The following is a 288358-nucleotide window of genomic DNA, read 5'->3' as shown; positions in this document are numbered from 1 at the left end:
GTAACTAATTTATTTGTATTGCATAATTTTTCATTTGTATTGAAATTAAGAGATTGTTTATTTTGGTTTGTTACAAAGGACTTCATTGGTTCAATATTATCCTCTATTGGACTGGATTACACTAAGGTGTCTGGTTGGTTTATACGAGGTCATCCGTCTAAGCAACAAATAAATATTTTTATAATACAAATGGAAAATATCGAATATTGCAACGTTTGGCATGCCATAGTTGTGTCAACGATTTTTGTCAAAAATTATTTTCCGATTTTGATGTTTACAATTCTCCAGTAAGGCATTTATAATTGTCAACCAAAATTTGAGAGTCAGTGGTCGACTCATATGCGAAATACAAGCCTTTCAATTTTTTGTGTTGTAAACAAAGTTCTTGTTTACATTTTGAATGTTGATAAGAACATTCTAGGTTTAGACCCAAAATGAATGTGACAAACGCTAGGAACTGAGAATTTATGTTTAAAACGAATTAGCAGATAGTAAAAAACAGCTTGAAGAAGATGTTTTACTGGTATATTGAAACAATGTAAACGAAAACATGACACGGGCCTTAAATTGTTAACATAACAAAAAGTTGTGAGCTCTGTATCTTGCTTATAACTCTACGACTGACACTCAAATTTTGATAGGTCATTGGAAAAGCATTACTAAAGAATTCTAAACAATAAAAATAGGGAAATGAAATTTGACCACAATCATGAACACTCCCCTTTAATGCTGCGTTTAGCTATGTTGGAAACTCCACCAAGACGGTCTGTATAAAAAAAAACCCCACCGTGACGAATGTGTAAGGTGATTCAATTGTATTCACTGAAAATTATTATTATTATTTAATGTAGGGAGAAAAAAATATCCTTTTGCACATTTATAAACGATTCACATTTTTAAAAGCGTAACTATGCGCATGAATGCGGGAGAAGTAATCGAGAGGAACAGCATGGGGGAAGAGGAATGACATCAGGTTTGTTTAAAAAATTAGATGGTACAAATTTACTATTCGAAGTTGACGAAAAATTCCTTCAAAACTTTCCTTACGAAAAAATAACCATTATCAATAAACCTATAGACAACATTTTTAATTCAAATCTGATCAGAGAAAAGATAGATGGTTATTTACAGACTTGGTCGGTCAGTAAAAAATTTATTGGAAATTATATTTAATACATTTAAATGCGTTTGAATTAAATTGAATAATTTACAGAAGTATCTAAGTTATATAGATCATCACACTAAAATGTTTGGGCGGGTTTCCAACATGGCAAAAACAGCTTTTAATACAGCAGACATAGCTTTAAAATTTTCCTATTTTTTTTCAATCTTAAACAGAATTAAGTTTAAAAAAATGTTAACGTACCAACGGAATCTCAGCGTAAATGACATATGACCTACGCCATGCATTGTGCAGCTCCCTTTAAAATTATTCCACAGTTCTAAGAATGTCGTGTTGTTTTCCTTCACTTTTTTTAGATCCATTTTATTTTCCATTTTGCCAAGGTATGCGAATCTACTCTTATACTCAGGAGTAATACAAATTTGGATTTGTCGATGCCATCTAACGTAACTGTGATTTTTTCCCCATTAAAAAGTCAATGCAATCATCTTCATCCGAACCTTTATTTGCATAACTGCCATTGATTACCCAACAGTAATGCAAGAGGGACCAGGGTGCCATTATTGCTAGAATAACCCAGTGATGATTCAAGTTGTATTAATGAATTAATTCAATCTTCACAAGTTTTTAAGCCCTTCTCTATAATGTTTTTTTGGTATCTAATGGAGAAGTATCAATGTATCATTTAGTGACTATTGATGTAAAAAACAAATGGCATTTCACCACTAACGCATAGTATATTTGTATTGTTAAGTGTTGCACAGAAATACAATCTAAAGTAACAGAGAAACATCACCGTCACGAGCTTCAATTTGAGATTTTATGAATTCAGAAACAAAGCTTATTCAAGAAGGTACCAGTGCTTTAATTGCTAATGGGTAGATTCGCCTATATATTAAGCAAAGTAAATAGGCTAAAAAGATAATGAATGCATTCAACAGATTCTTTAACTAAATACAACCTTAGTATCCTTCCTTCTCAGGTAGTAAAATCGCGTGACGAATAGATTTTACTAAAAATGTTCTTTTCTGTGATATTTTTCCCTCTATTGTATGAAGTAGATAATTCGATAAGTTGATATGATGAAAAATTTGATATGCCTTTTCATTCATATTTGTTTTTTTCTTAGCTCTATGTCATATATATATATATATATATAATTAGTTACATGGTTTGTAGTTGACCTAATATGGTGTATACATGGTCAGTAAATTCCATATGGGGCGAGAGCGGAGCTCGAGCCCCCATATGGAATTTACTGACCATGTATAATATTGTTTTTGTAACTATTATATAGTCTTTTTAAGTTGACTTAAAAAAAATTCTGAGACTAGATGTAAACAAAAGATTCGAGAAATACTAGTACCTGTTTATTGCACATGTAGAATAATGATTTAAATAAACAATTATGAATAAAAATGTTAAAAATCACATCATTTTTGAGCTGAATTAAAACTCTTAAATTTTTAATGTTATACAGATAAAGAATAGTTTAATATTCCTCAATGACAATTATGACAAAAACATGACCGTGTCAATGAATATGATACAATTAAAGATATATGTATTGTGAGAATATTTTACATATTTAGGTAATAGGATACATTACAATAAAATTAAACAACACAAGCAGCATATATAGTGATATAGAGGTGGAGGTATAGGTGATGACGTAATTATTAGGGTCACCTAGAGGGTATTTTTAGAAAAGGTAGCAATATAGAGGTCGTGTTCTCATTGGTGGACTGGATATAGAGGTGATGACGTAGTTACTATTGAGGCCCTATAGAGGGGGACTTTTTAGAACAGTAAATTTATAGAGGTCCTGTTCTCATTGGAGGATTGAATATAGAGGTGATGGCGTAGCTATTTATAGAAAAGGTTCTGTACAGAGCTTGTTCGTCACCATTATATTTAGAAAGGTATCATTATAGAGTTCGCATAGAAACATATTCATTATAGAGTTAATTACTATACCAGATAATGAGCATGCGCAAAAAAAATGATTTTTAGTTATTCATTTATGTAAAAACAATCATTTCATAATGGATTGTCAAAGAGTGCAGTACAAATGGAAAATTATAGCATGGAGTGCATTGAAAAAAGATGAGAAAAATCCCAAAACGTGGACATTGAATGAGAGTCGTTGGTTTGACAATAAGAAAGTTTGTATTAAAGATTTTAGAGAAGTGACCCGAAACGGTTACGATTTTGCAGACAGCTGGGGAACTAAAGAAATTTTATTAAAACGTAGAGTTATGCCCCAGTGAGCGCCTGATATGAAACACGATGAATGCAAGACAGACAAAGTTATCAATGAAAAAAGTTCAGTTTGACAATAAGGTCCATACTCTGTTAGTTCCATACGAAGATAGGAAAGGTGAATGGATGAAATATACCATCGATAGAGCTCATTTTAGGAGAAGAATTCAACAGACAGAAATGATATTGTTACCGATTATGAATAAGATAATAAAGTTATCAAAGGGCAAGTGGACTTAGACGATGTACTGTTTGGTTTTTTAAATTAGTGAATGAAACATTTTGACTGTTACATATAAATCTGAGTTTTTATATGCGGGTCAATGTTATTGTTCCCGCTAAGGAGACCCAAGAGGGTGGCACTACCGCCGCCGCCGCCGCCGGTCCCACCAAAGGCACCCACCTACCGCCACCGCCAGTCCCACCAAGGGGCACCCAGGAGGGTGACACTACCGCCGCCGCCGCCGCTAGCACCACCAAAGGCACCCACCTACCGCCACCACTAGTCCCCAAAAGAACGCCCAGGAGGGTGGCACCACCACCACCGCCAGTCCTTTGTCTGGCCCTATATGGATCCTCTATTACGTTCAAGAAGTGGGAATTTGAAAAAACGTATTCCTGATGTTGAAAAGATTTGAGATCTACTTTAAGACTAAATCAAAAGTTCTGCGAGGATTGCGAAAGTCATCAGAATCAAACGGGCTTTTTGCAATGTTTACGATATGAAATCTGAAAGGCTGGATGGCATATCAGAATGTGAAAAAACAGATAGTCATTGTGTTCAAAAAACACTTCAAGTGTTCAATAACTTTGTTATTTAACTATTTTAAGTTTTTTTAAAATAAATTTATCTTTATTGACTTTTTAAAAATTTTATTAAGTTATAAGAAAGAAGTGTGTATTTAAAAGACACTTTTTAACTTTCGTAACCTCTTTTCATTATGGATTGTTAAAAAGTGCAGTACAAATGATAGCATAGAATGCAATAAAAAAAGGATGAGAAACACCCCAAAACGTTGACTTGAATGAGAATCGTTGGTTTGACAATAAGAAAGTTTGTATAAAAGATTTTAGAGAAGTGACCCGAAACGGTTACGATTTTGCTGACAGCTGGGGAACGAAAGAAATTTCATTAAAACGTAGAGTTATGACCCAGTGAGCGCCTGATATGAAACACGAAGATAGGAAAGGTGAATGGATGAATTATGCCATTGATAGAGCCCATTTTAGGAAAAGAGTTCAACAGAAAAATATTTTTTTTTTTTACCGATATTAAATAAAGTTATTAAAGGTCAACTGAACTTAGATAAAAAAAAATGTTTATTTTAGTGAAACTTTTCGACTGTAAAATCTGACGCGTATTGATTTGATATATAAAGTTTACTTTGACTCTTTTTTTCAAGAGAGGATGGAAGAATATAAAAAGTGAGTGTAGACTTAAAAATATTTTTAAACAATTACGAACTTTTTCGAAAAGATGTTTTTCTGTTACATCGATATGAAAGTGTAACCTTTTACTTTGATAGATTGAAAAAATAATTATGAACAATTATTTAACGATATACATTTTGCTAAAAAAATTATTTATAAGAAAGTTTTTGGAGGGTTTACAATAATGTGACGGTATAATAGGTGCATAGATATTTTTTGGTTAAGAATAGTATTTTTGTTGTTGTTTTTTTAAATACAAAATCATCTTTTTTCATTACTTTTTAAAGGTTTCATATAAAAACTTTGCTTGAAATATCATTAATGACATAAAAATACTTTTAAGTAAGTAAAAAGATCAGAATAAGTCTCTACATTATGGAAAATTTTCTATGAACTAAAAAAAAAAAATTTTGATAAATACATTCAATATATTTCAGTTGAAAGATTTTTAAAATAAACTATATTTAATGTCTTTAGTTTTTTTTACACAAGTGTATTGAAAAAATAAAGTTATTTTTATCTTACAGATTTATGATAATGTATTTTTGTTGTTGTTTTTTTTAAAATAAAAAGTCATCTTATTTCATTAGTTTTTAAAGTTTTCATATAAATATTTTGCTTGAAATATCATTAATGACATAAAAATACTTTTAAGTAAGTAAAAAGATCAGAATAAGTCTCTACATTATGGAAAATTTTCTATGAACTAAAAAAAAAAATTTTGATAAATACATTCAATATATTTCAGTTGAAAGATTTTTAAAATAAACTATATTTAATGTCTTTAGTTTTTTTTACACAAGTGTATTGAAAAAATAAAGTTATTTTTATCTTACAGATTTATAATAATGTATTTTTGTTGTTGTTTTTTTTAAAATAAAAAGTCATCTTTTTTCATTAGTTTTTAAAGTTTTCATATAAATATTTTGCTTGAAATATCATTAATGACATAAAAACATGTATATTTTATTGTTTCAAATGGCGTTTTTGGAATCGTCTATATAAACGATGATTTTTTTTTTCACACTAGTTTCTTTCTACATTGGCCTTTAATAAAGAAAAAGTAAAATTTATAAGTGTTATTCTTTTCTTTCAGTAATGAATTATTTTCATACACATTTCATATATTAGGTTGTTGGACATGAAAAAAGATAAAGGTTGTAGAACATGAAAATAGATAAATATATTGGTCTGGTTTATCAACTTTTAATGTACACGCTTTGTTAAAACTTGAGCCACTTTATGTTTGTTTTAGTCACTGTTTTTTTCTTTGGAGGTTGATAGTTAGGAGGCGCTCCGTTTGTTTGTTTTTTAACCACATATCCACTACCGCTCTGTTCTTCGGAACGTTTCATCATTTTCTTATTGTGGATGAAAGATGTTGGAGTTTGAATGTCCATCAATGCTTGATAAAATTGTCGATATCCGGTAGGAGTTCCTTTTGAATAAGGGGTCAGCGCATGTTTCAGCAAATCGGTGATATGCGAGCCTTCGATGACGCTGTCTTTGTAAATCAAATTTCCGTTGTCTTTCCAAGACAATACATCACCGCCGTACTGAGATAAGAATTTAAGAAATCCTTTGGCTTTATTTTGATATTTAATTGGAATAACGTGTTCCAAGATTTCGAGAACGTGCATCTGAGTGGGAATATCTTTGTCAGTGAGTGCGTCCTTCTCCGTCTCCAAGATTGTCTCCATACTCTTCGGGGGATGATCCTCCCGTTGAATCAGTTTTTGGTATTTTTCTTTTGGAACGAGTATTAGTTCTTGAGCCATTTTGAAAAAGATGTAGTGCAGGTTTGATCAGACGAGGTATGATGCTCTGATGCTTTAACAAAAGCTTTTTACGTTGAGACTTGTTCACTGTTCTGCTCACAAGGGTACTAATGACATTTTTGTATGGATACAGAGTTTTTATGTACTGCTTTGAGACCGGAATGGTCCCCTTGTAAACATTAAACATCACCTCGCACAAAATCTGCATTTGAGATGGTGTCATGGTCGACAACAGTGCTCGTCGCTGTTTCGTGCTCGTAGTGTATAACAGATCCAGAAAGGACAGATGCGTTTTAACTGTTCGGTTCATAGCGATTAAATAGTTAAAAAAAAGAAAGAAAAGGATTTTATTTGGGTAGATAGACAATGGTATCTTCGTTAGGTAAGATGCGCGTGCGCAATCTATAACTGTCCTCAGTACTGGGACTCATGTCCACAACTAGATATCCAAACGGTCTGGATGTGGCCTTGTCGTAAGCCTCCTTGAAATATTTTAACTTTAAAGGAAATACTTGAGATCCAAAAGTAAGCACCTGTCTAGAATCGCGTACATTACGAAAAAGAATGACATAATGACAATTTAAAGATATAGTTCTGGCAAACTTTCCGGGCATGTATAGATTCTGGGCCAACATGAACACACTGATTCGACGATGGTGTGCCGTCACGCAAAATAAATTGAGAGATTCCTCGCTCTTGGCAACTTGCATCATCATATCGTCTAGCACCAAAACAATGTGTTGTACACCCTCGCTCCAATCTTCGATCTGTTCCTTAGAAGGTAGCCCTTGATGTAGAACCAATCTATCGATGTTTTTCTCCATTTCTTCGAACAAAGGTTGATATTCGGTATATGCAATTACTATTCGCTCGGGTGGCGTTTGAAACATACCATCGGCATGTTTTAATATTTCGTAAATAAGAGAAGTTTTACCACTCATAGTGGGTCCCACGATCATAGCTGTGGCGGGTGAATGAAAGGGTAAAAGTGATCTCTCTTTCCACCAAACTTCCATGTTCATTAATTCCTCAGTTAAGACTGATTTTATTGTTAGAATACATACTATTTTTATAGAATAAAAAAAAATTACATCAATTTTTATTCACAAAGCGTATGCATATATATGGTAAGTACAAAGGTTAGATGCAGTCCATTTGTTGAGATATAGTTCGATACACAAAAACATCAGGATTATCCTGCATTTTAAGAATATGTACAATGTCATTCATTGTATAATTTTGACATTTCATCAGTTAATAAAATAGTACATGATAACCACATGTCAAGGCATTTTTTTTCTGAATTGGAATTTCATTACAAATCATTTTTTCCGAATTATGATTTAAAAAATGTTTGATTCGTACATCGTAATGGTCAGGTAGTCGACCAAAACTGTCAAAAAATTCCGCTTTTCGAAAGCCATCTATCCAGATCACAATCCAGTGGGTCCCCGGGAGATGTGAAGGATCCGTATTACAAACGTAGGCCGAAGGGTAAACGTGGACTCTTTGTGGTAAGGTATCTGGTGAAAATACGCCTCTGACAAAGTTCCTAAGCAGTTTATGTCCCTTAACAATGCATAGGATGTCGGATGAATTCATACTTTAGTGTATTTGATGTCCCGTGATTGGTCCACTTCCAAGAGGGCCGGAAATTCTGCGTAGGCCAGACAGTTCAAGGTTTCCGTTGTATTGGCAGCAAATTTGACTTCGAGTCGAACGTTTCCTTGTCTCACCAGGTTTATATACTCTTCACCTAGGTCACCAGGGGCCAGGCTAAAAGTGTATATGGTATATCCTTTGCCAAACTGACTTCTTGTTATTTCCAATCCTGCATCATTGTTCCATTTTTCTGCCGCTTCAAATAAATTGACAAAGAGTGTGACGTAATTTTGATTAGTTCCTACGTCGATTTTCATTGGGCGGGTAGGCATGCTTTCCCCGTTCACGTAAAGTGCAATCTCTTCCACAAGGTTCTGGAAGTTGAATGGGTTCTTCTCGTAATGACCATTGACAGCTTTTTGAGATATGAAACAGAATGCGGCTTTGGTCGGTAAGGTGTTAGACCAAACGTTCTGCCAGATAAACGATCCAGAACCTTGAGTACAGGTGCTCATTTTTACTTCGGTTCTAGTCAGGGGGTATTTAGCCGTCTTGTCTTTCAAGATTTCAGCATGGTTGATCAAAATTCCACTGTCCACCTTAATCATGCATGCTTTAAAGGACACGTCTAGCAACTGCAACTTGTAGCTAGGGGAGACTTCTTTGCTCATCAAGACAAATGCAGCGGGGTTCCTAAACAGTTTCAAGTGTAAATCCACCCCATTGACCAAGTATTTATCAATTCTAAATATATCTTCGTACAATGGACCTTCTAAATCGAATATTTGGCTGTTTTGAGTAAATGCATAGCGGTTGTTAAGGCCCCCATTGGTGCCTCCGTATGCGTCCGGATTGTCCATGTCGTCGTCGTCTGGATAGTAAAGCTGGGACTGTAACTGGGATTGAGAGACATCACTACCGCTCGAAAGGAGAAGTTTTAGGTAGGCTTTCCAAGCATAGTAGCTAGTATTGAGGGACACAAGTTTTCCGTTCATATAAGTGTCTATCTGAGACCACATAGTTTGCAGTGGCAGATTAATGATCCCCGTTTTTTCCTGTGATGCCAAGGCTGTACCGTCGGTTTTAACAATCTTACATTTTACGTACAGGCGGCTTCTTCTTAAGTCTATGTACTCGTTACCCTGCCCAGGCACCGATATCTCGATCGGAGCGTCCTCCGTATCGAAGGAACTTACAGGTCTGCATTCACTAAAATAAATTTTATCCACAGCTACTTGATTGGGTGGAACGGTAAATAGAGCCAATTCTGCTGGAAGTCCAATGTCTGTAATTTTATCGCTTAAAAAAGCCATTCTTATTGATGTTTGACTTTTTTCTCGTCTCGGTTAAAAATACTGTCTCCTGTGTCTCGTTTTCTCTTCAGTCCTTTTTGTGGTGTTTTCTTTTTGAGTGTTGGTTTGGATTTGACGGTACGTTGTCTTATCTGTGTTTTTATAGTCTTCTCTGGTACGTGAGGAATATTTTCTTTGATGGCCTCTTTTATTTCCGCTTTGGCTCTCTCTTCTACGGCCGCCATAGGTGTCACCTGTTTCCCCACTACTTGATCTGTACTCTCCTTAGAGAACATGTGTGGGTTGACCGATATCATGTAAGGTTTTTTGGAAAACATACCTCCTAATCCACCTCCTGTCTGTTTGCCTCTGTATTTACCAGGTCGAAAATGTCCATCAAGCATCCTTTGATAAAATGTTTTCCACACACGTGGGTCTGATACATAGGTTGAACCCATCATTGTATTTCAAACAAGCGTTTTTTCAAGAGTATGGTAACGGTAGTTATACCTTTCAAAAATGAAGCGGGTTGATTATTGACGTCTCTTATATACACTCTCACGTCTTGCAATTCACCCAATCGCAAAGGTACTTCGTATGGGTAATTATAAATGATGTTTCCCGATTTTTTACAGTTCACTAATCTCAAGAGAGGTAGTTCTCTGTCCCCCACTATAGAATCCTGACATAAATTACTACAAACGTACAATTCTGGTTGAGTAGATGTTGTGGACAAATTGAATTCCAAAAGTGAAACTGTCCAGTGCCCCTGTAGGTACAGTGGTTTGGATAAATGAACAAAAAAGTCGTAAGGAGTGTTACCGATATAAATCTGTTGACTATCAGTAGATCTCAGAACCAATCTGATGCTCATTTTTGGAGATAATGACGTACAAAAAAGCAGCCTTCCTATTTAAACATTTTGCATGTCAGATTTCTTTATCCAAGAGTTAAATTTAGCAGGCCATTGATGCCAAGACACCAGGATCTCTACCGTTCCTTTTCTTTTTCTTTCTTTTAAAATCTTATCGATTTTCCAGATAGAATTGTCACTTGTGCGTACTTTCTGAAGTTCCTGTGAATAAAAAGTACCAGTTATAGGCTCTTCAGCAAAGTCTTTTAATTTGTAGACGGGCAAACCCTGACTATGGTATCTCCGACTAACCTTAAATATTTCTCCCGTCCATTTTTGGTCGTATTCTCTCTGAAATGTCCGTCGCAAATAAGATATTCTAACTTTATCACCTACTTTGAATTTATAAGGTTTCTTTTTTTCTGCTATTTTAGAGTTTTTAATTTTTTTTGACACAACACCGGGCCTTTTGTTCCTTTGTAAATAAGCTCTATAACGAACCTCCTCTTCATTCTCTTTAGTCACAGATGCAGGAGTAATTCCCCCTAAAGGACGGGAAGGAGTGTTATTAATGCTATCAGTAACTGCCTGTAGCTTACTCAAAAATTCGTAAGATTGATTATGAGTAAACATGCGCTGCAATCTGTTTTCCAAATTTTGAATGCTCCTTTCTGCAAAATTACTTTTTGTTTCATTTTCCGTAAAAGTTTGGTGTACGCCCTCTTTTTCCAAAAAAGAGGACACCCACCGATTTTTAAATTCACTTCCTTTATCGGTTCTAAATACTTTGGGTTTTCTTCCATTAGCAAAAATCCCTTTTAAAGCTTCTATTACATACGACGCCGTTTTTTGTTTCAAAGGAGCTGTAAATACATATCTTGAAAATATGTCTTGCAAAACCATAATATACTGTACGCCTTCATTTTCCTTGGATATGTTACGCACGTCTTGTAAATCACCATCCCATATGGTGTCTATAGAATCGGTTAAAACGTGACGTCTAGGAAACTTTCTCTGAACTCTCTTTTGAAGTGAATACGATTCTAAATTTGACAAAAAGTCTCTTATACCCTTTAAACCAATTTTGTGTTTCCCTTCTTTTTTCACAATTTGATACAATTTGTAAGGGCCTGCAAAAGAGGCAGCATGTTTCACGTCAGTCCATATGTTTTCCAAGTACCGTCGTTGTTCCTCAGTCAACACCATCTTGATTTATGAACCAAACACAGTTTAACGTCTCTTTTTAAATTCACACAATATTTTAAAAAATTTATAAAAATAATCCATGGTAAAACATTTTTTTATTATAGTACAACATGTATGATTAAAATAGCAATACCATCATAATGATACAAAAAAGAAGTTTTGTACATGATCTAATAGAATATTTCTTTCATTAACTTTACATGTATAAAAAAAACTTAAAGCATATTACATACATAAGTAACAAATATAATTACATAAATCTATCACTGAACACGAAGGGTACTTTGAACACAATGAAATGTTTTTTGTTTTCACAAACTAATAGTTAATAAAGTCATTTGGATTGCAACGTGGACATTGCAAAAAACCCATCTGATTCTGGTGACTTTTCATAACACAATGTAATATAACATTTTTTCCTTTGTTAAAAATTATATCATATACTTAATTTAGACCCCTTACATACTGTTTTTCTGTAAAATCATTTTTTTATATGCTTTCACCATCGTTGTGCAATATCTACTTTCACCATGTTAAACAATATTTTGTTCTCAACATGTTGTGCAATATCAGCACTTTTAAATAAAAAAATCTCTCCATTTGCATTTTTTTTTCACCTGGGCTATGCTTGGTTACACTCCAATAATTTTATTTTCTTATTCAATATAGGCAACAAAATCATCTCTGTCTGTTGAATTCTTCTCCTAAAATGGGCTCTATCAATGGCATAATTCATCCATTCACCTTTCCTATCTTCGTATGGAACTAACAGAGTGTGAACGTTATCGTTAAACTGAACTTTTTTCATTGATAACTTTGTCTGTCTTGCATTCATCGTGTTTCATATCAGGCGCTCACTGGGGCATAACTCTACGTTTTAATAAAATTTCTTTAGTTCCCCAGCTGTCTGCAAAATCGTAACCGTTTCGGGTCACTTCTCTAAAATCTTTAATACAAACTTTCTTATTGTCAAACCAACGACTCTCATTCAATGTCCACGTTTTGGGATTTTTCTCATCTTTTTTCAATGCACTCCATGCTATAATTTTCCATTTGTACTGCACTCTTTGACAATCCATTATGAAATGATTGTTTTTACATAAATGAATAACTAAAAATCATTTTTTTTTGCGCATGCTCATTATCTGGTATAGTAATTAACTCTATAATGAATATGTTTCTATGCGAACTCTATAATGATACCTTTCTAAATATAATGGTGACGAACAAGCTCTGTACAGAACCTTTTCTATAAATAGCTACGCCATCACCTCTATATTCAATCCTCCAATGAGAACAGGACCTCTATAAATTTACTGTTCTAAAAAGTCCCCCTCTATAGGGCCTCAATAGTAACTACGTCATCACCTCTATATCCAGTCCACCAATGAGAACACGACCTCTATATTGCTACCTTTTCTAAAAATACCCTCTAGGTGACCCTAATAATTACGTCATCACCTATACCTCCACCTCTATATCACTATATATGCTGCTAACACAAAATTTTTTACAAAAAAGAGCTTTCTTTTGTATGTGTTGCCATAGAATGTTTAGGAAATTAAGTTAAAAGTCCAGAAAAAGCGAAAATTTAAAATTTTGTGCACCTTAAATTGCAAGTTTTTATGAAATGGGAACTGTATGTTCGACATGTAAACTAGATATTTCCTATTTAGTTCTTTACAGATTTGTAATTTGTATTTCTCAAATTAAGAAAAAATTGTGATGACAAAAATTCAACTTGAGGCGAGATGTCAGCATCACGTTAAAAAAACCGAAGTGTTAATGAGAATAATCAATGTATCACTCAGATGCATGTTGTATTCTTAGAGTATGTCAAGAAAAAAGTGTCAACAAAAAATCACTTGTGGTGTAATGAGACGCAGTCATATTTGAAATGGGTTTCTTATACTGATTTACCATTTTTAAAATAATTTTGAAAGAGTGACATAAAGCATTCATTCTGACATGGAAGTCTTTACTTAGAACAAGAAATTATTATTATTTTAACATGGACTTGTATTTATACGAAAATGATTCCATCTTTATTAGTACTACGTATGACTTTACTGACTAAATTATTATACACAAACATATGGTTTTATCTTTTTGTCACCATGAATTTTCAAAGCATTTTAGAATAACTACAATAGTTTCATACTTCAATACCATTGAAGTGGCAGCAGCAATAATATTGTGTGAGGCACTGGGTGAATATTGAAGTCAAACATTGCCTTTTTATTATATCGTGTAAAACAAAAAGAAGATTTTTTCAAGATTTGTAATATGGAAGACCTATAACCGTATGTTGACATAACTGTAAATATTAAGAATGATTAACATGTTATGAAACAAGATGAGTGATATCATTTATTAATGTTACAGGGTTTTTTTTTTCGGAATGTGATGCTGACACCAGGCTTGGGGTAATGCTAAATGTAATGGTAATGCATTGTAATGCATTACATGTTTCCAAAGTAATGCTAGTAATGCGTAATGCCACAAAATTAGCATTACAAGTAATGGTAATGTAATTCATTACTTTCCAAAATCTAGTGTAATGCTGGCATTACATGGCATTACTTTGCATTACTATGCTTATTTATGAATGTTCACTTTAAAAAATGTGATGAATACATGTAAATGAATAGTTGAAATTGAATTTGACTAAATTTATTTTTTAAGAAGAAAGAAATAATTCTTGAAATAAAAATTTTTAATTGTATTATTAAAAAAAGATTTTCAAAATTTTATTTTTGAATTGTTAATATCACTAAATGTTACAGCAAATTTTCATAACATTTTTAAGAGTGTTGTTATTAAGAGTTTTTAATCATTTAAACAATTTACTCCAATTAGTTTGCACTTCAATAAGAAATGTGTCAACAACACACTATGCCCCCAGGATAATCTAAGTATCAAAACAATCTATTGTTATAAGAAGTGCTAAATACCCCAACCCCCTTCCCTTCGCTATGTCCAAATAGAATAGAAGACAGACATGCACCTTTAAAAGCAAAATGAATGCACTGTCCATCCATGATGAAAATCAATATCACTTCCAATATTATAACCCATTTGAAAATAATTTTACTCTCTCTCTCTCTCTCTCTCTCTCTCTCTCTCTCTCTCTCTCTCTCTCTCTTGTATATTAAGTACACTGTACATTAGTTTGGACTGATAGAAAATACAAGATTCATGTATTTTTTCTATTATTGCACTTAATATATCTTAAGATAAAGATAGTCAAACAGTACTTTTCAGTCCAAGCTTCGACTGCTCCTGTAAAACATTTATTTAGAATAGCTGGGAAGATTACTAACAGGATGCAGTTAAAAGATGAACCCTTTGAAACTTTGATCATAAAGTGCAACAGCAATCTTTTGTCTTAAAGTGTCCTCATTAGAAAGAAATACATTCAAATACAGTATCTTAAGAAATATAACTGGGAAAAACCATCTGTTTTTGAATTATAATACAATTAAGTGTCCAAAATTATAAAGATTTGTGTAATCTGGGGAAATATCTCTATTTAGCTTTTGATAACCGCAACATTATTCCATAAATTGTTTTTTGTTATGCATGTAATTCTGTGTCTCTATTTCGTATCCTACACTGTATCATGCAAAATGTCTATAGATATCATTTTACTTATGTAATATGTTGTTCATAATGCCACAAGATGATTATATATTGAGCAAATAACGAATGACTCTTGTATAGTCATTGAATTTGTACCTGATACTGAGCATGAAGCTGTAGATATGTTAAAGAGTGTTTTATATTTGAAACATTTGCAAAAACTCTTTATTAGCTTTACTTTTTTAAAACAAAGTAATGGTAATGGTAATACATTACTTTAATCATGTAATGGTAATGTAATGCATTACTTCAAGAAAATCAAGTAATGGTAATGGTAATTTAATGCCCAAATTCATGAAGTAATGGTAATGTAATGCATTACTTTACAATGTAATTCGCCCCAAGCCTGGCTGACACCTAGCCTCAAGTTGAATTTTTAATATATTAAAGATATAATATTGAAACAGTGTATGAATGTGTTGTTCTGGGCCAGGTAGTGAATATAAATATAGATAAGAAGAAGTAAATTTACTATTAATAATAATTATAGTTATAAAACAATGTCTTTTTCTTCTTCTAATACAATGGGGAGTTAAAGACCAATTAAAATAAAATACAATGGTAAGTACAAACTGCATTCGTATTTCAAATACATGGGTTTAGTTCTCAAATGCAATGCCAGCATCTTTTACCTTCCAGACATTGGTCGTACAAGCAATTCTCTTCCAACATTTCTTAATCAGATATATCACACAGTTTACCAAAAATTCAAAAATCTCCAACAGAGACAATAGACTTGCTCCCAAAAGAAGTCCCATCTGACCGCCAATGTTTGCTGTAAAAGAAGATCAAGTGTTTGAAACTTATGATACACTCAATTAGATGGAACCTTGAGTAAACAACTGTAAATGTTTATACAGATTATCATTCTTTATCATTGTGTTTATGGTTTTACCAGATGACCAAAAAATGAGTGACTATCTGTAACTGCCTACAAAACGCTTACTACAAATTATTGAAATTAAGATACAATTACCATACCATATCCATATTTTGTTTCAATAGATAGTTTGGGTTTCGTTAGTAACAATGCTATAATATGAAACAAAAATTACATGTCTGGGAGTTTCCAAAAACTTGAACTCTTTTCCTTTTTAAATTGCTGTTTTAGTTTTCTCGACGAAATAGACATATAATATACCTTACATATTCTAAGAATAAAAATAATTCATTTAATGATGGGCTGATTTGTATAAAAGGTTTAAAAATTTGTTGACTTCTTGTGTTGTTGGATACATTTCCAAGGATTTTAATTTTAAATTGCAAAAAATTCTAGATCTTCAATAGTAACTCTAATGACTTTGATTCATAAGTCAAGAATGTGTGTTAGCTTACGAAGCTGTTGCATCTTACCCCTTAACACAATTGAAGATAAGATTTGGTCTCATACTTATTATTTACTTCTTTGCATGCAAACGGTATGCAGTCCACGCATTTAAAAAATTAACCCAAGTTATCCTAAAGGACATGTGAAGTCGATTGTAAACTACGAGAAATTCTAAATAGACATGGTTCTAATACTTCAGATTTCTAATTATTTGCTAAAAAATAATATAATTTGCATAAATTAGATTAATAATATAAAAGTTTAGCATCTGTGAATATGTAGTCTTCGTGTGTCAGGTCCGAAATCTAAAGAATCGAGAAAATAATAACAAAAAACAAAAACAAGTCATTTAAAGGTTATAATGAGGGTTCAGACGAATTCTACAAAAGATAGTGAACCGAATACTTACACAATGTGTCTTTTTCAGATGCATACACGGGCACTTGCTTTACGTCATGCACTTTCATTTTATCAAAATAGATATGTACTTCTTTAAAGTTTTCCCTAGAAAAAAAAACCTGATTATTAATTTATATCTCTTGTTAAATTGATTCGTCATAATGAGATGTAATTTAATTATATATTTCAGCAACAATGTAACATTAACATATTACAACTCTTAACTAAAGCAGACTGTTATAATTATAGTTTACAGGCAGGTATTAGCAAGGTAAGTTTATTGTTAACGTATAATTAAAGACAAATACACTTAGATCAGCATTCGTAAACTATAGTTTACCACCGTTAAATAAGGTTTTACATATAAAAACTATAGTTAACGAATCTTCCCATGATAGAAGGTCTTTGATATTGCCTTTCCATGAGAGAAGGTCTCTGATATTGCATTCACCTGGGAGGAGGTTTTTGATATTGCCTTCCCATGGGAGGAGGTCTTTGATATTGCCTTCCTATGGGAGAAGGTCTTTGATATTGTCTTCTGATGAGAGGAGGTCTTTGATATTGTCTTCTAATGAAAGTGGTCTGTCTTTAACCCATATCAAGATCTTGAAAAGGTGTATCTGAATTACATACCTGCATGTAATCAAACTGTATTGATTTTTTTTATTCTAGTGGATAATGAAGTATTTTTATAAACATTGCATTCAAAAGCAAAACAACAACAACATACTAGTAGCCACCAAAACAGAGTCATTCTTTCCAAGGATGAATAATCAGTGTATAGGAGACTATAAGAAAACTATAAGAAATATGAAATAAAAAATGTGAATTACCTGATATATTCTGTGGAAACACCCAATCGACTCTCCATAAAAGATCCAGTTTCTTCTGACGGGAATAGAGCATAAGAGACTCTGACGTCATAAGTTGTCTGCTGACAAGGTTGTGGAGAATAACAAGGTTTAGGAATACTTGAAAACGTTGTGTCTGAAAAAAAAACATGCTCATGCTTAATAGTTTCCTCATACACACATTGGAAATTTGAGTAGGCAAAATAATAAATAGTGTTTTAAAATGCCATCATCAATGGTGTTTCTCATTGTCATCGCATCATTTATTACAAGACAAATGGAGAAAAAAGTCTTAATAACTTACTTGACATGGAGCTAGTGTTAAAATAACACTGATAGAATTGGTAATGGGAACAAATGGAGTAATTCCCTGTAAAAATAAAAAGTGTCACTAAATGCCAGTAGATTCAATGATTCAATGATTCAAATGATGACTTGGCCTTTTGATATACTTTAGAAAACTTGATGAATTTTTATAAGATACTGTCACTTTTAGGAGACAAAATTCACCTAAACACAAAATGGCTGACCTATGGAACCTAGTGGTACACATCCACAGCGCTGATATGTATGATCAGCTTTACACTTTTGGTTACAGGCGTTCATACTGTATGGACTTGGATGTACAGAGTTAACGAAACCATAAGACGCAGTATCCACGCAGTACTCATCACCAAAGGCTATGAACGGTTTACCAAGATAAGAATGCTGTGGAAAGAATTACATCTTATGGTGTATAGTTTAATCTTACTGATGGTAAAATTTCAGACTACATAGTATGTAAAAGTGCTACTTCTTTTTTCAAATACAAATTTTGTGATCATACAGTTGTTATGGAGAGTGTTGCCAGTGCCAGTGTGCCTGGTGGGACGAGGAATCCATTTTCCTCTATGGCTGGATGTTCACCGGGATCATGTACAGCTGCCTGAAAATTACACACAGCGACACTCAAGAAGCATATTTTATTGACATAAAACTCATGATTGCTAACGTTTATGATTAAAAGTTGTTTACTTTTAATCCTTTGCTGCAGTCTATGCTTTGGTAGTTCTGGTCGTTGTTCACGTTCAGAAAAGCAACGAAGTTCATGGAGTTTCCAGTAGAGGTAGTAGTGACTGATCCATCAGCATTCCACGTGTAACACATTCCATATCGGGTCACTTTCTCTTCTACATCACCAGTTACATCTACCTTGTCAAACAAAACTTCCCTTATAACCCCAAATGGGTTCAAGGACTCGTACTTGATATCGCTGTTTGTCCTTGGTCTGAAATAGCCGTTGTCTTGGAAATAAGGGTCTGACCAATTGATTGGTCCGACAAAAGAACTCAGACGGGAAATTGCCAAGACATACTCAACATCTCTGGGGTCTTTAGCAACTTTTGACCTGTTGTAGGGACTCATATTACAAAATGTAATAGCAGGGAACTGCATAGAGGAAACTCTTTTCACAAAGGCTGACGTCATGGATGGATATTGTTTGAATATAACATATTCATTATGGAGGAGATATACAAGATAACCAGTGCAGATTCAAAACGCAGCCAACCATATCATTCTGGGGAATAAAAACAAAGAATGCATACATACCTACATTCAAGGGACTTTTGTTTTCAAGAATAACGGTCAAATAATAAAGTTGCATTTTCCCCCAATTGAATTTTTTGTTTCTTATTTTCAAATCAAACACATACTAGAGTCATATCTTTAAGAAATATAAAAGTTTTGGCTTGTATGCTAAACATTTTCCAAAGAAGATGGGTGGATAAGGCATGTAAAATGCCCATACGCGGTCGGATAGGATACTGAAAAATTAAAGTATCAATAAATCTGATGGGTTTTTTTTAAAAATCATTGAAAACAATATATATTTAACGAATCATTGATTTTAAACCTATAGGTATGTTCAATACTTGGAATATGATGACTTAAACAGGTGTGTACGTATCAAAACCTGCAAATACTGCTATTTTTTAGAACTTCATGGCATTTTCTTTTATAGAGTAGGTCTGTGCTCCATATTTTTCTCATAGTCTTATTAAGGTCTATTGGAAAACAAACCGATTTCAGTCAACAAAAACGTGGAGAGATGACCCACTATACATTAAAAATATCATTTTGTATCCCAACAATTGAACGTTTTGAAAAAATTATACAAGTCCGGTAGTTCGTGGCCTTAGTCACACATAATATTTAAAAAGCCCACTTTGTTGTGTCTGAAAAGGCTCAGTGATTAGAGCACCTGGCATAAGCTAACCTTATATATCTAGGGTTTTTATGTTACGGGTTCGATACCACCAAAATTTTCGACAATAATTTTTTCTTAACAAAAAGTTAGATATATTAAAAACTGACTTATAGTTAGAAATTTTGCTTTTGCAAAGTTTTATTATAATATATTTGAATAGATTTAATCGGGGAAAAATAAATTCAAAATTGTATTTCACTACTAAACCGAATGGGCATTTGCGCCATCTTATTCCCCCATCTTCTTTGTGGAGGACCCTAATTTACTGCAGACAAAGATATCTTGTTCATTTTGATAGAAATCTCGCCGAGATTGACGACATATGTAAAGTATGTTTCACAAAAAAGGGTAAAATAATGCGACTCTATTTGTACACGTTATTATATAGATGTATAATTGATTTTGGCAATAAACAAAAGTAAAAACAATAAGTTGTATTTTCAGTTTTACAGAACTTGCGCTTAAATAAAAACAAAAATAACACGTACCCACGAACGCAATGTTGCGATGTTGCGAAGTGACCTATACCATGCATCGTGCAGTTCCTCTGGAAACTGCTAAACAGTTCCAATAATGTCCTTTTCACTTCTTTCGTATTCTTCTTATTCATTTTATTTTTACTTTTTCTTTGCAAACGAGACTCTTGTTCTACTCCTTGGTACACTTTTGTCAATATTACCAGAATTTATCAGTTGTGGTTTAAATACCTTCTAAACCCTTTATCTATCCAATTGTATTTCATTAACTATTCATAATTTGCATATTAATCCCGGGTTCTATTATTAATGAACATTTAAATTCTGGACTGTAATAATAGTTTAATTAACCATTTACTTGTACAAGTGTTTGTACCTCTATATAAAAGCGACATCTATATATAATTCAGAGTGAGCATCAATGAGAGGGGGGTCGCTCATTGTGTTTGATTACACAGTTGAGCGTTGCTCACCAATTCATTAGAGAAACAGAGAAAATATTTTGTAGAAAATTTGATCAAATCCATTCAGAATCAAGGTCAATAAACACTAAAGGCATTGCTAGTGGGCCTAGATTAATAATTCATAATTTATATAAAATATGTCAGTAAATCCATTAATTAATAACACCTCCCCGTTTCATGTACCGGGAATATTTATACATATTTTACCTAGTTATAATCGATACCATATATATATATACTCAAAGTTTAAGTATCTCACTCTTCAATGTTTTTGTATAAAGAATTTATCTAGAACTATATCATTAAAACATTTAACCAAAAAAAAACTTTAAAAATACTAGGAAAAAAGGGGCAGTGTTCATCACTGAGTTATGGCGCATTTAATTTGACCTTTCTGCGCTTATATCCGTCTGAGTTATGGCGCGTTTATTTTGACCTTTTTGCACTTACACTGCAATTTTAGTCCACTTACATTGTATTTATAATTAAGCGGAATTACGTAGTCAATTATTGATTTTAATTATACACAATGAACAGATTAAATAGAAAGATTAAGAAAGCATTCTGTAAATAGTGCTGCGTAAATTTTTTTTTTCGTGACCTTTTTGAACTTAGTAAAAAAGAGTAACAACTTGATTTGACATAAAAGATTTTCGAGTGTCGAGATTCTTTTATTAAATCAAGGCAATTTGTCTGGATAAATGCCTTGAATATAATATTGACATAATAAAACATGGGGAGTCAGTGATGTCAAAAACTTATAGAAATTAGTAGAAGGGTAATTAAAGGTAAAATTTTCGAAAAAAAAATTGGCCTTTAAAATGTTTCAATATATATGTATGATTTATGCATAAAGACTAATAAAATATTTAGATTTGATTTCTACATGTTAAATATTGCCTTCGGAATGTTTGCTTGATAAAAAACAAATTTAATATTATGAAAAGTTGATATAAAATTGCATGATTTTTATCTTTTTCTTCTAAAGCAGCCTTTCACACACAAAAAAAGTTCCCCGTAAAGCTTAACATCTGGTTATTGATTTTAGATGGATTCTCTTAAAGAACATTGTGTAAAAATGATGTGATAATCTTTCTGTGTTGATTAAACAAATACAACCATACACATTAATTATGATCACGTGCGCAATGAACAATAAAAAAAAACGTGACAAGTGGAGATACATTAAAGATACTGTAAACGTAATACATTTGGTTTTGTTTTATATTTAGCGCTTTTGGCGGAGTGCGGCTTTCACTAAGTCAAGTACATCGTCTAATACCATGCATATATGCATAAGAATAGTCACATTCAGGGATACGCTTATTCAAATCAACGCCAACTTGATCGAAAACCCGCCAAATATAGTACACGCCAAATATAATACGTTTACAGTAAATTACCTGTATTTTATAATTGTTATTATTGTGAAGTGAGCTATTCAGAGGTGTTGTGAACTATCATTGATGTTCAGTTTCACAGTTTGGTATGCTTTTTTTATTACCAAGTACATTTACTTGTATATTACTAAAATTTATATTGAAATCTCTTGCTAGTAAAAGTACCAATAATAGTTACGTAATTAATGTTTTACACGATGTCAATGTTTTAACTTGATAGACAAATTTAATGCGTTAGTCAAATTTTTTTTTATTAGATTAGAGAAAGCGGTAAACTCTAAAAATGCAATATTCATCTGTAAAAACATTAAAATTTCATTTACATTTTGACAATTAACGATAAGCTTAAATGAAATACAATATAGCATACCTTGCAACAATCTGATTACACACGGGTAGCGTATTAGAACAGCTGATTTTTAATCAGATTTGACCTTGCAAAAAAGTTTGACAGAAAACCTGCACAATTTCATCAAGGATTCAGTGCGAGTTATCTTTCTTGTTCAAATGAACATTGTAGCAAGCTTGCTCTGTATGTAATGTAGGGTTCCAGGGACATTTGAATAAAATAGTTGATCAAATTAGAAATATATCAAGTCTCTATTAGTTAATGATAAATATTGAATTCTCATACAGATTTAAAATCTATGAAGATGGTTTAAATTGACCCAGTGATTCCACTGAAGATGATTGATATCTTTGGCTCAGATGAAATAAAACAGAGACAGTTGAATGTGTTTTGGAGATTTATATTTTACTTGTCACATAACAAACATTGGCTCATGACAAGATTAAAATGTTAAAACTTTGCCACATCTCTACTAACGCATCCGTGTTATTGTCTTATATAAGTTCCACTGATTTTAGCAAGATTATCTCTTTGAAAGACTTGTAAAAACCAACATCAGTCATCTCAAAATCTGACTGAAAAATTACTCTTAAGACTAGAAATATATAAAAGATCCTTTAAATATATTGCACATGTAGAAAATGCCATAAACAAACTGATATGTTAACTTTAACATTAATCTCATCCTCTGAGTGAGTTGTTTTAACTTTTGGAATCACATGATACAGATATTAAGGTGGAATAACACATCATCACAAAATGGCTGACCGCTGATCGAAACGACATTTCGTTTTATTTAAAGGATTTTGTGGACTAAAGCATATAACTTACTCCATAGCCGAGTGGATAAAGAACCGGACATGTGATCCGTACATCCTGAGTTCGAATCCCGCAGGAGCTTTTGTTGTTACTTACTGGAATAATTATTTCAGATATTAATTTTTATCCCCAAACTGCAAATTTTTCTCTTATTTGACATTTGTACAGTTTATTTATCACTATTTCTTTCATTATCAAAAAATTTCCTGTTAATTTGAGGGACTTTTTCCAGGTGTGTTATTCCACCCTAAAAGCAGTTAAATACTTGTCATGGGAATTATGATACAGTAAATCTTTGCCCAAGGAATGTTCTACAAATCTGTGATTTGTTGATTGTGAGAAAAAAAACCCAACATTTTTTGGTGGTTAAAAATATAACAATGAAAATTAAACTACATAAAATAACTCAATCCCAATTACTTCAACACAAACATTTGACACAACAAAAAACCCAGATATGTTGATGAGCAAATTTTGTTATAAAATCAATGTCAAGAGGTTTTTGATTCCAAAAAGCATGAAAAGCAAGCTCTGCTCCTAAACAACCATGAATATATTACATGTAGGATTGTTTTTCAAATCATCATGTACCAGTACAGTTGTACCTTACATGTACCTATAACTAGTACATTAAAAACATGAAAATCAATTTTCCCACGATGTTGGGTAACAGGAAATTGGTACATGTTTTATCAAGTTTCGATCCTATAATATCAATATCATACATGCATTGTTAAACCTTGTTATCTCAAATTAAACAGAGCCAAGCAAAACCTAACTAGGCTGTAATGTATTAAGAAACATTGTGAATTCTAAATAAATTCAATTCAACATAGTCCTGGTATTTGAGAAATATTCAAGATAAGGAAGTTCAATGTTATATCTTCTCTAACTGTTTTGATTGAGTTCAGTGCATAATGTTGGCATACGGAAATATCACGAACTGTGTTTTGCCACTCTAAGCACAAATAAAAGTTCTTCATTGCGAAGGCACAAAAAGACAACTGAAGGCAATATGTACAACTACAGTCAAACTTTGTTATCTCGATCTAGATGGTACTGTTTAAAATTTAGAGATATCCGAGTATTCGAGATATCAAGGGTAAAAATACTTTAAAAAAAAGTGGTTGGGATATATCACTTCGACATATCCATTGTATTCAAGATATCAGTGTTCAAGATATCGAAGTTAAACTGTACTATTATATCAAAGTTTTAGAGCTATGTTGTTTTGACTGGCTTGGCCTAGAGAATACAGACTGTATTATCGATCATCTCTTTTACACATATGAATCATGATCTCTTACTGTGTAGCTTTACAACAAATAAAAAACCAAATTTTTACAGAGACAATTAATATCATAAATTAATGTAAAAATAAGTAGGCATGCAAAGCAAGAGTTGTTCCCATTGATGGACATGTTGTGTGGCACATAGCTGCGTAATCAATAACTTAACTGATACAGAGAAGTCATCATCAAAATCAGGCTTCAAAAAAAAAAAAAATCCAGTTTAAAATTTGGAATGTGTATAAAATTGGATCTGCACCAAGGTGGTGAAGGGGGATAACTTAGAAAAAATAAATGCATTGCTAATTACCAATTTCTATCAAATCTACAGAAATTAGAGTGATCATACAGATATCATAGGGATAAATATCCCTGCAGATATGACTTTAAGTATCTAAGTAATTATTGAGTATTCCAACCAAAATTTCCCTGCTGTCATTCTTCTTTGTTATGATGGATTTCCAGTATGATAAATGCTGCACACAGTGTAAAACGATTTGATACTAATATACCACACAACAAAAACAGTTACCACATTTACAGTACATTACAATATTTGTTTACTTTGTAAATCAAAGTACATCAAAGTAAACTGGTGCAGACTCTATAAAGCATTTCACCTCTCGCACATGTATTCTTCCTTTCACTTTTTTGCTCAGCATGGAAATGATAACTATGCGTACAATATCAGTTTTATGGCAGTACAAGAACATCTCATCGAGCACCTAATAATAAAATTTGGCTTAGCTATAATACTCATATTTAGGATCTAACAAGGTGTAAAAATAAAGATATAAAATAACTAACATTCTTTAATTCTGAGATCCTTTAAGGCTAAAAACCCATTGAAAACCTATAGTTTATTTTGTTAAGTAGCTCTGCTTCAACAAGGCTGTGCAGAAGATGTTTTCAATGATGGATAAAATGCACCAGCTGCAATGAAAGACATGAATGACTAAAAATATTCACAGGCTTTGCAACTATTCACATAAATATTCTATTAAAATATATAAATGGTATTTTGTGACAAACAATACCAACATAACATTGTAAGAAATAAAGATGGGATAAATTTTTCTCTCACTCAAGATGTCAGGCATTTTTCTGCAACAATGCACCAGTTGGCATGATCATAGGTAGAACTTACAATTCTAACATTAGGAACCTGCTTTGAAATAAGTTTTGACAACTCCCCATCTTTAAATACATGATAAAATCTGCTAAGTTCTGTAGAATTCTTAAAAAATTCGTTTCTAATTGCAGGCGAGGAAGGCACAGAAGCGGGGGGATAAGAGACTTGAACTGGCTCTGTAAATTGGTTCACCGTTGGCAAGCTGTGAGAATGTTGGCGAGACATGCCAATAACCTGAGTTCTTGTTTTAAGACTATCTGTAGACATGTGATCAAAACGTTTTAGAGACTGTAGTTTTGAAGGTGATATGTCAGACATGGAATGCTTAAGTTGTGCACCATTAGGTCTTGAAAGTTTGGTGGATGTTTGATGACCATGAAAATCACTGGCTTTATCTTTCATGCAAATGACCCCTGTGTCTGGGGATTCATTGCTCAAAAAGACTTCTTCTGAATCCTCTGAAGTAATCTCCTTTCTATAGTTTGGACAACTGCTCATTGGAAACTCCCTCACAGCAAAATCACTTACATCAACATCTTCACTTTCACACAATGGCATCTCCAATTTTGGCTTCTTCATTTTCGATGACTTCCCTTCAAAGAAGTTAAGAAAACTCTCTTTGATTGAGGCAAATAATGTCAACTTATTTTTCTTTTCTTTCACACTGTCTTCCATTAAAGCATATGATTTGTTATGCAAGTCACTATTCATACAAAAATACTGGCCAAGGCTTGGCTTATGCTCTGGGCAAAGGTCACATATGAAGTTTGATTTGCTTGCATTGTTATCCTGAAGATCTGCAGAAAATTCATGTGAAGAACACAAATCCTTTGCTTTGTTAATTCTTGCATTTCCTTGTTTACACTTATCACTTTGGAATCCATTGGTTTCAAGATCTCCGGAATGCTTTTTCAGTAAACTCTCTTCTCTTGCTGTTGATGCTGAGACTTGAGCTGTACTTTGGTTTCTTAAAGGTGGGAGAGAATCATCCAACACTGGAATCTTAGCTGCCATATGATGACTAATGCGTGTGTTATGAAAGGATGAATCCTCCACCCTATCAATATAGTCCTGTCTGTATTCAGATGCTTGTCTCTGCTCGTTTTCACTGAGGTAGAACATACTGGAGGACATAGCTTTTAGTGACGCTTCAAATTTTCTACACTCTGCAGCCAAAACACTGGGCATCGTTTCGTCATGAGACTCCTCCCCAGAAAGTCCCTCCAATGAGCTAGGGAGGGTGTTACACCTGTGTTTCTGAGTAAACTGAGACCTCTGGGTGACAGTTCTCAGGTACGCCTGTAGCTGTGTCTCGTCGTGCTCAGTGCCTGGGTCTGAGAGTGTGCGATTTAAGTTTTGGATTGACTTTCTGGAGTCCTCTGTGTCTATTGATGACTCGCTGTCTGAACTGGCATTGCTGGACAAATCTAAGGAGCCTGTAGACAAAAAAATTGAAAATTAAGCAGAGAAACAAACACTTGTTGATCATGAATTTTTTCAGAATCAAGATAAAAGGATAATGAATGTCCCTGTCCAATGATGTAAGTTTTGAGAGTGAAAGGCTTGGGTTTTCATTAAAAAGCAGGCAGTGACCCAATCTTTGACTGCGTAGCTACTGTGGAAGGGCTGCTTTAAAGTATTTGATGTATAACGACCACATTTTGTACCTTATAAATGAATGGTCCGATATTCTTAATCCTGTTATCATTTTGAAGGTGTTATCAAATGAAAATACTCCACCAAAGGAATTTTCAAAATTTTGATTATGGTCCAACCAATTACACCTTGAATTTTGCATTGAAGTCTATAGGCAATGTATGGTTTATTAAGATATTTTAAAAAAATAACTTAAAATTTGTAAAACTCTTTTTGTTAATACATGCATAATCTTTCTCTTTATTTAAATATGAAATAAAATGAATCATTTACCGCAGATATTATGACGAAATTAAAATTTTCTTTTTTTCATCAAGGGGAGATAACTCTTTAAAAAAATTAAAGTGCGAAATGACCGGTTCCTTATATGTTGTCTGTCATGTGAATTTAGTTCATTTCACTTTCATAGTTATCAAGCAATACATATTTAACTAGTTTAAAATGATTCAAAATTGTTCAATATCCCTTCATTATACATTGAATACCTTAACTGAAGCAAAAGAGCTGCATTCCCACAGAGCTCTGCAGACTTACAGTGCAAAGGTGCTGTCTGCTGTACTTGAAGTGAAACTTTTGTATTTCTGCATAGCCCCTGTACTGTAGATGTACTCTGTCTGCTTTTACAGGAGCCAACTTTCAGCATATGGAAAATTGAATGTTTAGTTTTATCTTTTAAAAATAATTTGATCCTCACCTGATCTTTTGTTGCTTTGATTACCATGCCAAGGAATCAAGACATCTTGAGCTTTAAACTGCAAAACAAAACATTCAGTTCATAAAATATCATTATATTAAAATATTGGAATGTATCTTTCTTATGTACCGGTACACAGAATTCCAGTGCAAATTAGAAATACATCATAAATATTACGATACATAAATACATAATTTTTTGTTGATCAATGATATTGTGGTTTCATCAATATTCGTTGAATACCAATTTTCGTGGATTTTGTTTTTAAGTTTATCCATGAAATTAAATGTTCATTGAAGTGCAATTTCTACTATCAATTGTATTGAAAGGATCATTGGCCACGAATTTATGTATCCTTGAACATGTGATTTTCACTTTATCCTCGAAAATTGATACCCTTGAATATTAATGAAACCACAGTAGATGAAGAGATTAAATGTTTATCACTATCCTTATTTTTTTCCTCATTGAAATTCTTAAACTTAATAGGATTTAACTCCCTTTGAATCACTGTTCGTATAAAGAATCAAAACTAATTTGTATGAAATCTGGTTAAATTTTGAAAGCTCTCATACCGCCAATAAAAATTCTCAGCACTTTTCATGCACAATTAAAGTACATTAATGCATTGCATATCATGTCAAAATTTGGCAAAGGCATGCATTCTTGTGCAAAAGAGAACAGTAATCAATAATAAAAGGTCAAAAATTAATACACAGCTACAGTACATGTACATTTGAAGGAATCAGTTTCAGATTTTTATTAAACCACTCACTTTTCGATGTTTCTGTTCAAAAGCCCATACATAAATCATGATTTGACCACCCGGCCTAAGTAATCGACACATCTCCTTCACAGCTTGCAGTCTCCGACTCTGACTGGAGAAGTGATGGATGACTCCGATGGAGATGACAGCATCAAACGCGCCATCTCTGAAGGGGAGAGTCAGATTGTCGGCCACCAGTACCTCATGACCCTTCTTCCTTGCACCTTCTACCAAAGGTGTGCAGATATCCACTCCGATTTTTGACACCTTACTGTTGATGTGGAGATATCGACCACTACCACACCCTGTATAAATTCAAAATGTGATCATCCAATATTCAATGAAGGTACCAATTTGAATGAACTTTCTAACAAGACCATTGTCCACTAATTTATGTATCTAGGTAGTCAATTTCACTGAATCCAGGAAAAATTTAGACCCATATTAGTAAAAATAATAATGAAACCCCTGGAATAATATACGGTATGACATGTTTATTACAATATTCTGATTATCTCATTGAAACCTGAATTTTATTCTCTAAGTCATGTTCTTATATCATGTTGCTTTTGCATTTTTTGATTCAGCTACCTATATCAGCAACTACAGAACCAGGGGGCAAGTCCTTGAGAAACCTGCGGACATTCGGCCAAGCCTTCTGTGAAATCTCGCTGAACTTTGGAGCAATCTGGTCGTACACATTGTAAACATGTTTTCTTTCCAAGTGAAGGTCCCTGTGTTTTCTGACATCTCGTACTGGCATGGTGAGCACGAGTCTGAAAGAAGTCGATTTCACTTGACATAATAATCAATACAATACATATATGATACAATCTTCAAAGCTAGATTCTTCCACGAGTGACATGATGGTGGGTTATCCATTATTCTCAATTCAATATACAATTATAATGTCATAATGCTGACACTACCCCCCCCCCCCCCCAAAAAAAAATATAAAAATCAATGATATTCTCATTATTTATCTCTCTTTTCCATCTACTATTCTGCAAAATCAACAGAGAATGAATACTTTAGGCTAAAGTACCAATAAATTTGTTACACATTAACACTAATAACTAATAACCCCCCCCTCCCACTTAACTGTTTTTGCTTAAGATTTTGGTACATTGTTGAGTTCTTTCTTTTTTTTAATTTTGCTAGCTGGAAAAGAATGGGTACCACACAGAAACAGATAATTAAGAGATAATTGATATAATATGAATGCAACAATGGTACTTGCCTCCATCTAACTACAGCTGTGTTTCAGGTGTTGCCTTCTTTTCAAACAATACATCTCAGCATTTATCCATGCGCTTGGCTCAGGTTAGCTTTGTTGTCTCACAGGCAGCCTGGCTTAGTCCCCTGGTAGCTCCATATAATATCTATAACCACATCATGACAACAACTTCAACAAAAACATTAATTCTGACAGTCAGAATTACTATTTCTGTTTATATTTGTTCAACTATTTTGAGGTCCACCTTAATTATTGTATTACATACTGGTAGGCGTGTGCTATACAATGTCCCAACACGTGACATCTTGAAAAATGATCGGATATCAATGAAAACACAAAGATTTGTACCGGTATTTCCAAAGGACAAATATGGATGAATTGGATCAGTTTGTAATTCCCTAACCTTGCCCCAAGCTAATTTGTCTGAAATAAATCAGTATAGTACATGCTCTAAATAGCCAGTACACCGATTAAGTGGGTACTTCGACATTTCATGCATGAAAAGTGAAACCTTTAATAAAAATAATGTATCATAAAATTCTTAATGAAACTGGAAGATGAAGGATTTTCCTTTCCATCCAGATCTGATATCTCTTAAATAATGGAAATAGCCATGACAATTGGTTTTCTTTCCAAGTTTCAATGAATAATCATTTCAAACAAAAATTTTCCAGGTAAAATTTAAAAGATACTAGTTCATGCGTAATAATGACTGACATAAATGGGAATAATTGAGAGAGCCTTTGGAGCTATTACTCTGAGCGTGCTACATAACTATTAAACCCTCACAATAGCTCTATCTGATATCACTCTGGATCCGTGTGTGTTGTGACAAAAAGTCTACAATAATTACACTAAACATGTTTCTCATAATAAAATCAATCTCCATCCACAAGCTGGGAGCAAAAAATTAATTTGTACACTTTATTTCCATATCCTGCTGGAGTTCAACCGTGCTATTGTGGTGTCGGTATTGAGGTTTTTATACACATGAGCACGAACTGCGACAACCCGGTGGAAATCAAGATTTTTCCTCATCAGGATATGCATAGCTAGTCTAAACAAGGTTATATTGGTATTAAAAATTTTTGATATGAAATCAACTTCATATTTTTGAGAGAGAGGATACAAGAATTCAAAAGATCAAATGTCTTTTTGAAATCTTATTTCAATCAGTTGAGAGAGGGAAACGTGGAACCACACAAATTTTGGTTGCCTGACATTAATTTACACAAAAAATGCATAATAGTACCGGTACATACTAAGGACTTCAACTTATTAGCATTTGAAATGTAATTAAGCTTGTGCTTGATTCTGGTAATTCAATTCTTTCACACACTAAAATTTTAATCTAACCCCTAAGATTAAGCCTTAGATGTAACATACATTTTCAATTTTTTTAATATTGTCCATATTCATTTAGATAGTTACCGGTATTGATAATTAGCTACAACTAGTTATTTGTAAAGCAGCTAACTACATATACCAGGCTGAGTACAGTAAAACACGGTTATAGCGAAATGCTTATAATGAATTGACGCTTACAGCGAAGTGATTTTCATTCCCCGTGACTATATTACATGTTATAAACTTGACGGATATAACGAATTACGCTTATAACGAAGCAAAATCACCCGTCCCTGGCACTTCGTTATAACCGTGTTTTACTGTATGTTACAGTCAAATAGAGTATTCACAGTACCTATACAGGTCTAGGCATGCTTTCATATTCCATTAATTAGGCAATACTATCTGGTAAGTTTAATTAATCATGAGAATAACATTCTACCAGTTGAACTGACAGGGTCCCAAAATATCAGGAAACAGGATTACTGATTGCGTAGAGATGGACCAAAAATCAATGCCAGATTGCATGGGATATGCCAAGAAGACCCATTTTTAACCCTTATCACACAAAACAACCCCTTTGCTAGAAATAGATTAATTAGTTTAATGAATTTCAAACAACTATGGTCAGAAATTTCTGGGAATCCTATAAAAAAAAAGAGAGAGTTTTAATTTGTTGAAAAAAGTTAAGACAAATTGTCTGTTTAAATTTTAATATACCTACATTGCTCCTTTAATAAAAAAAAAAAAGGCTGCACAAAGTAAATTCTCATTTAATGTCACCTTCAAACATGAAACCAACCTACGAGTCAGGGCAAACAAGTTATTTTTATTCAATTATACATTGATACAAATACAGTGAGTATTCAAGCTACATATACCCAGTAGACTAGCTTTTTAATGATCTTTCCTGTGGGTTAATATAAAGACAACCTCATTGATTATCCAATATATAATCCATAATGTGCCCTAAAAATTACATATTACCGGTACTCATATTGCAGTATTTCAGTTGCAAAAAGTAAAGTCAAACTATAAAAGATAAAACTGAAAACAGTTTGATTTTTTTAAATGACAATACGTTGTTTCTCCTAACCTACACACATATGGGTTACGTTAAACAAAGAAATAACTTTGGACAGCCTAACTTCCATCCAATTGTAATATACATTTCTTGTTGACTCTACAGAGCTATCCATGCATGTTAGTAGAATGTCATTTTTCAAGGCTATATCATCATCTTGTTTTGATAGATAGAATGATTTAACCCTACGGCAAATGTCTTCATACTCAGTAACGCAAAATTGACTGCGTGGGTAAAATCCCACAAATCAAACCTATTTTCGTAAATAACAAATCTAAATCTATGAACTAGCTGCCTTTGATAATGGGTTCAATATTATGAGATTTGGTAAGTATTCTCAAATAGATGAAATGAATGTCAAACGAAGTCAAATTTCTTTGTCTATACATCAAATTATTAAAACAAATTGAAAAATTGTCAACAAACACCCCCATATATGATAATAAACAAAAACCAATTTATACAAGATAAATTTTTATGTAATTTTCTTTTTCCATTAAAGAATATGAGGATCGATCAACTTGCATTACTTTTTACTATAATATTATTTTACAGCATTAAAGCTTAACGCATCTAATCATTCAGATCCATAGAAAGGTAAGGTGATATAAGGCTACGTAATTCTTACATAAAAAGTCAACTTGGATAAAACTATCATACATATGCCGGTTATAAATCCAAATCAATATAGACTAGAGCTCTCTTTGATATGAAAAAATCAAACTTTACTTACCACTGGATTTTGATTTGAATCAGGTAGAACATTACACAGAGGATACTTTGGTTTTCTCCATTGTACAGACTACCTACATAAGATAGTACATAATCTATAATATCTGTTTCCATGGCAACATTGATGTAATGATTCTCCAGCAGAAAGGAGTGCCACTTATTGGGTCATACATAAAAACTTCAGTATCAATTTTTACAAATCAATAAGCTATAAAAACCCACAACTGATTTTATCAAATCGATATTCTGAATCAATCAAAGCATGCACTCCTTCAAAAGTACAGAAATAATTAACACTTAGTGGACTGTAAGAAAGCTGCCGACACCAATAAACAAGTTGTTTGTGATAAATGTTGACAGGAAATAGGATATAATCAGACCTATTTACGAACACCTTAAGTACGAGTTCAGTAGCAGTTCTCAGACCAGAACCAGTAAATCTAGCAGTCATGAAAAATACGCAATTTTAAAAAATATGCCGATTTTTTCTCTCTCTCTCCTGTGCACTTCATTTCTAACCCTCAAACCCGCGATGTGTTCTGCCAGAATTAGGAAATAAAACCATCAATGAGTTAATGTAACTAAACCATCAACCATGTTATTTCCTTTTCAGGCGGCTTGTCTGGGCACATAGAGAGTATTGATATCATTGATTGTATAACTTCTTTACATGATTAAATTGATGTGTTAACAGACTGGCTTATTTAGTCCATTTATATCAATCTTGATATAAAACCACCGGCACAACTCAAAGTATTGAACCTTTCTATTGATTCTTCTCCTTGTAATTTAGCATCCTACATATAGTCGCATTTCAATACCATTTGTCCACAGATAACGCACAGAAAATTGACAAACGTATGACATACTGCTATTATCTCCATTTCTCCTTTACAAGCATTGCTTCCGATGGAAGAATAGACATTATATGATACAATGTGTGTATCCATCTTTTATCAAGTATAATGATGTATAAATGTAAGTCTCTATAGTAACATCCTCTCAGAATGTACTGTATTAGTTCTATCAGATTTTTACTCTAACACATTTTCACATTTCTTACTAATTAAAAAACAACAATGTGCCAAACAACCAGTTACACATGTGTTGGTAACATCTGATGTAGTACCGGTATATACCTAACATGTTGCCACGGAAAAGACACCAGATGGGCAATTGACTGATGTAACAGATGCAATATATCTATCAAAAAGACACCTTGACTGATATCAAGGATACAGCAGCTAAAAGGGTGAACAGCTTAAAAAGCCAGCTAATGTGTTTTACAGACACGATTAATCCTTGAAAACACCAGGATTTACATCATAGTTGTTGGACGTCCATCAGCCTTTGGTGGATGTGTCCAGTTTTCTGCATGTCATTGATTTCTAATAACTGCTCTATTTCTGTAAATCATAGATATCTTGGTATAACTATAGATCTGTACACAACTGATATCCAAAAACAATTTATCTTTGTATGTGAGATATTTCCCCATAATTTAGGTACACATGTACTATGAAATCTATAAATCTGAAAACGACTGAAACCGTTAAGTACCATACATCTCTATTTTAGTATGTCTAATAATAGTGTATACACATACAATGTAATCTACTAGTATATATCTGTACACAACTGATCTCTATCACTGTATGTCACCGATGTCTTGGCATCTTTGTATGTCATTGAAATCATGGTATCTCTGTATGTCACTGAAACATTGGTATTTCTGTATGTCACTAATACATTAATATCTCTGTATTGCACTGATACCTCTGTATCTCAGTATGTCTCTGATACATTGGTATCTTTGTATGCCACTGATACATTGGTGTCTCTGTATGTTTTTGATGCATTGGTGTCTCTGTATGTTACTGATATCTTGGCATCTCTCAATGTCACTGATGCATTGGTATCTCTGTATGTCACAGAAGAATTGATATCTTTGTATGTCTCTAATATCTTAGTAACTCTGAATGTTTCTAATATCTTAGTATCTCTGTATGTCACTGATATCTTAGTATCTCTGTATGTCACTGATATCTTAGTATCTCTGAATGTCTCTAATATCATAGTATCTCTGAATATGACTGATATCTTAGTATCTCTGTATGTCACTGATATCTTGGTATCTCTGCATGTCACTGATATCTTGGTATCTCTGCATGTCACTAATATCCTGGTATCTCTTTTTGTCTCTAATATCTTAGTATCTCTGAATGTCACTGATACATTGGTATCTCTGTATATTACTGATATCCTGGTATCTCTTTTTGTCTCTAATATCTTAGTATCTCTGTATGTCACTGATATCTTAGTATCTCTGTATGTCACTGATATCTTAGTATCTCTGTATGTCACTGATATCTTAGTATCTCTGAATCAATGTCTCTAATATCATAGTATCTCTGAATATGACTGATATCTTAGTATCTCTGAATGTCACTGATATCTTGGTATCTCTGCATGTCACTGATATCCTGGTATCTCTTTTTGTCTCTAATATCTTAGTATCTCTGAATGTCACTGATATCTTGGTATCTCTGCATGTCACTGATATCCTGGTATCTCTTTTTGTCTCTAATATCTTAGTATCTCTGAATGTCACTGATACATTGGTATATCTGTATATTACTGATATTTTGGTATCTCTGCATGTCTTTGATACCTTGGTATCTCTGAATGTAACTGATATCTCAAAGCTGGTATTTATGTATGTCACTGATATCTTGGTATGTAACTGATATCTTGGTTTCTCTGAATGTTACTGATATCTCTGTATGTCACTGATAGATAGGAAAGTTGCTTATTTTTAAATACCTCATTCTGTTTCAGATTTCTTCATATACCATGTATACAGGCACTTTTCAGTTTATTTTGTTACATTTTAAAAGTAAGCAAAATAAATCTTAAAAATACTAAGATGGTCAATTATATGAGCTTAAAATCATGATAAATTATTGGTTTATTATTATTAGAGGTCATAAAATGATTAATTTGCTTACATATTTTAATCAGTTGTCATTCTGCCCACCTCATGCAATTGACACCAAAACATTTTAGTACATTTACTACTGTTAAATATTAACTTTGTACATTCAAGTAATAATGGGCATATCAATATTTCAACAAAATGATAATCAGATATTATGACTGATCATATTGTTCTGAATCAATATTTCAACAAAAAGATGTTACTTTGAATTTTAAAAAAAAATGTTTTGCCTTTTTTGATTTCTGTATCTCATCAAATTTTAATTGCAGCATTGTAAAAATCAAAATTGATATTTTATTTCACATTTACGTGAATATTTATACTTGAAACCATATCTTAATTAAAGAGAAATCGATTAACAACCAACATACCATACTTTAAAAACTCAATATAATGGTTAAAATGTCCAAAAAAAAATTTATTTGAGTTGGGTTATTTTTCATTCTGCAATCTGTCTGGGGAAGTAAAAATTAACTTCATTTTTTTATTTGTGTCAGACTAATAATTTTACCATAATTTTTTTTTTTAAATTTGATCTGAAGAGTGTTTCACTTATAACAATCACACTATACCAGGTTACTTGAGATCAAATTCATAGACGAAAATATTTTTAAAATTTCAATTTGTCTACATTATTACATCATCGTAATGTATTACAAAATTATGAATTTTTCATACATTTATTTTCATTTGGTGACTTGAAATGAACTACATTTAGTTTTGTTACATGTTTATTCATATTTAATCACAAAAAGCGTGGACGTGTCACCTATCATAATAAATAATGGAAAAGTACCCGGTTCAATTCAATGGACATTACGTACTACATTACCTGTCTATTCAGTTGTTGGATGCTCATTTTTTTAATAACTTATTTTTTTTTTCATCATACATCACATCAATAAATTTCAAACTGCAGTTGTTTAAAAAATGAATATCATGGTAAAGTATTTGCATTAGCTTACCTGGAGAAAAGATGCTCTTTGGTTCACTTCTTTGTTTCAGAATCTATCAATTCGTTCATAGTTTGTGTTACGAAAAAAAATATGTTTTTCTTAATTTACGAAAATTTAAAATTAAAATGAATATTATTAACTAAAAGAATTTAAATAAAGGTCAACTTCAAGCTTGCTTATATGCAGATGGCATTGTAATATTTCACGTTTAGATATTTACGAATATTATTTGTTTAAGTTGTCTCGCACCTGTCATCTGCAAAATGTCAGCTGTGAAAAGAAAACAACTTTTTCATCGTTTCTTGGCAATATCTAAGGTAGACGTAAACAAACACAACAATATTTTTAAGAAGATGCTTATTGCTACCAAATAATGGGTAGGATTTCCCACAAAAATATATTTATTCTGTAAATTACAGAATAAATGGGTAACATGGATTAAACTCGAATTTCCTCTCAATTCGCATATAAATCCTCTTTTATAACCTATAAGTCCCACAAAGTTACACAACAGCGTCGGACTAAAGATAGGTTTACTTTCATTTTCAATATCTGATTTTGTTAATTCTTTGTAAAACTCTGTCAGAGGTATTATTTTTATTTCGCTGATGCAATCAATCTTTTCTTGTTTTATATTTTGAGGTTGCTGTCAGATTTTATGTGGTATGGGAAACTTCTGTATTGTGACGTACTTCCTAACATTGAAATAAACAATAAAATTAATTATAATTATATAACTGTTTTTTCTTCCAAAAATTGTTACCTAACAGCATAGCACAATGGGATAGAGAGTAAACTACTAATCTGTAAGTCAATCGTGAGTCAAATCCCAATGGGAATTTTGTATTTTTTATTTCCCCAAAAATTTTTGTACTAATATTGTTAAATTTGAAATTTCTAAACCAGTGAAATTATTTGATTATAAAGAACTTTTATCCACGTTAATATCGACAGTTGTCCAATACCACCTTAACAAAATTGTGAGGTCTTACAGGCCAAATACCAATTCTTGCCAAGTATCGATTCTCCTCGCCACTTGATTTGCTTGTTTTGTTCTGATGTTTCAATGCAATGGCAAGAACTGGTCCTTAATTTAAGTAGAGATTTGGTATGGCTTGATATTTGGACTGACCCTTTCATCAGTCTTGGAAGACTCCTAAAACAGAGAAAACATAAGTGTTTGTTTTAGGCACCAACAAAGAGTACTGGTGTTTGATAGTGTTCTATCAATTGAACAAAACAAAAAGCTCACTAGCCAGAGCTAATAGGAATGCCATAGATATGACTCTACCACAACTTTTATAGAAATTTCAGCATAGGAAAATATATTGTGTGCTTTTATTTTCACAGATTTCAGACAGTATATCAGTTAACAAATTCTATGCAACCTTGTCAGACGATAAGAAGGAGAAAATAGCCAATGGCCCAGAACTTGGTGATTTCATACATGACGATCCACAGGTCAATGCAGAAAACATTAAAAGAAAGAAAGGAGAAAGGTAAAGCTTAATTCCTACCAATAAACCAGAAATACTGTGATAGGGTTATATCCACCTCTTGTTTTTTTGCTCTCCTATTCTTGCAAACAGTTTTGCGCTGTCTGGAATTCGTCAAGGGCAGAGAAAGCTGTGTTAAAAGTGAGATAATTTGAGACATTTGAATTTGCCTGTCTTAAATTCGCCCACAGACAACAAGGTGGAAATAGGTGAATATAAAAAAGGGAGAATACTTGGGCATTGAATGTTTATTTTTGGATATCATTGGTCCTATAACACACCAGGTCGTGGACAAATTAAATACCGTACGATAGCGCAGTAAAATAATTTGTCTGCACAGCCTGGCGTTTTATAGGACTGATTATATAAAAAAAAGCATTAAGTGCAAATATTTATTTCTATTTTTATTTGTATGAAATATTTTTGTATCATTGCTTTAAAGCCATTATATATTATGCTCTTTGTCAGGGATAGATATGAATAATTGATGGAACATCTGTAAAACATGTTATTTAGTGTGCCTCTGCAGCTAAATATTTAGTGCTAGATACCTTACCAATAAACTCTCTTTTGAGATCGAAAAGATTGATTTAATTATTATTTTTCAAAAGTACATATTAAAGTGGTATGTAGGTGGTATGGGACACCTGTTGATATTACTGTGGATAAAAGTACATTATATTTAAGATACTTTCACTGATTTAAAATTTTATAATATTTGCCCCCAAAATATGTTTTAAAAATTTTGCGAAAGGTAAAATTTATAAAATCCCCAGCGGGATTCAAACTCATGACTTACAGATTCATAGCTAACGCTCTAACCCATTACACTACGCTGTAAGGGGATATATTTGGGAAAGAAAATAAACTGAGTTAGTACCGTACATTTATTATAGGAAAATACCCAGTAAACAATTTTATAGAAATATATTGCAAGTCAAGTATGGACTGAGAAATGTTATCTTAATGTGCATGTTTTTGTTGTTTCACAGATTAAGACTTCCACAATGGCTAAAAACAGACATCGCCATGGGAAAAGATTACCACAGACTCAAGGAAAATTTAAGAGATCTGAAGCTTCACACAGTAAGAGTTTTTTAAAGTTATAACAATGATAATGAATTTAAACTGTAAATATGTTTGATTGTTAATGCTGGAGCTTGTGTAAATTGGTGGGTTTTTTTTTATACATGTACTTCTACAGTATGTATATAATAAATGATTTAATATAGGTCTGCGAGGAGGCGAAATGTCCAAACATAGGGGAGTGCTGGGGAGGGGCGAAAGGCACAGCAACTGCAACCATAATGGTGAGGATTTAATGAATTGGTAGAGTATCAGATAATGTTAAACAATTTAACATAAAGATAAAACACAGTTATAAAAAATATAGGAGTTCCAGATTCATGATTTGAAATGTGCTAGCTGTCATATATTGTTTTCTTTTATAGCTATGGTAATTGCAGTTAGTGGTATATTTTTCAACAGGTTTTAGGGGACACATGTACACGGGGCTGCAGGTTTTGTTCGGTGAAAACAGCCAGAAACCCCCCTCCTCCAGATCCCCTGGAACCAGTTAACACAGCCAAAGCCATCGCCTCATGGGGACTAGATTATGTGGTTCTGACTTCTGTGGACAGAGATGGTAGGTGAAGGTTATGCATTAATTAATATTCTTGAAAGTGAGTACATGCATGAACATCCGTATAATCTAAGTTTGAATGGTTTTTGTGATAGCCTAAAACTTACCCATATGTTTCTATTTTCTTGAATTGTGTTGTTGAGGTTGTCATTATAAATGAGTTAAGTTTTTTTTAAATTTTAATGATACAGACCTTCCTGATGGGGGAGCTGCCCATTTTGCAGAAACAGTGCGAGAAATTAAAAAAAGGTACATGCACTTTAAAAAAAAAATCTTATAAATTATGCAATGAAAATCTACAGACTGACTTTTTTTCACTAAATCACTTTCAACTCTGTAAAACCAAGGTTTGAAGGGATATTTTTGCAATGTACTTTTCTTATACTTTCAAGTGATAGATAAGAAAATTCTAATTTGCAAACAGTTATTAGAATCTTTAGGATAAGCAAAAAAGTCATCCTAGACCATGAATCTAGTCCTTAAATGGAATTTCTATATTGAACTCTCATAACAGCTTTACTAAGGATTTTTTAACCCATATCATTCAATTACATTTGTATTGCAGAAACTGAAATTAAAAAATAAACCAAAATCTGGGATACTTAACATGTGCTTACTTCAAGCATAATTTCTTATCTGGAGTTTTTTTTTTTCATACTTGACTGTACATAATCAACTCTTGGTTATATTTTAAAAGGTGTCTGTAAGATATATTTTTTGTTGATTCTCCATGAACTTGTTTATAATGAAGTGTCCTCTACTTAAAGTAAATCAGAGATGCTGGTGGAATGCCTGACCCCAGACTTCCGTGGTAACATGGATTGTGTGGCTACAGTCGCAGAGTCGGGGTTAGATGTGTACGCCCACAATGTGGAGACAGTTGAGGATCTACAGTGGTAAGGATTTATTTGTAGGACGTTTATAAGATAAAGGAAATTATAATATCATTATAGTCTGTGAAAATCTATTTTAATTTATGCAGACTAGAAAACATTATGAATAATATTCTACTCTGTAAATTTAATGCTTTTCTGTAGGCATTACAGTGTCTTTGACAAATTAAATACTTGTACATATATTGGTATAAAATTGTTGATTGGATTGATCTTTGCTCAAGTACATGTACTCTTTTCCGTGTTGAATATTTTCTGAATATGTTGGATTATAGGTTGGTTCGAGACCCCAGAGCAAATTACCAACAATCCCTTGAGGTATTGAAGTTTGTAAAATCACACACCCCAGATCTTGTAACCAAGACATCCATCATGCTGGGTCTTGGGGAATCAGATGACCAAGTCATGAGGGTCATGGAAGGTAAAAGATTGTGTTAGAGCTTGCTTTACCGGTATGTTAAAAAAATAATTTTAAAAAACTTATTACTATTTTTACCTTTTTTATTCAAATCCGCAGCATTAGATTTCGTGTTACCTTATTCAAAGTTCATGAATTCTGGTATATGTAGTTTGTAGTTTCGGTTTTGAAGATAAATCTGTTTTTTGAAGAAAAAAAGAACATGCCATACATAATAATTCAACTTCATTACTTTTTATATAAGCCTGTTATTTTTCCTCAATAGATTTAAGGAGAATAGATGTGGATTGTGTGACCTTGGGTCAGTACATGCAGCCCACCAAACGTCACCTGAAGGTCAAGGAGTATGTCCACCCAGACAAGTTCAAACACTGGGAGGAAGTGGGCAACAAACTGGGCTTTGCATACACCGCCAGTGGGCCCCTTGTCAGGTCCTCTTATAAAGCAGGTCTGTATAGTTCATTGCTTCATAAACTTCACTTGTTAAGAGATCAAGTCAGAATCCAGAAAAAAAAATATCGGCTCAAAGTGTCTATGAATGCATTTTTAATTATCATTTTAGTCTATGTGAGGAATGAGTTTTGTCAGGTTAAACTACATGTAATCTTTTCTAACAATTACAGGAGAATTTTACCTGAAAAATCTGCTTAAATCTCGAAGGAAAGATGCTTCCCTAGCTGCTGATGTCGCGACTTAGAACTGTGTCATTCTTTATTTTACATCTACTGTTTTCTTTTTTCCTTCAGGGAAGTAACTCTTACTGTGGCATTTTGTTAAATTTTACCAGCATCAAACTGATTATTTAAGGTCTTAGATCTGACCTCATATGTTGATTATAAGTTATTAAATGAATCTCTGTTATTATGTGTGAATAAAATATCTATATTAAAATATGTTGTTTATTTTTTTAATGACAAAAATATTTCGCATGGGTGCAGTTCCAATGCTGTATGACAGTTAAACAAAATGATTTCTTTTAATTTAGGTATAAAATATTAACAGATACACTGATATTTTTAAAATCATTTCTGAGTATCATATAAGTGGTTTCAAGGGGTGATGATTGAATATTTCCTGTTGATTTTTAAAGTTGGTTTTAAGGAAACAGAAATACATATTCTTTTATTTCATTTCTAGTACAACTGAACAAGTATATGAAGGCACTTGAGCTCTCAGAATAAATATAATCCAATCCAACATTTAATTTCCTACTTGTAAATGCTTTTACATTTGGTGTCCCACATTTTCGTTTTTGCAATGGTCAAAACAAAAGAGGACAAAATTTTCTTTTCACACACCATTTTATTTCTATGGAAACATATTTCAACGGCATGTATTGATGTAAATTGCATTCATCATAAAATATATAATACTTGTATTTATATAACAAAATATTGTGTCATCAGCACACACTTAACCCTCACGACTCAGTATGCATTAAAAAACTGCTACATGTAGTATCAAAATATTGTTTTCTGTGGTTTGCGTATTCGTTTTTAATTTTTTTATAACGCTATGGAATGACCTACTAGTCTCCCCTGGAATGATTTCAGTTGATATGATCATTATGTGGTTTGGATGTTATTTTTTCTTCGCTTGTTATAATCTACCAATATACAATGTAGCTCATATAATGAAAGCTGTACTTGAGTACTATGAATGAGTTAAAAAACAGGTTTAAATATTTATATGTGTGATCCACTAAAAAATGAAATAAATAGCATACTCTCAGACATACATACTCGCACACACAGTTCAAATGTCACATGATTAATTTCTCATTCACGTACAGACATATCTCAAAACTTCTAAACAGTTTCACGTAAATAGACTTGTCTATAAATCACAAATCCTGATAACTACACCGTGTAATGTCTGTACAACTTGTACAACAAAGTTTGAGCTTCACCCAACAGCACCAACTTAACAACATTTGCAGTACCTATTATGGCCGTGTGGAGAGGTTAAGTTTACAATATCAATGAAAGCTTCCGCCAGTATACATGTATAGTTCATGACACTAATGACTACCTTTGATCAAAACATGCAGTTGATCTACTATTACTGCCGTCCATTTAATGACGCATGTCTTTCCTTGACCGCGGAAAAACTCGTTTCGAGATCATGCCCATAGGTTTGGTATCATTCATATAAATAAGTAGATATATGAATTTCGTATTTAGACATTGTACACATTATTGGCCGGCAATGCTTTTAGGAGATTCCAATTGCGCCCATTGTTGTCGTATCGAAAGTCTGGAATCGGCCATTAGCAAAATCACAATTTTGATTCGGCAGTAAATACTGTTAGTACTGCTAGTTAATATCACATTGTATAGCACTTTGTCACAAAGGGGAACCAATGCTCCATCAGTGTTTCTCAGGAATGCTCAGCTTGAGAGCAGATATCTGTTCTTCTCCGAGCGATATCTTATCCTCAAGCTCCTGTTTCTCAATGGTCAGTTTCGATTTCATTTTCACGTAATATTTGTAATCAGCAAACTCTTCCTCACTCAATGCTTCCTGCAAGAACACCTCGATCTGCCCACTACGCTTTTCTATGTCTTCCTTCAACACCTTGGCATCTTCATGCTGTTGCTTTGCTCTATCTCGCTTATCAGCAGCCATTTTCTGCAAGAAAAAATAAAATTTACATTTCTAATTTCCAATGTTAATGTTCATGAATAGAGAAAGTAAAATAATTTTTTATGAACTTCTTTCTCTATAATTTGCAAATTACATTGTTAATATTCATGAACAGAGAAAGTAAAAGTTGTTTCCCTTACTTTGAGTCGTTCATTACTGTCCTCTGGAAGGCTTTGAAGGGCATTCTCTGCTCGCGCCAATAAGCCCGAGACCTTCAGTAGAAGAAGTATGATCTTCTCCATGTCACCAATGTAGGTCTTAAACTTGTCCTTTTCATGCTGTTTCTTGCACTTTCTTTCAACTGCTTTTTGTACCTGTTAGTGAAAAAAATTCTTCATGTAAATCAAATTAAGAAATAATTCAGGAAAACTTCTCAAAAATATTCATTAAAAGAAAAAATAAGTTCTATTTTTCTGCAATTGTTCATTTTTATTAAAATGCCATCATCAAACTACTGTGGATGTTTACTCCATCTTTGTCAATAAATTTTGTATGCTAGCTAAGACTTGATTTCTTTCTTGTCATTTTTAGAACAGAGCAAATAGCATATAGAACTCCTTTTCTGTACCTCTTTTCCCAGTGTCTCGGTCTCCTCCAGTTCTTTTGTCAGCTCTTTCTTCTCTTCTTTCAACTTGTCCATTTTCTTTTGTATACTATCAACCAGTTCTTCCTGGAATCACAATGCATATTTGTTCACTATATCACATCCAAAACATTAAACAGTAATAAATATTACTTTCAACTGTATATGCAGCCTTCTTGAGGAAATTATTCAGACTGACAGAAACAAAGCTAGAAGATAGTAGAGGCAAAACAAGGAAAAAAATCCCCACGAACCTTCGTTTTGATTAATTTGTCTGAGTCGTCGATATCCTTGGTCATGTCTTTGCCGATTCCCTCGCTCTGTCGTATGTTCATCTCTATCAGGGCCTTGGAAGGGGACACCCAGTAGTTCGATGGTAGAGGTGACTTCTCCCTGAAAAAACCATGATTCAGAAAGATGAGAGATGATGTCATTCATTCATACCTGCTTATCATCACCTTAGTAATGACCTAGTTCACATCTTTGGTACCTAGACTGAGCTGCGTCCATGACTGTTTCTACTTGACCATAACAAGGACCTGATTCTGACCACAAATAAGGCGACTATTTAAACCTCGATGCTTGTACAAGAAGGATTATCTCCGCCAACAAACTGAGCAGACCAATTATCCTGGTTTTTACAATGTTATTACAACATAATATCCTACACTTCAAAGTCATCAGGGATTTCACGAAGAGCTAATAATATAAAAATCCATTCAGTGGACATCATCCCAGATTAGTATGTTTATTTTCAAGACCAACGTCACACAATTAATCAGCGCCAAGCGTGACCAGGAAACTAGATTCCTAAGAGACTGTTGACAGAATATAAATAATTACCTATACTGTCAATAAATAATAAAACTTTACAACTCAGCTGACAAATCAATTTGATTCTATCCAAATGATTTAGAGAATATAGGGTTCTTTTGGTTGTAATTTTAGATAATATAAATATCTGGAAACTAGGACATAACTTATTTCCCTATGCCAAAATTTTAAACATACAAGGCTCATTCATCAATGATGTTCCACACAAATGTTTGTACTTACGCTTCCTCTGGTACTCCATCCTTCTTTGGAGTGACAGATTGGAGGGCCTCTTGATCATTGCCGACACTGGATGATTTGGGGGAAGTTTTCGGAGAACGCCTCACTAGTATGTCTTGATCAATCTCGGTATGGAACAAGCCATCCATGTATTGCATTCTCCCGCCATCACTCTTTAACATACTGGACAGTTTCGGGTCCTTTTTCTCATAAATTTTGGCAAATTCCTGAACTTTGGCATCGCACTCCAGTTCTTCTTGGGATCGCTGCCGGCTGTGCTGTACCAAGTCACTGACAGTGTTCTTTTCTGAAGGACTAGAAGAGTTTGTGGAGATAGGCTTGCTTGGAGATTGCCTTTTCGAATCACTGAAAGACATTTTTGAATTGGAGTCAAATGCACTCTGCCCATTAGATTCACTGTTTCTGATATTACGGCCCCCTGGGTAACCACTCCCAGGACTTCTGTCCACTGGGGGTGGGCTCTCATTGCTTCTGTCATTGGAAGCTATCTGCTCCGGAGAGTAGGTTCTCCTGTTTGGAGTGGTAGTAGGATCTTGAAATTTGGAATTTTGTCTTTGTCCCAAAGAAGTTTCACTTACACTTGCACTGAATTTGTCCGTTTCATACGTCCTCCTTGGAGGAGTTGCCGAGAAGGACTTGGAAAAGTTTTCGTACGATTTCTTACTGAAATACTGGCCACCTTGTGGAGTTGTTTGCCTGACTTCAGGTCTCTCCCGGGAGAGACTTTGCTTCCTTTCAATTGAAGAGATTCTGTCCTGCACTGACCGTCTCTCAGCTAGTGGAGCTGTTATAACGGAGTCCTGGTCCGTGGAAGACACAGAAAAACTGTTACTCCTGCTGGACTCTGGTGCTGTGTAGGGCTTAGGTGCCAAAAGGTGACTAGCACTCTGTGTGGAGAGTAAAGGCCGGGGTGGTGGGGGTCGATCCGAGCGGACAGGATCTTTAGTCTCCGGCTGTTCCTGTATCTGGTCCTCATGATTGACTGTCGTCTCGCTCTTCCATCCAGGCTGTAGCCTCTTTCTGAGAGGCTTCTGTATGTCCCCCTGTTGTTTATAGTTGTTGTTTTCATGTAGAAGTTTTAGGGCATCCCCCGAGGAGGCTGATCGCTTGTAGACTCCCGGTTGGCGATCCGTGCGATTTTTGTATGATCCGTAAGAATCCTCTGCATATCTGAAAAAGAAATTGACATGTCTGGGTAACTTTTCTTCTTCACCCATGATATGCAAGTATTTAATAATGTCCTTGTTTGTAGGATATAATCTCAGGTTGTTATGAATCAGTAATGTGAATGTTATTTCCCATCATCCATCACTACAACAGTAAACAAATGACATTCAGTCAATTGCTAGAAATAGCAGATTACTGTCTGATTTAGTGCAATTGCATGGATTAAATGTGACAGTTATGTGCATTACCCTCTTGATTCACTTGCAATCCATGGCATGTATGAATAGTTTACTGCAATAATAATGACTGAATCGTGCATGTTGTATCATTGAATTTAAAAATTTGAAATGAGACAAGTATCCTGTATCAAACTCTTCACTTCAGCTTACATTAAAATGCACAAAGTCAATAAAAAAAGCAATTGAAAGATATCAACAAGAAAACTTATCAAAAGCACTTTTAATAACTTTCCCTCTCCATGCATTATAAAATTGTGATAATGATTGGCTGCACTTACTTGAATCCCCACCGCTGATAACTGTACATCACAGGGATTTTACCTATCTCTCAAACTATAACAACAAATAGTACACAGGGATCTATCAAATGGCCGAGCATAATCGCTCAGCCTTCACTGTCATTTACAAGCCCAATTTTCACTGGCTGCATGTACCGAGCTTCACAAATCCCTTAATCTCCCTAATAATCCAAAAGATTTCTGAATTCCAAGCTGCATCTTTCCTTCAAGTCAAAAATCACAAAATACGGCCCAAACAGTTTGTTAGTCAACCATCTTTTTCACTGCTTCCGAGGGGCAGAGGAACTTTTGACCTGTAACCTTCGCATCAACATACATACCACTGTAACCCAGGGGGAGAACTGGTAATGATTCAGTGATAAAGTCCATAAACAGCCCATAAAATTCTCCCATGGAAACAAATTCCACCACAGCCAATAATTTCAGTCACATTAACACCGTTTTGGTGGACATTTCCTGGACTTTAATGTAGCAGTTGTAGTCCAAATTCACTTTTTACAATACTTTCATTATAAGACAAAATTCCTTCTCCTAACCGAATAAAACACAATAAAAAGGGCAACAAGTCCTGTATAAGTTGTCCATAATGCATAAACTTCAATAGACCTTGTGCTTGAAGTAACTCCCTAAAAAACGAGAAATTAATGATCCAACACTTCAACAGAGATAAATTGACCTAACATCCTCTGATTAATGCTCAATGATCTTCAAAGTCTAAAAACACTTTTCTTTCATGCAATCTCAAACTGTTGAAAGTCTATGAATATATATCTCCTTCTCCAGTAGTGCAGATGGCTAGCTATAGCACACAAAATTTGATTCAATAGCTTAATGCAAGTTTTGGAATGAATCATATAGACTGCAAGATAACACTAAGAAGTTGACTTGTTAATTTCCACACAGGATGGTTGGCTGCCCTCAGGAACATGTGTGTAACGGTGTAACAGTATTTAATCCCAACAATTAGTTTTATGAACATATAGGAGCACTCCGTCTCTCGATTATAAGGTAATTAGCCCCACCTCCCTGGTCCTTACATTACCAGTTTGAATATCTTCAGTGATGTCGACTGGGTGAAGCCTCACATGGGATCATAATTACAAGTGTCTACATTACAGTGCCAAAGACTGTTCTGTTTTGTTCTACCCTCGTCTTTTCACTCCATGTAGCCACTACACCTGTCCTGTATCAGGGCCTTAAAAACCCCCCATTCATGCCAAAACACAAAACAAGAGCAGCTGTGTTGAATGCAGAAAGTCTGTCAAATTTATCGACTACTACTCCTGTGGTATAAACATTATTACAAGACCTCTATCCACCTTGCATGATATGTCCAGAGTAGCAATACAGATATAACAGGACAAGAATTAGATGTTTTTGACCTAGTAACCCTGTACTCACAGACAGCGAGCCAAAGCTCGCTTCTCCCTATCAGTCTATCTACTTTTGCCATCTCACTTTCACTCTGTTATTAAGAGGAAAGACTTGCTACATTTAGGCAAAGTAATCAATTCCCCACTCCTAACCAAGACACATGGGAAACATCTTATAAATGGCTCTACTTTTATAAACAGCTGCTGCTCTTGAGTAATTTGGAGTCAGAACTTGTAAGCTTTTGGGAACCAAAACTCGTAATGAAAGAAAGATTCCAAGTATAATCCCAGGCATTACAACGGATAAACATCATCAGAAGACAATTTCTTAAAACACAAAAACGTCCTACCAGGGAAGAGCAATAGACATATGGTCCTGCTCTCACTAATTCTCCAGAAAGCTTTTAATTTTTTATACAAAGATGCAGATAACAGGAGAGGGGGTATGCAACAATTCACTAGAATTTCTTTCATGTAAACATCATTAAAAACAAGGCATTGTGAACAAACAGACAATCTCTTGAACATAATCAATGTGATGTACAATTGATACAGCACTTCAATCATTAATATCCCACTTATGCACTCTGTCACACTAATTCACACAACATACAATGATGAATTTTGCTCTTCATATCAAACCATGCAATTCATGATAATTCTAAAAATTTGTTTAAAAGTATCATAATTGCACTACAGATTTGTAAGAGAATTATACTTGACCTTTCAACATATGAGTAATACCCATGCAGTGACTTGCAACTCCTTTAAAATGACTCTAAAAATAAAAATAAAAAGCTCACCTGTTTCTATCATCTTTGTGTTCCGGGGAGTTTTCCATCAGTTCAGGTGGGGGTGGAGGCAGATCTACATCAGCAGTCAGTTCTTTCTGAGGGGTGGGTGGGGGAGGGGGATCTGGGCTGCTGGGCGAGGGCCGACTATGCCAACCTTGAGTAACAGGTGGTATATCCACACGAGGCTTATCCGCTTTAGACTCTGGAGAATTGTACGACTTTGGATCCGGATAATGCTGGGGTCGGGACAGACTCTCTCCTTTGGGTGAGATCTGAGGACTGGATGGAGATGGCATGTATTTTGATGAAGGCAGTGGAGGAACACTGGGGGCACTGTTTGGTGATGGAGGTTGCTGACCGGCAGACAATCGACGAGAGGAGAAGAATTGTTCCGACGAAGAGGTGGAGCCATTAGGTGAAGTGGCCTCTAAGGCCTCCACATGCTGCTGTTTGTAAGACTGTGTAAACTGAATGGATGTCTTCGTGGTTTTGTAAGTCATTGGCTGGGGCATATGTTGCTGTTCTGAAAGACGTCTGGACTGTTTACGAAGCTGTTCCGCGTAATTGTCGTCATCCCACCTTCCTCTCGACTCGCTGGAATGTCCGTCATAACCAAGAGAAGGCCTCTCCTTGTTCAGTGGTTGTGGAATTAAAGGCCTGTGAGGTAGGGAGGAATCCGACTGGCTCGCAGAGAACCTCCTGTAATTCCTGGGAGGTAAGGCGGGTGGTTTTTCCTCATCCCCACCCTGAGGCGGTGGGGGAGGGGGACGATACCCAACATTTTGGTATAAGGAATTCTTTGAAATTCCACCAGAACTACAAGTAAGAAAGATAATTCAATAAGTTTCACATAAATCACATGAAATTTTCATTTATCACACTGATAACTGCAAAAAATCATTCCTTTTACCTATAAATGGTAAACATTTAAATAATGGCTGCTGGTGGTTGCATGACAATCATTTAACATCTGTACACAAGAAATGGGAGGCTAAAACAAGGGATCGGACACTTAAGCACACTTAACAAAACATTTAAGCCAGGGGAAAGCAGTACTTGGAAAGGGATACATTTTTCATGGTTTTTTGCACAATAACAAGTTGTACACGTCAAGCAGGCATTTCCTGGGGCTGTCGATCCAGTCTTCCTTCGTCTGCTGACGACATACTCTCAGCTGACTGTCCAGCCATACCTGTGCGTAAAGCACGTTCTACTAGCTCATCGACCGGCCAGTTGTGTATCAATTTAATGTCCACACCAATACCATCAAAGATGACATGTTACTTCACACCATAGTACAGTAGTGGAAGGGGCCCCGAGGCCACGAACTGTTAGCTTGTCCATTGGGCTAGTGTCAGAGACTTTGTAAGAGGAACGGCTCTCTCTATGAAGATTGTGGGAGTCAAAATCACACCTCAGAAACCACAAATGAACAGGCTACTAACACACTAAACCACTGAAACTGAGAGTGTCTGGGGCTGGGGGACAAAATACTCAGGTACAAACAAGTGGCAATAATACTAGACAAAAATACACACTGGTGGTATTAAAATACTGGAGGTTACAAAAAATAGCTACAAAAAACATTTGTATGAAGATTGGCTTACTTTTGATACTGTATCAAAGTCATCTCCTATTAATTAAGTTCAAGTAAATCACTGGTCACTTTTCCCTTGGAAATCAAGCACCATCACTATCTACGTACGAAGTTAAAATTGAATCTCTGATCGTCACAACATTGTGGGCAGTGAAAAAAATCTCTTAATCGACAAATCTAAATACCATCAATCACCCGCACGGACTTTAATTGTTCCACTATCTTTTGTGGGTGTTAAGTACATACTTGACACACTGCCAATAAGTGACTAATTTTTTGTTTGTGTAAAGTCCCCAAATAAAGTCAATAAAAAAGTCAGGGATTAAGGATTATAAAAAAATGTTCCTTGAACCATAAAACCTGTGAATATCTTGTGTGATATCATGACCCCTCATTACTATCAATAAACTATTGTTCCACTTCGGTCTTAAATATTTGATAAGTGATATCATCTCCATTGTCAGGCTGGGGTACAAGTGCTTGTTTATGGGTTGACACTCGAATGAAAAATGATAGGTCAAGCCTCTTCAAGAAGCCAACGTCTATGAAAATCCTGAGAAGTACGATTAAATCCTCTAATAACGGGTCAAAATGAAAGACTGTGTACATTATTTTGACACTTAGTTGTACAAAACTCATTTAACAAATCGCATTCTTGAAGTTTTGAAATACCACATATACAAAGGATTCACTTGAACAATCTCCGAACATTCGCCATCAAATTGATTTACAACATAAAACTTGGAATTAGGTATGTGAGATGAATTTTTTATGTTAATTAGATTTTACTTTGTACCTCCCCACCATAACTAAAACAGTTATTACCAATGGAAAGAAGGCTTCACTTTCCTCCTCAGAAGAATATGAAATGTCGACTTTTCATTATTTTCTTATTAGGCAATAATAATACATGTATATATATGCCTTGTCCTTAAATAAGAAGAAAATTACAGAGACAAAACACGGAACTGTCTTCTTTTTTCTCCCACCCAAATAACATGTTTTCTTCGTTTATTACGTGGTACCTGGTTATTTTTTTCTGCTGACATATGTTACTTTTTAAAGAGAATATTTTCTTATTATAGAATATTGTAAACATCAAGACTAACTGAAAATGATGAGAGATTCTAAAAATAGCCATTGCAACACCTGACTTCAATAAAAAAGAATATCCAAACACAAAGGAATTGAAATACAATCATTGTTTACCTATCTTTTCCATAATATAGGACTGATGTCATTACATCCAGAAGTGACTTCCCAAAAAAAATTTCCTCATAAACTTCAAACTAGATCAGTAAGTCATTATACATGCAACAAAATCCCAAACGGAAGCATTTTGGTTTCTTTACATTGGATCGATCGGTACATTATTGATCTACTATCGACTGATGACTTGTGATGATTCAGTCATTGTTTTTGTGGTCTCTGATTTCCCTCCCCGTCTCACCGCACCAGGACTCCTCTCCGATGACCAACACCACTCACAAACTTGCAACTCAATATTGTCCACTTATCTACACAAACACTGACACCTTTCTCAGGTATAAGATATTAGCGACAGGTATCACAGGTATATTGATCCACCGCATTCCTGGCATACTTCTGGCGGCGACAGCTGCTGAGGGGAGCATCAGGTTTACGATGTCCCATTGCGAGTTCACGCACAAGTAAGCAGTCACATGTGGCAAATTCAACAAATACAAACTGAAGATTTCCTGAAGCTGTATTAGGATAAGCTGTTACCATTCTACACGATCATCACACAATTACCAATTCTGACCAAATAATAAAACATCCATCAACTGTGAACTCTATTCTAGATATGGCCTAGCTCTTGCCAACATACTCCACATCTACAATATTATCTTTTTCTTTTCCTCTCTGACTGTTCCAATATTTGTTGAATTTGTTTAGTTTGCTATTGTAAACACAGGGTTCTGTGGTGTGTATTGGCTGACCCAGGGCAATGAAAACTGTTTTTCCCTCCTTCCTCTATTGATCTAATGATAAACATAAGGTTTCTGTACTATTGCCACCCTACTTATAATTCTAAAAACTTCTTTCTGCAACACTGGAGATGAACCAAAGAGAAGATTAAATAACTGTCTTTATTGCCTCTGAGAAAACTCTATATATACTCAAAATATTTCCTTTAAAAATGCTAAAAAAAAATAAGTGCTTTACCGGTTAGCATTAATTACAGAGTCTTGGTTGAAAATGACAATACACAAAATTAACATACCTGGTATGTACAAAACTGTATGATCTGCGCTCCTTGAATAATCCCATTTGCTATTACATATATCTCCTAGTGAATCAATCTTTTTGTTCTGTCACATCTTAAAACCTGTTGTCACCTGATTTTTTAAACTTTTTTCCCCGTATTTCAATATATTCCTGTTTTTTGTACACTACTGATTAGATCTCCAGCCAATATCTATTTGCGACAACGCTCCGCAAAATGTAACTCTGCCACCTGACCATCAAACGCTCACTAGCGCGAGTTGGGGACACGTACAGAAATACTTGCATGAGATTACTCAAGATCTACATATCTAGCTAACTGGACAGTGACATCGCAACAGGTCAACTGTAAAAGAAAAAAGCCCCCAGGAAAAAAAACGTTTGTGAGACTCTGTTCGTCAATATTGACAAGTTCATCAAAAGTTGTTGGACACCTGCCTCTATTGTTCCCTTTCTGTGTTTGATCAAGGAATCATTCCATATTATCAGCTCAAAGGTCTATATAGTATCGCAGTTCCACCTCGGGTACGACACACAATTCATTCCTCTTTAGTCGCCTTCAGCAGACATGACTTTTAAACGGGGTTAAATTGGAGAATTATTGGCGCTGCTTGCATTCCACTAACACAAAGGACTCTGTTTGTTTGATATGAAATAAATTACGCAAAAATAAACATAGATAGCCTGGTGTCTTCACATCAAAAATTTAAATTTCTATTCCAAAAATCCATTTACGGATCAAGATTGCAGCATATCCACAAGCGTTTCTGGCTTATATTCAAGTCCACAATACTACCGTACATGTATAATATATCGGGGACTATCTTAAAGAGAAAGAGGAATGTCACTTCCCCCTGAATGCCGAGTCCAAGCACTGATCTCCCGTATATTGGTGATTGAATGGACTACAAAGTCAGAGAAATTACACAGATTAAATTAAGCCTGTAGAAACAGCAAGGTCAGGGGTTCTCTCGTTTGACCTTCCAATAACGTCCCGATCACAGAACACTGGGTGATGTTCCACAGACCACCCTCCCGGCAAAGAGGCATGACTGCCTGCTTCTTGTTTTCCTAATAGAATAGAAGCAATAACTTCCTTTTAATTAAATTAGACCCAGTGACCATCCATTCAGAATGCACTGTTCTGGCATTCTTCGAATTCTTTGGCTATCTTTCCCACCATCTAGAGATAAGATGGTGCAAGCCCTTAGAAATGAATCTCCCTAGTGTCCTGAATGCCTTCTTATGGACAATGCATACAGGATTGCCAGTTATGACATCATAATCCATTAACTTTGTCCACTTACAATGACTCTGACCCAAGCCAAAGAGATTATCCCTGATCCCAGCAGTCAACTTATTCATAGAAGTTCTAAAAATTCCTGAGCATAACACCTCAGAACTCTATACAACTTCTTAAGAAATTATAGAAGAAAGAGTGGTGAAAGAACAAGGGTGAAAAGTAACTATTACATTTCAGGCTTTTAAAAGTATATAATTCATTAACCTAATTGTATAATTATGTCATGTAACAAGGAGTTCCCAAAGGGACTTTTGACAGATTTTAATGATACCATGTTATACAATCACGCAACACACAAAGAAAAACATTTTTGAGAAGTAACATTGTTTAGATTTACATGTATCTTATTGGACAATGATTAAAACTTAACAGCTGACTGTAAATAATTTGCCTAATAAATCTATCTGCTGGTATGTAGCAATGATATATGTTGTTGGTCCTCATTTCTTTCTCCCTCCTTCCCTTTTGTGTGTCATTGACTTTTAACGGATTTATTGGGGTTCAACAATCTTGTAGAGAAAAGGGACCCAGAGCAACACTCTAGCTAATAAAGTGAAGAATTTACAGCAAATGAAGCGATGTGATGACTTCATAACACACTGACCCTATTACTCCGGCTAAGAGGTGGATAACCACAAAGAGAAGAGAAGCAGATTTCATTTGCCAGTATTCATAGGTTATTCTCCCAAGAAATGAAACGTAAATTGTACTTGAAATGATGATAATGCCCATCCATATTTTAAGGGATGTGCGCAAAGTTTCACCAAATTTCATTCAACCCTGCAGTTTAATTAATACCGGATGAGATATGACATACATGACCAGAATAATATTTCTTCTGTTTAAAATAAGATGATATCTGGAAGATATAACTGTCAGCTAGAGTATAGTAAGTTAGGGATTGGTTTAAGTCTCATCACCTTTGTTTACATCATTCTGATGAGAAAAAAAGACTCCACAATCTCAGAATGAACATTCACTCTTTGAGATTGGCCGGGGCCATTCTCCCACCCGCCTGTGAGCTGTCATTCTGTGTGGTTTTTGTGGTCAAGAGCTCAAGATCTGGAGATGAACATGACCTCAGATGAACAGCTCTCCAAACAAGTGAGTCAGCAGAATGTATACTAAGAAATGGATCTGAGAGTCCATCTCCTTCAGCACAAATATTTACGTGGCCCCCCTTTAAATCTGATCTTGTGTTTGCTTCATGTTATTGTAATTTTCATGGATGCACTGTACAAGGTCAAAATTCCTGACATTTACTGACACACAGAAGATAAGCATTTGATGCATGGCTCTGACCCTTAAAAAACTCTGTACAAAATCAGCACAAAAAGTTAATAGAAATGTGTCCCCATTTTTAAAAGGTTTTTCAATGGATTTTCTGAATCATAGACAGATTAGGTTTCCACATATCAAAATATCACACTATTGGATATCGTTATTCATTCTGTGTATTCAAACAGATACAAAAATGTGAAAATGAGGTCATCAAAAACTCACCTGTGTACACAGGTAAACTTTCTGTACAACTTACCTCCAGACTCTAGGGCGAGGCACAACCGTGTCCAGATTCCCTGGGTCTCCCCCATACAGGTAGACGGGATACTCCATGGCACATTTTTCCCCCCAGAAAACAACTTCAGATTAAAACAGAAGCTCACCCATCTCAACCTCTATACTTATCCCTCAAGAGAGATAAGGTCTGACAGTTGTGTATGTTATTACAAAGTTAATGACAAATACAAAGGTGTTCTGAATGGATTTTACTGCTGAACAGGAAAGAGTCCCTCATGCATGACCAATCAGTGGCCTCTGTTTGAGAAACCAGGCTCAGAACAGGGGCTACCCACAGACAGGCAGATGGTCTTTTAATTTGTCCAATGTAATTAATGGCACCCAAAGTGGCTGGAAATTAAATGGTGCAAGCAGGTGATAATTGGTATAGGATTGATATAGGTAATGCCATATACCTCACGAATACCTAATCCCCGTTTGCTCATTTATCTCTAATCATTTGGAGGCAGAAACCAGTCTGTCTATATATTTTGTGCAATATTGCTTCATTATCTATTTAATGCATGAAAGTAAATATTTTTGGGTTTTATTTTCTTTTGAAATATACTTTTAACTCCTTGATTCATAGATTTTATTGCAATATCAAATCACACATAAATTAAGTAAATATTTTTTCAAAAGTGCAGATAATTACATAGTTTAATATCCTAACATGTTACACTGATGAATTGAACTCTTTTATCAAATGCATGCAGTGTCCATTGCTGTCCTATTTAATCTAATTACCTGGTTACACTGTAGGTTCATTTCAGTGACACATTTATTAGTATTAAAAAATACAAGGAATTTACAAGAGAAGCCTATTAGGTACAAAAATCAAGCCAAACTCTTTTTGTACATTAATTTATCTCAAGTCAGAAAAAAATATATATGCTTGTTTGGTCCCCTTGCTTTCACCTCATCAGAGCCTCATGAAACTGTCCAGTAGACACTTCAGAATATTTAGCTATGACATACGATCCCTTGTGTTGTTGAAATGGGTCAGCTGCTACAGGTACGAGCATGGAAAACAAGAAATCACGATGTTCACAGATTTCTTAACCAGATAAACCTTGAGGAAAAACAGTACTATATTACGTGATAACCTGCAGATTCTAAAAAATTTATTTTCATAAAAACCCCAGAAATAAGCGGTATGGTCAGGTAAGGCAGACACAGGGGGGTCAAGTGTTTAATAATCCCTATGTGTGAGAGTTATGTCATGGCTATGTGAAGCCCTTGAATTTGAACTGTTATGTTGACAAACACACAGGTCACAACAACTCGGTAAACAAACACGGGAGTGATGAAAGGCTGATCAATGTCAGGCCGACGTACTGCAAGACCATCCTGTCCCAGCACAGCTCAGCACAACATAGCACAAAACCCCGTTCAGGGAGACCCGCTCTTCCCTCAATCAATAAACAGTCCCCCTTCCACCAGTGCACACAAATTATGACATAACTACTTCCATTGAAAAATATTTAAACATGGTCAATATTTTTAAATCATTTCCTTAGGTAAGGCTTTTTGTCATAGATTGAAATGGTCTGTACTGTGGAACATTCGCTACACAATGATTTCAAAGCCTTGCTGGCAATCTCCCACTGCTGGTATGATTATTGAAACTATCAATTAACACATATTACAGATTGGTACACATTTTCTCCCTGTGTATTCCATTTTACATTGTGTATTATAGTAATTGAACATAATTAATTCAAGTTGCTATTTTTAGAAAAATCATGATTTTTCTGTATGCAAAAAAAAATGCATCAAAGCTGACTTCATAAAAAAACCCACTTGCACAATCTAATTTGAACAAGATTTTAATCTGAAATCTTACTGAACCCACTTTATCAGTTTCTACTTTTACAAAAATTGCGACTTCATGTCTGCCCTGGGAACAAAAATTTCAGAGAGGAAGAAATTTCAGTGGTCGTCGTCTGTTATCAAGGATTATGGGGCCTGTGATTACCAGATGATTACGACCCGTGCCTCGCATTCTTCTCATTGTTACGCAGCAGTTATCAAAGGATCTGTCAACAACCACCAGCCAGCAAAAACTTACAACAACTCTGTAAGAGTTACTTACCTTTGATCGTCGTTTTTACCAGTATGATCTTTCACAGGAACTGACCTCAACTGCAAAATTTAAACAAGAATATTTAAATTAAGAGCTAAAATCTAGCCATAGTTGCATTAATTTCTCATTACACCATTTCATTAAAAGAAACTACAAGAATTTGGAATACGATTTATTTTCCTATCTCTCATGCATTACGGTAACTATAAATTAAGGATTAAGTATTTCTAAAAATACAAAACACAACCATGCACTTGTCACATAGAAAATTTATAGCGTTAACTATAAGATCATATTATCTAACACGCATGAAATAAAATATCTAATTACAAAGTGGTATGCAAGGTGAATAATATATCCATGGTTTGTGAATGAAAAATAAAAAGACAACACTGCACAATGTGCATGCCTTAAATATGGAATTAATAACTTTTTTTGCCTTCATTAAAGTTAATATAAACATCTAGAGGACAACCTACCTCATCTGTGTTGGGCTGAGAGACAATGCCTGTGGAGTCACTCTGGCTTCGTTGGTGTTGCTCCGAATCAGAGAATGAGGGCAGAGTAGTGATGGCATAGGGATCCACTAAACTGGAGTCAGACCCAATGGAGTGGGGCCTGCTACCACCCGTCTGTGAGCGAATTCGACTCCATTCCGTCTGCTGTCTCTCTGGTCGTCTCATTTCCATATAATCAGAGTCTCTTGAGGATATTGACCTTGATCTTCGAAGGCTCTCCTGTCGCTCTGCCCGGCTGCCATATTTTAGACGGAATGATTCAGATGGAGTCAAAGATGTGGTGGTCTCAGCCGTGGACACTGTGGATTCTGTTTCTTCATCGGTTTTCTTTCCAGTTACCCTGTCCATGAATTTCTGGACTGCAGTTCGCTGGACATCTTTCAAGTTGGAATCTTTATTGAAATCATTTTGTATTTGTGTGGAGGAAATATCTGGGTTGTCAGGTGACGCTTTGTCAGGATCCGAGACATGTCGTACTGAGGAAGAGAAATTACTGCTGTCTTTAGGAATAGAATCAGACGTTGACCTTGGTCTGTGATCAAAACTAGAATCTGAAGGATCATTGGAAGATAAATCCATCAGAGATTGGTTTGGCGACTTGAACTTATTTCTGGGATCCTCACTAGATTTCACTGCTCTATTTTCATCCTCTTGTTTCCGAGCACTGGATCTTTCATTGAAACGATCCTTCATTGGTCTTATTTGTTCTGAAGAAGTCCTCTTCAAATTGGAGACTGCTAGGAAACCCTTTGAGGAATGATTTCCGTTACCCATGTTTCCTAACTGAATATTTTCATAGTTCATAGATTTATCAGCTTGAGACCTTTTGGATTTTCGTACCATATCCTCCCAGCGCTGGTCCTGTGATCGGTTTTCTAGGGAGTCTTCTCGTATCAAAGCCATGTGCTTATTCTCTGCATGCATTTTCTGGTAGTGATCCATGCGGAGGTACTCTGTGGAGTGAGACCGGGAGTGTACAACACTGGAAGAGGAGAGGGTGGAAGAAGACAGCGAATCACTGTCATGTCTCTTGTGAATGTGTTCTTCGAACACACCGTAAGCTTTCTTCATGGAGGCGCTTCTTCCCATCTGACGACCTGAGCTTAAGTCGTTCGGTCTACGAGGTCCCTCGGCACCTCCTGGTGTTAATGGAGAAGAAGGATCAGTGAACACAGAGTCTGTCGATTCATGTCTAGGTTTGGAGTAATTTTGAAAGGGCAGGGAGGACTCAGAACTGTAGCGAGTACTTGTGGAAGAACGAGAATCTGAGTTGCTACTGTTTGGCATAGAGGGAGAAGAGTCATTGTTTTGAACACCTCGATTATACTCCTCAATATTAGATATGCTCTTTGAATGTTTGTCATGGCCTGTTAATAAACGATTTTGTTCTCTATTCAAATCAGATCTGCTCCCTGTTGTGTACAGGGGATACTTTGGAGAATACAGTGAAGGGTCAAGTCCGTGTCTCATTGGTTTGGATCGCAATTCTGACACCGAACCTCTTTCACTCTCAAATCCAGACACATCTTGCCTTGAATCGCTGATGCTGGATTTTGATTCCGCATAGTCACGTCCGAAAGGCATGGAGTTTTCATGAGGGTGAATAACAACACTGCTGTAAGACTCTGCCTCCTTCATGCCAGGGTACTGTATGAATGATGGCATGTCAGATCCAGGACTGCGAATGCTGCTGTCCTGGCTGGAAGCAGAAGACAGGCGTTTTTCACTTCCACTGAGTTTGCCACCGTAGTATTCCTTTGTAAGTTTTCTAAGCATTGGAGCCATGTTTGATGAATATTCCTCTGGAAAGTTTTCTTTCTTCTTTGTTTCCTTGCTCTCTCCTAGATTTCCAGAATAGGCACCCCTTCGTTGACTGTCTGGTTGTTTGAAATGGTCACTATCAGAACTAGACAACCTTGCTTGAATAGATTTTTCCTGGAAATACTTGTCACTAGAAGAAACTTCTGTGGAAGACTTATCCTCCGTTTGTGTTCCAGTGTTATAACACACCATCTGTTTCACCACGTAAGTCCTTGGTGGCTCAAATCGTAGGGAACTACTACTGACACTCTTTCCATCACTACCCAGGGGATTTGTACCAGTATCCACTAACCCACGTACCACTGGTGACTTCTCTGGACCTTCTCGTGTGAAACTGTCCCGTTTTTTATAGTCCTGGTGGGGACTGTCACTGAATGAGGATGAATCACGACTTTTATAATCACTATGATAACCACTACTTCCATGCCATGAATCATGGTGAGGTCCAACAATGGATGCAATTTTTTCTGAAAGAGTTTTCTCATCTGGAGCACGACTCTCTCTCTCAGGAGGTGAAGGAATGTTATACTTCTCATCTCCAATGCGATTTCCATCCTGATCCATCATTGGATTCGGATAGCCTGGAGAAGAACTGAAGAAGTGTTCCATTTGACTTTCTGCACTCTTTTTTGATTCCAAATTAATTGTTCTTTTTTCGTGGTCACTCGGAGTTGGACGTTTCATGAAACGGGTTAATGAAGTTTGTTTCTTGAAGCCAGGATCACTGGCATTTCTTTTATAGTCATCCCCACCCTTTCTTTCACTATTGGGACTATTTCGTTCATTCACTGGCCCGAGTTGAGGGTGGAATGCCGGTTTTAGTTTTGGGGAGTTGATAGGTTCCCCAGGCTCTGTCTCCAGGTTTGGCTGTGTGACAGGCCAGGAAGGGTACTTTTCATGGGATTGCGGTTTATTCACATACTGTAAACTAGACACATCCCTAACAGGGGGCGCTGGAGGCGAGCACGGGGGTCGAGGGTCATAAGGTTCACGGGGAGGTCGCTGTGTCAGTTTCTGAAGTTCCAGGTCTGTTGCATCTACCTCAGTTTGAGAGGAGGACACTTCGTTAATGTTCTGATAATCATGTAAGTCTGACTTAAAAGGTTTGTTATTGCTTGGCAGTGACTGCCTCACTTCCTTCATTTTATCACCCTGGTATCCCAATGAAAAATCGGCATTGTGACTCCACGCCATTTTCTTGAACCCTTTTGAAAATGAAAATGAGGCATTTGTTGGACTCCTGGGAGACAGAGGCTGAGGGTAGCTGTTGATGTCAGAGCTAGACTTATACAGGTCCAATCGGGGGGAAGGTGGCTTCTTCTGTTGTGGATTTGCCATGTGGAGACTAGGTGAGGACGTAGCTGGAGACAAATGTCCTAGGCGAGGATTGGCACCGCTCGGCTCTACATGGCTACCACTGGGAGGGTCCACTCTGGCAGAGTTCTGTTGTTTCTGTGACAGATCCTAAGATTGTTAAGGGGAAAAAATATACACAAAACTTCATATTACTCTTTCTATTATCATTAAATTATTTATCATAATTTGACTATAATTCACTTGATTACAAATCAGACAAATCTTTATATTATTCCTTCTGTTTAACATGAAAACGCATATTGTAACCTGACAAAACAAGAAGACTTCATAATTCTATTTATACATGACATGACATCATTGTAACAATTCAATCTCACCTGTATCGTGTTCCATCCTTTCATGGACATGGAGTTTCTGGAGGATTCTTCATTCTGGGTGCCTCGACTGGAAGCTCTGTGACCGGACCCTGTGGACGAGTTACTGTTTCCTGAGGAATGTCGCTGTTTGTTTGGTAGGATTTCTGTGTTTCTAAATGAGGCTGGTATAGAGGAGTGAGCTGGTAAACTGCGCCTCCCTGGTGTTATTGAATGACTCTGGGTTGTTACTGGTGGGGTGGATCCAAAGGAGTGTCGGTTCTTGTTTGATGGGGGATCTCTTGGAGACGAGGGGTGAGAGGAAGACAAAGAAATGGAACTGGAGGATAGATGATTTCGGAATGTCACAGATGGATCTTGATTTGTTGTTGAACCAGCTGCGTGGGATGAAGAATGTCTAGTTTTGCTTCTTCCACTGAAAAATAAACGAAAAAGTTTTAACTCCAATCACAAAAATATGTATAGATCTTCTAAATCACATCCAAGTTGGTTTGCTACAAAAATCAATGAACCATATTATATAGAGACCCAAGACACAGGTACGCAATGTCTGTGTCTGAATCCTACCTATCACCCTATAATTCCTCTGTATAACCATTACCCTGCCCCCTCTAACACTAAATAAAGGCAATATATCCTACCTGATAGCAAACAATGCGTCTCAACACTAAAATCTACCTGAAAGAATTACGCAACACGAGGAATAATGAACCACTCAGACCGTGTGGAATGAAAGATAGTAATTAATTATCTAGCACATCAGCTCACAGTACACAACACACAGAGACAAAATCTTTAACATGCTGTATCATGTATTCGTTCATTCATTTTATTAAATGTAAATTTCAAATGCCTTGTATTATCATGATTATAAACCTTTAAAATATTTCAGTTTAAAAAATTTCAAAAGCTCCTATTAAATCTTTTAGACAAACCTTGTTTTAAATTCCCCAAGAATTTGAAAATTCTGCATGCATTGAATGAGGATTACCGTTTGAGAGGTAAAATGAGTTAAAAACCACCGTTTTCATAATCTCTGAATATTCAGTTCTAATAGATACAAGAAAAAAAATTCCAATCTCTTAATAGTGTGGTCACCAGGATATTTTCAGAGACCAATAAGCCCGGGGGAAATTCTACAGAGAAGTCACCTTCACAAAATCAGTGCCTTAGATTTAAAAAAAAAACACGAAGACAAGATCTTCTTGATATCTTGACAGTTAGCCTTCAAATCCTCTAAAACTACCGTATGAAATGCTAAGTTCTGCAATGCAAAGAATTCTAACTGGTTCAACTTAATGAAACACCAACTGTTTCGTCTAAAAACAAAATTCCCTAAACATTCATTGATATGACCATATTTGCCACTTGTGAGGAACAAATAAGCTTAATGAACTTGTAATTGCACAATCGATCAGTATTTGTCTGGCAGAGGTATATATATCAATCCCTGTTCATACCAAATTACACAGACAGTGAGGAAAAACCACCAATTACTGGAGCATTGATATCAATGACAGAAAATGAGTAGCTCAAACAAAACCATCAACTTTTTACTTTAGCAGCTTGTCCTGGCCACTATTCAATCTTGATAATTAATAACAAATGATAATTAATCACTGCCTTGTTGATATTTTTTTTTGGATACAAAGCTTATTTCTTGACAAACCAACCTATAATGTCATTTTGAGGACAACACTGTATACATACAGAATGTAACTTGTTATTGTGTTAGTATTAACACAATTTCTCCAAAATATGTTTGCCATTGGATGCATTTTATGAATTTCTCATCCTTTATGAATTCTCTTCCTTTATGACAATCATCAACTTCTCATTTTTAAAGCAAAGAATATACTTACAGATTGAAAGTTATTTCACCAAAAGCACATGCAAATTAACACATATAAACAATTCACAAGGGTCCTAAAAAATCTCCCTTTACAGAAATTTCAGTAATGATCCTCTTATCAGCTTCCTAATTCCAAATCTATACAAATATTTCACAGTTTGTTTTGACATGGGAAAGATATGCATCAACTGTCTAAAAACACAGAAATTTGTTTTGATGTGGAGTTTTTTTGCCTCCAAAAACAATGTTCATCAATATCCCCAGGATATGTGTAGTGGTGATATAATCTGGTGCAGTGCAAGGGAAAACTTAATAAATGGTTGACCACTGGGACAATTTGACACCATCGTTAACAAGAGAAGGTATACAGCAAGGGGGCCCCCTGTAAGCTTTACTTTCTATACACTTGGTGTTTGACAGCCTCATTATTAGGTAAACTCTTTATTTCTTACATCACACCTACATATTTGACATAAAAGGAAGAAGAAAAACAACACTACTTCACATAACTTATAGACACAATGTCTACAAAAGTGAAAATGACATCTACTTTAAAGAAAGAAAATATAAAAGAAAAAATGTATAGGGAAGTTACTGTAAAAGGGAAATAAAATTATATATCAATATTTATGCACTAAAAGGTGAATATTATCACTCAGTATAAAAAAATGAATTCTAAGAAACACTCTCACCGAAAGTTCTATTTCTCAATCGGAATAATATTGCAATCATTCTACTTAATCGCACTTTGAAAAACTTTTTTTTAACATGATGTTGGCTTCAACAAACATACATTTTCTTTGCTCCTTGTAACAAATGTAATTTATTACTGAAAGGCACTTAACATTTAAATCTTTCCTCTATAAAATCATCTACACAGTGGCACAAATATTTAGGCTGTTACACAATCTTTGGAAGATACCAGGTAAATATTGAATTAAAGGTTTCATAACACGATTTGCGTTACTCTAAAATCTGACAGTACACAATCGCATGAAGCTGATATAGGGCCCAAGTATCACAGACTGGACCGGGTCTGTTTGTCTGCCTGTCACTGCCGTTATGTCATTAGATAACGGACACTGTGCATTTGTTTTACAAATACCAGATAAAGTATTATAAATGAGGATGCCCCCACCCCCAACCCTCCTCAAATCTTGGCGCATCATCAAATCTTGTGAACCAAGGACACATATAATGAACATATGGTCATAATCCAACAAAATCAAAGAGGCGATAAGTCTAATAGTCATTAAAATCATTAAAATCATCAGCAAATAAAAAACATGCTGCACATGCAGCCTTGAAAAACGCCACTTTAGATACCAAAAAGAAACTAGAAATAAATAAATTGTTGACACTGTGTGGAAACAAGAAAACAAACAAAATTGTACATTTACTTACAAAATGTTACATGCAGTGATTCCTTTCAATTTCAAAACACAAATGACATTCTAAGCCAACACAAACAGTGGATGGATCGACCCACTGCACTTGTTCACCAAATAATACCTTGTATACTCAGAAATAATATTTTAATTGGTACTTTCCAAAAGATGGACACTCCTAGATAGGTCACTGCGTCCACACACTCAGAGAGAAGGAAATATAATTTCGGTTCAAGTAGTGGGCGAAAAACTTGACTTTTAGCAACTGGGAAAAGTCCTAAACAATGGCTAGTGACTTTCTGGCTGTGCTCTGCCAAGAGCCCTTTCTTCACTGTACAGGCTAATGAAATCCTCTTACCTGCGTATGTAAGCAGGGAAAAGGATTACAAAATTTCCTATGTTTTAATCTCTTCACTCGACAGGGAGAGGACACTGTTCTAGACAAGATTTAATCCAGAGAAAAAAGGAAAACAAGAGGGTGTTGTCTCACGAGGCAAGAATAAAATATGTGCCCCAGTGGCAGGCAAAAGGGGACAGTATCTATACCATGAATGCTTGGGACATTATTAGGCTGTAATCATGAAAACAAATAATGCTGACACCCAAATACAGGCCAGGGGGACCTAATGTGTTAGGACCGTTAAATTGGTCGGGGGTTGACCTTTCCTGTACAATATAACCACCCTCTCTCCGAGGCTACTTGAATAGTATACCTGTAGTCAGGCCCGACTCGGCCTGTGAAGAAGTGGTGTTTTTATGGAAAGATTTTTTATGATGCCCATTCAGAGCACCCATACAAATGGCCAATTACCAGCTATATGTCAATCATAAAATTCCCACTGGTCACTGGCGCTTTGGTCTACATCACATATGATAGACTGGACATTTTCGCCATGCCCCCTTTTTTCATCTCGGGGGAAAGCAAGGTGCATGCATGTTTACCTGTCAGGAACATTCAGGTAATGATAGGGTGTACAGTGGGCTATGCACTCTCAGACCTTAATTAAATAACAGTAAAATAATAACATGGACCGGGTCATCTGAAATGTATTACCTATCATTAATTACCCCTGGACAATATCTGCTCAGATAAACCTGTATTGGGTTGGAGGGCAATGAGCTTTTAATGATGGCCTAACCTCACGTTGACACAAAATCACGCACTGTTTAATGCTTAGATTGTGCTTGATACTAAAAAATAATAAACAATTCATGCCAAAGGTTTTAAATTGAAAGCAAAAGACAATAAAAACATCTATAGCGATTGTAATGGAAAAAGACCAAAGATGAATACATGTATATTGTAAACATCATTCCATTGGACATACGTACATCTCAATGATTTTTTTTTCTGTGCATTATATTTATTAGCATATTTATTGAGTTATACCCTATTTCATCCATCTTCAATAAGGTGAAATATAATGAAATTTGTAACAACTGTGCTGAATTCTCCTGTGTCAACCACAGAACTGGGTCGTATTACTTCCACCAAACAAAACCAGTCTAGCCCTGGGACCAGACAAAGTGACATCAGACAAATGAGGGGTGAAATGACTTCTTTTTAATCTGTATCCATTCCTTAGCTTCATTAGTCTCTCGCTTTGACACATTTTTTCCGAATCGCTCTGTTGGGGAATCACCAGACTAATATACTTCCCACTGAGCTCTTTTGAAATTGCCTTGAAGTCATGTCTCTTCCCCTTGAAAATAAATTCTGTCTGTGTTTTATCTATTATGGAAAATATGATATGAATGAAAGTGATTTGTGAGTCAACTGTGATCTCACCTGAATTGAGATGGTGGCCTTGTTTGCAATGCTGCAGTATTCATTGTCTTCAGAGTCAACAGAAGTACTTATTCCAATCAATAGCATGTGCACACCAAACAGAATAAAATATATCATCAATTATGCACGTTGGTAAGTAGTCAACTACCAACAAATTCTAATTTAAGCCGTGTATTTTTCAATCAATTTCAACTCTGTAATCAAGCCAAAAAATGGTTGCCCTTTTCCTGCATGAAGACCACCCGCAATAATCCAATTATGATCCATGAAAAACACTCTTCAACACCTTCTGCTAGGTAAAGAGAAAGTTGTTCCATAAAAATTTAAATCGTGAAGTAACACATAAACACTGCATACCACACCTCCCCGCTTATGTCCTATTGGGGATTTGGAAAGGTGTGCAAATTTTCTATTTGTCCAAGCCATGAACATTTTGAACCCAACAGAGAAAAAGTCCCCAATAACAGGAGGATGTCAAAGCACAACATAGCCAGGGCTCACAAAGAAAGCTTTGATGAGGAAGCATTGTAGGGCACAGAGAGAACAATTAGCATCAAAGAATTGATTTAATCCTTACATACACTGACTCTTCCAACTGGAAAAACAGACACAGTCTACAAACTGTGCAAGGGACCTATTGTCACATATTAATATTTCATCATCTGTTTTATATACCTATCCATTTAGCGAAGAGTAATGTGTACCAATATTAACCATGGAGATCAATCAAATCTTTTTAATTTGACAAGAGGAATGCGGGCCTTTTAGGACCACAAAAGAGTTTAAATATTTGATAGGGTGCACATAATGTTGTCTCAACTGTCCTCACTCAATATATCAATGCACCAGTAATTACATCATATTTCCCATTTACAGTCAAGAAACACCCAGCCATTATACTCTGTTAGCAAATGACAAACTTGAAATTTTTAAAGAATTTGACTAGAATTGGTATTAAAAAAAAAACAACCACAACTTCTGTCCAAGAAGATTACCGGTAATACTGTGAGGTAAAAAGTAAGACAGAAGCCATAACATTATATTCACACCTCAGCTGTAGTTATGTGTCCATAAACATTTTACATAAAGCAAGTTGAAACCAACCACTAAATATTACCTGTTTTTTAACTTTAATTCATTAAAGAGAAATTGAAAAGTAGATGTGTAATACATGTATTCCAGAACAAAATCACATTCTTATACCTATCATTGCCTGACAAATATCAGTTTCAATACAAAAAGAAGAGAATATTACCTTTCTTCTATGCATGACATACACACATATAATGTTCCTTGTTGTGGTCAGTGAAATAATTAGAAATCACCACTGTCAGTGATATTTAGGGCCAGAATTTAAATGTCTGTGATATAAGAAACTGTTTATATGGGGTTACCCCTTTTCTGCAAGCTTCTTATTTACATCTCGCCACACTGGGGATTTTTACCTTTATATACTGAATTCCTTCCAAGTAACACTGCTTTATTCCAAATACAGGGTAAGTGGTAAATGGCTAGAATTAAGGACTAGCACAAACAAATCCTGAAAGGATCACCCTAGAGTAAACAAAGGAACCACCAACTTTGATTAAAATGTGTTGACCATTTCTCTTCTAAGAAAGCATTTGACAGTAGTAGACCAATGTTTAAAACTGCTGAACTGGGATATCTCAAAGACAAATACTTGTATCCAATGTCCTTACTTATTTTTATTCTCCTTGAAATTGTAATTACTTTCTTAATGTTAATATGCCTGTACACATATATTGATAAGTTTTCAAATCTCACACACGTACACATACATATTCATTGCCTTGGCAGTTAAGAGAGCTAGGTAAAATATTTCTCATCAATGTCCATGCAATAAACTATATTTTTTTAAATACAGGACAGGATATGATAGAAAATATATTTTTGCGTTAGCTCAAACATTCATGAAAATATTACAATCCATTTCTAAACAAATAAGAACATGGATTGTTGTTTTACCAATCATTTAGCAAGACTGGGGCATATGCCTTATAAATAACAGTGTATAAAATTCCAAACACCAGTTATTTCTTTTTAATCAATAAATTCAGAAAAAATATTTGCATTTCAAATCAGCAAATTCAGATATAATATAAGCATTGATTGTCCCCAGCCATATAAATTAAACATCTGGTGTATTTATTTCAGTAGAGGATGTAACACAAAAATTTGATTTTCTTTAATACTGTAATAGTTTCAATTTCAACAGTCAAATGTATGTTCAATCGATAACATTTCAAACTCCCTCGAGTTCAATGTTGAAATAAATGTTTAAAAATGTATAACTCAGCCTATTCTGAACGGATACATGGATCAAATATTTCTACTAAGAAAAATTCATATCGATCGGGAAGCTCACTAACATTTGCGGGGTAGGTGTGTATGTGATGGTTTTCTTACCTGTGCGAGCACACCTGGCCTCGTAATTAATTTTTACATGGAATGATTCAGAAGGGAAAAAAACTTTCACCCTCACGACACTCTAGGATAATCCACAATACAGCGGCACATTCATCTGTGGACAGACATTCATGTTATACGACTCTAAGACAAGGAGAGAAAACAATATCACACCTGAACGCAGGAGGAAGTCTTGATAAGCAATGAATTGTAGAGATTAGACGGTCGGACTTCTGATATCCGAAATTAAACCAGGACAACGGACCCGCGGGATTTTATCGCCGGTATCAGCGATAATGAACACGCAAATTCAAAACAGATTGTATTTTAAATGAGGGGAAAATGTTTAAAAATACTATGTTGTGTAGCAATAATAAAAAAAAACATTGCACTGAAGCAAAAGGAGTGCTCATTTACAAATATTTAAATTGCCATTTCAAAAGTAGAAAACTAAAAATAGCTTAGAGAAAACTTTATTAAAACAATAAAATGAGTAGGAAATATATTTTGAAATTAAAAAATGAGTCAAATCAATTAATAAAAACTTTCTTTGTTTTAATACAGTTTTTATACCCCCCCCCCTCCCATTTCCAAAAAAAAATTATTTAATCATGCAATGGTCATTTATTTTAAGTGTCAATTAAAGCCTTTAAAATTGTATGTTTATATTTTTTTTTTACCAAGGTCATGTTGTTCGCTGCACTTCAGGTTAATTTGACACCTGCAAATTAGGCACAGACAAAAGGTGTATCACGGCTGAATAGCAGCGGACAATATTTCACTTCAGTACCCTGACATGCAATCTAGATACCTCTGGGAAACCGTAACCTAACATTTTCTATGTGATTTTTTATGCCGGCCCCTAGCTTTCTTCTTTTTACTCTGTACAGCATTAGTTTACATTTTTTATTTTGAAATCAAAAAATCCCAGCATTATCATGTGTATCATCTTTGACTGCAAATATAGTCTTAAATATTGCAGGTACAGCTAGGATTAGTTTATGTAATATTGTAAATAATGCATGGCCCTAGAAAAATTTCTTGTTAGATCACTAACCCATAATTATGATGGTCATTTTGATTGTACTTAATTTCAAGTCTCATTCTTGGGAGGTATAAATTGTTAATGCATACATTCTTGCAGAAAATAGTTTATTACTTTTCATTCAGTGATAATTTATTTTTATCAATTAATTAACCCCTTCAGGTAACTGCTTTACTGCTCTTTTGCAGGGCAAAATGACATGGTTTTGTGAAATATGACATAACGTCAACTGTTTCATTTACGTCATTTAATTATCTACCTACTAAAATTTCAGCAAAGTATATCATTTTGCCCTGCAAGAGAGCAGTATCGCAATTATCGTGAAGGGGTCTATATTTTGACTAAAAGTTAAGTCACTGCCCTTCCAAATTTATCAGATGTTCATCATATCTTTCAGAGAAATGTATTAATTAGAACACCTTATAACACCTGCATAGTTATTTACTTCTGACATCTAAAGATAATTTACTAAGATAAGAATTTTTCTCAAGATATACAATTTAAATTTTTTTTTTTTTAAATGTCCTAAAACAGCTTGTGCATGTATATAATAAATAATTATGTTATTTCATATGAATAATATTTATAAAAATCCTGCAGAAATTGATGAATTATGAACTTTTAAAGTCTCTCTGCTAGCTAGCTTTTCTAGGTATATATAGTATGATCTATCGACATTAGCTGCAGACTTGTAGCATCTACCGAAAAATTCGGGTATCAAACAAGTACCGAAAATGAAATTAATTGTCAGCATCTTATACTCTAGCTAACTCTCCCCCTCTCCCATGTAATTGTTTTACTAGGTCCATACAGTTCTAAGGTTCCAAATCTTTTAAAAATTACTAGAAAATAGCCCATTACCATTACATTGCATGTCTGTAAAATACGTACATGACCACTTATTTGTTTGGCAAAGATTCAAACTGCCCACAAATCTCTCTAAAGAATCTGTACGAAACGAACCCGGTATTATAATTAATTTGTAATTGCAAGTATAAGAGACTATCAATATTTGAGATTTATTGATCCGGAGGAGTAGCGTAACAAAAACATGATAAGCCTTGATATTTTAGTGGAGCCCGATCTTGTTATCCTGTTCTCCGTGAAGCACGACAAGTTCTTACCGTCTAGTAAAACACCATGTCTTAATTAATTACCTAAACGAGGTAAGGTGGAAATGACTAATGTCCTGGTCTCAGGTAAAATGTTACCTTAAAAACAAACCTGCATTTCGTCGCCACTATATACAAAAAGGTCGGAATTCCTTAACCAGTTGATTTATTGTCAGTTTGACATTTTAAAAGAAATTTCGCTCAATATAAATATCCTTTCGATGATGTGAAGTCATTGACTATAAAGCCATGCATGATTATTAATAGACAAATGATTTTCTTTGTGGCAGAAACTTAAACCGACTACACAAGGAATTTCCTGCATGCCCCTGTCACTCGGAGTAACGTCATGTTTCTGACAAAATACATATAAAATGACAAGAATGTTTGCTCTCTTAGCAAATCAACAAACACGCAGTTTGTAGGGACATCAGACCACCTTAGTTTATCCCTCAACAGTTTTTAAATCCAAAAACAAAAATAAAAAATTCCAAACTTCACCAGATTAAGGACTTGCCTAAGGACCAATTCTCCCCGAGCGCCTCGTTAGGATCAACTTGGCAAAGAGGGCTGAATCCCCCAGACAGGACAAGATGTCCGGAAATCTGTCCAGGCCAGAGAGCCTTTTTTGTTTGACTTCTTCCCAAACACGGTCATTAAGCTTGAACACTGGCATTCTTATTCCAACACACTAGTTGTGATACCCCATTATCAACATTTAACCCCAGTAACCGGCGAAAAAAACATGCACGGCAATGACGAGGCACAAATCCTAGCCCTCAATAAAAGATCACGGTACTGATAAAGTTATCATGAAAAAAGCGTGAACTTAAAAAATATAAAGAGATACTTGTAGTCACACAATGTGATTTGAAGTAAAAAAGGGATCTATTACTCTTTGAGATAACGAATTGTTCCAATATCATATCCTTCAGGTATAAACTTGGCAATTTCTAAGACAGGCTGCATGGACATTTCTAAGCCAATCCCTGAATCAATTCAATCACTCTGTTATTAAAAGCTGGTACCTAATTATTTCTATCATTAAGATTTTTTCACTTTGAATTTACTAAAAGCTTTGTTATTGATAAAACAAGAATACAAAATGTACCCCTAATGACTTGATTCCCTCTATCTTTCCCATTACTTGAGATGCCACTTGGAAGTCATTTGAGGTGACTGGTACCTAGCAATTTCTCGAGTACCACTACTTCTTCTATCCCTTGTCAGCTGATCAGCCTGCCCTGAAGGGTCACAATCTATACGGCAAGCACCAACCTGAGGTGTTTGCATGTCTAGCCCTTAAACACATGCTCCGGGTTTCAATAAACACCAAATGTTTGTAGTCTATTTTAAGAATTAACATATATAACTTCTCATTGTTATGGTACACACTAGAATATTTTCTATTCTTACCTGTGTCTCAAGGTAATGTTATCCTAAACTTGTGAGTTACAAGACACTTTGATCAGATATATTATCCAAAAGGAAATCTCACTTAGTCTCACTATAGAGAAAAACAATATTGGGTTTCTTTGTTTCTGTATTCTCTAGAAACAAAGTTATTTCCGGCAGTCAGAGTTTACTGCGAAATGTACCTTTAATCTATGACAAACGAATCATCACTGATGTATATTAGCTACCTATGTGTACGCTAAGTTATTAGGAAATAAAACGCCAGGAAAAGAAGGCGGGGCTTGACTGAATTTGATGACAAGGCACACTGTCGATTTGATTCGGCACAGACAGGTGTGATTTCTTTGCTATTTTCACCTGTGGGTACAAGTCAGGAGTGGAGACTACAGTCAAGTATTTTTATTTAAAGGCAGGCAGTGTTTGGTGAAGTGAATCTTGTGTGTTAAACCTGCCTCCGAGATAACCAGGTGTCTGCAAAGTCCCTTAATCCAGAATCAGCATTATATAGAGATGAACTTAGGATTCAATTAAAAAATGTAGATATAAGAGATGTTTTGACAAGAGCAGACTTAATGCTTCATCCATTTTTAGTATCTATTGAACCCAATTATTGCATGGCTTTGTTCATTTGATCCAGACTGTGCATTTTGTAAGCTGATGATGATGAAAAAACTTGATTAGCAATCCATCAGTGTATACTGAAACCAAACATTATGAGCTTTAAAGCCTTTGATGGAGCACTGACTAAACGTTGGGAGAGCAAAAAAATCCAGTGTCCTTTCAAAAATAAAATCTAAAAAGAGATCTACTAAAATACAGCTGTTAGCAGAATCATATTAATTTGATATTTTAAAAAAACGAACATCAAACTTAATAGCATGTCATATCAGTAATCTTGCATTTGACCTTGACTGTATCAGGTGTTGGATTAATTTAATCCGCCTACATAGCACACCTCTGAACTGATGGATGAAGTGCTACAGAGTAGAACAATGGTGTCGATATTCAATATTAAAAGCTTAGCCATACTTAATAGAGACATATGGTTCCTTTCCCAGAAGAGTCCTTACCCAAACACGGACCATATCATAATTTTAAAGCAATTCGTTGTTTAAAGTCCCATAAGAGAAATGAATTTACATTCATACTGAGATGCAATGTCTATAAGTGAAGCTACTTTTAATTTGTTCATCATTTGAGAAGTCCAATTCACTGAACAGTGAAGAATCATTATTGTGCCAGTGATATATTAGTACATCAATGGTTTTCAAGGTTTAATCATCAAATACTTCTGAATGTCACTTCTTATATACCAAGAGCTTGGGTATAAGAAATATAGTAGCTTGGTTTGTTACTAAAGGAGCTTGAACAAAAAAAATTCCCAAATGCTTGTACCTATATAGCTCAAGCTTCAAATTAACATGCGCATGTCACCATGGCTCAGTTTGCGAGATGTACCAATCCATTTCCAGAATTGTCCTCTGGATATACCTACAAAAGGACTGAAATCTTTTTTTTCTTAAATCCATACAGCATTCTAGTATCCAGTTGACAGTGTAGCCATAACTCAAAGTCTGTAAATTTGACTTTTTTTTCTTAATAACAGCAAATTATATGAAAAACCTAAATTTTTACTGTCCTTATATAGACTATAAGCAATCTTGTTTGTTTGTCTTCAATGTTCACAAACAATTTGTCCTATCTGAATCAACAAAATACTTTCAAAATAAGCGTGACATTGTCAATACATTTAGCATTGAAAATGTACACAGAAGCCATAGGATATCTCATTAAAGCTTGATCCGTACGTTTGAACATTTATACCTCCTGCTGTTTCAGAAAATTCCTTACATAGGGCACCCTCTTGATAAATTATAGCTCTTGTCTGCCATATATATTGAATAACAAGGTTTGTGATACAAAACATTAATTTGATTGCTACTTTAAACTCTTTGGATGGTAAATATGTAGCCTCAAATTAAAGCACTCTTTTGAGTTGTATGACCCATACTATTGGTCCAGTGAGCTTTTTGAAAAGACTTAATCATGTTTCATAAACTTTATCATAAATTGATTATTATCAATTTGAAATGCGAGTCAAAATTGAATTGCTATCTTTGTTCACAGTTTATCTGTCTATTAATGGAAGAATTTCGTATAGAAATATTTTATTGCAATGCATTCAAACTGAGCATGAATTCTGGAGTGTGTGGTTCAATCATCGAACAAACGTGGAACTCTGAAAGGTCAAGGTTAAAACAACATCATCATATTTTGATGAACACATGACTACAGAGTAACCATATTCCTATTATGGGTACATGATATACCGTAAAATAGGTCTGAAAGGCTTCCAACTTGAAATCAAAGAAGAAATTCATACACCTGTTCAAAGGACTGCCATCATTAACTATTGATTCGGTAATATCCTACTATTATATGCTTACTTTTGATATCAGAATCAGCAAAAAATAAAGATTTTAAAAAAGGGTATACATGTACATGTATTATAAACTTACTCATCCAGGGAACAGAAAACATCATCTGAAAGTTCTTGTATGCCTGAATCTTCATCTTCCTCTATATTTGAGCAAGTTTCTGTCCTAGTCACAGACTCACACTTATTTTGTCTTGAGGATGTTAGTCCCATCATTCAAGCCAGTTTACACATTGCAGTATACAAGTACTGGATGTTTGGTAAAGATTCCTGTGATGGGGTCTCCATTGTTGTTACAAGTACATGCATTGTCACCAAACGAACACTGAACATGGTTGACACTGCCTGTCTGGCAGGAGAAGAATACCGGGCAGGTAATGAGTGAGAAAATGGCCAGTGTTCCAGACATTGGCTCTCAATGCCCCTCATGCTAATCTACACCCTAGCTTGAGTGTTGTTTATAGGTAAAATCGTCATTAGCAGAACTCCAAAACAATGTGCACCGCGTCACCTGCCAATGGAAGGAATTGTGAGCGAGTGACACTCGCATCTACAGGCTGGAATATCAGGTCGATCTCAGGAGGTCTAAGTATAAGTTACATCGTTCCGGAGGAGACTCTACAGTATTTGTGATCTCTTGTCATCGCTCACAGGTTTTCTGACAGATTATTACTATAATGAAGACTCGTACTCCCTAATAAATATAAATGCATACCATTTCTCTCATCCAACATTGTGATGAGCAGAGATAGAAGCCTAATTCTCTGGCACAAATACCGAGGGTATGATTAACCAAAATTTTGGAATACTTTCTTAGACATATGTCCTATGCATGCAAAAACTGGATGTTTTCTTAAATGATTATACTAAATCACCAAATTAGCCAATAAATAGCAAGCCCAAGTACAATACCAATATAAAGACTGCAGGAACAAATTAAGTTCTTTTCTTTCATTTCTTCAGTGCAGGTACATGTATAGTTGCAGGTGCACAGAAATACTTCGATTTAGACCATTCAGAATCATTTGTGTAAAAAAAAAATTTGTTGAACAAAGAAGGAAACATAAAAACCACCTGAAAGTAATTAAGAGACTTAATTAGGCTTTGATGCTGGTATAAGTGACTGAGACCAACGCTTGTGGTTTAAACAAGCTATGATAGAGGTCCTAGATCTTTAACAACATTGGGATACTGTGGTAGCCCTCAATAATGGGGTCAGCCATGCAATGGAGGATATATCTACCCGATCGTGTCATCTGCTCCGAGATCAAAAACACTCAAGTTACCACTGTAATCCTGCAAGGTCATGCATGTTAGCCAACTCTGGGGGAGTTGTGTCAAATGGTGTTCTAAACAGCCAGAGCCAGAAATTACCTGTAAACCCAAGTTTTGACTTGGGATATACATGTAGTGATGAAGCAAAAATATATTTGTATTGTTAACCATTATTAAAAGGTTAGCATGTTTAAGCAGTAAATGTCCAAAGTACACAAATTTAGACTTTAAGAACTGATTCTTTATCCACAAAGAATAGTTTTGTTTTGTGTTTCAAGTGCTTTGAAATGTTTCGGTTTGGAAATTATTTTCATTACACTGTGGAAACAACAAAAGAAGAAATCTCGGTCCTGTTCTAAATCTGTTTCATTATGTAGAAATTCCTAAAGCCGGCTTTTTACATCTGACTGCACATGACAGGAACCAGATTAAATCTTTTTGTCATTTTTTCATCCATAAAAATATTTGACTAATATAATAACAAGTATTTATGGGTAAATTAGACTTCAAGGTTAAAAGGCTAGCAGTAATGAAAAATGAATATTTTATGGTCAGAACTTTAAGGCGACGAGTTTCGATAGGTGTGCATGGCACGGGTACGATCTTGATTTATGAGGCCCTAGGCGCCAAATGGGCACAAATGCCATCTACTTTACACCAATTACTGATACACGAAACATATTCACAATATTGGTGGAAGTGTCCTTTCAAAAAGCTTCAATTATAAATCTAATTTACACCAAATATTCAATATATGAAAGGAGGAAAAAAGGCCAAGCACGTGGCCATGACATATGGTTCTATCTTAATAAACCTTTAATCTCTGCGAGAATAATAGTGACTTTTACACACGACATAAGTGAGTAATTTAGAATTAAAAGAGAATTCTACCAACCAGTAAATATTGTTAAAATTGCTTAATTTACATAATTTCATTTGCGTGTTAATTTTCAACTCATAAGTACATAAAAATTTGTTGACAATTTCACAATTCTAACCAGCAATTTGCATTAAGTAATAAATACTTGCTAATACTGTAACAAAAAGTTGAAAGAGTTATGTATTTTTAAACAAAAAAGTCACCGCAATTGAAGAAATTAAAATTATTTGTGTGTTTAAAAAATTTTAACGTACTGAAAACTCTCCACCCTTCGTTGCCTGGGCATCACTTTCTCCGCCGATGACCTATGGTTTTCTGCCATGTTGTTTTCATCCTGATCACCTGACCTTCGCCTTTCTCTCTCCTGCCCCTCTCGAGATCTGTGGAGGAACGAGGAAGACCTCAAAATCTTGACACCGGACTCAAGTTTGGAGGTTCCCCTGTTTAGAAAGAAAAAGAATTTAAATTTTTAATGGCGTTGTTTGAGAGACGTCAAGATATCTTAAGAAGCACTTTGAACTTGGTGAAATGAGGGAAAGATAAAAATATGTTACTTCGTACAAACAATTTCAACTACATCATTAAGGCAGGTGGACTGATTTCAAGAAGACATCAAGGTACTCGAAGAGTTCAGTGATTATACACGACAGAAAGATATTGATAGTCTATGAACAAATTCATGCACAATAGCCGTAGATCTTATTACAAAGTGTATTGATAAACTTTTGTCAAACCATGATGAAAGACTTTCTATAGAATTGAAAATCATTCTGTTTATATATCAGCGCATGTCTGCTGCTAAAAAGTCTAATTGTGGTTAGACAAGATGGGACCATTATGATAGAGAAACTTCTATTGGAAGACCAACTTTGGATTCCACAAAACCACACAATGGATGAACCATAGCAATTTATATTTGTTTATCGAGGAGCCCAGCTCTTTGGTACAATCAGAATGTTGACTCTTGACACAATGACAACTGCATAGCATTAAACTTGAGGGTTTCACTGTCTTCTCAGTAGGAAAAACCACCCATAGTAAACTGGTTATCGGTTGATATCAATGCAACCACTTTACATTCAAAACATATGGTCTACAAAAGCTGACAAATAATGCTAGCATACATTACAATGGCATAAGTAAAGAAGCAACATATCACTCTCTACCTACCGGTAAATGAAATCAACTTTAAAAGAAATAACATACCACAGGCCTGCAATAAAATCTATAGTTCATTGAATATTCTATATATTCAACCCTAAACTGGATTACACAATGATATATACAAATGTACCTGCCCATCAAATTTTCAAAAATATAAAATCAAAAGTATGCAATAATTTACACAGAATAAAATTTTGGCTAAGTAATATTTCTCTGTGAGTATCTGCATTTACAAACTTTCTCTGATAAGCTAACACTTGATTCTTTGTGGTCCAGTTACTTTCTGTATAAAAGGGCTCAAGGAGCATGCCAAGAACCCTCTTATATAATTGAATACCATCATGACAGTGCACTTCAAAAAATCTCACGGACCTAAAAATTCCTTACACAAACTTGCTTGGAGCAATTAAAAAACTTTTTCCAATCATTAAACAGTAATTTCACCTGATCATTTTCATATAATCCACATAGTTCAAACTAGATTGCCTCTTCATTTTTTAGAGCAAATCGCTGGCAAACAATTTGCAAAGTTCTCCGTTTTTTGACATTCGTTGACAGCCTCTAGATTTCTGAAGTACATGTAGTGCAATTTCAATGTCTGCTGCCTAAGTCACATATTTGGTAAGTTTTAATTCCAAATAAACCAAGCCAGCAGTGTTAATATTCCAGGTGACACTATCTGTCCACGACTTTGGCAAAATCCTTAAAAAATGTGATGTTATCAGCTTTTGTTTTAAAAAGCCTATTCAATCTTCCACAAGCAGAAAATAGCTCTGCTTTTTGCCTTACCAGGAGACTATATATAACTTCTTTCACTCTTTCACTGTCCAAACTTCCCCATTTTTTTCTAGGTTTGTAACAAATATTTGTTGTCCTAGTTTTTGTAACATATATGTATCAATTACAAGAGGCTGTGGCAATAAAGTCACACAAACAGTGTCATTTAAATTGAAGACTTCTGAAATGTCCTTTTATCCTTACACTAAATGTACCATTAAACTTGTTTTCCTCTTTACCTTCCAATTGGTCAGTAGATGTATGTATCAAACTGGAGTAATTTTATAGGGTTTGGACCCCCATTCACTGTTGTGCTACTGGATTTAGTTTAGAGTCTCTCTGTATGTTTTGTTATTTGTGACCAGAAAGATGACAAAGCTGAAAGTGATAACAAACATGCCCCTCCCCCTCATGTTTTACTATATTTCAGCAGACACACTGGCTGTCATCGCATAAAATAGAACCATTTTAACAAGAGCTTGGACTTTGGGTAGTTGTGTAAAACAGCGGTGTGATGTACTCACTGCTGCTAGACCTGTCTATTTCATTGCTAGCCACTCAGCCATGTCTCTTTGAATTCAACAAGATTTGTCTGGCTTATGAGCTAAGACTACGCAATCGATGCATATTTCACTTGAAACCGAGTCATTTATAACTTGTTTTGACTCAAGAAATAGAAGGCTTCGTCCAACCAAAAGTCCAAGGTCTTCTTAAAATGATTCTACTTGGTCTTTCATTTTTTTTTTTTTTTTTTTTTTTTTTGGGGGGGGGGGGGGGGGGGATTGCTCAGGCTAAAACTGCAAAAAGGCTTGGATTCTTTTTCTTTGAATTGCTTGGTTCAAAAGGAGTTTTAATCATTTAATTTGATCTCCCTTATAAAAAAGAATTAATGTAAAAATGTATCAACTAGGTTTTTTTTCTTTCTTTGAATTGCTTAAATTTTATTGGTTTCAAGGGGTGTCAATAAAAGAGGGGGTTTTTTTTAAGCTAAAAACTGTATCAACTTTTCATGGTTTGGCGTCCTTGCACTCAAGCTGCTCCCTTGTTTATAAGAAGGAGGAAAGCAGACCAAGGACAGGGTACGTACAATCTCATTGCAGAGATGGAAATTCTCTCTAAGGACAGGTGAACTATAGCTTTTGCAAGAACACATAGAGAATAGCAAAGGGAAATGATCTCGACAGCTAGCTAGGGAATATTTGTAACAAGATTGGTGACCAGCCTTGTTGTTACTTAGGAGTTAAATGTGTCCTAAAAAGTTAGCAAACATACAAAAGAAAGATAACAGGCAAATATTGATCAGCCAAGTTTATTCCTCTCAGGTTAAAGTAAATCAGAGAGTTCTATAAACAATTGATTACAAGTACTGAAGTTTGAGGTTCAATTCAAGACGAAAATCTAGTACAGTTAAATGAATATAAAACAAAACACATTAAATGAATGAGGAGATCAGCACATAAATTGTATAACATTTAATCACAATTTTTACGTACTACTCACTATGAAAGGTCTTATAGTGACTAAATCGCCCCTTCTCCCTCCTCCCCCCCCCCCCCCCCCCCCCCCCCTTTAAAAACCATGACCTTTCCTCATTTCCATATTTTTTAATTATCTCCAGAACGAAAGTGATGATATAAACAAGTGACTATGTACGTGTATAGTAATTAGTATGCAGCATAACAGTGTTTCAGTACATGTATTAGCAGAATTTGACTTTTAGAAATGCGGTACCTCATTAATCCACAAAGTTTTCATATGAATCATTTGGATTGCTAATTGTCTCAATACTAAAATGAAACCAATTTTTGAATGAGCTAATCCCAAAAGTATTTGAATGAATAATAAAAAATTGTGCTAGAAGTCTCAAATTTATTTTTTTGCTATCACTGCAATGCAGACAGCTGTTAAGGTCATTTAAAGTAATTTTGTTGAAAAAACACCTTCAAGAGAATTGCTCATCAGTATAAATTAAAATTAAGCTGTAAAAACTTTCTAGGTAAAAACAGCTAGCTAATGACACATAACAAAAAAAAAAACAGTAGTTCATTATCATATGACCACACGCTGAATATTTAGTATATATACCATTCATAATGATTTAAATAAACATTTAAACATCTTTTTAATTCATTATAAAACTATATGCTCTTACACATGATTGTGTAAGGAATTCTGAACTTTTACAAATGCTGACACTTACTTTAATATATAGTGTCCTGAATAAGATCAAGCAGCAATTACAATATCCTTTATGGCTTTATCTCAGAAATCAATTATTAAAGACAGGATTTTTTAAAACTTGTTTCTTAAGCCAATTAGCCACAAAGTAAATTGGTAAATTTTGGCCGTTTTGTACAGTTGTGGCTGAACAGTTTAAACTACTATAAAATGGAGAAATCTTCAACGGTTTGATAAAAACCTTAGTTAATATTTACTGCACCTGCAATCAATGTTTTAAGCAAACATTTCTAAGCATCATCCATGAAAATGTAATTAAAAATCTTGGCCCTTGAACTGAAAGCAGTAGGTTATATAATTGTAATGAAATTCAAAGCTTTTGTACATAATCGTTTCAGATATGATTCAATAAGCTATTAAATATCAAATGTATGCATTCTTGAACATGAATTTATTAAACCACAATCTAAAACCTTCTACATTCAGTATCATATAAAATATTTGACCAGGTGCTGTTTTCATATCATCAAAAAGTTTAAAACTTTGATTTCTTAGATCTTTGTATTGGTCTTTTATACACTGGTGAATGCACCAGCAAGAATTTAACACACACAGCAATTAAAGGATACATTAATTTCAAATCGAAGTAGTAAAAAAACCTAATATACATCTCGTATATATACAATTATAATATGGATAAGTCAAAAAAAAATTTTTTTTACCTCATGCAAATGATTCTAAATACTTAGCTTGCAATTCTTGCAACAAAGAAATTGCAATGTTAAGCAAGATTCTTAAAGAGCACCTGAAAATATGAACACATTAAGCAATGCCAGGTCAAACCACTTCATGATGGGGTAAATGGCCTGACATAATTTTACAGGATAACCAAATATTGATAGGAAATTCAATATCAAACTCCATTCTAATACCCTTAACCTTTTAACATGTCTCAAATATCTAATGTTAAAAGATTGGAAATAGTACTAAGGAAAACATCGCTGTTCTTCTTTTAAAGTTTCGCTGAACAAATATTTGCTCATTATAGAAGAAATTTGTTGTGATGTCAAGTACCGATTATAGCTCCCGATCATTTGATTACTTTGCAGTAATCTAATTGGGTATGACCACCCGACCTTCCCCCAACCCCCCCACCCTTTTTATCAATTTGTTAAAGAAAGGGCCCTAAAGGACTAAACCTTTCCTCAAGATAAAGAAAACATTTCTGCTAAGTCCTGCATTATGTTTAGATTAATCCTAAATTTTATTGCACATCGACTTACCTTAAAAATTCTGGTCTGAACATGCAAGTATAATTTATCTACCAGACCTTTTAATTGAATGTCGGCAGTCACGGTGCACAGTTGTTGCACCTTTTGGGGTCAATCCAGATTAAAAGACACCATTATTAACAAACCTGAATGTACATTGGAATTTAACAGAGATACCTATCTACCGGTAATCAACAAGCAACCAGGAGAGAGAGAGAGAAAAAAATATAAACAAGAAAGAAGGAAAATAGATTAAAGATACCCAACTGTTTGTTAATTAATTCCAATCACAATGAAGATTGGTAAAGCATCAAACCCAACAGCTGACTTCTGTACAGATAGGGATAAGCGCAGTAAATGTATCAGATTCAATGTGTTTGGAACACCTGAAGTATTCAGTTAAAAAAAAATTTTTTTTACCAGACTTTGTTTTCAACAAATGGAGCAGACTCAAACATAACTGTTCATTACAAAACATGTTACGCAACTCTTCGGTATAACGTACAAATAAATACTTAAAGGACATAGCGACTGAACTATTTTGAATCAAACTTCAGAGGAACTAAAGCACAAATCAATGCATTAGAATTCAAACATTTCACTAAGTATCTACCTTATAGACTAGCTGACACACTTCACAATATGCATATGTCTTTTCTCAGAATTTCAATCTCAGTAAGAATTGCACAAACCTCCTCCGCTAAACACTTCAAATCTATGATGAGAAACTGTTCAGTATTATTTCAAAATTATGCTCTTGCTTTATAAAATTTAAAGTTCAGATACATTACTTGTTTAAAAAAAACCAAATATCTAAATGAGCTACTCAAGGTATTAGAATCTTCCTACATGAGATTGTAGGATATGCCATTAATTGACCCAAAGCCTGCAAGAGATGAATTGTGTTCTGGTCAACTTTGATGATTGTGAACCCTGCAAACAGGTGAAAGAAGACTTTCATCACTGCCATCATAGTTTTCCAGTGGTTAAAAATTTGTCTCCATTAAATGTACAAGTTACCACATCACGCATGTTACCATGAATCACGCTGAAAAGCAAGTGGTGTTCATGGCAGTTTATATAGTCTCCTGATGCATATTTCTCTTGCCCTCGACCAAGAACGTTTAAATCTTTATTGGATGGACAAACATTAGAGATGGCAATTAATCTGATTGGTATGTAATGACAGCCATGTCAAGCCCATGTACGTAGAAACGCGGTGTCCTTGTTTTAAAGAATCGTAACATTTCCTGCCTACATCAGGTCTCCCATACAAAATGTGCATTTTTCGACAACACCAGTGCATGCTATGCTTGACGCACTTAGTCATGGCTCTGACAACAGGACAAGGCATTGGAATTTCTTTGCTACTTGTCCGCTTTTATTTTTTAAGCTACTCAGTTCAGGCCGGCAATATAACAGTGAAACTGTTTGCATTGAAGTCTGCAGAGCTAATAAAAAATCACTTGATTCTGAATGCACCTCAACAGTACTGCAAGGTTTACATTAATTGGCACATTAAATATGCGGAGAAATTCATTCTATGCCGCATTTATTGCCTATAATGATGCAAATATTGATCTAAGGAATGAATTTCAGCTCTTGTTTACCAGCAATACTCAATTTTTTTTCCACCCTTGCTACCATTTATACATGTACAATGTTTGAATTCCAAAGTTATGTAATTTTCACCCCTCTTTTAAGATTTTTTTTTTTTCTAATTCACATGCATGCACATCTGAATTCTAGCCGAGATCCTAGCTGTCAGGCCCAAATCAAAAACATGCAGTCAAAAGAAGTATCATCATACAAGTTATAGATCAAAAAACAGTAAAAAAAAAAAAATGCATTACTGGTTCTATGGTTCGGCTGAATTATGAGGTGTGCAGTGCATAATACATGTCGATTATGAAGATGATATTGATTCAAATAAGCTCTTAAAAAGGGGTGGAGTTTTCTAAACGTACCAGTGGCTTAAGGTATAAAAGGTTTCTAGTACATATATTGACTAAATTTGATAACAAACATTTGTACTCTGTAAATTATTCAGCTTAAACTATAATCATAAAAGAATGCACTTGCACCTATATTTGTAATACGTTAAAAAACATACCAAAGGAAAACTTCATAAGTAAGCAAAAGTGCAGAATTTTTTAGACTTCAAAACTTATTTAATTTAGCAGTGGTATAGGCACTATTCTTAATTAGTTTTCTGTAGCTCATTACAAATCACTAGGTCTTATTAGCATGAATTAATATTCTGTTTGAAAGTTAATACAATAAACATGTATGTAAAGTAAAACTTCTTTTGTACAAACAAGGATAATCAATTAAAATATTTTTTTTTTTAATTGATATAGTTAATTTTTGGCAGTGTCTGGAAATATTCTCAATATTTCCATAAAAATTATGAATTTATGACAGTACAACTCTGATATAAAGAATTTGTTGATATAGTGAATAATCTTTTTAAAGAATATACCATAAAACTATTTTTTAAGACCAATTTTTTTAAAGTTTTGTAAATTTAAAATAAGTTGAAGTTGACAAATATCATTGTACTATATATAAAGATAAATTTACAGTAGAAAATGCCTACAACCGTGAGTAGTTTCACTGAATTCCAGCATATAGACATCTGATGTAAGGCTAAGGCAATTAACTAATTACATGCATGTTTCAAACATGACTTTAAAAATTCCTACCTGTGGAATCATTGAAACAATGGCTTTTCAAATAAAGAAGACAATTATGGTAATAATTGTTTCAATACTTCTTTTGATAAAAAACAACGAGACCATGACATTTCATCATGTATAAAAATAGGAAAGAAAAAAATTTTGCTTAAGGCAGAATTATACCATTCAAATATTGCTTGTAAAGCATTAATGCCTTACTTTTTTTTTTTAAATTCATACCAACTGATACAAATCAACAAATGATCGACTTTACCTTAAATGAGAGAGCTGCAAATGGTGAATGATTGACAGATTTAAATTTTCTTTCTTTATTTGATTTGTTCTGCAATGTACACCATGAGAGATTGATTTGAAGCTGCCACCTACCATGTCAGCCATGAGTAAAAGAAAGAAGCAAGATAAAATTAGCAGATAGTTCGATTTAATTAGGGTAAACATATCCCATGGTACACAGACCAAAGCAGATGTACTTTTAGACATTGTACAAATCCTTCAATTCAGAAACCAGAGGTGGCAATACCTGATCAGATCAGGATATGTCTGTCAAGTAATTGGTTGGTTTCTTTTTTCTCAAAAACTTTTTTTATCCTTACTCAATAGATGTCACGGAAAACTAATATTTGGGCAGACACTAGCTTACATCGCGAGAAGCAGTCAACCGTGACAAGGAATGCTCTGAATTACACCTGGTTTTGCAACCCCCCACTTACCTTTGGTGGCTAATGCCTTGATGTGTTAACTTGTATGCAATGAAATGGGCCCCTCCCCTCCACCACCACCTAAGAAGGAAGCTAAACTGGACTTAAGTGATGTCTGACAATGGCTGAATAAAGCCTGCCAACATCTGTTCCTTCATTGATCTCCTTGATGCACCAGCTTTAAACTTTCCTAAGGAAACATCTTCAAAGGTCTCAGGGAAAGGACAAAAGTTCAACACTTGTATTGCAAGGTCAGGACAAGCATTCTACAGCTAGGACTCTAATATTCCTACTGTACCATTAACAGTTTGAACTTTCGGGTCTCTTTGTTTTTAGGATTTCATATCACTAGTAGCTGTCCATGCATTTTCAAAACACTTTTCTATAAACTAGCTTTTCTATCAATATACCATGTGTTGCCATAGCATTACTGAGTTGGGAGAACACTTAAAATACATGTACATGCAAAAGATCATGGGTTCAAATCCAGGCCAGGCCTATCCATCAAGGTATTGAATAACCATGGCAACTGAATTTGATAAGAGGTGAATATTCTGGCAGGGCTATATGCTACACTTATATACATTGTAGATCAAATACATTTGCAGTATATACAGTGTATTACTTCAAACCTGGGCTTGATGGGATAACAATTAATCTCCATCCCCATTATACACAATTGTTTCTTTGTTTTCCAATGCTTTACATTTTAGTGAGTTTTCAATTCTTTTAACTTCTACTAGACTCATACCAGTATATAACCCTTTGGTTACATGTAAACTTTTTTTTCAATGATTACATTTACATTTATTGCACTAAATGCAATACAGTCAACTTCATTAACCTGAACTAGATGGGACTTTATAAAAATAGATAATCTGAGATATCCAAGTTATAATTCAAGATATCGAGGGTAAAATGCTTAAAACAACTTACAAATCACTTCAACATATCCGTTGTATTCGAGATATTAGTGGTCGAGATATCGAAGTTCAACTGTAATTGCAATCAATTAATCCGTTTTTGATTTGGGAAAAATATCAGTAAAAGGGATTGCTTAAAATTTGTTGGTGAGCCCTGGAAAGAATAAGTACCCTATCAATGGGCTACTGCCCTTGTCAAACAAGTTTTTGGCTTCTAAGCTGACAAAATTTCAATTTCAAATTTTCATCCATTTGATACCAGTAACTATATACCGGTATATATTACAAGTCTTCAAATATCTTTGAGTAATGTTTCAAAATTTTGATTTTTCTGCAAACCTTTTAAGTTATACATGTATATATGATCTACAAAAATTGTCTGAAGAATTTTCCTTTCTTTGTTAATGGAATGTATTGTGCATAATATATTGCTGATATTGATAATGAGAATTCAAATTTTACTTTCATCATTTTTGAATACTGCTAAAAATGCCAATGTAAATTCAATTTATCTATTTCCCATCTACAAGTATGCAAATAATGTTATTTAATGTTATTATGGCTTCTAATTCTATAGTAAAGCATCAAAGGATTCCTGGAGAGATATGAATCTATCAATTTTAAGATTTTGCCTGCATGGCCGATTTTAGCATAACCAAAGGGGAACAACTCCTATTTATGAATTTTATCACTCGATCTGCTTTGAATAATTATCAACAAAAATTGTTGAAATACATCGAGTTGGAGGTATATAATATATCTTTTAGATGGTTCCATTTGAATTCATTGTAGGCCAAAAAGGAATCAATTGCAGAAATTTTTGAGTGATGAAATGGGCACTGTAAATGAATGAAATTGTTCATGTAGTCTGATTGCTTCTCAGTGGCCATTACCTTTAATTAAGGTGGTATGGGACATCTGTTGATATTAATGTGGATTAAAGTACATTATAATTGACAGACTTTCACGTGTTTAGATTTTTCAAATTTTACAATATTTAACCAAAAAATAGCTTTTAAAAATATTTGGAGAGGTAAAAATTATAAAACCCAGAGTGGGATTTGAACTCATATGACTTACAGATTCGTAGTAAACCAACTAAGCCAATTAATGGCTACGCTGTAAGGTGACAATATTCGGAAAGAAAATACTTATATAATTACACTTCATTTTATTGTTTATTTTGATAAACAATATGTCACAACATGGAAGTGACCCATATACCACCTTAAGTACATGGAACTTGATTTCCTTCTTGTATATTCCAATCCTACACCTGCTTTTTTAAGATCAAAAAGACCTTGTCTAACTTAAATGGCCTCCTCAAAGCATCCGACTTTACTAAAACAAAACCGTTTCTTGTCCAGTCCCCTCACTATCTTTTATGTCCAATGGAATCCTTTGAAAAGCAGAATGGACTAAAAACCCTAAGCTGCTTGGAGCATAGAAAGATGTTTTTGGCTTGCAAAAAATAATTGTTACTTCTCTCTTATTGTTTCAAATGTTGTGTTTTAATAAAACAAATTTGAGGAGGGGGGAGGGGAGAATAATGAAATTTTATATCATCATCAGGAACAATTTCTTTACCCAAACTTTATAAAGGAGTATTAATGAACCTTAGAGAGTAATTGATTCCATAATTCCAACATATAAGTTGGTTGGATATTTCTAGAATCATGTGTACCTAGCTCTACCAACTTAATGTTGAATATCCATTTAAAGGATTTGGTTCACTGAGTCTTTTAAAAAGAAATACTGCACACTTTGTGCAATACGTCATTAAAATTCATGAAAAAATAATGACAACTTCATTTACTTGTGTATTTAGACAAAATAAAAGGTTAGGAAAGTAAAATCCTTCCTTGCTCAAGGATATTTTGCAAGACTTTCCTTGAGAACACAGCAATGGAAGGGGCACAAACTGACATGCAATATTTCATAACTGTCTACTTATGATTGAAAGTTCCTTCTGACAGACATTTAATAGATTAATATTCAATGGTGATATAATAAATGATTCTTGTGGTATTGAATTACACCTTCCTTTATTTAGATAGATTGTTCTTTTCTTTTTCTTTTTTTCAAAAGCAAACTTCACTGAATAGCTGTGGAACAATTTCCTTATATGAAATATGCCTAAATCTCAGCTTTTGAGTCACAGAAAACAGGATCAATGGTTTTCGTACCTACAATGTCTGCGGTGAAGGGATTCTTTATTCGGTAATATTTTATCATTTACTCATCCATCAGTGGCAAAGCTCACCAGATATCAGACAACATGGCAACCTTTGGCTGGGGTTGCTAGGTTTACAAGGAATAAACTGGAGCATTGATCATATCCGGGTAAAACTTCTGTATATCACAGAGTTTATATATACTTTTACTAGCTGCCAGAAGAAAAATCAAGCCCTATCTTAAATTTCTTATCAATCTGCATCACCTTTGCTGGTTTTTCCATCAAAATCCCCAAGTTTTAACTGGTGACTACATATTTATGATACAACACCATATCTAATGGAACCACCTCTATTTAGAGATATCTAGAAGTTCTAGCTTTTACATCCTCATGCAATTAATGTCCATGATGACAATATTTATTGTAGTTTTTGAAGAGTTTGAAATTCTCACTCACCTATCCGATTTTCCTGACCAACTCGCTCGAGTCCTTGGACTCACAGGAAGCTGGTCGTAGTTAACCTTCAGAGGAGGAGGACTTAGCAAAAGGCGAGTTGGTTTGGTACCTTCGTCCATATTTACAAATCAAAATTTCCGAAGCACGTATAAATCCAACAGCTAAAGACTTTGTAGTTTAACATTATACCAAGCACTTCCTTTTTATTAACTTAATAAGATGTTTTCTGTTTAATGCCAAAGTCCATGCAAGATTTTGCAAACTCAATTATTATGCAGTTAATTCACAACTCCTACAAACAATGTCCTCCATTTTGTTTTATCCATAATATTAGGTCTTTAGCGTTAAATCTAATTATGTCTCCTTTGGACTAAATGACTGGATAATCCAAGGTGTCCTGTCTCGGCAAAACGTATTACTGGGAACAGGAAAATACCGAACACAATACACAACCAGGTTCATTTTCATTCAAACAGACACATGTGTACCAAGTCTGAATGAAGACTCACAATGCCACTGCACTTTTTTAACTGATAAGCTTATTAGGACAAAGTAGGTCTATTGTCCTGAAACAATTAGTGAAGAAAATAGGATTATTCTGATAGCCCCCATGTTGTGAAAATTTGAACACAGCATGGAGGGTCATTTAAAAAGACGTCACAAATCGGTTAGAGTAACGGATCCCCCGTACAAAAGAATATCCGAATTTTATTAAGAGAGCTAGGAGGAACCGATTTGATACAAGAATGAAACGTCCCATATACAACTCATAATGCTACTCTTGTCTGCATGGTTTTATAGTCAAATTCATGCACTTTGACAACCAATGAAGAATCTGAAAAGGGTCTTTTGAAATAGGAGAGGATTTATAAATTGACAGCTCAGAATTGGGTGCATTATATTACAAACTCAATTAAATAATGATCAATATATTTTTTTAACAAGTGAAAAGCTGTCAATGTGACAGCAAACCGGGTTTTCTTTTATGTGAACTGTATCCATAATCCATGTCAACCCATATCCAGTGAAATGGTGTACCCTACATGCAATATTTTGCCAAAAAATGACTAAGTTCAAAAGCTGGTATTTTTTTCATAAATTATCGGAAATCAAAATCCTAGCAATATGCACACCTCTGATATATGTACATTTGATCTGCAAAAGAACAACTTCCAACCTTGAAAACTGTAGGAGGAGTTATCCATACAATGAGGGTACCCTATATGCAATATTTTGCCAAAAAATGACTAAGTTCAAAAGCTGGTATTTTTTTCATAAATTATCAGAAATCAAATCCTAGCAATATGCACACCTCTGATACATGCACAATTGATCTGCAAAAGAACAACTTCCTACCTTGAAAACTGTAGGAGGAGTTATCCATACACTGAGGGTACCCTATATGCAATATTTTGCCAAAAATTGACTAAGTTCAAAAGCTGGTATTTTTTTCATAAATTATCGGAAATCAAAATCCTAGCAATATGCACACCTCTGATATATGTACATTTGATCTGCATAAGAACAACTTCCAACCTTGAAAACTGTAGGAGGAGTTATCCGTACAATGAGGGTACCCTATATGCAATATTTTGCCAAAAAATGACTAAGTTCAAAAGCTAGTATTTTTTTCATAAATTATCAGAAATCAAAATCCTAGCAATATGCACACCTCTGATATATGTACAATTGATCTGCAAAAGAACAACTTCCTATCTTGAAAACTGTAGGAGGAGTTATCCATACACTGAGGGTACCCTTTTGGCAGCCGCCCACCTGCCTGCCCGCCCGCCATTTTCACCATTTTAATAACCGGATTTTTCCTTCGGAAAACCCGGTAAAAAACCCTAGAAACATACAAGAATAATGAAATAACCTAGGATTTTAAGGGAGACAACTCTTTGGTAGACTGGGCTATATCAGCTCTAAGTGTCATCACATCAGGTAATCGGAGCATAATTTCATTAAATATTGGATATTAATTCTTTCTTACCTAATTCATCAATATCTTCCAAATAAAAACTAAAGGATGCTTTGAAGACAATGTGTATAAAAAAAATCTTTCAAAGAAAAAGAATACTACAGTACTTTAAGTTAATAAATCATCTGTAGACTTATTTTTCCCCTCTACATGGATTGAGAGAAAGGTTCAACAGAGAGAGCTAAAACAGAAGAGTTAACATCAAGAAAAATTTCATAATGCTCTCATCTGCCGTTCACATTAAAAGATTTTCATAATTATCTATTTAAGACTTTCATTACTGCAGGTAATGCATAAAATATTTAAAAGTTTTTATATCAAATTAATATGATTATCTTTAGTTATTATGATGATCATGTAAATCAAATGCAAATAATACGCATGCATTCAAGACCCCTGCCTCAACCCACCCCCTCAAAAATGCATCACTTGTTCTCCTACATAAACGATACCCACCTCTTTTCAGTGTAAATTCTTTCCATCACAGATAAGGCTTTAACAATCACATTTAATCACCTTCTACGTTCACGTTAACGCACACCAAATAAATATTTCGACTCAAATGAAACGGTTCTAGGTAGAAGAATCTCCTCCCTTACACATGCCTACCTTACAGCAAATCAATAACAATTCGACTGTCACACTGGAATTGATATATTGTAATCTTACAGGAATGTGACAATATGTACTTTAATAGAAGGGGATCTTTCGACACAAAACCTACTTCTCTTTACTTCTTCATTTATTTTCCAGGTGTATATAGCGCTTAGAACCGAACTCAGACTTTTTTTTTCATCAGTTCTAATCTGAATGGCTAGCACTCAAACAGTCTACACTTATGACAAAGAAATCTCATAACTTTCACCTGGGTAAATTAGAGGCGTACAAGGAGTTTTATTTCTGTAATTTTCATCTGAATTAATAAAATTCCTGTCTGAATGACTGCCATGATTTGAAGCGGGGCTGGGAATTCAATAAAACTCCCCGATGTACACATTCCCGAACAAACAGTTTGTAATTAGTTGACAAAGTATTAAGTTAACAACAAAGACATGTCTGTCCTTGGTCAACCAGTGCATATCTTCATACTTCAAAAAAATTGCAACAGCTCAACTACATCAAAACATGTGCTCAAATGTACCTCGTGGATACAAAGGGATCGAGACTCCATTAAATTCAATTACAGATCGAAACCATTTAGATTAATTATATTGTCAAGGAAACTGCTGATTGCATCATTCAATTAAAACAATTTCCAAAAAAGAAAAGTTGTTTTTTTCCTATGCGGTAACCATGGAATACATGAAAATTCACAATTATACATATAACATATTTAATACTCACAAGAGTTTATCGATAATGTCCATTTTAAAAACTCAGGGAATGCACACATACCTCGAGATCTCGTATTAAAAACCTTCACAAAGAGAAACTATTATGATCAAAAAACTAATTCTATTGAAACCCCTTGATTCCAAGGTCTCTGTGTGCAACCTACGCTATTTAAGAAACCAACAGGCCAGACAGTTCATTTCAAGAATGGAAATTTAAAAATCAAAAAGATAAAACATTATTTGTTTAGAGCGCCTGTTCAATCTGACAACATGACAAAAATGCTAGTGTGTTCATGGTGCAACTTCTAAATTTCCATGATTAAATGGATGATGTTTAATAAACATGCAGCGTCAGTTGGCTGGTTACCATGCAAGATGGGACATAGTCACACATTTAATATCATTGAAAGTTGATGGATCAGCTAAATCTTGTCTGAGAGACAAAAGAGTTATTCCCCTTGTTTGCATTTCGAAGCATAGATCTATTCATGATAATCAATTATCAATATTCAAGGAAAATTCATAAAAAAAAACTTCTGTGAGGAAACTTAGTGGAATTAAGCAATTATTACTCATAATATCCATGCATTAAATTGTCATTTTTTTTTAAATTTGGTACTAGCTTATGAAAATTTGAGGAACACATTGCAGATTATGCTTTGATTTTCATCTTCGACAATGTATCAATACTTTTTCAATTATCATACAGTTTTTGCAAAAAAATAAATAATAGGAAATGCTTTACAGTGCAATGAAGTTTCGAGTAAAGAAGTGAAAAAAGTAGGCAGATTATCTAACTCATATACATTCACACATTTTAGGAAAAAATTTAAAAAATTTCAATGCTCTTATATATATGTACATCTCAAATTTTAAGGGAATTTTTGTGGAGAATATTTGATTTAGAATTAAGATGAAATACTATATTAATCAAAGAGGATATACATATAAAGAGAAAACCTTACAAGTATAAAATTCATGATAATACATGTAACTGTAATACTGGGATATAATATAATTATATATATTCTCTGATATTTTTTTAATGTGGGAAGGAAATGTAAAAATTATCCTTTTCCGGATAAAATTTTGATAAAAAAGTGCATATAAATTTCAAAATTATCAAAATTATAATTTCATGAAGATAAGTTCACAGTCTGATAAATTAATATTAGAAATAGTGATATTTAATGATGATACATTGCTTCTCTGGGAGATAGAACATTGCAACTGTCAATATTACTGTTTGGGAGTGTAAAGTTGAAATTGACATCCCTCAAAAACCATTGTCAATCTCTGCTTTGCTTTGGTTGAAAATAGTTTTCCAAGGGGTGTCAATATCAACTGTTACCCTCCCAAACAGGCACTATATAATGTTATCATCAAGAGCATACTAACGGTACAATTGTATTCATTTAATGTATTGGCCCAAACACCAACTGAAAATGGATTTCTGACCAATAGATCAAACTATGCATGTCTTTGAAAGTTCACATGGCTATAATTACAATTGACCTTACCTCCACACAGTCAAGGTCAAGGTTCTGAATGCATCCTTAATTAGCTGTTCTCCTTCACTCAGAGATTCTGGGGCCATGCCATTTACAGCCAGAATATAATCATCTGCCTTAAGATGACCATGACCTTTTCCTTCAGGGTCAACCTGCAAAAGTCCAAGAAGTTATTTGATTACATAACTGGTTCTATGTTGTATGTCTGTCTGTCTGTCTTTTAATAGTTTTTCATGCAGATTTTCCTAAATTGACAATGATATTGCTTCATACTGGTATGTCAACAGTATATTGGAAAATCTACCAGCTAGTACATACCGGTATTGTCTTCTATGTTCTTAAAATGCCAGGGTGTATGATTTATGATTTCAATGTACATGAATACTAATATACCCTGTAATATTTATGTCCCTTTGATATTCTTTTGATTGTTGAAATGATAACAATTTTAGCACACCCAAGTAAATTCTGATTTAACCTATAACTTGGAAATTTTGTTAAATATTGATAGCTTACATGTAAATTATTTTAGCATTTCAAAAGAGTTACCTCCCTTGTCAGAAGAACCAGGTACCGTAAAGGAGAGAGACTATAATCATAGTCCTCTTACTCAACTTCTACTCCAAACATCACTACACTTGACCGACTATACCCACAGGCCATTATTACTGGTAATTCCCACTCATATGATTGCAAATATATTTCACTTAGTTCTAGGCCTTATAATTTTGTCTTCTGACACGCCTTCTACAATTTTTATTTGGAGAAATATAAACTGTGTCAGTTTGTCAAAATGGGACCAGAGGATGAAAATAGCAATTCAGTACTTCAATTAAACCTTAGAGCAAACATTTCAGATGTAACGATACATATGCCAAGCACATCACATGAGCTTGAAGATTGTTTGAGACGTTAATATTTTGCATTTAATGTGTATGCAATGTTAAAAAAAAAATTAAGGCCTTTATTCTTATACTATTAAGTATTTGACATTCCAAACCTTACAGGTAAAATGTCACATGAAAAAACATTTCATGTATATTTAGAAGTTTGCTCCCCCAATATCAAACATTGATTCTACATTCAGTTAGCAGCGTACTCCCCTACTGAGTATATCTTTTCAATATAGCCCCCTAAAACTGACATGTTTTGAAAGTTATCAGACCTAGAAGCAAGACGACAAAAAAAAAAATCTCAAAGAAAACAGTTCTAGTTGAATAAGAAGGACTCCATAAAATCTAGGATACAGCCATTGTTATGCAAGTGAGTTACTTCAGGAGCGAGGGTAATAAATAGCGGTTTAACAAGCACCTAGTCCCCGCAAGATCTCCCATACTATAGTTTGTTCCCCATAGTGTGCCGAAACGACATTGACAGAGATTTGGATGACATTGCTCATTAGTCATTTCCTCTCTCTCTTTTGGCTGTCAAATTTATTTACACGTTTTCCAAACAAACTTAAATCAATAAAACCGTAAAATCAGCCTACTCCCAAAAGGTAGGCCAGACGCTGATTAAATCACAAAGGGGGGCTTAGAAAGTGTCCCCCCTTTAAACAAACTCAAACCTCCCCCAATTACATGCCGAAAGAGACATCTCATCCGAAACCAGCAATCTTGGCTCAGGCCTTTACAACTATGAATATGATAATTCGTAATAATTATAATGTATCATGTATATATAATGTATAAATGAATTTTTTTCACTGCATTTTAATTCTACAGTTCCACATGCAAACAATACTCTCAATTTAGTTTATGGGGAACAATTTATGTATATAGTGTTACAAGTAAATGTAAAACTTCTATGTATGTATTTTAAAGAAAATTAAAAATGAACTTATAAATTGTGGTCCCATTTTCACTTTAAATATTACATAATTAGCTGAATGGAAACAATTACATTGTATTATAAGGACAATTTAATAATCAAGCAGTCCACCAATAATGTATTAATTAAAATGTACATTTAAACACTTTATGGTTGTATCCTAAATTTTGTGTAAAAATAAGTGGAAAAAATCTTCTTAATTTCTCCTATTAGCAATTCAAATTTATTAATAGCATTTGAGGAGCATGATACTTCGTAGTTCATACACATGAACATTGTACATGTCAGAGACTGACCACTTCAGAAATGAGTACAACTTTTTGAGTGCAATATTTGGAACCACTTCCTGTACAATGGAAAATAAGCTTCCCCCCTCTCATTTTGCGGGCGCCATCCGTAAAACTTTATTAAAATATCGTTAAAAAGGGATTTTTAAAAATATCACAACATAAATTTTCTCATATGCAAGACACATATGACATTTAAAATAAACTTTAAATTGTCAGCTAATGATAAAATTCCCCTCATCCCCCCCCCCCCCCAAAAAAAAGCACATGTAGTAAGCATGTTTTGTTTTATTATATGAAAGAATGCTATTCAGTACAGACAAGATTTTTTTCTTTACAGGAAAGAATGTGATGGCATATCATGATGAAATGACATTTTTATTCATCGCCAATAACTGTCCATTAAACCACAAGATCGTCGTATGCCGTCCCTCTACGGATTCACCAATAGAACTATAATGGTGGTTTCTATCAACAATTCTAGCAGTGGCGTAAATGCACAAAATCTATTCAACTCAAAATATTTCCGCACTGAAGATTTTATACAAGAGTATTTTACATTAATTAACACTGTCAAACATTTCATTCCCCTTTATGAGTATACACCTTCACATGCAGCGCAATAAAAAAAATAACTGTGGGCGATTTGAGCAAAATGAAATACTGGTTTGAAATGCTGTCTATTTTTGGTGTTTTTGATCCAGAACTTAATTGATCATGACTAGGATAAGAGCTAGGGTCTTATTATCCTTGGCTGTGATCAAGATAATTTGTCAATATATTTTTTTTCAGTTCCCCATGCTAAGGTCCATGAAAAATTTACCTGTAATATTCCTGCTATTGTCAGATATGTTGAATTGAAACTTGTCACACTGATTTGATAATTGGGAATTTTATAAAATTTCACTTCAAATAGAGTTTTGATTATGCTATAATCTAAGACGGCAGTAAAATAGAAATGGATTGATATAATTTTTTGTAAAATAATAATTTACTTAAATTGTATGTATATCTTCACGCATCAGGTGCAATGGAGGTGTTTTGTAATGATGTGCCATGCTGTCATTTTAGCACTTAGCAAAAATACACCTACACACCTAACTGAAAAAATACCTTGACATCATGCAGCTAGGAGAGGGCAAATAATAGTAATTAAACATTATATAATGATTCATATTGTCATCAAAGTTTATGTTATTTAATTATATAACACTCTTAAATGTTAAGAGAGACAACAAAAACTTGACATTTTACTGAAAATATGTTACAGTAACCCCCACCCACCCAAAATGTTACTTTTTGTAACTTACTTAAAAAAAAATTCTATCTATCATTTTCTCTCTTTCCCTATATTATTTTAGTTGGAGTAATTTAATTTAGAACAAATCAAAATTCCACTCGTGAAAAAAAAATCCCTACCTGTTGAATTTGTACAGGTGATTGGGTTCCGACGCCTCCTTGCAGGGTGAACCCCCAGGGAGCACCACCTTTAAGAACCACCTGAAAAGTTCGAGAGGACTTGGCAACTGTGGAACCACTAATTTCCTGATCAGTCAAAAACACATCGCGGTCCGTCTCGCTAGAATCAGCAGACATTTCAACTCGGTGACACAAACTGACATTACAGCTACACTTTTCTCGAGTTTGTTTGGGTTCATTCGGAACATGTGATTTTCTGAAGACGCTATAAGCATCCGGATGTTACCTGTAAATGCACACCTTTGATTAAAGTCCGTTTCAGTAAAGTTCGCCGCCAAAATTTAAAAGGATCAGAGGAGCATCGTTGCAAATATGCCTGGAGGGTTATTATTTATTTTATTTTTGTTAAGTAAAAAAATGATGTGACTTTTGATGTTTCATCATAAAATATGTGTATGTTCAAAACAAAATCATATAAAGATTGAGGTTTAAAATCAGTTAGATCTATGGGAATTTGATCTTTTGCGTTCATTATCATTATTCGAGAAGGTTATTAGTATAAATAATATTCTATCATTCAATATACTATAGTAAATTAACTTAGTAATACCTAAATACACATAGAATAACCATTTTACCGGTATTTGACAAATAAATGATACCACTGTTTTTCACAACCGAAGATAATGATCAAGCCATCTCATAATACGAAAACCACATAATTCAAATTTTGCAGATTCGTAAGTAATCATGATTGAGTCGAGATTTGTACTATGTGGCAAATCGCCAAATGTCTCGATGGTTCCTTCCGAACGCGTTATGTATGCGTTATTTGTAAATTTTTATGCAGTCTGCTTGCCACCTTCATACCCACATAGGACACAAAATATGCCATTTCATTTCTATAACATCAATTAAACTTTAAACTTAAAGGAATGTCAACGTGTCATCTATAGTACATTTTGTATTCGACTAAAGCTCGGTTATATGTCGCTTTATTATATCTACATGTACTTCATCCAAGCACGTAACATCGTTTTTGAAAGTGTGAGGGGGGAGGCATATTAACACGCCAACAAAAAAAGAAAAAAATTACAACCTCTCTAAATTGTGAAAAACCTAATCCGTGTGTGGGTGTTTGTGTGTGGGTGGGGGGGGGGGGGGGGTTAGCGTACTTTACCCCATCGTCCAAATTCAAGGGTTTCTGATCCGTTGTGTAGAGCGGAGCGGATCAGAAACCCTTGTCTTGGGAAGAAATGTAGAGCGGAGCGGATCAGAAACCCTTGACTTGTGAAGATGACTGCACCTATAACTTCAATTTCACTGTTAAATCCTTCGCTTTAATTTTTTATATGCTCTTAGAGAAAGGGGGTGCTTCATCTTTATTCACTTTTTTATGGTGTTTGCTGCGGGAAAAAAAGGGGGCAGCCCCCCCCCCCCCCCTCGATGCTACGTGCCTCTCATCGTCGGAACCCATGGGGTCCCACAATTTCGAAAAAGGTTCAAAAGTTTTACAAGACCGACACGGTGCTACTAGGATTAGTTCTTCATCTAGACGCAAGTAAATGATGATGGTGGGCCAAAAACACGCCCTGGTTACTTCCTGTATGATTCATCTCCATCATATAATTCGTTTACTAGGTTGTTCGAAATAGTCATAGCGGATCAAAGATCTTATTTTAATCAGATTGGTACATGTAATACTGGAAACACATTTGTGCCTAATATTTACTATTTTTCCTTCAGAAATAAGAGAACTAGTCATTACTAACCCGGGAAGACAATAATTAAAGCGGTGGCATGGTATCCCGCTCAATGTTTTATAAGTACATGTAACGTCAACTTATTTCAGAATGTTTAAGAAAACTAGAACAAAATTTTTAGATTTCGTTCATGATCTTTTCTGAGCATTTACTTCTTGTTTATAATTAAATGTATTTATATCAATCGTTTGATTTTATTGTTTCTCATATATATATATATATATATATATATATATATATATATATATATATATATATATATATATATATATATATATATATATATATATATATATATATATATATATATGCACCTCTGATAATTCTTTTGCTTTTTAGCTCACCTGATCAAAAGTCTGTAGTCGTCTTCATCATTGTCATAAAATTTTGAACATTTCTTACTTATTCTGCAGAACTACGTAGTGATCCAAATTCAGCTAAACTTGGCAGAATAAGGCCTCGTTTAAGTGGAGAAAATAGGAAATAATGTAAACTGATCGGGGAGATTTTAAAAACTTTCTTCTCAAGAACTAAAGAGTCAGTAATATAAAAACTTTTGAAATTGAACATAACTTTCCTTATTGTACATGTATAGGCCTATAGTTTAGTGGATTTCAATTTGTTCAAATACTGACCCTCGGAAGATCAGGATGTGTCCCTGAGGGGCTTCATAGTTCATAATAGAAAAAAAAAGACCATTGAAATTTTTTTTATTAAAGACTGACACAATGGCCACAATTTGTATTTTTGTGTGAAACCAAGCTTGTTCACTTATAAAAGTTTCAAGTTCGTAAATGTACTGCAGTCATGACTTCTGAAGGTCAGAAAGGGTAGCCTTTTCATGTAGAGATAAAAGAGGAGATAATTATACTATAACAGTTACACATAGAGATAAAAGAGGAGATAATTATACTATAACAGTTACAGTTAAACTTTGGTATCTCCAACTTGGCGGGACGAAGTGAAAACTTCGGGATATTCGACGGTTCGAGATATCAAAGTTGATGAAAGTTTTATATAGTGTTTCTGGATCTAAACATGTGTCAGTATAATCATTTATACATGTTAAGTCATTTCTGTTATCTTTATTCACATTGTGTGTAATAAAATACTGCAGGATTAAAAATGTATTTAGTGGTTTTTATTTCATATTTAAAAAAAAAATAGCATCAGGGAGGGACAAGCCCCCCGATTTTTCTTCTCGCAGCAGACATAATGATATTAAAAATTGGAGTGATAGGTATACTTGCCTCCCCCCCTCCCCACGGACTAGGAATTTCATGATTTCGGAATTTTTTTTTTTTTTTTTGGCAGGTAAGATTTCTTTTTTTTTTTTGAGTTATAGGTATCTCCCCCCCCCCCCCCCATTATCCCTTATATCTAAATTATCGCATTCATTTGATGATTTTCAGAGGTATTTATCGATTTCTACTGTTAATAAGACATTTTTATGCAACAGTATCGCATTATATAATAAAGGGTAGCCATATAGCCATCTGCATCTGTGTGAAATATGTAAAAAACAATTGCATACGAGTTAACCTGTATACGAGACAGTCTGTGTACGACTTGTTTATAAAATAACCCCACACTCGTACTTCCTGGTTTTTTCTAGGTATTCCTTTTTCCAAAAAATGATTTTGATCATAATACATTTGACAACCTTTTTTATGGACCCTCTTTATAACAGTTATAGGTAGATATAAGTTCATATTGTGGGAGGCTCCTAGAAAGAATAATCATACCGTGACCAGGAACCGGGTCCATAGGACATTCTATCTACATGTTCTAGGAGGCACCAAGATATGGTAATTTCATTGAAAATCGAGCATTTTGACTGGAAACCCATCACAAACTGGGAAAGAAGGTGGCTCTAATCAGTTCAGCTTCCATTCGTAGGCCTACAAGTCCCTACCGCGGTAAATAACTGGTAAGTCTTATATCGTTACTTTCTCTTAACCTGTAAAAGAGCCATGCATTCTTTCTACGTCTTACTTTTTTATGATAAAAGTACTTGATAATGGAACATTCATTAAACTGATAAATGTCGAGGAAGGAATGCAGTCCATTGGCCTATACCACTTGTCCACTACCAGTACTTGCATAAGACTAATTTATTCTTTACACATAGATCTAGTTTAGCAGGTTCAGATTCTAACGTTTCATTGCAATGATTATGACGAGAAATTGTACTTTGTAATGATTGGTCCAGACAACCCATACTGGCTAGTAGGGGTACTAGGCCAGTATGGGCTGTGGGTATAGCCAGGGCAATCTCAGCCCAGCAAGAATCCTCTAGTCTAAAAATTTTGATTGACATCTCTTCCAGAACAGACGTGAGATGACAATTTTTGGTGTCAATGAATCTTACTTGTATTATGGCCAAGATAGCTCATTATAGAGTAGGGATGTAGGGTTATGGCAGTGCAGTTGCACATGCAGCACATATCATGCCGTGTATTAGCACATATTGTTGCTGCATGAATACAATACAGCATCTACAATGTATGTCTTTCTCAGAGTAATATTATATTTTTCCCAAGCAAGAAGTGAGACAATATATGTATTACCATTCTGGCAAAACATTGGAATTCCCAAAATGGAGTAAACTCATGCACTGCAATTTACTTGACTATCTGTTTTGTATCATATAAACATAAACATGTTATAATGGTGAGTTTCCTTCAGTATAAAAATGTGAGTAGAAAATGAATGTAAACATTTCAGAAGCTTAGAAAAATTAGACTTAAAATGTATTGAAAATGAAATGGTTATTTAAAACTTAAAAGTCATAAAATAAAGATAATGAAAGATCATGCAAATTAATTTAAAGAACAAAAAAATAATTTGAAATTAAAAGATCAAGAAGTTTGCATGTTTCAGCATAAAAATAATAGAAAAGCAAGAGTAAGTAAACAATAAATGAACTGCTTACCTGTAAGTATGTATAAATACAGTAACTAATATTTATAAGTATATATGTCACTGGGTTTCAATAATATTCAAGGGTATCAAATTTTCGTGGATGAAGTGAAAATCACAGTTTCAAGGATAGGTAAATTCGTTGCCAATGACCCTATTAATACGAATTTTTAATAGAAATTACACGTCAATGAACATTTAATTTCGTGGATCACTAAACAACGAAATCCATGAAAATTGGTATTCAACGAATATTGATGAAACCACAATATGGTGTGCACCAGTGCCAACTGAGCTACTGATTTGTAATGAGTATAAGGACGAATTTACTTCAAACCAGGGCTGCGTTTTACAAAAGAACTCACGACCACATTTGTGAATGTTTATTAATCACAAACTTATCAATGTTTTATTGTAATATCTGTAAAATATAATTTTGTAAATAAATGGTTTGATATAAATTTTGTTCATTAAAGACCATTCCATGAGACTGAAAAGAATTACGGCAATGCCGTAAGTTCTTTTGTAAAACGCAGCCCAGATAAATAAGCAATGAATTATTTCACGTTCAAGCATATTAATTAATGTGTAATGGAAAGGTAATGGCACAATATCAGACTTGGGAGGAGGGGTCATAAATCTGGGACAAACTGTAAATTTGTCCAAAGTTATGCTTCTCATAGATCATTTCTTGGAGTTTGGAAAATAGACTTCAAATTTTCTACATGAATGATCAGATTGCATTTGCATTGGTAAAATAACCTGGTTATATGGTTAAATAACCTTTGATCTGCATTGGAAAAAAGTTAGCTCCTTACAGGGACTGCTATTTTTAAGAAGGAACAGCAACATACACATGTATGTACAATTTATCCTCTTAAAATGGTGGAAGAAGTGTTGGTTGGTTGTATGATCTCCTCTTACAAGAATTAGATGTTTTTTTTCTAATGGAGCATACATATGTATAATACATGCACACATGTGGTTGAATAATAGTTTAGCTTAGAAACCCAAGATAATTAGTCTGCTATCCTCAATTGGTCAAGATAAAACTGTTTTAAAAGAGTATAATAATGATTAAACCATGAACATTAGATGAGCTCAATTTTATTTTAAAATAAATAATTAACATACATTTGGTGAATTAATGAATAACAGAATTTTTTTGCATAGCAGCAAGGACAACTTGTTTAAACTTTCTTCATGTTCTTATTAAATATATTCTAGAATCAAAGACTTGGCCTTAATTGGAAGTTGCATGAAACTTACCTAGACTGCGACATATTTGTTAATTTCATTTCATGACATGCATTTATTCCTATTTTTATTACTGTATAGTGATTAGAGCATAGTTTGAATACATGTCCAATGATGCACATACAGTGTCACTTTTCCAGGGAAAACAACAGAAATGAGATTTAATTCCTGACACAAGCTGCATGGGAACACATTTCCTGTTTGGGCTGTTGTGTGGATCGAAAAATCATGAACAGGAAGAAGGTGAACAGCCTTGGTGTTTTGCTGGGGTCTCTCTGACATTTTAAAGGGAACTTTATTACACTGAATAATGTAGGTCAGTCTTCTTCATCTTTCTTTCTTCCTTCTTCCATCTTTCTTTCTCTTCATTCTTTCTTTTGCTCTCTTTCATTTGTGTATATGCCTTTTAATCTTCCTTATGCTCTCCTTATTCTCTCAATTTATGATTTATGAAGCAGTGATAGTCCTCTCTTTCTCTCTTCTCTCTCTCTTCTAAGATGTTATAGATTATTAAAAGAATGTCACTTTCTTTTAAAGCAGGAAGTGCATATGTCAGGAATTCAGTTAGACGATAAAGTGAAAAGATGTAAAAGTATGATGAAATCTACATGTAAACATATATGTGAAGGTAATTTCATGGATTGCAAGTAAACTGATCAGTAAATGGCACATTATTTTTACTTTATTCTCGGCTTCGTGCTGTCCAGTATATACACATACTACAAACACACTTTTTTCAAGTAAGAGAAATTTATGCTGAATCTTTATACGACTTTAGGGGTGTTTGGCTGGTAAGCAATTGAAAAGACATTTCCTCTAAAGAGAGCTCAATGGTTGTGGCCATTTTTAGACTGTATGGATCTCCATTAGAAAGAGAGCTCTATATAAAAACATAGGAAAATACCCAAATTTCAAAAGGTGAAATATATGGAGTTTTTCTTTATTAAATACTAGTAATAGCTTATACATGTAGCTAAACAAATCACATCTTAAAATTTTAAACAGGTTTGTTTGTTAATTTGTTGGCCATTCAGCCTCCTTAAGTTGTAATATGTTACACCTGGAATTTTATTCCATGGATATAAACAGCTATATTTAAATGTCAGTTTGGTCTCTTGAGAAAATATATCTATACTCTGTCCCCAGTTTTTGCTTCCACGATTTTTTGCTTCATATTTCAATAATAGTAGATACCTTTGTGCTCAAACTATGTTCATCCACTAATATGAAAAATGTCCAGATTATCTGTTTTGAAATGACCCCTCTACTGCTTCAGATTTCAATACACATCCAAAAATTGAAAGTCTACAGAGATTTTGCATTGCATCAGCCATTAATAAGCCCAGATAATAACGTTAAAAAATTGCGCGAGGTATCCCAAGTACTTCTGAATGGAGAAAAGATGTAAGCATTTCCCATTATAAATCTCCGTAAGAAAATTGTTTTTTCGTTCCTATGAAATTTTATGAGTGAAAAATGATAATTGTTCAATGAAGATATCTTGGATATATTCCCTTTCATCGATTTCAATTGTATTTCTTTCACAGGTATGTGTATTTTTATTAAAAATTATCAAAAACTGATGGAAGCAATAACTTGGGACAGACTATAGCACTCTTGCACATGCAGGATTAATGATGTACATGTACAGCACGCATGTATATTTGCTGGTTCCTCGTAAAATGAATTAGAACACATGATGAACCACTTATAACATGGAAGTCCTCGGGGAAAAAAATCGGCTTAATGCTCTAAATCTGATATATCTGATCTATATTATGTAAATCAAGGTCTCATGGTTTTATACCATGTATCTTTTTTTCTCAGAAGTCTTCAAGGACGAAAGATGAAACTGAAACTTAATGGAATAATTCTGATAAAGGTAATGAAATTTTACACCAAATGTGAAGCGTTGTTAAAGTATATGATATGTCCATCGACAGCTACCACTATTTCTTTTTTGTAATTTCAGGCGATCTTCATCACCACTTTGCAAGCTTACACTCCAATCCGTCGCTATCATGTTGTTGAAGGGGAGAGTGGACGATAGTGAGTCTTAATTGCAATAGTACTTCATGCATTTTTTTTAACCCCCCCCCCCCCCCCCCCCCAGTATCTAGTATTTTGTCAATTTCCTGTTTAAACTAAATATGATTAATTTTCATATTGAGTGCTGTGATGTTTATGTTGGACAATGCAGACAGCATTATGTGTCATATCATTTTATTGATTGATACTTAATATCTTTTCACTAGTCTGTTTTGGTACAAATACCACATGAAAAGCTATATACACTGTTTCAAAAAATAAGAATATAGAACCATTTTAACAAGAGCTTGGACTTTTGGTAGTTGTGTCAATCGGCAATGTGACGTAGGCCTGTCTATTTCATTGCTGGCCACTCAGTAATGGCTCTTTGAAATCAACAAGATTTGTCTGGCTTTTGAGCGAGGGCGTATATTTCGCTTGAAACCAGCATCATTTTAACTTGTTTTGACACAAGAGAAATAGATATTTACATCCTACTTAAAGTCCAAGGCCTTGTTAAAATATTTCTAAACAAGGATGTCAATCAGTTCCATATACATCCTGCTAGAATAATATATATCAAGATTTTAATCTTACAAGTTGGTTATTGTTGTTCAATTAAACTATTTGCCATAGGGCAACCCACTTATTTTCATGTAAATGTTTCCTCTGTAACTTTGTAATTTTGTGAAACAGATACTGCTTTGTGATTATTTTATTCTGAATACAACTTAGTCTCCATATTTTACACATTTCAACAAAAAGATTGTGTGATTCAGTAATGAAAGGGTAGGTGTGTGGGGAGGGGGGGGGGGTGGGGTGGGGGCAAAACAGGTAAAGTTTAGTATTTCAAACCAAGAAATATTATTTGGAAATAAGTATGTGCTTTTTTATATGTTGAGAATGTTTTTTTTTTTACTTGCTGCTCTTGTATTCACAATGGTATGGTATTCCTGATTTCCTCGTATTGATTTATTTGTGTGCTTTATTAAAGTTTAGTTCATTTCCTTCCATTTTTAAGGGAATATAATGCAAAATATGTAGCCGATGATTTAAACTGCAATTTATCCAACAACAATTGCTCATATTGACTGAAAAATTTACTAAATTTACCAAAGCTTTATTTGTTGAATGCCAAAATGTAGCCTCTTGCTCTATTGATATTTTATGAATTTGAAAAAAAAGCAAGAACAATTAAATGAAAATCTTTAATAGGTTAGTTTGTCCCAGCAACCAATCAGTAATGAGCAAATTCGGCGGAATGTAAAAGCTGGCACTTTGCAAATTTGACCAAATGTATAATTTGGAGCATTGCAAAATTTTGTTAAAGATTGCAGAGCTGTCTAAATTGAAGTCAATGCTTTCAGAAAATTCTCACTGAAGAGGAATTGTAGAGATGTGTTAGTTAATCAGAATTTCCAAATATAAAATTTAACTTCATCAATAAGCTCACACCTTTTTTTCAGTTTGGGGCGTACTAATGCTGGGAGTCCATATATTTGTCATTATTATGAACGTGGACAACCAAACACCGACTTGTCTAATCAGTGCTACGTTCAAAACATAAAATATTCTGAAGATGAACCAGGAAAAATGCCATACATGTATCGGGGTCAGAGCTATCCAGGTTTGTTTACTTCTATACAGCAAAACTCCATAATTCGTTATAACCGTATAAGAAATTCATTAAATTTACATAGCTGGGAATCCAAGATGACTTCGCTATATCCGTGAATTCGCAATATCCGTGTTCGTACTAAACAAGTTTTACTGTACATAGTTTTCTCAACTTTAAATTGCTTTGGTTGTTGATTTTTTTTTTTAATAATCAAATCTATCTATAAGAATGTTTATGCTTTAAAATGCAAAATATATTTAACAAGTTAATAAAAAACTAGTACCGTATCATATCTTCTTGCATTCAAATACAAAGGTAGAAGTACATGATTATTACAGTAAAGCTTGTTTAGTAAGAATCTAAATACTTTGTATAGCGAAATCTGGGATGTAGCTGATTTTTTTTTATTCCTGGCAAAATTCCTAACAAATCTTTATGAAATTTTACTGTTATGGTGACCTCATTTATGATGATTTTACAGTTATAATAAATTGATTTTGTGTCCTATAGAGGTTAAAAATAACAAATTTTACTTTTTAACTTTTTTAAAAACTATAAAATAATTTCTTGTAAATGAACATTTACAATGCATTGTTTTAAAAGTTAGCAGTACCAATTTTAAAAAAAAACTGTTTGAATGAATTTATTACCACATAATCTTTCTACTTGTAATCCAATTATTAAATGTTTCCAAAGAAGGGTAATTTTATTTCATATGACTCAGTAAGTGCAAATGATAGTCATGCAGAAGGAATCATTAATAAGATATGTGCTTTACTTATAATTATATATAGAGAAGTAAATCCACTGCTCTCAGGGACTATACTATAACCAAGCTTTATTGTATTTGATAATTAAGGACAATATATACCGGGTATTCATTTTGCTTTGCATGAGCATACCATATTGCACAAGTATTTTACCATATATATAATCATTATTGTTGTGTAATTTTATACATTGAAACTTACAAAACAAGAATTAAATCAGCATTTTAAAACAATACTGTATCTATTAATTTCAGCATGTCCTCCTCTCCCTAAAATTAACAATGGCTACTGGAAGTGTCCACGTGGTGTCTTTTCAAACTCTGTGGAGGTGTATGCCTCTTGTGCCGCTCAGTGTTTCCATGGATTCACCAGTAATTCTACGAAAGAAGTTGTTGTTCGGTGTCCAGAATCTTTACAGTGGGAAAACTTTGCTGATTTTCAATGCATCATCAATAATGGTAAAAGTTTACTTCATTATTCTACCTTTACATATTCACGTTTAATCAGTTTATTTCATAAAATGTTTTGGTACCTCAATCACCAATTTATATTTTGCTGTCTTTATTCTTGCACTTTATGCAGTAAAAGTTTGAGCCATGAGCCAGGCTATAGCATGCACATCTTAGTTAAGGAAGATATATGTACATTTAGATAGTTGACATTTTTTCACAAATTTCAAGTACCAGTATTAATATTTATTTTTCCAGTTCTGAATTGACAAATTTTAGAGATCAAAATTCAATGTCTAATTACTGGTAGAAGTTTCTGTTTTATTAAAATGCCAACCAAAATGCTCAATTATTTGATAGCAAATGAATGTTCATGTCATTTGACTGCAAAGATGTGTTGTCTTTTCATTAGTAGATATTTGTCAGCTCTGGAATTTGAGCTTCATTAGTATCATTACCAGTAAACCCTTCCAAGTCATCATTTCATGGAATGTGACAACAGCCTGCCAGGAACACAACTTTACATTTGAAATGATTGGCCCCAAACAAAACCTCACAAAAAGACTACAGAAAAACACCACCTTCTTGGTTATAAAAGATGTTGATCTGGACACGACTTATGAAGTTTTCCTTTATGATCAGGGGAAGGAGCTTGCTTCAGGAAAGTTTAGATCTGCTGCAAGAGGTAAGGGCTTTAATGAATGTAAATGATATAAAGAAATTTGAAACAGCAATGCTCCTTAATTTAACAAAAAACAACAGGAAGTTTATCTCTCTTACTTACAATTATGGAACTGATATATTAAATATATAAACAAACTTCTTAATTTTGGAACTAAAGTTTCTCCAGCGAAAGATCATCATGCTCACCAAGTGAACCCCACTTCTGTGAACATAACATGGGAAGCCCCTGTGAACGACTCTTCTGTCATTGGTTATATGGTAAACATCACAGACGGGGACAACTGGTTCACCCTGAACACATCAGATACCAGTATAGTGGTGTCCAGGTTAGAGACCGGAAAGAATTACGCCATTACTGTAGCCGCATTTAACCATTATAGTAGAAGTCTGCTGAGTGAACCTGTTTATATAGAACTTCCAGGTAATTCATAACAGGTGTTTGTGTTCTTGACCGAAAAAATTTGGTCCAGAATGTTAATGTTTTGTTTCTCAGGCATTGCAGCATCAGGTCAAATGCTGCGGCATAGATACATTTAGCACCATATTGAAAAGTGGAATAACTCAATTAAATTTTTGTTTAAATATGAAAAATGAATTATTCCCCTATGCAATTTTGCAATAAGACTAGAATAAAATATCTGTCTGGTGCATTATGATTTTTAATTTTGACCTGAGAAACTTAAGATAATTTGTCTTTTCCTTACAATGTTATGTCCTTTATTTTTCAAATGAATTTATTTTCTCAAATGTCCTTCAGCTTACAATCCAGGTTTTTAGGTTCCAAAATAAGATATTTCATTTTAATGCCTCAGTAAACACAAATGGTAGTCAATACAGACGTTATTCCGCCATCATTTTCATTGATAATATATTTCTATTGTCTCTTTACTGTTATAAATCTATATGTCATGTACTGGTAAGTTCTTATATAGTAACACAAAGGCATGTTCAGCAGAGCAGGTGCACAAGAGGCTTAGAGCACTAGCCAGTATTAATGTCGTATGTATAGGGAATATGAGCGAGAGCTCTGATAAACATGCCCGAGTATAGTTGCAATCAATTTCAAGTGTGTTGCTCAAAATGTAAAATGCCCTTAACCATAAGGACAAACTTTTTGTTGTGGTTGAAACAGCCAAACATACTATAAATAAATAAAACCTTATAAAACCCTAATTAATTTTTAAAAAATTTAATTTTTAAACAGTTGCCCCAACAAAAATTGTTCATGTTCACCAAGTGAACACCACCGCAATGCACATAACATGGGAAGCTCCTGTGAACAACTCTTCTGTCATTGGTTTTATGGTGAACATCACACACGGGGACAACTGGTTCACCCTGAACACATCAGATACCAGTCTAGTGGTGTCCAGGTTAGAGACCGGGAAGAATTACGCCATCACTGTATCCGCATTTAACCAGAATAGCATTAGTCTACAGAGTGAACCTGTTCATATAGAATTGCAAGGTAATTCATTAGTTATTTTTTTTTCTGACTGAAAGGTTTTTTATCCCCGAAATATTAATAATTTTTTTTTCTGATACTGGTACACTGAAGAGAGAAATACTGTGGAATCAATCAAATATGTTGGGGCTAATTTTCATGGATAGCTTTGTGGGAACCAATTTCGTGTATTCTCTTATATTTACATATTCCAGTGTCTATGTCTGTAATAACACTACGAATCAATTTTGTACATACAGCCCAATAAATTAAAACGGCGTATCGTTGGGGCGCAAGCAGGGTTTGCATTCTTTATATTCAAATTTTAATAGTACAACTGCTGAAAATTATATAGATATAAGTAAGAAGGAATCATTCTTTGAATATTATGAGTTGATAATTTTGGTCGGGGTGTTATCAAATCTATCATAAAGCCCTTTGGGCTTTAATGGATTTGATCCTGCCCCGACCGAAATTATTACCTAATAATACTCAAAGAATGATTCCTTATTCCTTTAATACTTACGAAAGGAAATATGACTTTATAACCCTCATTTATTAATTTGTGAAGGATCTTCATTCAGATGAGAGGTACCCACAAATTACATGAAATTTGAGCCACCAAGAAATCAAATGATTCCACAGTAACTCAATTTTTAAATTTTAGTTAAAAAATGAAAATTGAGTTATTCCCTATTGCAATACTTACAATAAAAACTATCTGTATGCTGCCATGTATTTTGAATGTATTGACCTAAGAAACTAAAAATCATCTTTAATTTGCATGGTCTTGCAATGTTTTCTTTTTTCCTGTTAAACTTGCTAAATCTTTGAAATTTTGATGTTCAATTAATACCAATATGTTTTAATCGTAGTTAACATATTCTGATGAGAGATCATTTCAAAGTTTCTCTTTGATGTTGTAACCAAAATATGAATGCTGGCATTATCTCTACTTTAACTGTATGTAAAATAACCCATTTCATTTTGTAGAGAAAAGGGATGGAGTTAAAAACAACAATGATGTGGGTAAGAATTTGTCTTGATGAAACATCAGTACAGTATTTTGGTCTGAAAATAATCACGCAAACGATGATCAAATAACTTTACCAAAGGACTATATATGATATGGGCCTAATATAGCACCCTAAAATGAAAATCATCAATTTATTGTAATTCTTTGCTTCCTTGGTACAGATATACTTGTGAAGTTTTTTTTTTCATGATTTTCATTTTGATCTAATAAATCAAATAAATAGATGAAAAACATATCATATAACTATTCCAAAAAATGATACAAGTTTAACAATTCAATGTAGCTTAGATACTTTTAAAAATTGCAAATTACGGGGGCCAAATTTGACCCAAATCATGAAAAACATATATCATATAACTATTCCAAAAACAATACAGGTATAACAATTCAATGTAGCTTAGATACTTTAAAAAATTGCAAATTACAGGGGCCAAATTTGACCCAAATCATATATAGTTCTTTATGCTTTTTCATGATAATCCTGTTATGGCTTATGGAATGGTTTGAGTCATAACTCTAAGGAATCATCCTCAACTTCTTGAATTATTAATTATCTTGAATCCCATAAAATTAAAAAACACACGTGTATATAGCTTCTAGTGCTATGAAGAAGAATTTATTTCTACACAGATTATTATGAATTGCCCTGATGGTAATGGCATTATTGTTCAGTTATTGTAATATTATTCCGTGTTGGTAAATATTACAAGTGGTTATGAATTCTTATGAATTTCAAATTTATTGTTACATTTCATTGTCATTTCAGCACCTATAGCTACAACAACATTTTCAATTTATGGGCTGATAATTGCGCTGGCTGCAGCTGTTATGGTTGCTCTATGTTTTGGAATGGTTCGTCTTTTCAAAAAAGGATGGCGTCCTATAAGAACAAGTCAACATGGTAACTTTAGAATTCTTTTTATAGTAAAATGCCTTTCACTGACATAAGGTATCAACATCAGATGTTTTTTTTTCTTAAAGTTTAATGAATTTTGATTGTGCAAGTGTCCATTTTTATTTTTATAGTTTATTTTTGTTTACACATGCAACTGTCTTTTTTTTATTTTTTTTTATTTTTTTATAATTAATTTCTTTTTCAAGGAACAAACATACAGAAAAGACATTCAGTCACACACACACACATACACACCCACACTTCTGAAAAAACACCTAAATGTATTATTTAGTGGTTTACTTGCCTACATGAAACGAAAAAAGAAAAATAAAAAGTTTAAGGGACAAAACAGAAATAGAAAAAATAGTCATAATGAAAATAGATTAGATGTCAGCATCAATGATATCTTTCCAACTACCGGTATCCCATAATTTTTCAAAATATTGTAATTTACAAGTTTGTATTGCAGCATATCTTTCAATATTGTATTTTAGTTTTAAATGACAAATGACACATGCAACTGTCTTAACAAATACTTTATTAAAAAAAATGTTTCTTTCAAATTAAGGAAGTATCAACGGAGTTTCACAAAATGACCAAAATTTAATAGAAATGAATACACTGCACAATGAAGAATGCAGTCAGAGGGTTCTTGTGGAGAATAATGGAGCAGATGATCGAGTTAATAATTGTCAAGAAGGATCTACTTGTTCAAGCCCCCTTCTGGCACAACAGCCTCACAATCTATCAAACTCAACATCTCCCATACTTAATGTGAAATCATTCGAGTATACTTGTAACAGTTTGGAGTTAGCTGAAGCAGAACATCTAGATCCCGAGTCTATCTCTCTACGTGAAGAAGAATCGGGCTTGCCTTTGAGGTCAAGTTTTGGGAAATCAGGTGATGATTTGCTAAAAGAAGTAGACAAAAATGCCCCAAAGAAGTGGTCAACAAGCGGTGTCTCAAAGAAAGGCCCAGGGTCAGATTCTGGTCAAGGGTCAGAGACAGGAACGTGTTCCACTGTGTCTGACGGTGATGATTCTCCAAATAGATCTTCTCAAAGCAGTCGAAATTCTTCCCAGGGTAGAGGATCCAGACAAATGAACTACAGTCACCAAGATTCTGTTGACTCTGGAAGAGTATCAGAGGGAGAAACTGGAAAAGAGTCGGAAAAATCCAGTGGTGCTGAAAAGGTTATTCCTGTTGGGGTGCTGGAAAGCTGTCTTACAGACATCTCAGAAAAAAGTGTTGAACAAGACAGTTCTGTAGAGATACCAGTATCTGTAGAAAATGAACCAGGTAAGACTACAAAGGAAAGGCTTATTTGAGTTGTAATAATTGTTTTAACAATAGAAAAGGGTGCTGGACCGGAATGAAGGGGGTCACACTGGTAGTTACATACTCGAACATTTGTCACCTTAGCAGTAAATGGGACAATTACATTTAATGACATACAGTTAAACTTCGATATTTCGAACATTGATATCTCAAATACAATGGATATGTCAAAGTGATTTTTAAGTCCCAACCACTTATTTTTTTAAGTATTTTACCCTCGATATCTCAAATACTCGGATATCTCAAACTATTTAAACCGTCCCATCAAGTTTGAGATAACAAAGTTTGACTGTTTTTTCTATTGGAAAAAACCCTATTAAATCAAGTTTAATTTTATATATTTTTTAATTAACAGCTTAGCACAATGAGTTAAAGTGTTTTTTTTAATGAATCTTTAAGTCATGAGTTTGAATCTGATGGGGCTTTTATAGTAACCTTTCCAAAAGTATTTTAAACATTTTCTTTGGTCAAATATTGTAAAATTTGAAAACTCTAAAACAGTGAAATTATTTTGATTATAATGTACTTTTATCCACATAAATATTGACAGATGCCCCATACCACCTTAAGTTGTGATAAACATTTTCAAAGAATTTATCACAAATCTGTATACAGTGTCCATTCTGAATTATATTAACGGTTATACCTTTCCAGGTCTTGAGTCAATCCAATCTGTCAAACTCTCTGAATTAGGACCAATAATGGGACTATTCCCAATGAAAAATAAATTAACTCCCAAACTAGTCAAGTAATGTTAAATAAATCCCAATTTTAACATGTTTAATACTATAGAAGATTAAGAAATGTGCATGTAAGGGAGATTATAAATAGATTTAATCTGTGAGTTAAATTTGATTTAATGAGTATGAGCCTAACAGACCACTCAAACAAGAGGCCCATGGGCCACATCGCTAACCTGAAGAACAATAGGTATGATAAAATCGGCTTAAGGTTCTCTGATCCTCAGCCTCAAATAATTTTTTTTATCATAAGAATGATATTTTTGTTTCAACCTTTATAAATGAAATAATATAAAATGAATTAATGCATTTTACAAAGTTATTGTAAATTTGCCTTTGATGGATATAATGAAATAAAGAAACAAGTTGAGTAAATAAAAAAATTTTCGGTGCATCATTTGGCTCGAACTCTATAACAAGATGTATATAAGTTGGAGTGCTCCGTTGATCCACTACATCAAGCATGCAGTTATGTAACTGATGGTTATACTAGCAGTAGAAAACTAAACTTTAATTGTATAAAAGTCAGATTTATGGTACAAATAAAAGAAATCCGTAAAATTTAGAGTTATCAAACTTTGCTGAGGATCGAAGATCGTTAATGGAGTCATGATACAAACTATCTGGACAATGTATAATAATACATGTAGGTCCTGTATAAATAAAATCCATTTTTCCCCTGGATATTCTTATGTTTATAATCATAAGTCCCTTTTCTAACACGGTGATTTTATAGTCATATCACATGTTGAGTACTGTAGTTCTCAAAATGTCCTTAACAATGGTTTATGTATGGGATGTAAACCTATATCAAACTCTGAACCTCTTGTGAAGCCGAAGAATTGTCCTGGGGCCAAAGTCTTAACAATTATAAATAATCATCTGGCTGATTAGTTTATGAGAAGAATATTTTTAAAGATTTACTCAATATATTCCTATGTAAATACTTTTAAAGATTTACTCAATATATTCCTATGTAAAATTTGACCCCCATTGTGATCCCACCCTACCCCCCGGGGTCATGATTTTCAAAACTTTGAAACTACACTACCTGAGGATGCTTCCACACAATTTTCAAAACTTTGAAACTACACTACCTGAAGATGCTTCCACACAAGTTTCAGCTTTCCTGGCCAAATTGTTCTTGAGAAGATTTTTGGAAATTTCTCAAAATTTTTAAATAATTTCTAATTATCTCCTATTGAAAAAGGACCTGGTCCTTAATTTTCACTACTTTGAATCCTCTCACCTAAGGGTGATTCATGCCAAATTTGGTTGAAATTGGCCCAGTAGTAAATGTTGAAAATGTAAAAAGTTTACAGACAGACAGACAGATGGACAGACAAAATGTGATCAGAAAAGCTCACTTGAGCTTTCAGCTCAGGTGAGCTAAAAACTACTGTAAAATAACAGATCTTAATCTTAAAAGTTGTCTTTACTTTTGAATCTTATTTTAGTTACATATAAAACCTTGTTTTAATCAAAATTGGATACTTAATCTATAGGAAACCAGACTCCGCTGGGTGTCTGATTACACAAAAATTAAATGTATATACAATCTTGTGTGAAGACCTATAACACAGGATGAGGCACTGGTAGTTAAATTACTGCCTTTCAGAATTTTTTATTCCCATTTTATTTTTGCCTCATATACTCTTTTTGTCATGGAGTCAATTTAAAAATACCAGTAATAAGTTTTATGTCTTTGATTATAACTTTGATCAAAAAGGCAAAATCTTTTACAAGATAATTTAATATAATATTTGGCAAAAAACAATGCTGTAATATACAGTTGCCCTTTATTTTTCTCAGCTGATGTACACATATTTTACAGTTGATTTCTCACTGCACTGATTAAAGCAAATAAATGTCTGGGGATCGCATTTTTAACATGCATGCTGAAGCTCTATCAACAGTGCAGGCATTAAATGGTGTTTACAAAAATATTCTTCTATTTTGTATTAATATAAATTACATGGAGTACACTGTAAATATCACAATCAGGGGAGATCTATAACCCAAGGATATGTCATCAATAGTAGCAGATATCATATAATATGATGTTTTTTATTAGATCCTGAAGAATGTTCCTGCACCTTTTCAAACTTCATTTCAACAGTAAAACTCGAGCATGTTATTGATCTGGGGGATTTGTTGGATCCCCATGATCATTACGGAGTCAAGAAAAGCTGGAAGAGTTTTGCAGAGGATGTTCTGAATTTTGATTATTCCAAAATTGTTGCTATGGAGTAAGCATTGTTTGATAAATCACTAGATTAAGTATTGAGGAAAAGCAGAATTTTTCAGATATTTAGCTAAAAGTCGGTTTCATCTGTTTATACTTTTGTATTCCTTTTGTAATCCTTATGATAAGGACAGCTATTTTTTGTCATTTTTACACTGCATTTTTACAATGTTACAGACACAGGACGAAAATAACCTTTGAGAACGAAGTTTTACCGCATTTAGTGGCAAAAGAGAAGAAGCTTGGTCACATGGTTTTACATTTTTCACATCATGATCATTTTCGCAAAGATGTGCTGGAATTGATACAGAAAATTCATTCTGAATGTTCGTTCTGTGATAAAATATTTGCAAATTCTCTTAAGGATACCTTTAAAGAATGAATGGGACAATTATAAAAAAAAAGTCCTGATTGTCTGTGATACATGTACCGTTGATGAAATGTACTGACATTTCAAGGTGCCAAACAAAAGCTCTCTACTGCTGTAATTCATGAAGAGCAGTTCAGGTAAATGTCCATTTTTCCCCCAGAAAATGGTAATCCAAGATCCATACACCTGGCGTCACACAACGGTTCAAGTTCTTCAAGCATGCAGCCATTTGCCCATCCTATACAGTGTTGGATGTAGGTCTTTGAGATGTACACCACACACTTCAGGGCTGCTACTGAAGTGTCTCCTTGGAATCCCAGTAACAAAAAGTGGCCATTTCTCTCACAGAGGGGAATATGAAGACAAAGACTGCATCAACATCACGTCTGCTGGCTTGTCAAGATACAGAGCTTACAATTTTTGTTTTGTAAAGGAAGCTCATCAATTTTCCCACTAACCTTGTATGAAAACTCTGAATGCTAGTGTCATGCATGGATACCAGTGCATTGAGATACAGAAGCGGGAGCTTATATAACAATTTCTAAAGACATCCAAAGATATCAGATCTTCGTGCACTGAAGATGTGTCCTATTCTTTCCCATGAATATCAAATATCTCTGCATGCAAATATCTGTACCAGGGTATGTGCTTCACTGTGAATCGTTTAACACAAATTTAGCAGCTGTTCTCATGAAAAAATATACCAAAGAACCCTGCTTTTGTTGTTCAGTTGAACCAGTACAGACAGCACAAAACCAATGTTATTACGTTTAACATGTGTAAAATGTATACAAGTGCTCCCATCAAATGGGGAAAAAAATTGTGATTATAAAATAACTGAATATTCCATGGAATCATTGCCAAAAAAAGTTGAAATGTGTATGTCTGTGATAATGCATGTTATGGTGATAAATTAATAATTACTTTATTTCATAAAGACTGTCTTTATGAAGTATCCGGAAATACAATTTATCCAAATTGTTTTCATTTTTACATTATTCCAATGTATGACTAAATGTATTCATTTACATGTTTATTAAGTTACAAACTTTATATTTTCATGTCATTTGCGCGATTGAATTATCTATCATCATTTTCAATAACATGACATGCCATATTGTTTTATTTTTTTAAATAAAATTTGTGTTCCTCTTTTGGAGAGAAAAAAAATATCTTTTTAATCATCAAACTGATTTAACTGCAAGATTTACCTGCCCTTCATTTACTTTAACATCTTATTTTGAAACAGATTTATTCACCATACTTTCATAGTTTAATAATCTAAAACAAGCTGCAATATTAAAGTGGCAGCTCTAGAGCAACTTAAGTGCTTCCAAAAAGTTTTGTAAACATCAATGTAATGTACATTTCCTGTTATCCTGAGTGCCATATGTTGGAGGTGGGTTTTTTTCTTCTCAAACTCCCAAATGTACTAGACAAGCAGCTACATGTAGGTTCAATTTGTATCATTTATTTTTTATAATGAAGAAAAAAAAAGAATTTTGATAAAATTTTTATCATTATACTTTTATATCTGAAATCTTTTTATGATATTTTACTTCTATATATATGTTTACATCGCATATATATTTTGATTTGAATTTGACTGGTTGTTGTTCAAGTAAATGAATGTTAATTCATTAAGATTTACAAGCTCATTCTCATTTTTTGGAGACTGCATGTAGATGAACAATTTTGACCGAACTTCATGCAGCTCATCAATTGTTACACATTTTCATTTGAACTGTCAAGATCTTTGTCTCTACTGTACCTTATCTACTTAAAAGACGGCAGGTTTTGACTCTTTGGATTATAAGGATAAACCCACCCCATCTAGGTCTGTGCATGATTGTTTCCAAAACTTTTTTTAAAAAGTGCTGTCTCTGAATTTTTTAAAAATGTATTTTTCCTAAAAAAAAAAATTGTCAATAAATTTATTTCGACAAATAAAAAACAGTTTTGAATTAATAAGTCTTTTACTTTGTGTAACTGAACTTTGATTACCACGTCGAAAATTGTGTTACCTTGCTTTTATTAAAAGTTCTTGGCTTTGCGTCATGTGGATGTTGAAGACTAGGTGGCCTTGAACTTATTTACAGACAATTGTCTGTAAACTAATATGATTTCTTTCGTTTGAGGGACGAATTAGACAGAAATCAATTTCTACTTGGTATAATAATGAATTAATTATCCGGATATATAAGGTTTTCATTCGAATACCTGTTTGTGTCACCTGGTTCTTAAGAACCGGTTTATTAGCAAGGCTATATAAAGAATTGCTCAGGTGTTAAATACCAGTTTAGGACGACACGTACAGCGGAAAGTTTAAATTCGGCATGCAGAACGAGGAGATGTCGGGCGGGGCTCAGGCAGACATGCTACAAGCCATTCTCAACAAAATGAATGAACAGAAAATGGACATGGAGAATACTATGGCAATGCAACTTGATAATTTTAAAAGAGAATTACAGGGAGCAACTTCCTCCGTATCGTCTGAAGTGAAGAAGTTAAAGTCAGAACAAGCGATAGTCTGGAAACATCCAGGTAACAAAGATCAATTTGAACATAACGAGAAGATTATTGATACGTTGACGCAGGCTTCGTGGGCCTTGAATAACAATAAATATGATTATTGCAAGGAACTTATTCATGAATCAGTTGAACTTTGTAATAAGCGTAACAAACTTATCAAAATGGCTGATGCATCACCTTTTGGGTGGAGTACAGTGAAAAATTATGTAACCAATCCATTGGCTGATGATTCGGATGACGAAAAACGAATGTTTAAAGCGGAAAATAAAGCCATGAAAGAAAAGAAAGAAAAGGAGAAGCAAAAAGGAAAACTAAAATCTAAGAGTAGCTATTCTAATGTTAGGAGCAGTGCTCCTTATTTTCCTTTTCCAGCTAGACAGCCTTTTCGTGGCCCAACGCCCTTTGGCTTCCCCATCATGCCAGCTGCATCCAGATTTCCCATTGGCTGTTTCCACTGCGGAAAACCCAATCACCAAAGAAAAGAATGCCCAGAGCTTAAGTCCGCTAAATAGAGAGGTTAAACAGTCTAAAGAATCATCTTTGATAAAAGATAAGTATTATGATGGAAAAAGTTGTGTTGATGAGTTTAACGAATGCTATGAGTATAAAAAAGGTGGCAAAGTCTCTGTTAGAGGGCGATTAAAATCAAATATTGAATTTGGAAATGCATTGATGCTTGTCATTATATCATAGATAATATTCAGGATGGTTATAAAATACCTTTTTATTCTTTACCACAGCAGAGCTTTTCGCATAATAATAAATCTGCTTTACAGGAAGATGTTTTCGTGCAGGGAGCAATAATGGAGCTATTAGAAAACGGTTTGATATCCGAACAAAATACAGAGTTTTTGGTTACTAATCCTCTTTCTGTTTCAGTGAACTCCAGTGGGAAAAGAAGGCTTATATTAGATTTAAGGGAAGTTAATAAGCATGTATGGAAACAGTCTGTGAAATATGACGATATAAGAATCGCTCTTATGTATACAAATAAAAATAGTTGGTGTTTTAAATTTGACATCACAAGTGCATATCACCATATAGATATTTTTCCTGACCATAGAAAATATTTAGGATTTCCATGGAAATTTGGTGTTCAAGATCGATATTTCTGTTTTAATGTTTTGCCATTTGGTCTCACATCTGCGCCATATATTTTTACTAAACTCACACGACCCTTAGTTAAGAAATGGCGTAGAGAAGGTAAAACTGTACTTATGTATTTAGATGATGGGTTTGGCTGTCATAGTAAGTATGACGAAGCATGCAAAATATCCAAAGAGGTACAGTATGATTTAGTTTGTTCAGGTTTTGTGCCTAAAGTGGAAAAGTCCATGTGGATCCCTTGTCAAGTTTTCGAGTATCTTGGTGTTGTTTTGGATTGTAATATGGGGGAAATTTACATTCCTGAAAAGCGTATATTTAAGATTCAAATTTTTTTTTTTTTTTTTTTTTTTTTTTTTTTTTTTTTTCAAAATTGAGCATTTTATGAACCAGAATTGCAGAATAAAGGTAAGACGACTAGCAAGTTAGTTGGACAAATCGTATCTATGTCTGTTGTTATCGGAAGTGTAGCTCAGTTAATGACCAAATGTCTTAGTATTGACATTGTGTCTTCTCCAACATGGAATAGCATGATTTTAATTTCTGAGGAAAGTAAAAAAAAAAAAAAACCCATAAGTTTCTGGAAATCGTCTTTAGATATGTTGAATAGAAGGGATTTGAAAGTTAAACCAAGTTCTAATCTGGTAGTGTACACAGATGCAAGTGATACTGGTTATGGCGGTTATTGCGTACGGACAGGTAAAACTGTTTTTCATGATTTATGGGAAGAATCTGAAAGAATTATGAGTTCCACATGGAGAGAATTGGCCGCGGTGGATAGAGTTCTTCGGTCATTTGTACAATTTCTCAAAGGTGAGAATATAAAATGGTTTACAGACAACGCAAATGTTGTTTCCATTGTTCAAAAAGGGAGTATGAAAAAAAAAAAAAAAACTTACAAGATCTTGCAATGAACATATTTCAAATTTGTTTAGAATATAAGATTGGTATTGAAATTGAATGGATACCAAGAGAACTCAATGAGCAAGCAGATTATTTGAGCAGAATTGTCGACTTTGATAATTGGGGTATCGTGAAAACGGTTTTTGATGACCTATCACGGGAATGGGGTCCGTATGATATTGATTTATTTGCTTGTGATTACAATGCAAAAGTAGATAAATTTTGTTCCAGGTATTGGAATCCTTTTACGTATGCAGTTGATGCATTTACTATTAATTGGACAGGTTGGAATGCATGGATCGTACCGCCATTTTATCTTATTCCAAGAGTTTTGGAGAATCATCAGCCTTTTGGCCAATTTTAATTTCTGAAGTTTACTGGTCACATATTGTAGATTGGAAGGATCTTTCAGTAGCAAAGGAGTTTTACACAAGTGGTAAACTCGGATCTGGTATTTTTGGTAAAGAAGATTTAAAGTTTAGAATGCTTGCATTTGTTTTTGATTTCAGAGTTTGATTTCAAAATTGTTTTTCGGCAGTTTTAAATTCTTCAAAATAAACAAATTTATTGATTAATTGGGAATTATTTCCCATAAACTTGTATGAGAAATATCAGGCAATTTGCGCTATGTTGTAATAGAGATAAATATTTTATCACTATGGATTTTACTGAAGTTTCTTTCACCACATTTGTGGTTTGCCATTTGGCAAGTTTGGTTTTTTATCAAACTGATATTTTCATTTCTGAAGAAAATGTGCTGAATATCTTAATTAAGCTGATATGTAGATATAAATATATGTATTCTTATACATATCCGGAAGATAATTTCAAAGTGAAAAAATATTTATTGGTGTTCCTTTACAAATTTGTTTTTTCAGGTATTTGAAAGAGATTTGATTCAGTAGCCTTCAAAGTTGTGTGAAAAGGTGTATGCACTTCCTGGGATTATGCAAGCGTCACGAGCGGATTCAACTATAAACAAATATTGTAACAGTTTCCTGAGATTTAAGAAGTGGGCAAAAGAACAAGGAACCGAGGAAAGTGAATTATTTCCTTCAAAACCTTTACACGTTTCTATTTATTTAGCATGCTTGGTTCAACGGGCAAACTCTCCATCCCCTATTGTTGACACATTCTATGGAATCAAATGGGCTCATGATCTTGTGGGATTCAATTCTCCGACTGACAATCAGTTTGTTAAAAACATTATGGAAGGTGGGAAACGTATGGTGGCAAAACCTGTTCAAAAGAAAGAACCAATAACTGTTGAAAATTTACGTTGTATGTATTTGAAACTGTTTGAATGTAATAATCTTTATAATCAAAGAATCATTTGTATGGTCTTGTTGGCATTCGCTGGATTTTTACGTAGCAGCGAACTCGTAAATATCAAGAGATCTGATATTCAATTTTTACCTGATCATATTGAAATATTCATCGAGTCTAGTAAGACTGATATCTACAGAGACGGTACAAGAGTTGTTATAGCAAGAACATTTTCATATATGTGTCCTGTTTCTAATTTTGAATTGTATCTTCGTTTAGCTGGGATTCAAGACGATTCAGAGGAATATGTATTTTGTGCTATTTCGAAATCGGTAAGTGGTTACCGGTTGCGTAATCGTGAAAAGCCAGGGTTCGTGAATTATTCATCGAAGAATTTACAGGAATTGTAGATAACATCAACGTTTATGGACTTCACAGTTTGCGGTCAGGTGGAGCGACTGCGTCGGCAGTGAGGGGAATTCCGGACAGGATATTCAAGAGACATGGACGTTGGCGTTCGGAATCTGCTAAGGATAGATATGTCCAGGATCCGCTTAGTGAACATTTAAGTGTTTCCAAAGAACTTGGTTTATAATAGTTGTAATCATGTTGTTTATTGATTATATTGTATCTTTTTGTATTGATTTTTCTGAACATATATGAAGTTGGATTACGTTATTATATCCTATATTAATGGTAGCATTAGTTCCCCGTTCTTTATATTTACATAGCTGCAGCGTGTCGTTGCTAATTCCACACAATGTGTTGTTATTTACTAGTATTATAGTATTCAGCTTTCATTTGGAAAGTAATGAATGGATTTAAAGGAGAAATATGATTTCTTTCGTTTGAGGGACGAATTAGACAGAAATCAATTTCTACTTGGTATAATAATGAATTAATTATCCGGATATATAAGGTTTTCATTCGAATACCTGTTTGTGTCACCTGGTTCTTAAGAACCGGTTTATTAGCAAGGCTATATAAAGAATTGCTCAGGTGTTAAATACCAGTTTAGGACGACACGTACAGCGGAAAGTTTAAATTTTCAGAATTGTTTTATTAAAATAAATTAATCATGTGATCCAACTTTATGCCATAATTATGTATGTATATTTAATATGCCAAATATTAAATAGCTGCAGCGTGTCGTTGCTAATTCCACACAATGTGTTGTTATTTACTAGTATTATAGTATTCAGCTTTCATTTGGAAAGTAATGAATGGATTTAAAGGAGAATACACAAACATCTGTAGACTGCGAGTTGATGGTTAATTTTATTGAGCATTCACTTTCGTTGATAATGGCAAGCGCACAGTTTTGAGGACTTGCTTTTTCGCGGATACTGTTTTTCTTTTTGTGAAAGATCGACGCAGCAACGAAATCCGTGAAAATTGGTGCTCAAAGAATAATGAATAAAACACAATACTGCTTTATACCCGTATAAGTATCAATACATTCTTTGAATAATTTTAAATACAACTTCATGAAATCAGTTTTCGAGGCGCTAACAATAACAATTGAAACTCGCAAAAATATTCTCGTTTTGGACAACTGTATATGACGTCACACCTCGAAGATAATTTTTCATTTTGTTTAAAGCGATGTGTCTCTGAAGCGAGCTAGCCATTGTAAATCTGAAACTATTCAACGTTACTTGACTTCACACAGTCGTAGATTTCTCCACATTCCTGACAATAAGGGTGATAACGCTGGATGCACTCTATGACGTCAATACGCCGTGACGGCAGTTTGTAGAAATAAGAAGTCAAGTGGACAATGCTAAGTCCATGGGAACTCAACAAGGGCAAGACGGCCTCCTTGAAATGGTCCTTTGTTTTGTGTCTGAAATAAATAGTATCTTTTTAAAAATGAAAAAAAGATAAAGTTTTGTTCAAGTAATATACTCTGTATATTATTTTGTTGGTTTGTAAAATTAAAAAAACGTATGAATGTGAGATGTCAACCTTAAGAAATTATTTTAAGGTATCATTAAACATTCCTAAATTATACCAAAGAATTTTTTATCCGTGATTTATGAAAGGTTACCTACCAATTTAAGGATTATTGGTAGGTATCCTTTCATAAATCACGAATAAAAAAGCGTAAACTGTTCCATGCATGTTTTTAGAAGTAGAAATGTAGATATTCACTACTTATTTAATTTTCTGTTGACTGTAGGGCTAATTACATTGAAATTGTACAGAATTCAAAGTTACGATACAACACATGAAGTTAGTCTTAGTGCAGCGTAAGCGACTTAATTTTTGGTTCACATGACCTTACGTACCTTATTTCTTGGATTTTGTTAAAGGACAAACTAAAATAGGCCTGAATCAGGCCCTGCCAATTGCCAGGATTATCTGGGTCCAGCAAAGTAGAAAGGTCGTCAACAAAACGAATGCTATCGTTTACTGCTCCTTCTAACATTGCGGCAATGGTTGGACACGATCCTACAGTGAGCCGAAAAGTAATTATACATGTCGAGAAAGTGGTTTATGTTAAGACAATAGTTATAAAGATGACCAAAAAATTGGATTATCTACTTTATTATTCCAATAAAAGCTTTCTACTGAAAAAAAAGCACGAACAAAAAAAGACATCAACAAAAAGATATTACATTACCATGGTAATCGGAATACAAAGATATTACATTACCATGGTAATCGGAATACCTGCACGTGTTGCTCCGCTCTGCTTCCAAGAATGATCCTCAACAATAGCCACATTCTCTTCCACGTTTTTTAGACTGTCTGTTGTCAGTATTGAAATATCTAAACCATTAAATTCGTTTGAGAGTTCAATATTTTCAGTATTTTGATTCATATTGTTCAGAATACAGTTACATTTTATCGGACTATCAGCATTTCGTACTGTAGCATGAGGTACCGTTATATTGTTAGAAATTGTTTGTAGAAAAATATCCGTGTCCGCAAGATCGCTGGTTTGGAATGCCTCTCTAGAGACACAAAGGTCTATGTCATTATCACTTAAGGTGTTATGCTCTTTATCCACATCGCCGTTTTGATTATCCACATCGCTGTTTTGATTATCCACATCGCTGTTTTGATTATCCACATCGCTGTTTTGAGTACACAATTGGTTTTTTGCTGTATCCTCATAGTTTACAACGTTTCGTTGTTGAACGTTTCCCACATCAGCAGTACATACAGAATTCAGTGACATTGTGTTGTCTGGAAATACAGAATTGCCGAGCAGCTTTTGCAGACGACTACATTTGATGCGTTTAAGTTTTCGGAAAATACAGAGTACGATTAGAACAATTACAACGGACACAAGGCCAGTAATGATTGCAACTTTCCACTCCTGGTCTTGTCCTTGAAAACTGGCACCTATAAAAATGATAATCGGGCATTCAAACTTTATTTTTCAAAAATACATTGATTATTTTTCTGTTTTTATTTTTTGCAATGATTTAGGAATGCATTTCTAATGATCAAATGGAATTTGGGTGCCAGTCGTTGAGTTTAACTGAGCAAGATACAGGGCTCACAATTCTTCGTCGTGTAAACAAGGCTCGTGCCCTGTTTTTGTTTACATAGGTTCAATAGACCGGTAAAAAAAATTCAAGCTAGTTTGTCTATCTTATTATTCATTTTAAGCATAAATAAACAGTTCCTAACGATTAATACATTCATTTTAGGTATAAAACTGGAATTTTCATTTCAACATTCAAAATGTAAACAAACGCTTTGTTTACATAGCGAAGAATTGTAAGTTCTGTAACTCGCTTATAACTCATCAAATGACACTCAAATTTTGGCTGCTTATTAAAAATGCCTTACTGAAGCATTGTAAACATCAAAATCCAAAAAATAATTTTTGACCAAAATCGTGACCATGCCCCTTTAACGTACCGGAAGAACTTTTTATTACGGCACAAACAGCGGAAAGCATAGGGTGATCCCATTCCAACTTCTCCGTGCATCTGACTTTGACAAGAGTCCGTCTCTGTAGAGATTCTCCCTTACAGAGTACACGACAGGACTCGTATACGGGGACTGAGAGAGGAGACACGCCATATGGACACTCCCATTTACTACCATTCACGACTGGTAGAGGACCACACCCTAAGAAACAAAAATAAAGGCATTCATTTCATAACAGAATGGCAGTTCACACGTTTCTTTGATAAAGTCAATTTTTTGTTGCTTATATTTAATATACATTTTTTTTTAAACCATGACTTGATGCATATCGGTCAGATGACGACCGATTAGGGATTTTTACCTGGAGGGGCGCCTACCGACGGATTAAAGTACGGGTATGTCCTGCTGCGGTTCTCGTGTTCCGTCAGATGGTTTTTGTTTTGTTTGTAACATTGCTCCGAGAACCGGTTTTGAAAATGCATATCTGACGCACGACCATAGTGGCACAAATAGTTACGGTCAGAGGAAACAACGCTGTAAATAAAAGATGTGTTTTGAAAGTTTTGGCAGGAAGTAATAGTACTATAGTACTAAATTAACCCGGGCGGGACAACACGAATGTGGGGAAAAGCAACAGGATATACTCTCATTAGTTTAGATTCACAGAGCCAAAGAGGTGTACAGAGAGTTTGTGATACTCACTATCTTCCAGTTTCGCCTTTGTCTTTGTCTATGAGAAATTCCGACGAAGGGACTGAATTCTGTGAAATAGAAAAAAAAAATATAATTCGAAAATGTAACGTGTTTGACACAATTCTCAAACCTGAAAAAGCAGTTTAAATCAAGTCATAATTTAAACAAAATGTGCTGTAATACCCTATGGCTCCGAGATATGGGGTTTTCATTCTGGTGATGAAATAGAACGAGTTCACACAAATTTTTGTAAAAGAATTTTGAAAGTTAAAAAATGTACGTCAAACTTTATGGTTTATTCAGAGTTAGGGCGTCTACCTATGAGTATTATACGTAAATTGCGTATCATTAAGTATTGGTTGAAATTGATTAAAACAGAAAATTGTATATTACGCAATGTATATGAGGAAATGGTCTCACAGTTGATACCAAATACATGGTGTTTTAATGTCAGAGAATTATTAGTATCTCTGGGTATGCATGAAGTCTGGCTTTCACAAAATGTGGCTAACACTAATGTTTTCTTAAAAATTGTAAAGCAGAGGTTGTCTGATTTTTTTATTCAGGAAAGAGACGCATTTTTCGAGTCATCCTCTAAATGTTTATTGTACAAGTATCTGCCTGACACTTTTTCGTTACAATTTTATTTGAGTAAAAATATTCCGGAAAACCTTGTTGTCCTTTTAACAAAATATAGACTGTCATCGCATATGCTTTTGGTAGAGCAAGGCCGTTATAATGGAACTGTCAGATCGATGCGTATCTGTAAATATTGTAATTTAGGTGAAGTCGAGGATGAATTCCATTTCATACTTATCTGTCCATTTTATAAAAGTCTACGGGTATTGTATTTAAAAAAATATTACTGGTCTCGTCCTTCAATGTTTAAGTTAGTTCAACTCCTTGCCATTCATAATCGCAAACAATTGTGCCATCTCGCAATGTTTCTGCGTGAGGCAGGTAAAAAACGGGATGTCGGATAACTAGTACATCCAACTGATGTATTATTACTATCACTATTATTATTAATATTACTATTATTATCATTATTATCATTATTATAATCATTTGATTTATTGATTTATAGGGTCTCTCCTCCTATGAATGTACATGTATGAATAATATTTTTTTAGAATATTGTTTAACGTCAATAGCGAACTGTTTGATTTGGATTGGATAGAGTGTAGCATTATATATTTATAATTATGTACATATGTTTCAACAGCTTATAATTCATTTGAATTTAGCCAATAAACAATACAATACCCGAAAATTTTTTCCTAATTAATTTGGATTGCGTAATGTGATCTGTCGATCTTCATCTACTTTAGGAAATCTGGTCAAAACAATGGCTTCTAGAATTTAATCCACAAAAAAAACAAAAGTTGTATTCTTTAGTTTTGAAAATGTTGAAAATTTTCCAAATTTGTTGTTTGATGATTGTGCTTTGTAATATGTTTCACAACACAAGCATCTAGGAGTATTGTTATCTTCAAATTCAAGTTGGTCTAATCACATAGACATCATTGTTAAAAAGCTTACAAAAAACTTGGTCTACTTAAAATTTATTTAAATTTACTGTATCTAGAGATATTTTAGCATAAATGTATGTATCATTTATATGACCACAACTAGAGTATGCTGTTGAAGTTTGGTCTGGATGTACCCAATTTGATATGGATAAGCTTGAAAAGGTTCAATTATATGCAGCAAGATTAGTTTCAGGTCTTTCAGTCCTAGCTTCAAGAAATTCTCTATATTTGGAAACAGGATGGGAACCATTAATAATGAGACGAGGCCGTTTTAAATTATCAACTATGTTCAAAATTCATAATAATCTTGTTCCTTCTTATCTAAAAGATATAACTCCTGTAATTAGAAATGTCACTTCCAACTATAATACTAGAAACGTCTCAAACTATTCTTTGCCTAGATGTAGATTAGAAGTTTTTAACAAGTGATTTTTAACTAGTATTCGTAAGTGGAATAGTCTGAGTAATGATTCCAGGGAAGCTACTTCATTAAATATTTTAAAGAAAACACTACAGAGCGATTATACAAAGCCTCCTAAGTATATCTCTTGGTAAAAGATTTTTAAATATCATTCATACGAAATTAAGGCATAATTGTGTTCTCAATTATTATCTTTATCGATGTAACATAATAGCCAACCCGATTTTAGAAGATGTACATCACTTGTTCTTCGTTTGTAAAAAATATTCATTATGTAAATCTTTTATCGTTGAACTTTTTGAATATAAATGATGTACATTTGATACTTTGGGGTGACAAAACTTTATCTTTTGATGAAAATATTTAAAGAAGTTCATACATTCATACTAAAGTGTGAAAGATTTATCTAAGTTTTTAAATTATTTGCATAACTTTCTTATCCATTCTAATTCTAGATTTGTACAGTATTACAGCATTCAAAACTAATGATTTATTTGCATTTCATTAAGTGTACTATAACTGTTATAAATGTTAACTGGCATTGTATGACATTGTAAATGTAATATATTACTAGACTTTGACCAGTCCGTGCACGGGTTGACGTTGCATTTCTGACATTTACGAAATAGGTACATCGACACACCGTATTATTGACATATATTTACATTTTCCAGTGTCTTTGCCTGCGATAACACTACGTATCGATTTTGTACTATTTAACCCATAATACAAATGACGCCAAATTGAGGCGCCAGCGGGGTTTACTTATTTAAAAAAAAATATTTAATCGTAAGATGGCTTAAAATTATATAAATATAAGTAATGAGGAATCATTCTTTGAATATTATGTGGTGATAATTTCGGTCGGGGCTTTATTGGATTTGATCACGCCCCGACCGAAATTATCACCTCATAATACTCAAAGATTATTCCTTATTGACATAACAAAGCTATATTTACCAAGCATAATTTCCTCTGTTTCTTACGGAAACTTATAGTTAATTCATAGCTCTATTGAAACAGCCAGACTGAAATCTACACACCCTATTTATCTACAGCGGCTGATAGTGACAGGACTGAAATTGACACGCCCTGTTTATCGATTGGTCTGAACCTACAGCGACCTTAGTAAAATCCCGGACTGCATGAAATAATCATGACGATGCCAGACTCAAAGTCTCACAGGAGACGATTTGGCTGTTTCTTTTAGCTAACGTACTTTTGTACATTAACAGTAATTTAGTGAATTTTACTAACTTTTCATAATCAGCTTATTAATTAGTTAAAGAAAGATGTTAATATAAACAATAAAATGCTTTCTTTGATGATTCATGCGGGTTATGAAGGTAGCGACCATTGCAGGCTAACGCGGGTTATGTATTTTTCCTGCAACTTCGCTACCTTCATATCCCGAATGAATCACCAAAGAAAGCATTTTATTGTTTAAATAAGCCTAGAATAATGCTATTAATTTCACTACACTTTCCTTAGTTTGAATAATCTAACCGTGTCTCGGGAAAGGCCCCCACCACAGTTAGAATGTCTCCCAAATACCCGTAATGTAGCAGAAAATTTCAAAATCGCTCGGGAACGATTTTGGAGAAAATTAATGAAGTTGCATTGAAAAAAAATCAGTCAAATTCATCATAATAAACCTCTTTGAGATTGTAAATACCTTTCATATAAAAATTTTAATCCATATAATGGAAGAATTTAACAACTTTTCATCAACGTACACGTATTTTCTTTGCTAAAGAGACAATACACGGAACGCATTCTATCGTAAAACTGGGTCCGTAGGACATAATTCATTTTACGATAAAACATATTCTATCTTCACTCTCCTAAGAAATATGATGTGAATTTTTTTGCATGTAATCAAATATTTTTTGTCATCACGATAACAAAAGTAAGTATATGTACTTAGTTGAAAAGTATTTTGTTATTTTATACTTTTATACTCTCATAAGAAATCATTAATATAGATGAACAGAATATAATAGCAAATTTCCCATGAAAATTTACCCGTAACGGTATTTGTATTTTCATTTCTGAGTTTATTCATGCAAATATGATATTGTGGAAACATAAACTAAAGATCTCGTTAGCGTGAAAGAATGGCGCAAGCGCAAAATTGTAAAATCCAAAAAATCCTGATGATTTCCGGGATTTTTTGAGGAATTTTCGTTGATTATTAATTAGCGAAGCTTAACTGAGAAAAAATAAAAACAAATTGGTAATCTTCTAGTACCAATGATGTTTAAAATATATAAAACAAAAGACAGTTTTCTTCCGATTTATCGGTATTAAAGACCAAAAATTCGAGTCTATTATTTTAATATAGAAGTATAGATATACAAGGAGAGGGCTTTCTAAGTTTTTGGAACTTGTGTCCAATCCTTTTGGCATTAGTCAATAAAATATGTTCAATTCAACTCATCTGTCGATATTGATGTGGATAAAAGTTTGGTTTAATCAAGATACTCTCACCGTTTAAGAATATTAAAAATTTACAATATTTATCCAAAACTTGTTTCAAAAATATTTTGAAAGGTAAGAACTGTAAATGCCCCAGCGGGATTCGAAATCGTGACTTGCAGATTCGTAATTAACGTCTAACCGATCGCGCGACTATATGTTAGGTATCCCTTAAAATAAACGAAAAAATTATAGTTATATTTGATTGTATTGTTTATTTCGTAAGGAAGTACATCACAGTACGGAGGTGTCTCATAATTAAAACCAGTATTATTTTTATTTGAGTACATTTCAGGTCATAGGTGTTAACTCAAATTTTTAGAAATCCAATGGGTTTTTGGGAAACTCCGGAAGAAAAGTCTCTATGATGTCAGCATGTACTTGGGAGATTCCACGTAAATTTTACATAAGAGTGATTAGGAAATAATGTACTTAAGGGTGTGGTCACGATTTGATCTTAAAATTTTCAGATTTTGCTTTTCCATGTAGTTGTTTACTGTTCTATCTTTGGCCCATCAAATGCTGACCTAGATCTAGACTGTTTTGCTTAGTAGAAAAGTTTTACATCTGTGCATGTAAATGTATTGTTTTATTTTTTTGTTTCTGTTGAACACAATTGAACAACATTTTTGTCTATTAGTGGTTTTGTTAAGAATTTGTAGTTTTCTGTTAAGTAATTAGGTAACCCCCTCACCCCCCCCCCCCAAAAAAAAAAATGATACGAGCACAGAACAAAGAATTGTGAGCCATTCAGCTTTAGTTTCTTGATAACCCACAAATAACGTCTGGTTGAGCTTGAGAAAAAAAACATGGAAAAGGAGAACAGTATTTGGAATGAGAAAAAAATAATAAAACTTGAATATTTTCCGATTCATTTTGACTATGTTCTTTTAAAATCTTGTGGGTTTGTTTTTTTAAACATTTCATCAATTCATGACTCTGATACAAGTATATATATATGAAGTGATATAGGAAAACAATGAACAAAAAGGAATAACTTACACATCCACTTTGAATGATTACCACAGCAACCATGATCACTATTGTGTTGTGCATACTTCAGTGAATTGTAGTCACACTTTGTTATTTTCCTGGAAATCGGCTTCCTTGAGAAAACATTCTATCTATATATATACGTGGACGACTTTCCGACTGTTTAGTAATCTTTTCTAGGCATCACAAAAAGGCGTTATTAAATCAACAAGTTTAAAATCACATAAGACTGTTATGAAGTATTCATTTCCCAATGCACAATTTTTACGGTTTTTTTTAACTGAAAGGAATCGTTGTAAGATTGAAAAGACTCAACTTGATGGTTTCCTTTTTACTAACATTCCGGATGAAAACCACACACTTCACATATGATCATCACCAAGGATGTGCAGCTCTGCTGTTTTTATTTATCCAAACAGCATGTGTTTTAAATCAAAGATATTTTTGAAGAGGACTGCCTGATTGCACTTCTCGTTCAGAGTTTGCGACTAGGAAACATGTTATTTTACGCTAACTTCCTACGTTTAATTGTTACGATGGCCTCATATCTGGTTCTTTTCATTACTTCCAACGAAAAATTCCCAGAAACCGGAAATACAATCATGATATCGTCATTTCCGGGTCTTTTCTGAATAAAAAGAATTTTCAACTATCTCTTAATGTTTATGAGAAATTAAGATTTTTTTGTGTGAACATTATCTATGAACAACAACACTCCTCGACCCCTTATGACAATTGGTGAAATGAACATGAATTGAAAAAAAGTATCTGTTAGGTTTGGATACCCGTGTTTCCATATTATTTATTCATAACTTCATTTTTTATCAGTCTTTTAGATAGTTTTGATTGTTAAAATTAAAGATTATCAAAACTACGAAAAGAAAATATCGAAATCATTTAAGAGTTGGTTTTAGATGTAGATACACTTTTTAGCAATGAAATGACGTGAGGGAAAAAAAGAATGTTTACGCTCTAGTTCTTCTTATCGCCTCTCATCAGGATAAAGCAGCCAGTTATTTTAAACTTTCATATTATTAAACAATCAATGAAAATTCGAAAAACTTGTTAAATCTAAATTAAGTATTTTTCTTTTAAGAATTGAAATTTTACACAAAAAATAGATTTTCAACATTTGAAAATAAATATTACTAATAAGGAATAAGGAGTCATTCTTTGAGTATTATGAGGTGATAATTTTGGTCGGGGCGTGATCAAATCCAATAAAGCCCGAAGGGCTTTATGATAGATTTGATCACGCCCCGACCGAAATTATCACCTCATAATATTCAAAGAATGATTCCTTATTACTTATATTTATATAATTTTAAGCCATCGTACAATTAAATCTTTAACTATAAATAAGCAAACCCCGCCGGTGCCTCAATTTGACGTCATTTGTATTATGGGTTATATAGTACAAAATCGATACGTAGTGTTATCACAGACAAAGACACTGGATGATGTAAATATATTACTATATTTGCGCAAACAAAGGTCATTAGGTACGCTTTGTGACGCTGTAACACCGTAGAGCACGAACTATTCAACTGCAGTGTCAACGTGGGCGCATATATTAAAAATAATTGCTGTTAATCTGTAAAATGAATTTTAGGGAAAAGATTTGATAATGAAATGTTGACAAATAATTCTTTTTATAAAATAAAAGCTCATGACCGAGTAGACCTTGAATAAATTATTCCATATAAGTCCTGTTATGTTACATTTGAGGTTTAAAACAACGTTTGGACATGTTTTGAAAATCAAATATTAATGATATATAAATGAAATATCCACTTGCAAATGTATGTAACATTTACCCGTTTTAGCGAAAGGGGAAGACTCTCCACTTTTCAATGAAGTTAACATGATCGCCAGATTCTATCCTGGCGTCACGGGTTTCCGATAGTCTAACACTAAACGCTATCCCTAATGATCGTCTTTTTAGTCAACAATTTTGAAACTCTATGTTTATCATTTTTAACCGTAAACATAGCTGATACAAAATCAAAGTTAGTCGTTATCATATGAAGTGTTAAGCTATAAATAAACTGGATAACGCACTGATTTGACGAATGGAAATGGGTGTCATATGTTTCGAATAGTATGATTCATCAACAGTTTAGCTAACATACATGTAAATGTGACATAACCTTTTGAATATAATCTGTAACATTTTCAATTGTTTCTAAACTTTTATTTCAACTTAAATCATCCTGTTATTTAATTTTCCTCGTAACTTAATTTCATCACTCATGATGATTAAAAAAATACATTTGTACGATTATTAATAACGTTTTTAATTCAGAGTAAGCTTTAACTATAGCGCTCCTAGGATTCCAAATAAAGAAAATCTTTACACAGTTATATATATGATAATTTTAGCATGTAAATATATCATTATTTGACTGGATGATATGTATTTATAAATACTATTATATTATCGTTAAGAGTCTGGGTAGTTTAAGTGACCTTAATTAAGGTAATAGAAATAGTTTTTTTTCTGTAAGACACTCGAGAAATTGTGTGATTTGAACCATTTTACGCAGCATAATTTTGATACTATACATGTAAATGAATAAAGAGGAAGAGAGATTTCGTACGCCCGATGTCCCAAGTAATTAAGAAAATGACGTCATTTTGGGATAAACGCACTATCGATTATCTGAAACATATGACGACACGATATACCGGTACCAGATATCGAGGATCAGTGTGATATATGATACCATAAACAACAAGAGATGTTTGTAAAACACTTACCCCCCCCCTCCCCCCCTTCCTTGGACATACATGGGGGAGTATACATGTACATTATGGGCAATATACATGGAAATGAAATTGACCTTTGGAACTTATAATCAATAGGGGTCATCTACCGGTACTCTCTGCGATGCATCAACCTATCAGGTATGACTTGTCTATGTTAACGTATTGTGGACTTGTATTATAAACGGTACTTAGGTCAAAGACAGTGCTACAGTAGGACCTAAGTACATTCTTAGACCTAAGTCCGTAACTAGAAGAGTGCTTGGCAAGGACAATTTACTCAAAGCGTTGGCGGCCGATAGAGGTGGCTTAAGTTTGTCTTAAGCTTGTTTTACATAAATTTAGGAGTATAATTGTTAATCATTTCAATTCAGCTTTTTAAAAACAGTGTATTAATCACATAGTTTACACAAAATTTATATCTTAATATTCACATATATCAAAGTTTTGCTTTTTTAATATAAATATTAACAGTGGTTTTATAAGCTACAGAATTTTTCCATATAGTATGCCTGTAAATGGGCTGCCGAATAGGTTGTAAACACGTCATGGCAAGAAGTACACCCCTCAGTGATTTTTAAAGACGACGATAGCCTCAATTCAGTATATCGACTCAATGAAAAAATTATATCAGATATTGTGAATGTCTTATTGGTGAGTTAAGATGTAGAACAAAAGATGAAAAAAACCACTTAATTATTCTTTCAAGTTCTAACAGCAACGCGATATTACATCATAGGCAGTCTTCGAGAACGACGAAAACAGTTAATATTCGTCAAAAAACAAAAAAAAGAACACCAATAGAAGGAATACATTACCTGAAATTCATTGTTTTGAGCTTTTTAAAACTTTTAGATTTCGCCAAGTTCTATATAGCCCCTGGTACCCCAATTCAAGAGCATTCAAGAAAAAGTCGTCTACATCACATATTTGGCAAAAACACGTTTTCAAGATTTATCAGTAATTATATAATTTGTTTAACCTTTGCAGAGATAATGAAGTTTAAGGGACATAACTCTGTCAAAAATTGCTTGAATTTACCCAAAATAAAATATGTCCAAGATATTTTTATGATAAATGAGCAAACCAAATTTCATTTCAGTATGTTAAACTTCTGAGAAGAAAATGAACGAAAACTGCAGATAATAATTGGAATTTGTGTAAGTCCAAGGAGCATAACTCTGTCAAAAATTACTCGATCGAACCAAATTTAATACCAATTTTTTTTAAATTGTATTTCATAACATACAAAAAAATGTTAAGGCAAAACCTCATCAGAGCCCCCTACATACTCCCCACCTGGGGTGCCACGCCCCCCCCCCCCCCCCCGGATTGGAAATTTGTTATATACAAAATGTCTCAGACAGTAATTGCAGTATAGACAGTTTTCAAGCGTATACTCAAACACCCCAGTTTATAATGCTATTCACGATAGGCAGCTTCTGAATTACACTTCTTGACATTTGTAAACCGGAATACACACAATCACTCCAGATCCGTTACATTTGGCGCCCACGTTGGGACATGGGTATTCTCTAGCGGGTGAGAGAGATTATTTCCAGAACTTTGCCCCACAGGCATTGGCACTCCAGGAGAGTCGGGACGCCTCTTTCCTTGGAGGGGGGCAATGTGGTAGAATTAGGTATATGGCATTCCTACTAGCTCTGGCTAGGGGTTAACCCTTTAGCTCGATCGGTAGAGTGCTGGACTGGCGTGCCAGAGGACCCGGATTCAAACCCAAGCAGAGGCAATAGTGTCTCTATAACAATGTCATGGGACAGGAAACGGACAAACAGAAATGTTCAATGATAATAAAAGTTAGTATTTCTTTTATATTTGCATAACATACATCATTGTTTATCAAGCTAAATAAAACTGTCAAAGAAAAGCAGTTAAACTCATAAACAACCCTTTTAGTGAGGACCGGAAGTGACGATCGACAAAATGAAACTGTTTAAACATATCTTCACTTAAATGTCTATTATCCATGAAAGTTTCGTGTCTTAATTAATCACTTATGCTTCAATGAGATCTCGTGGGAACAAAATTTGTGTTTAAAAAGTTACCTGAGATAATTGAGATATCTCACCGGAAGAAGAATGATTTTGTTTAATTAGCATCGCATAGATGACTTATGTAAGGATTTATACTATCATATTCATTCTATGTAAAATAAATTTAATACGTAAATAAAATAAATTTTAAAGTGCTTCCGATGACGACGGAAGTAACGACGAACACAACAAAATAGTTTAAACACGGTCTATCATCCCACAAAGTCTAGATGTTCAAGTGTTTGCCGTTTTTGAGATCTCGAGGGAACAAGGTTTTTGACGCGGGACAGGAAACGGACGACCTAGTTCGATTTATTAGTTTTATTGACAATGCTGAAAATTGAACATGTGTGTAATGGAATTATACATAGAACTAAAATTAGGTAATTAATTGGTTTTACGAGATATACACTTATATGCATAATTCTGTCTTCTGAAATTGTACTAAGCGAATTGTTTTCAGAATTTTTTGATAAATCTATCAGACTGTCTGTCTGTTTGTGAAAATTCCATCCAGGCTAAACCTCTGTTTTAGAGAAATTTTGTTTCCAATATTTCAGAGCCCGATTTTTAAAATCCTATTATAATGATTCAAGTGCATATCCTTTCGGGTCCAATATCTCATAAACTAGAGATGACCATATCACCATATTTTCATAGCGGCAGTGGTTTACCACTTGTAGATGACTCTGAAATTTCAGCCCACAGGGTAATGGCCCTTGATGTTTAAAACCCCATTATAATGATTGAATAGTGTTCTATAAGTGGGGACCCGAATCTCAAATTCTACAGATGACAACTTAACCATATTTTCACAGTGATAGTGGTATACTACTAGTAGATGCCACTGAAAATTTTAGCCCCCATGCAGGGTATGGGGCCTTTTTGTTTCCGAGCCCGATGTTTGAAATCCAATTATAAAGAATATGTAGTTTTTAGGGCCCCATATCTCAAAATCTATAGATGACCACATGAACATAATTTTACGGTCATTTAAAAGTAAAAACATCATTTAAAAATACACACTCACTTATATATTTCTTTATCAAAGTGATTGAAAATAACGTTTAATTCTGCTTTTCTTCTTAAATTTACGAACAAAAATAATTTTTTTAAAAGGGTACGTTGGTAAATTCATTATTCTTCAAAACATTTAATCAATTCATAAGATGACTAATGATATAATAAATAACTAGATAAATAAACCAATAAACTTTTATTCATAAAAGTAGCAACCGAAAATAAAAAATAAATAACCAACCTAAGCGCATATACGACTTTTTTTACTTGTTAGTTGATTAGAGGAACAAGCTTATATTTTAAAAAAAATAAGTCAGCTCATCTCAATAAATGTGTTGGGGTTTTTTTGTGTCTTTTTTTGTTGTGTTTTTTTTTAATTACCCTTGTCTCATTGTTCGAAGGAATAATATGGTTCACAAGTAAATCTTTAATGCAAAAATATGAAACAAATAGTATGATAAGATTTTTAGGTAAGTGAATCGTATATCTGGTTTTATATGGCATCGTTTTCAAAATCGCATATCTATAAATCACGTTGCAAACTTAAAAGCGGAGAGATTGCAAAATTGTAAACACTAACTTAAATTAAAATACCCCTTACCCATGATTTAGAACCCCATCAATCAAAGTAAAACTAAAACATTTCAGTTTCTCGTCATGTCATTGCACCCTGTCTCCCGTTTGATATTTAGAAGAAGAAATATATAATTGTTTTTATATAATTGTTTTTAAGATCGTCAATTCTAACGGTATTAATTTAAAATAAGCCTTTTGGACGAAGGGGGTAATACATTTCTACTTTTTATTCCCTTCCTCCACAAAATTAAGTCAAGATTGGTCAGTTAGTTTCCTGGGAGAAGCTTAAACATAGATGGTAATACATGGGAAAATAAAAGTTCCAAACCGGCGTATTTTCACTCAAATGTGTTCTCATGTGTTCATAACGCCGAAGTCAAAACTGTAGATAAGCATCGATTAGATGAAAAAGATTCGAGGTATTCCGTAATCCGTGTAAAAGGTGTTTCAAAAAGATATATGAAATGGTGAAATAAACGATGATGACGCATTAATGTTATGAAGGCGCGTGCCTTAGTTTATATTTTGGGTTGAAAAACCATGTATTTATTCTATGTATTAATAAATGCCATAATTATCCTTTTTTTATGAGAAATTAATATCATATCAGTTATTGCAAATTGTTGTCACAAATGGTCCGCGATACACATGACCGGAAAGTAAAAATGTGGAAAATTCCACTATATAGAAGGTTTTCGGTGGGGGTATTCTGGATATAAAAAAGGGGGGAAAGCCCACTATATAGTCAGCTTTCCGTGGGGGAAAACTGCTATATAGCCATTTTTCCGGGGGGGGGGGGACTGCTATATAGCTATTTTTCCTGGGGGGAAAGGTGGCTAGGAGGAAAAGGCACTATATAACACCGGAACTAATTTAAAAAAAAAAATGAAAAAAACGCCTCGAGATATTATCATTCTCAATCATCCCTGAAAATTTCAGAGAAATCTATCAAGGCATCTCTGAAAAATTCTGCCGACAAAAAAAAAAGGAGAAAAAAAAAGGAAAAACAAAGAAACAAAAAACACTACAGTCACTATAAGGTCTTCCGTTGGAAACAGAAGACCTTAAAAAAGCCAGCTATTGTTCTATAGTAATACTAGTATTTTTCTTTTCTTGACTTCACATGGCTGTAGATTTCTCCACAATCCCGACAATACGGGTGATAACGCTGGATGCACTCTATGATGTCAATACGCCGTGACGGCAGCTTGTAAAAATAATAAGTCAAGTCAAATATTCTATATCCATGGGAACTCAACAAAGGCAAGAGAGCCTCCTTGAAATGGTCTTTTGTTTTGTGTCTGAAATAAGAATGTTAAAAAGAATGATACATGTACTTTTTTCAACAAAACGCCCCAAATCTTTTCTTTAAATCAGAATTGTCTTCATTGCATCTCATTGTAAAGAATGTTATGCTTTTCAAAAAGAATTTAATAACTTTAGACTGCTGGAATTGTTATTATAATTTTAATGAAAAAATAACCACTTTTTTGCAACATCATATAATGTACCTTATTTCTTTGATTTTATTAAATGACATATTAAAATAAGACTGAGCCAGGCCCTGCCAATTGCGAGGATTATCCGGGTCCAGCAAAGTAGAGAGGTCGTCAACAAAACGAATGCTATCGTTTACCGCTCCTTCTAACATGGCGGCAATGGTTGGACACGATTCTTTAGAGAAACGACAAAAACGCCTAAATTATGTTATACAATTACGCTAATTATCAGTAATCATAAGCAAGAGGCCCGTAGGCCTTGACGGTCACCTTAGCACCATAGCCATTAGATGGACCCATGTTTGCATTTTAAAGTTAAACTGGAGTCTAAACCCGAATCCGAGACTTCACTGACTGTTACCCAATTTTTATTATTTCTTATTTACAAACATCAGTTCATAATTCTTTTTTAAAAAGGGGAGGGAGAGTAGGAGGAATCATGGATTATTCTCGGATTATTTACACTCTAGCTTCAGGGGGCAAAAAATGTAAAATTTTGGTTAAACAAAAAGACCCGCTGGCCTTTAATGGCCATTATTTATAATGTTCAAAATAGCATGTATAATGCATAGAACATGCATGCAGTTTATTACTACAAGCATACAATGCACAATAAATTAATTACATGTATTATCTAATTAAGTTTTAAGATAAAGTTAAGAATGTAAAAATGTTGACGGACAACACATGGTCAACAGCAATAGGGTACAAACTAGTCTGAGATTCAATTGACCTAAAAATACATGATCATTAAATGGCTATATCTCAAAGAAAATATAAAATATTGTACATTTTCACTATTATACATTTAAGGTTCCGCCCTTGGACCATTAAACCTGATCTAGGCGCCATGAATTTTAAAAATTCAGATAGAGAACTTCATTAAAGGGGCATGGTCACGATTTTGGTCAAATTTTATTTTTCTGTTTTTATTATTTACAATGCTTTATGAATGCATTTCAAATGGCACCGCCTATGAGGCCCTGAGAGAAGTATAGTAATAAATTTCATAATTTATATTCCTCTTATTCTATAGATGCTTCGTACTAAAAATGATGAGAACTGGCCTTGTACAATGTAGTTTTCAAGAAGAAGTTTAAAATGTAAAATTGTTAATGGACAACGGACGACCACGGATGAAGACCAGCTGCAATAGGTCACCCGAGTGACTCAGGTGACCGAAATTATATATTGATCACAAAGGTATGATAGTCTTTTTTAAACTGCTATTATTTTAGGAAAAAGTAAAGGAGCAATAACATTGGTTGTCATTAAACACGAAATACCTGCATGCTCGTTTTGACTCCGAAGAAAACTCTCTTCGAATGCTTTATCCTCTTTCACGTTTCGTAAATCTGTTTTCATTGACGAAATGACTAAAGCATTAGTTTTGTCATCTGAAGCCAACAACTGGGATAAAGGAAGAGATGGATTAGGTTCAACGTTTTCATTTAACTGATCTACATCGTTATTAAGAGGAATGTTTGGTTTTCTCATACCATCTACCCCTGTTCTAGCATTGCTTATATTTAGATTGTTAAAAGTTGTTTCTTGGGAAATATCAATATCCGTGAGATCTTTAGTTTGCAATGTCCCATTTGAGCAACATATACATTGGTCTACATTACTGTTGCTCTGTTCCTTTTCGACATTATTGTTGCCTGTAGACACTTTACATTTCGCCGTATTTTTCGTCACGACGATTTGCTTGTGATCTTCGTCTTCCATTCCAGCAATGTCTACAGGGTTCGGTGCTATGTTGTTGTCTTGGGGTACTGTATTGCAGAGCAGATTTTGTAGATTATTGCAAATAAGGCGTTTAAATTTTCGGAAAACAGAAAGTAAGATTAGAACGGCTACAGCGAACACAAGGGCGACTGTTAGTAAAACTTTCATAATGTCCGGGTCTTGGCTTGGATGTTCACCTAAACAATGAAAATATTTTATTCAGACACCGTTTTGCATCAAATATAGCGCAATCTGACAATGCTCGATTTAACGTACCGGAACTTTTTTCTACGCTACAAGCATTAGAAGGCAACACCCTGTCCCACTCCAACTTCTCTGTGCATCTCACTTTGACAAGAACCCGTGTCTGTACTGAGTTTCCATTACAGACTATATGACAGGACTCGTACACGGGGACTGAGGGGGAAGACACATTATTAGGACACTCCCACTCACCGTCTTTCACGACTGGTAGAGGAACACAACCTATGAACCAGAAATATGTAAAATAAATTTGAGTACAACCTCGCAATAGAATTTGGCGCTTAGCATGCATGTTGTAGAAGACTTCGTATGCCTGTTGCATGCAAGTTTAAAGAACATTGTAGGCATCGCAAAGTAAGAAATATACATTGTATGTAATAAACGTATGCGAACAATAATATTCGCAACGCACCTGGAGGGGCACCGACTGACGAATCAAAATATGGATACGTCCTGCTTTCTTCTTCACGCCTTGACAGGCGGTTTTTGTTTTGACTGAAACACTGCGCTGAAAACGCCCAACCCTTATTATCTAACGTATCTGCTCCTCCATAATGACACAAATAGTTGCCCGATGAAACAAAGCTGCAAAACAAGGTGTGCTCTAAAAGTTTTGGTCTGGAAGTGACACATTCAGTAACGATATAGACTTGGTGGGCCAACACTAAACATGTTCACCATAGTGACTGGAATTGAATCACAGAATTTACAGTTGATATAAAATTAATAGTTTATACTTACTATCTTCCTGTCTCACCATTTTTTGCATCTATATAAAATTCCGGGGACGGTAGTGTTTTCTGTAAAACAAGAATATCTAGGTATAACTTCTCCTAGTCAAATCTCATATACGATTCTGTTATTCATAATACTGTCTGAATGCAGTCACAATTAAAACTACATATTAGTATTTATATTGCAAATAACCACATACGTCATATAATTTCATTTATCTACAATGTATCTTTCTAACTATCGGTATACAAAAACGAAGTAATAGTGATACTAAGAATTAATTAAATAAGAGAACAGTTAATTATTAACAGGGTTTTGGTAAATCTTATAGATTAATTCAAATTATTGAAAGAACCCAATTTTTTGTAGTCAAAAGGGTACATGTATTTAATTGAAAATCATAAATTAACCAAAAATGATTGCCAAAAAAATATAAACTTAAAAATATAGATAAGTACTAAAAGTAACTTAGTACATGTAACTTAAAAAAAACCCCACAAAAAACCCTCAAGAACAATTAAAAAAATGAAATACTTACTTTTCCGTTCACTATGATTACTGCAACCATCATAATCAGAGTTTCAATTTTTGTTAGGAGCATGATCCAGCAAATTAAGTCACTTTAGTTTTCCGAACACATGACATGACAAAACATTATTTGATGCACAATTTAGTATTCAGTGTGAGGATTCCCAGAACTCAGATCGTGTAACATTGAACAGGAAGATGTTCCCCCTGTCTATTAAAAACATTCAACGTTTGGCGACCTTTACAAGCGTTCCAGAGGGAAACCACGCGTTACACTCTGCAGTAACCATGTGCAGTAGAGACATGAAACTTTGCTATATAATCCAGCAGATTAATGTGATCTAAATATGGAAAAATTAATGTGACAAAGGTCTTGTTTAAAAAGAAGAACAAGGAAATATACATATATGTCATCACAAGTAGCGCGCTTCCTGTAATCAAAATTGTGAAAGAGTCCAAAAACTGATGATTTTGATAAACGTTATAAAAAAAACCCCTCAATATCCTGTTGTAAGCATGAAGGTTAATAATAAGACCAGAAGGTTCTGGAGTAAAAGAATTTATTTATCTATAAATAAATATGAAGTACAGGAAAGTGTCCAAGTATACCATGCAGAGCAACAAGATAACTCAACTTATACAGGTAAGTTTAACAAAGATTTGAAAAATCGTTGCTATAAAAATGTACAATATCGCTTATTACCACCATCTCCGCTAGCTAAGGGTTTTCTGTCCACTTCGCTTCTCACAAACGGAGAGATGCAGAACAAAAACCCTCGACTTGGGAAGATGATTTCCCCTTGTTTTACTCAGACATTTTATCATTGCGTTTAAGAATCCTCTTTAATTATATTTGTTCCGAAAAAAGTTTTTTGAATTTTGCTCATTTAAGTGGTTACTCTGCCTCAAAATATGTAACCTTATTTTTATCACTCGACATGGGATCTACTTTTAGAACAAGAAAAATCCAGTCTATACTTAGAACTCCTGTCTTTGCAGACATCTTGACGTAATATTTTCTTTATAAAAATTAAATGTCAATTCAAAACAATCGGTATTGAATTTGACATATATCTCTATACCTGTCCCATGTTTGTTTTATTGGGATTTTTAAGTTCTATTAATATAAAATAAAGTAAATTCTTTTTACAAGTGGGATAGGGGTCCTAAATAGCGATTGTCTTAAATTAAAAAAGTATACATCATATTTTTAAAAAGAAATATGCTTGCAATGTTCCTCCATAGACACAGACAAATATATAAATTGTGTTTTTAGGCCCAATTTAAGAATAGGGTACTCTACTTTGAGACAAACGTATCACTTAAATTTGCAAAATTCTAACTTTTTCTCAACTAATGGTTGTAGAGAGGACACCAGTGAACCTCCTTCATATTTTTTTTTTAAAAATCTGAATTTTTTTTTAAAACTTTAGATTAGTTTGTAGCTGCTCTGTGTGATTAAAAAGGCATTGTCTTGTTCTTGTATGCATACTTTTTAAACAAAATGACTTGTATAACTTCATACTTATGGCTTTTATATCGTTTTACAACATTTTTGGCCAGGTTCGAACAGAAACAAACTAGTTCAAGAAACGTTTACGTTCTTATCTTCAAATGTACAAGATGGCCGCACATCTCCCTTAAAAAGTGTGTTTTATATAAGAGCTTGAAGAACGATATTGCAAAACGAATAGTCAAATGTTTTTCAGACACCTTCTTGTGTAATTTCTAAGTATTTTAACCAATTCCCTCAGTATAAGTTTTACGGATTCATATCAGAGTTTACCTTTTTGGAATTAAAAAAACCAGAACTTGTTGCCAAAATCTTCTCAATAATTCTGTATTGGAAACATGTTTATGTTATTGTGAAAGGTAGCTTGTGGATTATTTCCCACTTTGTCATCTATACTAGTAACTAATGATCTACGGTATATCTTGCCTTAAATGTTATCATAACAATTTCATAAAATATTATAATAGAACTTTGAACTTCAACTTTTTATGGTTCAAATCACTGTATATGTCTGCGCTGGTAAAAGGGTTTCCTGATTTTTTTCTTGAATTTTCATTTTCACCAGACTTTCTTCTTTTAGGTTTTATTTTAGTTAGAAGAATTGTTTATAAAAGAAGACAAGTTTTAATAAGAATAAAGTTTAAGTTCTGTAGATAGAATTTTAAAACAATGTATTAATTTGAGAAAATTTTTGAATACAGAAATAAATTTTCAATAAAAATTTTCTAAAAGAAAATTGAGATATTTTGAAATATTTACCGATCCCAGTTCCAAATTTAACCTTTTTTTCTACTCGTTTAGAATTTGGGTGGATTCCATAATATCCGTACTATAGAATAACAGGAAGAAGATTATTTTCATTATTCAAAACCCTGTTTACTAGACAACTCCACGAATACCCCCACAGGCAACCAAACGTTTCACAAGTCACTATTAGTTTTGAATTTGTTTGCACAGACGATTTCTCCCCTGTCCTCTAATTTCAAGGGGCATAACTCTGTCCAAAACCATCGGACCTGGACTAAATTCGAACTTGACCTTTATTTTCCGGTAAAACACCTGCATATGCAACATTTATATATATATATATATATATATATATATATATATATATATATATATATATATATATATATATATATATATATATATGTGACGATTGTGACACAATGTAGAATTGCATTTTGATATTGCACACGCATGTACTACTTTTAACATGTCCCCCTTATTTACTGTTTGTATTTTACAGCGAGATGTCATAATTTGTACTATTATTACTTACTGCATCATATGAACATGATTATTTGATTGTATTTCAATCTTCCAGGTCTTTTATTTTCGTTGGCAAACTTTACTTTAAAGGGGCATGGTCACGATTTTGGTCAAAATTATTTTCCAATTTTAATGTTAACAATGCTTCATAAAGGCATTTTTAATAGGCAACCGAAATTTGAGTGTCATTTGTTGAGTTATAAGCAAGTTACAGAGCTTGGAATTCTTCGCTATGTAAACAAAGCGTTTTTTTTTTACATTTTGAACGTTGAAGTAAAAAATTCAGTTTTAAACCTAAAACCAATGTGTTAAACGTTAGGAACTGTTTATCTATGCTCAAAATAAATAAAAAGATAGACAAATAAGCTGGAAACTTTTTTTACTGGTTTATTGAACCTATGTAAACAAAAACAGGGCACGAGCCTTGTTTACATGTTAAAGAATTGTGAGCCCTGTATCTTGCTTATAACTCTTCGAATGACTCTCAAATTTAACTACAACTGTCATATGCAATAACTTTCAATGTGTAACGATAATGTTATAATTGTGGCTGATTTTCGCTACAGATTGTTGTCGTATACCGCCTCTAATACCGGCAAGTTGTACACATAAATCCATAACATATTAACATAATACTGTATATATTTTTGATTTTCGTGAAAAAGGCAATAAATAGTTAACAGTCTTTGATCTAAACTGGATCGAACCGGCTTGAAAACTGAGATAAATCTAAGTGGAATCAGCCTTTTAATAAATGACAATAGGGTTATTAAATACGGTTGATTTGAATAATCTACGACATATTTCATGCTTTCGAAATTTATTATCCGTTGACTAATTTAAGATTGATCAAGATGATTAATGTTGAACGCCATTAATTAAAAACAACGTACTTAACACAATTTTTGGCTGTTTCAACAATAAGAGATTTCCATTGTAGATAAAGTACATTTGAGAATGATTTACACATTGTATATGCATACCGAGGAATTTTAACATAATCAGTAAAATGCGTTCTTTTGTGGTTTATAGGTATCTATCTTACTAAGGGCATACTCTAAAACCTGGCCTGGCCTGGCTTGGCCCCATTGGCCTGGCCTGGCCTCAAAGTTGGCCTGGCCTCACTTTTGGCCTCAAAATTGGCCTGGCCCCAAATTTTTGCCTGGCCTCAAAAATTGGCCTGGCCTCTAAATTGGCCTCTTCAAAAGTTTTTGGCCTCAAATTTTAAAATTTCTTTTTTTCTCATTTTCTTAGATAAAAATTGAATTTTTATTGATTTCTTTCAGAATTGAATATTCTTAAGGAATAATCATATGAAAATATATATATGACAAGATGACCGATTTTTCAAGTTGAATTACTTTAATCCATGTCTAATCACACAAAAAATACCTATGACATGCATGCACAGCACTGCTCCTACTATAAGGAATAGATTTTCCCAATACTAAAGCGATTAAGTTGTCACTCCCATCTCCCATTTAAAATTTAAACATCATTTTAAGAGACTGACCTGATTGATATCCAAAACATTTGTAAACTGGTACATAGCATTAAATTGTTATCACTGTGTAATGCACTTTAAAATCTGCTGTTTGTTTATATTACCTGTCAACACCAATCAAGCCCAAATTTCCCTCCCCAGCAGAAATTTAATATCAACCTTTTCTGTCCTTAATCTGCTACATTTGGGTCAGATTCATTGCCTATCCTGCCGTTTAACATTTCACATGACTAATTTAATTAATGGCATTTGTGAACGACTGCAACATTGCATCCCTCGATAGCTTGACCCGGTGATGTTCATTAATTCATCACCTCCTGATTATAGAGTAGAGTTTCCTGTATGTGTTGCTTGTATTCTTAGGAAATAATTGTTCTCCTATGGGGAATTGTCATCATCGGAATTTGAACAAAGCAGAACATTTTGTGATTTTTGATAGAATAAACAAATATTGGCCTCTTCCATTACTTTTTTCTCAAACAAGTCGTTGGTAAAAGAAGAGTTGCATAGATAGTGTTTAATCCTGACAGCAGTTTGATCTAAATACATTGCAAAAACATGCCATCGTTATACAATTGCAGGGCAAAATCACATTCTTAAGTTCTTAAGAATTTAAATCATACTGAATAAAAATCTGTTAGAATTGATTACTCAACATACTTTTAGTCATAGATATACATTGTTAGTACTATATTTTCAATTGTAACTATTATTTTTGATACATTATCACTTTAAGACACTATAGGCACCAAAAGTGATGTTTAATGTGCATTGAAAATAAATCAATAAAACATCAATAAAAACGTCAAATATGTAAAGAAAATATAAAAATAAATTTGAGGCCAAAAATTTTTGTAGAGGCCAAATTTGAGGCCAGGCCAATTTTTGAGGCCAGGCCAAAATTTGGGGCCAGGCCAATTTTGAGGCCAAAAGTGAGGCCAGGCCAACTTTGAGGCCAGGCCAGGCCAATGGGGCCAAGCCAGGCCAGGCCAGGTTTTAGAGTATGCCCTTACTAAGGTGGTGTTTATATGCAAAAGAAATACATTACATTGGCCTGTGGCCAAGTCCTCTTTTTGGGACTGCCCACCGCCCCGTATGAGCCACCAAAATCAGCGGGGTTTTTTTTCTTTGGGGGGAGGGGGTTGTAAGTATTTGCAATTGTTTCTAAGGATACCAAGGCAACTATAATGAAATCAGACTGGTGCTAAGCGACCTTAGTTATATCAGGCTGCTCAAGGTAAATTCAAGACTGCAAAAAGAAAGGAATTTTTTCATTGGATTTTAATAAAAAGCAATAAATCACATACAATTTTCGATCAATTATATACATGTTTAAGTACCAGGCATCTTTAAACATTTGAAAGTCAACAATGGTATTTCAGTCCTTCGATTATTTTTTACAGATAGTCGTATAATTTTATGTTTCCTTCTTCGTCTCCTACCCACAGCTGGCAATTGCGGTCAATACACAGGGAGTGGGGACTAACTGGGGTATCTCCCTGTTTTAAGAGAAAGCCCACAAAGTTACCGTTAGGGTCAAGGACGTGGACGCAGTTATTGTTCGTGTCGGCCACAAGGACACGACCGTAGTTGTCACACGTGATTCCGGCAGGGGAGAAGTTCCCGCTGCACTGGTTGTTGGATGGACCTTCAAATGAAAACTTGAACTTGCCATTGCGATCAAGAACGACAACTCGTCCGGAACCCATCGAGGTCTTGTCTGTTACGCAAATGTCACCGTTGATGTTTTCAGCAACTCTGTAAGGTCTGGTGAATAGTCGTTTATTTTCTTCAAACTCAAAAACTTTTTCGAGTTTCAAGTCCTTTGTGTATTTAGCAACAAATCGCCTGCTGTTATCGGATGCACATGAGCTATAGCTGTCCGTCATGCAAACAAGGATCCCGCCATCGGCGCAAGTTGTTATACCACGCGGGTAATACGGCAATGGAACCGTCTCCATGGCTACTGTCGAAATGTTATAACGAACAAGCATCTTCTTGTGGAAACAAGAAATGAACAACTCGTCGTCCATGGAAACAGAAATGTCATCCACTTTATGGCCGATTGGAACAGAAGCTTGAGGGTTACCTTGGCTGTCAAGAAGAGCAATGGTTGAAGAGTTCCATCCCGCACACGTCCATATCTGATGGTCGTTTGTTACTGATGCTGATAGAGCGTGTATCGGCACCTCCTCTTCCTCCTGGACTTCTTCCAATGAAGAAGTAGGGAAATCGAAAGACGTCTGCATTCTAATGCTTACATCTTGTAAACAACCAAAGCCTGCCGATATCTTCCTTGACCATAGACGCCCCCTATTGCGGGTGGTCAACGTTCCGAAATCGCGCTTGACAGATTCTGAAGTCAAGTCGCCAAGTTCAAATGTAATGTCAGTTTTCTCCAATCTAGGAATCTGCTCCCCTTCATCGTAGCCGTCCAGAATAGTGTTGATAGCTGGCAAAGCTTCACAGATCTCAAGAGGTGACCCATGTTGAAGTAGGCTATAGATGTACTGTAAAGAGCTGCCAATGCCCAGAATTTCGTGCTCGATTATCTTTTCTATTGAGTGACAATTCTCCAAGCTCTCCTTCTTCTTTTCCAGTACTTCAGTAATGAGAGCGTCGCTGGCAATGTCGATATCGTGCTTTAGGTCTTCGGCTCTGGTGACAATTTGATTTATGACATCTTTGGCGTTGTTGGACAGCGCGTCAGCTTGTTTTCTTGTATTGTACAACTTTTTCCTTAAAACTTCGAAATGACCATTTTCTATTGATGTCATTTTCTGCGTAAGAAGTTGACGTTTTGTATCCATGACAACCGTGAGAGGTTTGGTCCGGTGGCCTTTATGCGCTGGGTCTTTCCTACAGAGTTTACATATTGCCTTGGCACACATCCTACAATGGTAAGTTAATTCCTCGCCGTGATCTTCACAACTGTTCGCGATTTTCTTTGAATGGTATCCATGTAAATCGTCTGGCATAGGTATGTTACTAGGGTCTAAAACTTGAACCGTATGTGTTTTAGACGCGTTACTTTTTAAATGTATCAGACGACAAGAGGAACACATCTTCTGTTCACAATCAAGACAGTGGACCTCGGCGTGCTGGCTATTGTCACATAAGTCACAGGGTAAAGTCAATTGGATATCCCCCACAGGGTTCGTTGATAAGAATATGTTCTTGGGTAGACTCGCAATGCCCCTGTCTGGAATCGGAGTGGTTCTTGAACACAAAGAACATCTTATCACGCACGCGTCACACCAGACTCGTTCCAGACAGGACTCGCAAAAAGTATGAAAACAATCCAAAACTCGTCCGTTTATCGGCACCTTGTAACAAATCCCACACTTTCTGAAAAGTTCCGAGTCTTTACAATGGGCTCCAAGTTCCAACATGGCTGGAGAGGGTTCGATGTAGTCGTGTTGGGGTATCGAAGCTTCGACTGTGTCACTGCACAGCGCAGCGTTGTCTTGTACTGTGAAGCCTTCCTCGGTCACTGAATTGTTCCGTAACAAACCCATTCTGGCGTGATGACAAATTATTCAGCTTGTTTGACTAATTCATCTGCAGTGGTCTCTGTGGAGAAAGAATAAAAAACCAGTGAGTAGGATGGTAACAACAATCTGTCACTCGGTACAAACATCTATCAGCATGTTTTTTTTTTTAAAAGATGGATAAAATTCAAATAATTAATGATCAATCATAGCAGCGATGAGAAATAGGATAAGACTACCTACCGTGTTTTTCTGGAGCGACAAAAAAAATAATAAATTCTGCGAGTCTTGTTGATGAAAATAAATAAATATTTTTCACAGTAAGTGGCTAATCCTTGTTGAAGATAAATAAGTTTTAGAAATAATAAGGAGAGTTTGTTGCTCAATTAATATATACCAGTTACCTGTGCACTTCTACAACAACAGCGTTTACGTCACTGAATAAATTTGCATATGAAATTAAACCGATTTAAGAAAATAGAAGACGATCAATTTCGATGATAAATTGACAATGCCATTTTTGTTATTGATAGCATAAAATCACATATTGGAACGTCCTAGGGAGTATTTATAGCAAAATATTGAGTAAATAAATTCCATGTTTATTTCACAGAGATACGGGCATAAATTTGATTTGACAAATCTGAATGATTCGGGAAATTTTTTTCATCGTCATCGATTGATCTAAGACATATTTATAGCAAGGAAGGAAAAAGTTTGGTTAAGTCAGATGGATTTTCTACAATTAGTATGCTAACACATGCACTATACAGTTTATGTGAAAGCATTGTTTTTATTTCGTCGAATATGTTAATAAGATCAACTTCTGTCTTATAAATTTGATGTGCATCAAAGAAAAGTTTAATAACAAAACCACTTCCAAATTCCAATCGTATAAAATTATCATTTTAATCAGACCTTTTCCCCTTGAAAACAAACAGTTTGACACATTTAAATTTAACTCAAACTGTAACCCTGATGTTATTGAAAGAGTGGAGGGGGGGGGGGCAAAGAGAGAAAGAAAGTTAGAAAGAATAAGTTTTCAAATGTTTTTGTTTTACATGTATTTACTTTATAAACTTTCTCTTTTTAAATGCGTAAAATGTAATGTAAAAAAGTGAGTATCATAAAAAACTCTATTTTCAATGATAAGTTCTTTGATCGTCAATTTTATTGTTTCATTTTAAAAAAAATAAACATACCCATCTGTAAAATTCTTTTGTCAACTTATTGTTTCAAGTTAGCTCAGTTTTTCTTCTTCAATTTGGCAGGTTTTATTTTAAGAGAAAAAAGATAGGAAAAAGCCCAAAAATTCAGAGGAGAGAGAGAGAGAGAGAGAGAGAGAGAGAGAGAGAGAGAGAGAGTAGTTTTTCAATTCACAAAACAATAGGTTCATTTGTATTTTAATGTTGTCGCCTAGTACTTGTCTAACAAACGCGAACAAATGCGGTTTGGATGACTGACATTTTAATTAATGAATGAACACAAGTCTGTCCTATAGAGACCACAGTCTGACGATTTCACTAGGGGGACGGCGTCTTAACGGTCTGGGCAGAGAGCATGGTGTTGAAGTAAGATCTGGGGTCCGACAACAGATCCTGTGGGGAGCCCATCTCCATCACCTAGCAAAAACAATCCTTAATTAATTCACTCACTCACCTACGTCTCATTACCATGATAATAAAATGGGTCATATTTAAATCACTTGACCAGGGTCGTTGATTAACAAACACGTGCAGATTTATAAGACGGTATGGGACAGAATATATTGTTTTAATATGATGGTTTTAGTATCTTTAATTAAATGTCGAATAAATTATAGAATATGGAGCCATTAATCAACGACCTGGTAATCTTATGCAATGTCACAAATGTTATGGATCATAGGCAAATAAATGCAGGTTACTGCAGACTTGATGCAACCACAATTTAGTTATAGGTAAGCGAATTGGACACTTAAACAACCAATTCTTGTTAAAAATCGTTAAAATAAGCTATATTAACATAATATCTACTCTGTAAAGCGGAGGTCATAAAAATATCTGTCAACCATGGAACCCGATGTTTCGGCATTATGATAATATATTTTCGATGATAGCGGATTTCGTAATTTGTTTTTAACATAATATGCATTATAAATGCTGATTCATTTATTATCATTTCATTAACATAAAATCACGGTTACAATAAGCGTGAAAGGGATTTAAAACTGACCTTTCCAGCCTCCATAATAATGATGACGTCACAATGTAGGACGGTGTTGAGGCGATGAGCTATTGTGAGGACCGTACAGTCTGCGAAACTCTCTCTGATCGTCTGCTGGATCTTAGCGTCTGTTGCTGTATCAATGGACGCCGTGGCCTCGTCCAGTACTAGAATCTGTATGTTACAGGACGTCGTTTATACAAGCTATCTTTATAAGATTCAAATACAAATGTTCAAATTTTATGTCTTGTTAACATGACTTACTTTATTTCTACGCAAAATAGCTCTGGCTAAGCATATCAACTGCCTTTCTCCAACTGAAAAGTTTTCTCCGTTTTCTTCTATCATGTAATCTAATTCATTTTCGAATTGTTTGACCTTAATTTGAAAAAAAAAATTGTTATTATATAATAAACAAACACAAAAACAAAAAAATCCTATTATGAGAAGGAACATTATCATTTTTGCAATTCTGGCATTTCACCTTTTCTTTCATATGAACAGCTTCTAATGCAGACCACATGACGTCATCAGTATATTGTCCGAAGGGGTCAAGATTGTATCTAACAAAATAAATATATCGTAATAATATAAAACAGTACAAATATAAATGTAAAACAAACGCTGTTACCGACCATTAAAGTATTACAATCTTTTAACCGCCTTTAGTCCTACTTGGTCAGAGAACAATTTCACTAATTGTGAGTAGATGCCACTAGACTCGGTATCGATGCATAATACTGCAAATTAACGCAAAAATTCATGCTTTGTAACAACTATGACAATAGATGGTTTAAAATCATTTTAACAAGATCTTGGACTTTCAGTAGAACGCAGCTATCTATTTCGTGCGTCAGAACAAGTTTTAAAAAATGACGCGGTTTCAAGCGAAATCCCGGTATGCACCGGTTGCGTCTTCTTAGCTCAAAAGCCAGACCCCACATTGCTGTTTGACTTAATTACCCAAAGTCCAAGATCTTGTTATAATGTTTTTTTATTCACAATAGCGTCCGAGTAGCGCTGCTTACCGCATTGTACCGGCAAATAAAACTGGATCCTGGGGAATGGTGGAGAGCTTGGATCGTAATAGTTCCAGAGAAATCTTTGCAATGTCCACCCCGTCTATGTAGATATGTCCCCCGGATAACTCATTCAACCTGAACAATGCAGCAGCTAGTGAGGACTTGCCTACAAATTACATAGGAAAGATCATAAAAGAACAATATGTGTGCCACGATTACGTTAAAAAATGTCATCAAACATTAACACACCTGCTCCCGTGCGACCAACAATTCCAACTTTTTGACGAGGATGAATATCGAATTTTATTTCGTTCAGAACGGGTTCCATATCGTCTCTGTACTTCATCTGAACGTTGGAGAAGATAACCCGGCCCTCGTTTGGCCAGCTCTCCGCAGGGGTCTCGGCGAAAGTCTGACTCTCCGATTCCAAGTCCTAGGATGCAAATTCAAATCGTTCAACATTTTCAATTAATGTGTATACTGATGTTTAAATTTCGTGTAGACAAAAACACGTGGATTGTCAATTTTCTGCGGTTTAAATTTGTGGATTGATTATTTTCATGAACACATTATTAATGTTCCATCGTGCATTCATTAAGGATGTCAATTCGAGAGTGAAGGGGACTAGCAAAATCATAATATTTTCGAATAATTTCATTGTAATAGTTAGGATGAAAATAAAAGTCAGCTAGACAACATTGAGATGGTGACCATCTCAAAGAGACCCGCCTAAACAATGGACATAGGATGAAAAGAATTTCAGAGATTTTTGCTTTGACCATTACCTACAACTTTAGCTGGCATAGAACTTCTCATTTAATCTAATTACCCCTTACATACAGGGAATTTAATTCAATCTGAGCAAGATTAGGCAAATGCAGTCTATAACTATTTATACATAGATCCGGCTATGACTTTCACATTGACTTGGTTCAAGGTCAGTGCACACCATTAACCAAAAAGCTTTGTTAAAGTAAAGTAATAGGGCTTAGTGGAGAGTATATATATATATATATATATATATATATATATATATATATATATATATATATATATATATATATATGAAAAGATTTTTGTGTGATATGACCTTGACCGACAAACATCATTCATGATTACTGCATATTCTTTAATCAAAGGCACCATGTGGGCGATGTATGAGCCAAATTATAGCAAAGGGAGAGACGATGGACTCCGGACAAGGAATTTATATAATTCAGCTACGGCCTTCACATTTGACCTTGGAAATTGGATCAAAGTCACTACACACCCTATACTCAGTAGCTCTGTTTATATGACGTATAAGCCAAATTGGGCTAAATGGAAAGTGTATTTGCTCTGAAAAAAAAAAGATTTTCAATGGTCTGATATGACCTCATACATAAACACTCTGTAAGTGAATTATGAACCAGATTTGATCAAGGGGAGAGAAGAAATGCCCAAGGATTTCACACACACACACACACACATATATATATATATATATATATATATATATATATATATATATATATATATATATATATATATATTTTTTTTTTATCTATTTCTTCTATGACCTTAATCTTAGATCTAGAAACATGGTTCAAGGTCACTGAACACCCTTTATGCAAAGATACTCTGTGGATGATTATGAATCAGATTATGCCAAGGAGAGAGAAGATGTGCTCCATTGGACAAGCGATCTCGGTCGGACAGACGGATGGAAGGACGGAATGACAGACAGATCACTATAGAGCGCCCGCAGAGCGGAGCTCAAACAATTAGATTAGTGCACCGCATATTACAAGTATTACCTTTTCATATTGATGAAGACGTTCGACTGATGTAAATCTTGCCTCAACATCGTTCAAAATTCGTATCATGAACTGCATCACTGATACAACCTTTCAAAAGAAACGTATCCTCATTGCTTTGTCATTAAATTTTATACAAAATGTTTATTTGCCGAAGTCCGAATTGGATTTGGGATTTCAATTATATGAACTTTTTGACAAAGTCAGTTATATATATCTGTGCGAGGTGATAATTTCTGTCCCGTCGGAATAAACAGACATTTGTTGTATGCTATACACACTGCTACAGAGTGTGCAAATGAAGAATTATTACAAAGTGTGCCTTTTTCTAACATTACGGTACGTTAATAACATACATGAAGTTTTAATTAGTTCGAAAGTTAAACATCAATTTAACTGATAATTCGTTCATTATGGATTTTTTGCAAATGCGTTAGATCTCAGAAAATAAAATACACTAATTTTCTAAGAATTTTTCCTGGAATATTTTGAGACATCAAAACAAATTAAGAGGTATCGTACGTGTGTGCATGTTTGCAGAGAGGAGGACAATTATCGCCACAAACTCATATTTTAATAGAAACTTATTTTCAAAACATAGGAACAGATAAGGTAACGACAACTGAAATGATATGGCTGCATTTAGGGAAATAAATACAAAACACATTGTCAATAATGTTTTAAACAAAGAGATTTGAATACCCTAATACAGAGAGTAAGCGCTAAGGCCGCCTGAGCGGCGTCCGTGGATCCCTTGGTGAGAATCAGAGCTAGAGCGGTGGCTATGGTGATACAACACGCCGCAAGATCCAGCCGCACTCCGATCCACCGCATTGCGATGTCTATCAGAAAGGTGGCTACAGTCGAAACGTCCGTAAAATTCCGGATGCTGAAATTTTCATAATTTGATTAACATGAGTTATCGAAATAACCAAAAAATTGTATTTGAAGAATGACGTCTTATTGCATACCTTTGAATACTGTTTGCTTGCTGCTTGAATGCTACGATCGTTGTAAGGCCCTGAGCTGAAGTGTTTACATGACCAAGAAGTGGCGACCGCGCTATGTTTTCCAAACGCTTGAATTGACGCACCGAGACAGACGACACGATTTTGAAGAAGTAAAAGAATACGGCTACAGGCACTATTGCTATGGCAATCCAAGGTAAGACAACAACGGCCGATATAAGTGATAACAGGACTTGGTTGCCGATTTGGAAGAACGTGTCTTGAAGTTGGGGTAAATAAACATCGGCTATTATGAATGAAAATATTGATGATAAGTTGCAACGAAGTCAGTGGAACTAGAAATTTGTATATGTGCAAAGGTACAAGACGCAAAATCGCAGAGCATTCTTGTGTAGGCCTATATGTTACCTTCGTCCAAGTCTTTTGAAAAACGGTTAAGAATTCTTCCAGGTGGGTTGGCATCGAAGAATCGCATTGGCGCTTTCATCACGTTCGTCAATACAATATCGTGGAGCCTACAAGCCGCTCGAACATAATACTGTAATTAGAGTATTTTTTCTTAATAAAGGTTTCTAGTATGCAATTTTTGATTCAAGTTAACAATTTTGCTGATTATTTTGACGTGAAGATTTGAAGTTGATGAGATCGGTAAAGGAACATCATGATACATGTACATACTGTGGCTCCAATAAATCCTTTGGCAATCATCATCACAATTATAATTCCCATCGATGACACATAGACCGTTAGATAAAAATCAAGTCCAGAAGAGGATTCAGAAACAACTGGTATGGTTTCATTCGAAAACAAACTGATACTGGTCGTTGCCATTATCTCAGTAGTATTGAATTGTGTTGAACTATTTGGCATAATGGACGAGTTCTTAAAATCACTGTCCGAATTTGTCTGAAAGAAAGTGTGAATAGAAATAAATCTTAAATACATATGTACAATTATTTTCTGGGTTTTCAAACTGTGAAAAGAAAGAAGTTACCCCATACATAGAATGTGTTGATCCATATACTAAGCCACCAATCACTGAACACTACAGAACCGGAAGTGAGGATGCTACAGGTGATAACAAAAATGGCTACACAGATTCCGCCCATGGCGTTCACGTAAGAAAAGTACGTCCCCCATGTAATGTCGCCAACCTGCATTTCTTCAGACTTGGTCAATTTTCCTGAAAACGAACGTTACCTCTGGTAAAAAAAAATATAAGAGAAAAAAAAACCCCAAAACCCCACAAAACCTCCCAAAAATTACGCCATAGGAACTGTGAATACTTCTTATTCTTGAATATCTGTCTCCAATGCTTCAAACAAAGTCTAAGTGATATTGGATTTCTAATTTCGAACGAGCCTTCTAGACTTTTAGCCATTTATAATAGTTTGATTACATAGCAGTTAATATCACAGTACATAATATTTAATATAAATCTGTTTAAAGACGGGCGTATTGCAATCATTTATTGCAACATTTTTTAATTTAACAGTTTTTATCACCTTTATATGATTTCTCTTTATGAAGTTGGCCTATTTCCGGATTCTTCCCCGTTGTTCCGTTCTGTACTCCATTTTCTGTTTTCTTCTGTTGTGGTGTGGCGCCTTGGTCTTCGTCATCAACGCGCTTTACATCATCAACTTATGAAAAAAATATCAATGAGTAAAAGAGGGAAACCCAAATTTGGTATCATCGTTTTAGGTTTTTTTGTGATAGTATTAAGATACTGCACATACTAGTTGCTCTCGTGGGATTGTCCGTGGATTGGTGGAATTGCTTCATCATGGAACTGTAGTATCCATTCAGTGTTATGAGATCGTCATGCTTTCCTTGTTCAACGAACTCTCCATTTTCCATGACCATTATTTCGTCACAGTGTTTCAGATACTGGTAAAAAAAAAGTTCTGATAATCATTATATGTTACCTTCTTACCACAGAAAGAAAATGTAACTGCAAAAATGGTTTTATTTTGACATTTTTACAAAAATTTTCGATTATACCCTATGGTTTCGGTCAAACTTTGGCCGACAGAGTATAATGAAGGAAATGTGTGTTTTGGGTTTATTGCACACTAAAACAGAATCATACAAACACAGAAAACCATATTTTTAATAATCAAATGCAAATTTGCATTCACCTGTAGCTGATGCGTTGTAAAGATGATGGTTTTACCATTCAGAAACTTCTTGATACAATTGTGGAAGAGGTGACGGCCAACGTGTACATCAACAGCTGACAATACGTCATCAAGCAAGTAGATGTCGCCGTCGCTGTAAACTGCGCGCGCAAGACTCACTCTCTGCTTTTGTCCCCCACTCAAATTTGTACCCCTGTCACCTATCTATGGAAAGTTAGAAAACTTAATTCATGAAACCTTCGATAACATAATCAAAAGCAAACTGTTTGCAGTTTGATCTCAGACTTATTTTATTTTACTTTTCATTTTAGTCGAAGTGTGTGTGTGTGTGTGGGGGGGGGGGGGGGGGGGGTGTTACCTCGGTTTCATCGCCATTTGCCAAAAGAAGAAGATCCGGTTGAAGTCCACAAACAAACAATACATTCTGATATCTGAAAACAGAGAAAAATAAATACCATTGGTGTAAGCAACGTGAGTTAAATATATTGGAAAAAAGAGGTTCGAACCAGTAATCATTCATATTTCACTTTATATACCTCTCCTGCTCATACGGTTTCCCAAATAAGATGTTGTCTCGCACAGTGCCATTGAAAATCCAAGCTTGCTGAGCTGCGTATGCAACAGACCCATTTACTGCTAAATGACCAGATGCCATAGATATCTAAGGATGGATATTTCATTTGAATTGGTTTATAGAGTAATGTTCGGTAGAGATTTTTTTCATGACTTTTGATTTCTCTTAGACAAGTCTATGTTGCTTCAAAAGTATCATTAAACGCAAAAGCACTGTCCCACTTTATCATCTTTTTTTTTAATATTTATTGTCACTTGATTAAAAGGTACTTTGTCTATAACATGTAATCAGATCTTACTCTTCCCAAAATAGATGATAAAAAGGCGGACTTTCCGCATCCGACTGGTCCACATATTCCAATTAATCGACCCTAAAAGATAATAGCAAACAAGTTCATCGAGTACCATATCGGGATTATGCAATTCAAGAAAAGCCCACAAAAACAAACAATATCTTTGCCAAATCGTACCTTCTTTGTCTGAAAACTCAAATTCTGAAGATAAATTGTGTCTCTTCGTTGACTTGAGGGTTTCAAGACTATCTCTGGGGGAAAAAATGATAAAAATATTTCATTGATATCTTTATTCACGACAGCGTAAGGAAATTGGTTATTTTTTCATCTTTGCTCTATTACCTTTCTTCTGTTTCTTCTTTTTGTCTTGGTCTGTTGATTCCGGGGGGTCCCATATAAAGGTAGCGTCCGTGATCTCTACCGCCAGGGACGGGTCAGAACAGTTTGTTGAGGGGGCCTGGTACTCGTCTGCTATCAGGTGACGCTGTAAATAATGCTTTAAGTATTATAAGGTGATGATTTTTGGCGGTTGTGATCAAATCAAATTAAACCCAAAGGGTTTTACGAAAGATTTGTTCACGCCCGACCATAATTATCACTAAATAATTATTATATTAAAAGAATAATTTCCTATTACTTATATTCAGTTGTACGTTAACTGAAAAAAAATGATAAATGATGCTGTATTTTTATTTTATAAAACTTTAAAACTACGCCATTATTGTGGCAGGTGTGTTAGACGTATTTATTTTTTTCATTATTATGAAGTTGTTCGGGTAAAAATCAGGCCATGTATACTACTTTAAGTAGAACATGTCATGTTACATTAAAAACTTTGTACGATACTTATGATGTGACTAAGTATTCTATTCATAATGATTAATGAGTTAGGATAGGTTTAATGTATTTCCTTATCATGTATATAGTGTTTAGATGCATGTAATGGAAATATTCTGTACACATCAATGCTACATCATGATTTTGATACGGGCTGAATAATGAAAATTACAATTTCCAACAGATGGAAATTCTGTGTTCCAAGTTTCAGGGTATCCCCCCACTACCTGTTTTTTATACTGACATTCTTGAATCTTTACCCACCTTCATCCTTTCAAAGCTAACTTTGGATTCTCCCAATGCCCTGGTGGCAAATGGTATAAAAGAGACAATCACGCGCAGGAAATTCAGTGTCCCAATCACCGCAAACGCCTGAAATGGACATATACTGTTAATATCTAATTAATTTTTTTCCTTTTTTTCAGTTATAATGATCTCGCATTTAAATCAATCGAATGATTTAAAATTGAATTAATGACATAAATAGATTTATAAAACTCGATGACAGGTACTAGTAATACAGCATCAAGTTGAGGGAAATGACACGCTGTCTATCCAAACACCAAAATCAATTTTTTTTAGGGGTGAGGATTTTAAAAGGGGATAGGTTATAAGCTTTACCCCTGTTTATTATCATCACGTTGGACGTTTGTGATTAAGAAAGAAAAAATGTTTCTATAGAAACGTCTTCAGCTGACAATAAGTTTGAACAGAAGTTTGAACAGTGCCGACAGACATTATGACAAAATAAGTACCGTGGCAGCAGACAGTTCGTTGCCGGCTGCTTTGTAGGAAGCTATGGTGGCAACAGAAGCCAGCGTCGGGGTGACCGGAATAATGGCGGTGCTTATGGAATTCAAAATGGCCGACAAAAAGAGATACTTCTTTTCGTGTTTTCTTATATCTGCAACAGTCAAAGGGAAAGCAGTGGATTAATTCTATAAAGACGACGAAGATATTTTTAAAGTGCCAAAAAAAATTCTTCATTTTTCTTTTTTAATTTTAATTTCCGATTATTACATGTAGCAATATTGCTCAGGGGGCAAAAGGCAAATGGGAGTTATCTCTCTTTTATAAACAGCAATATACCTTGAATGGCGCTTTTGAATGGTTTCTCCCATGCATACATCTTTATCAGTTTCATACTGTTGATCAACTCCGTCATTTTACGTACCTGCCAAGCATGGAAGCTATATATATACCTTAGGTCATTATGTTAAGGTAATCCATCCATTACTGAGGTGAATTTAACAATTTCAATTGATCTCAACTCGTTAAATACATTTAAATACATCCTTTAAAATTATTATGAGGCTGACATAAACAAAAGTGGGGAGTATGTCTGCAGTCAATTAATTTAACCTTTTGCCCTTGAAACATTTTTAAAGAGTCCTAAAAAAATTAAAAAGAAAGGCAAAGCTTTTGCAGCTTTTTACCACGATATTTCTAAGAAAATGATTTGAACTAATCGACATATTTAAAAAATAAATTTTTCCCATGGACTTCAAGATGTGTTAAATGTGTTACTATTTTTTTTTATTAATTCCAAACGTGAATATTGAGAATTTGATAAAGCCTTTCAATATTACACTAAGATTTTTATGATCAGACTTGCAATCTATTGGATATGAAATATGATAATTTTGGATGGACCACCTTGAATAAATATAAATTGCTTGATATGACTCCATATTTTTCACTTACCCTTTTATCGGTAAACTTTAAAGTTTTCACTCGTAAGTATGCAACTACGGACGTCAATCTTGCCTGTCAAATTGAAATTTGATGAAATTTAAAATATAAAAGAATTAGTACTTTGGGCGTGGAGATTTTTTAACTGATAATTATTCAGTAGTTAAAGTTAATATAGCTCACCTGAATGATATAACAAAATACAAATATTCCGATGGCTACAAAGCACCAAGGCCCCAGCAAATAATACGTGTAAATGGCGCCGATAATCACGTAGATTGGAAGAGCCAAAAGGTATGCAAACGTCACGTTGTTAAGAAATACGCGATAAGCATCGGCACCAAAAATAGTGATCATCTAAAAAGCAACGAAAGGTTACATAACTTGTTTTGTTTTTAAGGATTTTATTTTCGGGAGGAAATTGCACTTTTTATACCTCTGATAATTGCTTCCCTCTGACAGATTTCAATCTCAACATTTTGTCGTAAGCTAGTCCCAGTAATCCTGCTCTGAAGCGAACGCCTGTAAATGTCAAATGAAAAGTCAATGAATACTGAGAAATTCGTATTATTTGAAAATACGGCTTTAAGGGAAACCACACTATGATTATTGCGTACCTGTTTGAACACCAAATATTATTATGACGCAAAATGACGTTGCTCTCACAATTTGACAAGCAGCTACACAGACGACTAGACTAATACCATACCACAGGTTTTCCTCCTCTGACTCGAGATATTGTACTATGAGATTCAACAAATATCCCTAAAAATAATATCAGGAAATTTATTCAAAATTGGTTTAAATATATAAAAAAAAAAGTAAAAATTTTTGCCATTGTATGCATTTCCTATCTATAGAGACATTACACACCGATTCTAAAAATGTGGAGACCGCATTAATGGCTATAATAACCAAGGTGACAATGATTCGAGTCTTCGCAAATTTCAGCCACACCCTGAGAAATGACGCCTTTTCTTTTCCACGTTTGTTCACTTCATCATTCCATAATCTTGCTAATCTATTTTTGGGAAAAGAATGAGTTTCTTTAAAGACATCACTTGCTACAGACATACAAAGTCTGTCGACATATATAATTTTCAATCCACGCAGACCTTTCCGTATTAACATTGGCGCTCTCCTCGTCCGGACATGTCCATATGTCCTCCTCATTCAATTGTTCGTTACGATGGCGGAAGACTTTCCAGATCAGTTTGGACATCCATGTGACCAAAAGATATGAGAAGAAACCGGCTTTGTTTATTGGTATTTTACCATCCCTGCAAAGAAACACGTATAGAATATTTTAGATGGTTATTTTTTATGAATGTCTCATTTCCAAAATAGACTAATTCTTAAGTCTAATATCTTACTTAGACCTGGGTCGAAGCGGCTTCAGTACTTTGAGGGCGGCGGAGTACTTTCTCTGGTACGGTTCTCGGTTAGCCGTAAAGTCTGAGTAGGGATACGATGTCCCATTGAGTTGATTTCCTGATCTAAAAGAGAAAGAAAAATCACAAACTTGTGCTCACCGAAAAAGAGAGGCACAACGGGCTTCAAGTTCGTCACATTTAACTCGACCACCCGTCTGACATCAAAATCGGAGAAGAAACATTTCAGACTTACTGCCATGTTGATTCCGTCTCTTCATCCCATTCTAAGGCCTCATTGAAGTGGACTCTGCGGTCTGGGTATATGCTGTACCGTCTTAGCTCTGGTTGTGAAGATTCACGCCTGTTGTTGACCATGTTGTATCGTCGCCTTTACAATAGACCAAGAATTCACCGAGTTTTCACAGATTTGACGCGACACTTAATGATGAGGAAATAGTATGTTCAGCGTCAAAACTATACATTTATAAACTTCATTCATGAATTTTACTCTGTCACTACCTCGCTCGTGAGGTGCATCTGTGGAAATCCCAAAGCTGGTGTAACTGCGAATTACTATATTCAGGCGATGTGATCCTGCATTAATATTGTAGGAGGTTGTTCTCTTTATTCAACTCCGACTTTCGTGGCTAAGCATATCTTTCGGTTAATCAAGGGAAATATTACATATACACAGCGCAATAGAGCTATTTTTATTTCTTAATCATCGTTGATGATTCTAAAAACAAACAAAAATTCAACGGAAAAAGCTGTTTCCAACATATTCCCAAGTCAAGGGTTTCTGATCCGCTACTCACAAGGAGCGGATTAGAAAATCTTGACTTGGGAAGATGCCAACACATATACGCAAACTTTGTTCCGAAACCATTGGAAAATAACCTTGAGAAGTTTGAAGGAAAGCAAACGAATTTACATTGAATGCTTCCTTCAATACTGAAGTTAAGGTTTGGTCATGGAAGCAGCATAATTTCTTTCTTACTAATAGTTTGTTCCTGTATGTGATTTGCAAACCTTTTTAGCTTTTAGCATGTTCTTTATTTCATTAAGTTTTTTTTATAATTTGTTAAATGGATATATTTATTTTTTTATATCCAGGAAGTCATTGAAGCACTAGGAAACACCCACACCAATCCTCTTGTGAACAAGCAGACTGTTCACAACTAGTGTGGCGATTCATTCATGAAATGAAGTATCTATTATAGGAATTTCCTCTTCGAGATTCGCCTGTACTTTGCGTTATTGTAACAACAGTGTTAAAGGATGGGTCCATTCAAGGACTTATACATGTGGCTGACTTGCGCATGGGTGGAGCGGATGTGGAGATTTCACTTCCGTTCTAGATGCCTGATTTACACTGTCACGTGTTGTCTGACTTGGCTGCGAAATAAATAAAATAAACACAAAGAAACAGTGGCGTATTTCGTCGATCATGGCATTTCTGTGACGTTTATGGCGCATTTGTGACGTTTCTATGACTAACTTTGTATTTTAAGTTGCCTTGAAAAGAGAATATTTAAAAGAAGCTTTCTCGAATGTGAGATATGAACTTCTTAAAAGATATGCAAAAAAAAAAAAAAAAATCAACCAATGCCAGTAAAGCATAAGATCTAGCTATTGTATTTCATATGATGAAAATGTGAAAAATAAAACAAAAAACAAACAAAAACCATATGATTCAATAACGCAACAAATGGTAAAAATTGTGTAATATGAAACAATATCATAATATAACATAAAACTGTATTAATTTGAATCATATAATAATTAATGTATTTTATAATAAAATGTATCAAGCATGTATTACATGTATCATAGGATTAAAATTGGTTTAAGTTTGATAGTAAACAGATTATTTTCTGTACTATAGTGTTAATATACGTTTAATAAAGGGAATTATCTCATTATAAAACTATTTTTAACAAATTGTATTTATATCTAAATTCACATACTGTATCATATCATGAAATATCATATGGTATTAATTGTCTTATGATTGTTTGTATTATATGATATATGACATGATTGTTTAAAAATATCATTTGTTGCTTTATACAATATTATAGGGATAGTAATATTTGAAATACTTATATCAAACCTTAGCGATCGCATCCACCGAGCTAATTTGAGTAAAGTAGGACCATTTAAAAAAAGCATCGGGAAAATCAAGATCATGGTTTGAATTCCAAACGAGTTCATGCTTAAGGTTTATATAATATTCGAAGCGAGCTTTATTACGCGAACCATGACAGTCTTAATTAGTATGGACAAAAATTTACTAGAAAATGTGTAACAAGGTCTAACTTTCAAACCTGCTTTGAACAGCTCCCAAACCTTTAACCTGTCCTAACGTTAATCTTAGGATGATCGAGATTAATCTAAGTATCTGAAGCTATACCATTATGTTGTATATCTGCGATAACTTACCATGTAAGTCTAAATGTGTTGACACCAGTATTAACTCCAACATGTAACGAGATCCAAATCTCTTACCGACTTGCAACCGCTCCCCAAACTTAAACATGTGCTATTTTAATAAAAATTGAGATCAGACTCAATATCTGATCGATGAAGTTATATAATTGTTCTGATACGAGGGTTGATCCAAAAGTAATGTCACAGATGCGATGAATTCGTAAAATCTCAGCGTTAAGCGACAGCAATAATTATAGTAATCCTGATGATAACATCATAAAATATATCATAAAACGTGATAAAAGGGTATGTATTCGCCGTCCACCAGCGACGTTATATTTGGATTCAACGTATTCACACTTTATTTTTATCTCTTTTTTTTTTCGTTGGGTGTATCATATTACCCTCTTCGTGTATAGTAAATGGTAATATATTGGGTTTTTTTTAAAATGTTTTAATCGTTTGGACCTTCTCTCTTTCGATAATCTGTATGAATAAGAAAACCATGCTTTTAAAAAAAAATTGGAACTATTTTTAAAACACCCGTTAACTCTCTCTCTCTCTCTCTCTCTCTCTCTCTCTCTCTCTCTCTCTCTCTCTCTCTCTCTCTCTCTCTCTCTCTCTCTCTCTCTCTCTCTCTATATATATCTCAATATCTCAATATTTTAATATACTTTGACTTATCAAAACATTTTCATAATTGAAATAAATTTCATCTAATTTTTCATTGGAGTTTTTGAACATTTATAACATTTTAATAATTTAACCTTTTTTCTAATTTTCTGTTCGAGTTAAAATTATGATAATATTTTGGATGCCTTATTTAACTGTAATACAGCTTTTTTGTAGTGCGTGATATTACTTTTGGATCAACCCTTGTATCGATATTGATATCAACCATACAGGTTTAAAATGTCAATACAGACATTTACCTACATATATGTGACCAGCTCCAAAAACTTTAACCTGCTCCAAAACATCTACTTCCTCACGTATATTTATGGCATATATGCAGCCTTCAAGTCGTTTTAGGTATAGATCTTAAGTATCACATCGGTCATTTTTTTTCTTTATTACATCGATTAAAACAAAAATTATTAAGTTCATTTCTATTCGTCGTTATATTCATTTCTCATTAAATCATCGTCATACTGTTCAAGAATTGGGATTTTTCAGAGATAAAAAGAACAATTTCTTTAGATTCTTTAGCATCCACTTTTATAAGTATTTTAACAAACTAGAAGCCCTTCATGTTGTATGATTATCATATAAACACAACACCCCCCCCCCCCCAAAAAAAAATTGAACGAGAAATTATATTCACCGTCATCAAAACGTGAAGTCACAATCGTATGATTGAGCACTTCATAGTATGATGTTTATGATAACAACGTAATAATAGGGTGACGTCATAATCAGTTGCTTACTTTGTGTTGTCAAAATGCCGTCGGGGGAGTTCAGCAGATCGGAAAAACGCTTTCTAAAGGTAAACCACAGTAGGTTACGATGCTTCAAATGTAGTTTGTTATGTGAACAATATGCTTACAGTGTATGTAATTTGATACAAGTAATAAACATGCATTTTATTTTAGAAAAGCTCAAAGCTCTTCAAACCAGAGCCTTTAAACCTTAGTTTGTTGGAAGAGAAAGATGAGGATGATAAGATGGACTATTTACTCAACAGAAGGAGAGAAATCGTGAAGGTAACATGTGTACAACAAATTACGTCTGGTTAAACTTCGTGATAATTTTTAAAATGTCTCCCGTAAATATTTAACTGTCCTACTTTTCATATACTAGGTCAGTCTGACAGGGCTTGGAGATGTTCAGGGGAAGGACGATATCGCTGTCCTGGACCGAGTCAACAAGTTTCTTCTCACCCCTGATCACCGGGAATCGGTAAACATAGCAAAAAATTGATATCAGTAAATTAAATTCAATTCACAAATAATCATCAGCATTCTCCTCTTCGTCATTATTTGAGCTTTCTGGAGAGCCCTCTTTTGTCTTTTTTTTTCAGAAGACTCGTTACGGTTTTTGCTGGTTAATTTCCTATTTTCTTTGGTTTCAGAGGTCTGTTACCCCAGAGGCTGAACAAGACAGCAAACAAAATGAGAAAGGTCTGAACGGTCTAAAAAAGAATCTGAGTGATATATCTCGCGAAAATCTCAACAAAGCACCGCCTGTTTGCCAGAAAACTACTGGAGAACCCAAAAAGGAATCAACAGATCACGAAAAACAGTCAAACAAAAAGGTACGGTTTTCTCATAGTACCTATCATAGAACGAAGTCTAGACTAAACATTTGACGCTTAGTGGTTAAAGTGTACAACTTCCTCGCCTGGAATTCCTATTTTCTATGTATTTTGGAATCATTGGTATTTCATGTGTCTATTGTCTAGTACTTCATGCTTCAGTCTCAAATATTGAACTGACGACCCGTAATTTATACATGAATAAATTGAACGCATTTCATTGAATGATCCAAAGGGACTCTACCCGTCTCTCGTCAACTGTCCACACCGAGTCATCTACGTCAGAGAAGCTATCAGGAAAATCGATACCCTGTATATGGCCCCAACTCTGGTCGTCCCATCGGTAGCGGAGGAGGAACATCTCAAAGAATTCAACAATGTACAAAACTACTCTAATTTGCAAATTACTCAGTACTCTTGTCAAAAAATTATTATTGAAATATCAACCAATTTTTTTTTAAGTTTGAAGCAATTTATGTGGGTTTTTTAATGATTGTTGTTTTTTCAGTTCTGTGGCGAATTCAGTTGGCGGAGAGATATTCCAATTAGTGTTAGTGACAATGGCACTAGTGAAACTTTGGAGTTTTGTGTGGATCCGCGCGCCATCCCTAGAAATCGATCTCAAAATTCCAACCCTAGCCTCGTGTTAAGGAAGCCAGGAAATTCCCAACCCGATACTATTGGACGTAACTCAATCATTTCGTCCAGTAACAGTTCACAGGTGATCACGTGTTTAAAAAATTTCGAAACATAAATTTTAAATTAGAGATAAACAAGTCAGCAACCATACATGTTATATTCCCTTTTAATTTTCAAAAATTTCTTTAAAAAAGAAAAATTAGGGGTCGTCAAATTTTTTTAACTTGTCACTATTCAAGGGGAAATAAATTTGTCGATGCCCAATTGGAAATTTGTCAAAGAAGTGGAAAACCAAGCCAAAAATGTTATTTCAAAAGTTGAAGATATCCTTATTGAACATGCATTTGAAACCAGTCACATCCATGTTGTTTTCAAGTAGGGATGTATGTTTGTTCCTTTAAACACGGAAATGCAATATATATTTATACGTATATTGTTTTTTTTTTTTTCATTCAATCGAATGTTGACTTCGTATCCTTCAGGGCGGGTTTGCAATACAGGAAGGCGAAGATGATTCAGACAATTGTATGATCATGGCCGGATAACAAGTCTCCCACGACATTGGAATGCTCCAAAAATTGGAAACGGAATTATGATTTGAAAACTTAAGGGCCATATATGTTTAGATTGTGTAAAAATATCATAAGTTATTAAGTACACTTAAAGTTTGTAAAATATATTATAATAGTTATTACATACATCTTTTTGCTTAAGGGCATTGATACAGTGAAGCTTTTGTAAATTCAATAGAACATATTTTGTACTAGTAAAAAACATACTGTAAAATAAATTCTGATTAACACACTCATTTTATCATTGGCTGTTTCAATTAATAAATAGTGCTATTAATTGATCATTTTGGGGGAACAATCAACCAATGAATTTTTTTAAACAACTATTTTCTTCTTTAACAAATTTTATTACAAACTTGTATGGCATAATGTTGCATATTCACACCGTAAATTCATTGTGAAGTAGTATCTCCCTTATACAAATTAAGAAAACACATACATTGTAATAAGCCTTGAACAGGTGTTAACTCATAACATGAAAAACATGACAAACTTACATTAGTATTAGGTCCAACACCTGACTTTGTGCAGTATTTTCAATAAAAATGAGAACCGATGACATTTGCATAGATAATATTCTACATGGGTCTGAAAATTGTTTCCAGTAAAAAGTTGAAGCCAATGGATAACGGGCGTCGATGCTGAAGAGGCTCTACTGTAAATAAAATGTTACTATAAAGCATATAATAAATAATTCTTAACATTGGGGGAGGGCGCTGAATTCATCAGATCTATATTTAAAGCTGCATGAATGACTATTTCATATAAACTTTTTACAAATAATCAATTCAGTCTTTTATTTTAACAACCACAACTCATCAATGGTATTTTCTAAAGGCACACCAATTAGTCAAGGACGGCAAAATTATCATGGATTGTGGAAAATGATAAATCCAAATCATATAGAAAAGCACTAATTCAGAACAAAAAGATGGAAACCTAAAACACCCATAAAATCAAAGTTTAAAAAAACCCGAGAGATTTATATATATTGTACATGCATGTGTGCATATTATGTACAAGAAAATATTTAAAATATCACCGAAAGAAGATTAACTCTAGATACGTAACATAACTAATGTTGAATACTGTAAATCAACTTTTTTTTGCAACAACTTAAAATTGTGATTTACCAGAGATAAACTGGTTTGCAGTGACTTATTTTCGCAATCAAGATGCAGATTATCGGGAAAAAAAATTACCAGAGAAATTTGAGAACTGGTTTACAGCAAGAAAATTTTTTCAATGAATAGGTTCTTGCAAACCTCACAACAAATTTTTCATACACAAATAAAAGTTGTTTTACAGTATTTACCAAAGCAAGACATGAGCATTTACAAACAGTTCGACATCACAGACAAGATTCCATTGTTATTACAACAACTTGCAAAGACTAGAGTATTACACAAAACAATATTTCACTTTTGTCAAAGTCCAAATTTTCAAGTTCTGCACATATTTTCTCCTAATAAAGAAAACATAGTGAGTATTCTTTTATATGAATATGCAATAACTAATATGAATATGCAATAACTAATCATCATCATTTACATATCTGAGTGTAATATATATGTAGAGCTTGGACTTTTGGTGGGATGTTATCTAGTTTGCTCAATCAACACAAGCTGTAAAATATTGACCATCTTTCTTCTAATTTGCTAAGAGAAGCTCATTAATATTCACTGCCTGTCAAAATCAGAAGGTTTTACCCCCAAGATCTGCTCTGCTGTGTAGAATTGATGCCATTTGAACTGAAATATACAGCTCCATGAATGTTGTTGCATTCAATGTATTCATACCTATTAATATCAACCAATGAATAGACAGTTAAGCATGAAAAGACCCCACCTTCACTAAATTGGATTTTGTCATGCACTGCCCAAAGTCCAAGCTCTGGTTAAAACGGCTCTAACTTCACAAAACAAAAATGTTTAAAACAAAAAGGGGTTTTTAAAGATATAAAGGAAGACCTTGAAAAACATTTACATCTAGGAACATGCTAGCTGGTTTAGTTGTACAATCAGATCATTTCACTCTTATAGGAACAACTTAAATGGGCACATATCCAAACAAACTTACATATATGCGTAATGATATCATATGCATCAACATTTTTAAATACATCTGGTTTTTGATATCAAAAATTCAACTAAACTAAAACAAAAATCCTCCAAAATACCCAAGTAGCTATTGAGAGACAAATATGGAGAAAGTCGAAGATACATTATGCATTGAATATTTGTATAAAGCAATGATAAACAAGTAACAAATATAACTGCAAGCAAATTATAAAGTAACAGTATATACCAGCATAGACAAAGTCCTCCTCTAAAAGAATAGGAAATCCAAAACAACACTTCAGATCAATTAATCCCAAGGAATAGTAAAAATGATTAAACTTTGCTTTCTAAAAAAAGAGGAGATTTTTTTTCAGTTGGCAGATCTACTGTTGAAAAAAATTCAACTTCTTTCAGATCATTTAAAATATTACAAATATATTTTGTCTTATACTTGTGATTTTAGAGAATTATAACATATACATTGTACAATATTTAAATTTTAACTTAATGTACAACTACCAGGTACACATTATTCAAAGCTCAGGATAGATGAGAGGTCCAAGTATTGCAAAATTTCTTAAATCTGATCTACAAAATGGCAACTTAACAAGAAAACAGTGGCATCGCTATGTAAATGTGGAATGTGTGGGTGGTTCTGATTGACAGGTGGGGTGTGTCTACCACTGATCACGTGACAGATGGTTCCATCAGATCCTGTAGGTGGCGGTAGTTAGGATAACGACACCGCTTGTACACTGCCGGTATCACAATGGTCAGGACCACTCCAAAGGCGAAGGACATCAAAGCGATTATTACCACCAAGTAAGTTTTCACTGTAACAGATGCATCTAATGGTCAATATCAAGAGCTTTTATACAATACATAATACATATACAGTCCTAGTACAAGCATATATCTTACAAAGAAAATTAAGAACAATTTGTGAACAAGTTATATCGATGAAACACTATGCCCCCCACCATAATACTGTCCCCCTTACAAAAAATTGATCTTGATCTATCAATGACCTTGACCCTTTAGCCCTGACCTTGTCTCCTGAGCATGACATTTTAATGACCAATAAGAAAAGTTTATCTAAGAGAGTTCAAAGGTTGTTAGCTTGTGGACAGATAGCCAGTCAAGCAGACATTATTTTTATTTCCTCATCATTGATGAGTCATCAACCAAATTCTGATATAATTGTGCTCATGCATTTTTAATGCATTAACTTCGTTTACATATAAATCTCTCAGTGCCCAGTTCTTCTTCTCTTGAGATTGGGGAAATACATGTACTTACATCCAGTTTTTGATGAGTTTATCGGACAGTTATTTTCATCAGTCATGTCCCCACAATCGTCTACCCCATTACAGATCCAGTCAGGGTGGATACACACCCCATTGTTACACTGGTCCTTCTTCTGGCAACCTAAATATAATGTTTATACTGTACCACTGTCAAATCATTCATTTTCATGTTCATGGATTGTAAGAAACATGCATGTACATTTGTGGAAATACATGCATCATAAATCAAAGAGATTTAATCCTAAATGAACGAATGTAAGCTTTAACATTTAGATGAATCATATATTCTTTCTAAGTAACCAAGAAAAAGAACAGAAATCACAATTTCATTTTAAAAAGAATTTTTGTTACCACTATATATCAAGGACTTACTGTATGTGTTATAGCTAAGCTTGACCTTGGTTGGAGCCATCATTTTTACCCACAGTGCATTGGTGCGACTGAGATAATCCTGGGACTGTTTAGAGTTGAATTTGAAGACTCCAGACTTTGATGTTCCTCCATCCAACACAACTCTAAACAATCAAAAACACATTCAGAAGTTAGAATTCACTCAAAAGGTTATACCAGTAAGTTAATATGCTATAATGAAATCCACATCAAATAGACCCACAACTGCATATCATATCCTTAGAATAAGTCTAGGCCAAAAATTATATGTAATAATTTGAATGATGGTCACTAACGGATTTGAGAGTCTTCTAAAATTGACGTTCTTTAATGTTTGACTTTCTTAACACCTCTGGAACAGGTGCATTAATTGGCATTGGACACTTACATGCTTGAGTTTGAAGACAATTTGGGGTGTGAGAGGGAGAACTGGACGATATTGGTACTGTTATTGGGCCCTGACTTGGGAAGACTGATGACCCAGATACAGGACTCCCCCTCAGGAATCCTCTCTGGTATTTCAATGCTAGATTTGGGGGACGTCAGATATCCACCACATCCTGCAACACACGATGTATCAATTTAAATCTTCATTTTTTTTCCGAGACACAGAATCATGCAATTTCATTTTCAGATACAAGATGAATATGTTACTTTTATTTTCTTTACAATAACTGTCACCTTCTTTTACTAGAAATTTAATAAAATTGTCAAAATGTATGAGAGGAGATAATTAATGAAAGCTGACAGTGAATAATACATATACAAGGTCACTGTACCAATATATACAAAAAGTCAATACTTACTGAGCATCTTATAAGTGACATTGAATCCTTTGCTGACCTTTCCAACACCTTGACCTAATTCTGCGCTGCTGTCAAAGACCAGCTGTGCAATATTTGACTCGTTCAAGTTAACAACTGCGTCTGTAGAGGGAAGGTGGTCTCCAGAAAATTTCCACAAAGCTGTTCCTGTGTCATCCTGCCATAAAATTAAAATCAGTTCTCAATGTACTACATATCACTTTATCAACATGCAGATTGAACCATTTCTGAACAAGAGTATATAGGACTGTGCTTATGTTGATATGAGTACAAGCAACATTACCATTTGACATTGGATATACACGTTGACTAAAAGCTGCATTCATGTAGAATTCACTTGCAACTTAAATACCCTCTATACACTTAATCTTCATACAACAACTTGTGTGTATCTAGAGGAGGGGTCAGGACCCCCTCCCCCCCCCCCCCCTTTGGAAATTTTAAACTTTTTAAATTCATATAAAAAGTTATCAAACACATCACTTACACCCCAATCCCCCCCAGCATCCTTCAGACAACCCAGGTGGTTAACACTTCCAGATCCACACATGTAAAATTTAATTCCCATGAGTTCCTTTGAAGTTAAACAAATAAATTAAATGTTAAGTAAAAGGCGATTTAATATAAATATTTTCCAACCTGGAGTCTCAAAGTGTGATTGGATGCTAGAGCAGCAGTTTCCATGGCAACATACACAAAAGTGGAACTATTTTCTGGTATTGGAAGATTCCACTTGCAATTAGCATTAAACGGGTACAGGTTAGGATACTCTGGACTTGTAATTGTTCCTTCAGGAGATTTCAGGGTCTTTCCACAAGCTAAAATAGAAGAATTGTGTACACATGGAAAAACATAGGTAATCACAGATTACAAAGCTCACCGAGACGAGACATCACCCTTATGAGACTTCACCTTTTTGAGACCACCTTTATCATATTAAATGAAAATCATACTTTATGATCTTGGATTTTCAGGGATTCTGTTTTGACACAATATCGTATATCATCTGTTAAAAAATTGTATGATAATCATATGTTCATATGTTAATCAATACAATAATGTAAAATTAAATATTGCATCCTATCATATTTACAACATATATCATATAATACAAAAGAATACCATAATAAACAATGATGAGATATGATATTGTAGCTTATGATATGACATTGTATTGTGTTATACGCTATTGTATTTGATCAAATAATACAATATCATAATATATAAAACAATATAGTATTATATTACAATATCATATTACATAATACATCATAACATTGAAATATATGACATTATATTGTATAATATAGTATGATATTGTACGATACTGTATCATTTTTGATACATAATATGATATTGTGTCATATGATACAATATTATTTGAAACAACATTGTATCATATCAAATGATACAATATTCTGTGATAAAGTAAAATATTATATAATACAATATAATATTTTACATATTGTATCATATGATACAATAATATATTTTACAATATCATACAATACAATTTCATGTGATGTGATAATATATCATATTGTAAACCAATATCATATTATACAATATCGTATGATACGATATCATATAATATAACAGTATCATATTATACAATTTCATATGATATAATTCTATATTACAGAAACTAATATCATATTACCCTGTACACAAAAACATATGATACAATATTATAGAATATACAATATAGTATCATAGGATACAATATTATATTTTGCAATATCTTATGTAACAGTAAGATGTGATTAAATAATAAATTCATAATACAATATAATATTATACAATATTGTATCATTATATACAATACTATACATAACGATATCATGATACAATATCATAATAAAAATATTTTAAAAAATTATACAATATCATATCGTATCATATAACTTTTTATAATATTACATATGATATTATATTGTATCATATTGAACAATATTGTTTCATACTATACAATTCTATATAATAGGAATCATGTTATATCATTTATCAACAATCACATCTATCTATCGAGCAGGTTTGAATGAGGTAGGAGATTTCTTTAGCATCCTTGATAATGGAGATCAGGCTCTGCATCTGAAGCAACCTCTGCATTTCATTTATAATACAGTTAAATCAACTATGCAAGCTATCATCTATAAAACATGTGACCTGTTCCAAAAAAACTAAACCTTATCCATCATCCGAAACCAATGGCTCAGATTCAGCATTCAAGCCTGTCAGGTGCATCAGTATACATAAGACGCATCTCCATGCAAGTTTGGTGAAGTTCAGACCAGTAATAATGAAGATATCATCATCAGAGGGCACTAGCAATTAAAACCTTAAGCTGCTCCAGCATCCGCAACCTATGGCTCAGATTCAACATCCATGCCTGTCAGGTGCATCTGTATCATAAGACACACCATCCATTCAAGTTTGGTGAAGTTAGGACCTGTAATAACTAAGATATATTTTTTAGCATTCTTGATAATGGAGATCAAGCTCTGCATCTGAAGATTCTCTGTGATTCATTCATACTACAGTTTAATCAACTATGCAAGTTTGAAAAAGTACTATTATCTATTAAACATGTGACTTGTTCCAAAAAACTTAACAATATCTATGGCTCAGACTCAGCATTCAAGCCTGTCAGGTGCATCAGTATCATAAGACGCACCATCCATGGAAGTGTGGTGAAGTTAGGACAAGTAATAACTAAGATATAATCATCAGAGGGCACCTGCAACAAAAACTTTAACCAGCTCTAAAAACCTTAACCTCCTTCAGCGTCCGAAACGTATGGCTCAGATTCAGCATTCAAGCCTGTCTGGTGCATCAGTATCATAAGACGCACCATCCATGGAAGTCTGGTGAAGATAGGACAAGTAGTTACTAAGATATAATCATCAGAGGGCACCTGCAACAAAAACTTTAACCAGCTCTAAAAACCTTAACCTCCTCCAGCATCCGAAACGTATAGCTCAGATTCAGCACCCAAGCCTGCCTGGTGCATCAGTATTATAAGACACACCATCCATGCAAGTTTGGTGAAGTACAGACCTGCAGTAACTTAGATATTGCTATCAAAGGGCACCTGCAACATAAACTTTAACCTGGTCCAAAAACCTTAACCTCCTCCAGCATCCGAAACCTATAGCTCAGATTCAGCACTCAAGCCTGTCTGGTGCATCAGTATCATAAGACACACCATCCATGCAAGTTTGGTGAAGTACGGACCTGCAGTAACTTAGATATTGCTATCAAAGGGCACCTGCAACAAAAACTTTAACCTGGTCCAACAACCTTAACCTCCTCCAGCATCTGAAATTTAGGACTCAGATTCAGCATCCAAGTCTTTCAAGTCCATAAGTAGGTCCAGATGCATCATCCATGCAAGTTTGGTGAAGATAGGACAAGTAATAGCTTAGATACAGAACCTGCAACAAAAACTTTAACCAGGTCCGGACGCCGACGCCGACGCCGACGCCACCGCCGACGCCGAGGGTATAGCATAAGCTCCCCCTGACTTCGTCTCGGTGAGCTAAAAATCTTATACATGCCCTTTAATTTCAAAAGCATGCAGTCCATGTACCGAATTCTTTGAACTCGACCGTTACCTGGTCTTGCAGAATACATCCCAGAGAGCACTATAGGAATGGTTCCATTTGAACACTGAGAATTATTCTTCAAGTTTACTTCTATTCTACAATTCAAATAAAAGATATACATGTATTAAGAGACTGCATGTAACTATTTGTCAGCCTAAACCTATTAACATATCACCTTTGCAAAAGCAGTTCTATTAATGATATTTATATGAATAAAAAATATCTTGCCATACCTGTTAACCCTCCCGCATTGCGTGGGAGACTCCCGCAAAACAGCCTAAAAATCTAAGATCTCCGGCATCCAACCTATCTCCCGCGCGGGAGACAAATTTCTCCCGCAATCGTATTTGTCTTCCCCATCCCCCCCCCCCCCCCCCCCAAACCTCTGAAACTTTACATGCAAATTTCAACAACCACTGCGGGTTTTTCTCTGATTTTGAGCTCAAAAAGCTGCTGTGTAGCTTGAATACATCAAAATCCATCCAAGTACTGTCTACCGTGATCATAGTATGACATGTTATAGTCCAGTTTACTTTTTACGATTACTTCCGGTTTTGACTTAAATCAGTTACGTATTTAGTTATGCATAGGCCTTATAAGAAAAATAAGCGAAAGCTTAAAACATCTTGATTTTACTCTGTAACACCAAAGAAAACAATACACAGCCAGTGGTGTCACTTAACAGGTGCACAGGTAAAGCACCCAAGCCACGTGCAGTGAGTCGTGACTAATTCTATCTGGCCAGCATGGTCCGTAAAAATCAAAGTGAGTTTGGAACACTGAGTGTTCATACAAGCTACCAATAAAAATGCATTTCACAAGAGTTTTTAAAGTTTATAGTACCGGTACTATGAATTACAGGGATGCTATAGATAGTACAACAGAGATCATTTTTAAATGATACTGGAGAAATACATGTTGTTTTGTGAATTAAAAATCTATCCTATATATAAGGCAAAAAATAATTTTAATGAATATTATTTACTGGTATTTTCTTAACTGGGTTTCACTGCAAATTCGAAATACGCAAAATAAATTTTCAGTGTTTACCCTAGATGTCAGCATGCAGTGATGGTTTAATATACTGAACAATAAGAATATAAAAAGTGGCACTATTGACTTCTTGTATTGTACCATGCAAACAAAATAATAGTTTTCTGAACATGTACAGCAACACAAGTTGTAATTGCACACTGGTAGTCATAGAAATAATAAAATTTAAAATGATTGCAAATGTATTAATTACAATCATTATCGTAAAATAAGGTATCTTACAGTATTTTTAATACATATTTGCATTTCATGTGAAAAAATGTCGTTTACCGCAAAATCTCCCCCCTAGCCAAGTTGGTAAGGGGGAGATTCTCCCACATAGCAGCTTTGAAAGGTTAACAGGTATGTCTTGCTGTAAATATGTACCATTTTTATACTCTAGCTACATGTATAATTGCTCAGATTTTCAAAATAATTAAGGAATTACTCTTGTTTAGTAAAGTTAATTAAAAAGAAAGTACATGTATTACATATTTCATTATTTACTCTAATCCGTACGTACAAGAATCCTTTTTCAGATCTGACATAAATAGCGGGTGTGACTGGAGAACTCTGGTTTGTTAGCATTGCGATCCTTTTATCATATTGACTGTGACCCTCGTAAATTGTGACGCTTTCGTTCGGACACAAATTCAGACTTTCGATCCTAAAAGATGTTATTCCTAAAGAAAAAATATAATTTTACGGTGCAAATAATAAGTTTAATATTGCGTATAATATTCCATTTAGCTCACTAGTTTAATTGATATCTTGAAATTGCAAACATTGTCAAATTTAAAATATTTCTGTTAAAATTTTACAACCAAACTGTATGACTATAATTTATATTTGCATCTTGTACAATATATGCTTTTACCTGGAAATTGAGCTTATCATAATTTGGAGAAGAGAAGAGTGTTTACAAGCAATTAGTTACCAGTACAAACAAAATTTATACAGTATAACTTGTACCTGCAGTCATACCTTTATTCCTTGGAACTGCCACAATGGAGCACTGTGTCTCAATTTTCGGTCTTTGCATGTAAAAACTCATTGTAGCTGATGTAAGAATGATATCACATCCTAAGGAAGAGAAGCAAGGTACAAACTGTAAGACATGCAGTTTTAAAAAGATTTTTTAATTTCTTTATAAAGTTTACAGGGTACATAGGGATGTAGCATTTTACCTACTACATTCTATGCAAAAAAACGCACCTCTTTCGGATAAAAAAAATGTCCATAATGTGCATGCATATTGCAATAAATTTACAAATACCAGTAAGAGATAGGATTGAGCAACATCAAACACCCCTTTCTTAGTGTGGGGGTTATTTGCCAATGAGTATGCATGTACATATATTGAATTTTTTTAGCTATATCGCAAGTTTATTGTCCAATGACCAATGGAATATACTTGGTTGATATTTAGTCTTAACATACCAGATGAAACACTTTTGAAAAATCCAGAAAAGAACTCCTGCTGATCTATGTCTTTGCCGACTACCAACATGGCCCCAGTTCTAGACGTTATGGGGAAGAACTGACTGTATGTACTGTTAAAATAGGATAAACATGAACAAATTGCATCATCTATAATATATACATTCTATTTATCAAAAAGTGTATTATTTATACAAAATACAACTGTTACAACTAAATAACTGTTATGCATTTATTTTGTGTTGGGTGCACAATTATTATCAAATTACTGTGTGTTTTTCTTGATCGTTGAAATATCAAAAATTTAAAGGTGTACGTCTTATAAACATTTTAATACAAAGAAGAATCATTTGTTTATATAAATGTTATTACCCAAGTTCCACCAATAGTTTATCGGGGAGAGGTTTCAAGCCGTCATAGAAAGCAATTCTAGGTGTGGGAGTAAGGTTACTATCATTCAATAGAATCTGAACCTACAATTAATTAAACAGATATTGATATAATAAAAAAGTACATTTCATGTGCTTTATTTAACCCAAATGCAAACATTTACTTTTTACAAGATCAAAGAATGAACAAGAGGCCCATGGGCCACATCGCTCACCTGAGGAACAATAGGTATGATAAAGTCAGCTTAATGGAGTCATAATACAAGCAATCTGGACAATGTACAATAATACACGTAGATCCTGTATAAATAAAATCCACTTTCCCCCTTGGAACTCGGATAGCCCTGATTGCTGCCAATATTTACAAGAGCAGACTTTAATCACCGCTCCTGCACATATATAGGAACTCAACGTTACGCAGGCAGGGATGACCGCACACCTACGCAACTCAACAGGTACCAACGTTTCCGCCAACAGCTCAACCTAACGCAAGCAGGGAGTGCCGCACATTTGCGCTAGAAAGGCCTGAACACCTGCAGGGATGACCATACACTAGTGCTCCGCCTCAACCACCACCAATACAAGCAGGTATGACTGTACACTTGTATTAATGCGATATAGAGCAGGAATGACCGCACACTTTGTATCGAAGGTTAGAAAACATGGATGTTCACACACTCAATCTACCCATACCTGTTCAAGTTTAATCCCAAACAGTCGCTCATCATTATGCAATAGACACTGTCCCTATATATGTGCTGGCCGAAAATAATTCATAGTATCTAAAAATTGGAAATCAAAAATAAACAAACTAATCCGGCCTAACCCAAAACTTCTGATGCAGAACAACTTATATACATTGAATATTTATTATTGTATAAAAATAATCATCACAATAATTGGTTAACAGTGGATGCATTAATTAAAATAATCAAGAATCAATAAATCAAGGGCAACAACTCAATACAGTAATACAAAAAGATTCTAATGAAAAAATAGCTGCCTGCTTCAATTTTATAGTCACATCACATGTTGAGTATTGCAGTTCTCAAAAAAATCCTTTACAATTGCTTATATATGGGATATTTAGCTACATCAAACTCTGAACCTTCTTGTGAGGCCGAAGAATTGTCCTGGAGCCAAAGTTTTAACAATTATAAAGAATATTGCTGATTAGTTTCTGAGAAGAAGATTTTTAAAGATTTACTCTATATATTCCTATGTAAAACTTTAACACCCCCCCCCCCCCCTGTCACCCTACCCCCAGGGATCATGATTTTCACAACTTTGAATCTACACTACCTGAGGATACTTCCACACAAGTTTCAGCTTTCCTGGCTGATTAGTTTCTGAGAAGAAGATTTTTAAAGATTAACGCTATATATTTCTATGTAAAATGTTAACACCCCCCCCCCCCATGTGGCCTCACCCTACCCCCAGGGATCATGATTTTTACAACTTTGAATCTACACTACCTGAGGATGCTTCCACACAAGTTTCAGCTTTCCTGGCTTATTAGTTTCTGAGAAGAAGATTTTTAAAGATTAACGCTATATATTTCTATGTAAAATGTTAACACCCCCCCCCTCCAATGTGGCCTCACCCTACCCCCAGGGATCATAATTTTTACAACTTTGAATCTACACTACCTGAGGATGCTTCCACACAAGTTTCAGCTTTCCTGGCTGATTAGTTTCTGAGAAGAAGATTTTTAAAGATTTACTCTATATATTCCTATGTAAAATTTCGACCCCCCATTGTGGCCCCACCCTACCCCCAGGGATCATGATTTTCACAACTTTGAATCTACACTACCTGAGGATGCTTCCACACAAGTTTCAGCTTTCCTGGCTGATAAGTTTCTGAGAAGATTTTTAAAGATTTACTCTATATATATTCCTATGTAAAATTTCGACCCCCCATTGAGGCCCCACCCTACCCCCAAGGATCATGATTTTCACAACTTTGAATCTACACTACCTGAGGATGTTTCCACACAAGTTTCAGCTTTCCTGGCTGATTAGTTTCTGAGAAGAAGATTTTTAAAGATTTACTCTATATATTCCTATGTAAAACTTCGACCCCCCATTGTGGCCCCACCCTACCCCCGGGGGTCATGAATTTCACAACTTTGAATCTACACTACCTGAGGATGCTTCCACACAAGTTTCAGCTTTCCTGGCTGTTTAGTTTCTGAGAAGAAGATTTTTAAAGAATTACTCTATATGTTCCTATGTAAAACTTCGACCCCCCATTGTTGCCCCACCCTACCCCCGGGGGTCATGAATTTCACAACTTTGAATCTACACTACCTGAGGATGCTTCCACACAAGTTTTAGCTTTCCTGGCTGATTAGTTTCTGAGAAGAAGATTTTTAAAGATTTACTCTATATATTCCTATGTAAAACTTCGACCCCCCATTGTGGCCCCACCCTACCCCCGGGGGTCTTGATTTTCACAACTTTGAATCTACACTACCTGAGGATGCTTTCACACAAGTTTCAGCTTTCCTGGCTGTTTAGTTTCTGAGAAGAAGATTTTTAAAGATTTACTCTATATATTCCTATGTAAAATTTCGACCCCCCATTGTGGCCCCACCCTACCCCGGGGGTCATGAATTTCACAACTTTTAATCAACACTACCTGAGGATGCTTCCACACAAGTTTCAGCTTTCCTGGCTTTCTGGTTCTTGAGAAGAAGATTTTTGAAAATTTCTCGAAATTTTTCATTTTTTTCTAATTATCTCCCCTTTTAAACAGGTGTGGCCCTTAATTTTCACAACTTTGAATCCCCTTTGTCTAAGGATGATTTGTGCCAAGTTTGGTTGAAATTGGCCTAGTAGTTCTTGAGAAGATGTTGAAAATGTGAAAAGTTTACGGACAGACAGACAGACGGACAGACGGACGGACAGACAGACGGACGACAGACAAAATGTGATCAGAATAGCTCACTTGAGCTTTCAGCTCAGGTGAGCTTATAAAAAGCTATAATCTTAAAATATCTGTTTTAAACATTGTTTTATACAACCATGCATAAATGTATTAACATTCTGAAAATGTAATATTTTGTATTTATTTGTATATATATTTATCAAAATTATTATAAATCAGCAGATAAAAACAAATAATTTAATTAAATTAAATTTAATTATTTAATTTTCTTATTTAATAATTTCTATCTGCAATTATTTAGTTTCCCTTACAACACTCAATTAATGTGTTTCAGATAATAAGGAAGTAGCACAATCTATAAATGTACAATAACACAGAAAATAGAAATTTAATGACTGCAATATTACATAATTATGTTGATAACATCAAAAGGGAATGTAAAAAAATTGCAATTAAAAATCCTTAAAATACATTTTTACAGAAGATGTCAGCTTGGAGAAATAACTGATAACATCAAAATATGGTCAATTAAAAAACCTGCAGATTAATAGATAAAGCTGTAATTATTGCCTACTCAACAGGTAGATAAACAAAAGGACCCCAAGCAGGTGGCCCTCTTCACAGAGGTGACAAGATTAATCTAGGTAATTATGACCCAATTACCTGGTCAGCACACAAGCCTTGATACCCCAGCAGGTGCCCTATCTTCATAACACACAATTACATGTTACACCAATCACTTAGGTACTGTTTGAAGTGGGAATCCAGCGGTTTCCCAATTAACAAACTTCAAAGCCCCTGCTGTGCTAATGTAGAGCAAATAAATTCAGTTTTTATAATTGTCAAAACAGCAGGACAGCATGGGAACTAGAGAGGGGAAAAGGGGTCCGTGTGAGGCCATACCAGGACAGCTATCGACAGACATGGACAACCAGAAGCTTTGGGATGTAGCTGAGAGACTTCAACGTTTGATTGTGAGCCATGACAGAGCTGTTCAACAGATGTACCTCTTAGGTAAGGAAATCAGTAAACTTCATGATTTAGGGGTTTAACTTTAGATTTAAAATTTCAATTAGCTTAGATCTATTCCTAAGAAAATCAAAATATTCATGTGTCAGAAATTATATGATGTTGGAGTTTGTTCTGTTTTAAGATCTACAGATTTTCAAAATAAAAATTGTTTAATTATACTGAGAATGCCATCACCTGCAATGATATCTTATATGATAACATGAAATATAATGAATCCTTTGATATCATTAAAAGTACAAATCTCAATGGTATAATTCATTTAAAATGCAATATTATTTACATGCCGGTCTTGTTTATTCTCTAGTTTGCATCAAAATAATTCAAAAGGTTAACAATTAATCAAATGAGTCTTTTAAATCAAGTAAAACATATATTAGCACAAATTTAACATTATTATTAGTAAAAACTTCTTCAATTAATTTACATGGCTTCTCTGCATAACACTTGAAATTTTAAACCTTGAGTATAGAGTGACTTGGGGAATGACCTTATCAATGCCATGTTCTCTATTTGTAAAAGATGTATATCATAATATTTATTCTCTTTACCAAAAAATTTCATTGAGTTATTTCCCTTGTATAAGTACCAAAGCAATGTACAACAGGACACATTTCCTAAACAAAAAAAAAATGGTGCAAAAATAATTGATGAATTCTATATACATATAGTTATAAATACATACTGTAGACAAACAGGAAACTGTGCTTGATTTGTTAACATTTCTACCCTAGGGCCTACAGCATGTCACTTTAGAATGATATATATAATGAACATGTATACATAAAAAGACATTTAAATAAAAGTTATATATATCATATTTGATATCAGTATATGCAATCTTTTATTTACAATATGGAACTAATTCACGGTAACAGCTGGGGCTACATGAAGCCACCATCTATATAAATTTGTAAAATAAGATTAAAGTTTGGAATTTATAACAGCATTATAAGTGCATGCATGCATGTTCATTAAAGCTGGGAATAACACAGTTTGAATTGTATCATTTGTATATAAACACTGCAATGCCAAAAGGGTGTGGATACATTTATTTGTATCTGGCACATGATAACAATTATTTTAGGAGGATATTTATTAGACACACATATCTTTGCAAGAAGTGCGATTTCACAAAAAATCGTTTTGCTTTATGGGTTTAAAAAGTAAAAAAGAGAAAAACTGTCAATGTGTCAGCAAACCATGTTTTCTTTAGTGTGAACAGTATCCATAATCTTATTTGTCAATCCTGAATAGATAAACACTGCCTATCCAGAGAAATTAAGTACTTTGTATGCAATATTATGTGAGAAAATGTCTAAAATCAACAGCTACTATTTTTTTTTACCCATAAATCATCAAAAATCAAAATCCAAGAAATATGCACATCTCTGAACAATTGACCTGAAAAACAACAACTCCCTGTCTTGAAAACTGTAGGAGGAATTATCCGTAAAATAGGGATGCTCTTTTGGCAGCCGCCCACCCGCAACCCATCCCGCCTGCCCTCTCGCCATTTCAATACCAGGATTTTTCTTTTGGAAAACCCGGTTAAAAAATAATAGGAATTCTAGAGCAAGCTAGCTCATGTACCTCACACTCCCCCAATACATGACAATTATACACACAATGAATGGCAGGGGACACATTATAATTACTGGTATACACAAAATAATACAATAAAGAGGTGCATCTCCTACATGTACAAATAATCACATCAAAACTTCCTGTAAATATGCATGCCTACACCAGTACTTTTGCTTTAAATAACAACAAAAATTTAACGTTCAAAATGGCCCAAATTCCCCATAATATAATGAAATTGCATGGATTTTCATGTGACATGTACATGTAGCATGCGCAGGTACCAGTACACATGACATCATGTTCTATTACCTACAAAGTTGCTCAAAGTTTTTTATACGCTGGTCGTTAAGTATGCAGTTTTTTTAGTCAAACAATATGTGTTGGTAGTAAATGCACGGATGCATGATTTACCACTTTGAAGTGTTGATTTTTTTAACCATATATGCGCAGGGGTATTTTTTAAAACTTTCAGCGTAACAACGGGTAGTGTAAATTTCCACAACACATAAATAACCACTTTTACAGTAATATATGGCCAAAATTGAATTTCAAAGGGGCCAACATTTTACAAAATTAAAGAAATCTGATTTTCCAGCATAAAAATATGATTAACACATTGTGTCCTAATAAACCTAAATACCTACACATTCACAAAATTCTGTGCAGTGGTTTTAAATGGAGTTGTGCTGATAAACTGTTTATTACTTAATTCAATAAATGGCTAAAATTTTAAGTTCAAAAGGGCTGATCCATTTCCTGGTAATATACAGATCTACACATTGTGTCCTAAATACCTACAATGTTTTACACAATTAAAATCTGTGCAGCGGTTTATGAAAAGTTGCACTAACAAAACAAAGGACAAATGGACTGACTGAGAGACGTACAGGTCAAAAACATTTTACCCCTCATTACCTGTTGCATGAAGAATAAAAATCTGTGTTATCCTTGAACATTGATACCTATAGCTACATCGATATCTGAGAGATTACTGGTAGAAAAATTCAATTTTTAAATATTTTATTGAAAACACCAGCATTACTTTTAAGTTAAATACTTATCCAATAACCATACTGCAAAAAATTCATATTGTTAATATAAAGCAAATATGAAACGACATGTATGCATAAATTACAAAACCATTTGCATTTATTTAACACTGAATTCTCAGAATATAAACCAGGTAGTTTGAAGAAATAATATTATGCTCTGAGTTTTGAAAGAAGGAATTGAAATAAGTAATTAAGAATTCTAACACAATTTAATTTACTATTGGATGAATCATAGGCCCAGGGAGCCAAAATTTATCTAGATTTTCTCAAGTGGGATTTCACCATCATGTCTAAATACTTCCTTGGCAAAACGCAAATTTATTTTTCAGTTTTCTATTTAGTTTAAGAAGCAAATTGGAGAATATTTGCTTGCCAACTTCTTTTCAAACAACCATCCAAAAACCTTTATAATGTACGGACTTTGTGAAGTCTATTATAGTTGACTAAGCAAACAAATAAATCACTATTATATGAGAAGTGAACCAAAGAGTACATGTACTTATATGCCAAAGAATTCTTTCAGATTCCAAACTTCAGGACATGAAAAACAGACTGTTTCACCAGAGGAACTCCCTTAGATTTCTACAGCTCCGCCAGCACTGGCACTCCCGTCTTGGAATGGTAGAGTGGATGCGAGACATGTACGACGAATATCGCCTCCGAAAGTGGACGGAAATCCAGGACCTGATCAACAATATCTTCGCGACATACAGCTCGGAGGAAGTGATGACGGTGCTCATACTGGCCGAGGTGTCTTCCCAGAGCATTGGGATCTTCATCGAGAACGAGGAAGAGGGCGAGACCAGTGTGACCTCTGAAAGCGATGTCAGTCAGGTGGAGGAGGTGATGATGGTGGAAGGAGGAAGTGAAGAGGGACAAGGAACTCAAGTGTCAGGGGAGATGGCAGAAGTGAACACCATCGTGGAAGATGAAGAGATGGAGGATGTTTCAACATTCAGTGTGGCTACAGCATTGTGATAAGTGATGAACCGTAAACAAACATGGGATAGTCTGCATAAGAGTAATAGCATTGGTAGACATGACAGAGTGTTATAGACATTACAATGTGATCATGCCTAAGAGACACATCTTTTTAGTCTTTGACATTTCAGTATTGGACCTTGTGATAATAAACATAATGTGATAGTTTTATAGCTCAGGTTAATACAAATGTGATTCAAGAGGTTGGAGAAGTCAGATTTTAGACATTTAAAATGTGCCAAGTTAAATGTAAAATAACTCAGCAGCTGAAATGTTGACTTCCTCTCCATGAACAATATGTCTAGTCTATTGACTCAACTGTCTATTTTTTATTTTGCAAATCATTATTTATGTTTTAAAAATATTTGATATAATTTAAAGTTACCAATATAATATGTATATTTTTATCAAAGGGTCAGGAAGATGTGTAAAATATCTAACGGTAATCACCGAGTTAAATGAGCACACTAACTCTTCCTAAAATTTGATGACTCTTGTACAAACACTATGTAAATTGATCTCAAAAAAGAAAACCACTACACAAAAAAATTATAACAGAGATTGTTATGAATACCTACCTTTTTATATGCAATGTATATATATAACATATCATTTATGTACAGTATGCACTCAACATTTTCCTGTCAATTTTTTTCATGCCTCTTACTTAGTGCTGTATGCTGTAAATGAGTCTAGTGCTTGTTTTGTAATATTCATATGTCATATTGAATAAATTCTGAACTTCATCACTCTCTTTCTCTCTCTTCAATGCATGGCATTATAATTAGCAGTATACCTCAACCTATATGCATTCACTCAGAATGTTACATTAACATAAGAATACTACTGACTACATTCTATTATTACCCACTTTGGCTCAATACTTAGTACTAAGAATATTAAAATGGGATTATCATTAAATCAAAAAATTATGTTGTGTACTGGGTGTTTTACATAAACTATTTTGGGAAATACTATATTTCAGCAATTTTTATTCAAAGCCATTGCATGATAATTTAAAGCCTGCATGCAAGCATGTATTGAAATGTCTGAGACTTGCCTGTTGGCCTTTGGTGGCTATTAGCTGGAAGTAGACTGGACTAGAATCATTTTGTGGGAGAGATGTGCCATTCAGTTTCACTTGTCCATTATCTGTGTATCTGCCCCCACCAGCTATAACAAAAAAATCTCCCTATTTATATATATCACTGAATAATCAAAATAAAAAACTAGTTCATAAAGTCATTAGTGTATAGTAATGTTTCTAAAATATTTTGCCCTTAAGGGAACTAACCTTGTGGTTTTAAGGAAACTGTGACATTTCGGGGTGAGCTCCCTTTGCCACTGTAACTTGCAAGCACAAGGAGTGAGTTATTGCTACTCACAAGTAAATCTCCTGCACAAAAAACAAAAAAATTAAAATATCAGGAAATGTTTTTCATGGACTGTACTTAAAGAGAAAGATTCTAAAAATAATGACAAAATTATTTACTAGATAAATACCATAAGCATATTAATATGTGTATTTATGCATCAGTTATGATCAAGTTATTCCAATTTAAACATAAACATGACAAGTTTTTAAAGAAAAGTAAGCACCTTGCGTAACCTTACCCATCTGATCCAATATTATATAATGAAAAAATACAGGCAACAATATTATTTCATGGAATGTATAAGAGCTGTCAATGATGAAATACTCTTATTTTACATTACATCAAATATGATGGCTGCAGCCCTACAATAGATTCTGCCCCAACTGAGACTAGAAAAATAATAGCATTAACCTATGACATTTGATATTACCGCTCTGATCCAGATCTGTGTACGATGCGATGAGGGTGTCACCATCCACAACTCGGACACTGTCCATGGAATTCGTCAGGTGGAGGCTGGTGACTTGGACAACTATTGTTGTTAATTTGGGGGACTTTATTACCCAGCTACAAGTTTCGTTTAGGTCTGCCACCAAAGTCTCATTGCTAAGGGTCAGGGTCTTGTTGCAACCTTAAAATTTTTACCATCAGGGATGGAAATACAGTAAAACATGGCTAAAGCATACACATCTCATAGCAGAGTCACTCTTACAGCAAATTTACGTTAGTCTGGTTCCCTTATCTATAAATCGTAACAGGGGATATAAAAATCTACATTTATAACAAACATACATCACTAGTCCCTAATGGTTCACTATATTAGGCCTAAGAAAAAAAAGTGTTTGTTTCCGCTTTCCAGACCGACCCTAGCTTTTACCCCCCGACTCAAAACATTTTTTTTAAGGATTTTTGATGGAAAATTGTTTATTTTCGTTTTTATCCGATTATATAGGAAAAAGATTTACTCAAAATTGTGGTCACAAAAAAGCTTGAAGCAGTTACTCTTCTCAAATCAGTGTAACTCAAACGTTTTGTTTCAAAATGGCTGTATGTTTACATGTGTTGTAGATTTTAATAATGCTCTCATCATTGGCAGAGGAAGTATCTGATATATAATATCATTTTTGTGTTTTTTTAAGACCAGCTTAATTGTCAGGAATGATATTAAAAGTATTTCTGATTTTATACCATTCAGCAGTGTCAGTATCTAACCGGCATGTATGGATACTGCAATATTAAAGGGAAAAAAAATATTTGAAAAAAAAAAAATTTCCGACCGACCGACCCTACTTTTTTTTTAGCATGAAAGCGGAAACAAACCATTTTTTTTGTTAGGCCTTACGCATCAAACATATGATCATTTACAATGAATATAGAGTTTTAGTAATTGTACACAAACCTGATACAGCATGGACAATCGAACACACTGAAAGAACATAAATCAAAGAAATTATTACACTGAATACAAGAATACTACTGCTACCATATAGGCCTAATGACAAGTAGAAATATACCTTTGCAAGACATAAAGAAAATTACAAAATTTGGGAAACAAATATCAGGAAACACTTAACTGATTAAAAGACAAATATGCATGTCTCTGAAGAATGCAGAAATACACAAAGATCTAGGATTGCTAACAATATCTTACCCAAAGAGAACACTGAAATAATGTAAAATTCTTTCTTCATCGCTTCCCTGGAAAAGAGAATATTGATTAAGATTTATTACAGTGACACCTGGTTAAATAGTGTACATCTAGTTATATATTTTTTCTTAACTGTAATAGTCCCATCTTCTTAAAAATTGTTTTATTTTTTCTATAAAGATTTTAAATCTCAGTACATTAACATGATAGAACCATTTTAACAAGACCTTGGACCTTCGACAGGACATAATTATCTAGTTATTGCATCAAAACCAGTTAAAAATTACCCTAGCTTCCACTGAAATATGCAGTTTTTGATCAGTTATTAAGACAGAATTTTCAAAGCATGATTACAGCTATCATATTGTCCTACAAATGTGTTATTTAAATTACCCTCACCTGGGTTGTACAGGCATACAAGTTTATAATTCACGGTAAATTATTAAACAAGTGAAAAGCTGTCAATGTGACAGCAAACCGGGTTTTCTTTTATGTGAACTTTATCCATAATCCATGTCAACCCATATCCAGTGAAATGGTGTACCCCTATATGCAATATTTTGCCAAAAAGTGACTAAGTTCAAAAGCTGGTATTTTTTTCATAAATTATCAGAAATCAAAATCCTAGCAATATGCACACCTCTGATATACCCTATGTACAATTGATCTGCAAAAGAACAACTTCCTATCTTGAAAACTTTAGGAGGAGTTATCCGTACAATGAGGGTACCCTATATGCAATATTTTGCCAAAAAATGACTAAGTTCAAAAGCTGGTAATTTTTTCATAAATTATCAGAAATCAAAATCCTAGCAATATGCACACCTCTGATATATATACAATTGATCTGCAAAACAACAACTTCCTATCTTGAAAACTGTAGGAGGAGTTATCCGTACAATGAGGGTACCCTTTTGGCAGCCGCCCGACCGCCCGCCATTTTCACCATTTTAATAACTGGATTTTTCCTTCGGAAAACCTGGTTAAAAATGTAAATATTCTTTCTGGTTATTTTGTGATCATAAATTGGGATGCCATATAAGCATCTAGAGTTTTCTTTGCCTCATGTCACATTAAGAGCTACACAATATACTTTCGAGCACTTTGCACTAGCTTAATGTGCTGCCATCTTCACAATGTCAAATGCAGGGCCAGGCTTACTGTTACATTCCTCACACTAACCCTTGACAAATTTGAGTGGCTATCAAAAGCCAGACTCATCAAAATACATGAATAACATATTCCTTAATCTTAAAATACATCAAATCCGATAATATTGTTGCATCATTATTTCCGACTTGGTTAATAAGAATGGGTTGAGACAATTTGACAGTGGGTGTGAGATGGAGTAACATTTTCAAACGATAGATTTATTGATCAGGTACATGTATGAAAACCATCTTGCCGAAGATGTTAAAACCTCTCTGATTCCTTTTAAAAACAGTTGAAATAGCCACTGTGTGCATATCCAAATAGGCAAATACACATTTTCATTTAATCACACATTCTCCTTTTCAATGTTTTGAGTAAAAGAGATACCAATTGGTTCCATGCTCTCTGTCGGGAACCAATTATCTAATAGGCCTAGATGTCAAAAAACTATACTTTTGACTGGACTTGCCTGTTTAATAGTGATCAACTTTTGTGAAGGCATTAGTGTGAAGAACATTAGAACCATTTCAACAAAAGCTTGGACTTTGGGTAGTTGTGTCAAACAGCAATGTGACATAAGCCTGTCTATTTCATTCCTCATTGCTTTTGAGCTATAAGGCTACGCAATCTATGCATATATCACTCTAAACCAGCGTAAATTTTAACCTGTTTTGATACAAAAAATAGATAGTTACATCCTACTGAAAGTCCAAGGACTTGTTAAAATGGTTCTAAAACATTACATTACTAGCCTTGACATAACGTGGAGATAGTATCCTGCCATCATTAACAGTTATGGTTTATGGCAAGTAAGTGATTCAAATGATCCATAAATAAGATTCAGTGGATCCATTAATTAAAACACTTGAAACCTTAATTTCATTTTAATTTCCTGAGGATTGAAAGGGGGCGGAGAAGGTGGATTTCATTCAACCACACCTATGCATGTCATTTGTTTTGGGACTAAGTCAAAGTAGATGTTCACACAGAGATTTCAAGGATTTAATTTAGTTTTTACTAAATGTATGTACTCTCTACAGTATTTAAGTTTTATTATGTGGACATATTCAATAAATCGGTCTCGTGTGTTTATCAGTGTCTACTTGTTAATATTTATACAGCGAACGAACATGAATAATTTCAAGATGCGTTTAATCGTGGAACAAAGCAATGGAATAAACAAACTATATGAATAAATGATTCAATTGACATGACAGTAATTACTTACTGAATATCAGAAGGAGAAAATTCATATGCGCAACAAACAATATTTTTCTGCTTTCTCTTTCCAATATTCTTCAAAGGTCATGTGACTGCTGAGCGCTGATACTAAAACAAGTCCGACGGAGAAAATGAGACCCCACGTAAGCCCCACCTGGGTCCAACGGCAAATGCATCCATGTATTGGTATAATGATCAAGTATATTGATAAAATATGGTAAATGAATTAGTATTCACTTACTATGTATATTTTTAAGTGGTTTTAAACTGAATATATAGACGTCAAACCATGGACAAGAACGATAACTCCTGATTACTGACAATAATGTGAATACACCATGGTGTGAAATATAGGGGGGGGGGGGGTTACATATGATAAGAACAGACATGTATTTTGCATAGGCACTGCGGACAAGAATTATCGAAGTCCGCAATGACCTTGAACTATGTAATATAGAAACTTCGAAAAGGTAACTGTATATTTGGATTTTTAAAACCTCATTTAATCTGCTGATTTTGCTTGTATCGCTGTACATATGTATCTTCTGAAATTAACACCAGATTGTTGGCGTAAATAGAACCATTTTAACAAGACCTTGGACTTTCAGTAAGATATATCTATCTATTTCTTGCGTCAAAACAAGCTGATTTCAAGTGAAATAAACACGATTGAGTAGTCTTAACTCAAAAGCCATACATCGTGTTAATTTCAAAGAGCCATGACTGAATGGCCAGCAATGAAATAGACAGGCCAACATCAGTCACAATGCTGTTTAACGCAAATACCAAAAGTCCAAGCACTTGTTGAAATAGTTCTAATCCGTTCAGTTCTGGTCTGCAGATAAAGAAGATGAGACAATAAGATGGCGAAAATGCCCATTCGTTTTAGTAGTATTTCTACAATTTTGAATTTATTTTTTTCCCAATTAGGCTAAATCTATTCAAATATATTATAATACAAGTTTTCAAAAGCGCAATTTTCTAACTATATTCAGATTTTAATATATTTAACAAAAGATAAGAAATTTTGGTGGTATCGAACCCATAACATAAAAACCCTAGATATATAAAGTTAGCTTATGTCAGGTACTCTAACTACTGAGCCATTCCAGACACAACAAAGTCGACTGTTTAAATATTATGGGTGACTTTGACCACGAATTTACGGACTTGTATTATTTTTTCAAAACGTTTATTTGTTGGGATACAAAATGATATTTTTAATGTATAGTGGGTCATCTCTCCACGTTTTTGTTGATTGAAATCGGTTTGTTTTCCAATAGACCTTATTTAGACTATGAGAAAAATATGGAGCACAAACCCACTCTAAAAAAGGAAATGCCTCAAAGTTCTAAAAAAATAAAAATGACAGTATTTGCAGGTCTTGATACGTATACGCCTGTTTGAGTCAACATATTCCAAGTATTGAACATATTTATAGGTTAAAAATCAATGACATGTTAAATATATATTGTTTTAATTGAATTTGATTATAAAAAATCAGCTTTATATTTTAATTTTTCAGTAGCTTGTCCGACCGCATGGGCATTTTACACGCCTTATCCACCCATCTTCTTTCCAGAGTACATCCCTTTCTACCCATTTTTCTTGTCTCTCATTATTCAGTATGATTACCGCAACAATGAAAAAAAAGCTGACACCATATACCCCTGTCTCACTCCTGCGTGTCACTTCAAAGCAGTATGTTTTCCAATTTCTGGTACACACATGGTGCTTCAATCGTAGGTTTTTGTTTGGACCAGACGTAAAAGTTAATTCCACTTTATACCTGTATATGTATTTGTAACAAAACAAAAAAAACACCGGTTTAAGGCAAATCTCCACGGCTGAAAGATACTTAGAGTAATTATAACTATATTTATCGAACCGGAAAACGGAGAATTCACAATATTAACTTTTAAAAAAAAACAAACAAAAAAAACCACACAAGCAAAACCCCCAAATTCCCAGTATAAACATATCGGCGGTGTAGACATACTAGTATGTGATAATTATGGCATTCTTTATGTGAATTAAACAGTCAAACGCATAAAGAGTCTGTCATTACAAAACAAAAGAAGACTCAATTTGAAAAGTGTTGTCGCATCGTACTTAGGTCCCAAAACATTAAATAAACATGGACATCAAACGACCTAGAGTGCCGTCTCGATATCCGTGGGGAATTCTCGAAAAGATGTTAAACAGCAAGAAGAACAAGAATGTTAACAAGTTGTCCCAGTATTACAAATCCCACAATGATTCACTGCGTTTTAAATCAATAGCTATTTGTTTAATATAAAATAAAATTTTAGATAGATACATCATACATGTATAAATGTACTTTTAATTCTAACAAATTTTACTTTTTCCATAACACGCCAAATTCGAAGTATTGACTTTTCATATGTTATTGATATTTGACCCCTCTCTTAGCTCTTGTAAAGAATATTATGATAATTACTCAGTAATTAAAATGTTAAAAATATCACTATGATAAATTAATTTATTGTTTAGTGATCTTATTTTTATTTACTTACTATTTATAGAATTACAGTGATGTATTATTACAAATTTGAGACTTAATCTGTCATTAAATGTCAATGTCTGTAATGCGATCATTATGTTAATGTGCAATTTACTAGAACATTTGAAGAGAAAAAAAAAACAATTAAATGTGAAAACGACTACTGTTATTTCAGCGCAGGTAATCTGTTGAAGTTGAAATGAATCTGAAAACAGTTAAGGATAGGGGGAGTGCACCTCCAATTTTCTCTACTATTTAGAGAGTATACACAATATCTTTTTAAAAAGTGTATACGCTCTAAATAATAGAGAAAGAAATATAAACAAAGGCCCGTGGACCACATTGCTCGCCGTAACAGACAACTGAATAGCCTTACCTTATCAGATGAAATTACGACTAGTTACGCAAATTATTTAGATCGATAGGACTTTCCTTCTTTTATATAAAAACGAACAACATAAGCTTACAACTATTGCCTCCATACATTTCATTACATTTTTATTTGTGTATGCACAGTATGTCCAAGTGAAAGTCCATTTCCCCTTATGCCATCTTCGCTATCCAAGGGTTTTCGGTCCACTCTGCTCCCCACAAGTTTGTGAGGTGAGGTGCAGATCAGACACCCTTGACTAGGGAAGATGCCCGAATGCGACCCTTATCTGATTCTTAGGAATTGTGGTATGAAGAAATTATAACGGTTCTAGGCATGATTTAGGTAAAATTTCCGCCTCCATGTTTCTGTGAGATAAATTGAACATAACTTTGGTCCCTTTCTGCTTAAAGGGGACTGTAATTCAAATTATAGTTAACAAGAAGTTTTCTGTCGTATATTTTTGAGTTAAAATGATCACTCAGTGTATCCTCTTGCTGACCACCACATGAACGATATGGTTAAAACAAACTTCAAACATCTGCAAACTGTCTAGCTTGATACAAAACCAATATCACAAATGATAATCGTTTAATTTTGTCGATGAAAAACTAAAACTGATCCATTCTCTCCAACAAAACCACCACCACCACCACCACAGAATATTTAGAGCCGTTGGACTTTGGGCAGTACGTAACAAACTCCGATTTGATGTAGACGGGATCTACCCGTGGTTAACTGTTCAGTCGTTGGCTATAACATAGGAGTACTTTGACGGGCCTCATCCAGGGCTGTATATTTCATTTGAAACTGTGTGAATTTCACACAACAGAACAGATCTTGGCAAAACGATTTTGACAGTCCATGAATATTAATGAGCTTCTCTTCGCGAATTAAAATACTGAAAGAAAGTGTGAGCTCTAGCTGTTAAAACGGCTCTATCCTCGGCAATATTTAATCATAAGTTACATAGTAGAGGGTGTCCCAGAATATCTGATACCAATTACTGTTCAAATAACTTTTGATTAAAGTTATATTACAAATAAATCAAAGGCATTTTCATAACTGTATATGGTGTAAATTTTCACTCAACAAATTTCACAAACATTCATAAGTTTTTGACAAATGAAAAAAAACCCAGCTATAATTAACATAAAACGAAAGACGCTTGCTCTCTTATCCGATTCATCTTGAATAAAATTCAATTCAACCAAAGAAATATGATGCAATTTAGTGACATCATATTTCAATGAAAGGCACGCTTTTCTCATAAATTTTTTGTGAGGAAAAAAATAAAATATCCTACCTTTTAATTGAGTCACAATTTACATGTTTTGGCCAAACATTATTTAATTTATATGAATTTCAAATTGTATCAAATATTCTGGGACACCCTGTACATGTATTTTAAAGATTGCATAATTACCCAAAGTTTTCCAATCAATGTTGTATCTTTAACTTTTTAATCAATTCAAAAAGCTGATACGTGGGCTTGCCCCCCCCCCCCACTCTTTTGCGCAGCAAAGATTTTTCTTAAATTTACATCCAAAAAATTGAAATAACATGGAGTTGCCCCCCCCCCCCCCCTGTTAAGGTAGCATGTAAAAAAAAATTGAATTAAAAATAAGGAAATGGACAGTGAAATTGAAGTTAAAAGTAAACCTCCCCGGGATTAGGATTTTCAGGATTTTGGAAAGATTTCGATTTTTATTTTTTTTTTTTGCTTGTCAAGGGTTTTTTGGGGATGAGCCTGCCGCCCCCCACTTTCAAAACCGGTTGCTATGTGCCTGTATCAAACGATTTCTCTAACTTGACACACCCTACTATTTAAAAAAAATGTATACTGGTCTATCAAAAGTTCACGTGACATTCTCAAAAAAAGGAACTTAATGATTTAGAGTTTAAATAATATAATGAATGTACGTGTTTTGTGTAATATAATACAACAGAGCTTCAATATTTTTCTTTATATAAATTATAAATTGTATGAATTATGAATATAGAATACAAGGATTATCAATGGGTATACACCACTTATATACACTGCATGCTTACGACCCAAGGGTATGCACTGTACATCTAGATGCAAATTTTCTTTATACGAATTTCCGGTCATTTTAACAAAGATGGTTTCACTTTTATCACCTCCTCTCCACATACATTAGGCAGGAAAGTTTCCCGCTCAGGTGAGCTAAGGATGACAATTTTATATCGTTTAAAAAATCTCAAGTGAACTTTGTAGCGCTTTAATTAATTACAGTCTTATTTACAAGACTGAAGGTGTTACTAGTCAGTAGAATTAACGAGACATTGAAGTCCGACCGCGGTTTTATGAGCAATTACCATTATATCTAAGGGTAAACACAGACTTGTGTTGATCCCTGATTGACGTCCGTCACCTTATAATGACAGGCGGGGATTGCGCATATCCTGGTAAGGTAGAAAACTCGTCACAGATTAAGACGGACGAATCAACTGCGGGGAGCTGGAGTGGTATTTTTAGTCGGCCGGCCCGTGAGCACAGCATTAGTCTACCCTGAGGTTCCCAAAAGACAACATGCTTCGTTTCGCAGTTCTAGGATGTATACTTGTGTCGTTGGTGCACTCTTTACCGCAATATAGGGACCGAATTTTGAATGGACACAATGTTCCCAACCCCTGCTGTCCGGGGAGAACTTGGGACAGAGTCGGACACGCGAGCACGACTGGAACCCAACTTAACCGATTTGGATCCGTGAGTACCTGATTTTTTCTTGTTATTTTTTTTGGTGCTGTTTTCGTAACGCACCAAAATAGTTATGTGTACACGTTACTTTTTAAAGACAGTGTCAAAGATCGCTCAATTTAAGTTTAAAGTTTCAGTAATTTCGACGTATTACCCAAAATTATTTTTATTCAGTTAATTCCTTGATACTACTTGGGAACACATTTTCATTCGATTTTGAATTTACGAATTTCTACGAAAATACAATTGTATTCATTTTGCATATATTCCCACATGGAAAAACATAATTTTAACCCCCCTCCAACAATAATACTTAAAATAATTTATAGATAAAACTTGTAAAACGGTTAGTACTTTCAATGTCTGTTAGCATGTTTAAACTAAAGGTCGGTCGCCATGCAAAATTTATTATAAGAAAATATAGCCGATAATGTTGAACAACACTTATAAACCAACATGCCTTAGCCTTAATTTACAATCAAATTTCTTTAATGATGACTGTCAAATTATCAAAATATAGGACACCTTTACATCTAAACAATTCGTGAGAGTTATAATTATATACTTTGAATGTTAGTATCTTATTGAAGCAGTTATTATTATTAGTGTTGGCAATTATGAAAACACATATTTTAGTAGACTAAGTATATTTCACGACTGCGATTTTTCTATAGGACTTCGCCGCCAATGGCCACAGATTTACAGAACAGTTATGTCTCGCCGACTCTGACATGGACGGTGTAAGGAACGGACAAGAGCTAGGCCTCATCACGACCCAGTACAACCTGGAGACCCTCTGTAGATTCCTTGTGGAGTACAACATGAACCCACGGGCCATCAACTTCCTCCAGTACAGAGGTCTTCTGGGCAACGCAAACAGCCATCCAGGTTTGTCTTATTTTCTTCTCATATACGTGCATGTAATCATTTGGTTGATTAGACAGTGTGCCTATACCATTTTATAAAATCATTTGGTTGATTATTTCGTAGTGAACATACTTGTTAATTAGTAACCAAATATGCCATCTTTTCTATTCCTAGTACACCCCATTATTTTTTGTAGGTATCTGTGATCAACAAGGACCAATGTCAAACTGTCGACCCCCACCGAACTGTGGATGCTAGTATTCTTATACGCAATACCGATGTGAGGAAAAACAAAGACTGAGTTTTTGTTTGTTCTCGTGTTTATATGGTTGTACATAAAAAATCCAGGGTACAATGTTGTTTAGTTAATTGATGTGTGATTTTAGGGCAACTTGATTCATAAAACCAATCGCTTAATTAGATGTTTTCTTGTCCGTGTGATTGATAACCTAGCGAGTACGTGATTTTTTCTATACCTTGTTATGAACAGAGACATTAAATATGTTATTATTTGTACCTTGTGGGCCTATGTCGAAAATGCCATCAAGATAGACCGGGGAAAAATGACACTGACAAAAACACATTCAAGTTAAGAAACATACACGTTTGTGTACGCATGGACTAGAGTGGTGGTCTTTAGCGGGCCATTGGCGACAAAAATGTGCTAGATAAGTATATTTAGTGTTTCACTTAAGACGTGATAGAAATACATGGTATTTATAGTACACTACATGATCAAGGTCCCGCTGTACATACAAATCCTAATTACATCCCCCTACTGGAATGAGACAAGGGTGTCGACTTTGCCTGTAATGTGTCTTTTTGTTCGTCTGACGTATTAATTGCTTTTTTTCTGGCTTGTCCTCTTTCACTTATCCTGTAAATGAGGTAAGCCACAAACACGCACCGAGGAAACTCTGTTAGAATAAAAGAAGTTGGACAGTAGAAATGACAGATTGTTTATGTTTTCCATGCAAGGACATCATGTAATATGAGTGAAAACATGCCGAATTGATTGATGAATCATTTACTAGGTATTACTTCAAACACTGTTATTGTTGAATTTCCGCAATAAAACTAATTCTAACTACAATGTGTGTCTTTTCTGAATATATCAAAGAACAAAATGTCCAGTTCCATTTTATTGACTTCCCTGTTTTTCCACCGTCATTAAAAAGGGAGCAGCCTGTCGCGCGTAATAAAAGTGTAGTCTCTGAGTAAAGTCGTTGTTTGTCTGCTGTGATCATGCGTCAAACATAAAACAAGGCATACATGTATGAATAAGCTAGAGTGTTTGTCGTCCCTGTTCATTTTTTATGGCTTTGTATTATTTTTGGGGCCCCGTCCGGCCGCTCCACCAAAACACGTGATCCAAATCCATGTGGCACCAGCTACTATACTCCTGGTATAAACGATTTAAGAACCGCGTTGGCCTTGCTTTCGAATAGGATCCCTGTTCTTTGTGCCTCGGAACTGTATGTTTGTCAGTATGGTTATTAATGTTTTTTGACATTTCATTGTATATATATTCTTTAGCATGATAGATGAGAGACCTTTGACCGTGTGTACACCGGTAGTTTACATATATACAGCCTCAGGCACCCTCACTCGACAAGCTATATTACATATGCATGGCCCCAGTGTTCTTGCACCCAATTCTCATTTATTTCGTGTTCTCTCATCCAAATTCTAATTAACTAATACTATTAGCAAAACAATTTGACATTTTCTTATAGAACATCTTTTGTGAACGGACTATATATCGTTTCTTGGTGTATGGTTACATAATTTACTAAAATCTTTAAAAGTCATAGAATTAAAGATTTTTGAAATGAACATTAATTTAGGTTCTTGGTAATTCTAGTAAAACCACAAAATAATTGCTTCAGAAACGTTATCTTCTAAACAATCTTAAAAATCATCTGAACTTTCAAGTTCAAAGCATTAAATGGAGAAAGTGGAGGGGGTAAAGAAGCTGTCTTCTGACACAAGGGTAAATTCCAAAAAATGTCTAATACATTAAATTCAAATGTATTAAAACAAATGTTTACTTTAAATCATACTTCTACAAATAATTATTGAGAATGGAATGTAATGGCGCATGCCTATTACAATGTATATGATTTTAAAAAAATATACATTGTAAATGAAACATAATCGGGATGCTGTAGATTTTAAAATATATTTGAATGTAAATGAAATTGAAAGAAAAGAAAAGTAAAATGTTAAGATTTATTTTTACATGCTGTTAGATAAAAGTACAAATTAAATGACGGAATGGAAAATCCAAGATGCTGAAAAACTTCATCGGGCTCGACCTGTTGATGAAGAAAAAGTCTTATTTTACATATAGAACCATTTTAACAGGAGCTTGGACTTTGGGTAGTTGTGTCAAACAGCAATGTGACGTAGCCCTGTCTATTTCATTGCTGGCCACTCGGCCATAGCTCATTGAAAACAACAAGATCTGTCTGGTTTTTGAGCTAAGACTACGCAATCGGTGTATATTTCACTTCAAACCAGCGTCATTTTTTTACTTGTTTTGGCGCAAGAAATAGATAGTAACATACTACCGAAAGTCCAAGGTCTTGTTAAAACAGTTCTACATGTATTTGCATTTGAAAATATTTGTTTTAATGAGAAGTGATAAGGGTCAAATTTTTTTATATCCTGGTGATCTTTTTCATGGGCTAATGTCAAAATAAGACGTCAAAATGACCATCATAACCTTTTATCGTTTGTGTCATGCTTCGTTGTGTATATAAATAGACATATACATAATTTTTGATAAAGTCGTCTTTCCCAACCATGGTATGTGGTCAAACCTTTTGGGGAGCCTTCAAGCTTTATGTAATTTGATCACGTGACCAACAAAGTTCATATCACATCCTTCATGCTTTTATTGTTTGTTATTTCCTTTTGTCTAATGGTAGTAAACATGTCTATGAATATATTTAATATATTTATTCTTGTTATAGAAAAACGTCTGACTTTTGATGCTCTCCGACTTAAGCCTCTTCTCCCCTAACAACTGAACTCCAAATTACCCAACCCCACAATTTCCGCTCCAAAATTAAACGTCAACGTAACTTTGATTATCTTTATCTAATCATGCCATACTTATTCTACTACCGCTATTTCATATTATATTTTTGACGACAAAGGTTTCAAAAATGTTGCCATGTTAGCATATAAAGCCACATAAACATACTAGTATATCAGATGCACAACGTAATTGGTAAGGAAGTTTTCTATAAGTTTGTAAGATCGATACCCAAGAAGTTTTGGATCTACCGAGGGATCACTCTAGCTCCTTAAACAGTCAGAGTACAAAAGAGTTGTTACATTTTATCTATTACAGTGCTGTTTTACCTCATTCTTAACACACCAGAAATCTCCATTTTTGCACTGTACACATTTGCATCAGAATATCCCGTTTTGGGAATAATATCCCATTTTGGGCGATTGGTCCTAATTTTACCTAATTCATTCTTTCATTGTATATCAATTTAGCTATACATTTTGCCTACCAAAAATTCATTAGCGTTGTTTTCAAAGCCTTCAAATCAGTTTCTTTTTTATCATTATACATTTATTAAAGAATTGGATAAACCAAAAAAAGGTATGTCCACTTACTTGTGCTAGGAGCATTTGAGTCAGGAACTCTCGGAAGGGCATCCATGGGGTTCCTAAACATGGAGCTCTTGATCCAGTGGACGTCCCACTCGCTGCTGGAGATATCTTTGATGGGCCCGATCAGCCCATTGGGCTTGATCGTGTAGCGCTTCAACCGGAAGCCGATCGGGATGTGCTGGTTGACGCAGAACTCGTCCACCTCGTCGTTGATACGGACGTGCACTTTGACGTTGTGAGCGTAGAACGCGTCATATATCAGGTAGAATTTCTTCACATAGGGGAATCCTACAATATATCAGTTGCCAATGCATGAGATATGTATGTTAATGTCCAACATGTATATATGTAAGATCTATATTTTTTTTCCAATAACGCCTTCCAAATGACTACGTGTATATATGTAAGATCTATATTTTTTTCCAGTAATGCCTTCAAAATTACTTTAAAAAGGACACGTATAAGATTTTTTTTAAACAATCAAATGAAAGTATTTTGGATTTGTAGGGGATTTTTTTTCTTGACTTTATATGAATTTTACACACACTTGCACTAGACCAACCGGGGAAAACATTGGAAAGGCCAATTTGGTTAAAAATAACACTAAAATAAGATAATAAAATATACACCCTTTGAAGTTTAATTGCACCATTTGTTTTTCCCAGAAAAGTTGGCATTTATTTCTTAAAACAATGATACTGACCGCGTAAACGAGAAAAAAATGCGAGTTCGGAGAAAGCGAGTATAGCAACACACGCCCATTTTTTTATGATAAAAACAAACATTTGAACATCATGTAGGCTTTTGATGCCGTTAACATTTGGCAATGACAAGGCCCAAATCTTTTCGTTTCAGGTAAAGCGAACGTGAATAGGAACAGTATTACGTAAAATTCAAGGTCAAGAACATCGTCCTAACAAATGCTTATTAATTAATGCATGTTCTTGATTGTTTTTCGCTGACGATACAAACTTCAACGACAATATTGATATACAATTCTTCACAGACTATTACCTACGGAGCATATTTATGGATCTGATGGTTGCAAAACTACAGTTTTATACCAGTTATTTCAATTCGTGAAATTGAAATATAAACTAATGCTACAAAAAGACGCTTAAAATCATTATGTTCAAGTTTGCAAGGTGGATAAATATAATGATAAATGTAAAGATATAAAGCTTTAAAATACACGGAAATTTAAGGATTAAGGAATCATCTATAAGTATTATGAGTTGTTTTTATACTATCGGAGGTGATCAATTCCAATAAAGCTCATATTTAAGGTTTTTAGATTTCATCACCTCCGATCGTCTTCGATTACCTCATAATATTTTAAGAATGATTACTTATTAAATTTACTTATATTTTTCAGCAACTGCATGTAAATTTTAAATAACGAAATAGTCATCGATGAAAAGTATTGGACTATACATTTCAAAATCGATTCGTAGTGTTATCAAAGACATAGACACCGGAAAATGTAAATATCAGTGGATAAATACAAGAATACTAAGAAGTCTACACAGAAACTGTGTTTAGTTTACCTCTGTTGTCGAAATCCACCACCAGACTGTTGCATTCAGGATTGCTCCACAAGGTATAGTGGTCACAACCGAGAATCTCCACTCGAACAGTTTTCTTCACGCCGTGCTTCATATCGGATTCTTCGAACACGTAGCGTTGGTTGTGGATGGTTTCCACTTTTTGTACTTCACTAAGCCTATTAAACGTGTCGGGGATCACTTCATCCTTGACAAAATCCGTCAGCTTTCCGACAGAGATCGCTCCTGGGGCCACCCGTGCCAGTTTTTGCATTGGAGACCTCTCCTCTTTGATTATGACACGGTTAAGATCGTAATGCAGTCCCTCTTGTAGAAAAGGTACCATGATAACGTCATCACCTGCGAAAAAAAACAAAGTGTTAAACACACTAGTGCATTTATTACTGAAAATACTAAAGCGCATTATTATGATACAATAAAATAATTGGAAAATTGTAGCATTGGTCGAATTATTCAGTTTGTCTTTATTTAATTCTGTAATTAAATGGACTAACCTATTAATTGAACGCCGATGACATTTTTCACTAGTGCCCAACAACGCTTGGCATCACAATTTTTAAGCGTCTTATAGAGGTACGGATCCATGTTTCCTTCTTCTTGTCAACTTCAGTACATTATGACGTCATAAGTATTGTGACGTTTTAATAGCATCAAGACATTTTTTCATTGTTATGACGCCACAAGGAATGATATTATGACGTCATTCTGAAATGAAATACACAAATGTATAAGCATGCTCATGTCAGAAAGGGTGTTTGACAGTCTCCACACTGCAGACGTGCGATTAGCATGGAGTTTGATTGGAGAGGAGGTTCTTAAGAAATTCACAGGTATATCTTGAGGATAAAAATGAGATAATCAATGTCATAACCAAAATGATACAATGCATTTTTTTTATTACCTGTTCTTTTTTTCTTCCCGACATAGATGAACATGTAACCGCGGTGCCCTTTTTCCAAACATCAAAATGTCCCTGTGGCCCCGGTTACATCATTTTATCCAAATTTCGGTCCATTAAGAGATGCTTGCGCAGGTTGCCCCATTACCGGGTGTTCACCGAGTGTCTGTGGGACTACACCCCCTGTACGGACGACGGCTTGTCTCCGGCCTCCATGATCCCTATCGTCACCGTCTGTGATCGACCCGCCTCCACTTTCAGATTCGTGGCATCCGGCATGCGGGGGAACGAATCAAAAACCATTAAAATCACCTTCCATGGAAAGAGAGTGTCTGAGCTGGATCTACGACAACACAAACTTCTGGATCGAAATGTTTCAACACTTTTATTTGGTTTGTAAATTTTGAGATATTGCATTATTATTGCTAAAGTATATTTTTGTCATTGATACGTACCGGTATGCAAATAAAATGTATTTAAAAATTAAAAAAAAATGAAATGGTGCGTTCTATTTTCTGTAGATGATGCTGGTTTCGATGGCTTAAAGCTACATATGGTGAACAGGGTGTATTCCATTGACAGAGGTCGGATCGAGGTCTGGGTAGACAACGATGTTGACGTCATCAATATCGTGGACCACAGTCCCATAGGTTTCAAGGTACAACTCTATATTTTTTATCATAACAGTCCCCGTGATTATGAAATCTAAGTATTTTTTTAAAACGTTTTTTCTTTCAAATTTAAGAAACAATGGTACTTTCAGATTCGTATCAATTTTCAAAATTTTTCGATCTTCCTTGTTTTTTGAGAGGTAAGGTGTATTGCTGCTGCTGCCGACGATTATTGAATTCTATTTGATTTACGCTTCTACTCTTGCAGATGTACAAACTTTCGGTAAACGAAACAGACGAAGGAGAGCGCTACATTGACTTCGTCCGTGATGTAAATTCTAAGAGGTTTAAAGCTTTGTGGCTTAACAGAGATAACTACTCTCAAATTATACGGAATTTTATTCCTAACCAGAGTAAATATGGTAAGATATCCCACAAAATGCTGGGCATAACCTTATCTATAGATCGCATGACTTTAAGAAGGCTGGGTGGTCAAAAATTTATCAAAATTACCAGCCTTGAACTTTGACATATGATAATTTTGGCAATAAAGTAATACTCGTGAAGAAAAAATCCAAATATTTTGATTTAAAATTTGATCATTTTCCTATATCTTTATACATAGCTCTTCTTCATAAGGAGGTAAATACAACCTAAAAATTGCCACGGTCATCCAGCCCTCTTAAATCAGGATCACTAGTAATCGGTTTTATTTTTTTTTTTTTTTTTTTTTTTTTACATATGATCAGACCGAAACAATATGCTTTTTAAAAATACATGTAAATGTATCAACTTCGAAGGTATAGGATGGGGTTGACAACTGAAAATATTTATCCATATAAGAATATATTAATTTTAGGTAAAAGGTTCCTGTCAAAATTAAGGCGAGGGATGCCAGGTTCTCTTGATATTACGTGCTATAACTATGAAATTACTGTACAACTGGAAATTTTAGCCTTTGGTTTTTGCCTGCATCGTGAGCTAAAAACCGTACATCGAGATGTCATGTGCATTGAACACGGATGTGTCGGTGGCAAAAACGGGTTAATTATTTTCAAATGTTGGCAAAAATCTACAGACACGATTTGATTATTATCTGCAGTATTTTAATTTGCCTAGATTTGTTTCCACAATGGGGGTTCATGCGCGGATCCATAATTTTTTCCGGGGGGGGGGGGATTCCGATAGATATTTGAGTTTGCTTGGGGTTGGGGTGGAATCGGGGTTTTTTTTCCCGGTTATTTTATATATTAATTAAAGACATTTCAATTTTCCGGGAGAGGGAAGGGGTCTGGTCCAGACCCGCCCCCCCCCCCCCCCCAGCTTGACTTCCGCTTGGGGTTTAAGCGGTTTACCAAAGTGTTCGATTCACGTTTCTCTTTAAGTATTCACATGTTGAGGTCTCTTTATTTCAAAAATAAATGTACAAAACACACATATATATTTAAAGGACTGATTTTTCAAAATTAATCTCTGATGTTTGTCCATTTCATTTACAGGTGGAGAGGCCGGTGATGTCAACTGAATACAATGTTTTAATGTCTAATTAAATTGTTTTGGTTAAATATTGTAAATCATTTCTAATTTCATTTATTCATGATTACTAATAAAAAAAAATGTTATCTTTTTGAATAATTTAAATATATCAGGTCTCAATATGTACTTGTACTTTCAGATACTCTAATTACCGAAACATACATATTTTATAACATTTCTGTATTATTTCTGTAAATCTTTATTGTATAAATTACAAACAAAATGGTATCAGGTCTTGATGTACTACGATCACATATGGCACATGATTTAAGCATGAGTGATGACATTCAGGAATCAGACAATATTCTTACGTTACCGCCATCGCCCCATGATGACCGTTTGATCACCTGCATCAGACAGTGTGTTATACTGTTGCTACAGTTTAAACGAATTCAATTTTTAACAAAACAATAAAAACTACACTTAAAATACCACAGTTAAAATCTTAATGAGATAGAAAACAAAAAGCATCAATAATAAAATATAAGCTAAAATTTAGACACCTCTCAACACACTTCTAGCACAGTTCACCAGTCAATCATCATTGTGACACATTGCTTCCAAAAATAAAACTTAAACAAGGAAATGCTCTGGATATTTTTTCCACTGAATTGAATTCTAGTCCTTCAAACATCAATTCACAGTTGGAAAAAGAAAAAAAAACCAATCAGACACTGGAATGTACAGGAGTTAGTGGAGCCAGGAATGACAGGTACAGTATCACAAGTACTTTATCACAACTACAATATCACAAAATGTCTCTATTTGAAATAAAAGTCATAGCTGAGTGGCTAGTTTATAACAGTCCACACACAGCTTTACCACAGTACATGATAACTATATAACCATTAAATATCTAAACTTTTACATGTAATCATGAATATCAATTCAAAATTAAAAATTAAGGATAGCAATTTTATTTTCTTAGGACACAAAGACATACAATTTGAGTATACTCTTTACATAAAAAAGCAAGATCTATGTATTTCAATGATATTCTTTCTCTTCTGAAAACTTTAAAAGCAATGCTACAGGACGCCAATGGGCTCTAACAACAAAAATTTGAATACATTATTCTTGCAAAAATTTGGTCTCCATTGACATTCAAGTTTACATGGAGTGAAAAAAAGACTATCAAGAACATTCTGAACCTCTTGTTTTGCTAAAATGTTATACAATGAAGGTGCAAAATGATTCAAAATTAAATGAACCTATGTAAGTTACAGTTGTGTGTACAGATGTGTTGTGTAGAGATCTGAGTCAATGGATGGTAGTCTTTCCACTCCCTGAAAAGGCTGTAAATTGTCCTGTAACCTGGAACAAATTCCACTGATTATGTCCTCTTTCAACTGCTCAAGGTCATTAGAAGACAACATATGACCCCTGTCACTGATATGCCCTCTGACCTGGGAATTACTCTGGGGACTATGACCTTGATACCCCCCTGTTTGCTGTGGGTAGCTGGCCCTGTTAAACTCCTGTATGATGGACAGGATTTCTTGTTTCGTACTTTGCAACAGAGAGACAGCTAGGCAAGATTCTCTTTTTCTGTCGGCTCTTAACTCAAATCTGCAGAAAAAATAAGAGTAAAAAGAACACCATAAAAGAAAGAAAATGGACTTTAAACATGCGAGAATATCCAGAAATTAACTTGGACTATACTCTGTCCAAAAATATCACCAATTCATGTTTTGTTGAATTATTTTCAAATACCCAGGATTCAAATGATGTTCATTCAAAAGTATGAAAAAATTCAAAGATTTCTCCGTTGAAATGCCCCCTTTAGCTTATCAGGTTTCAATACATGGCTAAAAAATGTGATGTCCATGGGGATTTTGTATTGCAGCTGACCCTGATGAAAAATTATGCAAGCTATTCCCAGTGATGACATCATGTCAAACACTCTAACCTAAAATAGCTGTAAAATCTCAACCCTCCAGGATAGTTTTCGATTAAATATTGAGAAACACTATATATACTTTCAGTATTGCTCTAACAATATGACCAACCCATAAAACATCTTCATACATTTAACCGATAATGATATCTTTACTTTCAAAGTTCTTTTAATCATTCTTGTCCACCTTTTCTATGGGAAAAACAGGTGCTGTTGGATACCTAAGACATGAACGTTAATGTAACTGAAACTAGAGATGTCCAATTTGATCTTTAATAAACCATCCTCATTCACAGCTGAGACGTGAACAATACCTGAGACTTGAGATGTCCTGTTTGATCTCTAACATTACCTGAGACTAGAGATGTCCTGTTTGATCTCTTACATTACCTGAGACTAGAGATGTCCTGTTTGATCTCTTACATTACCTGAGACTAGAGATGTCCTGTTTGATCTCTTACATTACCTGAGACTAGAGATGTCCTGTTTGATCTCTTACATTACCTGAGACTAGAGATGTCCTGTTTGATCTCTTACATTACCTGAGACAAGAGATGTCCTGTTTGATCTCTAACATTACCTGAGACAAGAGATGTCCTGTTTGATCTCTTACATTACCTGAGACTAGAGATGTCCTGTTTGATCTCTTACATTACCTGAGACTAGAGATGTCCTGTTTGATCTCTTACATTACCTGAGACTAGAGATGTCCTGTTTGATCTCTTACATTACCTGAGACAAGAGATGTCCTGTTTAATCTCTAACAATACCTGAGACTAGAGATGTCCTGTTTGATCTCTTACATTACCTGAGACTAGAGATGTCCTGTTTGATCTCTTACATTACCTGAGACAAGAGATGTCCTGTTTGATCTCTAACATTACCTGAGACAAGAGATGTCCTGTTTGATCTCTTACATTACCTGAGACTAGAGATGTCCTGTTTGATCTCTTACATTACCTGAGACTAGAGATGTCCTGTTTGATCTCTTACATTACCTGAGACTAGAGATGTCCTGTTTGATCTCTTACATTACCTGAGACAAGAGATGTCCTGTTTGATCTCTTACATTACCTGAGACAAGAGATGTCCTGTTTCATCTCTAACAATACCTGAGACTAGAGATGTCCTGTTTGATCTCTTACATTACCTGAGACTAGAGATGTCCTGTTTGATCTCTTACATTACCTGAGACAAGAGATGTCCTGTTTGATCTCTAACATTACCTGAGACAAGAGATGTCCTGTTTGATCTCTTACAATACCTGAGACTAGAGATGTCCTGTTTGATCTCTTACATTACCTGAGACTAGAGATGTCCTGTTTGATCTCTAACATTACCTGAGACTAGAGATGTTCTGTTTGATCTCTATTACCAGAGACTAGAGATGTCCTGTTTGATCTCTTTTACCTGAGACTAGAGATGTCCTGTCTGATCTCTAACATTACCTGAGACTAGAGATGTCCAGTTTGATCACTAATATTACCTGAGACTAGAGATGTCCAGTTTGATCACTAATATTACCTGAGACTAGAGATGTCTTGTTTGATCTCTAACATTACCTGAGACTCGAGATGTCTTGTTTGATCTCTAACAGGTCGTCCTCATTCACTCCGTCCAGCTGTCTGTCCTTCTTAAATTGATGGATGTACCGGCTCACTAGTCTCCTCATAATGTCCTGTAAAATAAAGTTTAATATCAACAAAGTTCTTCAAAAAAAAATTTCTGTCTTGGAAATAACCTTTTATATGCAACATAGACGTTTAATACCTGATAATGGTTTTCATCATTAGATCTGATACTTGTCTGGTTTTGTAGTGGAGGCTGGTACTTGATCTGTAATAGATATAAACTACTATAACTTGATATGTTTTTTTTAAATTAAATGCTTTAGTCTCTGTAATTTTATACTTCTATGACTAATTTTTTTGTTTCTGAGAGTTCTGTATGATGAAATTAAAAAAAAAAAAAACTATTTGTGAGTAGAATCTCAGCAAAGAAATGAGAAAAGCAGCATGCTAATGATACTAATTTTTATATTCTTTCATCATGGTCAGATTAGTTCAGATCAAAACACACTTGTTTTGTTTTTTATTCATATGAGTCACACTTGAGTCACAAACTCATTGGGACCCATAAACAAGAGGCCCATGGGTCACATAATGACCTGAGCACCAACAGCCATGATAAAATCAGATTTATGGAGTCATATACAAAATATCTAGACAATGTAGTAAAATAGATTGAAAAGAACTCAAGAATATTTAGATCAAGAAGATCAAGAAGAACTATTCATAAAAAATTAATCTACATCAAACCATCAACACCTTATCTAGGATCACAGTCTAAAAAACTGAGAATAAACAAATGTCAACATGCTTGCTTATAAGTACATGTAATACCATATATTATAACATTTGAGTTTTTGAGAATAATGAAATTTATTTTCATTGTAAAAATTCAACAACAATCCCACCCTCCTCTGTCCCATTGTGGCCTCATTCTACCCCTGGGGGTCATGGTTTGAACAAATTTGAATCTACACTACCTGAGGATGCTTCCACAAAAGCTACAGCTTTTCTGGTCAGATGGTTTTTGAGAAGAAGATTTTAGAAAAATACCAACAAGTGTTCAATAATTCTAGATTATCTCTCCTTTAAAGGGAACCTGGCCCTACATTTGAACTAACTTAAAAGCCCTTCATCTAATGATGCTTTGTGCCAAGTTTGGTTGAAATTGGCTCAGTGGTTCTAGAGAAGAAGATGAAATTGTGAAAAGTTTTCATCAACAACAACGAAGACGACAACGACAGACAACAGACAAATTTTGATTAGAAAAGCCAAAGGCTCAGGTGAGCTAAAAAATACCTTGAGAGATATTTGAAAACTTTAGATAAAGAGGTCATATAACTCATTCAAATAATTGTTTAGGATGGACATTTAACTTATTGCATGCAACATAATATTCAAAGAAACTAATATTAAGCTGTAATATATTAGAAAATTTCAAACGATAATTGAACTTATCCACTCTCGATATACCTCTACTATTAAGAAATAATGCGAAACAGACACACCATGGTAAGTAAAAGAACAGCAGATGATGCATGATAAAGTAAGATAACACATAAGGAATATATACTAGTGCCCCATAAAGTAAGCTACATTCAAATGGACATATACTGGCCTTGACAGACACTTAAGATACACCGTGAATAAAGTACATTCTACATTTCAATGACCTTACTTTACTGACCTCCTGAGGCAGGCTCTCTGATTTGATATTTATCCTTGTCTGAATCACAGCCTCTGTCTGCAATCAAATTGTTGGGGGTGATTACTAAACATTCATTCTACTGTATATTATAACTCATACATAAATTAAAAAAAAGGGGAAGGGGGGGGGGGTGTAGTCAGCCCCCCACCCCCAGCAAACACAACTATAAACTATCTCAGAACCCCCCCCCCCCCCCCCCCCAACCCAACCCAACTGGAAACATTTCTGGATCCAAACATGAGCTCTATTTCATGTACATACAGGTAGTTGAAATTTGTTAAAGATATTTTTCTTCCCCCAACATTTAGATTCAAGTACTAAATGTGATAACTGTAAAGGATAATAGTAAAGGTTACATGAAAAGTACAGAATAAATGCAACAATATGTAGTACTAGAAGTGGCAGTACTTGTCAGCATATCATCTATAAACACCCAAACCTTCCCAAAGATAGGTTACTGTAGATTCCTTATATTTCACGAGTACTTAATTCCGCGATTCAACCGTTCTGCATCAAATCACAAGAATATGAAATCGCGAACACTAGATTTTTATCATAGTTTCTGTAGTTTACACCTGTCAGAAAAATAACAGCGAGATTTTAAAATCTGCGAGATGTGCCTATCGCGCATTTATGCGGATATTAATTCACATGTTTAATTAGGAATTTACAGTAGTTTATATGCTTATTTCTCCTTTCAGAAAAACAATGGTGAAGTAATTTCATGCAAATAGGATCAAACAGTTATCTAACGACTATTTTAAATTCTGTCTATAGACTTACCGTGTTAATTTCCACAAAGTCTCGTATAGGTAATGTTGTAGGAACAGGCTGTATGTAATTAAACAAAAACAGAATCTCAAAATTCATACTCACAATTAACATCAATGAATGCAAATGGAAAATGAAGAATGATAAATGTTTTGTTTTACACTAAATTCTTTTCATTTAAGTGATGTTTTTAAACCCTCATTTTTTAATAATGATGTTTTCAATAAAAATTTGATTACTTGTAAGGAAATATAAAAAGATTATACATTAAGGCAGATTTAAATCACTTACAGATAAACAATTATCTTAAAAACAATATAAAAAGATACCAAGAAAATAGTACTATGCTTCACTTTCATAAAAAACAAGTTCATTATTAAATTATTATGAATTACCTATAGGGTAAAAAAAAATCTGTACATCCATCTAGGGCCCTTGAACTTTGTCTTAACCATGCATTACAAAATATATGTACTTTGCATTTAACCTTCGAAAATAATTTCTACTGTATAATGTTACAAATGTTCATGGTGAAAAACCAGTAGCTAATAGATTTACATTTAGATAATAGATGGTCTTCTTTCATTTAATAATGAAATAACTAAGTTCATATCACAGATACATAATTACCAGGGGTACAGTTATTAAAGCACTAACAAGAGGCCCATGGACCACATCTCTCACCTGTGGAACAATAGCCATAATAAAATCAGCTTTATGGAGTCATATACAAAATATATTGACAATGTATGTAGTAGAATAGATTTGTGAAAATAGATTTTCAAATTTTTCTCCAGATATTCTAATGTTAAGCATTAAGCCCTTTTTGTAACAGGATGATTTCATAGCCATTACATTACATATTAAGCTTCACAATTCTAGAGATGATCTTAACAATTGCTCGTAGATATATATATTTACCTACATCAGGCTTTCAACCCTTATGGGGCCCAATAATTGTCCAGGGGCCACAGTCTAAACAATTGAGAATCAACAATATGTCATATAGCTTGCATATATTTTTACACACGAGTTTTTGAGAATAATTCAAATTTTTTTCCAATGTAAAATTGGATCCCCTTTTGTGGCTCACCCTACCCCTGACGATCATGATTTGAACATGATTGAATCTACATTACCTGAGGATGCTTTTAATCTCCCTTTGAAAGAGGGTGTGGCCCTTCATGTTAACAAACTTAAATTCCTTCATTCAATAATGTCTTGAGCCAAATTTGGTTAAAATTGGTTGAGTGGTTCTGGAGAAAAAGTCGAAAATGTAAAAAGCTTACGGATGGACAGACAGACAGGCAGACAGATGCCAGACAGAAAGTGATCAGAAAAGCTCACTTAAGCTTTCAGCTCAGGTGAGCTAAAATTGTTTCATTTCAGCTTACTAATTACTGACTTACTACAATTCACTATTTTTATATTGTATGTTAAATTTGGGAAAATATTTGTTTTGTCGAATACTACAATGTTATATGTTTCCTTAAGGTACCTCACTACACCTAGACTTGTACTTTTTAAGACACTACGTCACAAGATGGCGATTTAAATGTTTTGTTAAACTGTTTATATCGTTCCATTGGGTTGTATATCGTCATAGCTCAGTGGTTAAAGTATTGGGCTTCTGAACCGCAGACCATGAGTTCGAATCCGCCTGGAGCTTTTGTTCATGTTTACTGATTCAGAATTAAATTTTCCAAAATGTAATGTTTCATCCAAAATTGCACATTTTTTTGCCTGTTTGACTTAAATACCCCGGTACTTCTTATCCATTATGACATCTATCACAATCAAGTAATTTCCTGCTGATTTGAGAAAATATTTCAAGGTGTAGTGAGCCACCTTAATATATTCTGTATTTCAAGTCATTAAGATAGTGTGTTTGTTTATTGCAATACTACATCTAATTTAACATGGCTTAGAACATTTATATATCCTGATATAATTTCTCAAATCAGCATAAAACGACTTGGTGATGAGATAAAGCATAATGCATAACAAGTATACAAGTCAAATAGGCAAAAAAATAAGCAATTTGGGTCTTCTTCAAAGTCATAAAAAATCAATGAAATTTCACTGAATGAACTCAAGGACTTCAAATATCATCCAGAAACTAAAGTACTACATTATGAAACTGATGGATTGATAAACGGATGGCTGGACAAACACTGATGGGGAGACCCAAACCATCTTCACTGCTTTTAGTCAAAAGTAGAGATTATTGAAAAATTTGAAAAGCTATCTCATCTTCATCCCTGGAATGCGTTTTATATTCTTTCCAAAGATTGATTGATTTCTAAATCATTTTGTCTAAAATGCAAAAAACAACACAAAAAATCAACATCAACCAAAACCTCAAAAACACTGATTTACTAACTTAACTAAGAAATGTATTACATGCTTGCTGTGGCGGAAATGTTTATTTGAGTTGGTTGAGCAAAATATGTATATTCCAACTTGCACTAAAAATTCTATACAATTAAAGTTCATCATCAATAATTGTCAAATTATCTTATATCTTTAAGACAAGTTACCGGTAATTTTTGTCACAATTTATGATTAAATGTGTAAGCTAAAACTGAGGGTTAAATGTCTTAATTATCAATCACTTAGAAATAGATATTTGATTAACATGGAAGTCTCACATGTCAATCAAAACTTAATCCTACCCAAATAAACACAATTCACAGTCAAAATCAGACAGGCCAAGGATCATGTCTAATGATAGGAATGCAAATTACAAACACACAGTTAAAATCACTGCTCTAACCTATTTTAATCTGGATGCAAATTAAATATCAAAATTCACGAAAGCCAATTGAGCTCATTTTCGTAGGTAAAAAAATTATTGTTCTTCATATGAGTTGTTGTATGAAATGACAATATTTATATTGAAGTTTAGCGATAATTCGGGAAACTAACGCATTTATTCGCAAAAGTTACGCATAATATCGTGAAAGTTTTGCATTTATTCGCGAAACTAATGCGTTTATTTGTGAAAGTTTTGCATTTATTCGCAAAACTAACGTGTTTATTCGTGAATTTTTTTTTACCTATGAAAATGAGCTCAATGGGCTTTCCTAGAAATTAATAGTCTGACAACAGAAAAAGACATTTTGATGATGACCATGTCAAAAGGCCCATCTTTAATAAAGGTCATCAGGATGAAAAGCATTTTTAAAAGTTGACTTTACATTGAGTCTTTGACCTAACCTATGACTTAAAAATCTCTTTATCGCGATAAGATCTTTGCATGTTTGATTTTCAACAAGTACTCTAATGGTATAGTATAAAGCATTAGAATTTTTTTAAAGGTTTTGTATGACATTGATCTCTGATCTACAAACTGTTCTAATGAATAAAGGTCACTGCACACCATATACTGTAAACCAATTTTTATTTGCGGCGACTTTATTTCGCGATTTACTGCCAATAAACTGGTTCGCGACGACTAATGTCCGCGACCAAGCCTTATCCAGATTTGCATTGTTATAAAAACTATAGACAAAGGATTGGTTCGCGGCATGAAATATTTGTGATGACAAGGTTCTTGCTAACCTTGCGAAAATTTCTTGCACGCGAATAAAACTTGGTTTACAGTATGCAAAAACACTCTGTTGGTGAAGTATGAACCAGCAGGTGAGCTAAAAAAATGATATATGACAATCATAGCAGCAAGTCCATACACAACTTTTCTTTCTCTTTGATCCCTTGTTATATAGTGCCTTTTCCCCCTAGCCATCTTTCCCCCCGGAAAAATGGCTATATAGCAGTTCTTCCCCCCGGAAAAATGGCTATATAGCAGTTTTTCCCCCACGGAAAGCTGACTATATAGTGGGCTTTCCCCCTTTTTATAGCCAGATTACCCCCACGGAAAACCTACTATATAGTGGATTTTCCCCCATTTTTACTTTCCGGCCATGTTTATTGCGGACCATTCGTGACAATAATTTGCAATAACTGATATGATATTAATTTCTCACAAAAAAGGATAATTATGGCATTTATTAATACATAGAATAAAACACGTAAGAACACATTTGGGTGAAAATACGCTGGTTTGGAAATTTAATTTTCCAATGTATTACCATCAATGTATAAGCTTCTCCCAGGGAACTAACTGACCAATCTTGACTTAATTTTGTAGAGGAAGGGAATAAAAAGTGGAAATGTATTACTCCCTTCGTCCAAAAGGCTATCAATTTTAAATTAATACCGTTAGAATTGACGATCTTAAAAACAATTATATATTTCTTCTTCTAAATATCAAACGAGAGATAGGGTTTACCATTTCGTTTAAAAGTTACGCATATTCATATTTTAAAGCAAATTTCTACGAAACGCGAGATATTATGATTTAAACATTTTAAAAAACAATGAAATGTCTTCACAACCAGAACAATGTCGGTATCTTTGCTGGTTACTTTGGAAAATGTGAAATGGAGCCTGAACTAACTTTATGTTTATATTGTCACTCACTATTTGCTAATTTTTCCACTTTTAAGTTTGCAACGTGATTTATAAATATACAATTTTGAAAACGATGCCATTTAAATCAAGATGTACGATTCCATTACCTGAAAAATTTATACTATTTGTTTCATATTTTTGCAATAAAGATTTACTTGTGTACCATATTATTTCTTCGAACAATTAAACAAGGGTAATTAAAAATCCAAAAAAAAAACAACAACAAACAAACCAAAAAACAACCAACACATATATTGTGATTTGAGCTGACTTTTTTCAAATATAAGCTTGTTTTTCTAATCAACTAACAAGTAAAGAAGTAGTATATGCGCTTAGGTTGGTTATTTATTTTTGATTTTCGGTTTCTCCTTTTATGAATTAAAGTTCATTGATTTATTTATCTAATTATTTATTATATCATTAGTCATCTTATGAATTGATTAAATGTTTTGAGGAATAATGAATTTTACCCGCGTACCTTTTTAAAAAAATTTGTTCGTAAATTTAAAAAAAAGCAGCAGAATTAAACGTAATTTTCAAAATATATGAGTGGTTGTGTATTTTTAAATGATGGTTTTACTTTTAAATGACCGTAAAATATGTTCATGTGGTCATCTATAGTTTTTGAGATATAGGGCCCTAAAAATACATATTCTTTATAATTGGATTTCAAACATCGGGCTCAAAAACAACAAAGGCTCCTACCCTGCATGGGTGTCATTTTCTAGTGGTATACCACTATCACTGTGAAAATATGGTTAATTGGTCATCTCTAGAATTTGAGATTCGGGTCCACACTCATAAAACACTATTCAATCATTATGATGGGGTTTTAAACATCGGGCCCTGAAACATCAAGGGCCCCTACCCTGATGGCTGAAATTTTCAGAGTCATCTTCAAGTGGTAAACCTTTGCCACTATAAAAATATGGTGATATGGTCATCTCTAGTTTATGAGACATTGGACCCTAAAGAATATGCACTATTATTATCATAATAGGATTTTAAAAATCGGGCTCTGAAACATCGGAAACAAAATTTCTCTAAAACAGAGGTTTAGCCTGGATGAAATTTTCACAAACAGACAAACAGTCTGATAGATTTATCAAGAAATTCTTAAAACATTCTCGTTTAATACAATTTCAGAACACATGATTATGAATATAAGTGTATTTTTCAATAAATTACCTAAATTAAGTTCTATGTGTAATTCCATTACACACATGTTCAACTTTCAGCACTGTCTATAAAGATGATAAATCGGCAAAACGAAGCTTAACCTGTACAGATGAATGCAGATATACATGTATGCAACATGGGAGTGTAGAAACATTGATTTTAATCCTTACTAGATTTCCATAAATATTTTTTATAAAATCTTAACCAAAAACGTGCGGGAGAAACCCTACTATGGGGGAAAAGCTACTATATAGTAGCTTTTCCCCCCGGGGGGAAAGGCTACTATATAGTAGGTTTTCCGGGGGGAAAAGCTACTATGGGGGAAAAACTGCTATACAACACCCTGCCATATTGCTTTAAAGTATGTATAAAAGTTTCTTTAGTGTAATGAAAAAAATTATTTTGTCATTATGTCAAGTGATGGTTGGTTTTCATCAAATCAAATTATGAGAGAAAATAATTTTTCATTATTCATACAAAAAATAATATTATATAACCTTTAAATGCATTACTGTAACCCATTTCCTTGAATTCTGGTTACCTGTAATTATCTGCCACCACATAAAGATTTAAATGTGACCGAATAATAAAAATTAGAAACATATGCAATAAGCATGAAAGATCAACTCAATGACACTTTTGTAATGCAAAATGATTAGAAATTAATGTGCATTGTGTTTTTGTATTTTTTTTCAATCTGAATAAATTGAATGCGTAAGTATAATTTTCAAATACAAAGGTAATTTTAGGTAAAATTCACAATACAGTTTGATCACTTTTCCTTTAAATACTAAAGTCAAACTTGACAAAAACATACTGGACATATTTGACACCAAGGTAAATTAATAATTATGTATTGGTACGGTGTACACGTGTCACACTCTTGGGAAGTCAAGGTCAGTTGACTCTAATAAGTTAATTTCTAGCTTTCACCAATTCTTATCAATATTACAGTAAAACTCGTTTATTACGAACACTGATAGTGAATTCTCGGATATAGCAAAGTTTTTTGAGTCCCTGGTAAAATTCTTAACAAATCTTTGCAAAATTTTACTGTTATAATGAATTCGGATATAATGAATTTACGGATATAGCGAACTCATTTTGAGTCCCTTAAAGGTGAATAAAAATGAAATTTGAAACTTTTATAACAAATTTCTACTCATTTTGAGTCCCTTAAAGGTGAATAAAAATGAAATTTAAAACTTTTATAACGAATTTGTTTACAGTTAAAAAAGTTTGCATCAATATTTAAGATAATGTTTGCATTAATATTTAAGATAATGGTTTGAATGAATTTATTTTCATAAATATTTTTCAATTCACAATCTGATTATTTACGGTATCAAAGTAATGTATTTTTATTTGAAGCCCCAATTAACAAAAATTATAGTCTGGTGAAAGAAAACGTGTATATAGTGAATTCGCAATAGTTATTAATACAAATTTGTTATACGGATATAACGAATTACGGATATAACAAAGTAAATCAATTGGTCCCTCGAACTTCGCTATAACCAAGTTTTACTGTAGGTGTTAAAGTTGTAATTGGGACAGCTTCATGTTGTGATGTACTTCCTTTCATAAATGATTAAATCAAGTATAATTTAATGAACTTTTTTTTTCACAATATTGTTACCTAACAGCATAGTGCAATGAGAAAATAGTGCAATGAGAAATAGTCAGTGTTAACTACAAATTGGTAAGCCTGGGGCTTTTTTATTTTCCAAAATATTTTCAAATATACTTTTTGGTCAAATATTGTTGAATTTGAAAATTCTAAACCGGTGAGAGTATTTTGATAATCGTGCACTTTTATCCACGTTAGTATTGACGTTAGTAGGTGTCACATACCACATGCACTTGAAGTTAAATATCATTACAGTAACTGAACACCATTGCGAGGGTTTAAACTGGTTCAATTAAGTTTCTGATGTCTGCATTTTTTGAAAGCTGATAGACGGTTTTTCATATAAAAAAAAAACCATTTGATTAAATACATTGCATTGATACACAATACAAGCACATATATATATTCTAATATAAAAGGTTTTGATAAATGACAAAACATAAGGTAAATCAATACTGTCACTCAAACCAGATAAAACTCAACATTACTGGTACCTACAAGTTAACAATTTAATGGTATATAGAATCAAAAATCCAGTTCCTTATAAACTTCCACTTTTCAATTATTTTTAAGCTATCAAATACAGCAATATTTCTTCCAATTATCATATACATGTACATTGTTTTTCTAAAACTTCCAATTAGAAATACAATATGCTAGTATAGTTAATTTCTCTGAAATAAATCAGGTTGTGGACTACATACAGTTGTAGAATGATATTAGATCAAATAAACAGAACCTGTGTCCTAGCTGTGTGATCTAGTACCACCATTAAATAATTATTGAAGTGAAAGTTATATATTCAGGTACCCCAAAGAATCTTTCAGTTGAGCCTCCAATACTGCTAAATTATTTGTGATTCTTTTAAAGTACAGTATTTGTGCACTCTCAATATTTCATACATTCTGGTTAAAATTAGTTCTGTATTTTTTATTTTCTCCAGTTTGCTTTTGTTGACACAATATTGTACTGCTAATATATGATATAAGATACTGAATGGTATGAAAAAAAGAAGGACATCAGTAGAATAAATTACAAAAAAAAACAAGTACAATACACCATTGACTCTTTCCTTACCTTTACACTGCTAATGGAGGTTCGTCGCTTCGATCTGGTTAAGGGTCGGCTTTTGTTGATGCAGGAACTGAGGAAGTTTTTGAAGAAGGATGCAGCATAATAGATGGACTTGGGGCTAATGATCAGATTGAAGGGGGAAGGAAGGGTGGATCCCTCGTCAAAGTAACCCATCCATAGCTTGGAGCGAGAAAACTTCCACTCCATGTCTGCATGGTTCTGAAATACATGTTCAAACAAATCATCAAGTCAGTTTTTTGCCATTTCTTTTTTTACTAGTCTATATCTAAGAATACAGTGAAGAACATTGTCTTAAATATTTTTTTGACTATGAACTACACTGGATAGAGATTTCAAAATAGCAGGTAGTTCAAGTCGGATTGGGAATTAGATGCTGATTATTGTGCTCTACAACATCATTGAATCAAAAAGTTGCACCCATTCCCAATAAAAACAATTGCTTTTGATATCACCCCTTCCTAATTTGATTGAGTAAAAGGACTTGCCTCAATATTCTGGAATGAGTTTGACATCATGGCAATCAGCATGTTGATGAGAACAATTATAGCCATACAGTGGTACAACATGAACATCAGGCGCCCCAGCATTTCAGTGAAGGTCTGGCCATTCTGGATCTTCAGGTCATGCTTCGCAGTGATCCCAAACAGTGACCAGTACAGGGTAGCATAGCTCTCGCCAAGCCTCAAATAATAAAGCATTATGATTTTAGATAAAAATCGTGCAATGAAATCTTCAACCAAACACAGATCAAGTAAGAAGAAAATAATCCATTTAAAACAGTTTTATAAGCCAAACAAAGGTAAAATGTATTTTAATTATGACTCAATGGATTTGTATTTTAAGCATGCAGTTAGTTTGATGCAAAATCCATGGGCTAAACATGATGCCAATACATGTATTGACTTTCACAAATCCTGAAAATGTAAAAGGAACTTTGGTTGCTTCCTAGGCTTCAAATTACATTCTTACACTGTCAAGTCTTTTCTACTGTTACTTTATCAAATCAATATGCATGCAAGAGGTAAGTCTGATTACATGTACTTACGACACAAATGCCACTGGGTCCTCAGGAACGCGGCTCTTGTAATAATACCAGTAGAGCTGAGTCATTCCACAGGCAAAGGAGGTTAGGACCAGAAAGAATATAAACAGGAACTTCCCGATATCTATCAACATACAGCCCAGCGATATCTGGAGGGGTCCGAGATGCTGATTAGCCTGAGCCAGGTATATGATTCGAGAAAAGCTAAACACATTGGCCACTGCGAACAGCCCCTCTGCTAGCAGAGTAGGGTCTACAATGGGCCAATCTTTTCTAGGAATCTCTCTGTCACCATATCTACCCGATTCAATTTGAACATATGCAACAAATCTTAGAGAAAATGTTGCTAGATAAAGTGATAGCATCATAAAGTCCAGCCAGTTCCACCACTGTCTTGTGTATGCTTTTAGACCTTCATCCCACAGCTGTTTGCACTCAGCCCAAACAAAGCCTGTAACAAAAAGCTGGATCTAATCAAAAGCAAAATAAAACAATGTCAGAAAATTTATCTTTCTCAAAAATAATGCTTATTTGAGGATAAAAATGTACAAAAGAGAATATTACCCATCACCCATAGGAAAATAAGCCACTCCAGTTCCGAGGGAGGGGGTCCCCTGGTATTTCCCCTGTCATTGGGGTTACTGATGTTTGTGGAGCACAGCACTAACAGAACCAGGAACACACCAAAAGAAGTGCTGTGATATAGAAACTTCATGAAAGGACTGCGCAGTAGTTGTCCTATCTTACTGCATGGGAATATGAGATAATACACCGCCATGAATGGAGCAATTAGGATCAGTCCCATACACAGCAAAAACTTGGTCAGGCCATTTCTCTTCCTCCATCCCGGAAGACCCTCGTACCAGATTGAGGTCAACAGTTGCTGACAGTGAGGGTGAGACACAAACTGAAAGTAAACATCAAGACATCAGTAAATTGATATTATTGTCAATTACCCTGCCTCCATATAGAATGCTATATTAACATATACACATATAATCAAACATTTGACACCATCTACAAATAACTGAAGAGCAGATCCAATTAAACTATTCTGGTTACAGAAATTTGACCTTGAACTTGATGAATGACCTTGAACTTTAGCAGCACCTTATGACCTCAACTTTCAGTATAACAGCAATTAAATAAATCCTTATGATGAACAAAGTTTATGTACTTCGAGAATAATGTTGAAGGAAGATTTTTATTTACCCTTCTATTTCAAAATAGGTTGGACAAATTAATTCAAGAACTTCATTGAGAAAAAATTTCCTCTTAATTATGTTCTACTAATGTAATGAGTAATTCAAGAGAGATAACACTTATTTGAATATATGCAAAACTTGCCACATTTGCAAAACGATTGATATCTTCCATTATCTTAATCGCATCTTTTAAACAGTCACATTGAACTACTGGCGTATACAATGATTTGACGCTAGCACCTAAAAGCACTGATCATTTATCACGATACTAAATGACTTGTCAAGACCCTGCAATGGTCTTAACAAATCTCATCAATTGTATATACCATAGTCTAACCTTTACAGATACAGAAAATGCATGCTGCTATCATGTTGCTGTTCAAAAACTATCATTAAGGAGAGACTTCTGCAATCACATAAGAGGATTCAAATGCTGTAAATAATGAGACTGACTGAAGTGACTGAAGGCTGATTGACTCAAAACTTAAGTGCTCGTGACTGTCCGCAGATTTTTATTTTCGTTTTGTTGGTGCTATGTAATAACTTTTTAAAACGTTGTGCTTTCAATACAAAAACCCCCATAATGTTGACACATGAATCGTTTTGGCTACATGTAATACCTAACAGATGAACATTAAACAAATGACAGACAGAAAGTAATCAGAATTTAAGAGCTCACAAGCTCTCAGCTCAGCAGTGCTAAAAAGTGGATATAAAGTGGCATTTTCATTTGAAAAGAACTTCTAATACCTGAAATATGATGATAAGAAAATAGTCATGGACAAAACAATACTCAGCAAGATGGTCCGTATTAAGAGTGTCCTCAACTATTGTACTGCGCCAGTCTCCATTACTCTTGAACTAATTGTCATAACGATACAAGATATATATCTTTGACATGAGATACACATATCAGAAACCAAGATATACAGAATATGAAATGTTAAGGAGAACAAAAAGAAGATCAGAAATCAATTAAAACAATATCTCTTATCTTTTATGCAGCAGAGACATGATATTGAACTGACGGAAATTTTTGTATGGTAAATTTCTGCAATATCTATATGTATAAAAGTGCTCATGTATGGGTTAATTTTCAGGGGAAAAATGTTAAGAACTATGAGTCAACGGTTGTAATGTTTTGCAGTACCTTTTTTGAAACTGTTTGTGTGGTAATAATGGTCATCACAAAATTCACATAAATTCCCCAACTCATACATTTCAGTAACAGACTTACCAAAAACCATGGTTCAAGGTCACTGAACACCCTTTACCCACAGGCACTCTGGCCCTTATTTTCAAAAGTAAGCATCATTTAAGATACACAACCCACTCGTGTCATTGAATGAAAGAAGTGAAGAATTTATTTTAATGGAAGAGACTGTGCATATGACAAAACATTTAAAAAAAAAAAGATAGAATGTATTTTGCTCCATGCTCTTATCTTAAAATTCTCTCTCTCTCTCTCTCTCTCTCTCTCTCTGTCTCTCTCTCTCTCTTGATGCATCATTCACTTGCTTATTATTCTGACTAATCCTTCAAAAGAAAAGAAAAAGAAACACTCATGTTGTTGACAATTTTACAAACTTTAATACTTTTATTGTTATGAAATGTGATGCTTCAATATTCCAATAAAGCCACAACATGCAGAGCTCATTATAAAGAAGAAAATGACACAACAAAAATTATCTTTTTTTTATGAAGAATTTTGTCATTAAGACTTTGTGCCATCACAAAAACACAGCACTAATGATTCTGGAATTGGAAATCCTGCAACTCCGTTACTTTATAATGAACAACATACAGCTAATCTACCCTGCCAACTGGTGAGAAAGTTGAGATATTTATTAAAAAGATTGACGGTCCATGTAATACAACAGTTTTATTGTTTCCAATCTCCTGTTACCACCCTAATAAGACCATGTATTCAATCACTATATATACATAAACTTTTTTTGATCCTGTATATGTATTTGATATTCTAACTACTGGTAAACTGAACCTTTGCAGATATATGTATTGTTGTCGTTTTGATAATGGTAATTTGAACCTGAGGATTGAAAAAATATACATAAATCAAGAGATCTATGGGCCAAACAAGAGAAAAGCTGTCAATGCGAGAGCAAACTGGGTTTTCTTTTGTGTGAACAGTATCCATAATCTATTTGTCAACCCTGAATTGATGAACACTACCTATCAAGAGAAATGGGGTACTCTATTTGAAATATTTTTGGCAAAATAATTTAAGTTAAACAGCTGGTAATTTTTCATAAATTATCTGAAATTAAAATCCTACCAATATGCACACTTCTGATATATGTACAATTAATCTGCAAAAGAACAACTTCCTATCTTGAAAACTGTAGGAGGAGTTCTCCGTATAATAAGGGTACCCTTTTGGCATCCCCCACCTGCCATTTTCACCATTTCAATAACCGAATTTTTCCTTTGGAAAACCCAGTTAAAAAAAACTCATTACATACATAAATTACTAACCAGCTGCAAATTTCTTTGACTGAAATAGCTTAAAAGATATCACTGAATACAAAAAAGCAGCCCATGGGCCATAACCATAATTCAATCTTATAAATGATTCCAGGGATGGGGATCACATATATTAATATTCAGAGTTAAAACAATTTTCCTTATCTTATGACACTATAAAGAGATTAGTTCAATGAAAAGTACAAATAAAAAAGATAGAATAATATTGGGAGTTTTTTACCCAAATAAAATTTTCTGTATCAAATTTTGAAAAAAAGGAAATACCTGTTTTTGTTCATATTTGAGTGCCAACTTCAGCCTGGACAGGGTGAGTTTCTCTGGGAAAGAGGTCAAGTCCAACTCCTCTTCCTCCTCTCTCTCATCCTCCGAGTCGGAGCTCCGGTTCAGAACAGCCATGACCTCCTCACTGCTGCGACACTGGTCCAACAGATCACATGCATACTTCTTACACTGGTCACTCAGCTGAATATAAGTGTCCTTGAACTCATTCTCTGTCAAGGCCAACTTCTGAAGTTCCCAGGACAGCTTGAAGGCTGTGAGGATGGGGTCAGTGCTGGTGAGGGATATCCAGGCAGGACTGGCCAAGGCTTTGTAGGAGTTGATACGAAACAGGGAATGTCTAAGACTGTCCTCATTGACCTTCTCCCGACAACCTTGACACGAGCAAGACAGCATGTGGGGAAACTCTATATTTGCCCCTCTGAGGAGAATCAACTGAAGGATCTCAAACTGATTACAATGGGCTGCCAATATAATTGGGCAGATGTCTGACGAGTAGTCTGAACTTTCTTCCCCTCTTCGTTTAGTTTTAGACCAATCAGGTCCAAGCATTTCCAAACTGATGCTTGGATGATCAATAAGCATTTCCACTATTCTGTAAACCCCCTCTCTGATTGCATACAAAAGAGCATCACCAATCTTAACTCCGTCCTGCTGCAAAAGAATCTCGACCAATTCCACGTTTTCATTATCGACAGCGATCTGAATTGCGGACCGTCCCAGCATGTTGGTGCAGTTGACATTGACGGGGTCGGGTCCCTGCAGGCACCGTATGACCGTGGGTTTGTCCCCTCGCTCTACCGCCTCCAGAAATACCCTCTCTTGTGTATTGTTCATCTGTGACCGTTTGAGTGGCTCCAAGGGCATGATGACTGGACTCCGAGTCTGGTAGCACCTGGTGTGAGGTTGACTGCCAGCCAGCATGTCTTGTATAAGCTACCTGTGAATTCAAGCACATACTGATAATATCCCTCGTATATCTACCACACGTAATTGGCATCATCTTTGCAAAGTATTGATTATGACTTTATGATATTTCCTGTTTTTTCTTCAATGTGAATGATGAGTTATTAGTACAGTATTGTTAAAACTATATATTACATGCCATATTCTGAGTTCCATTACAATTCCATTGACAAAATGCAGAACTAAAATGAGTATGCAGACAGGCTTGTAAGATTCTGTGACACATCAAATGAAACTAATGAACTCAATTTCTCTGAAGACTTCCTCTCGCAAATGACAAGATAACACAATCTAAGGACACTAAACTAATTATAAACAACAGTTCTCTTCACTGCAGAATAAAGTACACTGTGATCCCAATAGGTAGCCTCTTAAATTCCAGCATAACTGTTTATATAGACTTGTGTTCTTTTAATTTACCACACATGAATATAAAATGCTACATTATCATTTTACTATATCATGAAAGAAATATTTTTTAGTCTTCTTATTCAAAATATATTGAATGTACATTTTGAATTTCTATCCAGTTTGAAATCAGTTGATGAAAAAATAATAGACAAATGGACATTTCAATTCATATCATTGATAGTATTTTCTTTCATTGTTGTATGAAAATACATCCCGTGTTGTAGGATTTAAGTTACAATCAAAAAAATATCAACAGTTTGATTAAAAATCTCCAAAACTTAACACATGGGCACCTAAAATAGCAAAATAATTTCTCTGGAAGATCGAAGCATCTCTACCATTATGTAAGATAATGAAGATAACAGTAATACATGTACTATTATAAAGCATTATTTTACATATGCTCGCCAAGGGAATAATAAATGTCAAACTACCAATGTTTCAACAGCCTACTTTTTGAAATTGACTGACACTTAAACCTTGTAATGTTTTTTTTCCAATACAAGGGAATCTATTAACTTAATTGAAATACTGCCTACTGAATGTTTGTTATTAAATGGCTTGTCAGATACTGAATGGAATGGGAAAAGCATTCAGATAAATCAGAGAGAGAGAGAGAGAGAGAGAGAGAGAGAGAGAGAGAGAGAGAGAGAGAGAGAGAGAGAGAGAGAGAGAGAGAGAGAGAGAGAGAGACAGACAGACAGACAGAGAGAGAGAGAGAGAGAAAGAGAGAGGGGGATAGAGATAGACAGAGAGAAAGAAAGAGAATTGTGTCTTAATATTAATACTGACTAACCTGAAACACTACACTATCTGTTACAGAGGATTTTACTTAGCTTTGTCAGAATCAAGAGGATTAGAATTCAAAGCGCCTACAGTTCTGATAAAACGTTTGGTTTTTGTGCCAAATAAGCAAGTCTGGGTTTTTTCCATAAGGGTGGGGAGAATATTGACAGATTCTCACACAATATATGACACAAACAAGAATGACATGGCCAAATTTCAAATTAAGAGTATAAAGTCAATACAAATCCTCTTATTTCCATACGTTAACAAAGGCCATTGTACAGTACTAACAGGCAAAGCATGACTTCACTATGATAACTAATATATTTGGACAGTCTATTAAGGTGGAATACATCAAGAAAAAGTCACTCATATTAACAGTAAATTATTTGATTATGAAAGATATAATGATAAATAAACTGTACATATGTCAAACAAGCAAAAAAAATTGCAGTTTGGGGATGAAAAATGAATATCAAAAAAACTCAATTCAGTTAGTATAATAACAAAAGCCTCTGTGGGATTCGAACTCAGGATGAACGGATCACAAGCAGGACATTTTATCCACTTGGCTATGGAGTATTTTACATGTTGCCGGCGATAAAATTCTTTTAATAAAAAGAAATATCATTTCGATCAGAGATCAGCCATTATGTGATGATGTGTTATCCCACCTTAACTGACCATGACATACTGTTGGTGAAATATTAAGGTCAGACGACACGTTCCTCAATTTTAGATAACTTTTTCCAGGAATTTGTTAATGGTTTACAACTACTTTGACAAGCTTTTTTGCAAAATATTAGGGTACCTTACCAGGCATTTCTGCAAAATACTAGAGTATGCAATTTCCTACTAGTATATAATCTTCTTGAAAATACCCTTGAATTGCTGATATAAAAATAAATACATCTACAACACATCTAAATTCACTATAATAGAACTATATCTCCGCCGGGGCGGGGTTTTGAACTCACGACCTCTAGAACCTGTACGCTCCTGGCAGTGAGCGGCCACAGTTCTAACCACTCGACCATCTAGGCATATAACCAAATACAAGTAAATTTTGATCATTTTTAAAGTAATTACAAAATAAATTTTTTTTATTGGAACTCTTTATTACGAAGAGATACAAAAAAAATTCTCGAGGAACGTGTTGTCTGACCTTAAATTCTAGTAGAGACAAAAATTCATGGTCGACCTGCACAATTGATACATGTTAATAACATCTGGTGTTGTATCATTTAGTAGGAGAAATTAATGAAACATAAACTTTGTAAATTCAATATACCGGTAATTATAATAACAAATTATAATACCATATAATGGTAATAATATGATGTCATGTTTTATTATATTTTTCATCATCAGTCTTATTTTTTGAGTAGAACTAAAATAAATGAGACACCCTACAAATTGGTCTAGCATGACATTCAATCAAGAACCATGAGTAGCACCAAAGGTCATGTACAATAAAAATGCTTAAAAACAAAGTGACAGGGACGGGTGATTTTGCTTCCTTATAAGCGTTATTTATTATATCTCATTCTGTCAAGTCCACATGTAATAAAGTCATAAGGAATGAAAATCACTTTGCTGTTAGCATCAATTCATTATAAGCATGTTCACTTAACCATGTTTTACTGTAATGATGAGAAATCAATACACATACATAGAAGCATTTTCCCCCCTTTTGCTTTAATTTTTGCTCCCAAAGTTCTCTTTTTACTTAGTTGAAGAATCCATTAGTCCTCATGATCACTAAGTTGAGGAATCCATTAGTCCTCTTGGTCACTAGGTTGAAGAATCCATTAGTCCTCTTGGTCACATAGATGAAGAATCCATTAGTCCTCTTGGTCACTATAATTATGTTAAAAAATCCATTAGTCCTCTTGGTAACTTAGTTGAAGAATCCATTAGTCCTCTTGGTCACTATGTTGAAGAATCCATTAGTCCTCATGGTCACTTAGTGTAAGAATCCATTAGTCCTCATGGTCATTTAGTTGAAATATTCAAAACCCCGCTGTCACCAACTTTCCTCAAGTCAATACTCAGCCTCAAGTCAGAGTTTCCCTCTCAAATTGATGTACTTTCCTACTATGGATTTGTGTTGAGGTCTGAGTTGAATAATCCACAAAATTGGTGACGGCGGAGCCTGAACTGTCAGCTAAATTAATGCCCTGCCTAGTTTTTAATTTATTTTTTTTTCATATTGAAAACTAAGAGACAGACATAACTTTTTAACACTTAATCTTAAGACTTTTGATTTATTCCCAAAATGTTGTTCTATTGCTGAAATGATTGTAGAAATTATTACGTAATAATTTAGGTATGCATGGTGATATTTGTATGTATGGACAGAGGGTGTCTAGCTAGTACATCTTCTGAAACAATGGTATATATGCATACATGTATTTTTTTAAAAACCAATAAATGTTACAGTGACAATTTTAGTTACTTCTTTGAATTCAAGCATTCTTTGTGTAATTAAGAGGGGCAGATGATTCAAAATATTGACGAAACTGCAGACTGTAAATCCTCAATGCATCATCTATCAGAAAACCTTATTATAAAAGGCAGCTTATTATACAAAAGGCAACTTACAATAAAATGCAGCATGTTTAGCAACCAATTGAAATCAGCGTGTCTAATAATCTATTAAATTAAGGATGTCTAACAAAATGGTTATTGTTTATTAATGCATGGTGATTATTTGATAGTTTAAAAAAAAATGTAACATATGATGCAAACACTATTTTAAAAGTCTATAATCTAAAGCATACTTTTCCCTTTTAAGCCAAAAAAAAATTATCTGTGTTTCACGTTTCCCGACCTACCCTATTTTTTATGCGCCGACCCTTACACTTTTTTTTCCAAATCCAGATTACCAATCGTGATTGGTTAAACAATAGAGTCTTTACAATCGGAGTTTAAAAAAAAAAGCTTGTAACAATTCAAAAGAAAACACCACTTATCAATATCACCCTTTAAAGATTTCTAAGTGCAGTTCGACAGCATGGATGAAAGTTATCCTGGGGTATTTTAGCTAAATGGGTATCAATGCAATAAATAGTTTCTCATGGCAGTGATGTTATAAATTGATATAAAGATGTATACGAAAAAAGCAGAGGCAAAATTTTCTCTTTTTTTCAGGGTGTAGAGACTGCAGACATCGTAAGTCTTTGAATAGGCCTTACAAACTTTCTCATTGTAAATATAATTAAAATGTTGCAGTTCAATTGCAAATGAAATTTTAAAACCATTATTTATTCATTTTAAAAATTTTATTGAGGCGATTTAATTTTAAGGCTATCGTCTGATGAACCAGAACTTCCACTGTTTCTGAATTCAACACCTACATTCCACTTATGTATAGAAAAACCATATGCTAGAAAAGGAGAAAAAGCTCATTTTTTTTTTTTAAAGCCAACCTACCTAACCTTTTTTAAAATTTGATGAAATAGGAAACCCACATATATTTTTTTGGCCTTTTTGGGTATAGCACAGGATTATTATTTTTAACTTTAATGCAATTAATGTGTTGGAACAAAAATAAAACTGCATTTAGTTATTTTGGCTGACTGTTTGACATTTATCCAGACAATCAAATACATTTAAAAGTCTTTTATTGGAAAAATAAAATAGATTAAATTAAGTGGGGGGAGGGCTTCATAAAAGATAATCTGGAGTAAAAAGTAATGGTAAATTTCCTTGAGCTAGTCACATAAATTCAATATTTAGATTCTCATCCTGATTTGCAAAAAATATGGGACGGGTGGGTGGATTTTATTTTTTATTTCTAAATTTTTTTTTTTTCCAATTTATGTTCAGTTCTAGAAATACCAACTGCTCTATCCTTTTTTTAAATTGTTAATGCTAATATGAGTACAAAAACCAATATTTAATCTTTTAATTTCATTTTATTTCAACTTAACTGAACATGCATGAAGACACTAGTATCCTTATGATGATAAACATGACTGGAATCAAACGATGATCCACATGTTCATCAGCTATTAAAATGTACTAAATTTTTTGTATACCAACCTGATTTTTTTCCCCAAAATTTTTTTTGGCACAATTTAAAAAAAAAAATAAAATAAAATACATTGGGGTGGGCCGCTTTCAGACAGGTGAGCTAGGGTGAGAATCTAAAGATTAATTTTATATAGCCTAATTTTATGTAGCATATCAAGTATAAAGGTTAACACACCCTAAAGAAGCTTTTTTTTCCTTTACACAAATCTTGCAACAGACTTGGAATCTGATCTAATTAATTCCACAGAAAACCCAAAGCATGAATAGTTGCGATACACAATTTGAGTACAGGAGCATGTAATTTGTTATAGGAGAATATCCTTTGTCACTTTGTCAGCTCAGTTTACTTTGACTGTTTCAACAATAGCATATAGGGAAAAATTCAACCCAAAGAAAATTCTTCCTAATACTGAAAAAATGAAAAACTTGGCTTTATTTCCTCGAATTCATGAGAAAATTGTCTTACTTTAAGTTCACTTAGACCAGGTCATTTAAAATGATAAAAGTTAATTAAGAAAAAGAAAGAGAAGCACTCACTGCAGTTTTGTCATTTGATGAAATTATTCACTGGCCAGTAACCACATTAGACACAAAATCATTGGGCAATGGTCCCCCTCCATCTTCCGAAGGCATCTCTTGGCATCAAGCGGAGCTGAGAAATCAATAGACTCCAGGCTGTGAACAACATGCTCTCAGCATCATCACATTTCTGTCTTTCACACTGACACGCCATCTCTCAGCTGATTGGCCCTTCAGAAAACTTTCTTTTTAAATCATATCGGAAATTCATTTTATTTAATAAATATAACTTGTAGTTATTCATGTAAAAGATGCATAAATCTTTAATTATTAACATAAAGATATTTTCACATGATTACAACAAATTATAATACATATTTATGATAAAACTAGACATCATGTGACCATCTCAGAGGGCCCTTCTTGTAAACATGAAAAAAAAAACTTCGCTAGACTTTAATTGTTAAGTTAAAAAAAACATTTCAAAGTCACTTTACATCCTTAATCAAAAAGAAATATTAAGGTGAAATATGGGCAAGATATAAAAAAATATGATCCTGACAAGAATTTTTCAAATACCGGTAGTTTTGATATGACCTTGACCTGTGACCTAGAAAGATAGTTGAAGGTAAAAACACACCCTTTTTCTAAAGGCTCTCTTTAGGCAAGTATGAAACAAATTTCAACATCAGGAAAGAACGTAAGGTCCTGACAGGTTCTCTATACACAAGCTTGCTATGACCTTAACCTGTTCCTGGGCATCTTTTACACGACAGCCCTCTGTAAGTGAAGTATCAGCCCAATTTAGCAGACAAATAAATTTTTTTTGGTATAATGAATCTTTAGCAATAACTTGCTATCATTCTTATGGTCAGTAAATAAGTATGAAATAGTATATGATTCATGGTTAGCAATGGAAAGAAAGGCTTTTCTGAAAAACAGACAAGTACCTGATAAATTGAAAGTGAAAAAAGAGATGTTTGTAAAACACTTATGCCCCCCTCCCTTCGAAACATCTGCGAAGAAAATGAACAGAAACTACAAATAATTGAAATTTTTCTAAGTCCAACGCAAATAACTCTGACAAAAAATGCATGACAGTACCTAAAATCATAAAGCTGTATACCAATTTTTATTTCAATATGTGCATCCTCTGCGAAGAAAATGAATGGAAACTGCAAATAATTCGAATTTTTCTAAGTCCACTGTGAATAGTTCTGTCGAAAATTGCCCAATCACACCCAAAATGGAACTTGATCTAGATATTATTATGATAAACCTGTATATCAAATTTCAATATTGTGCATCCTATGCGAAGAAAATGAACAGAAAATGCAAATAATTAGAATTTTTCTACGTCCAAGGGGCACAACTCTGTCGAAAATTGCTTGATCGTACCCAAAATCAAACTTGACCTAGATATTATTATGATAAACCAGTATACCAAATTTCATTTCAATATGTGCATCCTACACAAAGAAAATGAATGGAGACTGCAAATAATTGGAATTTTTCTACATCCAAGGGGCACAACTCTGTCGAAAATTGCTCGCTTGTACCCAAAATCGAAGTTGACCTAGATATTATTATGATAAACCTGTATACAAAATTTTCATTTCAATATGTGCATCCTACGAGAAGAAATTGAACGGAAACTGTTGGTGGACCGACCGACAGATTGACTGACCGACAGCAACAAAGCAACATGCCTTCCCTTCTTCGAAGGGGGACATAATAATTATTCCATAGAAGCATTGTGAGGGTATTTTAGAACCCTCTCATGTTTTGTAAACTTCCAAAATACTGTATAGCTGAATATTTTAGCAGGATGCTATCTTTGGCTTTCTTAATCTTCAGTTAAAAACAAAATGAAAAGTTGTTCAATATGGTAATTGTAAAATGGAGAATTTTGATAACACTTAATAATGCCAAATACTGCACCTGCAAAAATAACCCACTTTATGGTATAAAGCTATTTCATTAACGGTACTTGTAAAGTTCAACATCCTCAGTGATAACAGGTGACACATGGTTGTTTATTTGTATCTGTACAATTAGCACCTACTGACAGATTATCTACTGAAATTGAGAACTGTTATTCATTAACAGACAAGAGTTTAACTTTTACCTTTAAGATTATTCTAAATTGTTAGACATTATATCAATTACTTATCAATTTAGACATCCAACTTTGAAAATATTTTGCTTCTAACAACCTACACATCAAAACCTTCGGAATCTGATCTATAATTCGTCACCATTATCATGTCACATCTACATGATTGCTTTTCTTTGAAATGTCAATAAAAAAATCATAATAACTTCATTGTAGACTTTTAATTATAACAATAAGGCTTTCATAAAAACAGTATAACAAAATATAATGACATTTTTATCCATGAACAGTTTTCTTTTCCCCATCACATGCAAAATTGTAAAAAAAATCTTTAACCGACAATTTACAAGAATCAAAAGGTCCCTTACAATCATGTTTGTAAGAAGACAATTTACAAGAATCAAAAGGTCCCTTACAATCATGTTTGTAAATAGACATTTTACAAGCAACAGTTATCAGTTTTATATTCTAACAAGAGGCCCAGGGGCCACATCGCTCACCTGAGCAACAACTGCCTTACTTCTGATCAAATTAGCATTACAGTATCAAAATATCTTGACAACTAAGTACAGTAGATCTTGCTTAAAAAATTGAAAATCTGCCAATTTTTATCCACCTCTTTCTTTTGGTAAATACCAAGCCCCTTTTCTTGTTGTACCTGTAAGATGATTTTTCTCTTTTCCTATATACCCCCCCCCCCCCATTTTGTTGCCCCACTTTTCTCTAGGATATCATGGTTTCACCAAACTTATATCTGCATAACCTGTGCTTTCACACTAAGTACTGAGTTTTGGACCGAAAAACTTTCCCAGAATATTTTTAAAGATTTTCTCTATATATGTAAAAATTCAAACTGCCATCACGGCCCCGCCCTACCACTAGGGACTCTGATTTTGAATTTACAATACCCGAGGATGCCTCTACACAAGTTAAAGCTTTTCTGGCCAAATGGTCTTTAAAAAGAAGATTTTTAAAGATTTTCTCTATATAAACCTATGTAAAAATTCATCCCCCACTGTGGCCTCTCCATACCACTGGACTATTATTTTAACAAACTTGAATCTATACGATTTGGAAATGCTTCCACTCAGATTTGGGCTTTCCTGGCCTAATAGTTTTGAGAAGAAGATTTTTTTAGAGATTTTCTCTATGTATAAAAATATATCCCCCATTGTGGCCCCGCCCTACCCTCAGGGACCATGATTTGAATAAACTTGAATCTACATTATCTGAGGATGGTTACCCGCCAATTTGAGCTTTCTTGGTCATATAGTTTTTGAGAAGAAGATTTTTAAAGATTTTCTCTATATATTCCTATGTAAAACTGGATCCCCCAATTGTGGCCCCACCTTACCCCCAGGGACCATGATTTGAACAAACTTGAATCTACACTACCTGAGGATGCTTCCATTCAAATTTGAGCTTTCTGGCCTAATAGTTTTTGAGAAGAAGATTTTCTCTATACATTCCTATGTAAAACTTGATCCCCCCATTGTGGCCCCGCCCTACCCCAAGGGACTATGATTTGAACAAACTTGAATCTACACTACCTGAGGATGCTTCCATTTTAATTTGATCTTTTCTGGCCTAATTGTTTTTGAGAAGAAGATTTTTATAGATTTTCTCTATATATTCCAATGTAAAACTTGATCCCCCCATTTTTGCCCCACCCTACCCCCGGGCACCATGATTTGAATGAGCTTGAATCTACACTACCTGAAGATGATTCCATTATAATTTGAGCTTTTCTGGCCTAATAGTTTTTGAGAAGAAGATTTTTAAAGATTTTCTCTATATATTGCTATGTAAAAATTCATCCCCCTATTGTGGCCCCACCCTACCCCCCGGGGGCCATGATTTGAACGAACTTGAATCTACACTATCTGAGGATGCTTCCACTCAAATTTGAGCTTTCCTGGCCTAATAGTTTTTGAGAAGAAGATTTTTAAAGATTTCTTTATATATTCCTATGTAAAACTTAATCCCCCAATTGTGGCCCCACCCTACTACAGGGGACCATGATTTGAACAAATTTGAATCTACACTACCTGTGGATGCTCCCATTTTAATTTGAGCTTTTCTGGCCCAATAGTTTTTGAGAAGAAGAGTTTTAAAGATTTTCTCTATATATTCCTATGTAAAAATTCATCCCCCACTGTGGCCTCACCCTACCCCCATGGACCATGATTTGAACAATTTTGAATCTACACTTCCTGAGGATGCTTCCATTTAAATTTGAGCTTTTCTGGCCTAATAGTTTTTGAGAAGAAGATTTTTAAAGATTTTCTCTATATATTCCTATGTAAAACTTGATGTCACAAATCAGTATCTACTGGTATTGTATTTGTCTTCTTTACATATTAGTATCCTGTAGGGACCCTCTTTAACGTTCCTGTGTAACTAGTTTTTTTACCCGTAGTGTACCTCTCTGGACACGGTGTCAGCTATAGTACGTATTGGTCAGTTCTTTTCTATTGTTCGTTTACTTTATTTAAACTGCCGCATTGCAGACCTGGCAGACAGTGGCCACGTTTTCCCCATGACAGGTATGAGCAGCTAAGGTTTTGAGTAACCCTTTCTCCTATTAGGGGTAAGTTAAACTATTTTATACTTTTGTAATTTAACTACGGCTCAGTCTTTTTATATTATTGTGGAGTTTATATTAAGTATTTTTTGTTACTTTTGATATACTGGTTTTACGAGGTAGAACTGTTAAACATAGGTGCTTGCTCGCGCGTGTTCCTGTGTGGTCACGTGTTGAGTGTGTGTGCTTTATATTGCGATATAAATGCATGATATACTTGTATTTTTGCCGTGTAGTTCGGTGTACTTGTATATTGTCCGTGTAATACGGAGTATTTGTATATCGTTTTGACGTGGTTTTTCTGTGTTAAGTAGTGTGATACTCTTAACGTTATGCAGTGATCGTATTCGCTGTGGTTTCGTGCTATTGTATGGCGTGCTGTTGTTGCCATAATGTTATATTTTAAGTCCGTGCGACTTAGCCTATGTTTATGTAAGGTATATTAATCATGTAACTCAAAATATGTTTATTTGTTTAATTTAATAAGGTCCCTATCCAGTTTCTGGCAGTCCATCGCCGTGGTAATACCTGTCCGCCACTGTCTCACGCCATGCGATATCTACCCACTACTCTTCTACATGCCTGTGACGAAGACTATGGACATCAGAAAACTTAAATATCTTATTGTTTATAATATGTATATTTGTTTGGTTTTATTTTATATAAAAATTGTAAATATAAAACGAATTCTGTTGTGTTTGACTGAACAGTCACGACGGCTGTCGTGACACTTGATCCCCTTCTTGTGGCCCCTCTCTACCCCCGGGGACCATGATTTGAACAAACTTGAATCTACACTACCTGAGGATGCCTCCACACAAGTTTTAGCTTTTCAGGCCAAATAGTTTTTGAGAAGAAGATTTTTGAAAAATACCAACAAATTTTCAATAATTCTCAATTATCTCCCCTTTAAAGAGGGCGTGGCCCTTCATTTGAACAAACTTGAATCCCCTTCACCTAGTGGTGCTTTGTGCCAAATTTAGTTGAAATCTGCCCTGTGGTTCTTGAGAAGAAGATGAAAATGTGAAAAGTTAACGACGACGACAACGACTACGACAACGACAGACAACGGACAAATTGTGATCAGAAAAGCTCACTTGAGCCTTTGGCTCAGGTGAGCTAAAAAGATCTGGAAAGTGAAATCTCAAAAAGGAATTTCCAATTGGTTTTGATCAGGTAAAATGTATTTGGCAGCTTGGATCTCTGTCAACAAGGTTAACTACCTCTAGAGACAACCAATAAATAAGGGGCATATATACTAGCGGAAAAAAGAAACTATGCATTATAAAATTTAGTATAGTACAATATCTATTGTTTGTATTTATAAAATTTAAACAATCGATAATGGTAATGTTTTTGACAATATCGGATGGTAACCGCCCGGGTGCACGGACTTTTCATGGTAAGTGAGCACATGTTGTTTATTGAAGAATTTGTACGCATGAGTTTTACGGGCCAATACTGTTTGGAATAAGAACTGTAAAGGATTTGTTTAAACTTTTTTTGTTAAGGAAATCACTTTAGTTTCAACAAAATTTACCCCTATGTCATGCCACAACTCAACGAAAACCAATGTAACTGTGCTGTTGTGATGCTGCAAGCTGGAGTGGCACAAAATACTGTAGCAAGACACTTTGGAGTTCATCGGAACACCATCCAGTCATTATGGAGACATTTTCAACGATCTGGCAACACTCAGGATCAGCCGCGCTCTGGGCGACCTTGTGTGACGTCACGTCAACAGGACAACCACATTAGACTTGTGCATCTGAGAAATCATTTCCAGACAGCAAGTTTGACTGCTCGTAGCATTGCAGGGCTTCGACCTATTAGTCCAAGAACTGTGCATAATCGTCTGTGTGAGCAAAACAACAGACCAAAACGTCCAGCGGTGCGCCCAGTACTGCTTCAATGTCATTGTATCGCCAAACTAGCGTGGTGCACACGACATCTGCGATTCAGAATACAGGACTGGGCCAATATTCTGTTCACTGATGAATCCAGATTTCATTTGGATAGCAGTGACAGCCGTGGTAGGGTGTATCGTCGCGTTGGGGAGCGTTACCAGGACGCTTGTGTTGTGCAATGTCGACAATTTGGTGGAGGTAGCGTTATGGTGTGGGGTGGAATATCAGCACATGGAAGGACCCCTCTACAAATTGTCAATGGAAATCTCACCAGCGTACGCCATCGAGATGAAATTATTCAGCGTCATGTGATACCCTTCATACAGAGACATCAAAATCACATCACTCTGCAGCAAGACAACGCAAGGCCACACGTTGCACGTGTAGTCAAGGACTTGTTTGTTCAACAGAATGTCGATGTCTTGCCTTGGCCAGCTGTTTCCCCCGATTTGTCGCCGATCAAGCATGTCTGGGATGAAATGAAAAGACGTTTACGCCGTTTACCAAATCAGCCAGTGACATTGGCTGATTTAGGCCAGGCTTTTACCAACATCTGGAACAACACCCCTCAAGCATTTCTGAACACTTAAGTGGCATCAATGAGGCGTCGCTGTCAAGCATGCGTGAACCCATATGGTGGTCATACTCGTTATTAAATTTGTTAATTCAATTTCAAATAACAGTGACTTTTGAGTGTGCTGAAATTGACGTTATTCAACGTCGACATTAATGTGTTATGAGATGTTGTTACGAATACATGTATTAACAGTATTACAAAAAATAAAATTTGTTCATTGTAATTTTTAAATGTTTTTTTCATATATCAAATAATGCAGTTTCTTTTTTCCGCAGAATTAGTTTTCTCTCTGTCTTCTTTTAAGGTGGTATGGAACACGACCATACATGTATTGTGGCATAATTCCTATCAAGATAAACAATTAAATCAAGTATAATTCTATAATATTTTTCTTTCCCAAATTTGTTACCTAACAGCAAAGCACATTGGGTTAAAGTTTTATCTACACATCTGTAAGTCATGAGTTTGAATCCCACTGGGGCTTTAATAATTTTTACCATTCAAAAAAGTTTTAAAACATATTTTTGGTCAAATATTGAAAATTTTTAAAATGATAACAGTAATTTGACTATCTGTTATCCACATTAATATTGAGGGGTTTCCATATCACCTCAATTTAAGCCTATAAAAACTCTAAACTTATGTATTTTTATCAATCATGTCATATAAATACAAGCGTTCTGTGAAATTTTCTTTTAATTAAAATTAACATAAACTCAACTGAACAGAAACATTACAAAACAGTCTGTCTGGAAACAAAACAACACAAATGGGCATGCAACCTATCTGCACTTATGCTGCAGTTGATGACTTTCCTGTGGCGAACAAACAACAGAGTTAGGTACAGAACTGCTCTTGCTGGGGCCTGCTGAACTGTCCATGTCCCCAGGGGACGAGGATTCAGAGGAAGACTGGGTGTGGGAAGGACCCGGTGCTTCCCTACACATGTCTATAGGACTCTCTGTCACTATCATGTCCTCTTCACATGTTACACTGTCGTTCACTGTCACATGACTCCCAAGGTTTGAGGAGTCCATAGCTAGTAAGGACTCCTGACTTGAATGACAACTGTCCGAGTATGAGGTCCTCTCCAGTGAATTTCGATCTTCCACCATCACAGTCTCCGAGAGCTCTCCAACACAAGTTTCCCTTTTGTATCCTGTTAATTTTTCTAGTTTTGATTTTTTTCTGTGGGTGTTAAGTCTGACTTTCGGCTGCAATATCAAAGATAATTTCATTAAACTTAAATTTATCATAAGCAGGCCACAAACATGATAGATTTTCAGACTGTTTTGAATTAGTGTATTACCTTTGGCTTACAATACAATGGATCATGAGTTTTTTTGTGTTGATGTAACTTTTGCTGAAAAAAATAAAATCATTTCCATAAATCCAAATTTTATTTGGGCTTCTACTAATACCATTTAACAAGTATATTGGACTACCCATATACTGTTAATCACAAATATTCATTCATCTGTTCTAGTTGTGATGGCTTAAGTCTGACAAGTTCCCTTTAATGTGCAGATGATAATTGTTTCCATAGAATCATTTGTATAATGGTTATGATAGCATTTCACATTTGACAAATCAATGCAAATACAGGTTGTTTATTTCAAGTTCATTTAAGTGGTACAAATTCTGCTAATATCTCATTCACCTCTCTCTCTCTCTCTCTCTCTCCTCTCTCTCTCTGTATGCAAAGTATATATTTAAGCCATTATCATACTAATTCAAATCTGTGTATGAAATTACAGCAGAAATCAGAGCCAATTGTTCATCTTCAATCCAGAGGAGATCATAGGTCAGAGTTCAAGAGGTCACACAATCAACCAAGAGAACCTTGGTCAAAGAGTTCACTCCATCCCTCACAACACAAGGTTGCCATGAAAACCTCCAAGATCTCTGAGAATGGATTTTGGAAGTTTCATCACTTTTCTGATCAAATTTCAAATTCTTCACTGAATCTCAATTCTCTTGATAAAGTGCACATTATGAATACATGTAACATACCTTTGCAGAAAACTGCTTCTGGCACTGCTCACAGGTAAATTTTTGTCCATCATGGAAAGACCTTATGTGAGCCATGAGATTCCTTTTGTCCAGGTAAGATCTCTCACAACCATCTCGAGGACATGAAAACAGTAACCGCTCTGGTGAATGAGTTTTCATGTGTTGTTGGTAGATGTTGGATTTTCTGAATATACTTCCACATTCCTTACAAGTGAACACTGTAACAATCATAAAGCTATTAATAATTGACCATAATGCATTCGGGAATGGTTGCATGTTTTTGTGAGGTTTTTATAGCATGACTATATTCTTTCAACCTAGACTTACTAGAGATAAATAATTCTAAGTTAAAACAGTCATTCTTTATTTGAATTGAAAAAAAGCAACTATAGAGAGGCAGAATTCAGAGCCAATTGTTCATCTTCAATCCAGAGGAGATCATAGGTCAGAGTTCAAGAGGTCACACAATCAACCAAGAGAACCTTGGTCAAAGAGTTCACTCCATCCCTCACAACACAAGGTTGCCATGAAAACCTCCAAGATCTCTGAGAATGGATTTTGGAAGTTTCATCATTTTTCTGCCAACTTCATGTACCAACCATGAGACAGTAATTGCCAATGAAACATTCTCTCTTACTTCATGAAGAGCTAGTTTTCAACTTTTGTCATCTAATTTAACATACTGTCATAGTTTGTTATCTCAAACTAGATGGGGCTATTTAAAAACTTCGAGATGTCCGAGTAGTCAAAATATTGAGGGAAATATAAATAAGAGGTTGGGACTTAAAAACCACTTTAACATATCCATTGTATTTGAGATATCAGTGTTTGAGATATGGAAGTTCAACTGTACTTTGTACTAGATATTGCCTCAAACTACATGGTCAGTTGCTAATCTACAATGTACAGCACCTTTAGCAATCTATGATGATCAAGATTATATATTTTTGGTCATTTTTTTTTTTTTACCAAAATATGACTGAATATCCTTAACAAATGTAATAAATGAGACTAAATTTTACTGGGTGGGATGAGGTGTTGGGGTGGGGGTTAAATTTTGAAAATAAATATTTACATAAAGATCTCTTTCCAGAAACCTGACTAACTCAACTCAACTATATTTTGTTCCATAACCAACACTTTACCTTTGGTGTGATGAAGATGTTTATGTTTTATCAATAGAGTCCATGTTTTCATAACTTCAGTGCATCCATCCACATCACATGGGTATCCTAATAAATAATGCATGATGAGTATTAGAAGGCAGAAAGTCAAGGACATTCATTAAGGGCTAGAATGATGAATACAAAATTACATAATATACATGTTATCTTATAAGAGCTATGTACACCAAGCACATTGATTAATTTATGCACTCTTGTTTCCATTCACTACATATATTTTCTAAAATGGTTTATCAAAGATTTTTTTTCCCTTTCTTACATAATTCTCTTTGGTTGAAACCTTTTATCATCATATTGTCTGACACTTGCCTTCATGGACCTTGGAATGGCGTTTTAATACACTGGGGAAACGAAAGCTCATCCCACATCCCTCCACAGGGCACCTGTTTCAAGGGAGATCAATCAGGTCAGTCAACTTTCATATCACTGTTAATAACAACTTCTTTAATAAATAATGATCAGAAAAAAATTCCTGAGAAAGTCTTAATACCAGTACATTTACATTAACGTTCTCCTTGAACCATTTTTTATGCATAAAACCCATTACAAACTTTTTTCACAGCACCATAAAATATATATCAAAACAGTTAATTTTTTTTACAAAATATGCTTGACTGCATTTTGAGACAATAAAATTAACGTACACAAAAGGATTGACATGAGTGTGATCAAACTCATGGACCTTCAGATGCTGGTGTTTACGGAATGCCTTCCCACAGCCTGTGTGCATACACTAAATCAAGACAGGAAACATACAATACAGAAGAAATTAAACATTAATCAAAGTACTAAAAGTACTGATAGATATTTTTATGTTACCATTTATGACATGCTTGTAGAAAGTACCAATCAGTTCAATTTTTTCAACAGCTAAACGAAAGAGACATTGTCAATAAAGACTTATCATCAAACTAGCTTCAATATAAAACAATGTTTTTTTCATACATTTTTAAAACTTGATAAAATAAAGCTCTCATACCTTATACGGTCTTGATTCATGGATACGAATAATGTGTTTCTTCAGATTATTGTATGAAGAGAAAAGCTCTTTGCAGTCTTCCTCTTTACATCTAAAAGAAAAAGACAACAATATGAATAATTACCTTATGGTAAAATCCAATCAAATCTCCCTGTAAAAGATTAACAGTCCTTGATCACTCTCGTTGACCTGGACAAGGGAATATTATGGCTATTCATTGATATTTCCGTACCCCAAAAGAATAATATGCTTCTGTATCTCAAAAGAATGATATAAGGTGTCATTCAATAATCTATACATTATACATTATAGGTTCCTGAAAAGTCTTTTTTCCTTTTATGCATTAGAGTTCAAGAATGGTTTAAAATATTAGTTCCATTCTTTACATAATTTGTTTTGCCCAAAAATGGATTTTAACTTATTTCTGTTCCATTGGCATCTGGAAACATTCTAGATGAAAAATAATACTTTAATATATAAAGTTTGTGTGGCGTGTAACCCTAATCCAAACTTTATTATATATATATAAACAACGATTTATCAGTTGAATATATGGATCTTTCATCAAGTCAAAAAAAATGCTGCATGGACTACTCTTCATAGATTGCAACATCTGAGCTAAATCATTTCACAACTAATTAAAATCTTATTAATTTTATAAAGTGTTGGTGGCAGAAGTCATATAATGGCTTATATGCATGCACATATAAAAGTTTAATTACACATCATCATGAAAGGATTTTAGTCAAAACCTTAAACAGAAAATCAGAGCCAATTCTTCATCTTCAATCCAGAGGAGATCATAGGTCAGAGTTCAAGAGGTCACACAATCAACCAAGAGAACCTTGGTCAAAGAGTTCACTCCATCCCTCACAACACAGGGTTGCCATGAAAACCTCCAAGATCTCTGAGAATGGATTTTGGAAGTTTCATCATTTTTCTGTTCAAATTTCAAATTATATTGGAAGCTTGGAGGGAAAAACAACTTATTGTACCACCTACATGGACTAGTATAGACTGGTTATTTTGGAGCACTGCAACATATCTCTATGCTTTTGTGGTGTATATATTGTTTTGTGAAACTCTTTAAATCATACAAAATGTGTGTTTAAAGCAAAACAGTTATCAGAATAGTTTATTGTAATAACAACTGGTATATTATAGGCACCCCCTCCCAAGGGTAATAATCAATGTATTTTGGGTGTAGTATATGCACCAAAACTTTTGACTGGGCAGTAATCATCTCAAATTGAATTTGAAAGGCAAATTTTAAAACATGTGATATATCAACAGATTATGAACACTTCGTTTTCTGCTGTATGTGTGCCAACAATTATTTTTAAATCTTTAATCATTCTGGTAAATAAACAGAAGTACTAGTTATATATTAATATATATTTTGGCTATGTACTGGATTAATATAGCTCATGCTACACCTGTAAGGAAAACTGAGTCAAAAACTTATTGTGGTGTACAATACACACCCCTTTTTCCCAAATAAATATTCTTTTAAACAAGAGGCCAATTGGCCTTAACGGTCACCTGAGTAGCATATATCCAATACACAAACTTGTCATGGAGTCTCATATATGCATCTAATTAATTAGGTTTCATACTGGAGTAGAAAAATTATAAATTTGTAATGACAACCACATTTAATTCAAAAAGAACTGTGAAACCTATAATTTTGGTGAAAAACTAAAAGATCTGGTCTACAAAATAATGAATTTAGTTTTCCTTTCAGGTGTGTGGGAGTAAAGAAGATAATTTTTTAACGTTATATGCATTAACATCTATACATCCATTTTGGCCCTGCCCTAGAGTCAAAACCCATACCCCAGGGGACATAAAAATTAAAATTTCAGTAGAGGACTTCCTGGTAAACATAATTATTAGTCGTTTTTTTTTATACAGATGTGTGAGAATAGAGAAGAAGATTTTTAAACATTATATGCATTAACACTTTATTGCCATATTGCCCCCCCCCCCCCCCTCATGTCCTGAACCCCTGACCCAGGGGCCATGAATTTCACAATTTAGGTAAAGGAGATTGTGGATATCATAACCATGTATTCAGTTTTTTGCCCACATGTGTGGGAGTAGAGAAGAAGATTTTTTAAGATTTAAATCATTTTTACTATTTGGCCATATCGGCCCCACCCTAGAGCCTGAACCCCTGACCGAGGGGTCATGAATTTCACAATTAAGGTTGAGGACTTCATGGACATCATAACCATGCATTTAGTTTTTAACAAATATATATGGGAGTAGAGAAGAAGATTTTCTAAGATTTAATACATTTTTACTATTTGGCCATATTGGCCCCACCCTAGAGCCTGAACCCCTGACCGAGGGGTCATGAATTTCACAATTTAGGTAGAGGGCTTCATGGACATCATAATCATGCATTTAGTATTTAACAAATATATATGAGAGTAGAGAAGAAGATTTTCTAAGATTTAATACATTTTTACTGTATGGCCATATTGGCCCCACCCTAGAGCCTGAACCTCTGACTGAGGGGTCATGAATTTCACAATTTAGGTTGAGGACTTCATGGACATCATAACCATGCATTTAGTTTTTAACAAATATATATGATAGTAGAGAAGAAGATTTTCTAAGATTTAATACATTTTTTTTCTATTTGGCCATATTGGCCCCACCCTAGAGCCTGAACCCCTGACCCAGGGGTCATGAATTTCACAATTTAGGAAGAGGGCTTCATGGACATCATAATCATGCATTTAGTTTTTAACAAATATATATGGTAGTAGAGAAGAAGATTTTCTAAGATTTAATACATTTTTACTATATGGCCATATTGGCCCCACCCTAGAGCCAGAACCCCTGACCCAGGGGCCATAAATTTCACAATTTTGGTAGAGGGCCTCATGGACATCATAACCATGCATTCAGTTTTTTCCTCACATGTGTGGAAGTAGAGAAGAAGATTTTTGAAAATTTGGCTTTTTTTGCATATTTGGCCCCGCCCGTGGCACCCCAGGGGTGGTAGAGCCATAAATTTCTCAATTTAGATTCTTCTTACCATAGAGATGCTTCACACCAAAAAATGGTAACGATTGGCCTGGTAGTTTTCAAGAAGAAGTTAAAAATGTAAAATTGTTAACGCACGATGCACGACACACAACGACGGACGAAGACCAATTGCAATAGGTCACCTGAGTGACTCAGGTGACCTAAAAAGTCAGTAGTAAAGCCGCCTTCTTCGCAGAAATGCAAGAAGAGAATTCAGATGATAGTCAGCAAAATACAGTCTGATTATCCTCAGAAGGCATTCCAAAATAGATTAACACTGGTAAGCCAAGCAAACCTAACAACAGTAAACATTTTCTGTGCAACTTTTATCATACAAGCACAAAGATAGCTCAAGATTTGGTCAGAATGCTTTCATTGCATAATGTCAATACACTGTGTTATTTTACTGATCTTTAAAATAGTTCTCAATAATACTGGATATCAACTGACTTATACTCAATTGACATAATTCAAAAGAAGTAAAGAAAGTTTTATGATTAAATATCATGATTATTTAGGTTCTTTCTAAAATATGTCTACATTCTTTCATACACCAACACATAATTAACATAACAACACTTTCAATAACAGTTTTTCAAATCAGAAATCAGAGCCAATTCTTCATCTTCAATCCAGAGGAGATCATAGGTCAGAGTTCAAGAGGTCACACAATCAACCAAGAGAACCTTGGTCAAAGAGTTCACTCCATCCCTCACAACACAAGGTTGCCATGAAAACCTCCAAGATCTCTGAGAATGGATTTTGGAAGTTTCATCATATTTCTGAACCAGTTTACAATATGCTCGTCTTTAATAAAATATTATTTTTTCTTTCATACTTTATAATTCAAAATTTTTTCCCCCAATTGATATTGAATACTTGAACCTAATTTAATTTCTTCATTTGATAAAAATTAAAGATGATTTTATTTTTCTGTTTTCAGATGCAACATGATCTATAAGAAAATTTTGTATACAATGATGCTCAAATATATCAATGTGAATGTACCTGATTTTTGTTGGACTTGGTTGCTTCTGATGACTCTTCTCATGATGCCTCTTTAAATGTGATGCTCTTGCATACTGTTTCGTGCATCCATCCTCTTCACAGCAAAATGGTCTCTAAATGTATTAAGACATTGTTTCAGCTATAATATCTTTTGAATAAAATAAATCTTTTTGAAGTCTGCAGAAACAAATTTATTATTATCAACTCTTTGGGTGAAAATCAAATGTGTTCAACACTAATATTACTAAAATTATCCCTCTATGCGGGTAGTGCCGATAGCAACCCATGGGGGTCATACTAAATATGGATGGTGATGTCTGCCTGTTTTTAACTTGCCCACACGATTGGAATTGATAGGAAAAAGCATGAGGAAAGAGGCAATGTCATACAGATACTTTAAATTAAATCAATTTTTTTTTAAAAGTCAGAAACACTGTTTCATTTGCAACTTCCGGGATGCATTTCATTTCGACCTTTTTTAAAACACCCCAGCAGAAAAATTGACACAAAGAACTTTAAATACAAATGTTTTATCATGAAGCAAACATGTCGGAGTACTTGCTCTGGTGGCATATAAAGATAAACGAAAAATAAGTCTCATTTGCCAGGTAAAATTAGATATACCATTCAGGTTTTTAACTACCAACTGGGAGACAAACCACCAAACTGAGGCAATTTCAACAGAGCGATCTTTCGCCAAAATTTGTGTTGCGGATAAAGGGAATTTTGGCGAGCATTCACGAGCGCTTGCTCTGTTGAACACGCCTCGGCCGGAGTTGCTGCCCAACCTGAATAAAGGCTATCACAAGTACCTTTCTGTACAGTAGGAATTTAACAATTTTATCATTAGTCAATGAAATTAAAAATCATAAATAAATTATACAAATTTGCACTGTAGCTGACAAGTTGTAACTCTTCCATAGACTAAAAACAAACTGATAAACTGTAGCTGTAGAACTCTTGAGTAATCTAGACGATATTTGCTTGCGCCCTTTCATTCATTTAAAGTAACATTTACCTCTCCAGTGTGTGATCGTAAGTGAATTTTCAATCTATCAGGACGACTAAAAGTTTTTGAACAACCAGGAAAGGAGCAGATGTGCAATGAAGGCGGCAAAGAGGAGCAAGCACGTGGCTGACTTTCTTCGATCTCAGCCATTTCTGGGAACGAATCTAGAGCCCGATTTAAATTAAGAAATACGAACCCGATCTCAATAATTCCTATAACAGAACTAGCTTATTTCACTTTATTTATTTAATAAATACAATTAGTTCACTTTGTTTTGATGGGCTGTGTACTGTTGTAGTTGTTGGGTGATACAGATCTATCGGCAAACTGTATAAAGGTTTGAATTTTCGATAGCACACGTCACAGTTTTTATTGTCTAATTTTTATAGTAGCTATATCGTCTATTGTTCTTTACCAAAAAAAAAAATAGACTCTTTAAAATCAAAACTTGTGTATGAAATTTTGATTTTAAAGAATTTATTTTTGTGTTAGGACACTATTAATTAATGACACCTGATCCACTGTTCTAAAATAATTGAAATGTGTCTGCTTAGCCGGACAATGCGGCACTAGTGCCGGTATTTTCGGCAATAGGTTATCTGTTTTCTTACACTGAAAAAGTATTATGAGGAGACGAGTCGTGCGCTAGATATAATGAAATGGGTATTCACTCTCGTACGTACGTACGTACCTTGACCATCTAATTTAATAACGTTTTGTGCAACACCGTCCATTTTAATTATGCAAATAAGTTTTAATGCGATAGTTGGCAATTTAACGTAAAACGAAACGACCTCAGTTTAAAAAAGAACGATAAAGTTTGATACCATTTATCGAGAAGGGAAATATTATCATGGGTAATAACGCGAATCACAATGCAAAAGATGATAAAATAAATTTTTAACGGCAATGTAGCGCAAACTCAACAGACGGTTGTTATGCAAATTCAATACAATACATGTTTAGGCAAAGATGAAAGCAAAAATAGCAATAAAGACTGCAAGGAAGACTTAGTCACAATAGCAGCCAGCCAGCATTACAGTCCATCAACTATGCCAACATAGTTGGTAGGTACAGTAGCAGAAAAGACAACATTTAGGGTGCAGCCGCAGAGAATGTTGGATAAAGAGTAACAAAACTGAAAAACGTGGGATGATCCAGGCAGAAATAAGCCATATGGAAGAGGAACTTGAAGGAAGACAAGAGCAACAGAAATGGGAAGCCAATGCACATGGACAAGATGGACAACAATAGAGCTAAAATGGGGAAAGATCTTATACGAGTGGAGCCTTACAGAAAACACGAACTGTGAGCTTTGTTGGAAAAGAGGCTCTCTGGAACATGTCATATCATTCTGCAATGTCTATTTAACACAAGACAGATACAGATGGAGAAATGACCAATTGTTGTGAGAGCTAGCAGACATTCCAGCACGGGAACGGAAGAAGAAGAAAATTATAAATTCTATAAATTAGTGAGAAAAGGTAACCCAATCTCAGTCAAGAAACCCCCGCGCAGAAATCCATCCTAGATTCAGCAACTTCAGAGATTTTTGCGTTTCAGTAATCCTTTTGTAGGTACTAAAATGAGCTAAATGCACTTTCTTAACCTTTAAATACATAAGGTTGTAATAAATACGAATAAAAAAAATCTATGGCAACAAAACTGAAAAAAATAACAAAATAAAAAAAAAAAAACAAACATTGAGACGATACAAAATAAAGACCACAAAAGGTTCAGGAAGTGTATATATTGATAAGCCCCATACGACTATGATTTCAGGCATGTCAATTCAATCAAAACTTATATCTACACACTATATATAATACACACAATGTACCCGCTGTCTCGTCTGATATGATAGGGTGATAAAAACAGTCACACGTGACTGATATCGCTTTTATGATGTCATTATGTTGAAGTGGACACCAATAGCAGGAAAATGCTAACATTGTTCTAAGGTCAATTGTCATTTCACGGATTTCACTATTATTGGATTATTTAACTTTACATTTATATATGACGAAAGGAATTGGTTAAAAGAAAGAGGTGGAAATCTGTGTCTCGTGTTCAACATATTGGACTTTGGTAAGTAACAAATAAATTACATATAAACTATACAGGACATGACAGGAGACCCAGGTAAATCATCAAACATTCTTTCGATTATGATATTAATAATAATAAATGGACGACTTTTTTTCATGTGACTTTTTTTTTCATTTGGATTATTCAACTGGTCCCAATAAATTTTGAATTTAGAAAAAAAACAAACAAAAAACCCCCCTAAAACAACAACAAGAACAACACGAAAAATGACCAAACAAAATTCATTGCACACCCTATTTTTTGGTGAGCGATGATAAATTTCATGATGCAGAACTTTGGGAAACAAGTTCATAATATAGTTAGTGAAAGATGCCGACCGGTTTTGTATATTAAAAAAACCAGATATAAGAAAGACGTACGCTAGTTTTTCATAGACCTTTATAACATATTTACATGAATGTACACATACTTCTTAAAAAGAATGTATGACGACGTAGCGTAATTAGAATAAATTTATTAATTGCAAAAATCTTTTATATTTAAATTATCACCAAAACTTCGATGTAATGCATAAACTGCGTCAAAGAAAGGTTTGATATCACCACAAAGCTGGTGAGAGTCCGTTCTACAGTACTAGTACTTTCGCCTCTAGTCCACACCTTAATAGTTCCGTTCTGATTTCACACTGCTTTCCATATCTACACAGAAGAAAGCAGTCTCTGAGAGATATTCCCGTCAATCCCATTACCAAATCATTAAACATCTGGGTAGTTATGTGTTCAATTTGGTACAAACCCATAATTATTTTAAAAAAGAGAAAACCTTGAATGATCTCTTTGGAAATTAACTCTCCAATCAAAAAAGATGACCAAAAAAATTCTAAATGCAGATTGAAATTTCAAATTGTTTTGGGGTTTTATTTGTTTAAAAACTTTGCATCAATGTTAATGTCAGTTGACTAGCTGAATACAGAAGCCACTTGATGCAAAGATGAATTACCATAGCAAGAACATACTGTATCCTTGTACCCAAGCATAGCATTAGATTCCTTCTCGAACACTCGTGTTATACACGAGAGTGTGTTTTGTGAATACCATAATACTTGAAGTAAATCTATCGGTCTTGGTTTTATATGCAGATAAACAGCATCCATCATGACTTCAGAGAAATCCACCTCCGATCTGCAGACCCTCCTTCATTATAATCGTCCAAAGTCGACCCCACCCGCAGCCAATCTAACGTCCAAGGAAGAGTCCACATTCGGGGGGCCTTTCAGAGCCTCCTCTGTCGTTCCCTTTGATAGTCGAGCGAGCGACGAGAGGACGCCCCTTATCGGAGTTGTCAGGTACAAGTATATCATTTCAAGCACGTAGCATCGTTTTTGAAACGGGGGGCAACCTCATCCAATAAATCTTAACAAGCAAAAAAAATATTCGCAGATCATGAAAATCCAAACCGAAGAGGGTGGGGATGAGGATGGACGGGTGGAGACCTAATATACAATAACTTCAATTCCACTATGAATTTCATGGGGGGTTTTCATGTTAATTTTTACATGCTCCCATAAAAGTGGGCGTTGGGGAGGGCACATACATGATACTAGTAATTCAAATTTTTTATACTGTATGTAAATTTTAAAAAATATTTCCTGCCAGAAAAAGTGATGCTACATGCCTACATCACTATATTGTAACATTGGTCTAACTTTTAGCAATCGTATTCAATACACAGGATCCTGTGTCTCACATGAAATTCACGTGAAAATAATGTTCCGAAAAAAGAGCACTCATAACCATCTTCGCTAGCCAAAGGTTTCTGATCAGAAACCCTTGGTTAGCGAAGATGACTTCTTTCATTTAAGCATGTCATTTCATTTCATTTTTCATGTCGCTAAATTCGTCTGACATAATTCTCATGGCATTCGACACGATTTTCCGATATACTGCACACGAAAAATATCACGAGTACTTCGTGTGGGAAATTTTCATGTAAAATGTAAAATATGATGTGAATTTCATTTTTAAATCAAAGTACTGAGAGTACTGAAAGACGGGGTCTTGAAAGTTTGAATTTGTAATTGTCCTGGATTTCCTCGAATATGCTTCCTAAATTTATGAGTTTGAATTAGTTTTACAATCTATGTTAATTTGGCTTTTTTGCAATTGTCTGATACTTTGTCTAAATTTTACTCAATCCCGGCCTTGAGAATTGTAGAAAATTGACACAACGGTATATTATGTAAAATAAGACCCCAAGGAAAAATTTTAAAAATTACTACTAACCAGGAAAATCAAAAAACTATATCAAAGTAGATAATTTTAATCATTAGATTTATTCAATTCTGTGATCCAAGGGAAAATCCACAAAAATGTCGGACGGTAGCCGTAATAAAATTTTATGAAAACCCCGAAAACTCTAAAACTGCTGAATTAACAAACAAAGTGAACATTTGTATACCAATAACAAACACAGGCACCTGACGTTAGAAATATATTTTTTACAATAAGATTCCAAGAACTTTGACAATAAAAAGATCTGTCACGGCCGCCATTTTGATTTTTAAGACCGACTTATCTGACACGATTGTCTTCATTTGCGATTCATGCAAAATTAATAGGTAAAAATAAATCCGTTCGCCACCTACTACTTTTTTGTGTAAACTCGTGCATCACCTACACGAATTACGATACAATCGTTCCTTTCATTAAAAATCATACTCCGAAAATCAGAGACATAAATAGCAGAGATTGTCAACTCCGCCATTAGCGTGTAAATGTTACGGGACCAACATTACTTTGAGAACTACAAGTGCAACAACAATCTTGTATAAGTCATTAAATTTGAACCTGATAGTGAACATGAGCATGAACCTGTAAATATTTTAAGCATGTTTTATTTATGAAATATTTACAAAAGCTCTTTATTTAGTTTTTAAATCACTTTTTTAAAACTTATTGACTTTTCACAAAGTAATGGTAATGCATTACTTCACTCATGTAATGGTAATGTAATGCATTACTTCAAGAAAATTAAGTAATGGTAATGGTAATTTAATGCCCTAATTCATGAAATAATGGTAATGTAATGCATTATTTTACAATGTAATTCACCCCAAGCCTGATTCTAACTAAGCCGGAAAACATGAACATTAACATTTAACTTGGTTCTTCAATCGATAAGATTGTATATATTATATGATGTATAAGTTCCAAAATGTATAATCTATTATAGATTTTGATTACAATGCATTGTTTAAAATTTAAATTCAGTTTAATCAACTAAAGTGCCAACGAACGAGAAGGCAAATCCAGACTTGTTTTTATTTTCTTTGTACAAAATTCGTTTAGAGACGAACAGCAGTCATATCGCAAGTAGACTGGAAGCCAGTGAAACACCTATTTAATTTGTAAAACATCTGTGTATAACCCGTCCCGATTTTAACTTCGGCTCGCGCATGAAGTTTGGTAGTATTAAGGTAAAAGATTGTCAAAATAAAATTCACAACTTTTCAAAAATGGCACATTGCGTTTGGGAACCTTAATTTCGATTCCACCATCAACCTCTTCTATTGATTAATGAGCTCGTACACCAACTGAATCGTCAACGACGCTGTGCATTTAGTTACGTAACTCATTCCACATTTGAACCCGAGCAAGAATATTTTGATCAATAAAACTATTTGTTTATTTTATAAATAGAATTTTGTTTATACACAGAGGACTTAAAAAGATTTAATGCGTGTTTTTATAATACATATTTACTGCAATGGATGAAAACTCTCTGCACTATTTTCTTACGCATAGACTCAATTCATGTGTTTTACGCGTGCCTTCCGGTTTGAGACTTCGGCTGACAGTAAACCAATAGACGGAGTCACGTGACCCCGTCTAAAAATCATGTGAAAACCATGTCAATGTTTTTTTCTTGTGTGAATTTTACATCAGGGCTAATTGGCTGTGATAAAGATGGCATAGTGCATTTTATTACTTTTTAGCTCACCTGAACCAAAGGTTCAATTGAGCTTTTCTGGTCACCCGTTGTCCGTCGTGCGTCTATTGGTCCATAAACTTTTCGCATTTTTGACTTCTTTTCTGTAACTCCTATGCCAAATTTAACCAAACTTAGTACAAAGCATCCATATGAAAAGGGAATTCTAAATTGATAAGATTAAGCGCAGACTCCTTTTCAAAGGGGAGATAATTGCGAAACAGTGAAAATAGGGTGTGTGTTTTTAAAACTCTTCTTAACCCCCGGGCTAATACTAGAGCCCCTAGAGGGGTTCAAAGTTTAACATAAAGATATATAGTACATGTTTAATAATCTTCTTTTCAAGATCTATAATGCTACAATTTGTGAGATTACTATGCAAGCATCCTCAATGAATGTATATTCTAAATTGTTAAAACCATGACCCCCAACTCCGAAACATGAACTCTCAAAGGGGTTCCACCTTCGACAGAGAAATATATGCCATTGGGGAAAATGTTAAAAAATCGTCCTCTCAAATACTACGATGCTACAGTTTGCGATATTATTATCCAAGAATTCTAAGAAAGGGTATACATGTATTCTCAATTGTTTAATTTTTAATCCAGCCTATTGCTGGTCCCCAAGACGAGTTCAAAGTTCAAGTTAGAAAAATATGATGAGAAAATATTTAAAAACTGCAATAAAATGATACAGGGAAATGTTGTTCAGGTGAGCAATGTGGCCCATGGGCCTCTTGTTTCTGGATTGAAGAGGCCAAAGTGAAACGTTTTCACAAAATGAAGAAGAAGACGAAGAGGAAACATTTGATAAACAGAGTTTACGGGACTACTTCAGCTGGAAAAACAAGTGGACAATCCTCAACCACATCAAGATAGCTGTGCTGCTCATCATAACGTCAGTATGCTGTGTAAGTATGGATGGTAATTTATGCTGAACATTACGTTATGGCAATTTTCTGTTTAAATGATTCTTATATTACTTTTTGTTCGCAATTGTTTGAATTGCTGGAAATACATTGCAACTTATTTCTTCTGATATTTTTTAATATATATATTATCAATTCCTGCAGACTATAAGGCAACTTCGCATAATAACTCGCCGTCGTGGTAGCATGCATACGTAAACGCATACACAAAGCAAAGTGGCACTACCACAACTTCACGCAACATGCTGTGTTGCTCTAACACAGCTTCACAAAATGCGCCGTCGATTAACACGCTAAAACATCGAAATTGTTATCTTGTTAGTGCGATGGCGTATTGTACATGTATGAAAATGTGTTAGCATGTTGTGTAGCGCGATGGTTTGTTGTTTTAAGTGGTGATAGATCGACGACAAGTTTTTGTATTGGCGCAAAGGCTTGGTGTATGAGGGAGATTTTTTTTTTTACACCACATGGTTCAACTATTGCAATGGCCCTATCCGAACATCATATATATATAAGTTGTGTGAACGGGATTTCAGCTTACATGTAACGTGCAAAATGGACTGAAAACTGGATAGGTAAATATACGCACACAATGCTTAAGGAACATAGAGATATACAATAATTACATTTGTATATAAAAAACACTTCCTTGTCACACGACACGGTATTAAATGAAATGAAAAGTAACGAGAAAGTATGATGAAATTATGAAACTTTTGTTTCGATCTTCATATCAAGGAAATATCGTTTTACTTTGTGACGTTAAAAAAGATTCAAATTGCACATGCATATCTATGACCTAAATTGGGTAAAAAAAATAAGTAAAACCTGTTCATTTTTTTTCTATCTAATAGTCAATATATTTGTTTTCCTTATAGGTTGTCCCCATATTAAATAAGAAAAATATAATATTAGAGGCAAAAAAATACCTTGTAAATTTGGGGTATAATAATAATTTAAAGTAAAAAGATTTTTGAACATTTGAACCATGAAAACTTAAGCTCCACGTCCTTAAAAAAATTAAAAGGATAAACATCACAATTTGATAGTTTTATTGGATATAATATATAATTGCTTTCTCTTATCGTAAAAAGGGGAAAATATATCCATGTATTTTAATATTTTGAGGAGAAGTTCGGAATCATATAATTTTTTAAGCTATCTTTTTTATCTGCGATAATGACATTGATCTAATATTGCTATAAAAATATGATATTTTTTCATTAGATCAATTTTAATATATGTCACAGAATTTATATTTTATATTTCCTGTAGATTGGAATTATGATGAAAGAAGAGATCAAGACAGAACACTGGCACCAAGTCAGCGTGGACAACAAGATTCAGTGTAGGGCTATTTACTTACCCATGTACTTATATATACAGACATTTAATATCAGATACAGCGGAACTAAACTATCAGTGTTCAATTGCAGATCAGGAGTTCGATTCCCATAATAACCCAGTAAAATTACTCCTTAAAGGACCAATCAAGGAAAATATAAACGGATCTCTACGAGTTACATTTGGGGATAAGGTACAGACTTTCATAAGGTTAAACATGTATTTTTACAAGCATAAATGTGTAAAAACAGCTAGATAACACAAGCCATCGTTTTATGATACGATTTCCCAACTTTCATTGTTATTTTTAGAGTAAAAATGACACTTGGAAATTAGAAGTTGACGACGTTATGCTAAACAGCGGCGATGCCGCTGAAATAGAGCACAAGTTCGACAAAAGCGCCGAATCGTAAGAGTCAAACACTTACGTCATGCTAAACTATAGTTAAAATTCCTTAATTAAGCGTATAGTTCAAAGAAAGACTTGAATGACATTATGAGGTGGGTTTTTTATATCCTTTTTACATAGAAAAGAGAGCATTGCGTTCGAATTGTCATCTAATCTGAGTGTGGTTTTGCTGTGGAAAGGAGAAGAGCTCCCCACCGCCGAGATCGTGTATGCTGCCATCATCTTACTGTTCGTGTATATCTTGATTATTTTTGAGGTAAAAAAATTCACCTGTTTAATAAAACCCACCAAAAACAACAAAAACAACATCAAAAGATGTCTAGTATCATCAATTAATGTGATTTTTTCCCTTCAGCTTGTACATAGAACATTGGCTGCAATTTTAGGATCCCTTGCTGCCATAGCAGCGCTGTCTTTGTTTGACAAGGTATAAAAAATAATGAAGTGGTTTTGCGTTAAGCTTTAACAATGCGTTGGTTTCACGGCAAATATGAATTGTCTGCACTGCAATATGCTAAATACATGTTCTCTTGTTACCGGTAGCGACCAGAACTGGGCACCATAATTTCCTGGATTGACATGGAGACTTTGATGTTACTCTTTGGTATGATGGTCATCGTCTCCATCTTCTCTGAAACGGGCTTTTTCGACTCATGCGCACTTCAGGTCTTTTACTACCATTTCAATAAATAGCATTTTCAGAAAATTTTGTATAAAATATTGTTACTATATTGGGAAAATTTTGTCAATGGTGTGTTTTGCTTCTTTATAGGCTTATAAACTTGCAAAGGGTAAGGTGTGGCCATTGATTACCTTGCTTTGCGTCTTTAGTGCTGTAGTGTCGGCTTTTTTAGACAATGTCACCACCATTTTGCTCCTGGCTCCCGTAACAATCAGGTAACGAAACAAATATTCATAAAATATTTCAAAAACAACTAGCAGAGAAACCTTTTTTTTTGAAAATGATAGAACGGAAGAAAAGTTTACATAGGTTTTAAGCACGAAGTCGGTAAACCCAATTCAAGTGTTGGTTTAAAAAATAATCCATCAAAAGGTACAGAGAGGATATGTAATCATTTGAGAATAAATACCCTTCCAGATTATGCGAAGTGTTGAACCTGGATCCTAAGAACATTTTGATTGCTGAAGTTTTGTTCTCTAACATTGGCGGCACTGCGACAGCCATTGGTGACCCACCCAATGTTATCATTGTGTCCAACTCAGATATGAAAGATAAAGTAGGTTTACTGTTTATCCCCTTAAATCTATATCTGTAGCTTCTTATCCACCAATTCACCTCGCATCTAGTCCATTTGCACAATATGAAAGCTTTAAAATATACAATGCAATGGGTTTGGAAAAAGATCCCAAACCCTTATCTCTACAACCATTGAAGAATGAAAATAAATCCAAAACCTAAAAAAAGCGTAAAACTTTACCACCTCTTTCAGGGTATTGACTTTGCCACCTTTACTGGACATATGTGCGTTGGTATAATTTTCGTGGGGTTTGTGGGATATGGAGCCCTCAGATTACTATATCGTGATATTAACAAACTTCAAAACCAGGATCCGCCGGAAATTGCAGGTACATGTAATACAATAAATCCGAGTGTTTTCAAAACTTACAAGAAACTTTCTACTCGTGAAAACTGGTATTTGTTTCCTTCAAATGCTGAAATATTTAATTTGGTCCATCAAACGTAGAGTTGAAGCACGAGATCGAGTTGTGGCGGCGCGCGGCGGCGCGGGTGTCCGTGGTGTCTAGAGAGGAGAGCATAATGAAGGCGCTGTTCCAACAGAAGGCCGTACAGAGGGAGAACGCCCTCATCAAACAGCTCTACAGAATGAGGTAACATTCAGACGTCATGGCCATACGTCATGTGAACATCTAGTAAACTAGTGATCAAGCATCTCTCTATTTTTGGCTTTTTTTGTTTGTTTGCAGGAGGACTGAAAAGAAAGACTTTCAACAAAACGTGCGAGAACTAGAAAGAAAGGCAAGATTTATACACAAAGTAACTTAACGTTGAGTTGATACTGTCAACTAGGAAATTTACGTGTGGTTTTGATTTACGATTACATGTAGTGAGTATTGCATGTTATGCCTGGCGGAGAAGTGCATACTTTCGGCTAACTTGCGTATTATTTTTTTTGGTAAAGATTTTACAGCAAAAGAATAAGCGTGTAGGTTTTTTCATGGATAAAAAAATCCGCTTAAAATATCCCTGGTTACAGAAGCGAATGTTTCCCATTCTAATGCGTGGTTTACTGTATCAGAAAAGTGGTGTTGTTGTTGCAGTATTACATCACCGACCGGTGGCTGTTGGTCAAGACCGGACTGGTGCTTGCCGGGGTCATCCTCTGCTTCTTTCTCCACTCCTTCATAAACGGCATGCACATAGACCTGGGTAAGAAACCTTCTTTTTTCTTTTATTATGAGAGAGAGAGAGAGAGAGAGAGAGAGAGAGAGAGGGGGGTAGATGATGAATAGATTCTTTTATTGCTCCAGTAGTTCAATACTGCAGCATTGCCTGTTAAGAGGACTGAATGTTCGTGGTATTATTTTAATATTTACATTTTTCAGTGTCTGTGATAACAATGAAATTGATTTTGTAATGTACAGCCTAATAAATTCAAATGACGTATTGTTTGGGGTTCAAGCGGGGTTTGCATAATTAATATTCTAATATTTAATCGTGCAATTGCAAAAAATTATATAAATATAATAATGAATCTTTCTTGATTTCGGTTGGGGCGTGATCAAATTTATCACAAGGCCCTTCAGGATTTATTTGATTTGATCACGCCCCGACCAGAAAGCTCTGTATAAAGATATAAATACATGTTAAAAATTCAAATTTTCAATGTTCAATTTTTGTAAAGAAAATTACTATTTACGACAAAAACATCTTATATGAATTATTTCAAGGTAGATCTGATGATTAATTTGTTGACCATGCATCCAGCCTCCTATAAGAGCACATACGAAATAAACAAGAGTGATAGCGAAACAAACAACGATAGGTTGTGTTCATTGTTACTCTTGGTTACTTCTGAGAGCTAGTAAGTCTCTATATTACACTGTAGGTTGGATTGCCGTCATCGGAGCCATTTTTCTCTTGGTGGTGGCAGACATCAAAGAAATGGAAAACATTCTTCACAGGGTGGAGTGGGCCACCCTCATCTTCTTTGCTGCTCTCTTCGTCCTGATGGAGGTATTAGAAAAATTAAATTTGTTCGGTACCTCTTTAGCTACTAAATCTTTCAACATTCAATGAAATTTTAATGCCTATTTTTAATGCAAAGCTATAATATCTGAACAACATTCTACGGTCACGTTTTCATTAGAGCTAGGTACTAGTAACTAAAATAAGAGTAATTCATAGTCGTAAAGTATTTTCTGTAGGCCCTGACAGAACTGCAATTGATTGATTGGATCAACACTCAAGTCACTGATTGGATTCGGGGATTGGAAGACGACAAGAAACAGCAGCTGGCGGTAGCCATTCTTCTCATCCTCTGGGTGTCCGCCATAGCTTCCAGTTTCATAGACAACATCCCCTATACAACAGCAATGGTAATGTTTCAAAAAATTTTAATTCAGTTTGTAAAACTCTTATGCCATGTGTTCATAAGGCAGTAGTCATTTTCATACATTTTAAATCTTATGACGTTTTAAAAATAATGATGAGCAATTGAGTTATATGATACTGAAAGATATATATGCATCATTTAAATTTAGATTCCTGTCCTGCTTCAAATTAGTGAATCTGAAAACATTCCACTTCAGCCACTTACATTCGCCTTGGCTTTTGGTGCATGTTTAGGAGGTATGTAACCTCAGGCAAACTTTCTTACTGATTGTGTTAAGAGTTAAAGACATAATGGAACTTTTAAAATCAAAACTTCAGATGTTACTTCTCTTCTTCAAATATATCTACCGGTTAATCACACGCCATTGGACGATTTATGACTTGTTTATTTCAGGGAATGGGACTCTGATTGGTGCGTCTGCTAATGTGGTGTGTGCTGGCATTGCTGAACAACATGGCTATGGCTTCAGCTTCAAAGAATTTTTCAAGCAAGTTCATTTCTAAACATGCATCTCTAACTTTTTTGCTAAAAGTTTGCTGTTATTATTCAAAACTTAATGAAACTATTAGAATTTTACTTTAATACCTTTTTTTATAACGTTTGGCTTCCTTTTTGTAGGGTCGGGTTTCCTTTGATGTTGGTTACAACTGTGATCGCCATGTTTTACCTGCTGATATGTCACGTGGCTTTCAAATGGCACCCAGATTGAACATACATTATTGTATTGTACACAATATACAATAGAAAACAGTGCATGTTCAAAACTTATTGTGTTCTCCCCCCCCCCCCCCCCCCCCCCAAAAAAAAAAAAAACAACAAAAAAACGCTTTAAAAATCCCTTGTTAAGTTTGATTTTATGTGCAATGGAGATTTCTTGCATCGTTACATTTTTTCATGATTTTTTTTTTTGGTAATACCTCAATACTCAAAATGCAATGCATATTACTATGTGTACTATGTTATATTTATGCTGTGGATTCAAAAATGAATCGTTGTTTTTTCATCTGTTGATATTTTCTTGTTTATTAATCACTACATTACAATCAAAGTTACCAGTATTCCAGATTGTGATATATTGTATTATTCTTTACATTTCATATCTTGTTTATTGTGTGTGTTTCTATTTTTAAAATGTCTCATTTTTAGTACTACATGTATCTCATTTGTTTTGAATCTAACATTAATAAGTAAATTACTAAGTGCAATTTCTTTAATGTTTTTTTCAACCTATGTCACATCTTAATAAATTAAACATTACACAATTGTTCTTTGCAAAGTTATCCATTTTGAAGTCAAGTTGATCCCAGGAAATGTAGTACAGATCTTTTCACAAAAAAGCTATCTCAATATCAAAATGAGGAATTACATTAAATTGTGTTAAAATTGTAATTCCTCTTTAACAAATATGTAGATAATAAATTTCATGCCAATGTAGATACATGTATTGTCAAATAACATAACAATGATCTTATCACTTGTTCAAACTTCACTTGATGCTACTATAAAAACCCTTTGTCAATCGTCATCTTCTCGTTGTCTAGTATTGCGTGCCCCTGATCCTAATTTGCGTTTTTTAAAAGTCACTTTTGTATTGTCATTGCCACTCGCTAGACTTTGGACTCTCTTTTCTTTGAACCTGCCTCCTTCTTGTTTCTCTTTCTTCTCTTTAGGGGGCCCGGGGAGGGGAATGTCTTCAATGGGGAGAGGCTCTGAGGGTTCCTCCGGAAGATCAAGGTTAGGGGGTTCCCTGAAAGAACACATAAGTTTTTAATTCCCTGTAATGAGACCTCATTTGTTTACAGTTTAAGTCCACCAACAGAATTAAGTTGAATTCTTTTTAAAATGACATAGTTCATAGGGCCAATGCTTATGCACAGTTTCTGTGATATGAAGTGGGTGAGAAACTCCATTTGCAAGACACCATTCAATTGCAAGGTAACTCCCATTGCAAGAATAGCCCTTTTTCTGTTGAGTGGATTGAAACAATAGATAAACTGTTTTGTTCAAGATCATATTTTGCAACTTCAGTGCCCATACCATATTTTGAGCCAGCAATCTTATGTCAATGGCCAAGCACTTACAATTACTGAGCCACTTAATTATTGAACAAGAAACAAAATGAGTGCCAGTTTACATCTGAAATGAATATTTTTCCCTTCCTGCCTGATAACCTTCTATAGACTTACTTCACTGTTTTCCAGTTGCCATAGGCTGATGTTGAGGTAGTCCCCCAGCGAAGTGGTCCCACTGCTACTTCATCAGGCTGCGCATCTAGTTCTTCTTGCTAAAATAAGCATTGGACGATAAAATCACAAGAATGAATGTACCCTTCAGTACATCAAGCAATATAAATACCCGATATGTCAATACCATGTACATGGAAAAGAGATTACTATATCTATGAACAATTTAACTTCTATACCAGGTCCATGTATATGTACCTTGAATACCTTAATATTATTTCTCGAATCAAAAATAAAAGCAAAGCAAAAATCCAAGCTGGTGACACTCTAATTAGTGCCATTCTGAGGTAAGCTCAACATTACATACAAGTGTATAATGTTTAAAGCAATATGAGCTGCATTTTTCATGTTGAATTTCTTTTATACTAAAATGTTCTTTTCTACTAAAATGACAAAAATATCATGGTTTTTAAATTTCTGTTCGCCATATTTTGTGGAAAAGGCCGTTAAAAAGCCTTATTTGGAGCAAAATTATTGTCCTCCTGTACAAAAATTTGTTTGCTTTAAATTCCTTAGAAGAGAAATATTTCCTTTGATAAAAATTAATGATTTTTTCAAATCTTATTTATCATAAAAGTTTAAGTTATATGCAGACTTATCATACTAGCAGGTTTTTGCAGCAAAATAAAATTCTAAAAAATACAGCTCATATTGCTTTAAATGCTTTTCATATCGTGGTTATTTTGGCGAGTGTAAAATTTAACAATTTTCCATTTTATACAATTAAGTCAAGAATTCAGTACCTTTATCTTAGCAACTTTAATTCTGATCCTCTTATGTTAATTACCGAATTTAGCTAAAATGTGCACCACACTAAGAAAACCCTACACAGTATTACATATGTACATACAACTCTGGCCTTCTTCTCCGCCTCCTTCTGTTCCTCTTCTTCCTCATTCTTTTTCTTCGCCTCTTGTTCTTCTATAGAAACATAGACGCTGGGAGCAACCCATTTTGATTCTAAAATTGCACCACAAAAGTTTATTTGTATAAAAATTACTTAAATATTAATTCTTAAACATGAAAAAGATTGAAAATTCATATTTGCAAGGGTGGTACATTGTAAACATGTACATGATGACATGAACCCTAGTTGTAATAAAGTAAATCAACTTTACAATGTTACATTTGACACTTTACATATTATTGTAACATTTAATGTTTTGTGATCAAGTTTTTCAGTAATTGAAATTCAAACGTCAGAGAAATGAAAATGACACATTTACTTGTTGCATCAATCAATCCTATAAGCTGAGCTTGTATTTACTACAGTGTCCATTATTACCGTGTGAGACGGTGTTCCAGTAATACGTGTAGCCCTCGGCCGATTTAGCTTCATACCACTCTCCTTCCTTCCTTTTCTTTTCTATTGCTTCTAGTGCCTTCTGTTTTGCTATATCAGATGCCTTCTCTTTCTGTTTTTTCTCAGCTTCTTTTTCTGTAACCAAAATTCATCCTCCATGATCATAAAAATCAATATTGAATTTATACTGTATTAAAACATATAAATTTGTACATAAGTATTATCTAGTTACCAGTGCTTGAAATGGCAAAAAAAAATCTTTGCCTAAATTTGATACACTTATTCACAAAAATTAAGCAAACATTTCATTTCTAAAAGAAAATCATTTTTTAAAACCTGGATTTGCGTAGCCAAAATCCACATATAATATTTTTTGAAATTAAATGATCTAGTATATATTTACAAGAAATGCACAGTCTCTTTCATGAATTATATGTGTAGCATAGATTTCCATCCATTCACACTTTATTCTTAAAAACTGATTACAGGGATGGGTAATGAACTCTATGTATATAATTCTTAAGTTGAAGAGGTATCTAAAATGAACCTACCAGCCTCCGATCTGACTCTCACTCCATACTTGGCAGCAAGTTCAGGGTCACTAGCTAGGTCTTTTTTAAATGCCTCAAGGGCAGCCTAATTTTGTTCAAAGAAAAAAACATCAATTGCATTCATTCACATCAATGAGAAAAAAATAAATAAACTGTTCACATACCGAAATCATAACAGAGAAGATGAATTCACAAACCTTTTCCATTTTTTGAATATCATCCTCCAGCTCTTCCTTTTGCTTTGCATCCTTTATACCCTTCTTTCTCACCTACCATTAAAGTTATAGGCTTATATAGTGCTGCACCACAGAACCTAACTGTCTATCAATATAATCAAGTAATCCTTTTATTCTACATTTAATCTTAGGTTTGTTCTATCAACCTCTGATAAAAAAAAATATATCAGTATAATTATTCACATTAAATTTAATCTTTGTGCTCGAATTTTTCATCCATGGAAGGCCTTTTTGCCATCTGCAGATTCTGTCACTATAGTATCACCAATTAAAGATTCCAAATATTTGTTAACATTTAAATTACCGGGGTAAACCATATGACATTCTAACATGAGTAAAAGTATGTGGTTAAATATTAAAGCTAAATTTAGCTTGGAAGATTATGGTGGCAAATGAATTATAAAATAAAAAAGTCATGCAGTGGAATCATCAAAGTCATTCATACTTCAGACTGCAGTAAATTTATATTGTGATGACTAGTGGCCATAGCTCTGAGTCTCTTTAAAAAATACTAAATCTGATTGATAAAATATCCTTAGCATTAAATGCACAAATAACTCACATCTTCAATTTTTCTTTTAACATTTTCTTGATGTTTCTTTCCTTTCTCATGAAAATCAACACTCTGTAAAAATTAAATATATGTACAAGTAAAATATGCAAGTAACTTCCTCTGGTATTACAATATGTACTTGAAATAACATGTTTTACCTTAAGTATTTTGTCTGACTATGTCACAAAAGAATATAATAATATAGCCTGAATGAAATACATGTTCTTCTAAATAATCTTAATCAACAATATCTACTAGGTACATTTACTCATTTAATAATTAATTTATTTCTTGATATTTTTTAATCATTGATTTTTCAGAAATTACTTACAGGTTTATTATCTGTTATCCAGCATTTACAATATTCACAAAATTTTCTGGGCTGTGATTTCCAGTATTCTGACCTGAAAAATAATTATAAATGAAATGTGAAAACAGGTCCTCAAAACAGATAAAGCTGGTCACTTGACACAAAAAGTTTATATACAGTTCAACCTTTTTATCCATATATGGCCAGAAATTATATGGCCAGAAATTAGTCCTGACTTTTACCCCTTTCTATTTTAAAATAAGACCCCCTGCTAAACAGAAAAAGGCTCCTCACCTCTGTTACCTTTTGTCACCAATAGAATATAGCTGTAACCATTGTTACTGGATGAAATTAAACCATCCAGCGGAAAGAAAATAATCAGTTTTGTCATACATGTTACTTTTGTCACCAGAAAACAGTGCCTTGTTACTGGTATCGGGTTCGTTCGCCCTATCCACCTGTTCGCCTTAGTCCGTTCGCTCTAATTATCGTTCGCCCAAATTATTGTTCGCTCTAAACCTCGTTCGCCCCTTGTTTATTAATAAACCTCATTATAAGTTATTTCATTTACCTTAATAACTGAAAATTTATTAACTTTTATTAATTATTCGTATATTCGATGTTTTTCCTTCATCAAAACGGACTTACCTGGTATAATTGTAAGATTTTATTGCCGTAAATTGTCAATAACCGTCTTCTTGTTTTTATAATGATTCGCTTGGTGTTTTTAAGCAGTCAAAGAAATTGAGACCTTAATTGACTTATTGAGAAGCTTAGCAGATGATTATCACCTATTCTACAATTTATCTTTGAAGAATTTACGTAACGCAATCCTTTGATCTCTAAATGAGATACTACTGTATAACGCCATAAGATATAAACATATATCTTGAGTAAATTAAGTTTAATAGCTATATATATGTATACGTATTATTGATAAATAACATAATTAAAGCATAATGTGAATTATATAGCTTGAACAATCATAAATTTGTGTGTATAATTCTATATGTAGTAGTAGTTTATTTGCGTATACATTACATACATTGTCATAGCATAGGAAAACTACATCTGGTTCTATTTGAATTCGTTAATTAAATTTCATTCAAAGCTCCATTATTTTTCCAGAGCAATCATAACGGGCGGGTGCACAATTAGTCTGCATACTTATTTATAACTGTGTTTGGGGAGACAAGCATGTAGCGGTATATCCTTTTTAAAGTTATAAACAGCAACTGTACATGTTTTTTTTTTTAATTGTAACTTTGCAAAGACTGCTCTCTGATATATAGGTCCCTCGTCGAAAACCACAAATTTCATAATCATGATACGGTTATATTATGAGGTAAAATTTATTATAATTACAAAATAAATACATAAGAAAATTAGATTTAGTAACATTAAAAAAATAAAATCAATTCACAAGTTTTCGTAACGATATAGTAATGCCACGTAAGTCAAATGGTCATTATTTATAGAAGTGGTATTATTTTCATTAATTGATATATATCTTCATAATGTTTAAATTGATCAGAATACACAACAAATATATAAATTAACCCTATATAAAAATAACGGACCTAGTGCGAACGGCGTCAAGAGCGAACGGACCTAGGGCGAACGGAAACTAGAGCGAACGGCGTCAAGGGCGAGCGCGTTTTAGGGCGAACGAACAGCCAATCCTTGTTCCTGGTTACAAATGAAATGGGGTAAAAGTCAGGACTAATTTTTCGCCATATCTATTTTTATCCCATTGCTACAAAGTGGTGTTAGGCAATTAAGATAAAATTTAAAAAGAATTACAGGTTGAGAAATCCAGCTTATTTCGATATATTCAGGGCATTCGGAATATTAAAGATATATGCATGCAAAATATGTACTGCATTTTCAGTGAAACTTGAACTAAATGTTGTTTATTAACCTTTTTTAACAAACACGGTGGCTAAACATATTTCATTTAGGCTATTAAAATATAATTAATTTTTTATTGGCTTGAGAACTGTGTAGAAAGAATCATTACAAACAAAGCTGCACATAAGTATAGTAGAGTATCAACAACTTACATGCTTACAAAAACTGCCGGAAGTTTACATTTAGGTGCATGCGTAATGGTTCACAAATTAAGAAAATGCCTATTTTAGGAATCATTTGTAAGGGGGCTTTTCATTGGTGAAAAAAATTCGTATAGCAAAATCTCATTTTCAACCACCAATAAAATTTGTTCTAACGTGCTGATGCACAGGGGTCGCACCTGCGCACAGATACGACACATTTGTTGTTTCACGAAATCTAGGGACCAGGATAGCAGACTGGAGCTTTTTGCACCCGTAATCACAGAAAAGTTAGACGAAAAATATCACAAGGCATATCCTTTTATGTGTGCTCTATGATAAAACAGTATGGTAAGTACGAACGCTCGTGAAGTATGTTGTCTCGGTTTGTTATGATATTGGTCGGCAGTCTGACTCCGTGTTTACGTTTGGAACTTGGATGGAATTTTGCTAAAATGCTGTAAATTGAAATGAAATTTAAACTATTTTTGTTTGTTTAATTATTTTATTGTTAATTAAGCCAATTTTGCTCCAAGAATCCGAGAAATTTGCTTGTAATATCCCTACTGCTGATACTTGCCTGCAATGTTTGTGGGTCAAGGTAAAGGGAACATTTCTCCAATGTTGGCATGGATATCGTGTTGGTTTTTTTTATAACGATTAGAACAATTATGTCAAATTATTTTATTTTGTTACTGGTTTTGTAGTTCGTTGAATTTAATATGATGCAGGATAAGCATATTAAACAGTTTGTACATGCATCATGTATGCACAGGCCTAATGATCTATAGTTAAGTGGGCAGGTACAGCCTTCATCTTCATCTCGTTGCAAACCAAAAGATGTAGATTCTTGGAGTTTAGTTCATACTGGTATAGATGACCGCTTAAGCTCAACCATTGTTATCATTGACTACGGCCAGGTTTAGCTTTACAACTTGAAGTAGAACACTACAGAGTTTATGTATTTTGAATAATTTAATTAACATATAGAAATTAATACTCACTGTATTTGCTAACGTTTTGTCGGAGGTCAAGATCCAATGAAATTTGACATGATGTGAAGTCTAGAGTTCAGATAAAGTTCAAAATTTGATACACAGTTAGGGTTCCCATTTTATTCTCTTTTTCATTGCAGTTTATATTTTCTTATTTGCAAAGTAATTTTCGGCAAAAGTAAAATGTCAAATAAAAAGCCATGTCTAATGATTTCTGAATTTTGAAATTGGTGTTCTTTGTACAGATGTAGGCATTAATATTATGGTTGTTTTAGATAAAAGAAGTCTGTATTACAAATATCTATACACTAGTATTAAATCAACAGTTGAAGGTTAGACCATGTTATGGTTTTGACAATTGCACAATATAATTAAATTTTAGACTTTGTAAAAAGAAGTAATTAAAAGCTATGCTTACCAGTTCCTATGTAGAGACAACATGAATATCAATTGTTTAAAACAATCTACTCTGGAACAATGATTAAAATATGGCCACTAGCCCGCCTTTTATTTATTTTTGTACATTATATTATATTGTTAATATTATATTGTTAATTCATATACCGTATGTCTGGTAATTTTCGCGATGCTCTAATCTTTGCTTTTTTCGCGATGTCTTTTAAATCACATATTATTGAATACCCAGAAATTATATAATCATATAATGTATCATTTTCTATAAGAAACAATTTAAATTGCAAAAAAATGACTGACGCGAATTTAAAATGCTACACATTTTCCCCATTTTCGCAAATATGTTGACATGCGAAAAAAAACCTGGATATACGGTATCATTTTTAAAATGAAAAAATGTTACATATTTTTAATTTAATTTTGTATCTTTTTTTTCTTTCAGGATCAGAGTGATACAGGTATGACTGATATCTATTCTCAAATTTCAAAAATACAACAATAAACCATATTAATGTTTTACAATTATTGAAAAATCATAGAACAATTAAGAGTTGCTTTTCAAAAAATGAAAATGATGAGAATTTGTTTTGTAACTCTAGATTGGGGAGGATGGAATACAAGAGATTCCATGGATGGAGATTCCTTCTCCAGGAGGGAGGATTCCAACCTCAGTATGGGAGACACCAAGTCAGATTCTGTGTATGATGGGAGCAATATAGGTGTAAGTAGTAGGCTCTGTAAGCACTTTAAAGTTATCATTAGATGGCTACATTTACACTGTAAGGTGTATTTAAAGCAGCATCTTGGATGGCTCTAGACTTTATTGACTTTTTCTTTGGTGGATATTGGATAACAACTCTGCTACTTGTTAAAAAGCTGATACAGTGTATTAAAATGTTTAACTATATAAATGTCATGATATCATAAAACTTTCTAGAATGATGATGAATACAGTAATATGTATGATGACTACAATGACGATTACCAAGATGGGTCAGACACTGAAGATGATGATGACGATGAAAATGAGCGTCCATACACATCAACGCCTCAGTCCATGCCATTTAAGTTTATTAATGGAAAAGATGGAATGGGTAAGATATATTACCAAGTGCACATAATTTTTTCGAACATGTCTGGCAACAGATGTCAAGATGCATATTAACTGAATTATAAAAGACAATGGTTTTTCATTTACAGCTACTTGTGAAAAATGTGGTGCTGTTGGAATAAAGCATGCGTTTTACTCCAAGTCAAAGCGTTTCTGCAGCCTTTCTTGCTCTAGAAGTTTTGCCACTTCTCAGAGGGAGGGTAAACAGAGTCCAACAGGAAAGGGAGATGGAGTCATTTCTCCTTTGGTAAAAAATAATTACTATTTTCTAAAGTTCTTGTTTGAATGTGTAGTTCATATGTATATATATTTATCAGTGAGCTTTGCTTTCCTTCAGCCACCAAAGAAGCCAGCTGCTAAAAAATTGGCAAATCAAGCCCATCTCCAGCGGCCTGTGGACAATGTGCCCAGAACCCTGACAAAGAGAGCAGGTAAATGCTTTTTGGGGGATGTAAAATTCTATGTTTAGAAGTTTAATCCATAATAACTGTGTTCTCTCAGTGATATTAAATGAAATGCATTTGTTTTTATGAACTAGCATTTGATGTTTAAGATTTTGGTTTAAATCAAATGCATTCCAGAAAATTTTGTTTCAGTTTTTAACACTTATTAATCATTTACATGTACATTTATCATCGTATTATTCTTTTAAAGGTGGATTGAAAGGTTTTGACTGGGGACCTTACTTATCCTCGGGAGGAGCTGAGGCAGCACCTGTCAGCTACTTCAAACATGTATGTATCAATTTTTGAGATTTATTTTTGAAAATGTTGTAGCGTTTCTTCTCAAAGTGTCAATGCGTATTTATGTATGTGATATTTCTTACAGTGCCCTATGTATGATAGCTGGCACAACATTACCACAGGGATGAAGCTGGAGGTCATTAACTTCGAGTGTGATCTATCTAGTGACGCATTCTGGATAGCCACTGTCATCAAAATAGGAGGTACAGTAAAACACAACTATAGCGAACACGCTTATGATGAATTGATGCTTACAGCGAAGTGATTGTATTTTTTTTCAAAAAAAAATTTCGGTAGAATCTAATGCTTTGTATGTATGTTATTTGATAGGATATAAGGCACTGATGCGGTATGAGGGCTATGCCAATGACCCGTCACATGATTTCTGGGTCAATCTCTGTACAGATGAGGTCCATCCAGTTGGCTGGTGTGCTACAAGTGGGAAACCTCTTGTTCCCCCAAAGTGTAAGGAAATTTTATTTTTCTTTGGTATACAAACTGAGTTTCAAGATATATACATGTATATACTTAAGGTGATAAGTTCCTGAGACAACTTTAATATGCCATTTATCATTTTCAGACATTCAGAACAAGTATGTGGATTGGAAAGAATACCTTGTAAAGAGATTGACAGGTTCTAGAACTCTGCCCAATAACTTCTACAACAAGGTTAGAAAGACGAAAAAAAATTTCAGTGAATAGTTTAGATCGTGCATTGTGTTTAATTAGATAAAATTGTATTCTACATGTATGTTTTAAACAACGGCTGTTTTGTTGCAGGTGGTGGAATCCATCAACAGCCATGGTTTCAAGTACCACATGCAGGTAGAAGTGGTTGACAAAATGTGTGTGTCGGCCATGCGTGTTGCCAGGGTAGAGGAAATCATAGGAGGGAGACTGAGACTGCAATATTCTGACACTAAGGTGTGTACCATGTAATGTAACTTACCAATTGTCTCAGTATTTATCCTTGTCAGGAATTGATTACAGTAGACTTATATTCACATAGTTTATAATTGAATTGACTTTAAATATACGTGAATACATTTGACTGGCTTTGTAGGAGGAGGACGACTTTTGGTGTCACTGCAGATCCTCTCTAGTCCACCCCATCGCCTGGTCACAGCAGAGTGGGCACAAACTTCATGCCACTAATGGTAGGTCTGAACTCTATGATAACGGTATGTATTTGTGTAAACACAAGGTATTTTAAGTATTTTGATGTTCTAATCAATTTTTTGCAGAGCACTGATTTATGCATGAAGTTTTTGCCATTGTTTTGATAATTTCTGTACTCAGATAGGTCATAATAGGTAGATATCCCTCTAAAAGTTTACTTGACAAGGGTGCTATGTTTCCAGTTGAAATCCTTATTGACAATGGATCAGTTGGTCAATAGACTTAAAAAGGCTTTTGGTATTTGTAGATGCATGGATACCCCTGGTTATTTGCATAGAAATAATACTGATGATAGTGTTATGAAAGTATTTATGACATATCCAGTACTCTTTTTTTTCAGATTATAGAAACAAGTGTTTAAATAAGATTGCTGTTGAAAAATATGATGCTAATGATGCTACACCAAGTTTGTTTTTCAAAGTAAGTAATACATTAAAAGGTTAAGACAAAGATTTGATTTCTTTTCCAAGTACTGCAAATCAACATGTGTATTTATTTATAAATATTTTCTCTTACTTTATACTTATATTTATTTTCTGCTAGATGAAAGAACCCCCAAATGGATTAAAATTTCAAGTTGGAATGAAGCTTGAAGCTATTGATCCATTGAACCTCTCTGCAATCTGTGTTGCAACAGTTATGAAGGTATTGTGCTTAACTAGAGATGTAATTTATAAATGATTGCTATTTGTAAAAAGTCCAGTCATGGTATCTTTCTTAATTATATATTAAAAAAAAAACCATATTTACTGGTGTATGTGAACATGAAAGTTAAATTTTGGGAGTATTAACCTGAGATAAAACTTGTGTTCAGGTGCTGAAGAATAATTACCTGATGATTGGTATTGACGGGTCCATGGCAGAGAATGGGTCTGATTGGTTCTGCTACCACGCCACCTCACCCTGTATATTTCCTGTGGGGTTCTGTAAAATCAACGGCCTTGACCTTACTCCTCCCAGAGGTTTGTTAACTTTCATATTTGTCCATATATTTGTAACTACAGAGGTACTCCTAACGGTCATGTAAATCAGTGAAAATTACATTATCCTCTTTTGACGGTACCATAGTTTCATTATTTATACACATACATCTATACATTTGAGTGTCAAAAATTGTCAAGGCATGGATTCTGTCTTTCATGTATCTTTGTATATTTTAGGTCACAAGGGTCCATTTAAATGGTTTGACTATCTGAAACAAACCAAAGCTATAGCAGCACCTGTCAAATTATTTGACAAAGTAAGTACCTCACCAGTAGTATTATAGAAATATGCTGTTTCCTCTCAGTAGTTAATCCATACAATGTTAGTGTGTCAGTTGATAATAAGGAAGATTTTGATTTTAGGACATACCTAAACATGGTTTTAAGAGTGGGATGAAGATTGAAGCTGTGGACTTGATGGAGCCAAGGTATGTGAAGCACAAATTGATAAATAAATTTTCAGTTAATGCAGTTTTTAATTGGATGCATAAAAAGTTATATAGCAGGTATTGCATTTACATGTAGTCTAAATATAAACAATAATGTCCAGTTTTTAAATGTGAGGCACAATTTGATAAATTTTGTGTAAAAAGTTTGATTTGATGCATTAAATAATATAAGGCAGGTAATGTATTTAATCTGTCTATCATGAATGAATCAAATGATGTCACAATTCTTCAACATGAATTCCAGGCATGTGCTGTTTGTTTTAGGCTGATCTGTGTGGGAACAGTGCTACAAGTGGTGGGGCGCTTACTGAGGGTCCACTTTGATGGGTGGGAGAACGAGTATGACCAGTGGGTGGACTGTGAGTCCCCAGACATGTACCCCGTGGGATGGTGCGAGGTCATGGACTACAGTCTGGAAGGACCAAGGGTCAAAGGTCAGCTATTACTCTCTAAGATCATGTTTTCAAAATAATTTTTTTCATGAATGCATATACTTTGGTGCCTTTTAATTTGCTGATGAAATTTTTTTGTCTTCAAATTTATGCATGTATTTACAGGTATAGTAAGTGTATGTGTCAGAGATGCTTGGTTACATGTACATAGTAAATTGTTGATACAGTTTTTAGTAACCTTATATTTGAATTATTTTAGTGGAACAAGTTCAGCAAATTATGCCAACACACAAAATGTCAAAAGAGCAGAAGAAACGCAAGGGTAAAACGCAGATTTACAAAGGCCCAAGAAAGAGTAAGAAAACCGGTTAGCTACCCATGTAGAAGTGAATTGATTCTACATTACACACTTCATATTCTCTTAACTTTCACTTGGAGCATGCATTGTATTTGTCTTATTTAGATAGTTCTAAGGTGCAGTTTTTGCAAATATTTTTAAGCTTTATTAATTAGAATGGTGGTGAGGGGATAACTTTGAATATGCAGTGATAATTGTACCTTAGAACAACTTTGGAATGATGGATTTTGAATTAATTGTAGATTATGTAATTGGGAAATGGTTCATATTTAAGTACCTGTATGTGCTATTGTTAAACATGTAAATCTTAAATTTTCAACTTAATAAATTATCTATTTTTGAGTGCTACACATTTAATATGTGTGTCATTTCAGACAATTAACTAGGTATATATTTTCAGAATATTAAAGGTTTCCTTGGATCTAAGATAATTTATATTTTAGTTTTAACAATTATGCAGATCTGCATTGAAGCACACATTTTTGATGCTGTGTGTGGTGTGATGCATTTAACTTAACTTACTGTGTTATTTCAACAGAGAGGAAGACAAAGATGGGGTCTCCTCTGGCTGACCAGCAGCAGAGGTCTCTGCAAGAAAACAACAGGGATCAGGGCTTCTTGTCGTATGGAAGCCGCACACGACCAGCCCACCACAGTCTGCCACCGCTGGTAGATCCTGTGGTGACTGCCGTCCCTAAAGGTAAACATTTCTTCTGTGGGTACCACAAAGCATCCAGTATTTCTACAGTAGTAAACCTCAGAAAAGTGGTTGTGATTATGCATTTTGATTACCTGCCCTCTCTACTCCACAAAGCATCCAGTATTCCACATTTGTAAACTTCAGAAAAGTGGTTGTGATTCTGCATTTTGAACACTTAACCCCTCATACTCCACAAACCATCAAGTATTCTACATTTGTAAACCTCAATAAAGTGATTGTGATTCTGCATTTTAAATACTTGCCCTTTGTACTTGAGAGTTTTATGGTTATTGTGTGCGAGATCCATATGACGATAATGATTACTCTTGAATCCGTCATCAAATGGAATGTAGGTAGAGAAATGACTTCTTCACTTTACACGCATTAAAATTCATGTGTATGTGTTGCAATGCAATAATATTTAACTGCTCAGCACCACAGAAACTAGGTATAAAGTGCAAGCTTATGAACATCATGCTTTTCAAGAATGAATGAAAAAAATTAACAAATGATAATTTGTAAATTCCTTACTTAAAATTGATTATCATTATTAATACTACAATAATTTGTGGTACTTATTAAGCACATGTTATATTTATATAGAGGTTAAGCTACAACAAACTACTTATGACACAGTTAACAGTCACTGCTCTTCTTTTTACAGGATCCCAAGAAATGGAGACATCTGACACCAGTACCAATGATGGGCCGCCACAACTCAGCCCTCATTCTATCACAGAGAACCAGCTAAAACCCTCGTCACAAACACCGCGTCATTCTGATAGTCATACAAAATCTACATCACAGCCATATGTCAAACAGGAACCAATGGACATTAGTGACAATCTGTCAAATCAATCCAATACCAGCATTTCCAGTTCACCAAATGGGAAAACAGCCTTGTCCAACCTGTTGATGTCAAAAACCACCAATCAAGTCAAAATCATCACACCTGCATCTTCCCAGGGTAATGAACAGATGTCGTTATTAGCGGCACGTCAGTCAACGGTGTCGCCTGATCAGTGGTCCGTGTCCGACGTCTGCTATTTCCTGAAGTCGCATGACTGTGCCTTGTACTGCGAAAGCTTTGTCAAAATGGTAATTGCTCTGAGTTTTATTGTATTATGCATGTACAAAAGTTCAAAAAAAATTATCTTTGTTTTTTTCGAAATGATTACTGTAAATTCCTTATTTTACGAGAGTTCTTAATTCTGCAATTCAAACGTTTTCCATCAAATCACGAGAACAAAGAATTTTGAATGCCGAATTTTTATCATAGTTTCTCATAATTAACATATATCCGAAAAATAAAAGCGAGAATTGAAAATTTTACACAGATATTAATTCCTCATGTTTAATTAGGAATCTACATTAATAAACTTGAAGGGAAGATGCTTGATGGCAAGTTTTTGTTTGCTTTGTAGGGGATTGATGGCCAGAGGTTGCTTACGCTGTCAAAGGAGCAGATTGCAAGCATTACTGGAATGAAAGTGGGTGCTTCGTTGAAGATCTCGGAACTTGTTCAGCAGCTAAAGTCAAGGTGCAGCAAACCTAATGTGTAAAAACAAAACGGCAATTCACGACTATCTGGTATAAGGCAGCATATTCATCCAGACTTTTGTACAATTCTGCTGTTTACTGCTTTACTGTAGTGCGTACATTTCCTTAACCAGCAGATGGACCTAGTGCAATTCCCCCTCATTAAAACCATTGTTAAGGAAATGTATTCTTTGTTATTTCTAGTTATGTTATGTGAGAGTACACGTAGTTTATGGCTGTTGATTATTCTTGTCAAAGTTTCTTTTATTTGTTCATAGGAGTTTAATTTCTTAAGTTTTTGTCATTTTGTGTACAATATATGAGATATTACTTGCCAACAAGAATTTTTCTGTTACCAGATTAAAATTGTAGCAGATTTAACTGAATTAGTTTGTTGATTAGATAATTATAGCTAGGGTCCACATTATTCTGTTGATTGTTAAGTATGAGAGGCTATGACTTGAAATTTCTGATCTGTATGTTATTTTTATTTACATTTTTATTCCATGAATGATTGGATTTTTTTTTTACCACAGCATGTAATATTCAATTAAAAGTATATTTTATTAAAAGTAGTTTGGCAATTGAAAAGTTGTACGTTAATTTTGTTAAAAATTACATGACTTACTGTCCTACAAGATACTGATATAGGGAAATATTCACCCCTTTTGCCCTCATTGTCAGGGTGCTATCTTTTTTGGTTCCATTTGCTTCTGTTTGGGCCAATTTAAGGTGTATGTTAAGGTATACATGTATGTATCCAAGTACTGGAAAATAAGTAACAAGAAGTTAGGGACTTTTGGCATCTGAATCTTGTTCTTGGTGCCTCCTATTCAATTTAATTTTAAGTCTCTCAAGCTAGGACTTGATATTGCATCAAGTCAAGCTTTTGGAGTCACTGTTACAAAATCTTTTAATTAAAAAAAAGGATTGTTTATGGTAAAACACACTAGAAACCAGAGAAATGGTTGTGGGAGTTAAAGAAAAAAAAGCCACAAGGTAACATGGTACAACTGTATTGTAAAAAAAAATTATTGTGAATTACTTGTACATTTGAATATGTTTGGTATATAATGATAAAAGGTTATGAGTTAAATTGCCAGTATTTCTCCCCATTGTTAACAGGTAACTATTAGAAGCTTCTAATGAAAGTAAATACATGTATAATCAGATATTTTGCAATATTTTTGTTGTTGTGCATGCTATATCTTACGTGAATGTTAAGATTTGCATTTTTGAGTGACCATTATCTTATTGTGGATGGTTTTGATCTGAAAACTTGAGGGCATTAAATTTAAAAGAAAGTTTTTTAAAGGAAATACTAGTTGTTTAATTTTTGTATCCATTAGACTATCTGTTGTTTATCAAAGTCACATTTTCTTTCTTCAAAATTCAGCAACCTGTAGTAACAGTGTTGTATAAAATTGAGGAGAATTTTCTTTTTTATGTACACTAAAAGTAGGAAAACCATTTAAAATGTTCCAATTTTCAGTGCCAAACATATAAATATTTACTTGTATTTGGTATACAGACATAATTTTACATGCTATGCTAGGTAATCTACAAAAATTTCATGTGTAATTTAGTTTCCTATATTAAATACAACAATAGATTAAGCATTTTCTTTTTGTATAGAACTCAATACATGTGTTATTATTTTATCTTTATACATGTCTTGAGGAAAGATTTATTTTTCATGTTTATTCCACTTTAATAAATGCTTAAAATTTGAAATTTGTTATAATTTAGAGCATAAGGACCTCTTTGGATCTCCAATTTTCAAGTGTGTTGATGATAATCCTTCAAATTTAAAGTCATGTGTATGGAAAACGGAAGATTACCCCCCCCCCCCCCCCCCCCAAGTTATGCAACTACCCCCAAAATGCACAATTATTATCCTTTCACAATGATTTCAATCTGAACTTTATTTTTTTTTTTTTCCATCGAATCATTTTTGTGTCCTGATTCAAATTGATAAAATTGTCAACAAACAATAATGATGATCAAAATCCACATCATAATTATTTGCACATAAAAGTCATTATTATAACTGAAAACTATTTCATGATATTTGATTGTTAAAAAATGTGATTCTACTTGCTACCCTGGAAAAAACTGTACAAAAATCTCAAGTTTTCCTGCATTCCATTGTATCTCAAATGGTAAATAGAACTTAAATGATCATTTATATACAGTTCATGTATGAGTTAAAGCAAGCTTGGCATCAATGAAAGTACTGAGTTGGGGTCTGACAACATACAGGTAAGTTATTGCCTCCTCAAAAAAAGAGCATTGCTTAAAGCTGAACACTATGGTACTCATAAATAGGCATCATCACATCCAATTGCACACTTGAAACTCGTGGGTAATGATTTATATTTGATGTTAGTATTCTCCTGGCTGTTAAAAAGTACAGGAACTTAGATAATTTTATCACCACCGAGTAACATGGGCAATGTATGATGTAGGTTCACACAGGTGAGACATCTACAGCAAAATAATTTAAACTGATGAGGCATCTTCAGGTTATACAAGGGTTGTAGGGATAGCAGCATTAAAAGAGAAATATGGCAGCAAATGCCTTCATTGTGCTTCAAGATGTAATTCATCATATCAAGTTATGTTTCTACAAACACCTCAATATGACTGGGTAAACTTTTAAAACATGATTATTTATATTTAACTATTTATGCCCTTTCATTTGTAATGGTACTGCAATAATAGAATCTTTCCTGTCTATACTGCTACAAAATCACGATTGTACTTGTTGGGTTTATTTTAATCAACAATATTAAAAAAAAAAATACATTTGCTAAACCATCATTTCTAATGCTGAATCTGCAGATCAAGAAGTTTTGATATTAAGTCTTTTATCTTACGCAGTACTTTTCTCTATCACTTTAACAACCGTCAAATCAGAATGAAGTGTCAAAATGGCAGTTATTTTACCTTGCTTATTCAGTACATGTATTGGCAACTTTTTTTCCACCTTGTTTCAAAAACCGCATATTTTCTGCCATATATACCAGATAGTAAATTAAGAACCATCATAAATACAGTTAAAAACTTGTATACTTTTTATTGACAAATGTGAGAAATGAATTACATCATTTTTACAACATATTGCAAACAATTGTGTTAATTAAAATAACAACCTCACATTACCCACTCGGATTTGTGTTGGGCCACTACATAGTTCTAGTTTTGTCTCTCTGACAGTTTCTTTGAATATCATGTCAAACCAATGCAAAATTAAGTAACAATCTAAAAATTTCTACTACAAATACAATACAGCCAAGAAAATTCTGTTTTTTGGTCCTTACAAAATAATTAAAACAATATGACGCAAGATCGAATACACATTAGAAATCAAAAAATTCATAAAATGCTAAAATAATAGTCCATAGAATTAGAATGAGGAAATTTTTTTTTCTAGATATAAATTCTAAAGCGAGTAGACTTAATTTTTTAAACTTTTGCACATTTAATTTAGTGAGACTAGATGGGCGATTCTTCCCTTGGATTTATTGGTGTGTGTAACTGTTCCGTGAAGCTGGTGTAATACTCAGGACTTCTATGCCCTGGACATTGAGGTATAAAACAAAAATTATACAAAATACACAAGACAGTTGCACAAAATCTCCATATTGAGAACCCATCAAATTCCGTACAACAAATGTTTTCACAGGTATTGTTTTCCCTTAAATTAAAGTCAGAATGCGTGTTTTAGGGGGTAATACACATAAACTAAATATATATATTTACAGTACATAAAAACAAATGTAAGCTTGTGACACCAGAGTTTTGACCACACCTACTCCGGAGATGCTTTCTCTGCTGTACTGTAGCTTTGTACCACACTGGTGCCAATGAAGACAGCGATGAAATATAAACAGAATGAGATGATGTATGAACTGAAGATCAGGCACCGTCACTTTTAGTCTGAATGTTGCATTAGTCAGTTACACTAAGTTCCATTTCATGTCTATATTCTCACAATAAACCTCCTGTCTGCTGTTGAAATACATCTATACTATCTCCGTCTTCCATATCCAACTATAAAGTAGAAAACAAAATTTAGACACAAATTGAAACTTTTAAAGACACATTGGTTCTAGAACACACTCATTTCAACAAGAATTGAGTAATAATAAACTAATACCTGATCAGATGATGACTTTATTATTTTTTAAACAAAGGAAAACTAGAAATCTAATCATTTTACTTACCCCTGAAGGTGTGTCTGTTTCATTAATGGGATTTCCGTCAAATCTAAATCGCACAACTCCAAGCTTTAATCCCTGGGAAAAAAAAAGAAATACAGTGAAGGTCTTCAAATTTTGTGTTCAAAACAAATTTACATTAATTATTATTCATTATCAAGTACAGAACTGTTGAAGTAAAAAATATATACTTACAGCTCTGTCACAGTATGCAGACATCAGTTTCCTCAGGGGGGTGTTCTTCTTAATTTTAAAATGCACAACACTTCCATCTTGTCCAGTGACCTTTAAGTTAATGTGTTCACTGCTTTCAGGTTTAATTTCATCCTGAAATAAATAAAAGAATACACTAAGTAATTAGAACGCGGACACACTTTTATTTTAAATATGAAAAACATTAATTAAGTACAAGTCTAGAGCTGAACATAAAAGCAAAGCAACAGAATTCAACAGATTTGAAATTTTCAAATCTTTACTTAGCTCTTACTTTAAAAAGTAACAAATTAGAAGTAATGCCAGTATCAACGACTCATAATCTATCTACCCCCCCCCCCTTTTTCAGTAAAATTATTTTTCAATAAACAAATGTGGTCGAGGCTTACTAATGGTCATTTGAATCTATTATTTGTTTTATTGTATCATTATAAACTCAAAGAAAATACACATGACGACAGTTTACTAATAAGACGCGTGCCTTCCACACCACATGGGGAAAACGAAAACAGCATTGTTCAAATCTCAACGCGGGAAGGAGTGTCGCAGTAATAACTTTGGCGAATCTTAAGATGCTTTTTTCGAAAGTCCGTTCCTTTACTGAGTCTTTACCTTTTTCTCCTCTGACATTTTGATTTTTCTTAATAAGTTCTGGTAATGAGCCCTGTCTCTAGAGTCTGTCGGCTTTCCGCTGTTAAAATGGCGCACAAAGGAAATACCCGTGTAATGTACTGCTTTGTAAAACGATTTTTCATTGGTCGTTGATTTTGACCTTCAAATGGCCTTGAAAATAGTTTCAAGACCAATTCAAGACCAGAATGTGTTGATAATGATAAATAAGCGAGCATATTTTGTGTTTTATGAACCATATATTAAATCGAGTATCTTTAAATCAAAATTTAAAGAATTTTAAAATCTTATTATATTTATACACAGTTTTCACTAAACTTGGAAGAGAGGTGTATGCTAAATTTATCATCCAATGAAAATTGTTATCATCTGAGTAGAATATTTTACAGGTTATTTAGTACATTTTACATTTTTTTTACGCATTAATATTTAAATTATTTTTTTCTACAAAATGCATAATTAAAAATATTGGTAGATCTATGGTTTTCACTATTGAAAACGCCGGAAAAATGGATAATTTAATTTTCAGTAATGCATTCTTTTTCACCTGATATGAAGAAAAGTTTTTAGACTTTTACTCGATTTTAATCTGGTAGAATTTTCTTTTAATATTTTCTAGTTATGCTCAATAATTAACGTTTTTGGTATTATAAAGCACCGTACATATACCATGTATACATGTAAGCATACATTGTATGCAGACAAACTTTAAAAAAAAAATAAATTGCAAAATGTCAAACTATTTTAGAAAATATTAATTAAGATTTCATTTTTTCCACAAATAATAAGAAAGGATGTATGAGTTTAAAAAAACACCATCAAACATATTATTTGATCATGCATATTTTGATAGCTAGTCGATCTAGTCAATTCAGTCGATCTATTAACCATGCATATATTATTCCAATATTGGCGATGTAAATTTTTGCAAGCAAATCTTGGTAAAATTTAATAATTGGTGAATGTATGAATAAAGCAATCTAAATCTTTCGATCAAGAAGCGTGAAATAGAACTGAATATAAAACGTTTTGAAAATATGGGACCTAACATGTAGTATGCGAAATACTGGATATTTGCACCAATGTAAATTTATAACGTTCTCTCTCTTTCTCTCTCTCTCTCTTGCCTTCTTGTCGGTAGACTAGTATGTATAATTAATGTCAGAAACGTTGATATATACATGTACTTATTTTAAATTCATTAGCCAAAATTAACAACAAGAAGCTTCGAGTCGTCATGGAAAATAATGTTATTACATTTACCATTTCGTTGTTGTTTTTTGTTGTTGTTTTTTGTTGTTGTTTTGGGTTTTTTTTATTGCCGCTTTGTTTCAATCTAATTAAAATTTTATGTTCTGAAT

At 34.1% G+C, this 288358-nt stretch overlaps 23 protein-coding genes across 47 annotated transcripts in view; 8 read left to right on the top strand and 15 right to left on the bottom strand.

The window, feature by feature from the left end:
* LOC128191494 (acid-sensing ion channel 3-like) overlaps positions 1-1838 on the bottom strand; it is a 6163-nt gene extending 4325 nt beyond the window's left edge. Inside the window, exon 1 of the mRNA XM_052863594.1 lies at positions 1367-1838. Coding sequence (XP_052719554.1) covers positions 1367-1497 — 131 coding nt within the window. The 5' untranslated portion in view covers positions 1498-1838. The remainder of the gene's footprint in view (positions 1-1366) is intronic.
* Positions 1839-8192: 6354 nt separating this feature from the next.
* Positions 8193-9509, bottom strand: LOC128191354 (uncharacterized protein F54H12.2-like). The gene has a single exon (XM_052863423.1). The coding sequence runs from the start codon at positions 9507-9509 to the stop codon at positions 8193-8195; it is 1317 nt and encodes a 438-aa protein (XP_052719383.1).
* A 6279-nt stretch (positions 9510-15788) lies between these two features.
* Positions 15789-19170, bottom strand: LOC128191353 (acid-sensing ion channel 4-like). The gene is made up of 6 exons (XM_052863422.1): positions 18781-19170; positions 18593-18691; positions 18297-18474; positions 17749-17902; positions 16926-17020; positions 15789-15964 (listed from the first exon to the last, which is right to left on the bottom strand). The coding sequence occupies exons 1-6, from the start codon at positions 19168-19170 to the stop codon at positions 15789-15791; spliced, it is 1092 nt and encodes a 363-aa protein (XP_052719382.1).
* Positions 19171-23093: 3923 nt separating this feature from the next.
* LOC128155753 (uncharacterized) lies at positions 23094-37476 on the bottom strand. Of its 3 annotated transcripts, XM_052817601.1 has the most exons (8): positions 37423-37462; positions 34782-34865; positions 33461-33533; positions 30300-30441; positions 29651-29835; positions 29069-29364; positions 28294-28351; positions 23094-27379 (listed from the first exon to the last, which is right to left on the bottom strand). In XM_052817601.1, the coding sequence occupies exons 5-8, from the start codon at positions 29820-29822 to the stop codon at positions 25896-25898; spliced, it is 2010 nt and encodes a 669-aa protein (XP_052673561.1). In that variant the 5' UTR covers positions 29823-29835; positions 30300-30441; positions 33461-33533; positions 34782-34865; positions 37423-37462; the 3' UTR covers positions 23094-25895. The 3 variants fall into 3 exon arrangements, with proteins under 3 accessions (XP_052673561.1, XP_052673560.1, XP_052673562.1); XM_052817600.1 differs by lacking the exon at positions 34782-34865 and having other exon boundaries at positions 37423-37476; XM_052817602.1 differs by lacking the exon at positions 37423-37462 and having other exon boundaries at positions 34782-36633.
* Positions 37477-37647: 171 nt separating this feature from the next.
* Positions 37648-42755, top strand: LOC128155373 (lipoyl synthase, mitochondrial-like). Its single transcript, XM_052817056.1, has 10 exons — positions 37648-37730; positions 38764-38912; positions 39902-39995; positions 40142-40219; positions 40398-40554; positions 40743-40800; positions 41319-41447; positions 41720-41865; positions 42128-42310; positions 42486-42755. The coding sequence occupies exons 1-10, from the start codon at positions 37677-37679 to the stop codon at positions 42557-42559; spliced, it is 1122 nt and encodes a 373-aa protein (XP_052673016.1). The 5' UTR covers positions 37648-37676; the 3' UTR covers positions 42560-42755.
* A 389-nt stretch (positions 42756-43144) lies between these two features.
* On the bottom strand, positions 43145-99419 carry LOC128191706 (protein Shroom3-like). Of its 7 annotated transcripts, none has more exons than XM_052863913.1 (12): positions 99183-99419; positions 95656-95798; positions 78733-78918; positions 62861-63272; positions 59307-62618; positions 58837-58886; positions 50047-50853; positions 46148-47335; positions 45346-45484; positions 45077-45178; positions 44649-44822; positions 43145-44493 (listed from the first exon to the last, which is right to left on the bottom strand). In XM_052863913.1, exons 1-12 carry the CDS (start codon positions 99357-99359, stop codon positions 44233-44235), a joined length of 6951 nt encoding a protein of 2316 aa, XP_052719873.1. In that variant the 5' UTR covers positions 99360-99419; the 3' UTR covers positions 43145-44232. The 7 variants fall into 7 exon arrangements, with proteins under 7 accessions (XP_052719873.1, XP_052719872.1, XP_052719877.1 ...); XM_052863912.1 differs by having other exon boundaries at positions 59307-62630; positions 99183-99418; XM_052863917.1 differs by lacking the exons at positions 95656-95798; positions 99183-99419 and adding an exon at positions 94146-94249 and having other exon boundaries at positions 59307-62630.
* Positions 99420-102500: 3081 nt separating this feature from the next.
* LOC128193180 (uncharacterized) lies at positions 102501-120796 on the top strand. 11 transcript variants are annotated; one of them, XM_052866493.1, is made up of 16 exons: positions 102501-102560; positions 102636-102875; positions 105265-105436; positions 105665-105752; positions 106952-107006; positions 107097-107173; positions 108619-108779; positions 109795-109998; positions 110402-110674; positions 110831-111094; positions 111878-112141; positions 113111-113146; positions 113920-114054; positions 114617-115348; positions 118202-118376; positions 118550-120792. In XM_052866493.1, exons 5-16 carry the CDS (start codon positions 106971-106973, stop codon positions 118752-118754), a joined length of 2562 nt encoding a protein of 853 aa, XP_052722453.1. In that variant the 5' UTR covers positions 102501-102560; positions 102636-102875; positions 105265-105436; positions 105665-105752; positions 106952-106970; the 3' UTR covers positions 118755-120792. The 11 variants fall into 11 exon arrangements, with proteins under 11 accessions (XP_052722453.1, XP_052722461.1, XP_052722459.1 ...); XM_052866499.1 differs by adding an exon at positions 105903-106042 and having other exon boundaries at positions 102521-102875; positions 118550-120793; XM_052866498.1 differs by adding an exon at positions 105903-106042 and having other exon boundaries at positions 102521-102875; positions 105265-105440; positions 118550-120793.
* Positions 120797-125792: 4996 nt separating this feature from the next.
* Positions 125793-136454, bottom strand: LOC128156595 (uncharacterized). Of its 3 annotated transcripts, none has more exons than XM_052818786.1 (7): positions 136373-136454; positions 129141-129199; positions 128800-128972; positions 128427-128639; positions 127224-127901; positions 126839-127001; positions 125793-126393 (listed from the first exon to the last, which is right to left on the bottom strand). In XM_052818786.1, exons 3-7 carry the CDS (start codon positions 128918-128920, stop codon positions 126192-126194), a joined length of 1377 nt encoding a protein of 458 aa, XP_052674746.1. In that variant the 5' UTR covers positions 128921-128972; positions 129141-129199; positions 136373-136454; the 3' UTR covers positions 125793-126191. The 3 variants fall into 3 exon arrangements, with proteins under 3 accessions (XP_052674746.1, XP_052674744.1, XP_052674745.1); XM_052818784.1 differs by lacking the exon at positions 136373-136454 and adding an exon at positions 134565-135108; XM_052818785.1 differs by lacking the exon at positions 136373-136454 and adding an exon at positions 134565-135108 and having other exon boundaries at positions 127224-127742.
* Positions 136455-141116: 4662 nt separating this feature from the next.
* Positions 141117-146086, bottom strand: LOC128155627 (uncharacterized). Its single transcript, XM_052817438.1, has 7 exons — positions 145736-146086; positions 145204-145262; positions 144875-145047; positions 144475-144684; positions 143757-144395; positions 142483-142645; positions 141117-142272 (listed from the first exon to the last, which is right to left on the bottom strand). Exons 1-7 carry the CDS (start codon positions 145796-145798, stop codon positions 142068-142070), a joined length of 1512 nt encoding a protein of 503 aa, XP_052673398.1. The 5' UTR covers positions 145799-146086; the 3' UTR covers positions 141117-142067.
* A 5191-nt stretch (positions 146087-151277) lies between these two features.
* On the bottom strand, positions 151278-154503 carry LOC128155626 (tripartite motif-containing protein 2-like). Its single transcript, XM_052817437.1, has 2 exons — positions 153749-154503; positions 151278-153587 (listed from the first exon to the last, which is right to left on the bottom strand). Exon 2 carries the CDS (start codon positions 153530-153532, stop codon positions 151412-151414), a length of 2121 nt encoding a protein of 706 aa, XP_052673397.1. The 5' UTR covers positions 153533-153587; positions 153749-154503; the 3' UTR covers positions 151278-151411.
* A 146-nt stretch (positions 154504-154649) lies between these two features.
* Positions 154650-167081, bottom strand: LOC128155625 (ATP-binding cassette sub-family C member 5-like). Its single transcript, XM_052817436.1, has 31 exons — positions 166659-167081; positions 166406-166528; positions 166148-166312; positions 165906-166053; positions 165650-165797; positions 165469-165554; positions 165216-165389; positions 165045-165107; positions 164430-164514; positions 164096-164244; positions 163605-163712; positions 162846-162987; positions 162681-162754; positions 162510-162581; positions 162174-162298; positions 161996-162068; positions 161638-161841; positions 161236-161386; positions 161002-161139; positions 160498-160679; positions 160175-160402; positions 159905-160034; positions 159500-159782; positions 159231-159417; positions 158529-158618; positions 156982-157165; positions 156739-156898; positions 156195-156273; positions 155975-156088; positions 155720-155884; positions 154650-155127 (listed from the first exon to the last, which is right to left on the bottom strand). The coding sequence occupies exons 1-31, from the start codon at positions 166778-166780 to the stop codon at positions 155029-155031; spliced, it is 4251 nt and encodes a 1416-aa protein (XP_052673396.1). The 5' UTR covers positions 166781-167081; the 3' UTR covers positions 154650-155028.
* Positions 167082-170192: 3111 nt separating this feature from the next.
* Positions 170193-173245, top strand: LOC128193159 (uncharacterized). The gene is made up of 7 exons (XM_052866444.1): positions 170193-170321; positions 170428-170538; positions 170636-170734; positions 170907-171089; positions 171325-171468; positions 171598-171810; positions 172211-173245. Exons 1-7 carry the CDS (start codon positions 170277-170279, stop codon positions 172271-172273), a joined length of 858 nt encoding a protein of 285 aa, XP_052722404.1. The 5' UTR covers positions 170193-170276; the 3' UTR covers positions 172274-173245.
* LOC128193158 (cubilin-like) lies at positions 172627-196396 on the bottom strand. Of its 2 annotated transcripts, none has more exons than XM_052866441.1 (17): positions 196293-196396; positions 193916-193962; positions 193664-193690; positions 192695-192895; positions 192183-192284; positions 191949-192061; positions 183331-183431; positions 182959-183071; positions 182491-182601; positions 182042-182201; positions 180496-180581; positions 177521-177699; positions 176864-177038; positions 176446-176617; positions 176040-176182; positions 175660-175788; positions 172627-175193 (listed from the first exon to the last, which is right to left on the bottom strand). In XM_052866441.1, the coding sequence occupies exons 2-17, from the start codon at positions 193953-193955 to the stop codon at positions 175048-175050; spliced, it is 1998 nt and encodes a 665-aa protein (XP_052722401.1). In that variant the 5' UTR covers positions 193956-193962; positions 196293-196396; the 3' UTR covers positions 172627-175047. The 2 variants fall into 2 exon arrangements, with proteins under 2 accessions (XP_052722401.1, XP_052722402.1); XM_052866442.1 differs by having other exon boundaries at positions 182503-182601; positions 196293-196395.
* LOC128193160 (uncharacterized) lies at positions 186619-191030 on the top strand. Its single transcript, XM_052866445.1, has 2 exons — positions 186619-187253; positions 190431-191030. The coding sequence occupies exons 1-2, from the start codon at positions 187100-187102 to the stop codon at positions 190883-190885; spliced, it is 609 nt and encodes a 202-aa protein (XP_052722405.1). The 5' UTR covers positions 186619-187099; the 3' UTR covers positions 190886-191030.
* Positions 196397-201636: 5240 nt separating the features above from the next.
* Positions 201637-203864, top strand: LOC128155284 (temptin-like). The gene is made up of 3 exons (XM_052816912.1): positions 201637-201913; positions 202579-202792; positions 202968-203864. The coding sequence occupies exons 1-3, from the start codon at positions 201737-201739 to the stop codon at positions 203027-203029; spliced, it is 453 nt and encodes a 150-aa protein (XP_052672872.1). The 5' UTR covers positions 201637-201736; the 3' UTR covers positions 203030-203864.
* Positions 203865-204964: 1100 nt separating this feature from the next.
* LOC128156839 (uncharacterized) lies at positions 204965-208642 on the bottom strand. The gene is made up of 4 exons (XM_052819148.1): positions 208464-208642; positions 207952-208308; positions 206408-206692; positions 204965-205089 (listed from the first exon to the last, which is right to left on the bottom strand). Exons 1-4 carry the CDS (start codon positions 208552-208554, stop codon positions 205076-205078), a joined length of 747 nt encoding a protein of 248 aa, XP_052675108.1. The 5' UTR covers positions 208555-208642; the 3' UTR covers positions 204965-205075.
* On the top strand, positions 208577-211106 carry LOC128156838 (uncharacterized). Its single transcript, XM_052819147.1, has 5 exons — positions 208577-208799; positions 208897-209259; positions 209389-209525; positions 209747-209900; positions 210978-211106. Exons 1-5 carry the CDS (start codon positions 208703-208705, stop codon positions 211001-211003), a joined length of 777 nt encoding a protein of 258 aa, XP_052675107.1. The 5' UTR covers positions 208577-208702; the 3' UTR covers positions 211004-211106.
* An 83-nt stretch (positions 211107-211189) lies between these two features.
* LOC128157173 (transient-receptor-potential-like protein) lies at positions 211190-237318 on the bottom strand. 2 transcript variants are annotated; one of them, XM_052819602.1, is made up of 11 exons: positions 237108-237318; positions 230355-231309; positions 226945-227287; positions 226384-226831; positions 225824-226019; positions 225321-225536; positions 216971-217018; positions 216158-216223; positions 214682-214747; positions 214474-214589; positions 211190-212583 (listed from the first exon to the last, which is right to left on the bottom strand). In XM_052819602.1, exons 2-11 carry the CDS (start codon positions 231291-231293, stop codon positions 212235-212237), a joined length of 2787 nt encoding a protein of 928 aa, XP_052675562.1. In that variant the 5' UTR covers positions 231294-231309; positions 237108-237318; the 3' UTR covers positions 211190-212234. The 2 variants fall into 2 exon arrangements, with proteins under 2 accessions (XP_052675562.1, XP_052675563.1); XM_052819603.1 differs by having other exon boundaries at positions 216167-216223; positions 237108-237317.
* Positions 237319-243093: 5775 nt separating this feature from the next.
* LOC128157175 (transcription factor IIIA-like) lies at positions 243094-253677 on the bottom strand. The gene is made up of 9 exons (XM_052819606.1): positions 253515-253677; positions 252497-252609; positions 248450-248540; positions 248115-248203; positions 247780-247853; positions 247432-247518; positions 246287-246504; positions 245583-245636; positions 243094-245487 (listed from the first exon to the last, which is right to left on the bottom strand). Exons 1-9 carry the CDS (start codon positions 253653-253655, stop codon positions 245056-245058), a joined length of 1299 nt encoding a protein of 432 aa, XP_052675566.1. The 5' UTR covers positions 253656-253677; the 3' UTR covers positions 243094-245055.
* LOC128157174 (P protein-like) lies at positions 247857-266615 on the top strand. 2 transcript variants are annotated; one of them, XM_052819605.1, is made up of 20 exons: positions 247857-247876; positions 256693-256899; positions 260295-260451; positions 261748-261820; positions 261909-262009; positions 262128-262225; positions 262346-262481; positions 262581-262652; positions 262769-262891; positions 262998-263122; positions 263325-263463; positions 263677-263812; positions 263932-264076; positions 264173-264224; positions 264527-264635; positions 265315-265442; positions 265634-265804; positions 265970-266057; positions 266215-266308; positions 266440-266615. In XM_052819605.1, exons 2-20 carry the CDS (start codon positions 256709-256711, stop codon positions 266528-266530), a joined length of 2229 nt encoding a protein of 742 aa, XP_052675565.1. In that variant the 5' UTR covers positions 247857-247876; positions 256693-256708; the 3' UTR covers positions 266531-266615. The 2 variants fall into 2 exon arrangements, with proteins under 2 accessions (XP_052675565.1, XP_052675564.1); XM_052819604.1 differs by lacking the exon at positions 247857-247876 and adding an exon at positions 255375-255593.
* Positions 266616-267013: 398 nt separating this feature from the next.
* On the bottom strand, positions 267014-273160 carry LOC128157172 (WW domain-binding protein 4-like). The gene is made up of 9 exons (XM_052819601.1): positions 273081-273160; positions 271039-271111; positions 270717-270779; positions 270116-270187; positions 269919-270003; positions 269350-269502; positions 268915-269024; positions 268008-268105; positions 267014-267568 (listed from the first exon to the last, which is right to left on the bottom strand). Coding segments are annotated over exons 1-9 (888 nt in total). The 5' UTR covers positions 273083-273160; the 3' UTR covers positions 267014-267336.
* Positions 273161-273250: 90 nt separating this feature from the next.
* Positions 273251-283659, top strand: LOC128157171 (MBT domain-containing protein 1-like). Of its 2 annotated transcripts, none has more exons than XM_052819600.1 (22): positions 273251-273419; positions 274920-274935; positions 275077-275198; positions 275415-275571; positions 275678-275835; positions 275926-276019; positions 276243-276322; positions 276417-276534; positions 276662-276796; positions 276912-277000; positions 277112-277255; positions 277395-277488; positions 277851-277930; positions 278054-278155; positions 278325-278472; positions 278671-278750; positions 278857-278921; positions 279207-279376; positions 279594-279689; positions 280231-280392; positions 281057-281490; positions 281817-283659. In XM_052819600.1, exons 1-22 carry the CDS (start codon positions 273417-273419, stop codon positions 281952-281954), a joined length of 2685 nt encoding a protein of 894 aa, XP_052675560.1. In that variant the 5' UTR covers positions 273251-273416; the 3' UTR covers positions 281955-283659. The 2 variants fall into 2 exon arrangements, with proteins under 2 accessions (XP_052675560.1, XP_052675559.1); XM_052819599.1 differs by having other exon boundaries at positions 279594-279701.
* A 1331-nt stretch (positions 283660-284990) lies between these two features.
* Positions 284991-287131, bottom strand: LOC128193069 (small ubiquitin-related modifier 2-like). Its single transcript, XM_052866295.1, has 4 exons — positions 286980-287131; positions 286350-286481; positions 286161-286232; positions 284991-285987 (listed from the first exon to the last, which is right to left on the bottom strand). The coding sequence occupies exons 1-4, from the start codon at positions 286995-286997 to the stop codon at positions 285925-285927; spliced, it is 285 nt and encodes a 94-aa protein (XP_052722255.1). The 5' UTR covers positions 286998-287131; the 3' UTR covers positions 284991-285924.
* Positions 287132-288358: the final 1227 nt, after the last annotated feature.

The sequence above is a fragment of the Crassostrea angulata genome, chromosome 7 (genome assembly GCF_025612915.1).
Source record: "Crassostrea angulata isolate pt1a10 chromosome 7, ASM2561291v2, whole genome shotgun sequence".
In the NCBI taxonomy this organism is placed as follows: domain Eukaryota; kingdom Metazoa; phylum Mollusca; class Bivalvia; order Ostreida; family Ostreidae; genus Magallana; species Magallana angulata.
Note: the sequence above shows the minus strand (reverse complement) of the source record. Positions and strands in the feature narration are given on the sequence as shown.

Bases quoted from the DNA above. Each gene is read 5' to 3' on its own strand.
- LOC128157174 (XM_052819605.1), top strand. From the start codon at position 256,709: ATGACTTCAGAGAAATCCACCTCCGATCTGCAGACCCTCCTTCATTAT. The intron at 260,452-261,747 runs GTAAGTATGGAT...TATTTCCTGTAG, and splicing joins TCATAACGTCAGTATGCTGT to ATTGGAATTATGATGAAAGA. The intron at 262,482-262,580 runs GTAAAAAAATTC...TTTTCCCTTCAG, and splicing joins ATATCTTGATTATTTTTGAG to CTTGTACATAGAACATTGGC.
- LOC128157175 (XM_052819606.1), bottom strand. From the start codon at position 253,655: ATGGCTGAGATCGAAGAAAGTCAGCCACGTGCTTGCTCCTCTTTGCCG. The intron at 252,610-253,514 runs GTAAATGTTACT...TAATACATTTAG, and splicing joins TACGATCACACACTGGAGAG to AGACCATTTTGCTGTGAAGA. The intron at 247,519-247,779 runs GCAAGTGTCAGA...ATTATTTATTAG, and splicing joins CCATTCCAAGGTCCATGAAG to GATACCCATGTGATGTGGAT.
- LOC128193158 (XM_052866441.1), bottom strand. From the start codon at position 193,955: ATGAAGAAAGAATTTTACATTATTTCAGTGTTCTCTTTGG. The intron at 192,062-192,182 runs GTTAGTTCCCTT...TTTTTGTTATAG, and splicing joins AGTTTCCTTAAAACCACAAG to CTGGTGGGGGCAGATACACA. The intron at 183,072-183,330 runs GTAATAACATTT...CTATTTTAACAG, and splicing joins AAACTATTGGTGGAACTTGG to TACATACAGTCAGTTCTTCC.
- LOC128155753 (XM_052817600.1), bottom strand. From the start codon at position 29,822: ATGCCAGTACGAGATGTCAGAAAACACAGGGACCTTCACTTGGAAAGA. The intron at 28,352-29,068 runs GTGAGTGGTTTA...TTTGTTTTGCAG, and splicing joins TTGAACAGAAACATCGAAAA to TTTAAAGCTCAAGATGTCTT. The intron at 27,380-28,293 runs GTGAGGATCAAA...TTTTGTCTACAG, and splicing joins TCAAAGCAACAAAAGATCAG to GCTCCTTAGATTTGTCCAGC.
- LOC128157173 (XM_052819602.1), bottom strand. From the start codon at position 231,293: ATGCTGGCTGGCAGTCAACCTCACACCAGGTGCTACCAGACTCGGAGT. The intron at 227,288-230,354 runs GTATTTCCTTTT...GTTTACTTTCAG, and splicing joins TCAAATATGAACAAAAACAG to TTTGTGTCTCACCCTCACTG. The intron at 214,590-214,681 runs GTATTAAACGTC...TTTATTTTACAG, and splicing joins ATGATGAAAACCATTATCAG to GACATTATGAGGAGACTAGT.
- LOC128191353 (XM_052863422.1), bottom strand. From the start codon at position 19,170: ATGAGTCCCTACAACAGGTCAAAAGTTGCTAAAGACCCCAGAGATGTT. The intron at 18,475-18,592 runs GTATGATCACAA...TTCTTTCCACAG, and splicing joins CAACACTCTCCATAACAACT to CATTCTTATCTTGGTAAACC. The intron at 17,903-18,296 runs GTCAGCCATTTT...TTTTTTTTTCAG, and splicing joins TGTACCACTAGGTTCCATAG to ACACAACGTTTTCAAGTATT.
- LOC128191706 (XM_052863912.1), bottom strand. From the start codon at position 99,359: ATGTCTGCTGATTCTAGCGAGACGGACCGCGATGTGTTTTTGACTGAT. The intron at 50,854-58,836 runs GTAAGTAACTCT...TCTTACTTGTAG, and splicing joins GGTAAAAACGACGATCAAAG to TTCTGGTGGAATTTCAAAGA. The intron at 45,179-45,345 runs GTTCGTGGGGAT...TTGTGATTCCAG, and splicing joins ACAAATTAATCAAAACGAAG to GAAGAACTGGTTGATAGTAT.
- LOC128156839 (XM_052819148.1), bottom strand. From the start codon at position 208,554: ATGGATCCGTACCTCTATAAGACGCTTAAAAATTGTGATGCCAAGCGT. The intron at 208,309-208,463 runs GTTAGTCCATTT...TTTTTTTCGCAG, and splicing joins CATCGGCGTTCAATTAATAG to GTGATGACGTTATCATGGTA. The intron at 206,693-207,951 runs GTAAACTAAACA...GATATATTGTAG, and splicing joins GGTGGATTTCGACAACAGAG to GATTCCCCTATGTGAAGAAA.
- LOC128155626 (XM_052817437.1), bottom strand. From the start codon at position 153,532: ATGGGTTTGTTACGGAACAATTCAGTGACCGAGGAAGGCTTCACAGTA.
- LOC128155627 (XM_052817438.1), bottom strand. From the start codon at position 145,798: ATGCTCCTAACAAAAATTGAAACTCTGATTATGATGGTTGCAGTAATC. The intron at 145,048-145,203 runs GTAAGTATAAAC...CTTGTTTTGCAG, and splicing joins AATGGTGAGACAGGAAGATA to CTTTGTTTCATCGGGCAACT. The intron at 144,396-144,474 runs GTACGTTAAATC...TTCATTGTTTAG, and splicing joins TAGCGTAGAAAAAAGTTCCG to GTGAACATCCAAGCCAAGAC.
- LOC128155373 (XM_052817056.1), top strand. From the start codon at position 37,677: ATGTCAGCTGTGAAAAGAAAACAACTTTTTCATCGTTTCTTGGCAATA. The intron at 37,731-38,763 runs GTAGACGTAAAC...TTATTTTCACAG, and splicing joins GTTTCTTGGCAATATCTAAG to ATTTCAGACAGTATATCAGT. The intron at 41,448-41,719 runs GTAAGGATTTAT...GTTGGATTATAG, and splicing joins ACAGTTGAGGATCTACAGTG to GTTGGTTCGAGACCCCAGAG.
- LOC128193160 (XM_052866445.1), top strand. From the start codon at position 187,100: ATGGGAACTAGAGAGGGGAAAAGGGGTCCGTGTGAGGCCATACCAGGA. The intron at 187,254-190,430 runs GTAAGGAAATCA...GAATTCTTTCAG, and splicing joins TCAACAGATGTACCTCTTAG to ATTCCAAACTTCAGGACATG.
- LOC128155284 (XM_052816912.1), top strand. From the start codon at position 201,737: ATGCTTCGTTTCGCAGTTCTAGGATGTATACTTGTGTCGTTGGTGCAC. The intron at 201,914-202,578 runs GTGAGTACCTGA...ATTTTTCTATAG, and splicing joins AACTTAACCGATTTGGATCC to GACTTCGCCGCCAATGGCCA. The intron at 202,793-202,967 runs GTTTGTCTTATT...TATTTTTTGTAG, and splicing joins CAACGCAAACAGCCATCCAG to GTATCTGTGATCAACAAGGA.
- LOC128193180 (XM_052866499.1), top strand. From the start codon at position 106,971: ATGAAACTGAAACTTAATGGAATAATTCTGATAAAG. The intron at 107,007-107,096 runs GTAATGAAATTT...TTGTAATTTCAG, and splicing joins ATGGAATAATTCTGATAAAG to GCGATCTTCATCACCACTTT. The intron at 110,675-110,830 runs GTAAGGGCTTTA...TTGGAACTAAAG, and splicing joins GTTTAGATCTGCTGCAAGAG to TTTCTCCAGCGAAAGATCAT.
- LOC128191354 (XM_052863423.1), bottom strand. From the start codon at position 9,509: ATGGCTTTTTTAAGCGATAAAATTACAGACATTGGACTTCCAGCAGAA.
- LOC128193069 (XM_052866295.1), bottom strand. The intron at 286,233-286,349 runs GTAAGTATATAT...TTTTTTTCCCAG, and splicing joins CTGCATACTGTGACAGAGCT to GGATTAAAGCTTGGAGTTGT. The intron at 285,988-286,160 runs GTAAGTAAAATG...TCTACTTTATAG, and splicing joins AAACAGACACACCTTCAGGG to TTGGATATGGAAGACGGAGA.
- LOC128193159 (XM_052866444.1), top strand. From the start codon at position 170,277: ATGCCGTCGGGGGAGTTCAGCAGATCGGAAAAACGCTTTCTAAAG. The intron at 171,469-171,597 runs GTACAAAACTAC...TTGTTTTTTCAG, and splicing joins ATCTCAAAGAATTCAACAAT to TTCTGTGGCGAATTCAGTTG. The intron at 171,811-172,210 runs GTGATCACGTGT...CGTATCCTTCAG, and splicing joins CGTCCAGTAACAGTTCACAG to GGCGGGTTTGCAATACAGGA.
- LOC128156595 (XM_052818784.1), bottom strand. From the start codon at position 134,618: ATGCACAACACAATAGTGATCATGGTTGCTGTGGTAATCATTCAAAGT. The intron at 129,200-134,564 runs GTAAGTTATTCC...TCTATTTCACAG, and splicing joins TAATCATTCAAAGTGGATGT to AATTCAGTCCCTTCGTCGGA. The intron at 127,902-128,426 runs GTACGTTAAAGG...TCATTTTTATAG, and splicing joins CGTAATAAAAAGTTCTTCCG to GTGCCAGTTTTCAAGGACAA.
- LOC128157172 (XM_052819601.1), bottom strand. The intron at 269,503-269,918 runs GTAGGTTCATTT...TTTTGGTTACAG, and splicing joins GAGAGTCAGATCGGAGGCTG to AAAAAGAAGCTGAGAAAAAA. The intron at 268,106-268,914 runs GTATGTACATAT...TGCTTATTTTAG, and splicing joins CGGAGAAGAAGGCCAGAGTT to CAAGAAGAACTAGATGCGCA.
- LOC128156838 (XM_052819147.1), top strand. From the start codon at position 208,703: ATGCTCATGTCAGAAAGGGTGTTTGACAGTCTCCACACTGCAGACGTG. The intron at 209,526-209,746 runs GTACAACTCTAT...CTACTCTTGCAG, and splicing joins ACAGTCCCATAGGTTTCAAG to ATGTACAAACTTTCGGTAAA. The intron at 209,901-210,977 runs GTAAGATATCCC...TTTCATTTACAG, and splicing joins TCCTAACCAGAGTAAATATG to GTGGAGAGGCCGGTGATGTC.
- LOC128155625 (XM_052817436.1), bottom strand. From the start codon at position 166,780: ATGGTCAACAACAGGCGTGAATCTTCACAACCAGAGCTAAGACGGTAC. The intron at 166,313-166,405 runs GTAAGATATTAG...GTTTCTTTGCAG, and splicing joins CCGCTTCGACCCAGGTCTAA to GGATGGTAAAATACCAATAA. The intron at 162,069-162,173 runs GTATATAAAGTG...CTCTGTTTTCAG, and splicing joins AAACCGTATGAGCAGGAGAG to ATATCAGAATGTATTGTTTG.
- LOC128157171 (XM_052819599.1), top strand. The intron at 277,489-277,850 runs GTAGGTCTGAAC...CTTTTTTTTCAG, and splicing joins CAAACTTCATGCCACTAATG to ATTATAGAAACAAGTGTTTA. The intron at 281,491-281,816 runs GTAATTGCTCTG...TTTGCTTTGTAG, and splicing joins GCGAAAGCTTTGTCAAAATG to GGGATTGATGGCCAGAGGTT.